A 288,358-nucleotide genomic window follows, 5' to 3' on the forward strand; every position below is an offset into this window, starting at 1 on the left:
GAGAGAAGAAGTAGTCAATGAACAAGAGCAACCACTCATCTCTTAACAAAGGCAGCCAAAGTCCACCACAAATCAGGATCAACTATATTCATATTGAGGATTGACATTTCAGACTCATCCCCAAATTCTCTTTTGAGAGTAGAATGAATCAAGATATTTTCTAAGGGATGTTTGTGAGAAAGTTCTCCCATCTTGTTCCTTGGCTCATCTTCAGAGTTTCACCCCACTTGTGACTCCTTCTAATTGGTACCTCCTTGTTGATTCACTCAGGGTTTAGAGAGATGATCTCTCCCCTTGGGGCCATTATCCAAATCATAGTGATTTATTTCTTCTCTTGGTGTTAAATCTATAAAGACATTTTGGATTGCTTTCAGACATCACACAAACACAGCTGTAACATGCTTCCCCTTTGATTTCATATCGAAGCCTTGATGGCTAATGTCTATGCACTGTAAAATCTTGAAGGCGTAAATGGCCCTGGAAAAAGAGACAACCCTGAAGGATTTTAAGACAGGCCGGGGGCTGCAGATGTGAAGGCTTGTCTGAACTCTGTCTGGATTAGGAAACCTCTGGAGCTTCTGTTTTGGAAGGGGGCTTTGGTTTCTTCCACCTCTACACATCACTGTGTCTTTAAAGCAAGGCTGGAGACTCCATCAAGAACACAAGTCTTCTTGCTGCTTCTGCTGCTTCTGCTGCCCCAGGAAGTTCTGGCCAGTCTCAGAGCCAAATGCCTCCTGACTCTGAAGAGGGACGAGGTGCACCCACAGAACAATTACAAGACAGGAGAGTTCCTCATTGGTGGCCTTGTCTCTGCAACGAGGATGCTGCTTCTACCATTAAGCTTCCACAAATCTCCTTTGTCTCAAATTTCTCGGTACGTCAAACATCCTGCACAGAATTAGAGCCTTTCCATTCCACCCTAAGATCTAAAGGTTCAACCTCCTCTCGTACAATGAATGATCTCTTTGATCTGCCAGCTTTTCTCTCTTTCTGTTCCGTCTCATCCTTGATTCATCCTTTTCAGCTGATGAACCTGATTTAAAATTCTCAAATAAATGATCAGTAGAGGTCTTCCATTTTTATTGATGTGGAAGAAGAAGCATCTGCTTTTCTTGACATCCTCTCAGCAGAGTTGGACTGTGGATGGGCAAGAGAGGATGGTTCTTCTCTTCTACCATTCTCATGCCCAATGAGGTTATCAGCACGAGTAGAAAAATGCAGAAGTCTTGACTTTTTCTCTGAAGTAAAAATGAGAGAAGCTCGACATTGAGCACTTACTCCATTTGTTAACAGTCATCGTTGCTCATTTTATTTGTCTGCGTGGGTGTCTCTGTTTCTATGTGTTCTTTAACGATTGTGTATTTCATGTGGAATAATAGGTCACTCTTCCAAGTATTAATTACTGGGGAAGATAAGCAGGCAAAGGGACAGAAAGAGATTGAAAGTCAGTCAGAAATCTAAATACAACAGCAATAATAAGGACAATGTGAAGAATAAGCCAAAACTGAATTTGAAACTGAACTATGTACAAATGAACATGTAATAAGAAAAATGTATAAAGTTATAAGCATTTGAAACAGAAGACAAATAGGTTAAATCTGCATGGCTGAATCCACTACTAAATTTGGATATTGAATACAGGTGCAGAAAATTTGGGTAACTGTATTTGGTTTACAGGGACGCGGTGGTTCAGTGGGTTAGGACGCTTAGCTTGTCGATCAGAATGTTGGCAGTTTGGCAGGTCAAATCCCGAGTGCCACGTAACAGAGTGAGTGCCTGTTACTCATCCCAGCTTCTGCCAACCTAGCAGTTCAAAAGCATGTAAAAATGCAAGTAGAAAAATAGGGACCATTACGGTGGGAAGGTAACAGCGCTCCGTGTGCCTTTGGCATCTAGTCATGCCAGCCACATGACCACAGAGACGTCCTCGGACAAGCGCTGGCTCTTCGGCTTTGAAACGGAGATGAGCACCAGCCCCTAGAGTCAGAAACGACTAGCACGCATGTGCGGGGGAACCTTTACCTTTATTTGGTTTACACTCTGTCATAATTTAAGAAATTTTTTTTGTAAATAAGATGATGCATTCTTGGTATATGACACCAGAGAATTTATCAAATATGTGTAAACATATTTCAAATCAATGAAGGAACTGTGAAATTCACGGGGAAACATTTTATCATGCAGGGCAAACTTGTGAGAAAATGCAGACATTTTAGATATAAATTGACACAATAATGCAAAGAATTTGAAAGGCTGAAAATTGTGAAGAAACCAGAATTCATTTTTATTTTGACATCTGAACAATGAATTAGAAAACATTAATAGTGGGTGGATTTTATACATGGCAACTGCAGCAAGATTATTGTATGCTCAACGATGAAAGAATCATGGAATCCCCACAGTAGAGGATTAGATTGTGAAACATGTAGAATTTGCAGAAATGAAAAATTATTTGTTGAAAAGAAGGTTGGAAATCAGTTTTTTCCCCATTTTTTAATTTATTGGACCTTTTCTTCCTTTCTATTTCTTCCTTTCCTTTTTTCTTTTCATTAATATTTCATTTTCTTAAAAAAATTCTTAATAAATATAAATTTAAAGAAGAATTAGAGAAAGCTAACAATAACTAGACTAACTCAAACATAATATGCAACCGGTATCCAAAACTATAAGAAAAATGAAAAGAATCCCAGAGTTCTATTCAGGTGAGGGTTGGGGTTTGTTTTTTTGTTTTTTGTTTTTTTTGTGATTTGAAAATTTATTTATTTATTTATTTATTAATGGGACTTATATCCCACCCTATCTCCCGAAGGACACAAATGCCTCCAAATCTCTTAGCCTTAGATGGATTAGAAACACAATTGTAGAAAGAACAGTTAAATAACATGCCACTCCCATTGATTATGTCCTGATATATTCACTCTTTCAGGAAACCATTATCAGAGTACTGGAAAATGCTGTCCTTCCTTTTTGCTATCCAAGCGATCAACAAGAATCCCAACATTTTGTTCAATGTCACCCTGGGATACAACATCTATGACGATTATTTCAGAGCACAAATGACCTCAGAGGCTTTGCTGGACCTGCTTTCGGAGGGGGAGGCCAACGTTCCCAACTACAGCTGTGGAAGGCAGAGGAACACAGTGGCTGTTCTCGAAGGGGCTGCTATTGACTTATCCTCCCAGATTTCAACCATTTTGGGAAACTACAAAATCCCACAGGTGGGTCTTTGTTGGGAAGACCATTTTTAGGCATGCAACTTACACTCAGACATCCTCTGTTGTAAATGAAGAGCAACTTTCTATTATGGGAGTTGCATAAAGTAAGGATGAAGGTTCTGTCAAGTGGAGTAGAAGGATTTGAGTAGACAATCCCCTCCCTGGTACACTCGTAATGCAGACTGTGCATCTCTGCTGGCTCTTTGCAACAGCCAAATGCTGCACTGAAGTGAGAAATGAAACAATGTAAGGCAGAATGAACAGACACCCCCTATAAAAGGTTCTTCATTGCAAGGAGTGGAACATTTCCTCCTTTAGAGCCAGATTTTGTTTTTACAGTATGTCTCCAATAAAATAAACTTTTTTCCCCCCTTTTCAGATCAATCACGGTTTTGATTCCCAGGTTCTGAGTGATGAAAATCCTTTCTTCTACCCAATGCTCCCTGCTGAAGGCGTCCAGTACCCAGGGATGGTGAAGCTGGTCCTCCATTTCAGGTGGACCTTGGTGGGTCTCCTGGCTCCAGACACTGAGAATGGAGAAAGGTTCATGAGGACGTTGACTTCCCTGCTGATCAGGAATGGCATTTGCCCAGTTTTATCACAAACCTTTTCTCCAGCTACTTGGAATGCGGAGGTAGACCCGTACTTATACCGCAGATGGAGAAAGGTGAAGGTCTTCATTTATGGTGCAGACTTGACTTCATTCAATTTAGGTATTTCAGTTTTGTTTCAGGTATTTGAAAGGCTTACTGAACCGCTTAGAGGGAAAATTCTAATCATCACAATCCGCTGGGATTTCAATATTTATTTGACCAAAGAAACCTTTCCTGCTCGATACATCCATAGCATATTTTCATTTGCTATGAAGAAAAATCAAGTTGGAAACTATGGTGTGCATTTGAGAGTTTACTCTCTTATGAGATACTTTGTGGAGACCTCCTTCCTGTGTTCCTACAGCAATGATGCCTTTTCGGTCAAAGTCTGGAGACGGTGCAGGCAGAGAGAAGAACTGGAGGCTCTCAGGAGAGAAGAAATGGATCCAATCCTGAGTGGGGACAACTATTTCATTTACAACACAGTCTGGGCTGTGGCACGGGCCTTAAATGCAGCTTATTTATCCAGATCCAGGAGGGCATTTAAAGGTGGCAAAAACTTGAAAACTCCAATGCTGAAGGCATGGCAGGTACTTATTTTCTATTGCAGTTGGGAGTCAACGTTACAATTGTAAGAACTGTGTAACTATTCTGACAGAAGTTTTACTGTATTCCGAATATAAACATTAAGTTAAATTCCAATTTTCAATAATAGTTTTATTGGTTTGTCAAAATATAACATACAAATAAAAATTTGAAAAAATAATAGAAAACTAGAAAAAAAAGGGGAGGGAAAAGAAAGAAATAGTGTGTTGAAGGAAAAATCTTCATCAGGGTCCAGTCCAAGCTGGGAATTGTCAGGACCCACCCCAAACCACGTCTTAGGAAGACAAAATTCTTGGAGTCAAATCTATTCCAAAAAAGAATCTTTACTATGACATGCTTGGTTGTACGAAATGAGACAGGACTTAATATTATTCCACGAAGTAAACCCTTATAAAGAGTTCCCGGTTTAACCCCCCTTAACCCCATTTGGTCAGTCCCCCATCCTTTATCTCATATCATCCCTCTCGTGGGAAAAAGGAACTTAGGACCCTTCATGTTTATTGCTCTCTTCCGTGACACAAGCCAGATGCTAGCCCCCCTTTTGTTTCCCCAGTTCAAAAGGCTTCTCCTTTCCTTTGAAATGCCTATTGCCGGTTCAATACACATCTATTCTCTTCTCTTCGGGAGATGGCAGAATCCATGGAATAATGTTTGAAACATTCCATTTATGAATATGATATAAATGGATTCTGACAGGAATAAACAACATGGAGACTGCTTTAGAAAGAAGGTTGTAGTTTATTGAAGAGGAGAGACAGACAGAAAGATGGCTCTGGGGAAAAAAAACCTGACTACATGTTGTAGGGAATGGGTTTTTATACCTTCTTGGGCTTTTGTTTGGAATTGTTCTTGTGTCATGAACTTAGACCTGAGTCTGAGTGTGCCTTTCTGGTATTCAGAGGGTGGTGGGTTAATCCGTTTATGTCCCAAAGGTTATGTCCTGCTTTCCTGGGGCTGTGTGAGGAATCTTTCTTTCTAATCCCAGCTTCCTGACTCCAATCTCTTTGACAAGATTATCACATCTGCATTTCTGCGGACCTGGTTTCTGTTTGGGGCAGAGAGACTTGCGGGGAGGGGGTTGGTTTCTACCTTTAAAATCCTTTGGGGAAATATATTCTGCCTTTTTAATTTCCCCCAAAATATTTCTTTCTCTGGATTCTTCTCACAAGTGTAAAGAGGGAAAAGAAAAGAAAGAAAAAGAAAAAAGAAAAGAAAAAGGCACCAACTTTCAAGTCTCTTTATCACAGTAGAAAATAACAACATGACAATCACAACGTTGCATTTACGCAACAGTGTGTACAAACCATCTCTATAACAATAAACCTACCTAATTTACTAAAGCAATATGAAGATTTCATTTTTCTTTTTCATTGCAAGTACAAAATCTGGAAGCTATTTATTTATTTATTTATTATTTATTTATTAATTTAATTTGTATACCGCCCTTCTCCCGAAGGACTCAGGGCAGTGAACAGGGCAATACATAGTAAAAACAAATAAATAAATGCAAGATTAAATATATTCTCTTCTTTGGATAAAAGAATCTGACATTCTCTACTTCTCTCATTGTTGTGGGGAACAATATCTACTTTTATTGACTCATTAATCTTCATCCTAATTCATATTAAGGGAATCTATATATAAATTCATTTTTTTTTACCTTTGTCATGGGAAAAAATCCACAGTTAGGTTATTTGCACTGTCCAGCATTTGTAGAGTTGTCACAGTGGGTTGATATTTTTCTACAGTGGGTTGATAATCTTTTTTAATCTCCTCTGTATTGTTAGTAGCTTGAAAACCGGCCTAGGTGATTTATGGTATCATTAATTTTCTGTATGGACTGTTTAAGGTCAGTACCCTCTAGTAGTCAAAATATGTTATTTATTTATTTTCCTTTTGTTTTCCTGGCCAATCAGAGTTCATGAAAATCGGAGAATTTCCACCACGACCCTAGCACAATACAGAGCTACAGAATATTTTAAAAGTAGTAAAATAAAAGCCAACACTTTTATCCTTATAATTCAAAAGAAAAAAATACTCCATGCTTCCTTCTTTTGGCTGCCTTCAGCAACCCTCTTCCTTGTCGTTTAATAATAAAGGAGTCTCAAAGATGGTGTATAACTTCAAAAAGGAGTAGTAAGCTTTAGTGAGAAGTCAGTCCCCCAGAGAAGGAAATATTAAAAGAAAAATATATTTCCTCAAAGGATCTTAAAGAGGCAGAAAAGCATGCCCAGTTTTTAATAGGCCCAGGTCTCCTTCCCCAAGCAGAAACCAGCTCTGTAGAAATGCAGATGTAAACGATCCAGGAACGTTGGAGGCCCCAGCCAGAAGATTAAGAAGACAGACACTTAAAATCTACCTACCCTACCCAAACGCTAAGACAGGACATAATAGGATTAACCCACTGATGCCAAAGAGCAAACCCAGACTCAGGTCAGAATACATGACACAGAAAATAGCCTCAAAACAGGAACAGAAACAACTCCAAACAAAAGGCTCCAGAGGGTATAAAAACCCACTCCCTACATGTGCTCTCTCTCTCTTTTCTTCCAGAGCCATCTTTCTGTCTGGCTCTCCTCTTCAATAAACTACAACCTTCTTCCTAAAGGAGTCGCCATGTATATTCCCAGCTTAGACTGGACCCTGATGAAGACTTTTTTTTCCAACATTGTAACTAGAGTCTCTTTTAGCTCATAAAGATAATAGTCTTTATAAGTTATAGTCTTATAAGTTACAACTTATTCATAAGTTGAATAAGAAATGAAGGGCACAATTTATTGTTCGTTTGAAAAGTAAATTCCAAAATGGCTGTTTTATCCAACTGTGATGTGATTTCTATCCCACCTCCCAACTTCAGCTCACTCATTGTTCTGAAGCACGATTTCTAAAATGACTTGAAGATTGATGTTGTTATTGGAGGATCTTAAAGGATAATTGGGAGACCGTCCCTAATCCAGGAAGGTCAAATAAATAAGAGGAAAGCTATTCCTTCTGTTGATAAGTTGGAAAAACAGCAGCCCAGAGAGATGGAATTCTCTGGGCATGTCAGCTGGCCATGTTCTTCACCGGAAGTCTCAAATGAAATTCCAATTATCAGTTGCTTTGCTTTCTGCAATTCATTTCACCCTGCTAATTTCTTTTCCATTTTTTTTTTGGAAGCTTCTTGGAAAAAATATTTTCCCTCCACCTCTTTCTTCTTTGACTCTTTTTTTTTACAAGCAGGACCATTACCATCTAGCACACAGTCTAAAAAGGTGTGCTGTGCATATTAAGCGGTCTAGCATCTCTGGCCTCCTCACTTCCTGGGCCACCCTTCTGCTCCAGTGCAGCCTTTACAAAGAGTGGGTCTTATTCCTTGGCTAAGAATCCCTTTGAGTTTCCTTCTCCAACTCAAAACTCTCAGTAGAATCACAGATAACAAAGTATCTCATCAAGCAGCAGCCTGTGGAGAAGCCTCATTGGGCCAAGAAGGTGAGCAGGCTAAGGTCAGGTGAGAAGATGAAGGGCTGAACTGGTAAATTATGGCTCGCCTATATTACAAGAGCACGGACTTATTCGCTCTCAGGGGTGCCCCCCTTCCTGGGTGCGACCCGCCTTTTTCTCTACTTCTCCTCTTGATGATGGGCCCAATTGTTGGGACCCTGAGAGATGGTTGGGCAGGGAAAGGAGCCTCCGGTATAAATCTAATAAGAGGCTCCTGGTTTGCTTTTTATCAAAACATTTTAAAAGGTTAGGGAGGGGGGAGGGATTGCGGTTTTGGTTGGATTTTGGGGGGTGTCCACCAACTGCTGTTCAGTCCAGGCTCGGGACAGATCGCAGTGGGATGGGGCCTGGGTTGGGCGCCTCCGGGGCCCCGGAGTGGGGTGTGGGATTTTCTATCCCCACAACATCTGGGAATGGCAGCAGGTGATTGTACAGAGGGCCGTATCGACATCCGGGAGCACGTCCCCGCTGTCTCCAAGCGGTGATGTGCTCCGACTCTCTGGTTTCGACCCGTGGTTCCGGGAACGAGGGTGAGCAGCCACCTGAGCTTAGGCATGTGTATTGTAATGCCAGGTCCGTAGTTAATAAGGCTCCTCTCATCCAAAATTTGGTTGAGGAGGAGCGTGCGGACCTGGCTTGCATTATGAAGACCTGGTTGGGCCCAGAGGGTGGTGTCCCTCTGACTAAACTCTGCCCTCCAGGCTTCTGGGTGCTCCACCAGCCTCAGGCTCAGGGTAGGGGCGGGGGTGTGGCGGTGGTTATGAGGGAGACCTTATGTCTGCAGGAGGCCACTGTTGTCCAGATATCCGGGTGTGAGTCACTCCTCCTGAGATGTGGCCCTAGGGCTCAGTTGGGCTTACTGCTGGTGTACCTTTCGCCCAGTCACGTAGCAGCAGCCCTGCCTGAACTTCTCGATATCATCTCGGGTTTGGTGATTGAGTTCCCCAAATTTATGATTTGGGGGGACTTTAATCTGCCATCCCTGGGGGGATCATCAGAGTTGGCTCGGGAGTTCATGGCTTCCATGACGGCCATGGACCTGATGCAAGTAATTCAGGGCCCGACTCATGGGGGGGTCACATGCTCGATTTTGTTTTTCTATCTGGACGGTGGTTAGATGATCTGGGTGGGGGTTCTCCAATTATTATGCCCCTGTCATGGACCGATCATCATCTCCTGCGGCTGGCCTTCTGTTTCGCCTTCCCCGTTGCTGGGCCACAGAACCGACAAGATGGTTCCATCCCAGGTGCCTAATGGACCCTGAGCAGTTTCAGATGGCACTTGGGTCCCTGCCTGCCGCCTTCGCTCACAGCCCGGCCGATGCCTTGGTGGAAGCCTGGGAAAGGGCAGCCATGGAGGCACTTGACCGCATTGTACCCATGCAGCCCCTGACCTGGTGCAGATCCCAGTGGGCTCCATGGTTCTCCGTTGAGCTCCGGGAAATGAAGCATCAGAGACAGGGCCTAGAGAGCTGTTGGAGATCCAGCTGGTCTGAATCCGACCGATTGCGACTAAGTTCCTCTACGAGGTCTTATCTCGCAGCGATGAGGGTGGCAAAGTCTAATTACTTTGCTGCTCTCATTGCGTCCACAGATAATCGCCTGGCTGCCCTGTTTAGGGTGACCCGCTCCCTCCTTAATCAGGAGGTGAGGGAGGAGCCCTTGCAGGGTCATGCCGAGGAGTTTAGCCAACATCTGGCAGACAAAATCACTCGGATTCGGGCCGGTTTGGACTCTGACTAGGCAGTCTGACGGAGGTGACACGAGCGTTCTTGGTGATGTTATCTGGGATGAGTTCGACCCTGTGACTCCGGAGGATGTGGACAGGATCATGGGGAAGCTGAGCTCCACCACGTGTTTATTGGACCCGTGCCCCTCCTGGCTGGTTTATGCGGCTCGGGAGGGGACACGAGGCTGGCTCCAGGCAGTGATAACTGCTTCTTTGAGTGAAGGTAGCTTTCCTGCTGCCTTGAAGGAGGTGGTGGTGAGGCCCCTCCTCAAGAAGCCTGCCTTGGACCCGGCTATTTTGAATAACTATCATCCGGTCTCCAACCTTCGCTTTCTTGCAAAGGTTGTTGAGACCGTGCTGGCACATCAGCTCCCTCTGTTCCTGGAGGAAGCGGATTATCTGGACCTGTACCAATATGGCTTTAGGCCTGGGTACAGCACAGAGATGGCATTGGTCGCGCTGGTGAATGATCTCTGGCGGGCTCGGGACAGGGGATGTTCCTCTGTCCTAGTCCTATTAGACCTCTCAGCGGCTTTTGATACCATCAACCATGGTATCTTACTGCGGCGTCTCAGGGGGTTGGGAGTGGGGGGCACTGTTCTTCAATGGTTCTCCTCCTACCTCCTGGGACGTTTGCAATTGGTGCTGACAGGAGGGTAGAGGTTAGCCTCGAGGCCTCTCGTTTGTGGAGTTCCTCAGGGGTCAGTCCTCTCACCTCTCCTGTTCAACATCTATATGAAGCCGCTGGGGGGGATCATTCATGGTTTTGGAGTGGGGTATCATCAGTATGCCGATGATACCCAGCTTTTCATCTCTACCCCAAACCACCCCACTGATGCCCTCAATGTGATGTCCCGTTGCCTAGAGGCGGTTCGGGTCTGGATGGAGAGGAACAGGCTTCGGCTCAATCCCAACAGGACCGAGTTGTTGTGCATTTCGGCATCTCAGGAAATTCAGTTCATTCCATCTTTAACCATGGGGGGTGAGGTGTTACCCCCCGTACATAGGGCTCGCAACTTGGGTGTCCTCCTGGATTCACAGCTCAGTTTGGAAGACCATGTAGGAGCTGTGACCAGGGGGGCTCTTGCCCAGGTTCGCCTGGTGCGCCAGTTGCGACCCTATCTGGCCCGGGATGCCCTGCGCATAGTCATGCATGTGCTCGTGACCTCTCGTATAGACTACTGCAATGCTCTGTACATGGGTCTGCCCTTGAGGACCACTCAGAGGCTTCAGCTGGTGCAGAATGCGGCCGCGCGAGTTGTGATGGGGGTCTCCTGATACTCCCATATAACTCCTCTTCTCCGCGAGCTGCATTGGCTCCCAGTTGCCCTCCAGGTGAGATTCAAGGTGCTGGTGATTACCTATAAAGCCCTAAATGGCATGGGTCTGGATTACCTACGGGAGCACCTGCTGCCAGCGTCATCTTCCCTTTGTCCTGTGTCCTCCCACAGAGAGGGCCTCCTCAGGGTGCCGTCGGTCAGAGAGTGTTGGCTTGTGGCCCCCAGGGGGAGAGCATTCTCTGTGGGTGCACCAGCCCTTTGTAATCAATTACCAGTTGAGCTCCGGATTGCTCCTGACCTTCGCTCCTTCCTCCGTGATCTGAAAACCTATTTATTTGAACAGGCCGGCCTGGTTTAAGGGGTTGGGGTATTTTAAATTATTTATTGTTAGGGCTTAATTAATTTTATTTTATTTTAACTTTTGTATGTAATGTTTTTATTGCCCTGTACACCTCCCTGAGTCCTTTGGGAGAAGGGCGGTATAGAAATTCAATAAATAAATAAATAAATAAATAAATAAATAAATAAATAAATAAATAAATAAATAAATAAATTTATTAATTTTATTTGTATACCGCCCTTCTCCCGAAGGACTCAGGGCGGTGAACAGGGCAGTACTTGTTAAAAGACAAAATACAAAATACAAAAATTAAAAGAGAATTAAACAAAATGCCCACAACTCTTACAATTAGTTAAAACACATTAAGATAGGTTAAAACGCATTAATAAAACCCAACCCCATCCCATCAGGCCAGGCCAGCTTGTTCAAAGAGGTGAGTCTTTAGATCGCGCCGAAATATAAATAAATAAATAAATAAATAAATAAATAAATAAATAAATAAATAAATAAATAAATAAATAAATAGTCTGGAAGCAGCAAGAATGAAGAATATTCCACAAAATATTCCTTAAATGTTCCATAAAATTAAAGGAGGAGACCTTAAGTGGTACCAGAGACCATCTTTCACCTTGAAATATGGGGTCTTCTCCATGGCAAGTTGTCCATATGTCACCTCAATGGCGAGTTTCATAAGCACAACCCACTAGTAGAGCAAAGGCCCCCATAATCATCCTCAAACTGAGCAAAGTGTCAGCACTATGACAATTGAAAAACTGAAGCCATTTTACATTTTGCTTCCATTGCCACTTTTTAGTTTAGAGATTTTAGATGAAGGAAGGGGAGGTGGGATGTTAAGTTTCTTAGTTAGGCATAACAATACTTCTGTGTGAGAACAAAGGTCAGTGCTGAAAAAAGTTTTGGCAAGCTGAGAAGATGGGAGGAGAGCCCACATTTTGAATGCATTGGTGAATGTGATTTATGACAGCAATATTGGGGTGGGACTTGCAATGTTACTTTGTAGCCCGAGACAGGGGATTTTAGTCTTGGGTTCACCTTTATGCATGCCAATACTTTGTTTCCTAAATAAAATGTTCTTTAAGGAAGGAATCTTAACCTCGAAGTTCTTTTAATTGTTTTCATCTATCAGAACCATGACACAAAGATTTTTCTCTTCCTATTTGCCCTATTTGACCTGTGCACCAGTTGTTTAGAGTATTGTTTTTGTGCATGGCATCTGATTGCATTTTGACGTGACTGGCAGAATTCCTTCAGTGTTCTTGTGCACAACTACTATTTACTTTCAGGTTTTAACTTTGGCTCTCATTAGTTCACACTGGATGCATTGTTTGCTATACTTCCCTTTGGTTCCCCAAACTCTGCAGTAACAATTATGAATGGAAGAAATAAAGGACATCCTTGACCAGCTTTATTTTTCAGGCCATTCTTGGTCCTTCTAAGAAGATTTTTATTTTCTATTTCTCAGTATGGATCTTTCATGACAGCTCAATTTTTTTTTAAATTCCATTTATATCCTGCCCTTCTCCGAAGATTCAGGGCGGCTTACAAGCTTAGCAGTAGCCTTCATTCTATGTATATAGAGCCTTGGTGGAGCAGTGGGCTAATGCCTCCTTAAGTAACACCAGCTGCCTGCAATTAGTGCAGGTTCGCATCCCACCAGGCCACGGGTCAGCAACCCGCGGCTCCGGAGCCGCATGCGGCTCTTTGAGCCGCCTCATGCAGCTCCCAGTCGCCTGGTGCGCGCGCACCTCTCCGAACGGGTGGAGGTGCGCGCGCAGCTCTCCAAACCTTCAAGGCGGCGCTCTGCCCAGAGAAGCGGGAACTGCCCAGAGAAGCCACGATTTCCCCTCGAGGAAGAAGGCGCCAGATGCGGTTGGCCCCGCACGGAAGGGGGAGCGGCGGCGGGGACGACGGAAAAGCCGCAGAAATGGCAGGAGAGATGCTGACTGGCGGCGGCCTCGGAGGAGGCAGAGGGGGGGAGGGAGGGAAGGGTGATGGGGGAGGGGGGTCAGCCAGAAGGAAAAGGGAAACTCATCCCGCAGAGCGGTTGCGAAAAGAGGGAGGAGATAAGCCAGCCCGGTACCTGGATCCGATTCCTGTGTCTCCTCCGCTCTGCTATGATGTCCCTGTTTGGTCTCCTGGTGACGTGGGGCTAAGCCGGAAAAGGGGGACGGGGAGACCGAGGGAGGGAGGGACGGAGGGAGGAAGGAAGAGAGAGAGAGAGAGATGGAGCCAGCACCAGCCAGCCAGCGGGCTCGCGAGGGGCGGCAACCGCGTGGGGCGGTAATGCGTGCAAGCCCTTGGGGAGGCAGGGCGGGAGCACGGTCCGGCCGCCGGGCTTCCTTTCCCACTTGTCCGCATCGCTCCAAGCAACTGCATTGTTTGGGGATGGCGACGCTGGTCGTTTGCTGCGGGGCTCCCGCTTGGAAGGGAAGGGAAGATTTGTGAGGGGAAGATGTTGATGACAAGCTTACATTTCCTTTAAAATGCTGTTTCCCGAGGCGCTCGGCTAAGGAGGAACTTTTTTTGTGAGTGTGGCTGGGACGGAGGACTTGTCCTGCACGTCCACAGGCAACGAGGGCAAAACCCCTTGCGACCTGGTTGTGAAAAATGGGGAAAATGAACACACACACACTTGGCCTCCCCGTCGCCTGGATTCTCACTTCCCCTTCAGGCATGCTCTGAGACTCAGGCACGCGGCGCTTTTCATTTGCGGAGCCGGGGGAAAAAAGTTGCCTTTCCCCAAAGTGCCGCGACTCCCTTGAAGCGACTCGTAGCGGGCCCCATTTCCCCCCCCTCCGTGCAATTTATGGCTATCCCCCATTTGCCAGGTCTGCAACTAGAGGCGAGTGCCTCGCCTTCAGCCGAAGGGCAAAAGCCCGATATCGTCCCGCTCCCGTTCCCTCAGAGCGCTGCTTGATGGGCTCTCTGCGTGGGTTAAATGGTCATCTCTGTCCGTTCCCACCCCCCGCCCAACCCTGCCATCGATTTTGAAAGTACCGCACACGACACACACACCCCGGGGCAATTGAAGAAAATAGGATGATGAAGGACTGCAAACTAACACGTTACACGTCTCCATCGATTAACCATTATTTCCCTGAATGACAAGCAAGCCGGTGGTCAAGTAAGTGAGGGTGACGATTTATTTACACGTGAGACAGGGAGAGACGATTTCTTTATTCCGCCGGTGAGCTCAGCACCCGGCAAGCTTTGGCGAGTCAAGAGCGCGGCTCTGGGAAGCGCGCCGGCCTTTTCTGCCTGGGTTTTATGAGGGACAAAGTGAGTTGGCCTGGAAAGCTGCGAAATGACCACGCTTCTCCGTTCTGCCTGGCCCTGGGAGGATAAGGACGAATTAGCAGCAGCGCTCGTTAGCAGCAGCGCCAGGAGCGTCCCCCGGGGCAAACAAGGGGAAGGGCGGCTCCCCCAGCCTCACAGGGCAGCTCCCCCATCCTCGGGAGCGGCAAGGATCGGGTTTCTGCTCGGAGGGAGGGGGGAGCGCAGCTCGCACGGTCTGGCTTCGTCCTCTGACCTGGCCCAAATGCCGCCTCTCTCGCCCCCTGCGCCAGGGCCAGGCTGGGCACGCGAGGCGTTGTTCCCCTCCCGCAGGGCAGCCGCGGAGCAGACAAAGAAGGGAGGGACGTGCTCCCTCCTTCTGCCCCCCTCCGGAAAAGCGGGCAGGGGGTGGGCTTCCTGGCTGGGCTTCCTTGGGATGCTGGTGCCTGAACAAAGGGCGAGAGCCGCCCAAGGTGGGCTGCAGCAACTCGCTTCTCTGCCCCCCCTCCAGGCAAGCGGGGCTTTGTCCCCCGCCTCTCTGGAGCTGCCCGCGGCGCTCCGACCCTCCCACTTTTAAAAGCCGCTGTTCTTAGGAGAAAAGCCCCCATCGCCCCCTCCCCCTGCGCGCACCGGCCTGGCCCCGTTTGACGAACGCGGCAGGTCTCCGGACGGGACGGCGCGCACCTCTACAAAGGGGAGACCCGTCGCCGCGCAGGTGCCTCCCATTTTGCGCATGCGCAAAATGTTTTTTGCGCATGCGTGTGAGTGGACGCATGCACGTGCACTTTTTGCGGCTCCCACTTTTTTGTTTGTGCGACGGAACCGGTTCTGAGTGGCTCCTTTCCTTTTTTCGGTTGCCGACCCCTGCACCAGGCTCAAGGTTGACTCAGCCTTCCATCCTTCCGAGGTAGGTAAAATGAGGACCCAGATTGTTGGGGGCAATAAGATGACTTTGTAATAATGCCACTTGGGGTGTGTGTGAAAGCCCTAATAAGCAGGCATATACATAGAATGAAGGCTACTGCTAAGCTTGTAAGCCGCCCTGAGTCTTTGGAGAAGGGCGGGATATAAATGGAATTAAAATAAATAAATAAAAATATATGCCTGCTTATTAGGGCTTTCACACACACCCCCAAGCGGCATTATTACAAAGTCAGCTTAATTGCCCCCAACAATCTGGGTCCTCATGGAATGGAAGAGAGCTTTTTGTATCTGTGTAACATTGCTCATTTTCTCTTCCATTCCAGCTTCATTCTTTCCTTCGAACCTCTCAGTTTTACAATAATTCCATCAATGGGGTATATTTGGATGAGAATGGAGAGCTGGTAGCAGACCTGCACATTGTGAACACAGTGGTTTTCTCTAATATGTCTGTTAGCAAAGTGACAGTTGGGAGTCTAGAAAGAGTGGGATCCTTGGATTTCAAGCTCACGATGAACCAGAATGCGATTGCAAAGATGGAAATGCTGAACAAGGTGGGGAAAAGACTTTTGGTTTTTTTTATAAGGTCTTACCAAGAGGATTGCAGAGTTGGGGCAGGGATAGGGTTGGGATGTCATCTCAGTTCTCCCAGAGTGGAAGCATTTATTTTTGGTTAGATGTTCATGTGTCTATGAAAAAAAATCCTTAACCATTCCAGTTAACTGTTTATCAGACTTCTACAAGATAGGTAGATTTATATTATTGTCTTTTAACATGTACTGCCCTGTTCACCGCCCTGAGTCCTTCGGGAGAAGGGCGGTATACAAATAAAATTATTATTATTATTATTATTATTATTATTATTATTATTATTATTATTATTATTATTATTATTATTATTATTATTACAAGTGATTGATTTTGTCAAAGCAGAAATCCATTCAACTTTCTTTTCAGTAAGTACACTGAGAATTTAAAATAAAATTGTAGTGGGAGAAAAACTAGAAGAGAAGATAAATAGGCAAACAGCAAGCAACCAAATCAGTTTGAGGAGCTGTAAATTACTTGTAGGCTTCGAATTTAGCAATGCTAAACTTTGAATTGAAGATCCCCAAACATTTCCTTTGGCGTCTTTTAGGAAATAAAATAATTCATGTTGTGGATGTTATTTTCCCCCCTCTTTCTGGCCAGCCCCTGCCTTCTTCCAGGTGTGTGGAAAGCTGTCCTGCTGGGTTCATGAAGGTGGCTCAGGAAGGGAAGCCCATCTGTTGCTACAATTGTCGTCCATGTGCAGAAGGAACCATCTCCACCATGGAAGGTGGGTGACAGCAGGAGACAGGGGCAGATTTTGGGGAGGACCATACAGTTCCCCTGAGTTTCTCCATGAGCATACATGTTGGAAGGCTTGGCCAGAGTGGGTTCCACCTCTCTGAGTCTTGTTCAAGATATACATTTAGTATGCCATAGTGAATTATAAAATACCTTAGAGATTAATTTGTTATATAGGTCAAGCAAACAGGGGTAGAGATCATGGATAAAGGTACAGGAATAGTGCGGGCTGAGTATCGTGAGAGAGACGACATCTCTTGCTCTTTATCTTTTACAAAACATCTTCCATGTTTCAAATTACTATTTACTTCATGGCTCTGAATAGTGAGAGTTTCCAGATTCCAGAATATAATGTTTGAACTTTGATTGGATCTTTGGAAGAGGATTGACCAAATTCTGGCAAGAATCCATGTCTGGTGGGCACTTTGGACAATCACAGTTTCAGGTTGTAGCTACTTGCCTTTTATCAAAGGATTTATTTCTTTGCTAAAGGATTCTCATAGAGTGACTTTGATGTACTCCTCATTCTATTTGCAGTGTGTGTGAATGTATGTGTGTGGGAGTTGGTAGCACTGTGTTATACTCTTTTGACTGTGCCATCTGTTCAGGGGGTGCCCTTTCTGGTCAGCTTCAGGTGACTCCTGGGTTTATACTTCCTGAGGCTGACATTGCAGAGGTTCTGCTGGAGGCTCCTCTTAAAGTTATTTTCAGAGTCATGGAGAGGAGAGAAGAGGATGGGGAGGGGAGGAAAGGGGAGGAGAGGAATCATGAGTTGGGGTTGAGCCAAACTTCCTTATTGATCTTATTGGAAGATGCTCCTCTTTCCGATAATAAAAAAATGAGGAATGCATTTTGATGTCCTCACTCCACATCCAGCTCATCGTCAAGGGCCACTCCACCTACCGTTTCTTTCTCCATGGCAAAAGTACTGTTTATCTACTTCAGCTTGCATAAGCTATGCTAGGTGAACCTTCACATATATTTCATTCCATTGTAGGCTGGATCTTATTGGTACCCAGTGGTGTAGCGTGGGGGGTGCAGGATGGGCTGGCTGCACTGGGCGCAACATCTGGGGGGTGCACTCGCACTCGCAGCTCTCTGCCCCTGCCTGGCTCACTCACTCTCTCTCACTGCAGTGCTGGCTGTGCGAATCCGATCCGAGCCGCCGGGTCGCCGCTCACTGTGGAGGGGGGGTGCCAGGCGTGCGGTGCAGTGCGGAGAGAGAGCGAGGGACTATCTGGGGGAGGGACAGTGCAGCGGCTGGGTGCTTGCCCCAGGTGCTGACAACCCACGCTACGCCACTGTTGGTACCTTAAGGAACTGACAAAAAGCAGAGCTTTAGTTTTAAAAAGGTTCAGCAGTGGGAAGGTAAAATGGTGAAACTGCCTTCCTTCCTTGAATTCTTTCTTCTTCCCTCCCTCCCTCTTAACAAGTTCATTGATGAAATAGTGACATCAAAAAAAGAAAAGAAATATTGAGATTTCTAAATGGAGAGAAATGAAGAAAGATATTGACTTCATCTTTACACATCTTTATATATGCTCACACCAAAAACTATTTTATGCAAACAATGCTTTTCATTAAAGGGCATGTTAAATGGAGACCCTCCTCTGGCTCTTTTTCAGATGCAGAAGAATGTACCAAATGTCCAGAAGATCAACATCCAAACACCAATCAAGTTCACTGTATTCCCAAGATTGAAAGCTATCTTTCTTATAAGGAAAATCTGGGAATTTTTCTGACTTTCATTGTGTTGTTCCTCTCTTTAACAACAGGCTTCAGCTTGTGCATCTTCATTAAATTCATGGAAACACCAATCGTCAAAGCCAACAACCAGGGCCTCTCCTACATTCTCCTGGCCTCTCTCCTGCTTTCCATCTTGACCTCTTTTCTGTTCATTGGCCGGCCAAAGACAGTGACCTGCCTCCTCCAACAAACAGCCTTCAGCATTATGTTCTCAATTGCCATTTCTTCAATCTTTGCCAAAACAATCACAGTTGTGTTAGCTTTCTTGGCCAAAAAACCAGGGAATAAAGTGCAGAGATGGTTGGGGAAGAGCTTGGCCAACTCCATTGTCCTTTCTTCTTCTGGTCTCCAAGTTGTCATCTGCAGCATCTGGTTGGGCACTTCCCCTCCATTCCCTGACTCTGATATGCACTCCCAACCTAGAGAGATCATCCTAAAATGCAATGAAGGCGCTGTCGCCATGTTTTATGTTGCCCTCGGATACATGGGCTCCCTGTCTGCTGTCTGCTTCACAGTGGCTTTTCTGGCAAGGAATCTCCCTGGGGCCTTCAACGAAGCCAAGCTGATCTCCTTCAGCATGCTGGTCTTCTGCAGTGTCTGGGTGTCCTTTGTGCCTGCCTACCTGAGCACCAAGGGGAAATACATGGTGGCTGTGCAGGTCTTCTCTATCTTGGCCTCCAGTGCTGGATTGCTGGGCTGCATCTTAATCCCCAAGTGCTATATTATTATTTTTAGGTCAGATCTGAACACCAAAGAACATTTGATGTCAAAATAAAATAGAAAAAAATGACTTTTACAAATCTATTATTTTTTTAAAAAATGTCATTTAGTAGGCTTGATTAATAGGTTTTGATCATTTAATGTTTGTTTTTTTATTTCTTTATTTAATCTCAATGCTGCACATCTTCGCTAGGAATGACTCTAAGTAGCTTACAATCCAGACAAAAGAAAACAAAAGATTAAAATAATAAATAGTAGCATTAACATTAACACTCAAATACTTTGGCCACCTAATGAGAAGGAAGGAGTCACTGGAGAAGAGCCTAATGCTAGGAAAGATTAAGGGCAAGAGAAGAAGGGGACGACAGAGAATGAGGTGGCTGGATGGAGTCACTGAAGCAGTAGGTGTGAGCTTAAATGGACTCCAGAAGATGGTAGAGGACAGGAAGGCCTGGAGGAACGTTGTCTATGGGGTCGCAATGGGTTGGAAATGACTTCACAGCTAAGAAAGCATTAACATAGGTTTAAAATTGACAAAGATGGGAAGGAAGAGAGCAAGATGCACATGGGGAGGAGGGATACCTCTTATTTCTAAAGCTACCTGTATTTATTTTCCTCCATATTCCTAAAGAAACCAATAGCAATGCACCATGTCTCATTTTAGTTACAATAGGGCAAAATCAGTTTCCAGATGGATGGGACTATTTGGCAGGCAAATGGAGACATAAGGACTGTGGCTCATAATGATCGTAGGAAGTTTTATCAGAACATTCTTATAGCAACCACTGAATCTTCTAACTAAGATCATTTTTCTTTGCAGATCTAACAGAAGGGCAGCAAGTAACCTGAGAATGATTATGCTATCGTTTATGAAAGTGTATTTATGGATCATTTTCTCCCTTTTTGCATGATTTTCCCTTCCTTTATATAATTATTTCATAAACAAATAAACCCAACTAATACATTGTAGTGGAGAGGGGAGTTGAGGTGGGATCAGCGCTGGCTGGGAGGCTTTGCTGGAGTTCTACAGATTCAGTGCGAAGGTTGGGAGCCCTGGCAGCCTCTGTGGTGGCTGGTGGCGGGGCATGTTGCTTGGGGAGGCTTTAAAAAGAAAGAGGAAGTTGACTGAAGGATGGCTTTTATTCTTTTCTCCTAGTGGGGCAAGCCAGATGGAGGGAGAGAAAGGGAGGACGTTGGCTGGCTGGGTTTTGTTTTTATTCTTTTCGGCGGGGCAAGCCAAACACATGCATATGCCCTGTTGTCATCCCTGGTGCCAGATCAAAAATTGTGAATCCCACTTCTCACATCATTTTCTCTGGAATCATAACAAAGAGCCCAAAGCAAAGAATCAAACCTCATCGCAATGTTTATTAAACAGTATGTACTGGGAATGGAGACTTCTCCAAAAGAATAGTATAAAATTCATCCAAAGAAAGAGATATATTCACATCATACGCTCACATCCCATTCATAACGTGATGGTGTTTTTATGAGTTTGTGTGCTATGTTTAAAGCTGTAAGCCACTAGTGTAATCTATGTATGTCGGGCTTATTTGTTTATTAAATAATTATAAAATATTTATACATTTCAGAAAGGAGGGGAAAATGATTGAAAAAGGGAGAAAATGATCCATGTCTACATATTCATAAATGATAGCATAATCAATCTCAGATTACTTTTTGCCCTTCTATAATCTGCAAAGAAAAATTAACTTAGTTAGAAGAAATATTTGCATCTTCAGATTCAAGGGTTGCTATGGAAATATTCTGATAAAACTTCCCACAGGTTGCTGTGAGCTGCATTCCTTATTTCTCCATTTGCCTACCAAACAGTCCCATTCATCTGGAAACTGATTTTACCTATGCTATAGTGACTAAAAATGAGACTTGGCATATTGCTATTGGTTTCTTTAGGAATACATAGGAAAATAAATGTGGGTAGCTTTAGAAGAGGAATACCTCCTCCCCATGTACACCTTGCTCCCTTCCTTCCTATCTTTGTCAATTTAATAATAATAATAATAATAATAATAATAATAATAATAATAATAATAATAATAATAATAAGAAGAAGAAGAAGAAGAAGAAGAAGAAGAAGAAGAAGAAGAAGAAGAAGAAGAAGAAGAAGAAGAAGAAGAAGAAGAAGAAGAAGAAGTTGGAAGGGACCTTGGAGGTCATCTAGTCCAAACCCCTGCTCAGGCAGGAAACCCTATAGCATTTCAGACAAATGGCTGACCAGTCTCTTCTTAAAAACTTCCAGTGTTGGAACATTCACCGCTTCTGGAGGCAGGTTGTTCCACTGGTTAGTTGTTCTAACTGTCAGGAAGTTTCTCCTTAGTTCTAGGTTGCTTCTCTCCTAGGCTGCCTCGTGGATTTAACACTGAGCGTGTTCTGGCTTTGATGGATGCAATCAGGTTGTAGATCAGCCCCTGGTTGGCCTGGGGCAGGCCGAGGTGCACTGGGCCAGTCCTTCGCTCTTTTCAGAGCAGGTCCCAGGGCTGGATGGAACCACATGTTGGGCCACATCCGGCCCGCAGGCCTTGTGTTTGACATGTCTGCTATATAGATATGATGCCTTCCTATAGACAGACTTTTAGGAGCCATACCTATGTCAAACAAAAGAGGTTCGTGAATGGTGGGAAAGTTTGTAAGACTTAAGCAGAAAATAGTTGAGGCCAGAGAAAAGAAGTAAAGAAAAAGTGGCAGAGGAGGTAATTTTGGAACAGATACTCCAGATCTGTATTCTACAGATACTCCCTACCAAAGTGAGGTTTTGAGTGCAAGAACACAACCCAGAATCAGGTCAATTGAATTGGCTGAGAACTACATGGCAGGAAAAAAAATTCAGAGGATGTTTGGAAGGGAAGATGCAGAAAGAGAGTGGAGAATAAGAAGAACTGTTCCAGAAAGTAGGAAGTTTAAGAAGCTAGAAGAGAAATTTCCAAGGAATAAAGAAGACTTTAGCTCCTGCCCAAATTAAAGGAAGACAATGGGAAGTCAGGGAGACCCGTAGTTGTTGCAACTGTGGGGAAAGTGGCCATTTGTCTGAAGGGTTTTTATTATGCATAAGCTTGATGTTAGTAATATCGATATTAGTAGTGATGCTTTGTAATCATATATAATCATCTTTTTTATGTTCAAGCAGCTTTGTAGGTGCTTTATATTGGGAAATTAGTTATATAAAAGCAAATGTTTCATGCTTTAGGTACAGGGGATTGCTTGCATGAAAAGAGCATGGGGAGGGGAGGGGGAGAAGGAGTTGTGGTGGAACCTGGGTTGCTGTGTAGGAGACATCATCTAGAAATTATTTTTCTGTACCTTTTGGTTCCTAGTACCAAGACCAGATCTCCTTGTTCTGGAAAGGTATAAAAGGTGGAAGACACCTTTCCTGGTTTTTGCCATCATCTCTCTACCAGCCACCAAGAGAGATGTGGCCACCCAATTCTATTTTGATCAAAATAAAAGTAGTTTGCTTGCTGAAACCTTGGCTCGGGATTTTCTTTTGGCTCTTTTAAATTTCTGAGTAATTCTGGGGCAATTGTGAGGCTAAGTGTAAAACCTTACGTCCGTATAGAATAATTGGGGGTCCTGTGGTCTTCCAGATGTGGCTGGGCAACATCTTTCCCTCTGGCTGGAAGCCTCTTCCCCTTCGATCCTGCCCCAATGGGATCCTGCAGTTCTTGGGCCTGATCCTGCTGGAAGTGGACACCGTTTTGAATACTCCGACGACTCCTTGTAGAAATGGCGGCTGCTTTTGAACTTTTCCACCCTGATCCTCAGGCTGTTGGGAGACTGCAAAGGCTTGGAAAACCAGAGCTGGAAATGTCACAGGAGTCACAAAACACCAAGTGCATCTATGCAACCAGAGGAACTGCCACCAGGACCCCTAAACCAACTTCTGGGTGGTTGTGGCAAGAAATCAGGTCACACCATTCACTGCACTGCAGGTGCTGTGACCATCTCAACTGGAAACCTAACAGCACAATTGTTTTATTTAAACCAAGAAACATCAAAATTAAATAGCTCTCATTGTATCATTCATACATTGGAAAGACAATACAGAAAGTGTCAAGTGCTCTTAGCCAGCTCTCAGGCCAAAAATGATGTTTCTAGAACAGATGGCAAATGAAATTTCAATTCGGTTACAAGGAATTATAAAATCCGCTCCAAATTAGGATTAACACATGGAAATCTCATTGAAAAGAAAATCCCAATCTCTCAACATTAGGCTGGGTTCAAGGATACTGAGTGCTTCCATGGAGATAAAGCTCAGAAAGCATTAGAGTTAAGTGTCACCAACCCCCCCACTGAAGGACAGGCAAGAGACCCCATTGAAGGACAGCAGAATTCACTTTCCTGGTTGTTGAACTATCTCAATGCAGCATGACTTTCTGGATGTGTCCTAACAGGAAGGACTAAGACCAATACAGAACACTGCCCCAACAGGTCTATCTGTGACTTTTCTCTAACGTGCTTTTCTCCAGCTACCCCTCCTTACATGGAAGAAGTTCAGGGTCCCAAGAGCAGAAGGTCCTTCTCACTGCAATCATCCCCATCCCTGTCTCTGAGACCTCTTCTCCTGTGTCTCCAGTGACTGCCTTTGATGTAAACATCAGACTGAAGCAACATGGAAGGGATCTTGCATCAGAAAAGGATAAATATCACAGGTTTTGCTTTTTGTGCTCACATTACAGGACAGAGGAGCTGTGCTCTTGAATACATTTTCTCTCTCTTTCAGGTGAATCTTGGTTTCTCTGTTTGAATCAGGAAAGCCACTGGATATTTCATCCTGTCAGAATGCCTTGAATTCTAATTCTTTTTTTAGAAAGAGGAAGGAAATTTATTCCACCCCATGAATTATGGATCTCCTGCTTCTGCTTCTGATGCTGCTGGTGCCCCAGCCACTCTCTGGGAAGCTGAGAATGAAGTGCCCACTGAATTTGGACCACCAGGATGGAGAAAAGCCATGGAGCTATTATAGGCCAGGAGATCTTCTCATTGGTATAGTCATCTCACCATCAAAAATAGCACCTGCAACATTACCTTTCAACATGGCTCCTTCTCATCAGATTCATCTGTAAGTCATGTGATGGAGTTTCATTCCCTCCATTTGCAGTTCTAATGGTCTTCTTTTTTCTTCTTGTTTTACTTGCTCTTATATTACATTTGAATATAAATTGTTTGAATCCTTTTGATTAATACAGCCTGTCCCTTTTGCCTTATTCTCTGAGAGTAGAAACATGAGGCAAATGAAACCTGAAAGAAGTTGACATTCTTCTATTTTCCTCTGCTTAACCATTTCCATATTTTCATAACCGATTGATATGCAATGTCTGATTTTTAAAGGAATAGAAGATGACTTGTTTTTAGAACAGCTTCTCTGGGTTACTTATTAAAATCTCCTTCCTTTAATGGTGGTTCTTCTTTAATGACTGAATTATTCTGGGCTATGAATATTAGTACAAAATAATTGTATGTTTCTGATTTGTTAAACCTTTTTGAAGACTATCCCCGTCCTCAACACTAACCATATTAAACGGTAATGGGTAACTATCACTTGCCTCTAGTTTTGGATCAATATTGGCTTATGATTCAGCTAGTTTGTAGAGAAAAAAGATGATTAAATGGAGAAAAAGTGTTGTTGTTGCTGTTGATGATGCTACTATTAACATGATCATGGTTTTACACTAGTTTATCCTATGGAAAACAATTAATACTACCCATGATTTTCAATATTGAAGTGGTTAGCAAAAATCCCCGGCTCCTGCATAATCTCACACTTGGCTACAACATCCATGACAACTATGATAACACCCTTGGCATTTCAGATGCCTTGCTGGACATGCTCTCTACTGGAGAAGCCAACGTTCCCAACTACAGCTGTGGAAGGAAGGACAAGCTTTTGGCTCTTGTTGATGGAGCTAGCAGAGACAGATCCATCCAGATGTCAACATTAGGAGGCATCTACAAATTCCCACAGGTTTGTGTTTGTCCTTCCCTTTCTGTAAAGTGAGTGTGGTGTTGGTGTGTAAGCGATAGATCCAACCATGTTTTCTCTACGGAATTCAAGATTATTTTGAATAATAATAATGATCAGTCTATACTTTGAAAGGCACTTTACTCCCTTCTGAGAAATGGCGCCAAGTTAATAATGCCCATCTCACTGCAAAAGCCTCTTTCTCCAAAACAGTCCATCTCCTCTCTTTCCTCAAAAGCTTTTGTAAAGTGTAGGCACAGGGCTGCAGATCGCCCCTAAGGTTTTTTTGTAGGAGGACCATGCCCACCACAACATCACTACCATCAACTTGGATGATGAAAGTTTCCTCAGGATCAGGGTCTTTAAGAACTGCTGCTGCAAATAATCTTTTCACCTCACCATGGCATTTGTAAGTGATATAAATAAGGATTGATATATACAATTGGGAGGAAGCAAGGATCAAAAGAGACCTGTCTTTTCATCACAACATCCCAATTGCTTAGAGGATTCTGCTGCACTCTTGTGAAGGTGAGGAGAGGCTCTGTGTTCAATCAAAGGATCTTCTGTACTGATGGAAAACTCACATTTTTAACACGGTCTTAGCCAAAATAATGATATCCTCAATCATGACCAAATCTCAGATTTTTAAATAGAGTCCTACGGAATTACCTTTCCTACTGATAATAAAACATATATGTATTATGAACCTTTAGGGCCACTAAAATTAACCAACCATTTTATTAAAAATCTATAAATATGTTAGACAATGTATCAACTATTTTTTGCCCTAAAGTTCTCATGATCAAATTCATCATAAAAGGTTTGAAGAGCAATTATGTCAATTATTTAAGAAAGAGGGAGATCAATATCTTGGATTGCATTTTAAAGAAAGAATCTATTGGGGTGCTAATATTAAAAAAATGTATTTCCTTGTGCTCAGAATTCAAAAATTACATATAATAAAGCCCTTTTTGCAAGGAAATTATGGTCTTATAGTAAATTATGGGATTATAAAGAAATGCTCTTTTCATTCTTTATGCTTATTCTATTGTACTTATTTTTCTAAATTCTGTTTTCACATGCAGTCTTTTTAATGTTCTATATTTTATATTCTGTATCTTGATATGGCCTAATGACTAATCAAGAGGAAAAGTTCTAATATTTGCATGACAAAAATGTTGGATTTATTAAAAGCTACAAAATGGGACTTGGTAGGACCCCAAATATAACACAGAATTGCTTTTTTCAGGTCAGTAATAGAATTGCTTCAGATGCTCTGAGTGATAAAAGTCAATTCCCTTTTTTCCATCCGATGTTCCCCAAAGAAGGCATCCAGTACCCAGCAATTGTCCAAATTCTCCTCCATTTTGGATGGACCCTGATTGGTCTCTTTGCTCCAGACACAGAGAAGGGAGAGAATTTCATGAGAACATTTACTCCTATGCTTGTCAAGAATAGAATTTGTGTGGTTTTATCGCAACAATTCTCAACAACTGGACGTACCACATTCCTCAGGGATGCCCTCTCTAAGTGGAGACAAGTCAACATTGTTGTTCACTTCATAGAATTTGATTCCCCTTGGGACACAATTTTTACCTTCAATTCAGCAGTTGAAGGTTTGCCAGGACCCATTGAAGGGAAAGTCTGGATCCTGACAGTGGTTGGAGCATTTTTAGCAAAAAAGGATTGGCATCTCAAGCACATCCATAGTATTTGGACCTTTCTCTTTCAATGGAAAAATAGTTGGAAAAACGATAATGCCTTAAAAACAGATTTCCTTGTGGAACCTGAATTTCAAGCTGAGTATTTTCACTGTTCTGTTTCAAAACACACCTTTTCTGTCAAAGTCCGGAGAAGATGCACCCAGAAAGCACCAGTGGAGACCCAAGAGAAAAATAATAGGATGCAGATCCAAAATGATGGCTATACCTACATTGTCATTAAGATTCTGGTTCATGCCTTAAATGCTGCATCCAAACCCCAGAGGAGAAGGAAGAAGGGTGAAGAGAGGTTGGGGGCTCTAGGGCTGCAGCCTTGGAAGGTATGGGGTCCCAACAAGGATCCATGAAACTAAATTCCTTTTCAGAGTCTTTTGTGTTCTCTGGGCTTGGTGGTTTAAGATCTTATGCTTCTGTACAACATCTCCTACTTATCGGATGAGTGCTGCATCCTCCCTTCAAAAACCAAGACCTTTTATATATTTGAAAAAAAGTTCCCAGATTTTTTTCTGATTTTAAACTCCTGTAAAATAGGACAAGAAACAAATGTTGGAAACTGATCAAAGAGAGAAGCAATCTTGAATTAAGGAGAAACTTCCTAACAGTGAGGACAATTAACCAGTGTAACAGGTTGCCTTCAGAAATTGTGGGTGCTCCATTACTGGAGATTTTTAAGAAGAGACTAGACAGTCACTTGTCTGAGATGGTATAAGTTCTCCTGCTTGAGCTGGGGGCTGGACTAGAAGACCCCCAATCTCCCTTCCAGCTCTATTCTATTCCATTCCATAGATTCTATTCTATTCTATTCTATTCTATTCTATTCTATTCTATTCTATTCTATTCTATTCTATTCTATTCTATTCTATTCTATTCTATTCTATTCTATTCTATTCTATTCTATTCTATTCTATTCTATTCTATTCTATTCTATTCTATTCTATTCCGACATGGCTCTTCTGCTTGATGTCTTTCCTCAAGGCTTAAAGCCTTTCATCTCTTCCTCCCCTTCTCTGTCCTTGACTAAAGCTGGTGAAAATTTTGTGCAGTGCCTTCTCCCAGTGTGGTACCTGCAACAGGACCTGGTATCACTCCACTGATCATTAATGACATTATTGAAGAATTAATAATATGGTTATTATCAAAACACTAACTTATTACTACTACTTTATTATAATCAGAAACCACATAGAATAATGTGAGAAAAACTACAAATGAAATATTAATACACATTATAGCTGCTACTCATTACATACATGCAATCATGTATAGAATCCTGATGCTAAGAAATAGTTAGTTTCCTACTGAATTTTACTCATGCACCTCTTTCTAACAAAAAAATAATAATCATATTTTTGTTTTCTGGAAGCTGTAAGGCCCTGCCTCAGCTGAATCTCTTGCTTTCCGCAGAATTCTTGAAAGTGGCATCGTTTCAAAAGGAACTTTTATTGAGAGTCAGTGACAGCAAGAGAAGGCAGGCAGAACCTGAAGTTCCCAGGTGAAATTGTTAGGCTAAGCCCCATTTTTCAAAACCCCTCCCAACTGCCCAGTCCATAAGAGCCAATCCAGAGGTGCAAAGAGGTTGTGAAAACTCAGACGGAAACTGCCATAAGATGTTTCCAGGCATCTCTTCCTTGGCAGATGACCTCAGGCAGCGGTACCAAGTCAACAAAGCAAAGCTAAACACATCACAGGAGAGCTCCAAAGGTCCCCCCTCCCATCAGGATGGCAGCATCCTGACGGGGATCTACAGGGACCTGAGAGAAGCTGGGAATTTTTAAAGGAGACCAAAATAACTTTGTGCAACTGTTATTATAATTTTTGCATCACAAATTCATGATTTATCTACTTCCTTTATTAATGAAAATGTAGAAGAAACGATGACCAAGGTCTAACTGTTTTTCATAACTCCCCAATTTTATCAGTAATATTAATATTTATTTAAGTACAAGTTTTGAGACAGTTGTATCCACTTAATTATCTAATACCATCCCGCACTCAATTAACTAGATCCCCATTCATCACATCATGAAGCATCAACTGAGCTATCAATGGTAATGCTGTTAGGCAGGTCTTCCACTTCAAGTATTTAGGTATTCAATTTCAGAACACTGGCGCTTGGACCAGACATTGAACCCAGGTGCTGAATTCGGCCTCCTGTAGCCATCAGCAGATTCTAAGATTTTTCTTTACCCAAGGAGGCCAGTTCATCCCTTCTGCTCTGCGTATATATAAAGCCAAAACCTTGGCCCAAACTCTTTACGGAATTCCCATATGGATATGGGGCTTCAAGGATTGTATTGAAAGAACCCAGGCTGTTTTTCTTAGGAAACTTCTGGGTCTCCCTCCCTGTGTTGGCTTTGCTCTGATGTACCTGGAACTGGGCATTCGGTCAATCGAATGCATGGCGTGGATCAACACCTTTAAATGGTGTTTTTGGGTGCTCTTCTCGGCAGTCCCTTGTAGCTACCTCTCTGGTGTTTGCTGACCCTCATACTTCTCGTTGGGATAGGGAGCTGACGAAGAAACTCCACTTGCTAGGTTTTACAGGGGATGCCTTGGGAGATTATGGCCTTAAGGACGCCCAATATAGGGTAGTCCAATGACTTGTAGACATAGATTTGCAATATTTAAGAGCCAGAGCTAACAAAACCTGCTCCCCTCTGATCTTCAGCCAATCTAATAATTATGAACTGAGGATGGCTTCATACTTCTACACTCTAACCATCCCCAAGTATAGGAGAGTCTTCTCTCTAGCCTGTTTCAATGTCTTGCCCTCAGCACTACTCGACGGGCGATTTAAGAGGCTCCCGATTAGCGAGCGACTATGCCCCTGTGATAGGGCTGAGGTTTAAACTGTGGAGCATGTCTTTTTATACTGCCCTATGTATAACGCAGGCAGAACTAAATTACTGTCTCTCCTTAAAATAGACCCTTCTGGTCCCAATGCTAGTAATTTCGTCTTATATTGTTTAGGGGATGGCTCCTCATACATCACTTCTCAGGTCTCTAAATTTTTTTTAAGAGCTGTAACTATTAGAGGAGAACAATGTAATTCCCCTCAGCCAAGGCTTCTGGTGTCCAATTGTCTATGATTTTACTTTCTCTATGTGACCGCAAACAAATAAATTATTATTATTACATCATGAAGCATTTTGTTAATTCTTTGCTAAAAACAAATTATACCACCAGCATTCAAACAATGTGTTAAGGAAGTATAACAATACACGTGAATGAGTTTGGAGGACCAGAGAAAGAGATGCAGGGAAGGATCAGATAAGATGGTTTTGAGGGGGAGGCAACCCAGAGCTGTATAACAGGCAGAGAAAGAAACTCAGAAAAAGTCCTCCCTAAATTTTTTGACTGTCAAAAGAGAAGGTGAAAGATTTGTACTTTCATACTGAAAGATTTTGTTAACATAGCCTTACAATAAAGTAGAATTACTTCATCTGTTCATTTTTCCTATTTTCTCTATGTGAATGAAGATTAGCCTTGCAACTTTCTTCTTAACAAATCTTTGCTTTCTGGTTATCACCCTATTGTTTGCAAGGAGTTTATGGATAATCTAGTTATTTGTGTATTCTGTTTACTTGAAAGGTGACCTTTGCTCTAGATATATGATTGACATTTTTTGTCAATTACATTTTGTCAATATACATTTTATCAGGATACTACATGATTTAGAAATATTGCTGAATCTTTGTACTTTAGTTTTGAAGATAATGGTAACACTTGTTCTCCCAACTCACAATATTTGCAAGTTAAATAACCATAGAAGAAAGATTTAAATGTAAAAAGTGATAAGAAATAAGAAACCAAGATTTCTGCTTTTAATTCCTGGATGTTTCCATTCTAGTTCCATCTATTTCTAAAGAAGAGGGAATTGTACAATCTTTCTCTGCTGAAAGTGTATTTGGATCAGAATGGAAAAGTAGCAGCAGATCTGTGGCTCTTTAGTAGGGTATATCTCCCCAAGGAGGATCCCATCGACAAGCGATTGGGGAGGTTTGAAAGACAAAGACTTACAATCAACCAAGAAGTTTTGTCACAATTACAGTTGCTCAACAAGGTGGGGAAAATATTGATGTCTTTTCTCTTTTTTCCAAAGCCTTTTCAAGTAGGCTAAACCCAGTCAAAAAAGTGGGTAACTTTCACTGAGAATTGAATGTGTGGAGTAAAACCTCTATAATTTTCTTAGGCAGATAAGCATGCTTTACTTCTATTGACCAAGGTTTCCCTTCTGATGCTGTCATGCTGAACCCTGTTGTAAGCTGATCCACAATGAAATATGGAGTGATTATTATTTAGGACACAAATCATTGCCATTTAGTGTCCCTTCAGCAGTTAAATATCACTGTAAAAGTGGTGAGACAGGGCCTCATATGCTGGAGATTTTGGTGTTAATAGCTACAGGTTCACTAGTTTTTGCTCTTCAAATATCAAAGAGTAAGGCAATTCGGTTGACCAATCCCTGAGTTCCAATTTGGTCTTTTTCCAATGAAATGGAATTAAGACTGGATGGAGGTCCTTTTGGTACAATAGTTAAATAAACTTCATCTTACCTTGATTGGAGTCAGGGGTCTCCCAGAATTGCAGGCTCATACTCTGGGATGTTTTTTAATCTGCTTAGAACATGCTTATAATTTCCTCTCTTCAACCCCACTGGGATAGTGGAATTTAGGGAGGAGGTCCAAGGTTTTCAGTTCACATGAAATAATAATGACTGGCCTGATGTGAGCTCATTTATGGATGGATTGATTGATTGATTAAATTTATTTGCTGCCCATCTCACCATGAGTCCTGTCTGCTCCCACAGGGAGGGCCTTCTCAGGATAACGCCAGTTAAGGAATGCCGGCGGGTTATTCCTAGGGGAAGAGCATTCTCTGTGGGCACGCCTGCCCTCTGGAATGATTTACCAGTGGAACTCAGGACCACCCCCCCGATCTGTGTTCATTTCGCCAGGACCTGAAAACCTGGTTTTTCGATCTATCAGGCCTGGACTGAAGGGGTTTTAGCTTTTTAAATATTGTTTTAATTGGGCTTAATTAATTTAATGTATTTTAATGTTATATTATCTTTTATATTGTATTTTATGCTGCCCTGTAAACCGCCCTGAGTCCTTCGGGAATAGGGCGGTATAGAAATTTAATTAAAAAAATAAAAAAAATATGATAATGGCTTGAAAACTGAAGTATTGAAGCATTGCTTTGGTGCAAAAAAGAATGTCAGAAATAATAAGGGGCAATTTCGAGGGAAATTTACTTAGATTTGGGCATTCGCTTGTAAAAGTGCACTTCATTTGAAAATTCCTTGAATGCAACTGTTTATCTTGATTGTTAGCTGCCTTAGGACACGCTGAGATTCTACAAATCAAACTAATAATAAATATGAGCGTGTATTTCCCTGTCAGATTGTGTTACCTAATTGTATTCTCTCAACAGAAAGGACCTTGTATTGGATATCTTGTGTTGAGTATCCATTTCACACATAAGACTCACACTCATTACCCATGTGGTGCCCCAAAAGATCCCTGATTCACCCTTTTTGAAGGACACGTTCTCATGACCTCACCTCCATCTCACCTCACTACAGTGTTAGAAACTAGTCAGCCTGTTTTAGTTTTAGTTCACCAGCATGGCAGCCGTATAAAGTGGACAAATATATATATGAATGAAGAATATATTTAAGGTTGACAGCCCTTCTCTGTAAGGGAATTTCCCTTTTTATTTTAACCGGAGATAATTTTGGACTGCTTTCAGTGGGAAGCAGCTTTGCAATGTTTTATGTTCTCCAGAAGAAACCTTTCCAGATCCTACTGGTCATAAGTTTCTTTCTTCATCACAGTTTTATTCTATTTCAATAAATCCAATTAAATGAAATTTTAATAAATTTTTACAACAAAGTTTACTCTAAAATTTAGTATTTTAGATATTATATTTTAAAACAAAGCATGTATGAAGAATGGAGGAATGCCTGTTAATTCTAGTATGAGGAGGAACCCACCAGTTGTCACTTAATGCTTAAATCTTTTCTCAATTTCTTCCCTCCAGACTTTGTTAAGTAGAAAGCTACTTTATTGTAATCTGATAAATCAGAAGAAAAGGAGAGGAACTGAATGAGGCATCTGCCTGCAATTGTACCTCCTGCAACCATTTGAAAGTGGTCGGAGATTTCATATTTGCCTACATGAAGTCCAGAAATGACTTGGCTGATGTTCATGTCTACCTCCATTTTACATGGATGGTGACTCCTAACATATTTTCTTTGGCATTTCTTCTTTTTCTATTTAGTCTTTACCTCAGTCTAAATGTGTGGAAAAATGCCATCCTGGATTTGTCAAGCAGGCTCGAGAAGGGGAGCCATTTTGCTGCTATGACTGCATTCCTTGTCCAGGGGGGACCATCTCCACTCAGGAAGGTGCGTGACCCCATAGGGAAACTTTGATCAACATACATGTTAAAGACACATGTATGTTTGATTGTTTAGTTCTCAATTTTCATGGTGTCCAATTTCTTCCCAAAATGGGATTTATAAGAAAAATATACTGAAGGGTGAGGTAGAAAGAAGGATGATGTGGATTGCATGGGAAATCTCTCTTTCATTTCCTAGTTTGGATGTTTCCGTCCATATTTCTCTGTCTTAGAAATATCTGTATTCTTTGTAACTTGAGGAATGATTTTAGATCAATGGGGTTTGCTTACGTAAACCACCTTCGCGTTATAGGCTGATAGATACATCAATCAATCATTCACTTAATCAGTTAATCTTTAGTAAGATCATATATCCTTATAAGCTGAAATATTTAATTGGAAGGAAAAAATAGAGGGAGGGATGTTGAGTTAAAGGAACAATGAAAACCAAACAGAGGATTCAGCATAAAATCATCAAATAGATATTTCCTTTCCACCTTTTCTTATCTTTCCATTTTTCTTTCTTGTTAAATACTGTAGTGAGATATAACACACACACACACACACACACACACACACACACACAAGGAATATACTCGGGGTTCTGAAAGGAAAAAATTCTAACATGAAGAGTTGGGATTAAAACGATCAGACTGAAGGGGGAAACAGAGAACTAATTAAAGGCCAATCTACTAAATAGCCTTTGATACCAATGTTGAATTCATTCTCTTTAAAATATGGAATATGGAACATGGAAACATATTGCTTCATCTTCTCATTTTTACAGGGTAAAAAACTTTACAGATAACACACTCAGTTCCTGTTGTTGAATTCATTTATGAATTAATCTTCCTTAAGATGTTTTTTTCAAATTTATTTATCAAGTTTATATGGCTATTTCACACAAAGTGACTATTGGTGGAATACAATTAAACCAATAATAAAAGTTAAAACATTGATTTATAAATGCTAAGAAAGCAAGAGAGGAGTACATCAAGATGCTACCTACCATGCAACCAGCACACGGGCCCCATTATCAGGGGATCCCCAGGACCATTGAAAGAATCACATTTTAAGGAATTTCTAGAAGGCCTAATAGTTAGGAGACACTCTCAATTTCAGGATAGTCAATTATTATTTTTTTTGTGAAGGGGGCTGTACAACCTGTCCTGAAATAGTCAGTGTATCAACCCTTCTCAAGTGGTTTTCCATGGATCCAACCATGTTAGACAACTTTTATCCTCTGTCCAGTATTTTTTGAGCAGTGTATTGAGAGCATGGTTGGTGGGTCAATCATCAGTAACTGAGTTTAAACATTTTTGGGATAAACATATGTCCATCATTTGAATTTGTTTTGAAAAAATATATGAAATAAAATATTAAATAAAAAAGAAAACAAAAACCTCAAAGGGCAGACTTGATCCCGCACTAGGTTTTTTTCTGCCATGAGTTTTCTATTACTATCTTTTTATCCCATACTCATAGGGTTGCTCCTGAAAACCATCTGGAATTTATAAAATGTTCCAGAATGCAAAGGCATGCATAGTGTTGAGTTTCCGTGTGTTCTTCCATAGGACACCCTTGCTGTGCAGGCTCCACAGAATCCCAGTTTCTTTCCAGGTGCAATTAAATTCACCTTTCAAACCCTCCATGAGACAGAACCAGTGTATCTGCAGGGTTTCCTCTGCTTCAAGATATCTGCTTGTCCAATCAGAGCAGACATAATTGGCATACAAACAATCTGTTTCCTAAAAGATTCCCACTTTATGGATCATGAGAAGCCTGCCTTTTCTGTTGCAGTTTCTGCCCTATTGGACTTACTCCCACTTGAAATTGAATAGCTCCCCCCATCTTCTTAAACTTCTGGAGACTTGTTACTTCTGCCAACCATTTGGAATAAGGTAAGGTCAGTGCAGGATACGAATCTGGTGGATTACCTCAGAGAAGGGAGTTTGCAGCACCAGATAGCTCTTCTTTTAATTTTATGTTGTTGTTGTTCTTTTTATAGTTGTGTGTATTGGGGATTTTTGTTGTTGTTGTAGTGTAAGTATATTCCATTTACTCAGACTATTTTGTCAATCTGTATCACATCTTATCCAAAGTTTTTCTTGAAATTTGAAAGACTTGAAAAGAAATATTACTTTCTTTTCATAGATACCAAAAAATGCACCAAGTGCCCAGATGATCAATATCCAACTGAGAACCGAGTCCAGTGTATCCCAAAAAGAATGACGTTCCTATCCTATGAAGAACATCTCAGCATCATCCTCATCTCCTTTGCTCTACTCTTGTTCCTAATCACAGGCTTTGTTTTAATCATATTCATTAAATACCTTGAAACTCCTCTTGTCAAAGCCAACAACCGGGACCTCTCCTACATCCTCCTGGTCTCCCTTCTGCTTTGCTTCTTATCCTCCTTGTTCTTCATTGGCCGACCAAGGAAAGCCACCTGCCTTCTCCGACAAACAGTGTTCAGCATTGTCTTCTCAGTAGCGGTGTCGTCTGTCTTGGCCAAAACAATCACAGTAGTGCTGGCATTCCTAGCTTCAAAACCAGGCAATAAAGTGAAAAGATGGTTGGGCAAGAGCTTGGCCAACTCCATCATCCTTTCTTGTTCTGTTGTCCAAATTCTCATCTGTGCCATGTGGTTGGGAGTTTTTCCCCCATTTCCTGACTCTGATCTGCACTCCCAGCCTGGAGAGATCATCGTTCAATGTAATGAAGGCTCTGTCACCATGTTTTATGTTGTCCTGGGCTACATGGGCTTCCTTGCTGCAATTTGCTTCACTGTTGCTTTCCTGGCCAGGAACCTGCCTGGAGCTTTCAATGAAACCAAGCTGATCACCTTCAGCATGCTGGTGTTCTGCAGTGTCTGGGTTTCTTTCCTCCCCACCTACCTAAGCACTAAAGGAAAATACATGGTGGCCGTGCAGGTCTTCTCCATCTTGGCATCCAGTGCTGGACTATTGAGCTGCATCTTCTTTCCCAAGTGCTACATTATCCTCCTGAGACCAGATCTAAACACTAAGGAACATCTAATGACAAAAGCAGGGGAATGATTGTGAAATTGTTTCTTAGGTTGGTAATGCCTAAATTATCCATTATTATTGGTTATATAGTCTTCTTTTGGATTTGAATGAATGAATGATCCTTTGTTGTCAAAGTACAACCATGTATATATTGAGATTGGCTGAGCCTCACTTCATGCCCCCCCACCCCAACTCACAGTGACAACAAACCCATCATCTTGTTAAACCATGTGAGCTAATTGCACAGCACACCGGCCTCACAAATCAATCATATATAAAGATATTTCCTGTTCAAGAGCCTGACAGCCCATGGATAGAAGCTGTTCTTCAGCCTGTTGGTATGGCTGGCTATACTGCTGTATCTCCTAACTGATGGTAGGAGAGTAAAGAGGTACCGACCAAGGTGTGAGTCATCCCTGAGAATTTTCCTCACTCTTCCAAGACAGCGAGCCCTGGTGATGTCATCCAGTGGTGTCAGGGAACAGCCCATGATGTTTTGTGCTGTGCTTACCACCCTCTGTAATATTTTCCTATCCATGGCTGTCAGGCCAGCATACCAAACCACAATACAGTGCGAGAGGACATTCTCTATAGTAGACAGGTAAAAGAAGTTTCTGTTCTTCCTGGTTGACAACTTATGTTTATTAAAACTAAAGGAAATAAATATGTGAAGTTTGTTAGTTAAATGAAAATTCAGGTTAATCATCAAATACATTAATAATAAATAAATAAGTAAACAAACAAATAAATATTATGTTTTTTAAACTATTGGATTTCCTCCTGTTCCTCAGCACACATGTCAACCAATATTTGGTTAAAGAAACTCTTCAAGACAAGAGACATACTGCATGAGTCATTTCCTGGGCTTTATAGTGGTGTAAGGTTGGCAGATATCTTCAAATATAATTAGTGAGGTCTGAATCTCATCTCTTTCATGGTTCTTTATGAACTGATATTTCCATTCCCCAAGTTATGGGTTCTACTGCGGAGAAGAGAGTAAGTAAAGATGATATGGTGTTGCAACTCTCTCACTGGTTTTGGTGATCCTTCTCTTTCTCCTGAGGTGTTCTTTCTTAGCAATCTCCCTTCATTTCAGTTCCCAATCTAGTTCCATCTTCTTATTATTTATTTAATTCAATTTGTATACTGCCCTTCTCCCAAAGGACTCAGGGCGGTGAACAGGGCAATAAATACCAAAATACCAAATACAAAAATTAAGAACAGATTAAACCATAGTGCCCAAATACAATAAATAAATTACTTAAAAACCATAATTAAAACCCAAACCCATCAGACCAGGCCGGCTTGTTCAAACAAATAGGTTTTTAGATCACATCAGAAGGAGCGAAGGTCGGGAGCCATCCGGAGCTCAACCGGTAAACGGTTCCACAGATCAGGCTCACCCACAGAGAACGCCCTCCCCCTGGGGGCCACCAGTCGATAATCTCTGATCAGTGGCACCCTGAGGAGGCCCTCTCTGTGGGAGCGCATTGGGCGGAGGGATGTTGATGCCGGCCGCAGGTGCTCCCTAAGGTACTCCGGACCCATGCCATGTAGGGCTTTGTAGGTCATTATCAGCACCTTGAATCTCACCCAGAAGGCAACTGGAAGCCAATGCAGCTCACGGAGCAGAGGTGTAACATGGGAGTATCGGGAGACTCCCAACACAACTGTCGCGGCTGCATTCTGCACCAGTTGGAGCCTCTGAGTGGTCCTCAAGGGCAGCCCCATGTAGAGAGTGTTGCAGTAGTCTAACTGAGAGGTCACGAGCGCATGAGTGACTGTACACAAGGCATCCCGGTCTAGATAGGGCCGCAACTGGTGCACCAGGCGAACCTGGGCGAAGGCCCCCCTAGTCACAGTTACTATATGATCTTCTAAGGAAAGCTGTGAATCCAGGAGGACACCCAAGTTGCGAGCCCTATCTATGGGGGGTAATAACTCACCCCCCCATAGTCAGAGGTGGAATAATCTGAATTTCCCAAGATGCCGGCACGCACAGCCACTCAGTCTTGTCAGGGTTGAGCCGAAGCCTGTTCCTCCCCATCCTGACCCGAACCGCCTCCAGGCAACGGGACATCATGTCGAGGGCATCACTGGAGTGGTTTGGGGTCGAAATAAAAAGCTGGGTATCATCAGCATACTGATGATACCCAACTCCAAAACCACGAATGATCTCGCCCAGAGGCTTCATATAGATGTTGAACAGGAGAGGCTAGAGGACTGACCCCTTAGGAACTCCGCAAACGAGAGGCCTCTTATAGTCCAGCAAAAAAAATCCCCAATATAAAAACCAATAAAAACAAAAACAACACAATAAAATTAAAAAAAGAAATATCTGGTACCACAACTTCCCTTCTATGAGATAACCCACCAGATTCTTATCTTGCACTGACCTTACCTTATCCCAAATATCAGGGAGAAGTAGCAACTCTCCAGAAGTTTAAGAAGATGGGGGCCTTTTGAATTTCAAGGAGAAGTGGGTTCAATAGGGCAGGAACTGTACCAGAAAAGGCAGACTTCTGAGGAACCATAAAGTGGCAATGTTTTAGGGAACAGATCTTTTGCATACCAATTATATCTACTCTGGTGGGACAAGTTTTTTTAAATTCAATTGTGAAAAAAGTAAGGTTCTGCGTTTAGGCAGGAAAAATCAAATGCACAGGTATAGTATAGGTGGTACCTTGCTCGATAGTAGTAACTGTGAGAGGGATCTCGGAGTCCTAGTGGACAATCACTTCAATATGAGCCAGCAGTGTGCTGCAGCTGCCAAAAAAGCCAACACAGTGCTAGGCTGCATTAACAGAGGGATAGAATCAAGATCAAGTGAAGTACTAATACCACTTTACAATGCCTTGGTAAGGCCACACCTGGAATACTGCATCCAGTTTTGGTCACCACGATGTAAAAAAGATGTCGAGACTCTAGAAAGAGTACAGAGAAGAGCAACAAAGATGATTGGGGGACTGGAGGCTAAAACATATAGGGAACGGTTGCTGGAATTGGGTATGTGTAGTTTAATGCAGTGTTTTTCAACCACTGTTCCGCGGCACACTAGTGTGCCGCGAGATGTTGCCTGGTGTGCCGTGGGAAAGATTTTTTAAAAAATGTCAAAAGCTCCTCCCTGCTTTCCCTCCCCCCGAGTTGGGGCCGAGCGAGGGAAGGGGCAGAGGAGACGTCGGCAAAGCGAACCGCGGTGGGAGACGGCAGAGGCCCCTTTGGAGCTGGCCGCTCGGTTTGCCTCCTCGTTAGGTAAGGCACCCTCAGGCCCCTTTAGAAACAGCTGGCGCCGTAGTCGCCTGGATCCAACTGCCTCCATTCCCGTTCTGGTGGGCCCAGGGTCCACTTTCTCCATGCCTGATGCCCGCGAGGGGCTTCCCGGCCATCATTCAAGGACACATTTTGGAAGAAGCGGCCTCGGAGACCTGCTTTCCCCCCCTCCCCCGGTCTATTTGGGAGAATGGCCGTCTGATTTTTCCGATATCTAAGATGCTGGAGGGGGAAATGATGAGTTTAAGGAGCAAGACCCTCTCCGCTCCAGGGTGGGGAAATTTGGGGTGGGGATTCCTTGCCTCGTCTATCATTAAGAGTTAGGGATTTGATTTTTTTCTCCATATTCGAAGGTCGTGGAAGGGGAGATAGTGGAAAAGAAAGGAAGGAAAATAATGTTCTGACTATGTAAAATCGAGATCGGTTTTGGAGTTTCTGCTTCTTGGAAGAGACCTCCTCTCTGGATGAGAGATGAAGGTCCTCCATGTTTAGATTTTGGTTTAAGATGCTGGCTGCATTTGCTTTCACAGTTGAAAAAGGCGGCTGTTTTTAAAAAAAAACAAATCCAAACCCAAACGGGGTCTTCTCTAACATTTTTCATGCAGAAGGAAGTGCAGAATTGGGGATCCTGCTCTTGCTTGCAAGATTTGGAAGTATCATTTGATATTGGGAAATACTGATCTGAGGGATCTGGGACAGGGCTTTGGAATAACAATTCATTTCATTCATAATTAAGGTTTTCTCAAATCTTTGAATCAAAATTTAGTAGAGCAGACTGTTATCTGCTCTACTGCAATAATTACAAAACATACCATTTACCTCATGCAGGGTTGGAATCCCAGTCAAAGGAATTTGTAAAATCTAACAAAATGATCAGCTAGCTATATTCCAAGGGCTGCTGTCTGTGATTTTTAAACTTACTGTATTATTATTTTTCTGTGTCTGTGTTTCCAGAATGTGGAAGAAACTGGTGCATCTTTGTACCTTAGGCCTATAGTCAATATAGGCACAGAGTTAAATTTTTTAACATTTTCTAATGGTGGAGTGCCTCGTGATTTTTTTCATGAAACAAGTGTGCCTTTGCCCAAAAAAGGTTGAAAAACACTGGTTTAATGAAGAGAAGGGTGAGGGGTGACATGATAGCAGTGTTCCAATATCTCAGGGGCTGCCCGAAAGAAGAGGCAGTCAAGCTATTCTCCAAAGCACCTGAAAGCAGGACAAGAAGCAATGGATGGAAACTAGTCAAGGAGAGAAGCAACCTAGAACTAAGGAGAAACTTTATGATGATACTCTTGTTTTGTCTCATGTAGGGTTTGAAAATTGAATTTAATTGCATTTGGGGAAAAATTAGGGAACCTGTACAGCCAGCACAATAAGGGTGGCCTGTGGAGGAATGTAAGGAAACCCAACATTGTTCATGGCTTTCCATTCTGGAGCATCTGTAAATTCTGTAAATTCTATAAACAGAAACTGATGGCAGAAAAAGACCTAGTGCTCCATCAAGTTTGCTTCTTTAACTTTTTTTGTTTTCTTATTTATTTAATATTTAATTAATTTATTTTTTTACAGATGATGGCCATATTTTATTTATTTTTATTTTATTTAGATTTATATACCACCCTTTCCCGAAGGACTCAGGGCGGTTTACAGGGCATTTAAAAAACAGTCAATACAAATGTTTATGTTTATCCCAAGAATGTTTAAGCTCAGTTACTGATGATTGACCCACCTGATGGCTCATCTATTAAGAATCAGATAATAATAATAATAATAATAATAATAATAATAATAATAATAATAATAATAACAACAACAACAACAACAACAACAACAAACAACCTTGGACCTTGGAGGTCATCTAGTCCAACCCCCTGGTAAGGCAGGAAACCCTACAGCATTTCAGACAAACGGCTGACCAGTCTCTTCTTAAAAACCTCCAGTGTTGGAGCATTCACCACTTCTGGAGTCAGGTTGTTCCACTTGTTAATTGTTCTAGCTGTCAGGAAGTTTCTCCTTAGTTCCAGGTTGCTTCTCTCCTTGATTAGTTTCCATCCGTTGCTTCTTGTCCTGCCTTCAGGAGCTTTGGAGAATAGCTTGACTTCCTCTTCTTTGTGGCAGCCCCATAGATTTTGGAACATTGCTATCATGTCACTCCTACTCCTTCTCTTCATTAAAGTAGACAAGCCCAGTTCCAATAACCGTTCCTTTTTTGGTATAGATTTTATTAGTTTTTATAGGGTTTGGAATAAGGTGGGGTCGGGGTTGGGGTTGGGATTTGGGTTAGGATTAGGGTTGTGGTTGGGTTTTTTTCAAATAACATTCTCAAAATTTAGCAAACAGCATAATGTCTGGGTTCATGTGTTTAACAAACAATAATAGATAATAGTTAATTATCATAAACAATATGTCAATTAATTTCCCAGTAGCTTTCTTCTTGCTAACTGTTCCTTATATGTTTTAGCCTCCAGTCCCCTAATCATCTTTGTTGCTCTTCTTTGTTGCTCTTTCTAGAGTCTCAAAACCTTTTTTACATCGTGTTGACCAAAACTGGATGCATTATCCTCCTGGCAGGTCATCAATGTATAGATTAAATAATAATAGAGCCAGGATACACCCTTGTCTTACTCCTTTATTTTTGTGAATCCTGTTAGTCATGGCCCCATTAATCCCATACCACACCTTCAAACAGGTACTAGTGTAAAGGCTTTAATCAAAACTAGCAATCTAGGTTCTATTTTAAGAGATGTCAATTTACTCCATAGTATTTCTGTTTACAGTATCAAATGCTGCTGTAAGATCTATAAAAGCAGCAAACAGGGGCCTTCCCTTATAGGCATATTTGGCAATTGGATGGTTCAGGACAAAGCAGTTATCGATGGTAGAGCGGTTTTGTCTAAAACCTGCTTGTTCTGTGAGGATATGATTTTCCTCTACCCAGATTTCAATTCTATTCAAAAGGAACCTAGCATATATTTTTGCTACAAGTTCAATATGACTAATGGGCCTATAATTACTAGGATCCTTTCAATTCCCTTTTTATATATGGAAACAGCTATTGCCATCTTCCACCCATCTGGTATATGGCAGGTGTTATTTATATGTGTAAGGTTTGAGAGTGGAAATTCCTCTAACTCATATTTATACATTTCTTCTGGTCGTAAGATGCTGCTTTGTATTCAGGTCTGGCCTCAGAAGGATAATGTAGCACTTGGGGATGAAGACACAACCCAGAAGACCAGCAGTGGAGGACAAGATGGAGAAGACCTGCACAGCCACCATGTATTTCCCCTTGGTGCTGAAGTAGGTGGGAAGGAAGGAGACCCAGACGTTGCAGAAGACCAGCATACTGAAGGTGATCAGCTTGGCTTCGTTGAAAGCCCCAGGTAGATTCCTGGCAAGGAAAGCCACTGTGAAGCAGATGGCAGCCAGAAAGCCCATGTAGCTGAGGGTAATGTAGAACATGAAAATAGAGCCTTCATTGCATTGCAGGATAATCTCTCCAGGCTGGGAGTGAAAGTCAGAGTCAGGGAATGGGGGAGAAGTTCCTAACCAGATGGAGCAGATGATAATTTGGATACCAGAACAAGAAAGGATGATGGAGTTGGACAAGCTCTTTCCCAAACATCTCTTCACTTGGTTTCCTGGTTTTGTGGCCAGGAAAGCTAGTACCACTGTTATGGTTTTGGCCAAGAGAGAAGAAATGGCAATTGAGAAGATGATGCTGAAAACTGTTTGTCGGAGAAGGCAGGTGGCTTTCATTGGTTGACCAATGAAGAGAAGAGGAGACAAAAAGCAAAGGAGGAGGGAGACCAGGAAGATGTAGGAGAGATCCCGGTTGTTGGCTTTGACAATGGGAGTGTCTCGGTATTTAATGAATAGGATTAAAACAAGGCCTGTGGCTAAGAACAAGAATAGGACAAAAGAAACCAGGATGATTCCCAGATATTCTTCATAAGAAAGGAAGGATATAACTTTGGGGATACATTGGATTCTGTCCCTATTTGGAGATTTTTCATCTGGACACTTGGCGCATTTTTCTGTATCTGAGTAAACCAAAAAAGCATTTTTAAAAATATTCTATACTTTCACCTTTCAAAAAATACCTTCTTTGGACAACAATTGTTACCAGCAGCATTTTCTGAGTAGCATTGCTTAAAATATCTACAGAAAGAAGGTAAGAAGAATATCATTTTCTAAATAATAATAATAATAATAATAATAATAATAATAATAATAATAATAATAATAATAATAATAATAATAATAATAATAATAAAGTTGGAAGGGACCTTGGAGGTCATCTAGTCCAACCCCCTGCTCAGGCAGGAAACCTTATACCAAATAAATGGCTATATTTTGATAGTTTATGAAATTGGAAGAAATCCTGGAACCTTAATGATTTCTTTTGTAATTTGCAGGACGTACATTATTAGAGGTAGATAATAATAATAATAATAATAATAATAATAATAATAATAATAATAATAATAATAATAATAATAATAATAATAATAATTTTATTTGTATACCGCTCTTCTCCCGAAGGACTCAGGGCGGTGAACAGGGCAAACATATAAAAGTACAAAAATACAAAAATTAAGAAAGAATTAAACGAGGTGCCCAAGTTACAACAATAGGTTAAAATACATTTAAAACAACAATAAAATCCAAACCCATCCCCCATCAGGCCAGGCCGGCTTGTTCGAACAAATAAGTCTTCAGATCGTGTCGGAAGGAGCGAAGGTCGGGCGCCATCCGGAGCTCAACCTTCGCTCCTTCCGACACGATCAGTTAATCTTTCTAGGCATATTTCTGGGATCCTGCAAGTTGGTATTTCTTAATATACTTGACTCTGGATGTCTATTTTTTGAAATCTAATTAGCTAGGGGAAAACGTTAGTTCTGCAAATAATCTGGAATGTGTGTGTGTGTGTGTGTGTGTGTAGGTTTTTCTTCTATTCCTCCCTCTAGATAAGAAATTGTGCAATTTGAAGATAATAGCAATAGCAATATTGCTTAGACTTATAAATCACTTCACAGTGCTTTACAGCCCTCTCTAAGCAGTTTAGTCAGCCTATTGCCCCCAACAATATGGGTCCTCATTTTATCAACCTCAGAAGGATGGAAGGCTGAGTCAACCTTGAGCTGATGAGAACTGAACTGCTGAACTGCAGACAAAAGCAGAAAACAATTGAGCTTCAATCTGTCATTTAACTTGAATTTTCACGACAGTGTTTCAGATGAATCCACTTCCACAAGCCCTGCCCTTTTCCTTGGTGTCCCCCACCTTCCTCAGTGGAGATGGTCCGCTCCGGACAAGGAATGCAGTCGTAGCAGCAAGCAGGCTCTCCTTCTCGCTTTCGCTTGACAAATCCAGGATGACAACTTTCTACACACTGGGACTGAGGTAGAGACTAAGCAGAAAAATAAGCAATGCTAAAGTAAATAGATTGGGATTAAGCATGGATGAAAATGGATGTAGACATTAACATTAGACATTAGACATTAACATTAGCCAAATACTTCCTGGGCTTGACTTAGATGAATATGAAATAACAGATTTAAGAGAGATAAATACTGTGAGATTGTTCATTTACTCATTCTCCTTTGTTTTTGGCATCTAGCATGGAAATAAAGGATTTTTCTACTTGAGAAAGTCTGGAGGGATGAGAATGCATTTCTCCATTCTTCATATAACTATGGTTTTAAAATACAGTACATTATCTTGCATTAAATTTTGGAAAAGAAATTATCATAAAAGATGCATTATTTTTTATTATATTAGATTTATTAAATAAAATTAAAAATGTAATGAAGAAAGAAACTTTGGGCCAGTAGGATCTGGATAGACTTCTTCTGGAGTATATAAAACATTGCAAAACTGCTTCCCTTTGAAAGTAGTCCAAAACCATCCCCCAATTAAGATGGAAAGGAAAACATCCTTAAAAACAGGGCTTTCTTTATTGGTGTGTTTCTTTCTTCAATCCATATGGCTCTCAACGAAGACTAAAACTGACTGCCTAGTTTCTAGAACTGGGGTGAGATTAGAACTGGGGTGAGAGGTCATGAGAACTTGTCCCTCAAAAAGGGTGAAATTGGGTATGTGTAGTTTAATGAAGAGAAGGGTGAGGGGTGACATGATAGCAGTCTTCCAATATCTCAGGGGCTGCCCCAAAGAAGAGGGAGTCAAGCTATTCTCCAAATCACCTGAAAGCAGGACAAGAAGCAACGGATGAAAACTAGTCAAGGAGAGAAGCAACCTAGAACTAAGGAGAAACTTCCTGACAGTTAGAACAATCAACCAGTGGAACAACCTCCCTCCAGAGGTGGTGAATGCTCCAACACTGGAGGTTTTTAAGAAGAGACTGGACAGCCATTTGCCTGAAATGGTATAGGGTTTCCTGCCTGAGCAGGGGGTTGGACTAGATGACCTCCAAGGTCCCTTCCAACTTTATTTTTATTATTATTATTATTATTATTATTATTATTATTATTATTATTATTATTATTATTGTTGTTGTTGTTGTTGTTGTTGTTGTTGTTGTTGTTGTTGTTGTTGTTAGGCACATGGTGTTAGCCTACAATTTTGGGTTGAAAATATATTAACCTTAATGCTATGTCTTTAAGAAGTTAATTGGCCAATGGGTGTGTAAGTGTTCTCATGGCCATAAGAGGAAGCTAGGAACGTAGCTTTTCTCTCTCTCTGAATTCACTGATCTCTACTATTACTGTTTTTGCTCTGCTGTTGGTTTACTACTGTTGTAACCTGAACTGTGTATTGACCTCTGGACCGGTAAGAAGACTTTGTAGTTTGGATTACTCCTTGGACTGTTGCTATTGTGTATGACCTGGACTGTTTATTTTTGACTGTGCATTTTTGTTCTTACACTACCTCAAAGTAAAATACTTTTTGCTTTTACAACTCAGTGTACTCTTACTGTGTGACTCTTGCTGCTCTCAGTACCCTTCTTTGTCTGTGCAACTCTTTGGTAGCACAAGGAGAACTCTGCACAACAAATTCCTTAACAATTATTATTATTGTTGTTATTGTTATTGTTATTATCTTTTCCTCTTTAGCAAGTGGGACAAGAGTAGAAAACTTGTGCTCAACTCTGTATCTGGTTTGTTTTTTTTTCCTACTGAAGAACTACAATTAGGGGATACCAACTTGCATGGAAAGACAAACCTGCATTTCGTATTAGTTAAATATGGATCCTCCTTTTTGCTCAGAGGGTCTTAAGGTAGCTAACAATAAAGATTAAAAAAATGCATTCTAGGTTTTTCAGATGAAGTGCCCTCTTACAAGCCAAAGCCCAAATGTAAGTAGCATTGACTTTCCAATTCTCCCTTGTTTCTTCCAAAATGAGGAAGGGCTTTTCTTTGGATCAAAGTCTTGTTTCAGTGCTTCAGTTATGGGCATTATCTCACATCAAAACAGCCTTTATGATTTCACGTGAAATATGAACACGTTCGGACCTTCTTCCGAGGAGCAGAAGGCCTATTGTTCATCCCAGTGGGGTGAAAGAGAGCTATGGATAACTCTGGCCAGGTTTGGGCTGCTTAAAAACATTGTAGAACATCAGTGACCTTTCCAGAGAGACATTCCTCAATCTGGACAAGGTGAGGCGTATTTTTCACATGGACCAACAGGACCTCTGACCAGTCATGACTATATTTCATCTAATTCAGTCCAAACCTTAATGCAGACACTGCTTGAAAGAACCTACTAGCAACACAAATGCCAGCACTTGAATATTTCTCACCAGCTTGATCCATGGTTGCCATCCTAAAGAATTTTTACCCAGCATCCAATATTGGATATGACTGAATCAGTTTAAAAGAATATTCCTTATCATGGCATCTGAAGGACACTTTTGTGAATAGTACTGAAGTCCCCACAATCAATCTAACAAAATGTTAACATTTCTCTTCTATATATTCAATATATCTGGACTGGGATGCCCTGTGTACGGTCACTCATGCACTCGTGACCTCTCGCCTAGACTACTGTAATGCTCTCTACATGGGGCTTCCCTTGAAGACCACTCGGAGGCTCCAAATGGTACAGAATGCGGCCGCGAGAGTTGTCTTGGGAGTTTCCCGGTACTCCCATGTTACACCTTTGCTCCGCGAGCTGCATTGGCTACCAGTTGTCTTCCGGGTGAGGTTCAAGGTCTTGGTCATGATCTTTAAGTCCTTACATGGCATGGGTCCGGGTTACCTCGAGGACCACCTGCTGCCGGCGTCAACTCCCCTCCGCCCTGTGCGTGCCCACAGAGAGGGCCTCCTCAGGGTGCCTCCAGTCAGGGAATGTCGACTGGTGGCCCCCAGGGGGAGGGCCTTCTCTGTGGGTGCTCCGGCATTATGGAACCAACTGCCGGTTGAGCTCCGGATGGCATCAGACCTCCGATCCTTCCGCCGCGGGCTGAAGACCCACTTATTTGAATTAGCTGGTCTGGCCTGATGGGGGAATATGGGTTTTTAATTGGTTTTTTAGTATTCTATTATTGTTGTATTTTATTGGGCACTGGTTTAATTTCCTTTTAACTTTTGTACCGTTATTTATATATGCCCTGTGAACCGCCCTGAGTCCCTTGGGAGAAGGGCGGTATAGAAATCAAATAAAACTGAACTAAACTAAACTAAACTCTCAGTGAGGATCATCCGCCATGGTTACTAGAGTTGGCCTACTTGAAATGGGTCCTAATCTTTGAAAAAAGAGAAAACACAGCAATATTTGACCCACCTTGTTGAGCAGATTTAGCCATTGAAGAGCAATTTGGTTAATAATAACTGTCTGTCTTTCAATACTCCCCACTTTCCTTTTGATCAAATCCCCCTCGGGCGAAATCACCAAGACCTCGATGTCCATATCTGCAGTTACTTCTCCGTTATGGTCCAGGTAAAGATTCCAGTGGGAAAGATTGTAGAACTCATTCTTCTCCAGAAAGGGATGGAACTAGAATGGAAACATCCAGGAATTTTAAAAGCAGAAACCTTGTTTTGTTATCTCACCTGGTATTTTCATGTATGACTTTTTCTCATACAGTTTTTTTTAATGTGCAAATATGCTTCATAAGGACAACAAGTGTTACCACTAAGTTCATTATGAATGAGAAAGTTTCAGCAAAATTGGTCAATCAGACTTTAAAGAAATATGTGTTGAGAAAATATAATACACCCATCTGATAAATTATAGAGAACATTCTACAGCAGTATCAAATAAATTGAACAGCAGCGGAAAAGAGATTATTCATAAACTCCTTCAAAATAAAGGTTGATTACCCAAAAGCATGGATTTTTTTCAAGATGAAAGTTCCCAAGTAAATCTGTTCCCAGGGAGATGAAACAGAAAACATGACTACAAGAGCTAATTCTACTTTATTGATGTGCTATTGCAAAACTAAAATTACAAATCTCCCACCAATTCATTTTTCAGCCTGAAAATTTAGGGAGGATTCTTTCTGTGTTTCTATTTCCTGATAGAGTGCACATTTAAACTCCAGCAGGAAAATGATTTTTAGCAATAAGGTCTATATACCATTTTTTACAAGAACTTCAATGATGCACTGAGAAAGGATGATCAAACTTGATAAGAATATTTGAGAAAATGGTAATAGAATGATAGAATATTGCAAGCTAAAAGTGAGGCAGCAGTGAGATGCTCATGGAAAGAAGGCAAATGCATCCATGAGAAACTCAGAATGTGAACATTTAACTTGGGGGGGGACCCCCAACTCAAGTATCGGCTTTCCTTGCTTGGAGATGACATTTCAGATAACCTGGATCAGCTTTAGGGAAGGACAAGGAAGTTCAGGAAAAGGTCAAAGGAGCTGGTTTTAGCCCTGAGGAAAGAGAGAAGGAGAAGATCCATTATGATCTCCAGGAACTGAAAATCAGGAGTCTGGAAGCACCTTTCCTAACAGTGTGGTAATTGGAGAAGGGAAGTGTAATGTATTTACTTGAACTGCTTTCATGTGTCTTTTGAATGCTGCTTAAGGTTGCTCAATTGAGGTGTCTGTGTAACGGTCGCTGACTAGCCAGACATGCAGTCTCCAAGAAGATCATTGGATGATTTGGGGCAGGAATGGGTTCCTTTAAACCTATTGGCCGCCACCTTGTGGTCAACCGTATAAGCAGCTGCGCAGGAGCCTCTGTTTCAGTTCTGTTCTTGTTTGCCTCAATAAAGCAATGTTCCTGTTTGCAACCTCTCGTCTCGCTTACTGCCTCCAAAGAACTCACTACACAACAGGAAGGATATAGCACTCTTCCAAAAACTGAAAGATGTTAGGCAGAAGGTTAAGATCGGTTCACACTTATACCAGAGTCTGGAACATGATAAAATGATCTCAGTGATGATATTCTGGCTGAATTAAAGGGAAAATATCCTAAAAAGAGTTTTTATACAGCTTAGCAAGTAAACCAGAGAAGTTCAGTCTCCCTTCCACTGGTTGGCTTAATGCAGAGACCGAGCAGCCATCAGTCAGAGAATATTTAACTGGGATTTCTGCAGAAAGGGAGGTTAGGCTAGGATAGCTTGATGACAGCTTAAGAATATAAAATGATGAAGAATCTAAAATAAAGGAATCCTTCAAATTGGGAAAGTCTGCTTTAAATCCTAGAGGAGGAGGAGGTAAAGCAATAACTTCTACAGGAAAAGAATACTATTCGTAAGAAAAGATTTCAAATAACATTTCAACACCATGTCAGCCTGGAAGTGATCAAGTTATGTAGAAACAAGCCACCAAAAGTTAGAGTTGATTAAATTACTCAACAGGCTGTCTATGTGACCCTCTTTGCCAGCTTCCTTGCAAAACTGATGAATTACATGCAGCAAGACATTCCTGCGAATAATAAGATTACAAAGGTTTTTCTATCTTGTACTAAATTATTATTATTATTATTATTATTATTATTATTATTATTATTAATAATAATAATAATAATAATAATAATTAATAAATAATAATAATAATAATAATAATAATAATAATAATAAGAAGAAGAAGAAGAAGAAGAAGAAGAAGAAGAAGAAGAAGAAGAAGAAGAAGTGCTTTATTTGTAAAAGAAAAAGGTGCCAGAACTCACACATGTCATACAACCCGCCTTGCCTACCCTGCAAGGTTCCATCCAAAAAAGGTGCCGGAACTCCGTTCTGAGCATTTTATGACAAAAAAGCCATAATAATAATAATAATAATAATAATAATAATAATAATAATAATAATAATAATAATAATAATAATAATAATAATTTGGAAGGGATCTTGGAGGTCATCTAGTCCAACCCCCTGCTCAGGCAGGAAACCCTATACCATTTTAGGCAAATGGCTGTCCAATACAACAGATGTAATCCTGTACCAAAAAGGACAAATGTAATCAACCAAGTGTGATCTCTGATCATGTGAAAGAAGAACAAAGGAACATTTTGTATAAAGTTCTGAGCTAACTTTTACTCAGAGTACTTGAAATGGACCTCTGTCCCAAGGAGGAGGCTCTATTTTTGCAGGAATAAGCAGCTGGAAGCTGCCTTCCTCATTCCAGCATGCTTCATTAGCCACTCACACCAGGAAAATAGAATCCAGATGAGGCTCAGGCCACCAGTTGTTCTCAGGGCCTCCTTCAAACGTATAAAAGTAAAATTCTCCAGTGCTAATCACAAACAGGAATATTGTTAAAAGTGCAATCACCCTTTTAAAATTAGAAGTGTTTAATATCAAGATATGTCTGGTACCAGCTCCTTGATAAATTATCCCCCAAGCAACTAGATTGGCCAAATCTCTTGGCCTTTTGTAGCACAAGGAGGTTGATATGATTCCCTCTTTCTCTAATAGATTCCTTCTCCAGGGAAATTTAGTTTGTGTCAGGACCCACCCCAAACCACGTCTTAGGAAGACAAAATTCTTGGAGTCAAATCTATTCCAAAAAGAATCTTTACTATGACATGCTTGGTTGTAGGAATACGAGACAGGACTTAATATTATTCCACGAACTAAACCCTTATAAAGAGTTCCCGGTTTAACCCCCCTTAGCCCCATTTGGTCAGTCCCCCATCCTTTATCTCGTATCATCCCTCTCGTGGGAAAAAGGAACTTAGGACCTTTCATGTTTATTGCTCTCTTCCGTGACACAAGGCAGATGCTAGCCCCCCCTTTTGTTTCCCCAGGTCCAAAAGGCTTCTCCTTTCCTTTGAAATGCCTAATACCGGTTCAATACACATCTATTCTCTTCTCTTCGGGAGATGGCAGAATCCATGGAATAATGTTTGAAACATTCCATTTATGAATATGATATAAATGGATTCTGACAGTTTGTTGGATCCTTGTGGGGACCCCATACCTGCCACGGCTGCAGCCTCAGAGCCTTCAGTGTCTCTTGGGCCTCCTTCCTTCTCCTCCGGGATCTGGACGAATATGCAGCCTTCAAGACATGAGCCAGAGTCATAAAGATAGTGTAAACAGAGTCACTGTTTTCAACCCACATCCCATTCGATTCATTTTCTGTGTCCACTGGAGTTTTTTGGGTGCATCTTTTCCGGCCTTTGACAGAAAAAACATGCTTTGAAAAAGAACACTGGAAATTCTTGTCTTCATACTGGGAGTCTACAAAGGAAAAGGGTTCAAAAGCCCCATGGTTTGGGCTTATTTTTTGCATAAATTCAAAGCTCCAGATACTATGGATGTATTTGTGATATCCAAGATGAGTCATTATATAGTTTCCCAAAGCTGTGGTGATCCAGATTTTCTCTCCATTGGGTCCTGGCAAAGTGTCAAGTGTTAGATGAAAAATATGAAATGTGTTTGAAACGATAATATGTCCTATGAAGTGAACAAAGACATTGACTTTTTTCCACTGAGAGCTGGAATCCCTGAGGGGTGCTACAGTCATTGAAAATTGTTGTGATATAACGACACAAATTCCATTCCTGACAAGCAAAGAAGGAAAAATCCTCAGGAAATTCTCTCCCTCCTCTGTGTCTGGAGCAAGGAGACCAATCAAGGTCCATCTGAAATGCAAGAGCACTTGGACAATTGCTGAATACTGAAACCCTTCTTTGGGGAGCATCCGGTGAAAAAAAGGGAATGTACTTTTATCACTCAGAGTCTCTGAAGCAATTCTATGACTGACCTGGAAAAGCAATGAAGAATGCTGTGTTATATTTTGGGTCAGGCCAAGTGAAAAATACGAGTTTTAAATAAATCCACCATTATTTTGATAAATATCTTAGAATCATTTGTTGATTGGCATTGTTTAAAGTATTAAACACAGAATATCAAGAAGACTTTATATAAAAATGGAAGATGAGAAACAAATTAGGTAAAAAAAATAATCAAAATGCTAATCATATTTCTCTATCACCGCTGCAATTGAATGCAGTTAGACTCACATGTGCAGATGTTTATTGAAGTATATTGTTCCAATAAAGGGCCATATTATATTCAGTTTTTGAAGATTGCTACGTCTTTCTCTGCTTCTATATTTCAAATTCTTTGTACAACCAACTTTTTACTTTCTTCTCCAGTTGTACATAGTTGTACATAGTTCCTCATATAATTTGTCAGTTTGTATAAGCCGAGAGCTGAAATTTTGTCTGTTCTAACAGACCCAATTTTGGGAGTCTGTGGTTTCCATAGCTTTCATTTTGCACCAATAATTAATAATGTTTATTGATGTTGATTAACCTGATGGTTAATTGATGTTGATTAACATCAGGTCAACAATCAAGAAGTAAGCAATACCCCAATCAAAGAACTGCCAAACAAGCTAAGAGTAAACAGCCCAACCTAAAATCCTCCGAGATCATTCCCACCAGCACCTACAGGGCACGTCACTAGAATATAAAATTGAGAGCATACCCCACTCCTTACTAGCACTGATGATCTTACTAGTTTGGGCATTGAAATGTCTGCAAGAAAATAACCAAGCTCCAAAAGCAAAAAGAAGCCCTCATTTCAACAGTGAGCTACAAATATTCTCCTTTATCAATTTGACCCCATCCCTCTATTTATGCCGCCTAGGTCTTCTTTGGCCTTTTGGGCAGCTGCAGCATACGGTGTCTCGTATTTAAGTCATGGTCCAGTAGGACACCAAGATTTCTCTCACAGTTGCTACTGCTCAGCCAGGTAACAACTATTCTATAACTGTGCATTTAGTATTTCTTGTCTAGGAAAAAGGACCTTACTTTTCTCACCACTGAGAATTACATTTCATGCATAGGGCCCAGTGCTTAAGTCTGTCAAGATCCTTCTGAATCTTGATTCCATCTTCTGAAGGGTTAGCAACTTCCCCTAGCTTGGTGTCATCTTCAGATTTGATGAGTTCACATTCTTTCCCCTCAACTAGATCACTGGTGAAGATGTTGAAGGATACTGGACCTAAGACAGAGCCACTGCATTATTCCCTCCAAATAGAAGCAGTTCCATTGAGGACTACATGCCGAGTGCGGTTGGTTAGTCAAACTCAAAAGCTTGAGGAACCCTCTCACCCTGAAGGCATTGGCAAGCCCCATCTGTGACAGCAGAGGAGCATGCTGAAGAACCCATCAGTTGGGGAATTCTTGTTGGCTGGGTCCAGAAGAAGGATGTTCTCTGCCATTGTTCCTGCCCTTTGGAATACCTTGTCCCCCAGCCTGAGGTCAATTCCCAATCTCCTGACCTTCTCCAAGAACCTGAAGACCTGGCTTTGCCAGTTGGTTTGTGGATCCAGTGGGGGACTATCACATTGCATGTGATTGATTGACCAGTAGCAGATCCCACCTCCCAGCCTGTTCATCCTAATCCCTCCCACCCCATTTTTCAGGTATAGTTGGTAATTTGTATTTTTATTGTATTTTAGTGCTACTACATATGTGTTTTCCTGTAGTTTTATCAATTTTAATATTTGTAAACTGCTCAGAGTCACTTTGCAGTGAGACAGGTGACAAACAAATTTAATAAATAAATGAATAAATAAAGCCTTCAGCAAGAAATTATTTATTATTTGTTCACCGAGCAACTATCAACTCTACTCAACAGAAATTTTAGCCACAATATTTCACCAATGGGACAATAATTGATTACGTATTTTATAAACTTTTTTTATATTTAGAAAATATTATTGCCATCTTCCACCCAAGTGTATATGGGAGGTATTATTTATACATATGTGTAAATCAACCTGCCAATAGTGGAACTCACAACATGGAATTTTGAATTAAGGAGAAATTTCCTGATGGTTAGAACAATTAACCAGTGGAACAGCCTGCCTCTGGAAGTTGTGAGTGCTCCAACACTGGACATTTTAAGAAGAGACTGGACAACCAGTTGTCTGAAATGCTATAGAGTTTCCTGCCTAAACAAGGGTTGGACTAGAAGACCTCCAAGGTCGCTTCCAATGCTGTTATTCTATTCTATTCTATTGGTGTATAGACATTTGAGTCCTTTTTAACTGACCTTGTGTTTACTTTCTACATAACCTGTTTTGTGCCTGAGTTCCCCTACTTCCTTACCACCTGTTTTATTAGTGCACATGATATAGCACAAACTATGAAAAGCTTGATTTTTCTTGACAGCAAGGTTGATATTCTTACCCACACAAACACATATCTTACAAGCACTGATTGCCTCTAGTTTGCTGGGTACAAAAGTGTTCTGTATCAATTATCTGTCTGTTTAGTTTAAAGGTTTCTCCAGAAAATCTGTGAATTTAATGCCAAGTAACTCAGTCTCTTTCTTTGATGGATGCAAATCATCTCTTTCACCATTATTTTCATGAATATGGCATTTGCTCAGCATTATCATCATTTTTCTAAGATCATATTCAAAATGTGAATTTTCCATGAGTGCTGAAGTTTTCTACTGTAAAGAAGACCCTTTGACTGGACATAGAGCTTCTCCTCACCTTCCCAAGTATGCGGCAGAAGCCCCCAAAGCAAAAGAGATATTATCATGAGAGAATATGATACATGCTCCCATCCTAATGTGTATTCCCAGCCATGACACCTACAATGGACATAGTGAAAAGCAGCTCTTGAATTCCATAGAGAAGATATGATTGAATTTATTATGAACCCACTACCACCCCAGTCACTTTACTATATAGAGAAACACACACACAAACCTGTGGGATTTTGTAGGTGCCTACTAAGGTTGACATCTGGATGGAGATGTCCCTGTCAGCTGCATCAAGAAGACCCAAAATGTTGTCCTTCCTTCCACAACTGTAGTTGGGAACATTGGCTTTTCCGGTAGAGAGCATGTCCAGCAAGGCATCTGAAGTGCCAAGTGTGTTCAAATAGTTGTCATGGATATTGTAGCCAAGTGTGAGATTGCACAGGAGCTGGATATTCTTGTTGATCTCTTGAATGGTGAAAATAAAGCGTTCTATTCCTTTGGAAGTATAAGGGACACTAGGGTAAAAAAATGCTTTGGTTAATGCAAGCATCCTCAATAGCAGTAATAAAATACCTTTTTCCCCAATTTCATCCTTTTTATTAACTCATGACTGTTGAGTCTGAAGCCAATATTGATTGAAAACAAGAGGCAAATGATAGTCACCCATCAACATTTAATATTTGTAAATGTTGAGAAAATGGGAAGCAGATAAGAATCACAAGCAGTCTATTATTTATAGTGGCAGTAATTTTCATCAGCACGGTACCCAGTCTGCAAAATAATTTATTTTTTTAAGTTCAACCATCATAAAAGGAAGAGGATATTTCATAAGAGAGCCAGAAAAGTCACCCTCTCTTTTTATAAGGATCAGGCATTGAATATCAATGAGCAGTTATAAAAATATGGAAATGAGCTGGTCAGGGTTAACTACAACAGTCGCTGCTTTAAACAAAAGTCAATTTCAAGTCATGCATTCTAGACTGGACGTGGAGAGGAAAATAATGTGGTCTTCTTTCAGGTGTATTTTTTGTGCTCCATCTTTGTATTTGTGTCTCTTCCGCTAAATAAGACAAAAGAGGGAACCCACGGAAATCTGATCATTCAACAAAATTAAGCAGTTTGTGAAATATAGGAGTAAGCAGAATAAGGAGAAAAGAATGAGTGTTAGAATTGCAGATGGAAGGAATACAATTTCATTACACTGAATAACTTACAAGTAAGACTGACTATAAGGAAGCAGGTTGAAAAACAACATTTTATGTTTTAGTGTTACTGCACTGGAGACTATACCAATGAGATGGTCGCCTGGCCTATAGTAGCTCCATGGTCTTTTTATATCCAGCTGCACCGAATTCAGTGGGCACTTCATTCTAAGCTTCCCAGAGACTGGCTGGGACACCAGTAGCATCGAAAACAGAAGCAAGAGGTCCATCATTCATGGAGCTGAATCAATCGCCTGCTTCCAAAGAAGAGTTAGGTGATTTGAAAGCACTCTCAGAAAATGGACTATCTGGTGGCTTTCCTTATTCAAACAGAAACAAACCAAGTTTCATCTGGAAAAGAGAGAAAGGTACATTCAGCAGCACAGCCCCTGCCTGAATCCTAAATCTTGTGCAAAAGACTCAGCATAAATAGAGGGTTTTTTAAAAAATATTTTTCTGATGCAAGATCCCTTCCATGTTGCTACAGACTACCAACGGCAGTCACTGGAAAAGTAGCAGTAGACATGTCAAAGTCTGGGATCATGATAATTACTGTGAGTGATAATTTGGCCTCCGGACCTCTTCCAGGGCTCCATGTACAGAGGGGCAGCTGGAGAAAAGGATTTTTGTGAAATGTTGCAGATATGCCCCTGGAGAAACTCTTCAATAATGGTTGTCATCCTTCCAGTCAGGACATGTCCAGAAAGTGATGCTGGAGGAAGATGCTTCAATACCCAGGGAATTGGCTTCTGCTGTTCGCCATTGTGTCAGATGGTCTCCAGAGAATGCTAGCGAAGGTCACACAGAGCTATGCAATTTGGTGGCAGTCTCGATTCTTGACACTTAACTCTCTAACACCGTCTGCACCCTTGAACCCTGCCTAATGTTAAGAGCAGGTTATTCCTTCTGATTTCCTTTTCTATGGCATGTCCAGATATTAACCCTAATTTAGAGCTGATTTTAAAATCCCTTGTGCCTGAAGTGACATTCCATTTCCATCTGTTCTAGAAGTTCAGGTCTAAGGCTGGCAGCTGAGACCAGCCCATCCACTCAAAACACACCCCCACCCAATCAGAACACAGCCCCCATTCAAAACACACCCCACCCAATCAGAACACAGCTAACCCCCCACCCAATCAGAGCACACCTCCACCCACAGAACACACCCCCTCTGGCAGTTTAAAAAAAAAGAGGAACAAACAGCCACTACCACACATTTCTCCCAGAAGAACGAACCTGAAGCCACCAGCCTGAGGATGACGGATGAGATTTCGTCAAAACGTTGCTCTTATACCTTCAATTCTACATGGGGAAAAACCCGAATATATATATGTATATAAAAGAAAGAAAAGAAAACATGAAAACATAAAAGAAACATGATTACCAACTTAATCCAAAGAGAGACACCCACAAAAACCCAAGACAGAGAACAAGAAAATGGCAAAGCCCTCCTCCCATACTTAGAAGGGACCACAGACAGAATCAGCAAGATCCTCCAAAAACACAACATCAAAACAGCATTCTACACAGACAGAAAAATATCCACCATCCTAAGAAACCCCAAAGACATAATTGGGTTAGAAAACCAAGGAGTATAAGAAATCCCACGCACCACCTGCCCCACCACATACATCGGACAAACCAACAGAAGAATAAGTGCACGCATTGAAGAGCACAAAAACTCACTCAGAAAGGGAGAACAAACTTCATCCCTGTTCCAACACTTTGAAGCCACGGGACATGAAATTGATTTTAAAAAAACCAAAACTATCGCCAAAATTGAACATTTTAACAACAGAATAATCAGAGAAGCCATTGAGATAGAAAAACGCCCCCACAGCATGAACAAACGAGATGATACCTCTCACCTACCAGCCATTTGGAAACCCGCCTTGATTGACAGACGAGGCCCAACCACCAAGAATGATACCAGACCCAAACTCACGATAACATCACATGACATCACCACCACACAACCATTCAAAAAGGAAATCCGAACCCACAATGATAACGACGCACAACCACAAAACAGAAACCTAACTACAGCTGCAACATCAGCCACTTTAAACCCCTCCAAACTACACAATAAGCAAACTGACACCCACTATAAAAACATGGCACCACCACAAACACGAAGCCGAACAAAAGCAGCACAACTCACCAGCACAGGTCTAAGGCTGGCAGCTGAGACCAGCCCATCCACTCAAAACACACCCCCACCCAATCAGAACACACCCCACATTCAAAACACACTCCCACCCAATCAGAACACACCTAATCCCCCACCCAATCAGAGCACACCTCCACCCACAGAACACACCCCCTCTGGCAGTTTAAAAAAAAAGAGGAACAAACAGCCACTACCACATGCTTCTCTCAGAAGAAGGAAGCTAAAGCCACCAGCCTGAGGATGACGGATGGGATTCCGTCGAAACGTTGCTCTTACACCTTCAATTCTACGTGGGGAAAAACCCGAATGACCAAAGATCCATATATATATATGGATGTATATATATACATATATATGTCAAATACTTGTTAACTATTTAGATTGCCTTGCTAGGCCCCAAACATGGGGCAAATCTTTATTTCCTGGGAGGGGCCCCATTTGACATTCCCATCTCTCAGGCTATGTGTGACACTCCCCCACATACACACACACACACACAGGTGCTTTGAGGTGCAGCTGGGAGGACTGTGTTCCTGGTTTATCATGGGTGATTTATTGTTGAGATTACATTTCTTAACTGGAGAACAGATGGAAATGAAATGTCACTCGATATGTACAACTTGCCTTTGAATAGAGAACTGGGGGTCTTAGTGAGAGCAGAAAGAGCTCAGGTGGGTCCATCCTGAAGTGAGGAACAGAGAAAGGAAGGAGGTTGTCCCACTGTGTAGCCTTCAACTTCTACTCTCAGGATCTGGGTGTTATGATCCGGGTGGGCAAGGCAAGGTAGGCCTCTAAAGAGTTCTTTATTTCTTTTAAACAAAATTCCAGCCAATGGCCCTTCAACAACTGGTAAGACTCCACCCTCACACTACCATGAAGGCAGCCACCCCAGTCCCCAAAACAAAAGTCCCAGAAGTACAAACAGAGTCAAAAGAGTAGGAGCATGCTCACAGAGCAAGGTTCAGGGTTCCAAATCCAATCCACGAGACAGAGTCCAGGCACAAGGCCAGGGCAGTCCTCAGGGCAAGAAATAGGTCCCAGGCAAGAAGCAGTTCCAAAGCCCCAGTGGAGGAAAGGCCATACACCAGAGAAGGGTGAGGTCCAAACCAAAATACAAAGAGAAATCTTCAAAGCAAGGCAAGGCAATGAGAATCAGGCACTCTCCTTGCCCTTGGATCAATGGAGAAGGCAGCTGTTCCTCATCAGAGGGGATCAACTGTCTATCAGTACCCCTGCCAGTCAGCAGCTGATCCTCTCCTGTGTCTGTACAGGCAGACAGCTCTCTCTCTGGTTGACTGCCTCCCCCAGTGCCTGAACAGCTTCTCTGGGTCACTTACCAAAAATCTCCTTCCTTTAATAGTGGTTGTTCTTTAATGATTGAATTTTTCTGCACTATGAATATTAGTACTGTTAAAAATAATTATGTTTTTCTGATTTGTTAAACCTTTTTGAGGACTATCCCCATCTTCAACACTAACAATATAAAAGGGTGATGGGTGACTATTATTTGCCTCGAGTTTTGGATCAATATGGCTTATGTTTCAGCGAGTTTGTAGAGAAAATAATTGTATGTTTCTGATTTGTTAAACCTTTTTGAAGACTATCCCCGTCCTCAACACTAACCATATTAAATGGTAATGGGTAACTATCACTTGCCTCTAGTTTTGGATCAATATTGGCTTATGATTCAGCTAGTTTGTAGAGAAAAAAGATGATTAAATGGAGAAAAAGAATTTTTGTTGTTGTTGCTGTTGATGCTAATATTAACATGACCGTGGTTTTACACTAGTTTATCCTATCGAAAGATATTAATACTATGCATGATTTGGAATCTTGAACTGCTGAGGGAGAATCCCCTCCTACACAATCTCACACTTGGCTACATAATCCATGACAACACCCTCATCGCTTCAGATACCTTGCTGGACATGCTCTCTACTGGAGAAGCCAATGTTCCCAACTACAGCTGTGGAAGGAAGGACAAGCTTTTGGCTCTTGTTGATGGAGTTATCATATTCAGCTCCATCCAGATGCCAACATTAGCAGGCACCTACAAAGTTCCACACATTTGTGTTTGTCCTTCCCTTTCTGTAAAGTGAGTGGGGTGTTGGTGTGTAAGCGATAGATCCAAATGTGTCTTCCCTAGGTAATTCAAGATTATTTTGAATAATAATAATGATCAGTCTATACTTCGAAAGGCAGTTTACTCCCTTTCAAGAAATGGCGCCAAGTTAATAATGTCCATCTAACCGCAAAAACCTCTTTCTCCCAAATAGCCCATCTCCTCTCTGTTTCCAAAAGCTTTCTTAAAGTGTAGGTGCAGGGCTGCAGATCCCTTCCTAGTGTTTTTTGTAGGAGGACTTTGCCACCTGCAGAATCACTAGCATCAGCCTGGATGATGAAAGGTTCCTCAAGATCAGGGTGTTTAAGAACTGATTCTGCTGCAAATAATCTTTTCACCATGGCATTTGTAAGTGTTATAAATAAGGATTGGGATATACAGTCGAGAGGAAGCAAGGATCAAAAGAGACCTCTCTTTTCATGACATCACCCCAATTGTTCAGAAGCTTCTCCTGCACACTTGTAAAGGTGAGGAGAAGCTCTGAGTCCAATCAAAGGATCTTGTGTATAATAGGGATGTGCAATACTGATGGAAAACTCACATATTTTTACATGGTCTTAGCCAAAATAATGATAACTGCAATCATGAACAAATCTCAGATTTTTAAACAGAGTCCTATGGGATAATAATAATAATATTTATTTATTTATTTATTTATTTATTTATTTATTTATTTATTTATTTATTTATTTATTTATTTATTTATTTATATTTTTATACCGCCCTTCTCCCGAAGGACTCAGGGCGGTGTACAGGGCAATAAATATAAAAAAGCAGAATATAAAAGTTAAAATACAATTAAATATAATGCCCAAATTTGAAATTTAAAACAATAATTAAGAACATATTTAAAACCCCAACCCTAACCCATCAGACCAGGTCAGATTGCTCAAATAAATACGTTTTTAGATCGCGCCGGAAGGAGCGAAGGTCGGGGGCCATCCGGAGCTCAACCGGCAGGCGGTTCCACAGGTCTGGCGCGCCCACAGAGAACGCCCTCCCCCTGGGGGCTATTTGAGGGAACACCTGCTGCAGGCATCAAACGCCCTTCGCCCAGTGCGCTCCCACAGGGAGGGTCTGCTCAGGGTTCCGCTGGTAAGAGATTGCCGGCGGGTGACACCCAGGGATAGGGCCTTCTCAGTGGGAGCGCCTGCCCTCTGGAACCAGCTGCCGGTGGAGCTGAGAACTTCCCCCGACCTCCGATCATTCCGCCGGGGCCTGAAGACCTGGCTCTTTGAGCTCTCGGGCCCAGGCTGAGGAGAAATTTTTAATTGGGGTTTTAAGTGTACAGGGTCAATTTAATATTTTTTAATTTGGTTTTTTTTAACTTTTGTATGGTGGATTTTTTAATTCCCTGTAAACCGCCCTGAGTCCTCAGGGAAAGGGCGGTATATAAATGTAACTAAATAAATAAAATAAATAAATAAATATATTTTAGCCTCCAGTCCCCTAATCACCTTTGTTGTTCTTCTCTGTACCCTTTCTAGAGTCTCAACATCTTTTTTACATCATGGTGACCAAAACTGGATGCAGTATTCGAGGTGTGGCCTTACCAAGGCCTTGTAAAGTGACATTAATATTTCATGTGATCTTGATTCTATTCCTCTGTTAATGCAGCCTAGCATTGTGTTGGCTTTTCTGGCAGCTGCAGCACACTGCTAGCTCTTATTGAAGTGATTGTTCACTAGGACTCCAAGATCCCTCTCACAGTTACTACTATTGAGCAAGATACCCCCTATACTATACCTGTACGTTTGGTTTTTCTTGCCAAAATGTAGGACTTTACTTTTTTCACCATTGAATTTCATTTTGTTAGATAGTGCCCAGTGTTCGAGTCTGTCCAGATCCTCCTGTATCTTAGGCCTATCTTCTGGAGTGTTGGCTATTTCTGCCAGCTTGGTGTTGTCTGCAAATTTGATGAGTTCCCCATCTATCCCCTCTCCAAATCATTGATGAAGATGTTGAAGAGCACTGGGCCTAGAAAAGAGCCCTGGGGCACCCCACTACTTACGTGTAGATGCAGTTCCATTGAGGACCACATGCTGAGTACGGCCTGTCAGCCAGCTAAGAATCCATCTGTTGGTGATGCTATCTAACCCACATTTTTCTGTCCTATCAAGTAGTAGGTTGTGATCTACTTTATCAAATGCCTTACTGAAGTCCAAGTAAATTATATCCACAGCATTCCTCTGGTTCATCAGTTTTGTCACTTGGTCAAAGAATGCAATAAGATTTGTCTGGCACGATCTGTTTTTGACAAACCCATATTGGCTTTTAGTGATGACTTTGTTTGCCTCTAGGTTTTCGCTGATTCGTTGTTTACCTTTCCTAGTGATGATAAAACATATATGTATTATGAATCTTTAGGGGCCACTAACATTAACCAACCATTTTATTAAAATCTACAGATATGTTAGGTAACATATCAACTATTTTTTGCCCTAAAATTCTCATGTTTACATTCATCATAAAAGGTTTGAAGAGCAATATGGCCTCTGGAGAGGATTTTCTACCAGCTGAACAATTCAAGAAATATCCTGACTGGTGGGGCCCTCCATTGTGAGATACATTTACACATATAAATAATATCCTCCATACCCATTTGGATCAAAGATGGCAATTGTAATTCCTATATATAAAAAGGGGGCTAAAAAGGACCCTAGTGTTTGGAGAGTTTCTCAGATTTTTAAAAGAGAAACAAACTCACTTGGGATTCCAGCAAAAGAGTTTTTATTGAGATTATAACTTTTGCAAAAGTTGATGGTCTTAAACTCACGCAAGAGATCAAGCCACACCTATAATTTTTAAAAGCACATATTTATACCCTTTCATGATGCTAGTTTCTCCTCCCACCTACTATTCCTGATCAGCTAATCTGAAGCACTTAAACAGTATAAATTTTTGTTCTTCCCCTCTGAGAAAAAAGCACCTTGCTCTTGCTGTACCTGTTAACCATGACCTTTAGCTGGCATAAGCTCTATCTTTATTTTGTGTTTCCTCTGCTTGTGGTTACGTCTAGTTTCCAATGACCTACTGGATTCATGGCTTAATTTGGAAGATCATCTAACGGCCGTGACCAGGGGGGCCTTTGCACAGGTTCGCCTAGTGCTCCAGTTTAGGTTTAGGTTTAGGTTTATTAGATTTGTATTGCGCCCCTTTCTGGACCGAGATGCCCTATGCATGGTTACCCATGCCCTTCTCACTTCTCACCTGGATTACTGCAATGCTCTTTACATGGGGCTGCCCTTGAAGTGCACCTGGAGGCTTCAGCTGGTACAAAATGCAGCTGCGTGGGTGCATTTCTCGATACTCCCATGTTACACCACTCCTCCGCGAGCTGCATTGGCTTCCGGTTGCCCTCCAGGTATGATTCAAGGTGCTGGTAATAACCTTTAAAGCCCTACATGGCTTAGGTCTGGGGTACTTGCGAGACCACCTGCTGCCATTATCAACCTCCCATTGCCCGGTTCGCTCCCACAGAGTCGGCCTCCTCAGGGTGCCGTTGGCCAGGCAATGCCGTCTGGCAACCCCCAGGGGAAGAGCCTTCTCTGTGGGCATGCCGACCCTCTGGAATGAACTGCCTCCGGAGCTGCGGACGGCCCCTGACCTTCGGTCTTTCCGCCGTGACCTGAAGACTTGGTTATTCCAACAAGCGGGTCTGAACTGATTATGTTTTTTAAATTTGGCTTTTATTTAGTTAAATTGTCATGTATCTATTACATTTATTGTTTAATTCTTTTTTTAAATTTTGTATTCCATGTTTCTTAATTTTTTTGTTGTGAGCTGCCCTGAGTCCTTAGGGAGAAGGGTGGCATATAAATTCAATAAATCTAATCTAATCTAAATCTAATCTAATATCACAGCAACTATCTTGCATATGTCAAAGTTCCTACTTTTAAAAGCTTGTTACTCCATTTTATATTTGTTAAACTCCTTAAATTTTAGCTAGGATTATTATATTTCAGGGGCTACCACAAAGAAGAGGGAGTCAAGCTATTCTCCAAAGCATCTGAAAGCAGGACAAGAAGCAACGGATGGAAACTAGTCAAGGAGAGAAGCAACCTAGAACTAAGGAGAAACAGTTAGAACAATTAACCGGTGGAACAACCTGCCTCCAGAGGTGGTGAATGCTCCAACACTGGAGGTTTTTAAGAAGAGACTGGACAGCCATTTGTCTGAAATGGTATAGGGTTTCCTGCCTGAGCAGGGGGTTGGACTAGATGACCTCCAAGGTCCCTTCCAACTTTATATATTATTATTATTATTATTATTATTATTATTATTATTATTATTATTATTATTATTATTATTATTATTATTATTATTCATTAAAGAATTTCTAATACATTTTTATTTCTTACACTAGCAATTCCAGGCCCATTTCCCTAACAGATATTGTGACTAAAATATATGCAAACTTCCACTTGAAAAGAATTGATAGTAGGTGGATGAAAAGTGTATCCCTTGTAGAAGAACCAGCAGTCTTTAGGCACTTTTTTGTCACTTGGTCAAAGAATGCAATAAGATTTGTCTGGCATGATCTGTTTTTGACAAACCCATGTTGGCTTTTAGTAATGCCTTTGTTTGCCTCTAGGTATTTGCTGATTCATTGTTTGATTATCATTTCCAGAATCTTCCCAGGTATTGAGGTCAGGCTAATAGGTCTGTAGTTTCTTGGATATATTTTTCCCCTTTTTTGAAGATGGGAACTACTCCAGCTGTTTTCCAGTCCTCTGGCAGTTTCCCAATGCTCCAGGATCTTTGAAAAATATAGTTCAGTAGTTCTGAGAACACAACTGCCAGTTCCTTGAGAACTTTGGGTTGTGTTCCATCTGGTCCTGGTGATTTGAACTCATCTAGGCTGGACAGCTGCTCACTTACCATTTTCTTGCCTATCTTAACTTGCGTTTCTAATCTGTTTTTTATGTTACTGTTTTTGATATGTTGGACTGTTTCCCCCCCCCCCCTTTGTGTAAAGACAGATGCAAAAAATGAGTTAAATAGTTCTGCTTTCTCCCCGTTGCTTGTCACCTTCTTGCCACTTTACCCCACTAATGGACCAATCATTTCCTTAACTTTTTTCTTGTTTTTTACATGTTGAATGATGCTTTTTTTGTTATTGCCATTTATCAGAACCATGACAAAAATAATGTGAGTCATTTCATTTATAGTGGTGTAAGCTTGGCTGGTATCTTCAGTGTTATTTATTTATTTATTTATTTAGTTAGTTAGTTAGTTACATTTATATACCGCCCTATTCCCTGAGGACTCAGGGCGGTTTACAGGGAATTAAAAATCCACCATAAACAAATTAAAACAAATTAAAAAATATTAAATTACCCTGTATACATTAAAACCCCAATTAAAAATTTCTCCTCAGCCTGGGCCTGAGAGCTCAAAGAGCCAGGTCTTCAGGCCCCGGCGGAATGATCGGAGGTCGGGGGCAGTCCTCAGCTCCACCGGCAGCTGGTTCCAGAGGGCAGGCGCTCCCACCGAGAAGGCCCTATCCCTGGGTGCCACCCGCCGGCAATCTCTCACCGGCGGCACCCTGAGCAGACCCTCCCTGTGGGAGCGCACTGGGCGAAGGGCGTTTGATGCCGGCAGCAGGTGTTCCCTCAAATAGCCCGGACCCAGGCCATGTAGGGCTTTATAGGTAATAACCAGCACCTTGAATTTCACCCGGAGGGCAACCGGAAGCCAATGCAGCTCGCGGAGTAGAGGTGTTACATGGGAGTATCGGGAGACCCCCATAACAACTCGCGCGGCCGCATTCTGCACCAGTTGAAGCCTCCGAGTGGTCTTCAAGGGCAGCCCCATGTAGAGAGCGTTACAGTAGTCCAAACGGGAGGTCACAAGCGCATGAGTAACTGTGCGTAGGGCGTCTCGGTCCAGATAGGGACGCAACTGGCGCACCAGGCGAACCTGTGCAAAAGCCCCCCTGGTCACGGCTCCTATGTGGTCTTCAAAATTTAGGATGGTCTCAACCTCATCTCTTGTGTTCTCAATAGCCATGACTTCTGTGTTGGCCAAAACAATCACAGTGGTGCAGGGAACAATGTGAGAAGATGGTTTGGAAAAAGCTTGGCCAACTCCATCATCCTTTCTAGTTCAGCTTTTTAAATTCTCATCTGTGCCATGTGGAGTTTCTCCCCCATTTCCTGACTCTGATCTACACTCCCAGTCTGAAGAGATCATCCTTCAATGCAATGAAGGCTCTGTTATCATGTTTTATGTTCTCCTTATCTACATGTGTTTCGATGCTGCCATTTTTGTCATATTTCTGATAGATGAAATCCATCAACAAATAAACCCATGCTGTGAGCATGCTGTTAGCATGCTCGTCTTCTGCAGTGTCTGGCTCTCCTTCCTGCCCACCTACCTGAGCACCAACGGAAAGTCCATGGTGATTGTGCAGGTCTTCTCCATCTTGGCCTCCAGTGCTGGGTTTCTAAGCTGTATTTTCTTTATTATCCTGAGGCCAGAATTAAATGCTAAGGAACATCTAATCATAAAATTAAGAAAATGACTGAAATTGTTTCTTAGGCTCATAAAATCTAATTTTTCATTGCAGATATTGAGCTTTTGTATTCTTCCTGTGCATTAATGTGACAATTATGTTAGTTAAAACTGAAGAAAATAAATATATGAAGTGCTTTGACATGAAGAGTGTAAGACTAGTGACATTCCAAAATAGACCTCAAATAGTAAAATAAAGCAATTAGTAATTAAAATTTATTATTTATTTATTTTATTTAATTGAATTTCTATACCGCCCTTCTCCTGAAGGACTCAGGGCGGTGTACAGGGCAATAAAAGCACTACATACAAAAGTTAAAAATAATATTACCCCAAACCCTTAAACCAGGCCAGCCTGTTCAAATAAATAGGTTTTCAGATCACGGCGGAATGAGCGAAGGTCGGGAGCCTTCCGGAGCTCAACCGGTAATTGATTCCAAAGGGCTGGTGTGCCCACAGAGAATGCTCTCCCCTTGGGGGCTGCAAGCCGACACTCTCTGACCGACGGCACCCTGAGGAGGCCCTCTCTGTGGGAGATCCTCAACCATGCCTACCTGATATGGGGTAATTATTCCTTTAGAAATTATATAGAAATAGAAATATAGAAATTAAATTATTATTATTATTATTATTATTATTATTATTATTATTATTATTATTATTATTATTATTATATTTTTACCCTGCGTGAATGGGCAAATGTAAACATGACCAGATGTGAAGACCTTACCTGGAAAGTTAATACAACCCAGGTAGCCAGAAAGGCCCAACAGAGACTCCCTCAGGGTCTTGTGGAAGAACAGGGTAGAACAACGGCTAATGACCCTCTTTTACCAGTCTACTATAGAGAGCGTCCTCTTGCACTGTATTCTGGTTTGGTATGCTGGCCTGACATCCGCAGATAAGAAAGTATTACAGAGGGTGGTGAGCACAGCACAAGACATTGTGGGCTGTCCCCTGACACCACTGGATGTCATCGCCAGGGCTCGCTGCCTTGGAAGAGTGAGGAAAATCCTCAGGGATGACTCACACCCTGGTCGGTACCTCTTTACTCTCCTACCATCGGGTAGGACATACAGGAGTATAGCTAGCTGTACCAACAGGCTGAAGAACAGCTTCTATCAATGGGCTGTCAGGATTTTGAACAGGACATAATTTTATAATTTTATGTGTGACTGACTTGCGAGGCCATGTATTGTGCAATTAGCTCACATGGTGTAACAAGATGGAGGGTTTTTTGTCACTGTGAGTTGTGGGGGGCATGAAGGGAAGCTCAGCCAATCTCAACGTATACATGGTTGTACTTTGACAATAAAGGTTCATTCAAAGTTCATTCAAATGTATCTACAGCAAACGTAAGTCACTACCTAGAATTCCTGATCAATAAATATTTGTTTAAAACCATTCCATGGGGTTTATCTTATCTGCATTTCAGCCTAAGTTTCCAGAATAGTGGGGTTCCACTTCTAAGGCAGTGATTGATGGGCAAAAATGTAATGCTGTCAGATGGTTGAGGTGAAAATATAGATGGGAGGATTGAGAGAAAGAGAGAGAGGAAAGGGAAGGCGAGGGATATGGGACAAGGCAATGAGTGTGGTAGGGAGGAGAAACTGATCCTTTAGGCTATGAGCTAGGAAGCCATGAAGAAGATGGGAGTTGATCTGTAGTTGAAATGAAGGGAGATTTCTGAGAAAGAGCACCTCAAGAGAAAGAGAAGGAGCACTGGAACCAGTCAGAGATGATGAAGTTGAAACACCATGTCATCTTCACTAGCTCTCTTCTCCCCAGTAGAACCCATAGCCTGGGAGAATGGAAATACCAATTCATAAAGAAAGAGATGAAAGAGATGAGATTCATGCCTCACTAATTATCTTTGAAGATACCTGCCAAGCTTACACCAGTATAAAGCCCAGGAAATGACTCATATGTCTCTTGTCTTGAAGAGTTGCTTAGCTAAATATTGGTTGACATGTGTGCTGAGGAAAAGGAGGAAAACCAATAGGTTAAAAAATATAATAGTTATTTATTTATTTATTTATTTATTTATTTATTTACCTATTTATTTATTTATTATTAATATATTTGATGATTATCCTGAATTTTTATTTAACTAACAAACTTCACATATTTATTTCGTTCAGTTTTAATAAACATATGTTGTCAAGCAAACCCAAAGGAAGAATATATAACCAATAATAATGAATAATTGGACATTATCAGCCTAAGAAACTATTTGACAATCATTCCCCTGCTTTTGCCATTAGATGTTCCTTAGTGTTTAGATCTGGTCTCAGGAGGATAATGTAGCACTTGGGAAAGAAGATGCAGCTCAACAGTCCAGCACCGGAGGCCAAGATGGAGAAGACTTGCACGGCCACCATGTATTTTCCTTTAGTGCTCAGGTAGGTGGGGAGGAAGGAGACCCAGACACTGCAGAAGACCAGCATGCTGAAGGTGATCAATTTGGCTTCATTGAAAGCTCCAGGCAGGTTCCTGGCCAGGAAAGCCACCATGAAGCAAATGGCAGCCAGGAAACCCATGTAGCTGAGGACAACATAAAACATGATGACAGAGCCTTCATTGCATTGAAGGATAATCTCTTTAGGCTGGGAGTGTAGATCAGAGTCAGGAAATGGGGGAGAAACTCCCAACCACATGGCACAGATGAGAATTTGGACAGCAGAACAAGAAAGGATGATGGAGTTGGCCAAGCTCTTCCCCAACCATCTTCTCACTTTATTGCCTGGTTTTGAAGCTAGGAATGCCAACACTACTGTGATTGTTTTGGCCAAGACAGACGACACGGCTACTGAGAAGACAATGCTGAACACTGTTTGTTGAAGAAGACAGGTAGCTTTCCTTGGTCGGCCAATGAATAACAAGGAGGATAAAAAGCAAAGCAGAAGGGAGACCAGGAGGATGTAGGAGAGGTCCCGGTTGTTGGCTTTGACAATGGGAGTTTCAAGGTATTTAATGAATATGAATAAAACAAAGCCTGTGATTAGGAACAAGAGTAGAGCAAAGGAGATGAGGATGATGCTGAGATGTTCTTCATAGGACAGAAAGGTTATGCTTTTGGGGATACACTGGACTCGGTTCTCAGTTGTATATTGATCAACTGGGCACTTGGTGCATTTTGTAGTATCTGAGAAGAGAAAGTAATATTTCTTTTATACTCTTTCAAATTTCAATAAAAACTTTGGATAAGATATGATACAGCATCTTGATGTACTTCTCTTGTTTTCTAAGCATTTATACCTCATTGTTTTAATTTGTATTATTGGTTGAACTTTATTCCACCAATAGTCACTTTGTGTGAAATAGCCATATAAACTTGATAAATAAATTTGTAAAAACATCTTAAGGAAGATTAATTCATAAATGAATTCAACAACAGCAATGGAGTGTGTTATCTGTATTTTTATCCAGTAAAAATGAGAAGATGAAGCAATATATTTCCATATTCTCTAGATTTGGCAACAATTTTAAAGAGAACAAATTCAACATCAGAATCAAAGGATATTTATTACATTGGTCTTTTATCAATTCTCTGTTTTCCCCCTCTTTCTGTTCATTTTAATCCCAACATTGTATGTTAGAATTTTTTTCCTTTCAGGATCATGACTATACAGTATTACTTTTTTTTTGGTGCTATATCTCACAACAGTATTTAACAAGAAAGAAAATTGGAAAGATAAGAAAAGATGGAAAGGAAATATCTACTTGATGATTTTATGCTGAATCCTCTGATTGGTTTTGTTTGTTTGTTTGATTGTTTTTTATTTATTTATTTATTTATTTATTTATTTATTTATTTATTTATTTATTTATTTATTTATTTATTTTTGGGACATATGCTGCCCTATCTCCCGAAGGACTCAGGGAGGCTAACAACAATAAAAACAACAATACAAAAATTAAAAGAAATTAAATAAACAGCCCCAATAAATAAGTTAAACTAGAGTTCATCCACCAGCATGACCAATGCCGTCTCTGTGCTGTACCCGGGCCTGAAACCCGATTGGTACGGATCCAGATACTCAGTTCCTTTAACCCAACATCTCTCCCTCTATTGTTCCTCCCAATTAGACATTTCAGCTTATAAGGATAATATGATCTTAATAAAGACTAAATGATTAAATGAATGATTTATCGGTGAATCTATCAGCCTGTAATGCAAAGTTGGTTTAGGTAAACAAAACACATTGATCTAAAATCATTCCTCAAGTTACAAAGAATACAGATATTTCTAAGAAAGATAAATATGTATGGAAACATCCAGACTGGGAAATGAAAGAGAGATTTCCTATGCAATCCACATCATCCTTCTTTCTACCTCACCCTTCAAGATATTTTTCTTATAAATCCCTTTTAGGGAAGAAATTGGACACCATGAAAATTGAGAACTAAACAATCCAACTTACATGTGTCTTTAACATGCATATTGATCAAAGTTTCCCTCTGGTGTCACCCACCTTCCTGAGTGGAGATGGTCCCCTCTGGACAAGGAACGCAGTCATAGCAGCAAACTGGTTCTCCTTCTCGAGCCTGCTTGACAAATCCAGGATGGCATTTTTCCACACATTTAGACTGAGGCAAAGACTAAAGAGAAAAAGAAGAAATGCCAAAGAAAATATGTTAGGACTCACCATCCATGTAAGATGGAGGTAGACATGAACATCAGCCAAGTCGTCTCTGGGCTTCAAGTAGGCAAATGTGAAATCTCTGACCACTTTCAAATGGTTGCAGGAGGTACAATTGCAGGCAGATGCCTCATTCAGTTCCTCCCCTTTTCTTCTGATTTATCAGAGTACAATAAAGTACCTTTCTACTTAACAAAGTCTGGAGGGATGAAATTGAGAAAAGATTAAACAATTAAGTGGCAACCAGTGGGTTTCTCCTTGTAGTGGAATTAACATGCATTCCTCCATTCTCCATGCATGCTTTATTTTAAAATATAATATCTAAAATACTAAATTTTAGAGTAAATTTTATTGTAAAAATTATTAAATTTTCATTTCATTAGATTTATTGAAATAGAATAAAACTGTGATGAAGAAACAAACTTTTGACCACTAGGATCTGGAAAGGTTTCTTCTGGAGTAAATAAAACATTGCAAAGTTGCTTCCCTTTGAAAGCAGTCCAAAATTATCTCCCAGTTAAGATAAAAAGGGAAATTCCCTTACAAATAAGGCCTGTCAACCTTAAAGATATTCTTCTTTATGTTGAAAGAATACAAATAGGTGCCACAATCTGACAGGGAAATACACACTTATATTTATTATTAGTTTGATTTGTAGCCTCTCAGTGTGTATATTTCTGATATCAAGAGGTTTTTTTCGCACCAAAGTGATGCTTCAGTACTTCAGTTTTCAAGTCATTATCATGGTGAGATGAGCAGTAAATAAATTTAATTAATCAATCCATAAATGAGCTCACATCAGACCAGTCATTATTATTTCATGTGAACTCAACCCTTGGACCTCCTTCCTAAATTCCACTATCCCAGTGGGGTTAAAGAGAGGCATGTTCTCAGCTGATTGAAAACATCCCAGATTCTGAGCCTGCAATTTTGGGAGACCCCTGACTCCAATCAAGGCAAAATGAATACTATTTAACAATTGGATCAACAGAATCTCCATCCAGTCTTCATTCCATTTCATTGGATGCAGTCTAAATCCGAACTCAGGGATTGGTTAACAGAATTGCCTTCACCTTTGATATTTGAAGACAAAAAACTAGTGAACCTGTAGCTATTAACACCAAAATTCTCCAGCATATGAGGCCCTGTCTCACCAGTTTTATGGTGATACTAAACTGCCGAAAGGACACTAAATGGCAGTGATTTGTGTCCTAAATAATAATCACCCCATATCTCATTTTGAATCAGCTTACAACAGGATTCAGCCTGACAGCATCAGAAGGGAAAACATGGTCAGTAGAACTGAAGCAAGCTTATCTGCCTAAGAAAATTATAGAGGTTTTACTCCACACCTTCAATTCTTTCTTTTTTTACTGGGTTTAGCCCATTTAAAACAGCTTTGGAAAAAAGAATAAAGTCATCAATATTTTCCACACCTTGTTGAGCAACTTTAACTGTGACAAAGCACCCTGGTTGATTGTAAGTCTTTGTCTTTCAAAACTCCCCAAAAACTTGTTGATGGGATCCTCCTTGGGGAGAACCACCCTACTCAAGATCTGCAGGTCTGCTGCTACATCTCCATTTTGATCCAAGTAGACTTTCAGCAGGGAAAGATTGTACAATTCCCTCTTCTCTAGAAATGGGTGGAACTAGAATGGAAAAATCCAGGAATTGAAAAGCAGAAATCTTGGTTTCTTATCTCTTATCACTTTTTATATTTGAATCTTTCTTTTATGGTTGTTTAACTTGCAAATATTGTGAGTTAGGAGCACAAGTGTTACCATTATCTTCAAAACTGAAGTACGAAGATTCAGCAATATTTCTAAATCATGCAAATGTATATTGACAAAATGCGATTGACAAAAATTGTCAATCATATATAACAATCTAGGAAAGGTCACCTTTCAAGTAAACAAAATACTCAAATAACTAGAGTATTCATAAACTTCTTGCAAACAATAGGGCAATTACAAGAAAGTAAGGAGTAGTTAAGAAGAAAGTTGCAAGGCTAATCTTCATTCACTAGAGGAGATAGGAAAAATGAACAGATGAAGTAATTCTATTTTATTGTAAGGCTATATTAACAAAATATTGCCGTGTGAAAGTAGAAACCTTTCTCTATTTGTTTTGACAGACAAAAAATTTAGGGAGGACTTTTTCTGAGTTAATTTCTCTGCTGGTTACACAGCTTTGGTTAATGCCTCCCCCCAAACCATCTGATGTGATCCTTTCCTGCATCTCTTTCTCTGGTGCTCTGAACTCATTCACACGTATCATTAAACTTCCTTAACAGATTGTGTGAATGCTGGTGGTATAACCTATTTTTAGCAAAGAATTAACAAAATGCTTCATAATGTGATGAATGGGGATCTAGTTAATTGAGTGCTGGATGGTATGAGATAGTTAAAGGTAAAGGTAAAGGTTCCCCCGCACATGCGTGCTAGTCGTTTCCGACTCTAGGGGCCGGTGCTCATCTCCGTTTCATAGCCGAAGAGCCAGCGTTTGTCCGAGGACGTCTCCGTGGTCATGTGGCCGGCATGACTAGACGCCAAAGGCGCACGGAACGCTGTTACCTTCCCACCGTAGTGGTCCCTATTTTTCTACTTGCATTTTTACGTGCTTTCGAACTGCTAGGTGGGCAGAAGCTGGGACGAGTAACAGGCGCTCACTCTGTTACGCGGCACTCGGGATTCGACCCGCCAAACTGCCGACCTTCTGATCGACAAGCTCAGCGTCCTAACCCACTGAGCCACCGCGTCCCTCCATGAGATAGTTAGGTGGATGCAACTGTCTCAAAAATTGTACTCAAATAAATATTAATATTAATGATAAAATTGGGGAGTTACAAAAACAATTAGACCTTAGTCGTAGTTTCTTCTATATTTTCATTAATAAAGGAAGTAGATAAATCATGATTTTATGATGCAAAAATTATAGTAACAGTTGGACAAAGTTATTTTGGTCTCCTTTAAAAATTCCCAGCTTCTCTCAGGTCCCAATAGATCCCTGTCAGGATGCTGCCATCCTGACGGGAGGGAGGACCTTTGGAGCTCTCCTGTGTTGTGTTTAGCTTTGCTTTGTTGACTCATTTCTGCTGCCTGAGATCGTCTGCCTCACCTCACCTAGGAAGAGATGCCTGAGAACATCTTATGGCAGTTTCTGCCTGGAGTTCTCACAACCTCTTTGCACCTCTAGATTGGCTCCTATAGACTGGGCAGTTGGGAGTGGTTTTGAACAATGGGGTTTAGCCTAACAATTTCACTCAGGAACTTCAGATTCTGTCTGCCTTCTCTTGCTGTCACTGACTCTCAATAAAAGTTCCTTTTGAAGCGATGCCAAGTTTCAAGAGTTTTGCTTTCTTGAGAGATTCAGCTGAGGCAGGGCCTTACAGATTCCAGTTAGCATGCAGGACTACTACTACTACTACTACTACTACTACTACTACTAATAATAATAATAATAATAATAATAATAATAATAATAATAATAATAATGATTGATGATGATGATGATGATGATGATGATGATGGAAGGGACCTTAGAGGTCATCTAGTCCAACCCCCTGCTCAGGCAGGAAACCCTATACCATTTTGGACAAATGGCTGTCCAGTCTATTCTTAAAAACCTCCAGTGTTGGAGCATTCACAACTTCTGGAGGCAGGTTGTTCCACTGGTTAATTGTTCTAACTGTCAGGAAGTTTCTCCTTAGTTCTAGGTTGCTTCTCTCCTTGACTAGTTTCCATCCGTTGCTTCTTGTCCTGCTTTCAGGTGCCTTGGAGAACAGCTTGACTCCCTCTTCTTTGTGGCAGCCCCTGAGATATTGGAACACTGCTATCATGTCCCCCCTCGTCCTTCTCTTCATTAAAGTAGACATACCCAATTGCAGCAGCCGTTCCTTATATGTTTTAGTCTCCAGTCCCCTAATCACCTTTGTTGCTCTTCTCTGTACCTTTTCTAGAGTCTCAACATCTTTTTTTACATTGTAGTGGCCAAAACCTGGTGCAGTATTCCAACTGTGGCCTCACCAAGGCATTGTAAAGTGGTATTAATACTTCACGTGATCTTGATTGTATTCTTCTGTTAATGCAGCCTAGCACTGTGTTGGCTTTTTTGGCAGCTGCAGCACACGGCTGGCTCATATTTAAGTGATTGTATCCTCTGTTCATTGTTTGGTTCGGTTTGGGTGGAGCTTTCTTTCATGCGTTGGGGTTTGGCTAGAGTTGCTTCTAAGTTCCTAACCTTTTCCTGTAGTAGTTCACATAATTTGCATCTGATACATGTGTAGTTTGGGTGTTTTGGGGCATCAGTGCATACATGGAACATGTATTGCCTATCACAATAGTTTCAGTCACCTGTTCCATGAATTCGTTGTTTCGTAGTCCATCTTTTTGGTTGGTGGTTGTGCTTTGCTGTTAGCTTTGTTTCTAGCTTCTCTGTTCTGGGTAACTATGGCTCTTTTGCTGTCCTTTTTCCTGCCTGTTTCTGCTACTTTGTTATTTATTTAACCCTTTTACTATTGTGTTAGTTTTATTTATCCTTCTCCTTCCCTCTATTTTTTTTTAAAGTTTTTGAGCTCCAATTCTTTTTTATTCTTTACTGAGGGTCTTCCCGCCCTTCCTATTGGGACCTCACTCTTAATTGTTGCCTTCAAATATGGTGCTCGCTGCTCCGGCCTCCTGCGGTTTTCTCCCTTCTGTATTTGGTGCTGGTCTCTGCTCTGGTCAGGCCTCCGTTCAGCTTTCCAGTCGCCTCAGCTGCTCTGCCTGCTCTGCTCCTCTCAGCCGGCCACTCAGCTTGAAATATCAGAGAGGTCCTTGGCTCTTGAAGTCTCTCTGTTGTGAAGCTTAAGATCTTAAACCAGACATGTCAAACACAAGCCCCGGGGGCCGGATTCGGCCCGCGAAGTGGTTTCATGTCGCCCGCGAAGCCATCCTGGAAACAGTGAGGGAACGGCCCCCACTGCCTTGGCCCTGGCCCAGAGACCCTCCTTCTGCCAGAGACCCTCAGATCTGTCCCACTCCTGCCCAGGCCCCCATAGGCACCCTTGATGCGAACGATGTAGAGCTGGCCACGCCCACCCAGTAGTCCATACGCACTCTAGCCACGCCCACCCAGTAGGCCATACGCACTCTAGCCATGCCCACCCAGTAGGCCACGCCCACCCAGGCCATACCCACCCGGCCCCTTGAGGGCAACCGCAATGCTGATGCGGCCCTCCATGAAATTGAGTTTTACACCCCTGTCTTAAACAATGAATCCCAGAGAGCACAAAAGACCCTGAAAAGGAATTTAGTTTGATGGATCCTTGTTGGGACCCCATACCTTCCATGGCTGCAGCCCTGGAGCCCCCAACCTCTCTTTGCCTTTCTTTCTTCTCCTCTGGGGTTTGGATGCAGCACTTAAGGCGTGGGCCAGAAACTTAATGACACTGTAAGTAATGCTTCCATTTCTGACCCGCATCCTATTCTTTTTCTCTTGGATCTCCACTGGTGCTTTCTGGGTGCATCTTCTCCGGCCTTTGACAGAAAAGGTGTGTTTTGAAACAGAACAGTGAAAATACTCCGCTTGAAATTCAGGTTCCACAAAGAAATCTCTTTTAAAGGCATTATCATTTTTCCAACTCTTTTTCCATTGAAAGGGAAAGCTCCAAATACTATGGACGTGCTTGAGACGCCAATCTATTTTAACTGAAAATACGGCAGCCAATGTCATGATCCAAACTTTCCCTTCAATGGGTCCCGGCAAACCTTCAAGTGTTGAATGGAAGGGAAGAATTCTGTCCAAAAGAGAATCAAATTCTATGAAGTGAACAAAGACGTTGACTTGTCTCCACTTAGAGAGGGCATCCCTGAGGAATGCGGTACGTCCAGTTGTTGACAATTGTTCTGATATAACAACACAAATTCTATTCTTGACAAGCAGAGGAGTAAAAGTCCTGATGAAATTATCTCCCTTCTCTGTGTCTGGAGCAAAGAGACCAATCAGGGTCCATCCAAAATGGAGGAGAATTTGGACCATTGCTGGGTACTGGATGCCTTCTTTGGGGAGCATCAGATGGAAAAAAGGGAATTGACTTTTATCACTCAGAGCATCTGAAGCAATTCTATTACTGACCTGAAAAAACAATGAAGATTTCTGTGTTATGTTTGGGGTCCTAGCAAACCCCAATTTTTAGCTTTTAATAAAAAGTCATTAGGCCATATCAAGATACAGAATATAAAACACAGAACATTAACAAGACTCCATGTAAAAACTGAATTTAGAAAAATAAGTACAATAGAATAAGCATAAACAATGAAAATGGTATTTCTTTATAACCCCAGAATTTACCACTATCAGAACATAATTTCCTTCTGAAAAGGACTTCATTATATATAATTTTTGAATTCTGAGCACAGACAAAATACGTTTTTTTAATATCAGGGTCCCAATCAAGATCACGTGAAGTACTAATATCACTTTACAATGCTTTGGTAAGGCCACACCTAGAATACTGCATCCAGTTTTGGTCACCACGATGTAAAAAAGATGTCGAGACTCTAGAAAGGGTACAGAGAAGAGCAACCAAGATGATTGGGGGACTGGAGGCTAAAACATATAGGGAACGGTTGCTGGAATTGGGTATGTCTAGTTTAATGAAGAGAAGGGTGAGGGGGGACATGATAGCAGTGTTCCAATATCTCAGGGGCTGCCCCAAAGAAGAGGGAGTCAAGCTATTCTCCAAAGCACCTGAAAGCAGGACAAGAAGCAACGGATGGAAACTAGTCAAGGAGAGAAGCAACCTAGAACTAAGGAGAAACTTCCTGACAGTTAGAACAATTAACCAGTGGAACAACCTGCCTCCAGAGGTGGTGAATGCTCCAACACTGGAGGTTTTTAAGAAGAGACTGGACAGCCATTTGCCTGAAATGGTATAGGGTTTCCTGCCTGAGCAGGGGGTTGGACTAGATGACCTCAAAGGTCCCTTCCAACTTTATATATTATTATTATCATTAATAGGTTCTTTCTCTAAAGTGCAATCCCAGGTACATTTGTAGCAGCTGATGCCTTTCAGTGTGCCAACCTTACTGAAGATGGCCCTACTTTTCTCTATTTTGACCATCTTGGATTCTTTGTGCAGCTTTTTTTAGGTTTTTCTTGACTGGCAAAAAAGACAGGGAGATGACAGTTCCTGATATAAAATCAAGAATTTTTAAAATGAAATTTATTTGTTCTAATAGCATCGGGGGACTCTTTTAATTTAATGAAGAGAAGGATGAGGGGTGACATGATAGCAGTTTTCCAGTATCTCAGGGACTGCCACATAGAAGAGAGAGTCAAGCTATTCTCCAAAGCACCCGAAGGCAGGAGAAGAAGCAACGGATGGAAAACATAAATTGGCAAGTTATGTTTCAAAAACTAGATGAAAAGGACTTTGGAAAAAAAACTTTATAAATAAAGGTGAAACTCGAAAAATTAGAATATCGTGCAAAAGTTCATTTATTTCAGTAATGCAACTTAAAAGGGGAAACTAATATATGAGATAGACTCATTACATGCAAAGCAAGATAGTTCAAGCTGTGATTTGTCATAATTGTGAAGATTATGGCTTACAGCTCATGAAAACCCCAAATCCACAATCTCAGAAAATTAGAATATTACATGCAATCAATAAAACAAGGAGTGTACATAGAAAAATATCAGACCTCTGAAAAGTATAAGCATGCATGTGTACTCAGTACTTGGTTTGGGCCCCTTTTGCAGCAATCAATAGTGGCCTTCAGCTCTTCTGCATTGTTTGGTCTCATGTCTCTCATCTTTCTCTTGGCAATGCCCCATAGATTCTCTATGGGGTTCAGGTCAGGCGAGTTTGCTGGCCAATCAAGCACAGTAATCCCACAGTCATTGAACCAGATTTAGGTGCTTTTGGCAGCGTGGGCAGGTGCCAAGTCCTGCTGGAAAATGAAGTCAGCATCCCCATAAAGCTCGTCTGTGGAAGGAAGCATGAAGTGCTCCAAAATCTCCTGGTAGATGGCTGCGTTGACCCTGGACTTAATGAAGCACAGTGGGCCAACACCAGCAGATGACATGGCTCCCCAAATCAACACAGACTGTGGAAACTTCACACTAGACTTCAAGCATCTTGCAGTGTGTGCCTCTCCATTCTTTCTCCAGACTCTGGGTCCTTGGTTTCCAAATGAGATGCAAAAGTTGCTGTCATCAGAAAAGAGGACTTTGGACCACTGAGCAACAGACCAGGTCTGTTTTTCTTTAACCCAGGTAAGACGCTTCTGACGTTGTTTGTTGTTCAGGAGCGGCTTGACAAGAGGAATACGACATTTGAAGCCCATGTCCAGGATCCGTCTGTGTGTGGTGGCTCTTGATGCACTGACTCCAGCCTCAGTCCACTCCTTGTGAAAGTCCCCAACACTTTTGAATGGCCTTTTCCTGACAATCCTCTCCAGGCTGCAGTCATCCCTGCTGCTTGTGCACCTTTTTCTTCCACACTTTTCCCTTCCACACAACTTTCTATTAATGTGCTTTGATACAGCACTTTGGGAACATCCAACTTCTTTTGCAATTACCTTTTGAGGCTTTCCCTCCTTATGGAGGGTGTCAATGATGGTTTTCTGCACAACCATCCTGTCAGCAGTCTTCCCCATGATTGTGATTCCTACTGAACCAGACTATTTAAAGGCTCTGGAACCCTTTGCAGGTGTTATGGCTTAATTAGCTGATTAGAGTGGGACACTTTGAGCCTAGAATATTGCACCTTTTCACAATATTCTAATTTACTGAGATTGTGGATTTGGGGTTTTCATGAGCTGTACGCCATAATCATCACAATTATGACAAATCACGGCTTGAACTATCTTGCTTTGCATGTAATGAGTCTATCTCATATATTAGTTTCCCCTTTTAAGTTGCATTACTGAAATAAATGAACTTTTGCACGATATTCTAATTTTTCGAGTTTCACCTTTATAATGAAAACAATTTATTACAGACAAACAGCAAAAGTAATTGTAAATGGAAATTTTACAGAAAACTTCAATATTAAAAAAGGGCACAAGACAAGGGATGTCCACTATCTCCATTGCTATTTATACTAACATTGGAAGTATTAAACAGAAACATTAGACAAGATATGGACATTAAAGGACTGGAAATAAAAAATGAAAAATACAAATTACAAGCATTTGCGGACGATTTAGTTTTTATATCAGAAGAGCCTCTTGAGACAAGCTTTAAGTTTATGAAAAAGATAGAAGAATTCAGAGAAGTGGCAGGTCTGAAAATAAACAGAGAAAAGACTAAACTGTTAACTAAAAATCTTACAGAAAAACAAAAAAATCAATTATCAAAAAAGGTCTTCAAATAGTCCAAAAAGATAAGTACTTGGGAATCTACCAAACATCAAGATGTGCAACAATAAAAGAAGACAATTACATAAAACTATTGAAACAAATAAAATCAGACTCGGAAAATGAAAAAAAAAACGTACAACTTTCAATGCTGGGGAGAATAGCAGCAGTGAAGATGAATATTTTACCAAAAATACTGCTAGGTACACACCTGTCCGGCCACAGGAAACTTCTTTGATGAACTAAGAAAATCAATACTGAAATTTATTTGGCAAGGAAAAAAAGCTAGAATAAAGTGAAGGAAATGATCGGTCCATTAGTGGGTAAAAGTGGCAAGAAGGTTACAAGCAACAGGGAGAAAGCAGAAGTATTTAACTCATTTTTTGCATCTGTCTTTACACAAAGGGAAAAAACAGACCAACCTATCATAAATAGTGCCATAAAAAACAGAATAGAAACACAAGTTAAGATAGGCAAGGAAATGGTAAGTGAGCACCTGTCTAGTTTAATGAAGAGAAGGTGAGGGGTGACATGATAGCAGCCTTCCAGTATCTCAGGGGCTGCCCCAAAGAAGAGGGAGTCAAGCTATTCTCCAAAGCCCCTGAAAGCAGGACAAGAAGCAACAGATGGAAACTAATCAAGGAGAGAAGCAACCTGGAACTAAGGAGAAACTTCCTGACAGTGAGAACAATTAACCAGTGGAACAACCTGCCTCCAGAGGTGGTGAATACTCCAACACTGGAAGTTTTTAAGAAGAGACTGGACAGCCATTTGCCTGAAATGGTGTAGGGTTTCCTGCCTGAGCAAGGGGTTGGACTAGATGACCTCCAAGGTCCCTTCCAGCTTTATATTATTATTATTATTATTATTATTATTATTATTATTATTATTATTATTATTATTATTATTATTATTATTATTATTATTAAATTGAAAATGCTTCAAGAAGCATAAGAAAATGGAGGATCTGGACCTGCTAGACTGGAATCTATATTACAAAGCAGCCATTTTAACATGGCTAAAAGAGTGGATAACTTATAGATAGAAAATTACTATTCCTAGCGGGACATGACCTACATCTTGGATGGCATGCCTTTCTATGGTACAGGAAAAATAAAATTCAGATACTTTCAGTATCACTACATAGGTAATGCACTTTTGCTAGAATGGGAAACACACAACACACAACTCCATGAGGCAAGCTGTTCCATTGATTAATTGTTCTCACTATCAGTGCTTGTAGAAAGGGCTTTGAGCAGGGTCAACATCCTGAGCTCCATTTGAAGGGCAGTCAATTTCTTCCATAATATTTTTTTTTGTTTACTGTGTCAAATGCTATAAAGGCAGCAAACCATTATTTCCTCTGACTGATATTTTTATAGTTAGATGGTTCAAGACAAAAAAATTGTCAAGAGTGGATCACATCTGGCTAAAGACTGCTGGTTCTTCTACAAGGAATGCACTTTTCATCCACCTCCTATCAATTCTTTTGAAGTGGAAATTTGCATATAATTCAGTCACAATATCTGTTAGAGAAATGGGCCTGGAATTGCTAGGGTCCTTTATACTCCCTTTTTTTATATAGGAATTACAATTGCCATGTTTGACCCAAAAGGGTATGGCAGATATTATCTATATATATAAATGTATCTGTCAATGGAGGGTCCCACCAGTCAGGATATTTCTTCAATAATTCAGCTGATAGAAAATCCTCTCCAGAGGCCATATTACTCTTCAGACCTTTTTTTGATGAATTTGATCATGAGAATTTTAGGGAAAAATTAGTTTATACATTGCCTAACATATTTGTAGATTTTTAATAAAATGGTTGGTTAATGTTAGTGGCCGCTATAGGTACATAATACATATATGTTTTATCATCAGTAGGAAAAGTAATCCCATAGGAGTGAGATTTGGTCATGATTGAGGCTATCATTATTTTGGCTAAGACCATGTAAGAAAATGTGAGTTTTCCATCAGTACTGCACATTCCTATTGTACAGAAGATCCTTTGATTGAACACAGAGCCTCTCCTCGCCTTCACAAGTGTTCAGCAGAAGCCTCTGAACAATGGGATGATGTCATGAAAAGAGAGGTCTCTTTTCATCCTTGCTTCCTCTCGACTGTATATCCCAATCCTTATTTATAATATTTACAAATGCCATGGTGAAAAGATTATTTCTGCAGAACCAGTTCTTAAGCACCCTAATGCTGAGGAACGCACATCATTCAAGCTGATGTGAGTGATGTTGTGGTATACACAGTCCTCCCACAAAAAAACCTTAGGGGGTATCTGCAGCCCTGCGCCTACACTTCACGAAAGCTTTCAGAAACACAGAGGAGATGGGCTGTTTCAGAGAAAGAGGCTTTTGCGGTAAGATGGGCATTATTAACTTGGCACCCTTTTCTTGGAAGGGAGTTAAGTGCCTTTCGAAATATAGACTGATCATTATTATTATTCAAAATAATCTTGAATTACCTAGAGAAGAAACGGTTGGATCTATCACTTACAGAAAGAGAAGGACAAACACAAACCTGTGGGAATTTGTAGGTGCCTGTTAATGTTGCCATCTGGATGGAGCTGGCTCTGCTAGCTCCATCAACAAGAGCCAAAAGCTTCTCCTTCCTTCCACAGCTGTAGTTGGGAACATTGGCTTCTCCAGTAGAGAGCATGTCCAGCAAGGCTTCTGAAGTGCCGAGGGTATTCTCATAGTTGTCATGGATGTTGTAGCCAAGTGTGAGATTGTGCAGGAGCTGGGGATTCTCCCTCACCAATTCAATATTGGAAATCATGGGTATTACCTTTCCATAGTATAAACTAGTGTAAAACCATGATTATGTTAATATTAGCATAATCAACAGCAACATTTTTCTCCATTTAATCATCTTTTTTCTCTACAAACTAGCTGAAACATAAGCCAATCTTGATTCAAAACTAGAGGCCAATGATAGTCACCCATCACCCTTTAATATTGTTAGTGTTGAGGATGGGGATAATCTTCAAAAAGATTTAACAAATCAGAAACATACAATTATTTTTACAAGTACTAATATTCATAGGCCAGGATAACTCAGTCATTAAAGAAGAACCACCATTAAAAAAATGAGATTTTTGATATGTGACCCAGAGAAACTGTTCTAAAAACAAGTCATCTTCTATTCCTTTAAAAATCAGACATTGCATATCAATCAGTTATAAAAATATGGAAATGGTTGGGCAGAGGAAATTAGAACAATTTCAACATTTGCTTTTAATCAAAGTCATGAATTTTGGATTGAACAGAGAAAATAATGTGGACTTCTGTCTGGTTTCATTTACCTCATGTTTCTACTCTCAGAAAATAAGCCAAAGGAGAGAGGCTGTATTAATCAAAAGGATTCAAAAAATTTGACAGATATTGCAATATAAGAACAAGTAAAACAGGAAAAAAGAGTGTTAGAACTGCAGATAGAGGGAATGAAACTCCATTGCATGACTTACAGCTGAATCTGACTAGAAGGAGCCATGTTGAAAGGTAATGCTGCAGGTGTTATTGCTGATAGAGAGATGACTATACCAATAAGAAGATCTCCTGGCCTATAATAGCTCCATGGCTTTTCTCCATCCTGGTGGTCCAAATTCAGTGGGCACTTCATTCTCAGCTTCCCAGAGAGTGGCTGGGACAGCAGCAGAAGCAGAAGCAGAAGCAGGAGGTCCATAATTCATGAGGCAGAATGAATCTTCTTCCTCTTTGTTAAAAGAATTAGAATTCAAAGCACTCTGAAAGGGTGGAATATCCAAACAGAGAAACCAAGATTCACCTGAAAGAGATGGAAAATATATTCAAGAGCACAGCTCCCGTGTGTCCTGTAATGTGAGCCACAAAAAGCATAACCTGTGATATTTATCCTTTTCTGATGCAAGATCCCTTCCATGTTGCTTCAGTCTGATGTTTACCTCAAAGGCAGTCACTGGAGACATACGAGAAGAGGTAGAGACAGGGATGGTGATGATGCCAGACAGATATAATTTACTTTGACTTCAGTAAGGCATTTCATAAAGTAGATCACAAACTACTACTTGATAATATAAAAAAATGTGCCAAAAAAGCCAACACAGTGCTAGGCTGCATTAACAGAGGGATAGAATCAAGATCACCGGAAGTATTAATACCACTTTACAATGCCTTGGTAAGGCCACACCTGGAATACTGCATCCAGTTTTGGTCACCACGATGTAAAAAAGATGTTGAGACTCTAGAAAGAGTACAGAGAAGAGCAACAAAGATGATTAGGGGACTGGAGGGTAAAATATATAAGGAACAGCTGCTGGAATTGGGTATGTCTAGTTTAATGAAGAGAAGCATGAGGGGTGATATAATAGCAGTGTTTCAATATCTCAGGGGCTGACACACCCCTAGGACAAGAAGCAACGGATCGAAACTAATCAAGCAGAGAAGCAACCTAGAAATAAGGAGACTCTTCCTTACAGTTATAACAATTAACCAGTGGAACAACCTGCCTCCAGAAATGGTGAATGCTCCAACACTGGAAGTTTTTAGAAGAGACTGGACAGCCATTTGGCTGAAATGGTATCGGGTTTACTGCCTGAGTAGTGGGTTGGACTAGAAGATCTCCAAATGTCCCTTCCAACTTTATGATTATGATTATGATTGTAGTGAGAAGGAGCTTCTGCTCTTGGGACCCTGAACGTCTTCCATGTAAGGAGGGGTAGCTGGAGAAAAGCATGTTAGAGAAAAGTCACAGATACACCCCTTGGGGCAGTGTTCTGTAGTGGTCTCAGTCCTTCCTGTTAGGACATCTCCAGAAAGCCATCCTGGATGGAGATAGTTCAACAGCCAGGAAAGTGACTTCTGCTGTCCTTCAATGGGGTCTCTTGCCTCCAGAGGCTGCTAAGGAAGGTCACCCAGAGTTATGGAGTTTGGTGCCATTCTAGGTTGGTGACACTTAACTCTAGTGAGGTGCTCCGACCCTCTGTCTTCACCCCAAGGCCCCGGGAGCGAGGATGTGCAGCCACCTGAGCTCCGGCTGGTGTACCTGAATGCCAGGTCCGTCATTAATAAGGCTCCTCTAGTATGGGATCTGGTCGAGGGTGAGCATGTAGACCTGGCTTGCATCACGGAGACCTGGTTGGGCCCAGAGGGTGGTCTCCCCCTGGTTGATCTTTGCCCACCAGGCTTCCGGGTGCTACACCGGCCTCGGACTCAGGGTAGGGGTGGGGCTGTGGTTATGAGGGAGACCTTATGTCTGCAGGAGGCCACCGTTCTTCAGATAGTCGGGTGTGAATCTCTCTTACTGAGGTGTGGTCCTAGGGCGCAGTTGGGTTTGCTGCTGGTGTACCTTTTGCCTAGTCGCGCAGCAGCAGCCCTGCCTGAGCTTCTCGATATCCTCTCGGGGCTGGTGATTGAGTTCCCCAAACTCATGGTTTTGGGTGACTTCAATCTACCATCCCTGGGAGGATCATCTGATTTAGCTCGGGAGTTCATGGATTCCATGATGGCCATGGACCTGACGCAAGTAATTCATGGACCGACTCATGTGGGAGGTCACACCCTGTATTTGGTTTTTCTATCTGGACGGTGGTTAGATGATCTTGGTGCGGGCTCCCCAATTGTTATGAACCTGTCATGGACCGATCATCATCTCCTGCGGCTGGTCTTCTGTTTTGCCACTCCCCACCATGGGGGTGCTGAGCCAACTAGATGGTTCTGCCCTAGGCGCTTAATGGACCCTGAGAGGTTCCAGGCAGCACTGGGGTCCCCACCTGCCTCCTCTGCTCACAGCTCGGCAGATGCCTTAGTGGAAGCCTGGAAAAGGACGGCCACGGAGGCACTTGACCGAGTTGTACCCTTGTGGCCCCTGACCCGGCACAGATCCCAGTGGGCTCCATGGTTCTCTGCGGAGCTCCGGGAGATGAAGCATCAGAGACGGGGCCTAGAGAGCAGTTGGAGGTCCAGCCAATCTGAATCCGACCGATTGCGACTAAGAACCCATATTAGGTCTTATCTCGCAGCGATGAGGGTGGCGAGGTCTAATTACTTCGCTACCCTCATTGCGTCTGCAGATAATCGCCCGGCTGCCCTGTTTAGGGTGACCCGCTCCCTCCTTAATCAGGAGGTGAGTGAGGAACCCTTGCAGGGGCATGCCGAGGAGTTTAGTCAACATCTGTTGGACAAAATCGCTCGGATTCGGACCAGTTTGGACTCCGACTGGGCAGAGTCGGACGATCAGGACACGGGTGGTCTTGTCAATGTTATCTGGGAGGAGTTTGATCCTGTAACTCCAGAGGAAGTGGACAGGATTATGGGGAGGCTGAGCTCCACCACATGTTTATTGGACCCGTGCCCTTCCCGGCTGGTTTATGCAGCCTGGGAGGGGACACGAGGCTGGTTCCAGGCGTTTATATCTGCCTCTTTGAGTGTGGGTAATTTCCCCGCCACCTTGAAAGAGGCGGTGGTGAGACCTCTCCTCAAGAAGCCTGCCTTGGACCCAGCTGTGTTAAATAACTTACGTCCGGTCTCCAACCTTTGCTTTCTTGCAAAGGTTGTTGAGAGTGTGGTGGCGCATCAGCTCCCTCTAGTCCTGGATGAAGCGGATTATCTAGACCCGTACCAATTGGGCTTCAGGCCCGGGTACAGCACGGAGACGGCATTGGTCGCGCTGGTGAATGATCTCTGGAGGGCTCGGGACAGGGGATATTCCTCTGTCCTAGTCCTATTAGACCTCTCGGCGGCTTTCGATACCATCAACCATGGTATCCTGCTGCGGCGCCTCAGGGGATTGGGAGTGGGAGGCACGGTCCTTCAGTGGTTCTCCTCCTATCTCCTGGGCCGTTCGCAGTCGGTGTTGATGGGAGGGCAGAGATCTGCCCCAAGGCCTCTCATTTGTGGAGTCCCTCAGGGGTCGGTCCTCTCGCCTCTCCTGTTCAACATCTACATGAAACCTCTGGGTGAGATCATTCGTGGCTTTGGAGTTGGGTATCATCAGTATGCTGATGATACCCAGCTTTTCATTTCGACCCCAAAGCACCCCAGTGATGCCCTCGATGTGATGTCCCGTTGCCTGGAGGCGGTCCGGGTCTGGATGGGGAGGAACAGGCTTCGACTGAACCCTGACAAGACTGAGTGGCTGTGCGTACCGGCATCTCGGGATATTCAGGATATTCCACCCCTCTCTATGGGGGGTGAGTTATTACCCCCTGTAGATAGGGCTCGCAACTTGGGAGTCCTCCTAGATTCACAGCTTTCCCTAGAAGACCATATAGTAGCTGTGACTAGGGAGGCCTTCGCCCAGGTCCGCCTGGTGTGCCAGTTGCGGCCCTATCTAGACCGGGATGCCTTATGTACGGTCACTCACGCACTCGTGACCTCTCGTCTGGACTACTGCAACGCTCTCTACATGGGGCTACCCTTGAAGACCACTCGGAGGCTCCAACTGGTCCAGAATGCAGCTGCGAGAGTTGTGTTGGGAGTTTCCCAACACTCCCATGTCACACCTCTGCTCCGCGAGCTGCATTGGCTTCCAGTTGTCTTCCAGGTGAGGTTCAAGGTTTTGGTTATGATCTTTAAGTCCTTACATGGCATGGGTCCGGGATACCTCGGGGACCACCTGCTGCCGGCGTCAACTTCCCTCCGCCCAGTACGCTCCCACAGAGAGGGCCTCCTCAGGGTGCCACCGGTCAAAGAATGCCAACTGGTGGCCCCCAGGTGGAGGGCGTTCTCTTTGGGCATGCCGGATTTATGGAACCATCTTCCGGTCGAGCTCCGGATGGTGCCTGATCTCCGCTCCTTCCGGCGCGATCTTAAAACCTAGCTTTTTGAACAAGCTGGCCTGGCCTGATGGGATGGGGTTGGGTTTTATAAATTGGTTTTAACTTTTAATCTGTACTAATTTATTATGGGCATTGCTGTTTAATTACTTTTTAATTTTTGTATCTTGTTTTTATTATGTATTGCCCTGTTCACCGCCCTGAGTCCTTCGGGAGAAGGGCGGTATACAAATTAAATTAATAAATAATAAATAAATAAATAGTGCTGCCTCTCCTTTATCTGCATGGAAGCACTCAGTATCCTTGAACCCAGCCTAATGTTGAGAGTTTGGAATTTTCTTTCCAATGAGATCTCCATGTATCAATCCAAATTTGGAGCTGATTTTATAATTCCTTGTAACTGAAGTGGAATTTCATTTGCCATCTGTTCTAGAAACATTATTTTTGGCATGAGAGCTGGCTAAGAGGTAGGAAAGTGACAGCCTGGGATGGCACCATTGGCACAGAGAGGGAAAATTCTAGAGTGGGTAGAAGTTTTAGTTTCCTTGACACTTCCTGTGTTGTCTTTCCATACTGATACCATGAGAGCCATTAAATTTTGACATTTCTTGGTGGCAGTGCCCGCAGTGTGGTGGATGGTGTCACCTGATTTCTTTCCACAACCACCCGGAAGTTGGTTTAAGGGGACCTGTTGGCAATTCCCTTGGTTGCATAAATGCACTTGGTGTTTGCCAACTCCAGTCCCATCTCTGAGGTTTTCTTTGTCCTCCCTAGAAGACTTCCACGTGGTGGCAGTTCATCTGGTTGCATAGATGTACTTGGTGTTTTGCGACTCCTGTGACATTTCCATCTCTGGTTTTCCAAGCCTTTGCAGTCTTCCAACAGCCTGAGGATCAGGGTGGAAAAGTTCAAAAGCAGCCGCCATTTCTACAAGGAGTCGTCGGAGTATTGAAAATGGTGTCCACTTCCAGCAGGATCAGGCCCAAGCACATTGGGGCAGGATCGAAGGGGAAGAGGCTTCCAGCCAGAGGGAAAGATGTTGCCCAGCTACATCTGGAAGCTCTCAGGACCCCCAATTATTCGATACGGACGTAAGGTTTTACACTTAGCCTCACAATTGCCCCAGAATTACTCAGGAATTTAAAAGAGCCAAAAGAAAATCCTGAGCCAAGGTTTCAGCAAGCAAACTACTTTTATTTTGATCAAAATAGAATTGGGTGGCCACATCTCTCTTGGTGGCTGGTAGAGAGATGATGGCAAAAACCAGGAAAGGTGTCTTGAGGCTTTCTTTGTCCTCCCTATAAGATTGGCTCCCCAGGTGATCTAGCTCCAGCTGCTTGCTTCCTGAGCCTTCCCTGACAGCCAAGGGAACCCCAGGGATCATTAAATAGGGGGACCCGAATGCGTCTCCTGTTTTTATGCAGTGGAGTAGACCCCCACCTCACTCACTAGCACTGATGATATTGCCTATTTGGATCATGAAACGTCTGCAAGAAAACAAGCAAGCTCAGAGAGCACCCAGGACCCCACAGTCTTCAATCTTCTTCTTTGTCCTCTCCACAATTCTGCTTTTTCTGCTGCATTGTCTTCCAGGTGCTTATAGTTCGGAGTCCCTGTGTTCTGTTTTATCTTGGTCAATTGTTGATTATTTTTCTTACCTGGAGGGGGGATGTTAATATATACAGCTTGGCCTAGAAGGGAGAACTTGGGGTTTGAGTGACAGGGGGAGGTAATGGAATGGGCAGGTCCATCCTTACAATGAGGAGCAGAGGATGACCAATATTCCAGGTCCATTATTTGAAAGTTGTCCCACTGTTCAGTCCTCAGCTTCCATTCTGGCTACCAGATCTTTGGTGGCTCCAGGTACCAGCTGTTCTTTTGGAATGCCAAGTGGATGTGTAACATGGCTTCTCTTGTCCATGATGTTACCTGCCATGTCTCCCTGAAGCTTATTTGTGTCCAGAGTTGAGGAAAGCTCTCCTCAGTTGGAAAAGTGGCCAACTACTTTGTGGTTTTGCCTCAGGTGATAACCCGGGGAAGTGGAGGAGGGTAGGCTGTGGTCATCCACGGTTTATTATAGGCTCTTAACAGGTTGCACCCAGAGTTTTGTTTTGTCTCAGGGTGCTCGGAAGAAAATTGCCCCAGCCTGCTGAAGTATTTTGTGTGAATGCGGCCCTTAGAAGTAGATAAGAGCCATACCTAGGTTCAACCTCCAGAAATAAACCACGGTTAAAAGTTGCAAGTGTGAATGCAACCATTGGTGAAGTGACCAGGCTAAGTGCGTTGTATGCAGTAGTGGCTTTCAAATATGTGAACAAATGGTTCTTTGTGTGGATGCTGCTTCCGGAAGTCCATTCTGGGCCTGGGCAACAGAAAATTAGCTAACGGTTCTGCCGAAGGGTTGCAAAATGGCTGAATCTTGCCACTGGTTATATGTCTATGACCAGAGGTAGTCTGGTGTAGTGGTCAAGGCGTCAGACTAGTAATCAGGAATGACTGAGATGCTATGGGATGCCGTTGGGCCTTCCAGGCAAGGGAAGGGCAGGGAGGGCGCTCTTGAAGAGAGAATGAAAGGCAGAGCCCCACCCCAATCCTGTCAGGTCAGCCTTGGGTGCGATCAGAAACCTCTCTTCTGAGGGAGGGGCCCTCCTCAGATATGGGGGGGGGACTGTTGAGCATCACTAACATCACAATCAGCATTGTCAACACAGAGCAAAAATTTTCTTTGCTTGCTTCCTTCTCTCTACTCTTTGAGTCTCTAATGGCAATAATTTGCAGGTTTTGAACCAACCTAGAACCAAGGAGAAATTTCCTGACAAAACAATCAGTGGAACGACTTGCCTCCACAAGCTGTGGCTGCTCCAACACTGGAGGTTTTCAAGAAGAGACTGGACAGCCACTTGTCTGAAAGGGTAAATGGTAGAGTCTCCTCCTTGAGCAGGGGGTTGACTAGAAGAGCTCCAAAGTCCCATCCAACTCGGTAACTCTGTTATTCTGTTTCAGAATGCAGTATATTTAGCAAATTAAGTTTTTAAAGTGGGTAGAGACTGAAGGGCAGAGGTGGGGAGTTTAGTTTTAGCACGTAATTCGGGGAATGGGGCACTACAAGATGAAAAAGTTTGTCTTTTCTAGCATTTTTTGTCTTCTTTATTGATGAAATGTGGCTTTTGGGGGAAGTGGGGGGGAGGTCAAAGCCAGGGAAAGGTTTCAGGAAGCTCATGTGAAGCTGCCCCATCATCATGCAGGGTCTGATTTCCCAAGCCTAGCAAGAGCCAGGAGAGCTTTGCAGTCTCCCAACAGCCTGAGGATCAGGCTAGAAAGCTTCAAAAGCAGCCGCCATTTCTACAAGGACTTGTCGGAGTATTGCAAATGGTGGCCACTTCCGGCAGGCCTGAGGATCAGGCCCAAGCACTGCAGGGTCCCGTTGGGGCAGGATCGAAGGGGAAGAGGCTTCCAGCCAGAGGGAAAGATGTCACCCAGCCACATCTGGAAAGCCGCAGGACCCCAAACACTTCTATATATTAAGGAGGGGCTTGGTGGGGGCACAAGGGAGCCAAGGAGAGGCTGAAGAAAGAGCTCACATTTGGGGAAAGGAGATGAAAAAGGGGGGTCTTTTGGGGAGGGTGACCCCAGCAGGCAGAAACTCGGCTGCATTGGCCTTCAGCTCTTATTTTCCCCAGGGTGGCAACTTTGATGTGAAGGAAGACAGACAGCCCTGATCTTGAGTGGGGAGGGAAGTCCCAAGTCTGAAATCTTCCAATGACGCTTTTTGCCTAAAGCCAAGTTCTCCCCAAGGAAAGATTTCCATTTTGGGCCTCCCGGGTCAGAGAGAGAAGCAGAGAACTGTAGCTGATTCCATCTGTCTCTGTCCAAAGTCTCCCCTGGAGGATTCGGCCAAAGAGCAGAGCTGAAACTTTGAGGATAATAATAATAATAATTCTCCCTCTCACCAGAGATCCCCGGCTAATCCAACTAGTTCTTGGACTCAGAGTTTGTTGGGCCCTTCTCTGGAGAGAAATGAAAGGGGAACAATCCCCATAGGATTCAAAATGAAAGGGCAGAGCTAGAATTCAATCGGTCAGCAAGAATTGAGAGGTTGGAAAGCTCCATGCTTGAAATTGGCCCCAGAGGGAATACCCGGCACCTGTGGCTGAAGAAAAAGAAATCTGACATTTGTTGGCACAACGGTTAAAGAGAAAACCCCGGGGACTACTTCATGCCTGAACATGTCACTGAACTGGAATCGCTTCCTACTGAGTTAAAACCAAAGTTTATTTTATTTTGAAAGTTAATGTTGAAGGGCACCAATATAAAAAGACTGAAGCAATAGTGAGACCAGGATAAAAAAATAAAAATAAAAATCTGCTAGTTAAATACTAGTTATCAGGACTTGACAAATTTTTTTTTTAAAAAAAATCAAACCCATGTACAGAGAATGAGAGAGAAAGAGAGAGAGAGAAATGAGAGAAATAAAGGATCCCTTTCACCCCAGAAAAGGAAGAAAGGGAGGGAAAGGACCCATGTTCCACTGCTGCTCCCTTCCACACATGGGGCACTGAGGGGGGAAAGCAAAGCCCAGACTTGTCCCATTGCCCATAGAAAAGGTTCAGGAAGGAGGAGGGGAACTGGGGGAACCCTTCACACCCCCCATTCTGGGAAGACACTAACATGGATTATGGGCTTTGGAGTTGCATTTCAGAGGGAAATGCAGCCACAGGGGGTTTGTGAAGCTCCGGTTCCTCTTCGTGTGTTTCCAGGAAAGGCTCCTGGTGGGGAGAAGCCACGCAGGGCCTTTGTCTCCAAAGGGGGATCCAGCTTTGCTGGGGAGGGAAAGGCGAGGGGGGTCTCCCTGGAGGGACCCTCTCGGGCTCTGAGGAAATATCCTTATTGGATATTCCCCCCCCTTTTGTCTTTGCTCATTCAAACTCTTCTCCCTGAATTGGTGGCTGAGCTCCCAGGCAACCATTGTCTCTTCCCTCCTGCTTGATTGGCTGCTGCTGGGTTGCCACGATGACAGGGGCAACAGGATACATATATCCTTAATCATTTTAAAAACTTGAGTCCCAGGTACACTTATTTTAAAATCTACTAGAAACTACTGATCTCCAAGACAGAAAAAAACCTTTCTAGTAACTTAGCTTTCGTCAATCCACTGTTGACATCGTCAGAGTATGAGTTTGTGGCAGGAAACACTCATTACTTTTCTAGCTAAGTGAATATTAGTGATCTGGTCATGGAATGCCTAACCGCTCTACCCGCTCCACATTCTCCCATAGTTAGTTGAATTGATCATGGTTACACCATACTAGCCAATATCTGCTTCGGTTTTGATGTTTTCCCTTCCCCCACCTACCCCGCCCACTGGTCACATCCATCCTGTGATGCCCAGCTATTCAGCGTTGTCACCAGATCACTCCTGCTGCTATTCTGTCCAGCCGTGCTGTAAGCAGCCATGTCTGCCAATGATCCTTCCATTGTGTGCCTCACACCAGTGATGATCTGTTGACCTTCTCTTAGTCTTGTGGTGAGTTCTACTCATGCTTCCCTGCCGTCTTGAAGGAGGCGGTGGTGAGACCTCTCCTCAAGAAGCCTGCCTTGGACCCAGCTGTGTTAAATAACTTTCGTCCGGTCTCCAACCTTTGCTTTCTTGCGAAGGTTGTTGAGAGTGTGGTGGCGCATCAGCTCCCTCTGGTCCTGGATGAAGAGGATTATCTAGACCCACACCAATCGGGTTTCAGGCCCGGGTACAGCATGGAGATGGCATTGGTCGCTCTGGTGAAGGATCTCTGGAGGGCCCGGGACAGGGGACATTCCTCTGTCCTAGTCCTATTAGACCTCTCAGCGGCGTTCGATACCATCGACCATGGTATCCTGCTGCGGCTTCTCAGGGGATTGGGAGTGGGAGGCAGTTTTTCAGTGGTTCTCCTCTTATCTCCTGGGACGTTCGCAGTTGGTGTTGGCAGGGGCGCAGAGGTCGACCTCGAGGCCTCTCGCTTGTGGAGTTCCTCAGGGGTCGGTCCTCTCGCCTCTCCTGTTCAACATCTACATGAAACCACTGGGTGAGATCATTCGTGGTTTTGCAGTTGGGTATCATCAGTACGCTGATGATACCCAGCTTTTTATTTCGACCCCAAACCACCCCAGTGATGCCCTCGACGTGATGTCCCGTTGCCTGGAAGCGGTTCAGGTCTGGATGGGGAGGAACAGACTTCAACTCAACCCCGACAAGACTGAGTGGCTGTGCATACCGGCATCCTGGGATATTCAGAATTATTATCTTTTATATTTTTGTTCGCCCAGCATGGAGGTGGTACAAGATTTGCGTGTTCCAATTCTCTACACAGCTGTTAATGTCTTCTCAATACTTGATATGCTGGAAGCAGTTCCATGTGTTGATTGATGGATTATTGACTGGAAAGCCATGCTTTTTTAAATAACCGGCCACCTTTTGTGGAATCCTGGGCAATGACGTCACCCCCAGTAAAATTAAATGTATGATCCTTCTCAAATGCACCCATACTTGAGAATGCTGTGCATGCCTTTTAACCGCTAGTTCATGCTCATGCACTTCTAGTACAAAGGCATTTTGCCATTTCCCCAATGTAATTGCAAAGACAATCGTTGCAATTGATTCTATAAATTACGGATGACATGTTGCTTTTAGATAGTGGTTCCTCTGGGCACATTATTCTGACTGGGCCTGTGTGCCACATTAATATCATGGGTTGCAAGTATCCGTGCAGTTACTTCAGATACACCATTGATGTAGGGAAGCGTGACCCAAGCACTGGTTGTTGGTCTGTCATGGATCAATCATGGTTCCTGATGTTGGCAACAGCATCGGACAAAGCTTGCTGAATACCCCTTCTGTCTGCATATCCATTGGGGATATGCCTGTTTTTTTAATTGTCGCTGCCATTGTGCTTCAATGGGTATTCAACCCATTAAATAACGTTTGAATACAACTGATCTTATGTGCAATGGGGTGATTACTCTAATAATAATAATAATAATAATAATAATAATAATAATAATAATAATAATAATAATAATAATAATAATAATAATAATAATAATAAGAAGAAGAAGAAGAAGAAGAAGAAGAAGAAGAAGAAGAAGTAGTAGTAGTAGTAGTTGGAAGGGACCTTGGAGGTCATCTAGTCCAACCCCCTGCTCAGGCAGGAAACCTTATACCATTTCAGGCAAATGGCTGTCCAGTCTCTTTTTAAAAACTTCCAGTGTTGGAGCATTCACCACCTCTGGAGGCAGGTTGTTCCACTGGTTAATTGTTGTAACTGTCAGGAAGTTTCTCCTTAGTTCTAGGTTGCTTCTCTCCTTGACTAGTTTCCATCAGTTGCTTCTTGTCCTGCCTTCGGGCGCTTTGGAGAATAGCTTGACTCTCTCTTCTTTGTGGTAGCCCCTGAGATATTGGAACACTGCTATCATGTCACCCCTCTCCCTTCTCTTCGTTAAACTACACATACTCAATTCCAGCAACCGTTCCCTATATGTTTCAGCCTCCAGTCCCCCAATCATCTTTGTTGCTCTTCTCTGTACTCTTTCTAAAGTCTCGACACCTTTTTTACATTGTGGTGACCAAAACTGGATGCAGTATTCCAGGTGTGGCCTTATCAAGGCCTTGTAAAGTGGTATTAGTACTTCACGTGATCTTGATTCTATCCCTCTGTTAATGCAGCCTAGCACTGTGTTGGCTTTTTTGGCAGCTGCAGCACACGGCTGGCTCCTATTGAAGTGATTGTCCACTTAATTATGCAGAATCCAATCCGTGCATGGACTTATGATAAACAGCAGTACAAAGGGTGCCATTGGGTTGGCAAGGTGTTTTTGGTTTCCTCTTCCGCTGTGAATTGAATGTCCAAATAAACTGAGTTCAATTTCTCCATGAACCTGATGACAGCAAATGTGTCATCGACATATCTGGCCCAAAAGTTTGGTCGGTAGTCGACCATTGCTTTGCGTTCTAGTTCTTGCAGAATGGCTTCAGCAATGACCTCTGAAATAGAGGATCCCATAGGTGTACCCTTTATTTGTTCATACATGGTGCCGTGAAATATGAAATAGGTTTTGAGGCAAAGATTGAGCAGTTGGATGAAGTCTTCCATGCTGGGCAAGTTGGACGCCGAGGCTCCCCATTCTGTAATAGGGCCCTTATCACAGAAATGGCCAGATCTTGAGGGATGGAGGTGAATAAGGATGTTACATCGAAAGATATCATAATTTCATCCTCCTTCACCCTTACCAATTATAACCTTTCTAGAAACTCTTCCAAGGATTTTATCAAGGTCGTGGTGTCTTCAGCCAGGTGATGGAGCCATCTGCTCAGCCATTGAGCCAGACCGAAGGTTGGGGTACCCCTGAATGACACAATGACTAGAGTTGGAAGGTACCTTGGAGGTCATCTAGTCCAGCCCATGCTCATTTCAGACAAATGGCTGTCCAGTCTCTTCTTAAAAACTTCCAGTGTTGGAGCATTCACAGCTGAAATAGAAAAGAGTTTGTATTAAGATTAATTTTGGTATTGGTTGAAAGCACTTATATTTTACAATACATTTTTGAACAAATGTGAAAGCTTTCCTTTTGTGAAATGAAAATGTCTCCCCAGCCACTCTAGAGAGAATAACAGAATAACAGAGGTGGAAGGGGCCTTGGAGGTCTTCTAGTATAACCCCCTGCTCAAGCAGGAGACCCTATGTCCCTTCAGACAAATGGCTGTCCAGTCCCTTCATCCTATAGAAGGATTGGGGGCCTTGGGGCCTTGCAGATGTAGTTTAGTAACAACTCTCAACCCTGGTTGGAAGCTGGAGCCATTGGGGGTCCTACAGAATAGCAAGAGGGGCACCATTAGGTACCCCAGCCAGGGTGGTTAGCAATTATGATTCTACTACACAATTTGTGGTAGCTCTGTGAGTGTCAGTCTAACACTTGTTGTCTTGAGCCAAACATTATTTGAGACCTTTCCTTATGAATGGGATTCCCTATAGATTCTTGTCCCCTTTCTGCAGCACAACCAGCTGCAAAATTCTTCCCAATTTTAGTGACTTGGAGTCCACCTGGCTGGGCTTGCAAGAACAGAGCCAGGCTCAGCAAGGCCCACGGCCTCAGCCGACTGGGTGAAGGTGGTCGGAAAGGCCCCAGGTGGAGCTGAGCCAGAGACCTCAGCAAGGTTTCCAGGAAGTGCTTTGCCTTTGAAGGAGAGGCTGAAAGTTCCCTTCCCTAACATCTTTGTGTTAAGAAGCGACAGTCTCAAATCAGACAGGCCTTGAGCCTTAGGAGCCTGCTAGCATGCAAGAAAGGTCAAGAATGCAAAAGTAGTCAAAAATGCTTGTTCAAGAGAAACCCCAGACATGACACACAAGACAAGGCAACAGCTGGGAAAAGGGGAACTTGGGGCAAAACCTGAGATGCTTCTTCCTTTGCAAAACAGGACCACAAACTAGGCTGATCTCTTGTCTTGTGAATGTGGCCATGCTGGATAGCCAGGGACTCTGAATCCAAAGACAGATCCAATTAAGTTTTCCATCTTCTCTGCAAACATGCTGCATTGGCCATCACATAGAAATATTATTATTGTTATTGTTGTTGTTGTTGTTGTTGTTATTATTATTATTATTATTATTATTATTATTATTATTATTATTATCCCATAGGACTCTGTTTATTTCTGGAAGTTGAGCCTCATGTGACCCTTATCTTCTAAGCACCACATTCACACAAAATACTTCAGGAGGCAGGAAAAATTTTCTTGCAACCTCCCTGAGACAAAGAAAGCTGTAGATGCAACCTGTTCAGAGCCTATAATAAACCATGGATGACCACAGCCTACCCTCCTCCACTTCCCTGGGTTATCACCTGAGGCAAAACCACAAAGTAGTTGGCCACATTTCCAACTGAGGAGAGCTTTCCTCAACTCTGGGCACAAATAAGCTTCAGGGAAACATGGCAGGTAACATCATGGACAAGAAAAGCCATGTTAAACATCCACTTGGCATTCAGAAAGAACAGCTGGTACCAGGAGCCACCAAAGATCTGGTAGCCAGGCACTGAGAGTGGAAGCTGAGGACAATACAGTGGGACAACTTCGAAATGATGGACCTGGGATACTGGTCATCCTGTGCTCCTCATTGTAAGGATAGACCTGCCCATCTCATCAGCTCCCCTGTCACTCAAACCCCCAGTTCTCCCTTCTAGGCCAAGCTGTATATATTAACATCCCCGCTCCAGGTAAGAAAAACATTCAACAATCAACCGAGATAAACCAGAACACAGGGACTCCAAACTATAAGCAGTTGGAGGTCTTCTCGGGAGGACAAACAAAGGCTCAGAGATGGGAATGTCACAGGAGTCACAAAACACCAAGTGCATCTACACAACCAGAGGAACAGCCACCAGGTCCCCCTAAACCAACTTCCAGGTGGTTGTGACAAGAAATCAGGTCACACCATCCACCACACTGTGGGTGCTGCCACCATCCTAATTGCAGACCTAACAACACAATTGTTTTATTTAAACCAAGAAACTTCAAAATTTAATGGCTCTCATTGTATAGGTATGGAAACACAACAAAGAAAGTGTCAAAGAGACTAAAACTTCTACCCACTCTACAATTTTCTCTCTCTGTACCAACTCTTAACTTTAGGCTGGGTTCAAGGATACTGAGTGCTTCCATGGAGATAAAACACAGGCAGCAGTAAAGTTAAGTGTCACCAATCTAGAATGGCACCAAACTCCATAACTCTGGGTGACCTTTCCTAGCAGCCTCTGGAGGCAAGAGATCCCATTCAAGGACAGCAGAAGTCACTTTCCTGGGTGTTGAACTATCTCCATCCTTCATGATTTTCTGGACATGTCCTAACAGGAAGGACTAAGACCAATACAGAACACTGCCCCAAGGGGTGTATCTGTGACTTTTCTCTAACGTGCTTTTCTCCAGCTACCCCTCCTTACATGGAAGTTCCGGTTCCCAAGAGAAGAACCTCCCTCTCACTGCAATCATCACCATCCCTGTCTCTGAGACCTCTTCTCCTGTGTCTCCAGTGACTGCCTTTGATGTCAACATGAGACTGAAGCAACATGGAAGGGATCTTGCATCAGAAAAGGATAAATATCACAGGTTATGCTTTTTGTGTCTCACATTACAGAACAGACAGGAGCTGAGCTCTTTAATATATTTTCTCTCTCTTTCAGATGAAACTTGGTTACTGTGTTGGAATCAGGAAAGCCACTGGATATTCCACCCTGTCAGAGTGCTTTGAATTCTAATTCTTTTTTTTAGAAAGAGGAAGGAGATTGATTCCGCCCCATGAATTATGGACCTCCTGCTTCTTCTTCTGCTTCTGCTTCTGCTGGTGCCCCAGCCACTCTCTGGGAAGCTGGGAATGAAATGCCCACTGAATTTGGACCACCAGGATGGAGAAAAGACATGGAGCTATTATAGGCCAGGAGATCTTCTCATTGGTATAGTCATCTCTCTCTCAGGAATTACACCTGCAACATTACCTTTCAACATGGCTCCTTCTAGTCAGATTCAGTTGTAAGTCATGTAATGGAGTTTCATTCCATCCATTTGTAGTTCTAACACTCTTCTTTTTTTTCTTTTTTTTACTTGCTCTTATATTGCAGGATCTGCCAAATTTTTTGAATCCTTTTGATTAACACAGACTCTTTTGTCTTATTTTCTGAGAGTAGAAACATGAGGCAAATGAAACTTGAAAGAAGTCCACATTATTTTCCTCTCTCAGTTTAGTCCTAAATTCATGACTGGAATACTGGCTTTGGTTGAAAGTATTGCTTGAAATGGTTCTAATTTCCTCTACCCAATCATTTCTGTATTTTTATTACTGATTCATATGCAATGTTTGATTTTTAAAGGAGGTGGTTTTTTAAAGAAAAAAAGATGTTAAATGGAAAAAGTGTATAGTTATTGTTGTTGCTGTTGATGATGCTAATATTAACATGAACATTGTTTTACACTAGTTTATCCTATAGAAAGATACTACCCATGGTTTGCAATATTGAACTGGTGAAGAAGAATCCCCAGCTCATGCACAATCTCGCACTTGGCTACAATATACATGACAACTATTATAATACTCTCGGCATTTCACATGCCTTGCTGGACATGCTCTCTACTGGAGAAGCCAATGTTCCCAACTACAGCTGTGGAAGGAAGGACATGCTTTTGGCTCTTGTTGATGGAGCTAGCAGAGACAGCTCTATCCACATGTCAACATTAGCAGGCACCTACAAAGTACCACAGGTTTGTGTTTGTCCTTCCCTTTCTGTAAAGTGAGTGGAGTGTTGGTGTATAAGTGACAGATAAAACCCTGTCTTCTCTATGGAATTCAAGATTATTTTGAATAATAATAATGATCACTCTATACTTCGAAAGGCACTTTACTCCCTTCCAAAAAATGGCGCCAAGTTAATAACACCCATTTCACTGCAAAAGTCTCTTTCTCCGAAACAGCCCATCCCCTCTGTTTCTGAAAGCTTTCATGAAATGTAGTCTATACTTCGAAAGGTACTGTACTCCCTTCCAAAAAATGGCGCCAAGTTAATAACACCCATCTCACCACAAAAGCCTCTTTCTCTGAAACAGCCCATCCCCTCTGTTTCTGAAAGCTTTCGTGAAGTGTAGGGGCAGGGCTGCAGATCCCCCCCTAACTTTTTTTGTAGGAGGACTGTGTCCACCGCAACATCACTACCATCAGCTTGGATGATGAAATATTCCTCAAGATCAGGGTGTTTAGAAACTGCTTCTGCTGCAAATAATTTTTAACCATGGCATTTGTAAGTGTTCTAAATAAGGATTGGGATATACAGTCGGAAAGATCAAAAGAGACCTGTTTTTTCATGACATCATCCCAATTGCTTAGAAGCTTTGGCTGCACACTTCTTTAGGCAGATGTGATCCACTATTGACAGTTCTTTTGTCTTGAACCATCTAACTATAAAATATCAGTCAGATGAAATAATGGTTTGCTGCCTTTACAGAATTTGATAGAGTAAACAAGGAAATATTATGGAAGAAATTGACTGCCCTTCAAATGGATCTCTGGATGTTGACCCTGCTCAAAGCCCTTTGTACAAGCACTGACAGTGAGAACAATTAATCAGTGGAACGGCTTGCCCCATGAAATTGTGGGTGCTCCATTAATGGAGATTTTCAAAAAGAGGCTGGACATTCATTTTGTCTGGATTGGTATAGGGTCTCTTGCTATGGGAAGGGGGTTGGACTAGTAAACCTCCATGGTCCCTTCCATCCCATTTGGGGCTCAATGGAGCCATGAGAAGTAGGATTGATATGTAGCAAAAAGTAAGACAAAGATGGTGCCAATATGACATTTGGGTTGCATATGCTGTTAAGAGGACTTGGCTCCTATTGTCATAATAATTAACTGATTATGATAAGTGAAAGTCAAAAGTGATGGTCTTTGGAAAATGACAGCATTTCCATATAAGGCTAATCGATGAGGAAGCAACAGAGCAAGTTCACACCTTTCCTTACCTGGGGGAACTTTTCTCTGTGACTGGATCTGGGCTCCCTCAACATCAAAGGAGCTCATTTATAAGGCACAAGTGAATGCACTGCTAATTTTTTAAAGAAATCATCATTATGTGGCTTCCTTAGACTGAATTATTAAATACAAAATACCAGCGTTACCATTATGCACTTACATTGAGCTGAACCTTTGGATTTAATTTATATCTCTACTAGAACAAATCCAACCACATCATCTGAGAAGTATCTTAAGGGTGGATAAAAGGACTTCAGCTGCTGCCCTCTAAGCAGAATTGGGAATTTATACAATTTATAAGATTTTTTTTAATCCCATTTATATCCTGCCCTTCTCTGAAGACTCAGGGCAGCTTACAATCTAAAGCACAAATCAATGTGCTTAGCAATAGCCTTCATTCTATGTATATGCCTGCTTATTAGGGCTTTCCCCCCCCCCAGCGGCATTTTTACAAAGTCAGCTTATAGCCCCCAACAATCTGGGTCTTCATTTTACCTACCTTGGAAGGATGGAAGGCTGAGTCAACCTTGAGCCTGGTGGGATGCGAACCTGCACTAATTGCAGGCAGCTGGTGTTACTTAGGGAGGCATTAGCTCACTGCTCCACCAAGGCTCTTTCAAGATTGGGGCATATAATTATCTTTAATAAAATTAATGGTATGGAAAATAACAATAACAACAACAACAACAATAATAATAATAACACTATTAGAACAAACAAATTTCATTTAAAACATTCTTGATTTTATATTAGGAACTGTCATCTCCCTTTTTTTTCCATTAGAGCAGGGCTTTTCAACTGGTGGTACATGTACCACTAGCAGTACACGAGCACCTGTCTGGTGCTGGTGATGACCTATAAAGCCCTTAATGGCTTGGGTCCAGGTTATCTGAGGGAACACCTGCTGCTGGCATCAAGCTCCCTTCGTCCCGTGCACTCCCACAGGGAGGGCCTTCTCAGGATACTGCCGGTTAGGGAATGCCGGCGGGTTATTCCTAGGGGAAGAGCATTCTCTGTGGGCGCGCCTGCCCTCTGGAATGATTTACCCATGGAACTCAGGACCACCCCCCCGATCTGCGTTCATTTCGCCAGGACCTGAAAACCTGGTTTTTTGATCTATCAGGCCTGGACTGAAGGGATTTTAGCTTTTTTAAATGTTGTTTTAATTGGGCTTAATTAATTTAATGTATTTTAATTCTATATTATTTTTATATTGTATTTTATGCTGCCCTGTAAACCGCCCTGAGTCCTTCGGGAATAGGGCAGTATAGAAATTTAATAAAATAAATAAATAAATAAATAAATAAATAAATAAATAAATAAATAAATAAATAAATAAATAAATAAATATGCATAGGACCAGTTGAACAGCACTGTAAAAAAAAGGTAAAAAAAGGTAAAAAGTGTTTTTTTACTAACCTCCTTTCAGTTGCATTCCCTTTCTCCATTCGCTTCTCAGCCGTGTGTTTGTGGGACAAAAAAAGTTCCATGAGACTTTTTACCTTCTTGCGAGATCTTGCTAGAAGTTAGAAAGTCTCATGGGACTTTTTTTTCTTTTTTTACCTATAGTCCCACAAACATGTGGCAAAGGCAGAAAAGCTGAGAAATGGAATGCAGCTGAAAACAGGTTAGTAAAAAAACTCTTGGGGTCGGTGAGGGCATCAGGGCAGGGGTGGGGGCTGGCAGAACCTCACCTCAGCCAGTGAGGAGAAGGGGGAAAGGCAGCTAGGGGGGAGGGAAGAAAGGAAAGAAGTAAGGGACAATGGGAGAGAGGAAGGGAGAGATAGAGGGAGAGAAAGAGAGAAAAATAGAGAGAGAGGAAGAGAGTGGAGAGAGAGAGAAATAGAGAGGGAGAGAGAGGGAGGGAGAGAGAAAGAAAGAGGGACAGAGGAAAATATAGAGATAGGGAGAGAGAGAAAGAGGGAGGGGGAGACAGAGAAGGAGAGAAAGAAAGGGAGGGAGAGAGAGAAATAAGGCATTCCAAGTACTGAGTTAAATCTTCCAAACTCCTTACAATGGATATACTTGTATTTGTGGAGCTCCAGAAAGAGAAGATGTAATACATCTATTATTTTGAATGTCAGTTATTTAAGAAAGATGGAGAACAATATCTTGGATTGCACTTTAGAGAAACAATCTATTGGAATCCTAATATTTTAAAAAAATGTATTTTCTCTGTGCTAAGAATTCAAAAATTATATATAATAAAGCCCTTTTCAGAAGGAAATTATTCTGGGGTTATAAAGAAATACTACTATTTTCATTCTTTATGCTTATTCTATTGTCCTTATTTTTCTAAATTCTGTTTTTACATGCAGTCTTGTTAAATTTTCTGTGTTTTATATTCTGTATCTTGATATGGCCTAATGACTAATCAACAGGAAATGTTCTAATATGTGCATGAGAAAAAAGTTGGATTTATTTAAAGCTAAAATTTGGGACTTGGTAGGACCCCAAATATAACACAGAATTCTTTATTGTTTTTTCAGATCAGTCAGAGAATTGTTTCAGAGGCTCTGAGTGATAAAAGTCAATTCCCTTTTTTCCATCCGATGCTCCCCAAAGAAGGGATCCAGTACCCAGCAATTGTCCAAATTCTCCTTCATTTTGGATGGACCCTGATTGGCCTCTTTGCTCCAGACACAGAGAAGGGAGAGAATTTCATGAGAATTTTTACTCCTATGCTTGTCAAGAATAGAATTTGTGTTGTTATATCACAACTATTCTCAAAGACTGGACATACCCCATTCCTCAGGGATGCCCTGTCTAAGTGGAGACAAGTCAACGTCTTTGCTCACTTCATAGAATTTGATTCCCTTTGGGACAGAATTCTTCCCTTCCATTCAGTGCTTGAAGGTTTGCCAGCACCCACTGAAGGGAAAGTCTGGATCATGACACTGGTTGGAGTATTTTCAGTTAAAAAGGATTGGCGTCTCAAGCACGTCCATAGTATTTGGAGCTTTCCCTTTCAGTTGAAAAAGAGTTGGGAAAATGATAATGCCTTTAAAAGAGATTTCTTTGTGGAACCTGAATTTCAAGCTGAATATTTTCACTGTTCTGTTTCAAAACACACTTTTTCTGTCAAAGGCCGGAGAAGATGCACCCAGAAAGCACCACTGGAGACCCAAAAGAAAAAGAATAGGATGCAGGTCACAAATCCAGCCATTAGTTACAGTCTCATTAAGATTCTGGCCCACGCCTTGAGTGCTGCATCCAAACCCCAGAGGAGAAGGAAGAAGGGTGAAGAGAGGTTGGGAGCTCCAAGGCTGCAACCGTGGAAGGTATGGGGTCCCAACAAGGATCCATCAAATTAATTTACTTTTCAGGATCTCTTGTACTCTCAGGGCTTGGTGGTTTAAGATACTAACTTTTACAACACAGAGACTTCAAGAGCCAGGAATCTCTCTGAGAGTTTAAGGAAGGGAAGGGTGAGGGGTGACATGATAGCAGTGCAACAATATCTCAGGGGCTGCCCCAAAGAAGAGGCAGTCAAGCTATTCTCCAAAGCACCTGAAAGCAGGACAAGAAGCAACGGATGGAAACTAGTCAAGGAGAGAAGCAACCTAGAACTAAGGAGAAACTTCCTGACAGAACAACTAACCAGTGGAACAATCTGCCTCCAGAAGTGGTGAATGCTCCAACACTGGAGGTTTTTAAGAAGAGACTGGACAGCCATTTGTCTGAAATGGTATAGGGTTTCCTGCCTTAGCAGGGCGTTGGACTAGATGACCTCCAAGGTCCCTTCCAACTACTTCTTCTTCTTCTTCTTCTTCTTCTTCTTCTTCTTCTTCTTCTTCTTCTTATTATTATTATTATTATTATTATTATTATTATTATTATTATTATTATTATTATTATTATTATTATGTCTAGCTGAGTGGCCGTCTGAGAGGAGCAGAGCAGGCAGAGCAACTAAGGTGACTGGAAAGCTGATCAGAGACCAGCACCAAAGACAGAAGGGAGAAAACCACAGGAGGCCAGAGCAGTGAGCAACAGAAGTGAAGCCAACAATTAAGTTTGAGGTCCCAATAGGAAGGGAGGGAAGACCCCCAGTAAAGAATAAAAAGGAATTGGAGCTCAAAAACCTTTTTAAAAATAGAGGGAAGGAGAAAGATAAATAAAACTAACACAATAGTAAGAATGTTAAATAAATAACAAGATAGCACAAAAAGGCAGGAAAAAGGACAGCAAAAGAGCCATAGTTACCCAGAACAGACAAGCTAGAAACAAAGCTAACAGCAAAGCACAACCACCAACCAAAAACAGGGACTACGAAACAACGAATTTGTCAGGACCCACCCCAAACCACGTCTTAGGAAGACAAAACTCTTGGAGCCAAATCTTAGTCCAAAAGGAATCTTTACTATGACATGCTTGGTTGTAGGAGGCGAGACAGGACTTAATATTTCCACGAAGTAAACCCTTATAAAGAGTTCCCGGTTTAACCCCCCTTAATCCCCATTTGGTCAGTCCCCCATCCTTCCTCTCGTATCATCCATCTCGTGGGAAAAAGGAAGTTAGGACCCTTTTGTTTATTGCTGTCTGCCGTGACAAAAGCCAGATGCTAGCCCCCCCTTTTGTTTCCCCAGTTCAAAAGGCTTCTCCTTTCCTTTGAAATGCCTATTGCCGGTTCAATACACATCTATCCTCTTCTCTTCAGGAGATGGCAGAATCCATGGGATAATGTTTGAAACATTCCATTTATGAATATGATATAAATGGATTCTGACAGAATTCATGGTACAGGTGACTGAAACTATTGTGATATGGAATACATGTTCCATGTCTGCACTGATGCCCCAAAACACCCAAACTACACATGCATAAGATGCAAATTATGTGAACCACTACAGGAAAAGGTTAGGAACTTAGAAGCAACTCTAGCCAAACCCCAATGCACGAAAAAAATCCCCAACCAAACCTAACCAAATAATGAACAAGTAACTCCCAGAGGATTTGACCCTACTGATAAACTCTTGGAGGAAGACAAAAGGAGGTATGTCACACAGAGAAGGAAACACAACACTCAAAGAAAGAAACAACATGCAACAAACAAACCCCTTCTGCCCAATCCTACCCAACCAGAAGCAACCCCATTTAAACTAAGCAATCGATTTCTCCCCTTAGGAAAAAAAACACACAGACCGATAGCCTCAAAGAAGACATGCAGACACCTAGCAAAGAAAAAAAAACTTCAAATAATCCTTAAAAAGACACCTCAAATATCCCTTAAAAAGCCACATCAAAAACACACCTGAGACAAACAGAAAAGCACCCCAGACTGCAGGCACCACCACCCAGAAAAAGAAAAAAAGTGTGTTGGTAATCGGAGATTCTATCATCAAAGGAACAGAAACATCCATTTGCAGACCAAATACACAATCCAGAGAGGTATGCTGTCTCCCTGGAGCAAAAAACAAAGATGTGGCTGAGAACCTAACCAAAATAATTAGGCCCACAGATTACTACCTCCTCCCCCTCCTCCACATTGGAACGAACGACACTACAAACAACCTGAGTGCAATAGTGAAAGACTACAAACAACTAGGCAACAAAGTCAAGAAGCTAGGAGTACAAGTAGTGTTCTTGTCAGTGCTCTCAACAAAAGGCCAACACCCATTGAGAGAAAAACAGAATTTTAGAAATAAACCACTGGCTAAAGGTGTCACCAAGAAAACTTTGGTTTCCTAGATTATGGACTGCATTTTCTACATGAGGGACTCTTGACACAGGATGGGCTGCACCTCACAAAAACACAGAAAAATGTACTCAAAAAAAGACTGGCCCAACTCATTCACATAACATTAAAATATTACCACTATTTTATTATAATCAGTTAAGCATTCTACACATAGATTAATGTGAGAAAAACTACAAATGAAATATTGATACAGATTATAGCTGCCATTCATTACATTCATACAATCATGTATCATGTTCTGGATGCTAAACAGTTAGTTTCCTATTGAATTTTACTCATGCACCTCTCTCTAACACAAAATCATATTTTTTATTTCCTGAAAGCTGTAAGGCTGAATCTCTCAAGAAAACAGAACTCTTGAAACTGACATCATATCAAAAGGAACATTTATTGAGAGTCAGTGACAGCAAGAGAAGGCAGGCAGAATCTGAATTTCCCAGGTGAAATTGTTATGCTAAACCCCATTGTTCAAAACCCCTCCCGACTGCCCAGTCCATAGGAGCCAATCCAGAGGTGCAAAGAGGTTGTGAGAACTCCAGAGGGAAACTGGGGTAAGATGTTCCCAGGCATCTCTTCCTTGGTGAGGTGAGGCAGATGACCTCGGGCAGCAGAACCGAGTCAACAAAGCAAAGCTAAACACATCACAGGAGAGCTCCAAAGGTCCCCCCTCCCATCAGGGTGGCAGCATCCTGACAAGGATCTACAGGGATCTGAGCGGAAGCTGGGAATTTTGAAAGGAGACCAAAATAAGTTTCTCCAAGTGTTATTGTAATTTTTGCATCACAAAACCATAATTTATTTACTTCCTTTATTGATGAAAATATAGAAGAAACAATGACCAAGGTCTAATTGTTTTTTGTAACTCCCCAATTTTTCAGTAATATTAATATTTATTTGAGTACAATTTTTGACACAGTTGTATCCACTTAATTATCTCATACCATCCAGCACTCAATTAACTAGATCCCCATTCATCACATTATGAAGCATTTTGTTAATCCTTTGCTAAAAACAAGTTATACCACCAGCATTCACACAATCTGTTAAGGAAGTTGAAAAATATGTGTGAATGAGTTCAGAAGACCAGAGAAAGAGATACAGGGAAGGATCAGATAAGATGGTTTCGTGGGGAGGGGGCAACCCACAGCTGCGTAACCAGCAGAGAAAGAAACTCAGAAAAAGTCCTCCCTAATTTTTTTGACTGTCAAAAGAGATGGTGAAAGATTTCTACTTTCACACTTCAAGATTTTGTTAATATAGCCTTACAATAAAGTAGAATTACTTCATCTGGTCACTTTTCCTATCTCCTCTACCTGAATGAAGATTAGCCTTGCAACTTTCTTCTTAACAAATCCTTGCTTTTTGGTTATCACCCTATTGTTTGTTGTCGTTAGCTGCAAAGTTGTGTCCGACCCATCGCGGCACTTTGGACAACGTTCCTCCACCCTATTGTTTGCAAGGGGTTTATGACTACTCTAGTTATTTGTGTATTTTGTTTACTTGATTGGTGACCTTTGCTAGATTGTTGTATATGACTGACAATTTTTGTCAATTACATTTTGTCAATATACATTTTATCAGTATACTACATGATTTAGAAATATTTCTTTGTACTTCAGTTTGAAGATAATGGTTTTCTCCCAACTCACAATATTTGCAAGTTAAACAACCATAGAAGAAAGATTCAAATGTAAAAAGAGATAAGAAACCAAGATTTCTGCTTTTAAATTCCTGGATGTTTTCGTTCCAGTTCCATCCATTTCTAGAGAAGAGGGAATTGTACAATCTTTCCCTGCTGAAAGTCTACTTGGATCAGAATGGAAATGTAGTAGCAGATCTGAAGATACTTAGTAGGTTAGTTCTTCCCAAGGAGGATCCCATCAACAAGCGATTGGGGAGTTTTGAAAGACAAAGAATTACAATCAACCAAGATGCTTTGTCACAGCTAAAGTTGCTCAACAAGGTGGGGAAAATATTGATGTCTTTTCTCTTTTTCCCAAAGCCTTTTCAAGCGGTCTAAACCCAGTCAAAAAAGTGGGTAATCTTCACTGAGAATTGAATGTGTGGAGTAAAACCTCTATAATTTTCTTAGACAGATAAGCATGCTTCAGTTCTGTTGACCAAGGCTTCCCTTCTGTTGCTGTCATGCTGAACCCTGTTTTAAGCTGATCCAAAATGAGATATGGGGTGATTATTCTTTAGAACACAAATCATTGCCATTTATTGTCCCTTTGGCAGTTTAGTGTCACCATAAAACTGTTGAGACAGGGCCTCATATGCTGCACTTTGGTGTTAATAGCTTCAGGTTCACCAGTTTTTTTTGCCTTCAAATATCAAAGGTGAAGGCAATTCTGTTGACCAGTCCCTGAGTTCAGATTTGGACTGAATCCAATGAAATGGAATCAAGACTGGATGGAGAACCTGTTGGTCCATCTTGCCTTGATTGGAGTCAGAGGTCTCCCAAAATTGCAGGCTTATAGTCTGGGATGTTTTTAATCAGCTGAGAACATGCTTATAGCTGCTGCTCTCTGAAAATCCCCTGAATGTGACTGTTTATCTTGATTGTTAGCTGCCTTAAGACACGCTGAGAGGCTACAAATCAAACTAATAATAAATATGAGCGTGTATTTCCCTGTCAGATTGTGTCACCTAATTGTATTCTCTCAACAGAAAGGACCTTGTGTTGGATTTCTTGTGTTGAATATCCCTTTCACACGTAAGACTCACACTCATGACCCATGTGGTGCACCAAAAGATCCCTGATTCACCCTTTTTGAAGGACACGTTCTCATGACCTCACCTCCATCTCACCTCACTACAGTGTTAGAAACTAGTCAGCCAGTTTTAGTTTTAGTTCACCAGCATGGCAGCCATATAAATTGAACAAATATATATACAAATAAATTTCATCTGAAAGGTTGACAGCCTTTATTTGTAAAGAAATTTTCCTTTTTATCTTAACTGGGAAATAATTTTGGACTGCTTTCAAAGGGAAGCAGCTTTGCAAAGTTTTCTGCACTCGAGAAGAACCTTTTCTAGATCCTACTAGTGAAACGTTTCTTTCTTCATCACAGTTTTATTCTATTCCAATAAAATCCAATGAAACAAAAATTTAATAAATCTTTTACAATAAAGTTTACTCTAAAATTTAGTATTTGTAGATGTTTTATAATCAAGCATGTAAGAAGAATGGAGGAATGCATGTTAATTCCACTGTGAAGAGGAACCCACTGGTTGCCACTTAATGGTTAAATCTCTTTTTAGTTTCATCCCTCCAGATTTTGTTAAGTAGAAAGCTACCTTTTTTTGTAATCTTGTAATCTGATATTTCAGAAAAAAAAGGAAGGAACCAAATGAAGTATCTTCCTGCAATTGTATCTCCTGCAACCATTTGGAAGGGGTCAGAGATTTCATTTTTGCCTACATGAAATCCAGAGATGACTTGGGTGATATTTGTTATGTCTTGAGATGTTATACTATGTTATATTATGTTATATGTAAAGGTTATGAGGTAAAATCACTGACAGAGCACACGCGGCAGCTTTTGACAGCTGACAGCTGTCAAAAGCTGCTGAGAGCTAATACGCACGCACGGCAGCTTGACAGCTCTCAACTGTCAAAGTGGCCACCAGTTACTAGGCAGGCGCGACAACCCGTTGACACCCCCAAGCTGTCAAACCAGCTGATGCTGATTGGGCCAAGCATCTGCAGTGGGAAAAATACGCTATGCGGATTGGACAAAGGCCCGCCAGCTGGGGTATAAAAGAGCTACACCAACACACTGTCAGCTGTCCGGTTCCTCACGAAATAAAGGATGCCTACTTCGAGCAAGCTGTCTCTCATGGTCATTAGCTCTGAGATCACTTTAATATTCATGTCTACCTCCATCTTACATGGATGGTGAGTCCTGACATATTTTCTTTGGCGTTTCTTCTTTCTCTATTTAGTCTCTGCCTCAGTCTAAATGTGTGGAAAAATGCCATCCTGGATTTGTCAAGCAGGCTCGAGAAGGAGAGCCATTTTGCTGCTATGACTGCATTCCTTGTCCAGAGGGGACCATCTCCACTCAGGAAGGTGCGTGACACCATAGGGAAACTTTGATCAATATGCATGTTAAAGACACATATGAGTTTGATTGTTAAGTTCTCAATTTTCATGGTGTCCAATTTCTTCCCTAAAAGGGATTTATAGGAAAAATATCTTGAAGGGCGAGGTAGAAAGAAGGATGTTGTGGATTGCATGGGAAATCTCTCTTTCATTTCCCAGTTTGGATGTTTCCGTCCATATTTATCTTTCTTAGAAATATCTGTATTCTTTGTAACTTGAGGAATGATTTTAGATCAATGTGTTTTGTTTACCTAAACCAACTTTACATTACAGGCTGATAGATGCATCGATCAATCATTCATTTAATTAGTTAGTCTTTATTAAGATCATATTATCCTTATAAGCTGCAATATCTAATTCAGAGGAACAATAGAGGGAGAGATGTTGGGTTAAAGGAACAATGAACACCAAACAGAGGATTCAGCATAAAGTCATCAAGTAGATATTTCCTTTCCACGTTTTCTTATTTTCCAATTTTCTTTCTTGTTAAATACTGTAGTGAAATATTTATTTATTTTTATTTATTTATTTTAATTCCATTTATATCCCGCCCTTCTCCGAAGACTCAGGGCGGCTTACAAGCTTATAACACCAAAAAAGTAATACTGTATAGTTATGATTCTGAAAGGAAAAAAATTCTAACGTAGAGTGTTGGGATTAAAATGAACAGAAAGAAGGGGGAAACAGAGAACTAATAAAAGACCAATCTACTAAATAGCCTTTGATTCCAATGTTGAATTCATTCTCTTTAAAATTGTTCCCAAATCGAGAGAATATGGAAACATATTGCTTCATCTTCTCATTTTTACAGGGTAAAAATATAGATAACACACTCAGTTCCTGTTCTTGAATTTATTTATGAATTAATATTTCTTAAGATGTTTTTTTTTTCAAATTTATTTATCAAGTTTATATGACTATTTCACACAAAGTGACTATTGGTGGAATACAATTAAACCAATAATAAAAATTAAAACATTGATTTATAAATGCTAAGAAAGCAAGAGAGGAGTACATCAAGAAGGTGCAACCAGCACATGGGCCCTGTTATCAGGGGATCCCCAGGACCATTGAAAGAATCATATTTTAAGGAATTTCTAGAAGGCCTAATAGTTAGGAGACACTCTCAATTTCAGGATAGTCAATGATTTTTTATTTATTTATTTTGTGAAGGAAACTGTACAACCTGTCTTGAAATAGTCAGTATTGCAACCCTTCTGAAGTGGTTTTCCATGGATCCAACCATGTTAGACAACTATTATCCTCTGTTCAGTATTTTTGGAGCAGTGTATTTTGAGCATGGTTGGTGGATCAATCATCAGAAACTGAGTTTAAACAATTTGGGATAAAGATATGTCCATCATCTGATTTTTTTTAAATTAAATTAAATTAAAAATTAAAAAATTAAAAATTAAAAATATTAAAAAATATTTTTTTAAATGAAATAAAATATTAAATAAGAAAACAAAAAACTCAAAGGACAGACTCGATACCGCACTAGATCTTTTTCTGCCATCAGTTTTCTGTTTCTATATTTTTATCCCATACTCACAGAATTGCACTTGAAAACCACCTGGAATTTATTAAATGGTCCAGAATGCAAAGGCATGCACAGTGTTGAGTTTCTGTGTGTTCTTCCATAGGAAACCCCTATTGTGCAGGCTCCACAGAAGCACAGTTTCTTTCCAGGTGCAAATAAATTCACCTTTCAAATCCTCCATGAGACAGAAACAGGGATATCTGCTTGTCCCACCAGAGCAGATATTATTGGCATGCAAAAGATCTGTTCCTTTAAAGGATTCCCACTTTATGGATCATCAGAAGCCTGCCTTTTCTGGTGCCGTTCCTCCCCCTTGAAATTGAATAGGCCCCCATCCTCTTAAAACTTTCAAGACTTGCTACTTCTCCCAATCATTTGGGATAAGGTAAGGTTAGTGCAAGATAAGAATCTGGTGGATTATCTCAGAGAAGGAAGGTTGCAGCACTAGATAGATCTTCTTTTAATTTTATGCTGCTGTTGTTGTTCTTTTTATAGTTGTATGGATTGGGGATTTTGTTGTTGTTGTTGTTGTGTAAGTATATTCTATTTACTGAGACTTTTCTGACTTTCTGTATCACATCTTATCCAAAGTTTTTCTTGAAATTTGAAAGAGTATAAAAGAAATATTACTTTCTTTTCTTTTTTTTATTAAAAAGTTTTACAATACATTTTATCTTTAACAAAAAAAAACCGCCCAACCCCCTCCCCTCCCACCCTCTTCCCCCTCCCCAACCCTTTCTTTTCTCAGATACCACAAAATGCACCAAGTGCCCAGTTGATCAGTATCCAACTGAGAACCGAATCCAGTGTATCCCCAAAAGAATAATCTTCCTGTCCTATGAAGAATATCTCAGCATCATCCTCATCTCCTTTGCTCTACTCTTGTTCCTAATCACAGGCTTTGTTTTATTCATATTCATTAAATATCTTGAAACTCCTATTGTCAAAGCCAACAACCGGGACCTCTCCTACATCCTCCTGGTCTCCCTTCTGCTTTGCTTCTTATCCTCCTTGTTCTTCATTGGCCGACCAAGGAAAGCCACCTGCCTTCTCCGACAAACAGTGTTCAGCATTGTCATTTCAGTAGCTGTGTCGTCTGTGTTGGCCAAAACAATCACAGTGGTGCTGGCATTCCTAGCCTCAAAACCAGGCAATAAAGTGAGAAGATGGTTGGGGAAGACCTTGGCCAACTCCATCATCATTTCTTGTTCTGCTATCCAAATTTTCATCTGTGTCATGTGGTTGGGAGTTTCTCCCCCATTTCCTGACTCTGATATGCACTCCCAGTCTGACAAGATTATCCTTCAATGCAATGAAGGTTCTGTCACCATGTTTTATGTTGTCCTCAGCTACATGGGTTTCCTGGCTGCCATTTGCTTCATGGTGGCTTTCCTGGCCAGGAACCTGCCTGGAGCTTTCAATGAAGGCAAATTGATCACCTTCAGCATGCTGGTCTTCTGCAGTGTCTGGGTCTCCTTCCTCCCCACCTACCTGAGCACTAAAGGAAAATACATGGTGGCTGTGCAGGTCTTCTCCATCTTGGCTTCCGGTGGGGGACTGTTGGGCTGCATCTTCTTCCCCAAGTGCTACATTATCCTCCTGAGACCAGATCTAAACACTAGGGAACATCTAATGACAAAAGCAGGGGAATGACTGTGAAATTGTCTCTTAGGCTTATAACTTTTCATCATACGTTATTATTGGTTATATATTCTTCCTTTGGAATTACTTGTCAACTTATGTTTATTAAGATTGAAGGAACTAAATATGTGAAGTTTGATACTTAAATGAAAATTCAAGATAATCATCAAATACATTGAAAATAAATAAATAAATAAGCAAATAAGCAAATAAGCAAATAAGCAAATAAGCAAATAAGCAAATAAATAAATAAATAAATAAATAAATAAATAAATAAATAAATAAATAAATAAATAAAACAAATTATATTTTTAACCTGTTAGTTTTTCCTCCTTTTCCTTAGCACACATGTGAACCAATATTTGGCTTAAGCAACTCTTCAAGACAAGACTTATTTCCTCATATCATGGTATCAGCTTCGCAGGTATCTTCAAAGATAATTAGTGAGGCATGAATCTCATCTCTTTCATAGTTCTTTATGAATTGGTATTTCCATTCCCCCAACTTATGGGTTCTACTGGGGAGAAGAGAGTTAGTGAAGATGACATGGTGTTGCAACTTTAACATCTCTCACTGTTTCTGGTACTCCTCTTTCTCCTGAGGTGCTCTTTCTCAGCAATCTCCCTTCATTTCAACTCCAGATCAAGTCCCATCTTCTTCACGGCTTCCTAGCTCATAGACCTCAGCTCCAGCATCTCTGGGCTGAGGTGCTGAACAGACTTTCTGACTTCTGGTGAGCAGTTTCCAGTAGCAGACATTTATTTATAGCCTGTAACTTCCTGACGGGTTTCCCATATCAATATTTAAGTCAGTCAGACTGAAAAGGATTGAACATAAAGTTCATCCTGATCTGGTTTGGGGAGTGATCACTCGACCAAGCTGAGGGAGGTACAAGAAGGCCATGGGTCAACTTCCTGATTGATATGAAAATCAACTTTATTAAAGGTGTCAAAAGAAAATAAGGTTTCATAAAGAGAACACATGGATAAAAAGGATTTTAAAAAACCCTAAACCCTAAGACAATTCTAGCCAAAGCAAAACAACTCAGTTTCCATATTTTCCAGTTTCATCCCCTCATTTAAGATTCCAAAGTCTCTCAAAAGATCCCCAAAGTCTTTCCACCTTGTTTTCTATTCTCTTTCTGGTGTTGACTCTTATGGAGCATAAGACTACTTTGATGTTTAAAGGAACAGTTTCTTCTCCCTACCCCACTCCTTGCCTTGTCCCATATCCCTCGCCTTCCCTTTCTTCTCTCTCTTTCTCTCACTCCTCCCAGCTATATTTTCACCTCAACCATCTGATAGCATCACATTTTTGCCCATCAATCACTGTCTTAGAAGTGGAAGTCCAAATTTCCACATTTCATACAGTTGAAAAACTTCCTCCACAGAACTTATTTTAGAAGCAACTCATCTTGAAATTCTTTCCACACTCCATGCATTTATAAGGTTTTTCTCCTGGGTGAATTTTGTTAGAAGTAAGGGAACAGCTCAGCCTGAAGCTCTTTCCACACACCAGGAATTGGCAGTTTCTCTTCCATGTGGACCCTTCTATGAGGAATAAATTGCCTCTGATCAGTGAAGATTTCTCATTATCCATTCAATAATATGGGTTTTGTCCAGTGGTGGGATTCAAATATGTGAACAACTGGTTCTCTGTGTGGATGCCATTCCCGGAAGTCTGTTCTGGGCCTGGGTAACAAAAAAAATAAGCTACTGGTTCTCCCAAACCAGTAAGAACCAACGGAATCCCATCACTGGTTTTGTCCTGTGTGGATGGCTTCCTCTGTCCATGGACACTCCAAATTGGTCAATCACCTGAACCCACTTGTCTCCCAGGGATCTTGTGGTAAGGAAAAATAGGAGGAGGAAACTATACATAGGTAATAGATGATGTAAGCATGAATATTCATAATTAAGAAGCCTCAAGGTACTTCCCCACCCATCTACTCTTACTATCTTTAAGAATGTGTTTTTGTCTTAAATAAACACACATCAGTTGCATTGTCATAGTACATTTTATAAAATATACTGAACTGAGAAGTGAGAACTTCAAGATCCCAATAGCACACCTTGTTTCTAGGTTTTTAATTGGCTAACACATTTCCACTCCTCCACAAACTTGTTTTTCTCACACATGGTCTGGGCAGAAATACTGTCCTACAATTAAAAAAAAATACAGATTTCAGGCAACACATCCTTTTTCAATTGAATCCACCACTTTGGGAACTAGTGAAGCCTCTGGTTCATTTGGTCCCCTTGTCAGAAATCTCAAAGCATTTTGAATTTATCTTGGAACTAATAAAAACCTTAGATGGAAAATCAACACAAAGAGATGTCTTGCATAAAACATCTAAAGGCACAGAAAACATTATTCCAAATAGAGCTCCAGCTATGACTAAAAGTGTCAAAAATGCCCTTATGCCCTCATCAAATGCCCTTTGTCCAGTGCGCTTCCACAGGGAGGGTCTGCTCAGGGTTCCACCGCTAAGAGATTGCCGGCGGGTAACACCCAGGGATAGGGCCTTCTCAGTGGGGGCGCCTGCCCTCTGGAACCAGCTGCCAGTGGAGCTGAGGATTGCCCCCAACCTCCTCTCTGGCCCAGGCTGAGGAGTAATTTATTTTAATTGGGGTTTTAATTGCACAGGGTTAAGTTTAATCTTTTTAAAATTGGTTTTAACTTTTGTATTGTTGGTTTTTAATTCCCTGTAAACTGCCCTGAGTCCTCAGGGAAAGGGCGGTATATAAATGTAATAAAATAAATAAATAAAATAAAAAAGAGGGATTGTCCTCCTTTCTCTCTTATTTTTTTTTAAGGAAGGGAGGGAAGACCATGGAATGGACCTCCAGCTTTCCTTCCTTCCCAGTTTGGCAATCATCTCCCACCCTTTCCCTGTTATTGGAGGTGGCAAAGACAATTGGTCTCTAGGTAGCTTCCAGAGAAGGTAGGCTCTTCCTGCAGCTCCTTAGTTGTCTGGACAGTGAAGCCTCAGGGATGCCATTTTCTATCTTGGATTATTTTCCTACTCCCATAGTGGAATGCTGAAAGCTTTCCATTTGGGGACAAGAGGATCATCAATCTGATTCATGGCTGTTTTCCATTTTATTATCTGGACCAAGACTTGAAAGAGGGTGTGAGGCATTCCATGGATTGTTTTGCAGTGGGCTCACTACTTTTTGGACATGTCCAGAAAGGATGTTACGATAGTTATGACTGAACACTGAGTCATAAATTTCTGAGGTCCTATAAGGTCTGTGATGTCACCTAATGCTTCCAGAAATAACTTGTGTAGAACATGAAGAGTATTGCAAGTGTGGGTTATCTGTATAATCTTGACACCCAGCTCCACTACTCACAGCTACTTTCAAGAAAGAGTCACAGAGAGAGAAAGTGGCCAGGTTCATACAGGTTTAGAGTTTCATATTCATCACACCCCAAGCAAAAGACTCCTTCTCCATCTCTTTGGGGAGTCTTACATCTTCTATTTAGCTATCTTAAGGTAAAGGTAAAGGTTCCCCCGCACATGCGTGCTAGTCGTTTCTGACTCTAGGGGCCGGTGCTCATCTCCGTTTCATAGCCGAAGAGCCAGCGCTTGTCCGAGGACGTCTCCGTGGTCATGTGGCCGGCATGACTAGCACGGAATGCTGTTACCTTCCCACCGTAGTGGTCCCTATTTTTCTACTTGCATTTTTACGTGCTTTCGAACTGCTAGGTGGGCAGAAGCTGGGACGAGTAACAGGCGCTCACTCTGCTACGCGGCACTCGGGATTCGACCCGCCAAACTGCCGACCTTCCGATCGACAAGTTCAGCGTCCTAACCCACTGAGCCACCGCGTCCCTTTTAGCTATCTTACTTTACTGTAAATATATTATTTCTTAGCTTGTTCATTCCTGGATGCATAACAATTTTAATTAATAATTGCTTTATATTACTGTTCAATTATTATTTTGGAATTTAATTTCACTAGTCTTACACTCTTGACATGTTTATTTTCTTCAGTTTTAACTAACCATAATTGTCACATTGATGCACATGAAGAATACAAAAGCCCAATATCTGCAATGAAAAAATGAATTTTATGAGCCTACGAAACAATTTCAAAGTCATTTTCCTACTTTTATGATTAGAAGTTCCTTAGCATTTAATTCTGGCCTCAGGATAATAAAGAAAATGCACCTTAGAAACCCAGCACTGGAGTCCAAGATGGAGAAGACCTGCACAATCACCATGTACTTTCCTTTGGTGCTCAGGTAGTTGGGCAGGAAGGAGAGCCAGACACTGCAGAAGACCAGCATGCTTAAAGCATGCTTACAGCATGGGTTTATTTGTTGATGGGTTTCATCTATCTGAACCATGACAAAAATGGCAGCAATGAAACACATGTAGCTAAGGAAAAATAAAGCATGGTGACTGAGCCTTCATTGCATTGAAGTATGACATCTCCAGGTTGGGAGTGCAGGTCAGACTCAGGAAATGGGGGAGAAACTTCCAGCCACATAGCACAGATGAGAATTTGAACAGCTGAACTAGAAAGGATGATGGAATTGGCCATGTTCTTTCCAAACCATCTTCTCACTTTGTTCCCAGGTTTTGAGGCTAATAATGCCACCACCACTATGATTGTTTTGGCCAACACAAAAGATATGGCTATTGAGAAGACAAGAGATGAGGTTGAGATCAGCCTAAATAACTTTGACAATACCAGCCAAGCTTACACCACTATAAAGCCCATGAAATGACTCACATTATTTATTTTTGAAATGGTTCTGATAGATGGCAATAACAAAAAAGGCTTCTTTCAACAAGAAAAACAAGAAAAAAGTTAAGGAAATGATTGGTCCATTAGTGGGGGGAAATGGCAAGAAAGTGACAAGCAACAGGGAGAAAGCAGAACTATTTAACTTACGTTTTTACTTGGACTTCAGTAAGGCATTTGATAAAGAAGATCACAACCTACTACTTGATAAAATAGAAAAATGTGGGTTAGACAGCACCACCACCAGATGGATTTGTAGCTGGATGACCTGCATGTGGTCCTCAATGCAGACAATACCAAGCTGGCAGGAATGGCTAACAATCCAGAAGATAGGCTTAAGATACAGGAGGATCTGAACAAACTGCAACACTGGGTGCTATCTAACAAAATGAAATTCAATGCTGAAAAAAGTAAGGTTCTACTTTTAGGCAAGAAAAACCAAATGTACAGGTATAGTATAGGGGGTATCTTGCTGAATAGTAGTAACTGTGAGAGGGATCTTGGAGTCCTAGTGGACAATCACTTAAATATGAGTCAGCAGTGTGCTGCAGCTACCAAAAAAGCCAACACAGTGCTAGGCTGCATTAACAGAGGGATAGAATCAAGATCACGTGAAGTATTTATACCACTTTACAAGGCCTTGGTAAGGCCACACTTGGAATACTGCATCCAGTTTTGGTCACCACAATTTAAAAAAGATGTTGAGACTCTAGAAAGGGTACAGAGAAGAACAACAAAGATGATTAGGGACTGGAGGCTAAAGATTTGGTTCTGGGGCGCAGTTGGGTTTGCTGCTGACGTACATTTCGCCTAGTCGTACAGCGGCAGCCCTGCCCGAGCTGCTTGATATCCTCTCAGGGTTGGTGGTTGAGTTCCCCAAACTTATAGTTTTGGGAGACTTCAATCTACCATCCCTGGGAGGCTCATCTGAGCTAGCTCGGGAGTTCATGGCTTCCATGACGGCCATGGACCTGACGCAAGTAATTTCTGAACCAACTCATGAGGGAGGCCACACTCTTGACCTGATTTTTTTATCTAGACGGTGGTTGGATGATCTTGGTGGGGGCTCTCCATTTATTATGCCCCTGTCATGGACCGATCATCATCTCCTGCGGATGGTCTTCCATTTTGCCACCCCCCGCCGTGGGGGTACGGAACCAATTAGATGGTACCGCCCCAGACGCTTAATGGATCCTGATAGATTCCAAGCGGCGCTGGGGTCCCCACCTGCCTCCATTGCTCACAGCTCGGCGGATGCCTTAGTGGAAACCTGGGAAAGGGCAGCCACTGAGGCACTTGACCGGGTTGTACCCTTGCGGCCCCTGACCCGGCGCAGATCCCAGCGAGCTCCATGGTTCTCCGCGGAGCTCCGGGAGATGAAGCGTCGGAAACGGGGCCTAGAGAGCTGTTGGAGGTCGAGCCGATCCGAACCCGACCGGTTGCGGTTAAGAACCTATATTAGGTCTTATCTCGCAGCGATGAGGGTGGCGAGGTGTAATTACTTCTCTACCCTCATTGCGTCCGCAGATAATCGCCCGGCCGCCCTGTTTAGGGTGACTCGATCACTTCTTAATCAGGAGGTGAGGGAGGATCCCTTGCAGGGTCGTGCTGAGGAATTTAGTCAACATCTGTCGGATAAAATCGCTCGGATTCGGACCGGTTTGGACTCCAGCTGGGCAGAGTCAGGCGATCAGGACACGGACGGTCTTGTCAATGTTATCTGGGAAGAGTTTGATTCTGTGACCCCTGATGAAGTGGACAGGATTATGGGGAGGCTGAGCTCCTCCACATGTTTGTTGGATCCGTGCCCTTCCTGGCTGGTTTATGCAGCTAGGGAGAGGACACGAGGCTGGCTCCAGGCGGTTATATCTGCTTCTTTGAGTGAGGGTTATTTCCCCACCGTCTTGAAGGAGGCGGTGGTGAGACCTCTCCTCAAGAAGCCTGCCTTGGACCCAGCTGTATTGAACAACTTTCGTCCAGTCTCCAACCTTCGCTTTCTTGCGAAGGTTGTTGAGAGTGTGGTGGCGCATCAGCTCCCTCTGGTCCTGGATGAAGCGGATTATCTGGACCCCTACCAATCGGGTTTCAGGCCCGGGTACAGCACGGAGACGGCATTGGTCGCTCTGGTGAATGATCTCTGGAGGGCTCGGGACAGGGGATACTCCTCTGTCCTAGTCCTATTAGACCTCTCGGCGGCTTTCGATACCATCGACCATGGTATCTTGCTGCGGCGTCTCAGGGGATTGGGAGTGGGAGGCACGGTTCTTCGGTGGTTCTCCTCCTATCTCCTGGGACGTTCGCAGTCGGTGTTGGCAGGGGGGCAGAGATCGGCCCCTAGGTCTCTCGTTTGTGGAGTTCCTCAGGGGTCGGTTCTCTCGCCTCTCCTGTTCAACATCTACATGAAACCGCTGGGTGAGATCATTCGTGGTTTTGGAGTTGGGTATCATCAATATGCTGATGATACCCAACTTTTCTTTTCGACCCCAAACCACCCCAGTGATGCCCTCGCTGTGATGTCCCGTTGCCTGGAGGCGGTTCGGGTCTGGATGGGGAGGAACAGACTTCAGCTCAACCCTGACAAGACTGAGTGGCTGTGCATTCCGGCATCCCGGGACATTCAAAATGTTCCATCTCTTTCTATGGGGGGTGAGCTCTTACCCCCCGTGGATAGGGCTCGCAACTTGGGAGTCCTCCTAGATTCACGGCTTACCTTAGAAGATCATGTAGTGGCCGTGACTAGGGGGGCTTTTGCCCAGGTTCGCCTGGTGCGCCAGTTGCGGCCCTATCTGGACCGGGATGCCCTATGCACGGTCACTCATGCGCTCGTGACCTCTCGCCTTGACTACTGTAATGCTCTCTACATGGGGCTTCCCTTGAAGACCACTCGGAGGCTCCAACTGGTACAGAATGCGGCCGCGAGAGTTGTCTTGGGAGTTTCCCGGTACTCCCATGTTACACCTTTGCTCCGCGAGCTGCATTGGTTACCAGTTGTCTTCCGGGTGAGGTTCAAGGTCTTGGTTATGATCTTTAAGTCCCTACATGGCATGGGTCCGGGGTACCTCGGGGACCACCTGCTGCCGGCTTCAACTCCCCTCCGCCCTGTGCGTTCCCACAGAGAGGGCCTCCTCAGGGTGCCTCCGGTCAGGGAATGCCGACTGGCGGCCCCCAGGGGGAGAGCCTTCTCTGTGGGTGCCCCGGCTTTGTGGAACCAACTGCCGGTGGAGCTCCGGACGGCATCGGACCTTCGAACTTTCCGTCGTGGTCTGAAGACCCATTTGTTTGAATTGGCCGGTCTGGCCTGATGGGGGAGTTGGGTTTTAAATTGTCATTTTAGATTGCATTATTGTTTTTTAATTGGGCACTGATTTAATCTTTGTTTTAACTTTTGTATAGTATTGTATTGTTATTTATATGCCCTGTGAACCGCCCTGAGTCCCCAGGGAGAAGGGCGGTATATAAATTAAATAAAACGTAAACGTAAACGTAAAACATATAAGGAACAGCTGCTGGAATTGGGTATGTGTAGTTTAACGAAGAGAAGAGTGAGGAGTGACATGTTAGCAGTGTTCCAATATCTCAGAGGCTGCCACAAAGAGGAGGGAGTCAAGCTATTCTCCAAAGTACCTGAAAACAGGACAAGAAGCAACGGATGGAAACTAATCAAGGAGAGAAGCAACCTAGAATTAAGGAGGAACTTCCTGACGGTTAGAACAATTAACCAGTGGAACAACCTGCCTCCACAAGCTGTGAATGCTCCAACACTGGAAGTTTTTAAGTACAGACTGGCAACCATTTGTCCGAAATGGTATAGGGTTTCCTGCCTGAGGAGGGGGTTGGACTAGAAAACCTCCAAGGTCCCTTCCAACTCTATTATTATTATTATTATTATTATTATTATTATTATTATTATTATTGTTGTTGTTGTTGTTGTTGTTGTTGTTGTTGTTGTTGTTACTGTTGTTGTTGTTGTTGTTGTCTTGGAGTTCTAGTGGACAATCACTTAAATATAAGCCAGCAGTGTACTGCAGGTAAACACAGTGCTATGCTGCATTAACAGAGGGATAGAATCAAAATCACCTGAAGTGTTAATACCACTTTGCAATGGCTTGGTAAGGCCACATTTGGAATACTGCATCCAGTTTTGGGTCTCTTTGCTGTGAGGGAGTCCTCATGACACAACGCAATGCAATGCAATGCAACGCAACGCAACATAACATAACGTAATGTAACATAACATAACTTAACATAAGATAAGATAAAATAAGATAAGAAGATAAGATAAGATAAGATGATAAGATAAGATAAGATAAGATAAGATAAGATAAGATAAGATAAGATAAGATAAGATAAGATAAGATAAGATAAGATAAGATAAGATAAGATAAGATAAGATAAGATAAGATAAGATGATAAGATAAGATAAGATAAGATAAGATAAGATAAGATAAGATAAGATAAGACTCCTGCGAGTCCCTTGGACTGCAAGGCGATCAAACCGGTCAGTCCTAGATGAGATCAACCCTGACTGCTCTTTAGAAGGACAGATCCTGAAGCCAAAACTCAAATCCTTTGGCCACCTAATGAGAAGGAAGGACTCACTGGAGAAGAGCCTAATGCTGGGAAAGGTTGAGGGCAAGAGAAGAAGGGGACGACAGAGAAGGAGGTGGCTGGATGGAGTCACTGAAGCAGTAGGCCTGAGCTTAAATGGACTCCAGAAGATGGTAGAGGACAGGAAGGCCTGGAGGAACATTGTCCATAGGGTCGTGATGGGTCGGACACGACTTCGCAGCTAACAAGAACAAGATAAGATAAGATAAGATAAGATAAGATAAGATAAGATAAGATAAGATAAGATAAGATAAGATAAGATAAAATAAGATAAGATAAGATAAGACAAGACAAGACAAGACAACATAACATAACATAACATAACATAACATAACATAACATAACATAACATAACATAACATAACATAACATAACATAACATAACATAACATAACATGAGTTGGAAGGGAGCCTGGAGGTCTTCTAGTCCCAGGCTTTTCAACCTTTTCAAAGATTGTACCATTTTTAGGACATGAGAATATTTGAGTATCACCAGCGGTTAGCAATGTGTCAAAGACCTGATGACTAAAAAGGGGTGGGTGGGTGGGATCTTGTGTTTTACTGGTTAGATTCATTTGTTGTTATAGAAATAGCTAGTTTATAATATTATGAGAAAGTAAAAAGTTGAGGTTCAATGTTAATGCTTCCTTCTACTGCAACAGAGGAAGTCAGAAGTCAATGCCTTTTCTTTTCTTTTTCCCTCTCCCCCTCCTACTGTTTGCTTTTGTGTTTTTGTGTTTTATTCTATAATCTAATAAAATGTTACAATCTGGAAAAAAAGGAAAAAAGTACCAATTTTAATTTCTTTGGTGGCAGTTCCTTTGCTGAATCTGACTACAAGTGTTTGGTGAACCGTGCCCTAAACCCGCACACTTACCCGGTCCCCACGGTCAGCCATGTTCTCGCTTCCCTCCAAGGTGGCGCCATCTTTGCAAAGCTCAATCTTGCGCAGGCATACCAACAAGGGCAACTCAGACGATAGTGATTCACAGGGGAGCTTTCAGGGTAAACAGGCTGCAGTTTGGGATCAGCGTAGCTCCTGGCATTTTTCAGGAGATCATGGAGAAAACTCTCAAGGGCATCCCAGGGGTCTGCCCTTATTTTGATGACGTCCTGATCGCAGGAGCATCAGCTGAAGAACTGGCAGGCAGGATGAGGGAGGTACTAACCAGGCTGCATGCTGCTGGCCTCAAACTGAAGAGGGAAAAGTGCAGCATGTGTGTTCCCTCCACTGAATTTTTGGGATTCAGGATAGATGCCAAGGGAATCCACCCCACAGAGTCCAAGGTAAGGGCAATCAAACTGGCACCCACACCTAGGAACAAGGAAGAGCTGCAGGCATTCCTGGGCCTGCTCAATTTCTATCACACCTTTCTTCCTCATAAGGCAGCAATTGCAGAACCACTACACAGGTTATTGGACAAGATGGCAGCATGGGCCTGGACTCCCGTCCACGACCAAAGTTTCAGAGCCTTAAAGGCACTACTGTCTGACAAGTCCACAGTAACACACTTCATAGAAACGAAGCCCATAAGCATCACGTGCGATGCATCCCCTTATGGCATGGGCACTGTACTAAGCCACCTAGAGCCTACTGGGGCTCAAATCCCAATAGCCTACTATTTCAGGACGCTGTCTGGAGCAGAGAGGAACTATGCCCAAATAGATAAGGAAGCCCTGGCAATCGTGGCAGGGATTAAGAAGTTCCACAATTATCTATATGGCAGGGAGTTCACCATTTACACAGACCACAAACCACTGCTAGGCCTGTTCACAATGGACAAGCAGATCCCCCAAATACTATCTCCCAGAATGCGCCGGTGGTCCATCTTCCTTGCAGCTTACAATTGCAAGCTGGTGCACAAGCCAGGGAAGGAGATGGGCCATGCAGACGACCTGAGTAGGCTACCCATAGACACCACTGAACCAGATCCAGCACCAGCAACACAGATCCTAGTTCTGCAGGAACTACCAGAATGCCCAGTACATGCCAAGGACATTGCAACCAGCACGGCCTCTGACAACATCATGAGCAGTGTACACTCGTGGGTTTCCACTGGGTGGCAGGACAAGTCCCCGTGGCCCGAATATCCAGGCATACTTCACCAGGTGACATGAGCTCTCCACACACCGGGGTTGCCTCCTTTGGGGAAGCAGGGTCATCATTCCCACAGCATTCCGGGGCAGAGTGCTGGAGTCTCTACATGAGGGACATCCAGGGGTGGTTAGGATGAAGGCACTGGCCAGAAGTTACCTCTGGTGGCCAGGGCTGGACAAGGACATTGAGGAACGGGTCAAGGCCTGTTACACATGCCAGAGATCCAGGCCATAAATGCCCCACGCCCCAGTGCACAGGTGGGAGGCCACACACACACCCTGGTCCCACATTCACATCGAGTATGCAGGGCCGTTCCAGGGCCAACTGTTCTTAGTGGTAGTGGATAGCCACTCTAAGTGGCTGGAGGTAGTCCCTCTCCCCAACATGACCTCATCAAGGACAATCCAAGTGCTCAGGGCCCTCTTTGCCACACACGGCCTCCCCGACGTAATCATGTCTGATAACGGGCCTCAGTTTGCCGCTAATGATTTCCAGGCATTCTTGAAGGTGAATTGGATTAGACACGCCACCTCCGCGCCCTTCCACCCATCGACTAACGGGCAAGCTGAACAGATGGTAAGGACAACCAAGGACACATTCCGGTGCATTATCCGCGTGGACTGGCATCACAGACTGGCGAAATTTTTGCTCGCCCAACACACCACACTGTGCGTTGCCACCGGGAAGAGCCCAGCAGAACTATGATGGGGACGGCGCCTCATCACCAAGCTTGACCGGTTGCACCCTGACTGAGTGGTGGCAGAGACTGATAGGCCCTCATCACAAAGGGTACTCAATGTGGGAGACCTGGTTTGGGTAAGGAACTACAGGCCAGGGCACCCATGGATCATGGCTGAAAAAACAGGGCCTCTCTTTTACATCGTGGGGGTGGAGGGGGATCGACACATCAGTGGCACATCGACCAGCTCAGAGGAAGGGTCCCTGATGTGCACCACCCACGGCCAACAGGATAGCCACACCCCAGAGGAGGCCAGACCAACTGGAAATGGCTCGGACCCTGAACTAGTGGAGGATGCCCTCCTGCAGCCGGCCCTGCAGCAGCAGCAGGGCACCTTAGGAGGCGGGAATCCAACAGCCGGACTCAACCCAGCACAGGGGCATCATGAGCCAGACATTCAAGGCCAGGGTGAAGCCACACCCAGATGGTCCACTAGGCCCCACAGGACACCAGTGTATTTAGCGGACTATGTTTGCAAGTGATCCCCAACTCGCTGCATATGTATTGGCACACATTGTATATAGTTATGCATGTACATAGTTGTAGGATGGTTTTTCTCTAAGGGGGGAGGGGTGTTATGTATCCAGGTGCAGGCATCTGCATAGCAGCAGCCACTAGGTGGCGTTGGCCTGGATGGTTTTGGTGGGAAACCTAGGGCCAATCCCATTGGCTGGCCGCCTACCTGGCCAGGTATATAAGGAGGCCAGGTAGCCCTTGTTCTCCAGTACGTACCCCCCACAATAAAGAGCTGAACACGTACTCCGGCTGGTGTCCCTTCCTTGCGTCGGACCCACTACATTACAGTTACCCTGGGATACAACATCCATGAGAACAATTTCAGAGCACAAATGACCTCAGAGGCTTTGCTGGACCTGCTTTCGGAGGGGGAGGCCAATGTTCCCAACTACAGCTGTGGAAGGCAGAGGAACACAGTGGCTGTTCTCGAAGGGGCTGCTATTGATTTATCCTCCCAGATTTCAACCATGTTGGGAACGTACAAAATCCCACAGGTGGGTCTTTGTTGGGAAGACTATTTTTAGGCATGCAACTTACAGCCAGACATCCTCTGTTGTAAATGAAGAGCAAAGATCTATTGTGGGAGTTGCATGAAGTAGGGATGAAGGTTCTATCAAACGGAAGAGCAGGATCTGAGCAGAGACATCCCCTCCCTGGCACACTCGTAACGCAGACTGTGCATCTCTGCTGGCTATTTGCAACAGCCAAAGACTGCACTGAAGAGAGAACAGAAACAATGTGAGGCAGAATGACCAGAGATCCCCTACAAAAGGTTCTTCCTTGCATGGAGTGGAACAATTCCTCCATTAGGACTAATTTTTCTTTTTATGGTTTCCCAAATAATAAAATTAATGTTTTTTTTTCCTTTTCAGATCAGTCACGGGTTTGATTCCCAGGTCCTGAGTGATGAAAATCCTTTCTTCTACCCAATGTTCCCTGCTGAAGGCATCCAGTACCCAGGGATGGTGAAGCTGGTCCTCCATTTCAGGTGGACCTTGGTGGGTCTCCTGGCTCCAGACACTGAGAATGGAGAAAGGTTCATGAGGACGTTGACTTCCCTGCTGATCAGGAATGGCATTTGCCCAGTTTTATCACAAATCTTTTCCCCATGTTCTTGGGCAGCCAACGCAGAGTTGCATTTATACCACAGTTGGAGAAAGTTGGAGAGTAAAGAGATACCAACCAGGGTGTGAGTTGTCCCTGAGAATTTTCCTCACTCTTCCAAGGCAGCGAGCTCTGGCAATGTCATCCAGTGGTGTAAGGGGACAGCCCACAATGTCTTGTGCCATGCTCACCACTCTCTGTAATACTTTCCTTTTTTTTTATTGAAAAGTTTTAACATACAATTTTTCCCTTAAAAATCCCCCCTCCCCCTCCCTTCTCCCTCCCCCCCTTCCTCTCCCCCCTCCCCCCCTCCCCCCCAACTTCCCAGAGCTAAATACAAGGTATATATAAAAAAACAATCATAAACAACCATATACTAACAACCATAAACTCTAAAATCTATCACTCTCTAGCTTATATAGGATAAAACAAACCTTAGTAATATTAAATATATATAAAAAAAACTAAGATAGAAAAAGAAAAAAAGAAAGAAGACTTATTCAAATACTACATAAAACTTCTTAACCCTATACTTATTCTGGATAAACTCAATCCATTTTCTCCCTTCCATAATATAGCGTTCTTGCAAGTAATCTTTCAAATAGGCCGAAATCTTCGCCATTTCAACCAGGTCGGAAACCTTCAAAGTCCACTCTTCTATGGTCGGCAATTCCTCTTTCTTCCAGTACTGACCTATCAAAAGTCTTGCTGCCATAATTAAATTCAACATCAACTTAGTGTCCACAACTGTAGCATCTGTAATTATTCCCAACAAAAAAAAAAAGGTTGCGGACAAAACTTTAACCTCCGTTTAAAAATCTTCTGTATGTTCCACCAGACTTTTATCCAAAAAGCCTTAACCTTTTTACAAGTCCACCATATATGAAAATATATTGCGTCTTCATCACCGCACCTCCAACATTTAGGCTAATAATTCAGATACATACTTAGCTTTTTAAGATCTAAATGCCATCTATAAAACATTTTGTAAAAATTCTCTCTTAGATTTCAAGCTTGTGTAAGTTTTACATTCCTCACCCAAATCTTTTCCCACCTCCCACTGCTTGGCTGTAAGTACGTTGTGAAAGTTCCATAGACTTCTGCTGATCTTGTTCTTTTATCTTTTTTGATCGTTTTAAAGCAGCACGCGTCACCCTCTGTTCTCTGGGATCATCCAAAGAAGTTGTAACTTGATCTCCTCCAGCACCATTCTCCTCTGTCTGTCCATCTTCAGCCTCTTGATGTTCTCCTTCTCCAGATCCCTTTGCAGCTTCCAGAAGTGTTAATGGGGTTGCTTTTAAAACATTATTGTAAAAATCACGCGCTTGCATCACAGTAACCAGACGGTACCTTTTACCTTCATGCATCACCATCAACCCAGCTGGGATCTCCCATCTGAACCTTATATCTCGTTGCTTGAGCTCTTGCACAAGAAATGTAAAATCCTTCCTTCTCCTTAAAATCTTTGGAGGAATTTCTTTTAGAACCAGAACTTCTTGATCAGCAATCACAACTTTAGTATCATAGGCAGCTTGTATAACTTCATCTCTAATTTCCCTTTTTGCAAAATAAACCACCACATCTCTAGGCAACTTTCTCTGTCTAGAAATCCATGAATTCACACGAAACACTTTATCCATGCCTCCTTTTATTTCAGATGCTGGCTGTTTCAATACCACTTCGAGAGCCTCAGAAACCAGCTGCTTTAGATCTTCCTTAATATTCTCCTTTAAACCTCTGATTCTAATGGCAAACTGCATCTGGAAATATTGAGCAAGACTCAAGTCTCTATCCATTTTGTCTCTTAAATCTTCATTCTCCAATACTTTTGCTTCTAATATGGCATTCTTTTGAGTCAAATCTTCCACTTTTTCCTCCAAATCTTCCACACATTCAGCCACTTTATACACTGAAGACAAAATGTCTACCTTCATCATACTGAACTTCTGTTCCATCCTCTCCTCCATTCTCTCCTCCAACTTCTCCAATTTCTCCTCCATCTGTGCAAATTTATCACCCATTGATTCCAAAATTACCTGGGTATGTTTTTCAAGAGCATCTTGTAAATCCTTCGATGTCAATACATCAGGAGGATGCAATGCCTGCAATGATGATTGTTGCACCAGAGAAGTTCCAGCACTCCGAAGAGTTTTAGGGGGAGGTTTAGCCGCCATCTTTTACATTCAATTGTGACGCACTTTCACTTTAAGTTTAAAAAAAGTTCATCAAGCTCGAGAGTAAAATAAAATAATCCTCTTCACCTTTTCTTCTTATACCGCTCTGCCTGCTCCTTTTATTCATTCCACATGACCACGGAGACGTCCTCGGACAAGTGCTGGCTCTTCAGCTTTGAAACGGAGATAAGCACTGGCCCCTTCCCCTCTTGCCTAAAGATCATTTTAGGCACTTTACAATCAGTAAAAACAGGACAAAAAAATAAAAAAAATCAATTAATAAATAGTAGCACTAACATTGGTTTAAAATTGACAAAGATAGGAAGAATGGGAGCAAGGTGTACATGGGGAGGAGGTATTCCTCTTCTAAAGCTACCTGCATTTATTTTCCTATGTATTCCTAAAGAAAACAATAGCAATATGCCAAGTCTCATTTTTAGTCACTATTTGTTGTTGTTGTTAGTTGTGAAGTCATATCCGACCCATCGCGACCCTATGGACAATGTTCCTCCAGGCCTTCCTGTCCTCTACCATCTTCTGGAGTCCTTTTAAGCTCAAGCCTCCTGCTTCAGTGACTCCATCCAGCCACCTCATTCTCTGTCGTCCCCTTCTTCTATTGCCCTCAATCTTTCCCAGCATTAGGCTCTTCTCCAGTGAGTCCTTCCTTCTCATTAGGTGGCCAAAGTATTTGAGTTTCAGCTTCAGGATCTGGCCTTCTAAAGAGCAGTCCGGGTTGATCTCCTCTAGGACTGACCGGTTTGATGGCCTTGCAGTCCAAGGGACTCGCAGGAGTCTTCTCCAGCACCATAGTTCAAAGGCTTCAATTCTTTGGCGTTCAGTCTTTCTTATGGTCCAGCTTTCACTGCAATACATTGCAACTGGGAAGACCATAGCCTTGACTATACGCACTTTTGTTGACAGGGTGATGTCTCTGCTTTTTAGTGTGCTGTCTAGATTTGCCATGGCTTTCCTCCCAAGGAGCAAGCGCCTTTTAATTTCTTGACTACAGTCCCCATCTGCAGTGATCTTGGAGACCAGGAAAATAAAATCTGTCACTACCTCCATTTCTTCCCCATCTATTTGCCAGGAATTGAGAGGGCCAGATGCCATGATCTTGGTTTTCTTAATGTTTAGTTTCAACCCAGGTTTTGCACTCTCCTTCTTCACCTGCAACAAGAGGCTCTTTAGTTCCTCTTCACTTTCTGCCATTAGAGTGGTATCATCTGCATATCTTAGGTTGTTGATATTTCTTCTGGCAATCTTAATTCCAACTTTTGATTCATCTAGCCCTGCCTTTCTCATGATATGCTCTGCATATAAGTTAAATAGGCAAGGCGACAGTATACAGCCTTGCCGGACTCCTTTCCCAATTTTGAACCAATCAGTGGTTCCGTGTCCAGTTCTCACTGTTGCTTCTTGGCCCACATATAGGTTTCTCAAGAGACAAATAAGATGGTCTGGTATGCCCATCTCTTTAAGGACTTCCCACAGTTATGATCCACACAATCAAAGGCTTTAGCATAGTCAATGAAGCAGAAGTAGATGTTTTTCTGGAACTCTCTAGCTGTCTCCATGATCCAGCGTATGTTAGCAATTTGATCACCAGTTCCTCTGCCTCTTTGAAATCCTGCCTGTGCTTCTGGTAGTTCTCGATCCACATACTGCTGGAGTCTAGCTTGTAGAATTTTAAGCATAACTTTACTACCATGAGAAATGAGTGCAATGGTGCGATAGTTTGAACATTCTTTGGCACTGCCTTTCTTTCGAATTGGAATGTAAACTGATCTTTTCCAATCCTGTGGCCACTGTTGAGTTTTCCAAATTTGCTGGCAAATTGAGTGTCGCACTTTTACTGCATCGTCTTTTAAGATTTTGAATAGCTCAGCTGGAATACTGTCACCTCCACTAGCTTTGTTGTTGCTCAGCTTTTCTAAGGCCCACTTCACTTCACATTCTAGGAAGTCTGGCTCAAGGTCAGTGACCACCTCATTGTGATTATCAGGGACGTTAAGCTTATTCCTGTATAGTTCTTCTGTGTAATTTTGCCACCTCTTCTTAATCTCTTCTGCCTCTGTTAGGTCCCTGCCATTTTGGTCCTTTATCATGCCCATTTTTGCATGAAACGTTCCTTTCATCTCTCCAATTTTCTTGAAAAGATCTCTGGTCCTCCCTATTCTATTGTTTTATTCTATTTCTTTGCATTGTTCATTTAAGAAGGCATTCTTATCTCTTCTAGCTATTCTTTGGAATTCTGCATTTAATTGGGCATATCTTTCTTTTTCTCCCTTGCCTTTCGCTTCCCTCCTTTCCTCACCTATTTGCAAAGCTTCCTCAGACAGCCATTTTGCTTTCTTGTATTTCTTTTTCGTTGGGATGGTTTTGGTTGCTACCTGTTGTACAATGTTGCGAACCTCTGTCCATAGTTCTTCAGGCACTCTGTCTATCAGATCTAATTCCTTAAATATATTTGTCACCTCTACTTTATATTGAACAGGGATATGATTTAATTCATACCTGTGTGGCCTAGCGCTTTTCCCTACTTTCTTTAATTTAAGCCTAAACTTTGCAACAAGAAGCTCATGGTCTGAGCCACAGTCAGCTCCTGGTCTTGTTTTTACTGACTGTATAGAGCTTCTCCATCTTTGGCTGCAGAGCATATAGTCAATCTGATTTCTGTGTTGACTGTCTGGTGATGTCCATGTGTAAAGCCGTCTCTTGGGTTATTGGAAAAGAGTGTTTGCTATGACCATCGTATTCTCTTGACAAAATTCTATCATCCTGTGCCCTGCTTCATTTTGTACTCCAAGGCCAAATTTGCCTGTTATTCCAGTTATCTTTTGGCTTCCTACTTTAGCATTCCAATCCCCCATGACGATAAGGACATCATTTTTGGATGTTAGTTCTATAAGGTGCTGTAGGGCTTCATAGAACCGGTCAATTTCATCCTCTTCAGCACCGGTGTTTGGGGCATAGACTTGGACTACTGTGATATTGAATGGTTTTCCTTGGATTTTAACTGAGATCATTCTGTCATTTTGAGGATTGTATCCCAGTATTGCTTTTCCTACTCTTTTATTGACTATGAAGGCTACTCCATTTCTTCTGAGGGATTCTTGCCCGCAGTAGTATACCTGATGGTCATTTGAATTAAATTCACCCATTCCTGTCCATTTTAGTTCACTGATACCTAAGATGTCGATGTTTAGTCTTGTCATTTCTTGTTTGACCATGTCCAGCTTTCCTTGATTCATGGATCTTACATTCCAGGTTCCTATGGAGAAAAAATCTTTACAGCATCGGACTTTCCTTTCACCACCAGACATATCCACAGCTGAACGTCCTTTCGGCTTTGGCCCAGTCACTTCATTCTTTCTGGCGCTACTAATACTAGCCCTCTGCTCTTCCCCAGTAGCATATTGGATGCCTTCTGACCTGAGGGGCTCATCTTCCAGCGTCATATCGTTTTGCCTTTTGGTACTGTCCATAGGGTTTTCATGGCAAAGATACTGGAGTGGTTTGCCATTTCCTTCTCCAGTGGATCACATTTTGTCAGAACTCTCTGCTATGACCTTCCGTCTTGGGTGGCCCTGCACGGCATAGCTGATAGCTTCATTGAATTATGCAAGCCCCTTCGCCACGACAAGGCAGTAATCCATGAAGGGGTTAGTCACTATAGCGTGGGTAAAATCAGTTTCCAGATGAATGGTACTGTTTGGTAGGCAAATGGAGAAATAAGGAATGCAGCTCACAGTGACCTGTGGGAAGTTTTATCAGAATATTTCCATAGCAACCCTTGAATCTGAAGTTGCAAATATTTCTTCTAACTAAGATAATTTTTCTTTGCAGATGATAGAAGGGCAAGAAGTACAGTAATCTGAGATTGATTATGCTATCATTTATGAATATGTAGATATGGATCATTTTCTCTCTTTTTCAATCATTTTCCCCTCCTTTCTGAAATGTATAAATATTTTTATAATTATTTAATAAACAAATAAGCCCAACATACATAGATTACACTAGTGATTTAGCATATAAACCATGAACAATTGCAATCAATAATTAAATTTTAAGAACCCAAGAAACAATTTCATTATCAGTTCCACACTTTAATCATTAGATCATCCTTAGTGTTGAGATCTGGTCTCAGGATGATAATGTAGCACTTGGGGAAGAAGATACAGCCCAACAGTCCACCACCTGAGGCCAAGATGGAGAAGACCTGCACGGCCACCATGTATTTTCCTTTGGTGCTCATGTAAGTGGGGAGGAAGGAGACCCATACACTGCAGAAGACCAGCATGCTGAAGGTGATCAGTTTGGCTTCATTGAAAGCTCCAGGCAGATTTCTGGCCAGGAAAGCCACAGTGAAGCAAATGGCAGCAAGGAAACCCATGTAGCCAAGAACAACATAAAACATGGTGACAGATCCTTCGTTGCATTGAAGAATGATCTCTCCAGGCTGGGAATGAAGATCAGTGTCAGGAAATGGGGGAGAAACTCCCAGCCACATGACAGAAATGAAAATTTGGATAACTGAACAAGAAAGGATGATGGAGTTGGCCAAGCTCTTCCCTAACCATCTTTTCACCCTAGTCCCTGGTTTTGAGGCCAGGAAGACCATCACCACCATGATAGTTTTGGCCAACACAGAAGACACAGCTACTGAGAAGGCAGTGCTGAACATTGTTTGTCGGAGAAGACAGGTGACTTTTCTTGGTCGGCCAATAAAGAGAAAGGAGGACAAAAAGCAAAGCAGGAGGGAGATCAGGAGGGTGAAGGAGAGGTCCCGGTTGTTGGCTTTGACAATGGGAGTTTCTAGGTATTGAATGAATATGATTAAAACAAGGCCTGTGGTTAGGGACAAGAGTAGGGCAAAGGAGATGAGGCTGATGCTCAGATGCTCTTCATAAGACAGGAAGCTTATTCTTTTGGGGATACATCGGACTCGGTTCTTGGCTGGATATTGTTCATCTGGGCACTTGGTGCATTTGTCAGTATCTGAGAAAAGAAAGAAATATTTCTTTCATGCTCTTTCAAATTTCAAGAAAACCTTTGGATTAGGTGATACTAAGAGACAAAAAAGTCTTATATTCTAACACTCCAGCAAAAAAAATATCCAATATATACAACTATTAAAACCAAGAACACACAAAAAATAATAATAGAAGAAGCAATGGTGCCACAACCTCCCTTTTCTGAGGTAATCCACCAGATTCTTATCTTGCACTGAACTTACTTTATCCCAAATGGTTGGGAGAAGTAGCAAGTCTCCATAGGTGTAAGAGGATGGGGGGGGCTAATGAATTTCAAGGGGAAGTGGGTTTAATGGGGCACTAGAAAAAGCAGACATCTGAGGACCCATAAAGTGGGAATCTTTTAGGGAACAGACCTTTTTGCATGCAAATTATTATCTGCTCTGGTAGGACAAGCAGATATCCTCAAAAATAATCATTAGAGCACAGAAATTCACAGTATCTCCAAACTATGAGGACTTTTAAAAAAATCCCTTAAAATGTGACTCGTTCAACAGCCCTGTGGATCTCCTGGAAACAGGGCCCTGTGTGCTGGTTGCATGGTAGGTAGCATCTTGATCTTAAAGAAAATTAATTCATGAAGGAATTCATAAAACAAAAACTGTGTCTACAAAGTTTTTTTAGCCTGTAGAAATGAGAAGAAGTGATATATTTCCATACTCTCTAGATTTGGCAAACAATTTTAAAAAGAGAATAAATTCAACATTGGTATCAATGGATGGTAAGTAGATTGATCTTTTATTAGTTCTCCTCCCCCCCTTTCTGTTCATTTTAATCCCAACACAGCATGTAATTTTTTCCCCCTTTCAGAACTAGGACTATATTCTTTTTTATTTGTGTTATAACTGTTTATATCTCACTATTTAGCAACAAAAAATTGGAAAAGATAAGAAAAGGTGGGAAGGAAATATCCACAAAGATTTTATGGTGAATCCTCTGTTTGATTTTCATTTGCTTATTGAAGCCAACATACAAAGTACATGACAAAGGAAATACAAAGCCTCAAACAGGAACAGAAAACATATTGATCAAAGTTTCCCTATGGTATCACCCACCTTCCTGAGTGGAGATGGTCCCCTCTGGACAAGGAATGCAGTCGTAGCAGCAAAATGGCTCTCCTTCTCGAGCCTGCTTGACAAATCCAGGATGGCATTTTTCCACACATTTAGACTGAGGCAGAGACTGAGAAGAGAAAGAAGAAATGCCAAAGAAAATATGTTAGGACTCACCATCCATGTAAGATGGAATTAGACATAAACATTAGACAAGTCGTCTCTGGGCTTCATGTAGACAAATATAAAATCTCAGACCATTTCTAAATCTTTGCAGGAAATACAATTGCAGGAAGATGCTTCATTCAGTTCCTCTCTTTTTCTTCTAACTTATCAGATTACAATAAAGTAGCATTCTACTTAACAAAGTCTGGAGGGATGAAATTGAGAAAACATTTAAGCATTAAGTGACAACTGGTGGGTTCCTCCTCATAGTGGAATTAACATGCATTCCTCCATTCTTCATACATGCTTGATTTTCAAATTTAATATCTAAAATACTAAATTTTAGAGTAAACTTTATTGTAGAAGATTTGTTAAATTTTCATTTCATTGGATTTATTCACAAATAAGGGCTCTCAAACTTAAAGATGTTCTTTATTTGTATATATATTTGTTTAGTTTATATGGCTGTCATGCTGGTGAACTAAAACTGGCTGACTAGTTTCTAAAATTATAATGAGGTGAGATGTAAGTGAGGTCATGAGAATCATTGGCATCCTTCAGTTCAAGAGACTATGGTATCATGCTCTGGAAAGCAGTAACAAAGCAGCATCTGTTGTGGCTAAAAAGGCCAATTCAAGAGTGGCAGTCCCTTCCACACTGAGGGGAGGTACAATCTGTCCTCTGTCCAACCTCCAGGTTTCACTGGTTCCGGGACTGCCTCTTTCCCTCAGCCTACCGCGCAAGTGTCTCTTCAAATTGGAGAAGGCCATGCTCCATCTTTAGCCTCTAGTCTGAACAATCAGAGGTCAAGGTTTCCCAGCTGTTAATGTCCATTCCCAAGGCCTTTAGATCCCTCTTGCAGATATCCTTATATTGCAACTCTGGTCTCCCTCTGGGGCACTTTCCCTGCACTAGTTCTCCATACAGGAGATCTTTCAGAATCCGACTATCATCCATTCTCACGACATGCCCAAGCCAGCATAGACATCACTGTTTCAATAGTGTATACATGTTAGAAATTCCAGCACATTCCAGGACTACGCTATTTGGAACTTTGTCATGCCCTGTGATGCCATGAATACGTCGCAGACAGCACATATGGAAAGTGTTTAGCTTTCTCTCCTGCCATGTGTAAAGGGTCCAAGACTTACTACAGTACAAGAATGTGCTCAAAACACAGGCTCTATAGACCTGGATCTTTGTATGTTCTGTCAGCTTTTTATTAAGTCTGGAAAAAGTTTTTGAAGGTCTTCGACAAAGTGAGCAGTAACGGGAGCATTGTAAGTGAAGAGGAATTCCCGTAGGCATTTCAGCTGGACTTTAGACTTTGCTCTCAATCTAGCAAGATTAAAGAGTTTTCCATCTGATCTGGTCTGGAGATAGATACCCTCTGTTGCAGTTCCAAAAGTGTATTTCAGCATGAAAGCAAAAAAAGATCCCGAATAAAGTTGGTGCGGGGACGCAGCCCTGCTTCACTCCACTTCGAATGTCAAAGGAATCTGATGTTAAGCCATCAAAAACAACAGTGCCCTTCATTTCCTCATGAAAGTACCTGATGATGTTGAGGAGCTGAGATGGACATCCAATCTTGGGGAGAATTTTATATAGGCCGTCCCTACTAACCAAGTCAAAAGCCTTCATAAGATCTATGAAGTCTACGAAAAGTGCTGTCAGAGTCCCTCAAAAAGGATAAGTCAGGCATCTTTTGGTGCACCACATGGGCCCTGAGTGTGAGCCCTGCGTGGGAAATGGATACTCAACACAAGCTATCCAACACAAGGTCCTTTCTGTTGAGAGAATACAATTAGGAGACACAATCTGATATGGAAATACACACTCATATTTATTATTAGTTTGATTTGTAGCCTCTCAGTGTGTCCTAAGGCAGCTAACAATCAAGATAAATAGTCGCATTCAAGGGATTTTCAGATGAAGTGCACTCTTACAAGCCAATGCCCAAACCTACAATAAGTAATATTTCCCTTGAAATTGTCGCTTATTGTTTCTGATATCAAGATTTTTTTTGCACCAAAGCAATGCTTCAGTACTTCAGTTTTCAAGCCATTATCATAGTGAGATGGGGAGCAAATAAATTTAATAAATCAATCAATTCATAAATGAGCTCACATCAGACCAGTCATTATTATTTCATGTGAACTGAAAGCCTTGGGCCTCCTTCCTAAATTCCACTATCCCTGTGGGGTTAAAGAGAAGAAGTTATAAGCATGTTCTCAGCAGATTAAAAACATCCCAGAGTATGAGCCTGCAATTTTGGGAGAGCCCTGACTCCAATCAAGGCAAGATGAAGCTTATTTAACTATTGGACCAAGAGGACCTCCATTCACTCTTGATTCCATTTCATTGGATTCCGTCCAAATCTGAACTCAGGGACTGGTCAAAAGAATTGCCTTCACCTTTGATATTTGAAGACAAAAAACTAGTAAATCTGAAGCTATTAACACCAAAGTCTACAGCCTATGAGACCTTATCTCACCAGTTTTATGGTGGTACTAAACTGCCGAAGGGACACTAAAAGGCAATGATTTGTGTCCTAAATAATAATTACCCCATAACTCATTTTGGATCAGCTTACAACAGGATTCAGCATGATTCAGAAGGGAAACCTTGGTCAAAGCATGCTTATCTGCCTAACAAAATTATAGAGATTTTACTCCATATATTCAATTCTCAGTGAAGGTTATCCACTTTTTTGACTAGGTTTAGCCCACTTGAAACAGCTTTGGAAAAAAGAGAAAAGACATCAATACTTTCCCCACCTTGTTGAGCAACTTTAACTGTGACAAAGCATCTTGGTTGATTACAAGTCTTTGTCTTTCAAAAGTCCCCAATCTCTTCTCGATGGGCTCCTCCATGGGGAGAACCACAATACTAATGATCCTCAGATCTGCTGCTATATCTCCATTAAGATCCAAGTACACTTTCAGCAGGGAAAGATTGTACAATTCCTTTTTCTTTAAAAATTGATGGAACTAGAATCGAAACATCCAAGAATTTTAAAAGCAGAAATCTTGGTTTCTTATCTCTTAACATTTTTTACATTTGAATCTTTCTTCTATGGTTGTTTATCTTGGAAATATTGTGAGTTGGGAGAACAAGTCTTACCATTATCTCCAAACCTGAAGTACCAAGATTCAGCAATATTTGTAAATGATGTATACTGAGAAAATGTATATTGACAAAATGTAATTGACAAAAATGGTCAATCATATATTTAACAATCTAGCAAAGGTCACCAATCAAGTAAACAAAATACACAAATAACAAATGTATTCATAAACTCCGTGCAAACAATAGGGTGATTACCAGAAAGCAAGGATTTGTTAAGAAGAAAGCTGCAGGGCTAATCTTCATTCAGGTAGAGGAGATAGGAAAAATGACCAGATGAAGTAATTCTACTTTATTGTAAGGCTATATTAACAAAATCTTGCAGTGTGAAAGTACAAATCTTTCACCCTCTCTTTTCACAGTCAAAAAAATTAGGGAGGACTTTTTTCTGAGTTTCTTTCTCTGCCTGCCATGCAGCTGTGGATTGACCCCCGCCACACACACACAAAAAACAACCCCATTGTTAAGTCATGGGCTCTGGTGAGCAGGAATGAAGAAACACAGCTGAGTACAGAGAATTCTTTTATTCAAGATGGAACTGTACTGGGGATTTGGGGTGCACCCCGCCACAATATATAGCCAAATGCTCTGGTAGCAACCAATCAGATTGAACCCATGCTTGCTGCCCAAAGTTGACCAATTGCAGGACTGGAGATGTCCTGTCTGTGTTGCTGGAGAGCCGTTAGCTCTCCAGCAACGCACGTGGTGAGGTACCAAAAGCACAGTACATAACACCCATCTTATCTGATCCTTTCCTGCATCTCTTTCTCTTGTCCTCCAAACTCATTCACACATATTGTTTTACTTCCTTAACAGATTGTGTGAATGCTGGTGGTATAACTTGTTTTTAGCAAAGAATTAAAAAAATGCTTCACATTGTGATGAATGGGGGTCTAGTTAATTGAATGCTGGATGGTATGAGATAATTAAGTGGGTACAATTGTCTCAAAAATTGTACTCAAATAATAGTATTACTGATAAAATTGGGGAGCTACGAAAAATAATTAGGCCTTGGTCATCATTTCTTCTATATTTTCATTAATAAAGGAAATAGATAAATCATGATTTTGTGTTTAGCTTTGCTTTGTTGACTCAGTTCCACTGCCTTGAGTCATCTGCCTCACCTCACCAACGAAGAGATGCCTGGCAACATCTTATGGCAGTTTCCATCTGAAGTTCTCACAACCTCTTTGCACCTCTGGATTGGCTTCTATGGACTGGACAATTGGGAGGGGTTTTGAACAATGGGGTTTAGCCTAACAATTTCACCTGGGAACTTCAGATTCTGTCTAGCTTCTTTTGCTGTCACTGACTCTCAATAAATGTTCCTTTTGATATGAGTTCTGCTTTCCTGAGAGATTCAGCTGAGGCAGGGCCTTACAGCTTCCAAAAAATAAAAATATTATTTCATGTTAGAGAGAAGTGCATGAGTAAAATTCAATAGGAAACTAAATAATTCTTAGCATCCAGGACTTGATACATGATTGTATGAATGTAATGAATCGCAAAGAGCCTAATGCTGGGAAAGGTTGAGGGCAAGAGAAGAAGGGGACGACAGAGAATGAGGTGGCTGGATGGAGTCACTGAAGCAGTAGGTGTGAGCTTAAATGGACTCCAGAAGATGGCAGAGGAAGTCCTGGAGGAACATTGTCCATGTGGTTGCGATGGGTCGGACACGACTTCACAGCTAACAACAACAAAAATGAATCGCAGCTATAATCTGTATCAATATTTCATTTGTAGTTTTTCTCACATTATTCTATGCATAGAATGGTTATTGATTATAATAAAGTAGTAATTATTGTGTTGTGGGTTCTAGACCGCATGAATGACGCCAGACCGATGAGTACAGCATAAGGTAAAGGTAAAGGTTCCCCCGCACATGTGTGCTAGTCGTTTCTGACTCTAGGGGCTCATCTCTGTTTCAAAGCCAGTGCTTGTCCGAGGATGTCTCCGTGGTCATGTGGCCGGAATGACTAAACGCCAAAGGTGCACGGAACGCTGTTACCTTCCCACTGTAGTGGTAGAACTGTACTAAGGATTTGGGGTTACCTGAGTCCTTATATATACCTGGCCAGGTATCCACCTGGCCAATCCATTTGAACCTGGTATTCCCGCTGAGACATAGCCCAATCTGCATCAGTACAGTGCCACCTGGTGGTATAAGTAGCACTGTTTGCTCTGTTGTCCCCCAAACCCATACACAACAGTAATAATATTTTAATTTTATAATAACTGTACTTTTAATTTGTCCATAGTGTTATTAATAATCCGGTGGAATTATACCAGATCCTCTTGCAGGCACCACACTTGGAGAAGACACTGCATAAAATTTAGTCAAGGACAAAGAAGGGAAGGAAAAGATCAAAAGAGCTGCTTTAAACCTTGAGGACAGACATCAAGCAGAAGAATAGAATAGAATAGAATAGAATAGAATAGAATAGAATAGAATAGAATAGAATAGAATAGAATAGAATAGAATAGAATAGAATAGAATAGAATAGAATAGAATAGAATGGAATGGAATGGAATGGAATGGAACGGAACGGAACGGAACGGAACGGAACGGAACAGAACAGAACAGAACAGAACAGAATAGAATAGAATAGAATAGAATAGAATAGAGCTGGAAGGGACTTTGGAGGTCTTCTAATCCAGCCCCCAGCTCAAGCTGGAGAACCTATACAATCTCAGACAAGTGATGTTCCACGGGTTAATTTTCCTCACTGTTAGGAAGTTTCTCCTTACTCCAGATTGCTTCTCTCTTTGATCAGTTTCCAACCATTGTTTCTTCTCCTAGTTTACAAGAGCTTTAAATCAGAAAAAATCTGGGAACTTTTTTTCAAATATATAAAAGGTCTTGGTTTTTGAAGGGAGGATGCAGCACTCTTCCGATAAGTAGGAGATGTTGTACAGAAGCATAAGATCTTAAACCACCAAGCCCAGAGAGCACAAAAGACCCTGAAAAGGAATTTAGTTTGATGGATCCTTGTTGGGACCCCATACCTTCCACGGCTGCAGCCCTAGAGCCCCCAACCTCTCTTTGCCTTTCTTTCTTCTCCTCTGGGGTTTGGATGCAGCACTTAAGGTGTGGGCCAGGATCTTAATGATGCTATAGGTAATACCATCATTTGTGATCCGCATCCTATTCTTTTTCTCTTGGATCTCCAGTGGTGCTTTCTGGGTGCATCTTCTCTGGCCTTTGACAGAAAAGGTGTGTTTTGAAACAGAACAGTGAAAATACTCAGCTTGAAATTCAGGTTCCATAAAGAAAGGTGATTTATAGGCATTATCATTTTTCCAACTCTTTTTCCTCTGAAAGGGAAAGGACCAAATACTATGGACATGCTTGAGACGCCTATCCTTTTTAATTAAAAATACTCCAACCACTGTCATGATCCAGACTTTCCCTTCAATGGGTCCTGGCAAACCTTTAAGTATTGAATGGAAGGGAAGAATTCTGTCCCAAAGAGAATCCAATTCTATGAAGTGAACAAAGACGTTGACTTGTTTCCACTTAGAGAGGGCATCCTGGAGGAATGCTGTACATCCAGTGGTTGAGAATCGTTGTGATATAACAACACAAATTCTATTCTTGACAAGCATAGGAGTAAAAGTCCTCATGAAATTCTCTCCCTTCTCTGTGTCTGAAGTAAAAAGACCAATCAGGGTCCATCCAAAATGAAGGAGCAGTTGGACAATTCCTGGGTACTGGATCCCTTCTTTGGGGAGCATCGGATGGAAAAAAGGGAATTGACTTTTATCACTCAGAGCCTCTGAAGCAATTCTATTACTGATCTGAAAAAAGCAATGAAGAATTTTTATATTTGGGGTCCTACCAAGTCCCAGTTTTCAAATTTTAATAAATCCAATACTTTTTTCAAACACATATAAGCAGTGCTTTTTTGTAAAAGAAAAAGGTGCCAGAACTCACACATGTCATACAGCCCACCTTGCCCTACCCTACAAGTTTCCATCCAAAAAAGGTGCCAGAACTCCATTCTGAGCGTTCTATGAGAAAAAAAGCCCTGCATATAAGAATATTTCCTGTTAATTAGTCACTAGGTCAAATCAAGATACAGAATATAAAACACAGAACATTAACAAGTCTCCATGTAAAAACAGAATTTAGAAAAATAAGTACAATAGAATAAGCATAAAGAATGAAGATAGTATTTCTTTATAATCCAAGAATTTACTACAGTCAGATCATAATTTCCTTCCAAAAAGGGCTTTATTATATATAATTTTTGAATTCTGAGCACAGAGAAAATACTTTTGTTAATATTAGGATCCAAATAGATTGTTTCTCTAAAGTGCAATCCAAGATTTTGAAATCCCTCTTTCTTAAATAACTTACATTCAAAATAATAGATGTATTACATCTTTTATTTCTGGAGCTCCACAAATACAAGTGTATTCATTGTAAGGAGTTTGAAAGATTTAACTCAATACTTGGAAGGTACATACTGTAAGTAGCAGCTGATGCCTTTCAATGTGCCAACCTTACTGAAGATGGCCCTACTTTTCTCTATTTTGACCATCTTGGATTTTTTCTGCAGCATTTTTTTTAGGTTTTCCTCGAGTGGCAGAAAGACGGGGAGATGACAGTTCCTAGTATTAAATCAAGAGTGTTTTAAATGAAATGTGTTTGTTCTAATAGAGTTTGGGGACTTTTATTAGTTTCCATACTATTAATTGAGGGATTTAAATTATTATTTAAATTATTCAAAAGAAACAGACCAAATAAAATAGGAAGTGGAATTGCTCTCTATATAAGAAATAACTACATTTTATTTTTGGGTCAAAATAAAAGGGGGGGATGACATTGTCATCGGTGTTTACTACAGGCCACCCATCCAAACAGAGGAAATAGATGAACTTTTTGCTAGTCAGCTAACTAAGGTATGTAGGAAGCACATCACAATAGTAATGGAAGACTTTAACTACCCTGACATCAACTGGGATACAAACTCTGCACCAAGTGGAAGATCAAAGAGATTCCTGACAAACCTAGCAGACAACTTTCTCTCCCAAAAAGTAGAGAATGGAACTAGGGGATTAGCCATATTGGATTTAATTCTCACTAACAGAGAAGAAATGATAGAAGGTGTTGAAGCCACAGGAACCTTGGGAGGAAGTGATCATGCAATACTGGAATTCAACATTATGGAAGCACAAGAAATAGAATACAGTCAAAGTAGAGTCTTGGACTTTAAGAGAGTTTGGGAAGGATTCCATGGATGAGAATCCTAAAGGGGAAAACAACTCAAGAAGCTTGGAAAATTTTGAAAAGTGAGATTATAAAAGCCCAGTCTAGCACAATACCAACAAAGAGGAAAAATAACAGCTCTCAAAAGAAACCAGCATGGCTGCATAAAGAACTCTCTGATAAATTGAAAGATAAAAAGGACAAGTATAGAAATGGAAAGAGGAGCACATAACTATGTCAGAATATCAACAAATATTCTGCAAAGATGAAGTGAGGAAAGCTAAGGCTCAAAATGAACTAAGGCTTGGGACGAAAGTCAAAAATAACAAAAAAAGCTTCTTTCAACATGTAAAAAACAAGAACAAAGTTAAGGAAAAAATTGGTCCATTAGTGGGGGAAAGTGGCAAGAAGGTAGAAAGCAAAACTATTTAACTCGTTTTTTGCATCTCTCTTTACACAAAGGGAAAAAACAGTCCAACCTACCCAAACCAGTGCCATAAAAAACAGAATAGAAACGCAAGTTAAGATAGGCAAGAAAATGGTAAGTGAGCACCTGTCCAGCCTAGGCGAGTTCAAATCACCAGGCCCAGATGGATTACACCCCAAGGTTCTCAAGGAACTGGCAAACGTGATCTCAGAACCACTGAACTATATTTTTCAAAGATCCTGGAGCACTGGGGAACTACCAGAGGACTGGAAAAGAGCTGATGTAGTTCCCATCTTCAAAAAAGGAAAAAAAATGGATCCAGGAAACTACAGACCTATGAGCCTGACCTCAATACCTGGGAAGATTCTGGAAAAGATAATCAAACAACGAATCAGCGACACCTAGAGGCAAACAAAGTCATTACTAAAAGCCAACATGGGTTTGTCAAGAACAGATCCTGCCAGACAAATCTTATTACATTCTTTGACCAAGTGACAAAATTACTGGACCACAGGAATGCTGTAGATAGAATTTACTTGGACTTCAGTAAGGCATTTGATAAAGTAGATCACAACCTACTATTTGATAAGATAGAAAAATGTGGGTTAGATAGCATCACCACCAGATGGATTTGTAGCTGGCTGACAGGCCGTACTCAGTGTGTGGTCCTCAATGGAACTGCATCTACGTGGAAGGAAGTGTGTAGTGGGGTGCCCCAGGACTCTGTTCTGGGCCCAGTGCTCTTCAATATCTTCATTAATGATTTGGATGAGGGGATAGATGGGGAACTCATCAAATTTGCAGACAACACCAAGCTGGAAGGAATAGCCAACAATTTGCAAGATAGGTTTAAGATACAGGAGGATCTGGACAGACATCAACACTGGGCGCTATCTAATAAAAATGAAATTCAATGGTTCTACATTTAGGCCTAGAAAAACGAAATATACAGATATGGTATAGGGGGTACTTTGCTCAATAGCAGTAACTGTGAAAGGGATCTCAGAGTCCTAGTGGACAATCACTTAAATATGAGCCAGCAGTGTGCTGCAACTGCCAAAAAACCCAACACAGTGCTAGGCTGCATTAACAAGGGGATAAAATCAAGATCATGTGAAGTATTAATACCACTTTACAATGCCCTGGTAAGGCCACACTTGGAATACTGAATCCAGTTTTGGTCACCACAATGTAAAAACGATGTTGAGACTCTAGAAAGAGTACAGAGAAGAGCAACAAAGATGATTAGGGGACTGGAGGCTAAGAAATGGCTGCTGGAATTGGGTATCTCTAGTTTAATGAAGAGAAGTGTGAGGGGAGACATGATAGCAGTGTTCCAATATTTCTGGGGCTTCCCCAAAGAAGAGGGAGTCAAGCTATTCTCCAAAGCACCTGAAGACAGGACAAGAAGCAAAGGATAGAAACTAATCAAGGAGAGAAGCAACCTAGAAGTAAAGAGAAACTTCCTGATAGTTAGAACAATTAACTAGTGGAACAACCTGCCTGCAGAAGCAGTGAATGCTCCAACATTATTATTATTATTATTATTATTATTATTATTATTATTATTATTATTATTATTATTATTATTATTATTATTTCCTCCGATTTTATAAATTGTATAAATTCCCAATTCTTCTCTGAGGGCAGCAGCTGAAGTCCTTTTATCTAGCCTCAAGATACTTCTCAGATGATGTGATTAGATTTGTTCTAGGAGTGAATATAAATTAAATCCCAAGGTTCAGCTCAATATAACTGCATATGGTAAAATTGGTATTTTGTATTTTAAAATTCAGTCTAACGAAGCCGCATACATATGTTATTGGTTTTTTTAAAAAAATTAACAGTGCATTCACTTATGCCTTCTAAATGAGCTCCTTTGATGTTGAGGGAGCCAAGATCCAGTCAAAGAGAAAAGTTCCCCCAGGTAAGGAAAGGTGTGAACTTGCTCTGTTGCCTCCTTATCGATTAGCCCTATATGGAAATGCTGTCACATTCCAAAGACTATAACCTTTGACTTTGACTCATCCATAATCAGATGATTATTATGAGAATAGGAGCCAAGTCCTCCTTACAGTACATGCAGCCCAAATGTCATATTGGTAACACTTTTGACTTACCTTTTAGTAATATCAATCCTTCTTCTCATGGCTCCATTGAGCCCCAAACTCACTCTCAAACAAATGAACAAAAATGAGATGGAAAGGACCATGGAGGTTTTCTAGTCCGACCCTCTGCCTATAGCAAGAGATCCTATACCAATCCAGAGAAAATGAATGTCCAGCCTCTTTTTGAAAATCTCCATTAATGGAGCACCCACAACTTCATGAGGCAAGCCGTTCCACTGATTAATTGTTCTCACTGTTAGTGCTTGTAGAAAGGGCTTCGAGCAGTGTCAACATCCTGAGCTCCATTTGAAGGGCAGTCAATTTCTTCCTTAATATTTCTTTGTGTACTGTATCAAATGCTATAAATGCAGCAAACCATTATTTGACTGATAATTTTATAGTTAGATGGTTCAAGACAAAAGAATTTTCAATAGTGGATCACATCTGCCTAAAGGCTGCTTGTTCTTCCACAAGGAATGCACTTTTCATCCACCTACTATACATTCTTTTAAGTGGAAGTTTGCATATATTTTAGTCACAATATGTGTTAGAGAATTGCTGAGGTCCTTTTTAGTCCCTTTTTTATACATATGAATTACAATTGCCATTTTTGACCCAAATGGGAATGGCAGATATTATTTATATGTGTAAATGTATCTGTCAATGGAGTGTCCCACCAGTCGGGATATTTCTTGAATTGTTCAGTTGCTAGAAAATCCTCTCCAGAGGCCATATTCCTCTTCAAACCTTTTATGATGAATTTGATCATGAGACATTTAGGGCAAAAAATAGTTGATACATTGCCTAACATATTTGTACATTTTAATAAAATGAATGGTTAATATTTGTGGCCCCTAAAAACATATATGTTTTATCATCTGGTAGGAAAAGTAATCCTTTAGGACTCTGTTTAAAAATCTGAGATTTGGGCATGATTGAGGAGATCATTATGTTGGCTAAGACCATGTAAAAAGATGTGAGTTTTCCATAAGTACTGCCCTTTCCTATTCTACAGAAGATCCTTTGGTTGAACACAGAGACTTTCCTCGCCTTCACAACTGTGTGCAGCAGAAGCCTTTGAGCAATTAGAGCCTTGGTGGAGCAACTAGAGCCTTGGTGGAGCAGTGGGCTAATGCCTCCTTAAGTAACACCAGCTTCCTGCAATTAGTGCAGGTTCGCATCCCACCAGGCTCAAGGTTGACTCAGCCTTCCATCCTTCTGAGGTAGGTAAAATGAGGACCCAGATTGTTGGGGGCAATAAGCTGACTTTGTAATAATGCCGCTTGGGGGGGGAAAGCCCTAACAAGCAGGCATATACATAGAATGAAGGCTATTGCTAAGCACATTGGTTTGTGCTTAAATTGTAAGCCACCCTGAGTCTTCGGAGAAGGGCGGGATATAAATGGGATTAAAATAAAATAAATTAAAAAAAATAAAATTGGGCTGATGTCATGAAAAGAGAGGTCTCTTTTCATCCTTGCTTCCTCCTGACTGTATATCCCACTCCTTATTTATAACACTTACAAATGCAATGGTGAAAAGATTATTTGCAGAAGAACCAGTTCTTAAACAACGTGATCATGAGGAACCTTTCATCATCCAAGCTGATGCTAGTGATGTTGCGGTGGGCACAGTTCTCCTACAAAAAAATCTTAGGGGGCATCTGCAGTCCTGAGCCTACACTTCATGAAAGCTTTAGGAAAAGGGGAGGTGAAGGGCTGTTTGGGAGAAAGAGGGTTTTGCGGTAAGATGGGCATAATTAATTTGGTGCCATTTCTTGGAAGGGAGTAAAGTGCCTTTTGAAGTATAGACTGATCATTATTATTATTTTAAATAATCTTGAATTCCATAGAGAAGAGATGGTTGGATCTATCATGTACACACCAACCCCACTCACTTTACAGAAAGGGAAGGAAAACACGAACCTGTGGGACTTTGTAGGTGCTTGCTAATGTTGACATCTGGATGGAGATGTCTCTGCTAGCTCGATCAACAAGAGCCAAAAGCTTGTCCTTCCTTCCACAGCTGTAGTTGGGAACATTGGCTTCTCCAGCAGAGAGCATATTCAGCAAGGCATCTGAAGTACCAAGGATGTTATTATAGTTGTCATGGATGTTGTAGCCAAGTGTGAGATTGTGCAGGATCTGGGGATTCTCCCTCACCAGTTCAATATTGCAAATAATGGGTAGCACCTTTCCATAGGATGAACTAATGTAAAACCATGACCATATTAATATTAGCATCATCAACAGCAGCAACAACAAAAATACTTTTTCTCCATTTAATCATCTTTTTTCTCTACAATCTAGCTGAAACATAAGCCAATAGTGATCCAAAACTAGAGGCAAATGATAGTCACCCATCACCCTTTATTATTCCTAGTGTTGAGGATGGAGATAGTCCTCAAAAAGGTATAACAAATCAGAAACATACAATTATTTTTAGCAGTACTAATATTCATAGCCCAGAATAATTCACTCATTAAAGAAGAACCACAATTAAAAGAAGGAGATTTTTGTTAAGTGACCCAGAGAAGCTGTTCTAAAAACAAGTCATCTTCTATTCCTTTAAAAAAAACAGACATTGCATATCAATCAGTTATCAAAATATGGAAATGGTTGGGCAGAGCAAATTAGAACCATTTCAATCATTACTTTCAACCAAAGTCAATGTTCCAGTCAGGAATTTAGGATTGAACAGAGAGAGGAAAATAATGTGGACTTCTGTCAGGTTTCATTTGCCTCATATTTCTATTCTCAGAAAATAAGGCAAAAGAGAGAGGCTGTGTTAATCAAAAGATTCAAAAAAATATGTCAGATCCTGCAATATAAGAGTAAGTAAAACAAGAAGGAAAAAAGAAGAGTGTTAGAACTGCAAATGGAGAGAATGAAACTCCATCGCATGACTTACAGTCGATACTGACTAGAAGGAGCCATGTTGAAAGATAATGTTGCAGGTCTTATTATTGCTGATGCAGAGATGACTATACCAATGAGAAGATCTCCTGGCCTATAATAGCTCCATGGCTTTTTTCCATCCTGGTGGTCCAAATTCAGTGGGCACTTCATCCTCAGCTTCCCAGAGATTGGCTGGGACAGCAGCAGCATCAGAAGTAGAAGCAGGAGATCCATAATTCATGGGGAAGAATCAATCTCCTTCCTCTTTGTAAAAACAATTAGAATTCAGAGCACTCTGACAGGGTGGAATATCTAGTGGCTTTTCTGATTCAGACAGAGAAACCAAGATTCACCTGAAAGAGAGAGAAAATATATTCAAGAGCACAGCTCCTGTCTGTCCTGTAATGTGAGCCAAAAAATTATAATCTGTGATATTTATCCTTTTCTGATGCAAGATCCCTTCCTTGTTGCTTCATTTACAGTAGATGTTTACATCCAATGCAATCACTGGAGACACAGGAGAAGAGGTCTCAGAGAGAGGGATGGTGATGATTGCAGAGGGAAGGAGCTTCTATTCTTGGGACCCTGAACTTCTACCATGTAAGAAGGAGTAGCTAGAGAAAGGAATGTTAGAGGAAAGTCACAGATACACCCCTTGGGGCACTCTTCTGTAGTCATCTTAGTCGTTCCTGTTAGGAAATGTCTAGAAAGTCATGCTGGATGGAGATAGTTCAACAGCCGGGAAAGTGACTTCTGCTGTCCTTCAATGGGATCTCTTGCCTCCAGAGTCTGCCACAGAAGGTCACCCAGTGTTATGGAACTTGTTGCCATTCTAGGTTGGTGACACTGAACTCTAGTGCTGCCTATGCTTTATCTCCATGGAAGCACTCAGTATCCTTGAACCCAGCCTAATGTTTAGAGTTTGGGATTTTCTTTTCAATGAAATCTCCATGTATTAATCCTAATTTGGAGTTGATTTTATAATTCCTTGTAACTGAAGTGAAATTTCATTTGCCATCTGTTTTAGACATATCATTTTTTGCATGAGAGCTGGTTAAAAGGCAGGAAAGTGACAGCGTGGGATACCGCTAAAGACTCACAAACAGCTCCAGAGCTTTCTAGGTTTTGCCAACTTCTATCATCAATTTGTCCCCTCCTTTGCCAAAATTGCCCTACCCCTTATAGAATTACTCAAAACAGGCAAAGGAGAAGAGAAACCATCACTGGGCCAACCACTAGCATGGACTATGATCTGTCAAACAGCTTTTGAGAATTTAGGATTAGGATTTATTAAATTAGGATTTATTACATTTATATGCCACCCTTCTCCGTAAGGACTCAGGGCGGCTCACAACAATAAAAATTAAGAGACATAAAATACAAAAATTAAAAAAGAATTAAACAATGAATATAAGAAATACAGGACAATTTAACACAATAAAAACCAAATTAAAACCATGGTCAGTCCAGGTCCGCTTGTTGGAACAAACATGTCTTCAGGTCACGGCGGACGGATAGAAGGTCAGGGGCTGTCCGCAGCTCCCGAGGCAGTTCATTCCAGAGGGTCGGCACGCCCACAGAGAAGGCTCTCCCCCTGGGGGTCGCCAGCCAGCATTGCCTGGGCGACAGAACCCTGAGGAGGCCGACTCTGTGGGAGCGAACCGGGCGATGGGAGGTTGACATTGGCAGCAGGTTGTCTCGCAAGTACCCCGGGCCTAAGCCATGTAGGGCTTTAAAGGTAATTACCAGCACCTTGAATCACACCTGGAGGGCAACCAGAAGCCAATGCAGCTCACACAGGAGAGGTGTAACATGGGAGTATCGAGATACTCCCATAAGAACCCGCGCATCTGCATTTTGCACCACCTGAAGCCTCCGGGTGCACTTCAAGGGCAGCCCCATGTAGAGAGCATTGCCGTAATCCAGGTGAGAAGTGACAAGGGCATGGGTGACCGTGCATAGGGCATCTCGGTCCAAAAAGGGGCACAACTGGCGCACCAGGCGAACCTGTGCAAAGGCCCCCCTGGTCACGGCAGTTAGATGAACTTCCAGGTTAAGCCATGAATCCAAGAGAACGCCCAGGTTGTGGGCCCTTTCTGAGGGGGGCAATAGCTCTCCCCCATCAAAAGAGATGGAACATGTTGGACAACATGAGATGCTGGTATCCACAGCCACTCGGTCTAGGAGGGGTTCAGCGTGAGCCTGTTCCTTCCCATCCAGACCCGCACTGCCTCCAGGCACTGGGACATCATGTCAAGGGCATCACTGGGTTGGCTCGTGGTGGAGATAAACAACTGGCTATCATCAGCATATTGGTGATACCTCACCCCAAAGCTATGGATGATCTCACCCAGTGGCTTCATATAGATATTAAACAGGAGGGGGGAGAGAACCAACCCCTGAGGTACTCCACATGAAAGGGGCCTTGGGGTAGATCTCTGCCCCCCTGCCACTACCAACTGTGAACGGCCCGAGAGGTAGGAGGAGAACCACTGTAAAACAGTGCCTCCCACTCCCAACCCCTCAAGCTGTCGCAGCAGGATACCATGGTCGATGGTAACAAAAGTCGCTGAGAGGTCAAGTAGGACCAGGACAGAGGAGCAACCCCTGTCCTGGGTCCGCCAGAGATCATCTACCAGTGCAACCAATGCCGTTTCCGTGCTGTAACCGGGTCTGAAACCAGACTGGTATGGGTCCAGATAGTCTGGTTCATCCAGGAAACACGGAAGCTGACGCGCCACAACACTCTCAACAACCTTCGCTACAAAGCAGAAGAACAAATCCATAAGATATAGCAAGCTGCCTGGCCTGCCCTACAGTATGTGTGGGAGTTTAAAAGATGGCAGGTCGGTTAGAGAGATGGCCTGAGCAATCCATAATTCACCTTTTCAGAGAAGGGTTCAATGACCACCTTTCTCTGGCATGTATCTACCAAGCTGTGCCTGACCAACTGCAGTGGTGAAATTAGATGTTCAGCTCACCCACTATAAGTAGCCTCTCCTACCCCGAGCCAAGATGAGAACAACCTGAATGGCAATCACCTCCACAAAGATCTCTTACTACTGTGGTGGCTAAAAGACCCAAGCTACCTGTAGACCTGGCAATTAAGTGTTTCTGATGTGGACAGCAGCGACATTGAGCAGCGAAATGCCCAGTCCCCTTCCCCCAACGGCAGACCAGATCAGAACCAGCAGTGAGAAAGAGACCTGCACAGTGGCTAAAGGGAGAGAAATCCAACCAGATGACACAGGAACCTGTTTTCCAGGTCACATCCCCCACATGGGACGACGCCGGAACTCAAACTGAATCCACCCCCATTCAACCCTCTTTCGACAGCGATGATGAAGGGGAAAATGAACCAATGGTGAGTCGACGCATCCTACCCTTTTTATTGCCTGCTAAATTCATAATCCCTAAGTCAGGGGCACAAGCAGACCTGAAAGTGCTAGTCAATACTGGATGCTCCTGATGCATCATTAGCCTGTTATGTGCTTTGAGACTGGGCATACGGGCTAAGCCGCTCTCCAAACCTGTGAGGTTCGAGCAAGCCGATGGCTCCCTAATGGGAGGGACTTTAGTCACACAATTAACAGACCCCTTACGCCTGGAAATAGGCGAGCACTGGGAGTTTATTCACTTCCTGGTAGCTCCAAAGATGTCTGAGACTGAGATCCTAGGACTAGCCTGTCTAGACAAATGGAAGCCATTTATCTGGTGGGAAAAAGGAATGAGAACTGTAAGATTACCCATAGGGCCCAATCCCCCCCATTGATTCAACAGATGTTATAGGAGATTTTGGACCACCCAATGAGCAAGCACACATGGCTGCCTTACGGCCACCCAGCGAGTACTAGGATCTAGTGGAGGTGTTTAGTGAGAAATAATGCGATATCTTGCCTCCTCACCATCCCAATGATTGTTCCATCGAACTGTTACCAGGAGCCAAACTCCCCCGACCAAGAATGTACGCTATGTCCCCCCTTGAAATGGAGGAGATGCAGCGGTATGTGGATATAAACCTAGTGAGCGGATTCATCAAACGGGTCAAGTCCTCCATGAGTGCCGATGTTTTGTTTCATTACTAAGACTTTTTAGATAAATACTATGCCTGCAATTTGTTTGAATTGTCTCATTTATCGGAATCATGAGAGACAAATCTGTCCCGTGGGCCAGCAGTTTGAGCTAAAACTTCTACCTACTCTACAATTTTCTCTCTCTGTGTCAAAGGTGCTATCCCAGGCTGTCACTTTCCTGCCTCTTAGCCAGCTCTCATGCAAAAAATGAACTTTCTAGAACAGATGGCAAATCACATTTCATTTCAATTTCAAGGAACTATAAAATCAGATCCAAATTAATGTTGATATATGGAGATGTCATAGAAAAGAAAATCCCAAACTCTTAACATTAGGCTGGGTTCAAGGATACTGAGTGCTTCCACAGAGATAAAGCACAGACAGCACTAGAGGTAAGTGTCACCAACCTAGAATGGCACCAAACACCAAAACTCTGAGGGACCTTCCCTAGCAGCCTCTGGAGGCAAGAGATCCCATTGAACTACAGCAGAAGTCACTTTCCTGGCTGTTGAACTATCTCCATCAAGCATGACTTTCTCAACATGTCCTAACAGGAAGGACTAAGACCACTACGGAACACTGCCCCAAGGGGTCCATCTGCCACTTTTCTCTACCCCTCCTCAGATGGAAGAAGTTCAGGGTCCCAAGAGCAGAAGCTCCTTCTCAAAGCAATCATCACCATTCCTGTCTCTGAGACTTCTTCTATGTCCCCAGTGTCTGCCTTTGATGTACTGTAAACATCAGACTGAAGCAACATGGAAGGGATCTTGCATCAGAAAAGGATAAATATTACAGGTTATGCTTTTCGTGGCTCACATTACAGGACACACAGGAACTGTGCTCTTGAATATATTTTCTCTCTCTTTCAGGTAAATCTTGGTCTTTGTCTGAATCAGGAAAGCCACAGGATATTCCAGCCTGTCAGAGTGCTTTGAATTCTAATTCTTTTTTTTAGAAAGAGGAAGGAGATTGATTCCGCCCCATGAATTATGGATCTCCTGCTTCTGCTTCTGATACTGCTTCTGCTGGTGTCCCAGCCACTCTCTGGGAAGCTGAGAATGAAGTGCCCACTGAATTTGGAGCACCAGGATGGAGAAAAGCCATGGAGCTATTATAAGCCAGGAGATATTCTCATTGGTATAGTCATCTCTCCATCAGAAATAGCACCTACAACATTGCCTTTCAACATGGCTCCTTCTAGTCAGATTCAGCTGTAAGTCATACAATGGAGTTACTTACTCTTATATTGCAGGATTTGACACATTTTTTGAATTGTTTTGATTAACACAGTCTCTCTCTTTTGCCTTATTTTCTGAGAATAGAAACATGAGGCAAATGAAACGTGAAAGAAGTTCACATTATTTTCCTCTCTCTGATCAATCCTAAATTCATGACTGCAGTTCTCACCTTGGTTGAAAGTAATGATTGAAATGGTTCTAATTTCCTCTGCCCAACCATTTCCATGTTTTTATAACCAATTGATATGCAATATCTGATTTTTAAAGAAATAGAAGATGATTTGTTATTAGAACAGCTTCTCTGAGTCACTTATCAAAAATCTCCTTCCTTTAATGGTGGTTCTTCTTTAATGGCTGAATTATTCTGGGCTATGAATATTAGTACTGCTAAAAATAATTCTATGTTTCTCATTTGTTTAACCTTTTTGAGGACTATCCCCATCCTCAACACCAGCAATATTAAAGGGTGATGGGTGATTATTATTTCCCATAATTTTGGATCAATATTGGCTTATGTTTCAGCTAGTTTGTAGAGAAAAAAGATGATTAAATGGAGAAAAAGTATTTTTGTAGTTGCTGCTGTTGATGATGCTTATATTGACATGATCATGGTTTTACACTAGTTTAACCAATGGAAATCTAGAAATACTACCAATGATTTGCAATATTGAACTGGTGAGGGAGAATCCCCAGCTCCTGTACAATCTCACACTTGGCTACAGCATCCATGACAACTATGATAGCACTCTGGGCACTTCAGATGCCTTGCTGGACATGGTCTCTACTGGAGAACCCAATCTTCCCAACTACAGCTGTGGAAGGAAGGACAAGCTTTTGGCTCTTCTTGATCGAGCTAGCAGAGAAAGCTCCATCCAGATGTCAACATTAGCAGGCACCTACAAAGTTCCACAGGTTTGTGTTTGTACTTCCCCTTCTGTAAAGTGAGTGGAGTGTTGGTGTGTGATAGATCCAACCGTGTCTTCTCTAAATAATAATATAATAATATGAATAAAAGTTATACTAATACTACTACTACTAATAATAATAATAATGTTGGAAGGGAACTTGGAGGTCATCTAGTCCAATCTCCTGCTCAGGCAGGAAACCCTATACCATTTCAGGCAAATGGCTGGCCAGTCTCTTCTTAAAAACTTCCAGTGTTGAAGCATTCATCACTTCTGGAGACAGGTTGTTCCACTGGTTAATTGTTCTAACTGTCAGGAAGTTTCTCCTTAGTTCTAGGTTGCTTCTCTTCTTGACTAGTTTCCATCCGTTGCTTCTTGTCCTGCTTTCAGGTGCTTTGGAGAATAGCTTGACTCCCTCTTCTTTGGGGCAGCCCCTGAGATATTGGAACACTGCTATCATGTCACCCCTCACCCTTCTTTTCCTTAAACTACACATAACCCATTCCAGCAACCGTTCCCTATATGTTTTAGCCTCCAGTCCCCAGATCATCTTTGTTGCTCTTCTCTGTACCTTTTCTAGAGTCTCAACATCTTTTTTACATTTTGGTGACCAAAATTGGATGCAGTGTTCCAGGTGTGACCTTACCAAGTCATTGTAAAGTGGTATTAGTACTTCACTTGATCTTGATTCTATCCCTCTGTTAATGCAGCCTAGCACTGTGTTGGCTTTTTTGGCAGCTGCAGCACACTGCTGGCTCATACTGAAGTGATTGTCTACTAGGACTCCAAGATCTATCTCATAGTTACTACTATTGAGCAAGGTACCACCTATACTATACCTGTGCATTATTTTGAATAATAATAATGATCAGTCTATACTTCAAAAGGCACTTTACTCCCTTCCAAGAAATGGCATCAAGTTAATAACACCCATCTCATCACAAAATCCTCTTTCTCCCAAAAAGCCCATCTTCCTGTGAAGTGTAGGCACAGGGCTGCAGAACCCCCCTTAGGATTATTTTGTAGGAGGACTGTGCTCACCGCAACATCACTACCATCAGCTTGGATGATGAAAGGTTCCTCAGGATCAGGGTATTTAAGAACTCGTTCTGCTGCAACTAATCCTTTCCCCATGGCATTTGTAAGTGTTATAAATAATGATTGGGATATACAGTTGGAAGGAAGCAAGGATAAAAAGAGACCTGTCTTTATGACATCATCCCAATGCTTAGTGGCTTCTGCTGCACATTTATGAAGGTGAGGAGAGGCTCTGTGTCCAATCAAAGGAACTTTTGTATAATAGGAATATGCAGTACTGATGGAAAATTCACATTTTTTTACATGGCCTTAGCCAAAATAATGATATGCTCAATCATGAAAGAAATCTCAGATTTTTAAACAGAATCCTACAGGATTACCTTTCCTACTGATGATGAAACATATATGTATTATGAATGATTAGGGGCCTCTAATGTTAACAAACCATTTTATTAAAAATCTACAAATAAGTTACGCAATGTATCAACTATTTTTTTGCCATAAAATTCTCATGATCAAATTCATCGTAAAATGTTTGAAGAGCAATATGGCCTCTGGAGAGGATTTTCTACCAGCTGAACATTTCAAGAAATATCCTGACTAGTGAAACCCTCCATTGACAGATACACTTACACATATAAATAATATCTGCCACAACCATTTTGGTCAAAGATGGCAATTGTAATTACTATGTATAAAAAAGAGACTAAAAAAGATCCTAGCAATTCCAGGCCCATTTCTCTAACACAGGGCTTTTCAACAAGTAGTACGGGTACCACCTGTGGTACATTGGCACCTCACAGGTGGTATGTGCCCATCCTAGAAAAGTGGTAGCAGGGGAATGAGCTGAACCGGTGGTAGCACCACACAAGCCTGAGCGAGAGATGGCTGGAGCTGTAGGGCTGTCAGGGCTCAGCGGAAGCACCAGGATCATGGCCAGGCTCCAGCTCAGTCAGGGTTGATCTCCTCTAGGACTGACCGGTTTGATCGCCTTGCAGTCCAAGTGACTCGCAGGAGTCTTCTCCAGCACCAGAGTTCAAAGGCCTCCATTCTTTGGTGCTCAGCCTTTTTTACGGCCCAACTTTCACTGCCATACATTGCAACTGGGAAGACCATGGCCTTGACTATACGCACTTTTGTTGACAGGGTGATGTCTCTGCTTTTTAGTGTGCTGTCTAGATTTGCCATGGCTTTCCTCCCGAGGAGCAAGCGTCTTTCAATTTCTTGGCTGCAGTCCCCATCTGCAGTGATCTTGGAGCCCAGAAAAATAAAATCAGTCACTACCTCCATTTCTTCCCCATCTATTTGCCAGGAATTGAGAGGGCTGGATGTCATGATCTTGGTTTTCTTAATGTTAAGTTTCAACCCAAGTTTTGCACTCTCCTTCTTCACCCGCAACAAGAGGCTCTTTAGTTCCTCTTCACTTTCTGCCATTAGAGTGGTATCATCTGCGTATCTTAGGTTGTTGATATTTCTTCCGGCAATCTTAATTCCAACTTTTGATTCATCTAGCCCTGCCTTTCTCATAATGTGCTCTGCATATAAGTTAAATGGGCAGGGCGACAGTATACAGCCTTGCCAGACTCCTTTCCCAATTTTCAACCAATCAGTGGTTCCGTGTCCAGTTCTCACTGTTGCTTCTTGACCTGCATATAGCTTTCTCAAGAGACAAATAAGATGGTCTGGTACGCCCATCTCTTTAAGAACTTGTCACAGTTTGTTATGATCCACACAATCAAAGGCTTTAGCATAGTCAATGAAGCAGAAGTAGATGTTTTTCTGGAGCTCTCTAGCTTTCTCCATGATCCAGCGTATGTTGGCAATTTGATCTCTAGTTCCTCTGCCTCTTCAAAATCCTTCCTGTACTTCTGGTAGTTCTCAATCCACATACTGCTGGAGTCTAGCTTGTAGGATTTTAAGCATAACTTTACTAGCATGAGAAATGAGTGCAATGGTGTGATAGTTTGAACATTCTTTGGCACTGCCTTTCTTTCGAATTGGAATGTAAACTGATCTTTTCCAATCCTGTGGCCACTGTTGAGTTTTCCAAATTTGCTGGCAAATTGAGTGTAGCACTTTTACTGCATTGTGTTTTAAGATTTTGAATAGCTCAGCTGGAATACTGTCACCTCCACTAGCTTTGTTGTTGCTCAGCTTTTCTAAGGCCCACTTCACTTCACATTCTAGGATGTCTGGCTCGAGGTCACCTCATTGTGATTATCAGGGACATTAAGCTCATTCTTGTATAGTACATCTGTATAATTTTGCCAACTCTTCTTAATCTCTTCATCTTCTGTTAGGTCCCTGCCATTTTGGTCCTTTATCATGCCCATTTTTGCATTAAATGTTCCCTTCATCTCTCCAATCTTCTTGAAAAGATCTCTGGTCCTCCCTATTCTATTGTTTTCTTTCTATTTCTTTGCACTCTTCATTTAAGAAGGCATTCTTATCTCTTCTAGCTATTCTTTGGAATTCTGCATTTAATTGGGCATATCTTTTTTTTTCTCCCTTGCCTTTCGCTTCCCTCCTTTCCTCAGCTATTTGCAAAGCTTCCTCAGACAGCCATTTTGCTTTCTTTTTTTATTTTTTTTAAATTTTATTAAGTTTATTGTTTAAAAACATTGGACACAGTACCAGCGGGCTGACAAGCCTTCTTGTCTACAATGTTCAAATATATATATATATATATATATATATATATATACATGTATATATGTACATCAAAGATACACTTAAATACACTTAAGTTACAAATCGGTGAAATAACACAATATTTAAAACAGTGAGCCAGTCTGTAAAACCTAATAAAGACCTTTCTTTTTTTCCCGCCAAAGATACAATTTGTTCCAAATTCCATAGTAATCTGATTAATCTTTATTCTTTAGTTGCAAAGTTAGTTTGTCCATTTCTGCGCAATCCCAAATTTTCCTAATAACCTCATTTTCTCCTGGAATCTCATTCCTTTTCCATTTTTGCGCAAACGACATTCTAGGTGCTGTGATAATATGGATCATCAAATATAGCACATCTTTAGGATATTTCTCTTTCGTAATTCCCAATAAGAAAAATTCTGGACTAAACTCAATATCTTGTTTTAGTATTTCTTTCAGCCAAATCCAAATCATTTTCCAAAATTTTTGTGTTTTACTGCAAGACCACCACGTATGGAAATATGTGCCTATCTCTTCAGAGCACTTCCAACATTTGGGAGATGCTGTTGTATACATTTTTGCTAAACGGGCTGGGGGAAGATGCCATCGATAAAACATTTTAAATAAATTTTCTTTATAAGATGAGGCCAGTGTTATTCTTTTATTTCTGTCCCAGAGTGTTTGCCAAGTATCTAAATCAATGCTATGTCCTAGATTGTTAGCCCAAATCAACATGGGATCCTTCACTTGCTCTTCAAACAGCTTGTATCCCAAGAGCAAATTGTATAATTTCTTTATCTGTTTGGTGTCCGGGCCCAATAATATTTTACCCAATGCTGTTTCAGAGGTATATATCCCCCATTCTTTTTTATCCTTCCTAAATCTTGATTGGATCTGTAAGTAGGCCCACCAATCGAGTTTTATACCTTGTGATTCTAGTTCATTTCTAAGTTTCAATTCCCCCTCCTCATTCATAATATCCTTATACGAAATTATGTTACCCACATCAAATAGATTTGGGTAAACAATCGCTTTGAGGGTGGATAGCCAGACCGGTACTTTAGTATAATTGTGAGATCTAATTTTTTTCCAGGTATTAAGTAATGCTTGCCTAATCCGATGTTTTTGAAAATGTGAAAAAAGACCTTGTTTCTCCGTCCATAAAAAAGCATGCCAGCCATATTGCAAATCGTGACCCTCTAAAGTCAATAGTCTACTATTTTTCAAAATTACCCATTCTCTAATCCAATTCAAAGCCGCAGCGTGGTAATATAATTCCCAGTCTGGCAATCCAAAACCCCCATTTTCCTTCGTGTCCTGTAAATATTTCAATTTGATTCTTGGCTTTTTCCCCTGCCAAACAAAATTTAGTGATAATTTATTCAAATTTCGGAAAAACTTAGAGTTGAGTTGTATTGGGATATTTTGGAACAAAAACAAAATTTTGGGCAGGATATTCATCTTGATGACAGCGATTCTCCCCAATAATGAGAGTTTCAGATTTCCCCATCTTTCCAGATCACCTTTTATTTGATTCACTACATTATCATAATTATCTTTTTTGAGTGAGGTGTATCTAGCTGTAATATTAATCCCTAGATATTTTATTTTCTTGGCTATTTCTATATCCATGATTCCAGCCAAATTTTCTTTTTGTTTATTAGTCATATTTTTAACAATCATCTTGGTCTTATTTCTGTTTATTCGCATTCCGGCAACCTTTGCTTTCTTGTATTTCTTTTTCTTTGGGATGGTTTTGGTTGCTACCTGTTGTACAATGTTGCGAACCTCTGTCCATAGTTCTTCAGGCACTCTGTCTATCATATCTAATTCCTTAAATCTATTTGTCACCTCTACTGTATATTGAACAGGTATATGATTTAATTCATACCTGAGTGGCCTAGTGCTTTTCTCTGCTTTCTTCAGTTTAAGACTAAACTTTGCAATGAGAAGCTCATGGTCTGAGCCACAGTCAGCTCCTGGTCTTGTTTTTACTGACTGTATAGAGCTTCTCCATCTTTCGCTGCAAAGCATATAGTCAATCTGATTTCTGTGTTGACCGTCTGGTGATGTCCATGTGTAGAGCTGTCTCTTGGGTTGTTGGAAAAGAGTGTTTGCTATGACCATCGTATTCTCTTGACAAAATTCTATCAGCCTGTGCCCTGCTTCATTTTGTACTCCAAGGCCAAACTTGCCTGTTATTCCAGTTATCTTTTGGCTTCCTACTTTAATATTCCAATCCCCCATGATAATAAGGACATCATTTTTTGGTGTTAGTTCTGTAAGGTGCTGTAGGGCTTCATAGAACTGGTCAATTTCATCCTCTTCAGCACCGGTGGTTGGGGCATAGACTTGGACTACTGTGATATTGAATGGTTTGCCTTGGATTCGAACTGAGATCATTCTGTCATTTTGAGGATTGTATCCCAGTATTGCTTTTCCTACTTTTTTATTGACTATGAAGGCTACTCCATTTTTTCTGAGGGATTCTTGCCCGCAGTAGTATACCTGATGGTCATCTGAATTAAATTCACCCATTCCTGTCCATTTTAGTTCGCTGATACCTAAGATGTCGATGTTCAGTCTTGTCATCTCTTGTTTGAACATGTCCAGCTTTCCTTGATTCATGGATCTTACATTCCAGGTTCCTATGGAGAAAAAATCTTTACAGCATTGGACTTTCCTTTCACCACCAGACACATCCACAGCTGAGCGTCCTTTCGGCTTCAACCATGTTTCTGTAATGGCAACAATATCATATCCGCCCTCATTTACCTGAATTTCTAGTTCACCCTGCTTACTGTTCATACTCTGCGCATTGGTGTATAGACATTTGAGTCCTTTATGACTGACCCTGTGTTTACTTGCTACATAACCTATCTTCTTAGATTGCCGGATACAGTGATGTTCTGTATCAATTAACTCACTTTCCCCGTTGTTTAGTTTAAATATTCCTTCAGAAAAGCTTTGAATTTATTGCCAAGTAACTCAGTCCCTTTCTTGGATGGATGCAGACCATCTCATACATATATATATGTAGATCTTTGGTCATTCGGGTTTTTTCCCACATAAAATTGGAGGAAATTGAGAAAAAACCTGAATATAGCTCAGGTCTGGAGCTGGCAGCTGAGACCAGCCCATCCACTCAGAACACCCCCCCAACCAATCAGAACACACCCACCATTCAAAACACACTCCCACCCAATCAGAACACACTTGGTCCCCTACCCAATCAGAGCACACCTCCACAGAACACACCCCCTCTGGCAGTTTAAAAAAGAGGAACAAACAGCCACATGCTTCTCCCAGAAGAAGGAAGCTAAAGCCTGATGATGACGGATGGGATTCCGTCGAAACGTTGCGCCTACATCTTTAGTTCTACGCGGGGAAAAACCCGAAAAACCAAGGATCCACATACAGACACCCGCGAAAACCTCAGAAAACATATATATATATATATATATATATATATATGCTAAAATCTATGGATAAATGTAATAAACATGTCTTTACTTAGCTGATATAATAAGAATTGTACTAGCCTAAATATGAAATAGTAGACATTAAGAGAAAAAGAGAGGAAGTATTTGATGTTGAAACAAGAGAAATTCTGATTACTAAGGTTAAGATATTTGGAAATTAATAGGAAATAAGAATGCTATACTGTATTATTAGTTAGATGATGTAAGATGGTGAGAAATAGAATACGTTTGAATAGATAAGATGTGTTTCCTGAATATTAGACTTTGTGATGAATTTGATAAAGGGAATTTTGGTTACTCAAAATTTGGAAATTATAAACAACAAATGTTAAATTCAAATATCAACAGGAAACTAAAAATGGGGGAAAATATTTAGGACATTGATTGTCCACAAAGACTGGATGTTAAAATAACTAGGATATGTATAAGCTAAACATTATTGATAAAAGTAAGAATGTTATTTTTATTTAATTGATATAATAAGAATTGTATTAGTTTAAATATGAGACAGTAAATACTAGGGGGAAAAGAGAGCAAATATTTAATATGGTATTTTGAGATTTGTTTTAAAGATATCTGTATGTTATTGAATTATTGGTTAACCCAGCCACCACATTGCTTTTCAAATACTTAAATGTAAAATTAGAAAATCAATAAAACCTTTTTCAACACCCCCCCCAAAAAAAAACATCTGCCAGACTATCTCACCTCCTTTACATGGGTGATCTGAAGCTGTATGGAAAAACATCATCTAAAATAGAATTGCTGCTCAACATTGTCCATATATATAGCCATGATATTGCAATGGAGTTTGGCTTGGACAAATGTGCCACACTTACTCTCAAACAAGGAAAAATAGTAAAAACTGAAGGAATCAAGATGTCCCACGAAAATAACATTAAGAGTCTGGATGAGGAAAATTACTACAAATACTTCAAGCTGACAACATCAAGCACACTGAAGTCAAGAAAAAGATTAGAGGTGAATACATCAAGAGAGTGAAGAAGATCTTAAAGTTCAAACTCAATGCAGGAAATATCATGAAGGCAATCAACACCTGGGGAATTCCAGTCATTAGATACACGGCTAGAATAATGGACTGGACTCAAGCAGAACTAAAAGCAATGGATAGGAAAACCAGAAAAAGTAATGACTATGAATCATGCCCTTCATCCATGCAGTGACATTGACAGACTCTATCTACCAAGGCAAATAGGTGGGCAGGGAATGCTGCAAGTACATCAGATGGTTGAAGAAGAAAAAATGGCTTTGGAAGAATATCTGAAGGACAATGATGAAGATGCACTGAAATTGGTATATCAGGAAGGCTTACTGACTACTGGAGAGACCAAACTGGCCTACAAGAAAGACCAAATGAAGAACAGAATAGAGGCATGGGAAGACAAAGCACTACATGGCCAGTACATTAAAAAAATAGCTGGGAAAGCAGATAATAACAAGACCTGTCAATGGCTAAGAGCAGGAAAGTTGAAGAAAGAGACCGAGGGACTAATTTTGGCTGCATAAGACCAAGCCTTAAGGACAAATGCATACACAGTCAAAATTGAGAAGACAGCAACAAACAGTAAGTGACACCTATGCAAAGAACCTGAAGAGACAGTGGGCCACCTGGTAAGCTGCTGCAAGAAGATCACACAGACTGACTACAAGCAGCAGAATGACAAAGTAGCAACAATGGTGCATTGGAAGATCTGTAAGAAATTATCATTTGCCTGTAAGCAAGATCTAGTTGGATCATAAAATAGAGAAAGTCATAGAAAATGATAAAATTAAACTGCTCTGGGACTTCAGAATTCAAACAGACAAGCATCTGCAACATAACACCCCGGATATAACAATTGTTGATAAGAAAGACAAAAAAGTCTGGAGACAGCAGAATAAATGAGAAAGAACTGGAGAAGAGAACAAAATACAAAGATCTACAAATAGAAATAGAAAGACTGCGGCAAAGGCAAGCCAGGGTAGTACCAATAGTAATAGGCGCCTTGGGTGTAATCCCAAAACAACTGGAGCACCACCTGAACACCATCGGCATTGACAAATTCGCCATTAGTCAATTGCAAAAGGCGGCCTTACTAGGAACGGCTTCCATTCTGTGACGATATCTATAATACCATCAAACATCCACATCTGGCTATCCCAGGTCATTGGTAAAGACTTGATAGGTAGACAAAAATGCCAAATCCAGTCTGAACATCTGGCTGACTGTGCAATTATTATTATTATTATTATTATTATTATTATTATTATTATTATTATTATTATTATTATTATTATTATTATTGTTGTTGTTGTTGTTGTTGTTGTTGTTGTTGTTGTTATTGTTGTTATTATTATTGTTGTTATTATTATTGTTATTGTCATTATTATTATTATTGTTGTTGTTGTTGTTGTTGTTATTGTTGTTATTATTATTGTTGTTATTATTATTGTTGTTATTATTATTATTATTATTATTATTATTATTATTATTATTATTATTATTCCTATGGCTGGGCCTGGATAGCTATTGGGTGGAGTCCCTATGGTGATGGGATTACCAGTCTTTGGATCTGTAGTGGCTTATCTACCGTGAACCAACCCAGGCACCTCCAATCACTAATGATGAGAAGAAATTTTTAAAAATCCCATACCGGATCGGTCGTCGCTTGGGTTAACAAGGACCGCGTCAGATGCTATGGCTCCTGGACATCTGTCGACAAATGGGCCACAGGGCTCAGTTGTTACTGCTGAGGAACCAAAGCGTCCAACTGTAAAGCTACTGGAAAAAAAGCGCAACTGCCTGCTACTACCAGGCAGAACCAACAGCCAGGGGATTTGAAAAAAGAATCATGCAACTGTGGAAGGAAAAGCATCCGGAAAGTGATGTAACTGAACAACGATTAATGAATCAAAGGTGTTTCATCATCCCTAATAAAGTTTTTACAGATGTGGAAATTCAACATCTAGGAACATTGACTAAAAAGAAAACAACAAGCAATGATGATGAACAGAATGAAGAAATTGTTCCAATACCTAAACAAACTGACCAACCAGCGGAAGAAGCCACCACACAGGATGAAGACTCCCCTGTGCAACATCTCGAAAGTGTAGAGCTAAGTGATCTAGTCAAAATGCTGAAAGAAAAGATTGAAAACCACTTCAAAGAAAACACAGAAAGAAAAAGACTGCCTGCTATCCGTGAAGAGCATAGCAAACGAGTGAAAGATCTATAAATGCTGTGAACAACATTTTAACTTCCATCCCATCCAGCACCCTGTATGAAACAAACCAACTCATGTACAGTACAGCCGCCGTTATAACTGCAGAATTGGGTTATAAAATGCCAAAAAAGAAACCCACTGGAACACCAAAGTGAAAAATTTGAATTGAAAATAAAACAAAAAAACTACGAGGACATGTCAGCAAATTGAAATACTTGAAAGAAGGAAAACTAAAGAATGAAAAGCTAAAAAATGGTTTATACAAAAAATATAACCTGGAGGAAAAAACAATAACAGAAATCATGGAAAACCTAAAACAGCGTGTAATAGCAATCGCAAAGAAAAATGAAAGATATGAAGGACGAATAAAACAATATCGTGAAAATGTCCAGTTCAGAAGAAACCAGCACCTCTTCTATCGTTCACTTGATGAAAATCAAGTCCAAACTACTGTTTTCCTATGTAAAGAAAAAACTTTAAACTTTTGGAAAGAACTGTGGGAAAACCCAGTGGAACATAATAAAACTGCCTGCTGGATCAAAGATATCCAAAAACAAGTAACACGAAACAAAATGGAGAATATTGTAATAACCACCGATATGGTTGCAAAACAAGTAAAGAAGGTCAAGAACTGGAGTGTACCTGGCCTGGATGAGCTGCATGGATACTGGTTGAAGCACTTCACCAGCCTCCATCACCACACGGCCACTCAGTTTGATGAAATGCTTCAAAATGCCAGCAAGTGAAGAATGGTTAACAGCTGGTCGAACATAATCTATAATGAAGGACCCCAAAAAGGGTACAGAACCAAGCAACTACTGCCCAATTACTTATCTGCCAAACCTTTTACAAGAATACTGGCAAATTCAGTATTCAATCATCTGATGGAAAACAGTCTATATCCAGTAGAACAAAAATAAAATTATAAAAAATCAAGAGGAACAAAAGATCAGCTGCTCATTGACAAAATGGTACTTAAAAATGCAAAACGATAGAAAATAAACTTAAATATGATGTGGATTGATTACAAGAAGGCATTCGACTCCTTACCCCACAGCTGGATTAATGCGTGTTTGGAAAACTTTGGAATCAGCAAAAATTTCTGTACATTGTTGAAAGTAAATATGCAAAAATGGAAAACAGCAAATGGGGAGAACTTTGGTGAAATCAACATCAGACGAGGAATCTTCCAAGGGGACTCACTTTCACCACTACTGTTCAACATCACATTAATTCTATTGACAATAATATTATGAAACACAAAACTGGAATACCACATCTCAAGCCAGCATGGCAAGATAAACCATCTACTATACATGGATGACTTAAAACTGTATGCAAAAAGCCATACTGAAGTTCAACTGTTTAGCAGCGACATCAAAATAGACTTTGGACTTGGAAAATGTGCTATATTATCCATGCAATAAGGAAAAGTGGGAAAAATAGAAGGAATAGAACTGGGAAGTGGAAGTATTATGAAAGCACTAGCAAAGGATGATGGTTACAAATACTGGAAGCAGATAACATCTTGAATGGAAAAGTCAAAGAGTCAACACAAAAGGAATACATCAGGAGAGTCCACAAAACATTAAAATTAAAGCCATTAATACATGGGCAGTCCCAGTAATACGCTACCCAGGTGGAATTATCAACTCAACTTTGGCTGAACTGGAAAACCTAAACTGGAAAACATGTAAATTTTTGAATATGCACCACACTCTACATCCCTGAAATGACATCGACAGGTTGTAGCTGCCAAGAGAAATAGGGGGCAGAGGGCTATTGCATATCCACCAAACTGTAGAAGAAGAAAAACGGTTTGAATGACGATGTGAATCAAAGTACAGAAAAACTGCTGCAGGTTGTGAAAACAGAGACCATTATAAAAATAACAGAAACAAAGGCAGAATATAAGGAAAAACGGCTGGATGACAGATTAAATAGATGGAAAGCCAAAGCTTTGCATGGACAACATTTGAAAAACATTGAAGGAAAACGTGATAACAACTTGACATGGGCATGGCTTAAGACGGAAACCATCAAGAAAGAAACGGAAGGCTTAATACTGGCTGCTCAAGAACAAGCACTACAAACTAATGCCATGAAAGCGAAGATAAAATAATCCACTGGCAATCCAAATTTCCAACTTTGCAACGACAAAGTTAAAACTATTTCACATCTAATATGTGAGTGCAGCAAAATCACGCAAACTGATTACAAAATTAGATGTGACCGAGTTGCTAAATTAATCCACTGGCCATTGTGTAAAAAAAATACAACTTCCCTGTGTCCAAAAAGTTGTGGGAACATAGGGTGGAAAATGTCGAGAATAAGAGGGTGATCTTGTGGGACTTCCGAATACAGACAGATCATCATTTGGAATACAACATACCAGATATCGCAGTCATACAGAACCAAAGGGTACAGCTAATTGATATCGCTGTACCAGGAGATGCCAGAGTCGAAGAAAAAGAACTGGAAAAAATTACAAAATACCGCGACCTGGCCATCAAAACTGTGTGATTGTGGATGAAATGTGTAACAGTGATACCCATTGTCATCGAGGCACTGGGAACTATGTCCAAAAACTTGGCAAAATACATCAAGAAATTGCAGCTTCCTGCAATAACTCCAGCAAAGCGACAAAAAAACTGCGCTACTAGGAACATCTTATATTTTAAGGAGATACCTGGTTGATACCTAGGAAGCTGGCTGTCAATTTGAATGTTCAGTTGACTGAGGTTGATGTCTAATGACTAAATAATAACAACAACAACAATAATAATGTTGGAAGGGACCTTGGAGATCATCTAGTCCAACCCCCTACTCAGGCAGGAAACCCTATGCTACTTCAGACAAATGGCTGTCCAGTCTCTTCTTAAAAACATCCAGTGTTGCAGCATTCACCACCTCTGGAGGCAGGTTGTTCCACTGATTAATTGTGGAATTCCAGAAATAGAGTATGTAATACATCTATTACTTTGATTGTCAGTTATTTAAGAAAGAGGGAGATCAATATCGTGGATTGCACTTGATAGAAACAATCTGTTGGGTTTCAAATATTTTAAAAAATATATTTGTGCTCAAAATTCGAAAATTATATATAATACAGCTTTTTTTGGAAGGAAATTATGGTCTGATTGTGGTAAATTCTGGGGTTATAAACAAATACTATTTTCATTCTTTATGCTTATTCTATTGTACTTATTTTTCTAAATTCTGTTTTTACATACAGTCTTGTTAATGTTCTGTGTTTTATATTCTGTATCTAATCAACAGGAAATCTTCTAATATGTGCATGAGGAAAAAGTTAGATTCATTAAGAGCTAACAATTGAGACTTGGTAGGACCCCAAATATAAAACAGAATTCTTCATTTCTTTTTTCAGATCAGTCAAAGAATTGCTTCAGAGGCTCTGAGTGATAAAAGTCAATTCCCTTTTTTCCATCCAATGCTTCCCAAAGAAGGGATCCAATACCCAGGAATTGTCCAAATTCTCCTCCATTTTGGATGGACCCTGATTGGTCTCTTTGCTACAGACACAGAGAAGGGAGAGAATTTCATGAGAACTTTTACTCCTATGCTTGTCAAGAATGGAATTTGTGTTGTTATATCACAACGATTCTCAGCGACTGGACATACCCCATTCCTCAGGGATAACCTCTCTAAGTGGAGACAAGTCAACATCTTTGTTCACTTCACAGAACTTGGTTCCCTTTGGGACAGAATCCTTCCCTTCCATTCAGCGCTTGAAGGTTTGCCAGGACCCATTGAAGGGAAAGTCTGGATCATAACAGTCGTTGGAGTATTTCTAGTGAAAATGGATAGTCGTCTCAAGCACGTCCATAGTATTTGGAGCTTTCCCTTTCAGTGGAAAAATAGCTGGAAAAATGATAATGCCTTTAAAAGATATTTCTTTGTGGAACCTGAATTTCAAGCTGAGTATTTTCACTGTTCTATTTCAAAACACACCTTTTCTGTCAAAGGCCGGAGGAGATGCACCCAGAAAGCACCAGTGGAGACCAAACAGAAAAAGAATAGGATGCAGGTCACAAATCCAGCCATTAGTTACAGTCTCATTAAGATTCTGGCTCATGCCTTAAGTGCTGCATCCAAACCCCAGGGGAGAAGGAAGAAGGAAGAAGAGAGGTTGGGGGCTCCAAGGCTGCAGCCATGGAAGGTATGTGGTCCCAAGAAGGATCCATCAAACTAAATTCCTTTTCAGGGTCTTTTGTGATTTCTGGGATTGGTAGTTTAATATCTTAAGCTTCTGTACAACATCTCCTACTTACCAGAAGAGAGCTGCATCCTCCCTTTAACAACCACGACCTTTTATTTATTTGAAAAAACGTTCCCAGAATTTTTCTGCTTTTAAGCTTTATTTTTTAAAAATTTATTATATTTTTATACCGCCCTTCTCCCGTAGGACTCAGGGCGGTGTACAGGGCAATAAATACCAAAGAGGATACAAAAGTTAAAAGCGATTAAATAAATGCCCAAGGTTAAAACAATAATTAAGACGTATTTAAAAGACCAACCCTAACCCATCAGACCAGGTCAGACTGCTTAAATAGATAAGTTTTTAGATCGCGCCAGAAGGAGGGAAGGTCGGGGGCCGTCCGGAGTTCCACCGGCAAGCGGTTCCATAGCTCTGGCGTGCCCACAGAGAACGCTCTCCCCCTGGGGGCCACCAATCGACATTCTTTGATCGGAGGCACCCTGAGGAGGCCCTCTCTGTGGGAGCGCACTGGACGGAGGGAAGTTGACGCCGGCAGCAGGTGTTGCCGTAGGTAATCCGGACCCATGCCATGTAGGGCTTTGTAAGTCATTACTAACACCTTGAATCTCACCCGGAGGGCAACTGGCAGCCAATGGAGCTCGCGGAGCAAAGGTGTAGCATGGGAGTATCGGGAAACCCCCAGCACAACTCGCATGGCTGCATTCTGCACCAGTTGGAGCCTCCGAGTGGACTTCAAGGGCAGCCCCATGTAGAGAGCATTACAGTAGTCTAGACGAGAAGTCACGAGCGCATGAGTGACTGTACGCAAGGCATCCCGGTCTAGATAGGGTCGCAACTGCCGCACCAGGTGAACCTGGGCAAAGGCTCCCCTAGTCACGGCTCCGATATGCTCTTCTAAAGAGAGCTGTGAATCTAGAAGGACCCCCAAGTTGCGCGCCCTATCTACGGGGGGTAATAGCTCACCCCCCATGGCCAGAGATGGGATAATCGGAATTTCCCGGGATGCCGGCACGAACAGCCACTCAGTCTTGTCAGGGTTGAGTCGAAGCCTGTTCCTCCTCATCTAGACCCGGACCGCCTCCAGGCAGCGGGACATCACGTCGAGGGCATCACTGGGGTGGTTTGGGGTCAAAATAAAAAGCTGGGTATCATCAGCATATTGATGATACCCAACTCCAAAACCACGAATGATCTCACCCAACGGCTTCATATAGATGTTGAACAGGAGAGGCGAGAGAACCGATCCCTGAGGAATTCCACAAATGAGAGGTCTCAAGGTCGATCTCTGCCCCCCTGCCAACACCGACTGCGAGCGTCCCAGAAGGTAGGAGGAGAACCACTGGAGAACTGTGCCTCCCACTCCTAACCCCCTGAGACGTCGCAGCAGGATACCATGGTCGATGGTATCAAAAGGTGCTGAGAGGTCTAAAAGGACTAGGACAGAGGAGCAGCCCCTGTCCCGAGCCCACCAGAGATCATTTACCAACGCGACCAATGCTGTCTCCATGCTGTACCCGGGCCTGAAGCCAGATTGGTACGGGTCTAGATATAAGCTCCTGTAAACTAGGACAAGAAACACTGGTTGGAAACTGATCAAAGAGAGAAACAAGCTGGAATTAAGGAGAAACTTCCTAACCGTGAGGACAATTGTCTTCAGAAATCGTTGGTGCTCCATTACTGGAGATTTTTAAGAAGAGACTAGACAGTCACTTGTCTGAGATGTTATAGCTTCACCTGCTTGAGTGGGGGGCTGGACTAGAAGCCCTCCAAGATTCCTTCCAGCTATATTCTATTCTATTCTATTCTATTCTATTCTATTCTATTCTATTCTATTCTATTCTATTCTATTCTATTCTATTCTATTCTATTCTATTCTATTCTATTCTATTTCATTTTGTTTCGTTTCGATTTTATTCTGTTCCATTCCACTCCACTCCACTCCACTCCACTCCACTCCACTCCATTCCATTCCATTCCATTCCATTCCATTCCATTCCATTCCATTCCATTCCATTCCATTCTATTCTATTCTATTCTATTCTATTCTATTCTATTCTATTCTATTCTATTCCAACATGGTTTTTCTGCTTGATGTCTTTCCTCAAGGCTTAAAGTACTTGCTTTTATCTCTTCCTCCCCTTCTTTGACTAAAGCTGATGAAAATTCTGTGCAGTGTCTTCTCCAAGTGTTGTGCCTGCAAGAGGACCTGGTATCATTCCACTGGATCATTAATGACATTATTGACAAATTAATGATATTTCTATTATCATAACATTAAAATATTACCACTACTTTATTATAGTCAGTAACCATTGTATGCATTGAATAATGTGAGAAAAATTACAAATGAAATATCAATGGAAATTGTAGCTGCCATTCATTACATTCATACAATCCTGTATCAAGTCCTGCATGCTAACAATTAGTTAGTTTCCTATTGAATTTTACTCGTGCACCTCTCTATCAGAAAATCATATTTTTATTTTCTGGAAGATGTAAGGCCCTGCCTCAGCTGAATCTCTCAAGAAAGCAGAACTCTTGAAATTGGCATCGTTTCAAAAGGAACTTTTATTGAGAGTTACTGACAGCAAGAGAAGGCGGACAGAATCTGAATTTCCCAGGTGAAATTGTTAGGCTAAGCCCCATTGTTCAAAACCCCTCCCAACTGTCCAATCCATAGGAGCCAATCCAGAGGTGCAAAGAGGTTGTGAGAACTCCAGAGGGAAACTGTGGTAAGATGTTCCCAGGCAGCTGTTCCCTGGTGGGGTGAGGCAGATGACCTCGGGCAGTGGAACCAAGTCAACAAAGCAAAGCTAAACACATCACAGGAGAGCTCCAAAGGTCCCCCCTCCCATCAGGGTGGCAGGTTCCTGACAGGGATCTACAGGGACCTGAGAGAAGCTGAGCATTTTTAAAGGAGACCAAAATAACTTTGTCCAAATGTTATTATAATTTTTGTATCACAAATTCATGATTTATCTATTTCCTTTATTAATGAAAATATAGAAGAAACAATGACCAAGGTCTAATTGTTTTTCTTAACTCCCCAGTTTTATCAGTAATATTAATATTTATTTGAGTGCAATTTTTGAGACAGTTGTATCCACTTAATTATCTCATACCATCCAGCACTCAATTAACTAGATCAGGGTTTTTCAACCAGTGGTACATTGGCACCTGGCAGGTGGTACGCGACCATCCTAGAAAAGTGGTAGCAGGGGAGGGGAATAAGTTGAACCAGTGGCAGCACTGCACAAGCGTAAACGAGAGACGGCTGGAGCTGCAGGGCTGTCAGGGCTCAGTGGAAGCGCCAGGATCAGTGCCAGGCTCCAGCTGGAGCTCGGCGCTGATCCTGGCGCTTCTACTGAGCCAAGAAGAAGCGCCGATCAGCTGGAATGTTGCAGCATCTCCAGGTCTTGTGATTTACATTAAGATGCTTGGCAACTGATTCATATTTATGACGGTCACAGTGTCCCAGGGTCATGTGAAGTGACCAAAATCTGCTGCAACCACCCAGCAGATGGGGCGAATAAAAACCATACACCCCCACCCCACCCCCGCTGTCAATCCTCACAACAATGAAAACCTCAGACAGGAGGAAGAGCACTGCTGGGCGGGCAGGCAGGTGTCTTGTTCGGCTGTGGCTTGGGGAACGCTTTTTTCAGTGCCATTGTAACTGCAAATAGCCACTAAGCGGACTGTTGTAAGTTGAGGACTACCTGTACTTCATTGCTTTTTTACTTTTTTTTGGTCATCAAGTTTTTGACATGTTGCTAGGCGACTGAAGATTAGCCTTGCAACTTTATTAACAAATCCTTGCTCTCTGGTAATCACCCTATTATTTGCAAGGAGTTTATGAATAATGCAGTTATTTGTGTAGTTTGTTTACTTGAAAGGTGACCTTTGCCGGATTATATATAATTGACAATTTTTGTCAATTACATTTTGTCAATATACATTTTATCAGTATACTACATGACTTAGAAATATTGCTAAATCTTTGTACTTGAATTTTTTTTATTGAAAAGTTTTATAAAAGTTACAAAAAATCCCCAAAACCAACCCCCCCAAACCCCACCTCTCCCTCCCCCACTTCCCAGAGCTGAGTACAGGGTTACAAATATAATAATCATAATCTAACTAACATTAACCAACTATATAAATAACCAAGTTCATAATGCGCTTTAACTCCCCTTTAACATAAATACAAGCAAAATAAAAGTATACATAACAATAATAAAAAACAAACAAATTAAAATCCAAATTATTAAACAATACAATATCCAAATTATTAAACCATAACTAATACTAAAAATAGTAATAATACCATATACTTAAAACTAATAAAACCTCCACTATAATAAGCTATTAATAATAATAACAATCTAAAATTTACTCATAGGCTAAATAGAACTTTTTAGTCCCATATTTATTCTGAATATAATCTATCCATCTTCTTCAGACCGAAATGTATCTTTCTTGTGAATGATCCTTCAAATAAGCAGAAATCTTAGCCATTTCTGCTAAATTTACGTTTACGTTTACGTTTTATTTAATTTATATACTGCCCTTCTCCCTGGGGACTCAGGGCGGTTCACAGGGCATATAAATAAAAATACAGTACTATACAAAAGTTAAAACAAAGATTAAATCAGTGCCCAATTAAAAAACAATAATGCAATCTAAAATGACAATGTAAAACCCAGCTCCCCCATCAGGCCAGACCGGCCAATTCAAACAAATGGGTCTTCAGACCACGACGGAAAGTTCGGAGGTCTGATGCCGTCCGGAGCTCCACCGGCAGTTGGTTCCACAAAGCCGGGGCACCCACAGAGAAGGCTCTCCCCCTGGGGGCCGCCAGTCGGCATTCCCTGACCGGAGGCACCCTGAGGAGGCCCTCTCTGTGGGAACTTTGACACTTTAAGCATCCATTCTTCTATAGTAGGCAAGCAATCCTTCTTCCAATATTGCCCTACCAATAACCTTTCAGCTGTTATTAAATTCAACATTGTTGTACTTGAATTTTGAAGGTGGTGGTAACACTTGTTCTCCCAACTCACAATATTTGCAACTTAAACAACCATCAAAGAAAAATTCAAATGTAAAAAGTGATAAAAGAAAAGAAATCAAGATTTCTGCCTTTAAATTCCTGGATGTTTCCATTCTAGTTCCACCCATTTCTAAAGAAGAGGGAATTGTACAATCTTTCCCTGCTGAAAGTCTACTTGGATCAGAATGGAGACATAGTAGCAGACCTGAAGATCATTAGTAGGTTAGTTCTCCCCAAGGAGGATCCCATCAACAAGATATTGGGGACGTTTGAAAGACAAAGACTTACAATCAACCAAGATGCTTTGTCACAGTTAAAGTTGCTCAACAAGGTGGGGAAAATATTGATGTCTTTTCTCTTTTTTCCAAAGCCATTTCAAGTGGGCTAAACCCAGTCCAAAAAAGTGGGTAACCTTCCCTGAGAATTGAATGTGTGGAGTAAAACCTCTATAATTTGCATGCTTCAGTTCCCCTCTGATGCTGTCATACTGAATCCTGTTGTAAGCTGATCCAGAATGAGATATGGGGTGATTATTATTTAGGATACAAATCATTTGCCACTTAGTGTCCCTTTGGCAGTTTAGTATCACCATAAAACTGGTGAGACAGGGCCTCATATGCTGGAGATTTTGGTGTTAATAGCTTCAGGTTCATTAGTTTTTTGTCTTCAAATATCAACGATGAAGGCAATTGTGTTGACCAGTCCCTGAGTTCAGATTTGGACTGAATCCAATGAAATGGAATGAAGACTGGATGGAGGTCCTTTTGGTCCAATAGTTAAATAAGCCTCATCTTGCCTTCATTGGAGTCAGGGGTCTCCCAAAATTGCAGGCTCATATTCTGGGATGTTTTTAATCAGCTGAGAACATGCTTCTAGTTGCCTCTCTCTAACCCCACTGGGTAATAATGCCTTGAAAACTGAACTACTGAAGCATCGCTTTGGTGCAATAAAAATCTTGATATCAAAGATAATAAGGGTCAATTTCGAGGGAAGTATTACAATAAAGTTTACTCTAACATTTAGTATTTTAGATATTATATTTTTAAATAAAGCATGTATGAAGAATGGAGGGATGCATGTTAATTCCACTATGAGGAGGAAAACACTGGTTATCACTTAATGCTTAAATCTTTTCTCAAGTTCATCCCTCCAGACTTTGTTAAGTAGAAATCTACTTTATTGTAATCTGATAAATCAGAAGGGAAATGGAAGAACTGAATGAGGCATCTGGAAACGGTCAGAGATATCATAGTTTCCTACGTGAAGCCCAGAGATGACATGGCAGATGTTCATGTCTATCTCTATCTTACATGGATAGTGAGTTCTGACATTTTCTTTGGCATTTCTTCTTCTTCTGTTTAGTCTCTGCCTCAGTCTAAATGTGTGGAAAAATGCCATCCTGGATTTGTCAAGCAGGCTCGAGAAGGAGAGCCAGTTTGCTGCTACGACTGCATTCCTTGTCCAGAGGGGACCATCTCCACTCAGGAAGGTGGGTGACACCATAGGGAAACTTTGATCAATATGCATGTTAAAGACACATGTGATTGTTTAGTTCTTAATTTTCATGGTGTCCAATTTCTTCCCTAATGGGCATTATAAAAAAATATCTTGAAGGATGAGGTAGGAAGAAGGATCTTATGGATTGCGTTGGAAATCTCTCTTTTACTTGCCAGTTTGGATGTGATCTTCCATGTTTATCTTTCTTAGGAACATTTGAATTCTTTGTAACTTGAGGAATGATTTTAGATCAATGGGATTTGCTCACCCAAACCAACTTTACTGTACAATATAGGCTGAAATCTATCCTTTAATTAATCAGTCAGTCTTATGAAGATCATAAATCCTCATAAACTGAAACATCTAATTGGAAGGAACAGAGGAGGGAGAGAATTTAGGTTCAAGGAGCAAATGAAAATCATAAAACCATCAAGTAGATCTTTCTTTCCCACCTTTTCTATTCTTTCCAATTTTCTTTGTTGTTTAATAGTGAGAGACAAACTATTACGACACCAATAAAAAAGGAATATAGTCCTAGTTCTGAAAGGAAAAAAAAGTGTAATATACTGTGTTGGGATTAAAAGGAACAAAAAGGAGGGAGTGGATGGGAAAGAAATAATAAATGATCAATCTACTTAATATCCACTCATGCCAATGTTGTTATATATTAAGTGTTATTGTTAACTGACAGCTCAGCCGGGCATCAGCTGTGTAACACCCGGCAACAACAGGTGACGTTGTAACTCCCGTCCTATTGGTCAGGCCGTTCTGGTGGGACCCTTTAAGGATGTGGATTGGTCGCCGGCTTGCCGGCAACAATATTTAAAGGAGCTAAGCTGTGGAGACTCTGTCCTGTTCCATCCACATGTCATCTGTTCCTGATCGGTCTACCCACAATACTTAACAAATGTTGAATTCATTTTCTCTTTAAGGATGGAAATATAGGGCTTCATCTTCTCATTTCTACAAGGTAAAAATACTTTATTGATAACAGTCACTTTTTGTCTCATGAATTCCTTCATGAATTAATCTTCCTTAAGATGAAGATGCTACCTACCATGCAACCACCACACAGCAACTGTTACCAGGAGATCCCCAGGGCTGTTGAAAAAGTCACATTTTGAGGGATTTTTAAAAAGGCCTCATAGTTTGGAGATACTGTCAGTGCTCTAATGATTTTTTTCTTTTTTTAGGGGGGTGGCTCTTCCACCCGCCCTGAAGTAGACAGGGGTGCACTTTCTTCTAAAAATGCTCTCCATGGATCCAACCATGTTAGGCAAATTTTATCCCGTGTCCAATATTTTTAGAGCAATTTATTGAGAGGATGGCTGGTGAGTCAATCGTGAGTAAATGAGTTGAATGAATCTGGCAAATATGAATGCCCAATGCCCAAATCTAAGTAATATTTCCTTCAAAACTACCCTTTTTTACTTCTGATATCAAGATTTCTTTTTCACTACTTCAGTTTTCAAGCCATTATCATGGTGACATGGGTAAGCAAAAAAAATTAATCAATCAATCCATAAATGATCTCACATCAGACCAGTCATTATTATTTTATGTGAACTGAAAGCCTTGGACCTCCTTCCTATATTCCACTATCCCAGTGGGGTTAGAGATAGGCAGCTACAAGCATGTTCTCAGCTGATTAAAAACATCCCAGACTCTAAGCCTGCAATTGATGTGAACAAAGTTATCACTAAAAGCCAACATGGGTTTGTCAAAAACAGATCGTGCCAGACAAACCTTATTGCATTCTTTGACCAAGTGACAAAAGTAGTGGACCAGAGGAATGCTGTAGATATAATTTACTTGGACTTCAGTAAGGCATTTGATAAAGTAGATCACAACCTACTACTTGATAAGATAGAAAAATGTGGGTTAGATAGCATCACCACCAGATGGATTCGTAGCTGGCTGACAGGCCGTACTCAGCATGTGGTCCTTAATGGAACCGCATCTACATGGAAGGAAGTGTGTAGTGGGGTGCCCCAGGGCTCTGTTCTGGGCCCACTGCTCTTCAACATCTTCATCAACGATTTGGATGATGGGATAGATGGGGAACTCATCAAATTTGCAGATGACACCAAGCTGGCAGGAATAGCCAATACTCCAGAAGATAGGCTTATGATACAGGAGGATCTGGACAGACTCGAACACTGGGCACTATCCAACAAAATGAATTCAATTGTGAAAAAAGTAAGGTTCTGCATTTAGGCAGGAAAAATCAAATGCACAAGTATAGTATAGGTGGTACCTTGCTCGATAGTAGTAACTGTGAGAGAGATCTTGGAGTCCTAGTGGACAATCACTTCAATATGAGCCAGCAGTGTGCTGCAGCTGCCAAAAAAGCCAACACAGTGCTAGGCTGCATTAACAGAGGGATAGAATCAAGACCACGTGAAGTACTAATACCACTTTACAATGCCTTGGTAAGGCCACACCTGGAATACTGCATCTAGTTTTGGTCACCACGATGTAAAAAAGATGTCGAGACTCTAGAAAGAGTACAGAAAAGAGCAACAAAGATGATCTGGGGACTGGAGGCTAAAACATATAATGATGGAATGGCCTGGCTAACCTGAGATGCCGGTATGCACAGCCACTCAGTCTTGGCAGGATTGAGACGAAGCCTGTTTCTGCCCTCTTTTCAAAGGAAAAAGATTTTTATACTTATGTCCTGAAAGCAGGTTCACCACCATCTCCATGACTTCTCGTGGATCCTCCTTTAATCCTCTTATTCGCAATGCAAATTCCATATCTCTATATTGTGAGATGGTCACTTCGTCCTCTGTTATATCAATCTTATTTTCAACTTTGACAACTCTGCTTTCTAATTTTTCAGTATTTTCCACAACTTCATCCACCCGATCATCCAAACGTTCAATATGTGTAGCTAACCCTTGAAGTGCAAGCAATATGTCTTCCCTCATTTATCTATTTTTATTCTCAAGAAGGTCAGCCATCTCCTCCTTCATTTTACTGTCAAGGAGATCAGCCATCTCCTCCTTTATTTCTTGTGTTGCTTGCTTTAAAGCATCTTGAATGTCTTTAAGCGTAAATGCAGGTGGTGGGGGAGAAGGTGGAGGGGATTTAGGCTTAGATTGCACTGCAGGCTGTGCTACAGGAGAGGAGATTGTACTTTTAGAAACAGCAGAAATTCCCAAATGCTTTGAAGCTATTTTCCTGCTTATATAAATCCACTTCTTATAAGTTTCACTTTCTCCTTCAACAAAATCAGCAGTTAAAGAGAAAAAAAGTAAAAAGCAAAATCCCAGAAAAAAGAAGAAAAAATATTCTGTAAGAATTCTTTCTTTTAAAGAATGAAACTGTAAATACACAAAGTCTAATACATTGTTTAAACTTTGTTGCCAAATGTATCTCTTTCTTGACACTGTCCTTTCAAACAAAGAAACAGCATTCCGGCACCATTTTTTCCTTTTAAGTCAAATTAAAATATGGAGAAGATTAATTCTCCCCGAGTTAAAGTTTCCAGCACTTGCAATTTTTACTTCTCCTGGTCAGTTTTGTCTGCATTTAAATTACTCACAAGTCCCTTTAAATTGCAGATGTGGATGCAGCATCTTGCTTCACTCCTGAAGCTCAGAGCAAAGGCGTCTTGGAGTGCGGAGGAAGCCTCGGGCTCCGAGGGAGCTCTCACCCTCCAACCCCCAAATAATTAAGGGGGTCAAGGGGAGCTCTACCCGAGGAGAAGTCTCCTCCCCCTCTTTTCTCGAGGGGGAGGTTTTCAAGCCACGGGACAGCTGATTTTTGCTGTCTCCGCACGCTTTTCACACAATCGCAGGGCTGGCAGCCAGAAGAAAGCCGCCATTGGCGCGGCGTCACCACCGGAAGTCCAGATGCCTGCTTTTTCTGATGCAACTACTGCCCCATTGGACCCACTCCCCTTTGAAATTCAATAGGCCCCCATCCTCTTAAACCTCTGGACACTTGCTACTTTCCCCAACCATTTGGGATAAGATAAGATCAGTGCAAAATAAGAATCAGGTGGATTACCTGAGAGAAGTGAGCTGGTGGCACCAGCCAGTTCTTTTAATTTTATGTGGTTGTTGTTCTTGTTTTATAGTTTAATTTTATTTTGTTATTCTTTTTATAGTTGTAATATATTTTAGGGATTTTTTTTGCTGTAGTGTAAAAATATATCATTAGTGAGGCTATCCTGTCTCTCAGTACCACATCTCATCTAAATGTTTTCTTGAAATTTGAAAGAGTATAAAAGAAATGTTACTTTATTTTCTCAGATACTGAAAAATGCACCAAGTGCCCAGATGATCTATATCCAAATGAGAACCAAATCAATTGTATTCCCAAAAGAATAACCTTTCTGTCCTATGAAGAGCATCTGGGCATCATCCTCATCTCCTTTGCCCTACTCTTATTCCTAACCACAGGCTTTGTTTTAATGATATTCCTTAAATACCTAGAAACTCCCATTGTCAAAGCCAACAACAGGGACCTCTCCTACATCCTCCTGGTGTCCCTCCTGCTTTGCTTTTTGTCCTCCTTTCTCTTCATTGGCCAACCAAGGAAAGCCACCTGTCTTCTCCAACAAACAACATTCAGCATTGTCTTTTCAGTTGCCATTTCTTCTCTCTTGGCCAAAACAGTCATGGTAGTGCTGGCTTTTCTGGCCACAAAACCAGGAAACCAAGTGAAGAGATGGCTGGGGAAGAGCTTGGCCAATTCCATAATCCTTTCTTGTTCTGGCATACAAATATTCATCTGTGCCTTGTGGCTGGGAGTTTTTCCCCCTTTCCCTGACTCTGACCCTCACTCCCAGACAGGAAAAATCATCCTTCAATGCAATGAAGGCTCTGTCACCATGTTTTATGTTGTTCTTGGCTATATGGGTTTCCTGGCTGCCATTTGCTTCACCGTGGCTTTCCTGGCCAGGAATTTACCTGGGGTCTTCAATGAAGCCAAGTTGATCACCTTCAGCATGCTGGTCTTCTGCAGTGTCTGGGTCTCCTTCCTGCCTACCTACGTGAGCACCAAAGGAAAGTCCATGGTGGCTGTGCAGGTCTTCTCCATCTTGGCCTCCAGTGCTGGACTGTTGGGTTGCATCTTCTTCCCCAAGTGCTACATTATCATCCTGAGGCCAGATCTAAACACCAAGGAACATCTGAAGATAAAATTAGGAAACTGATTGTGAAATTGTTTCTTAGGCTGATAACATTTAATTATTAATTACAGTTATTATTGGCTTATATGCCTAATTAGTATTTTTTTAATAATTTAAGTTATTTAAAATCAAAGATAATAGAAATATGAAGAAAGTTAGACTAGTTAAATTAAAATCCAAGATAGTAATCAGACTATATAATAAATAAAGTAATAATTCATATTCATGTTTTGTTAAACTCTTGGGAGTCTCCTTTTCCTCAACACATACGTTAGCTAATATTTGGCTTAAACAGCCCTTCAAGAGTGGACACATGCTTGGCAGATGTCTTCAAAGCTAAGTAGGAAGGTGTTAGTTTCATTTTGTTCACAATATTTTGGGAATAGATACATCCATTTCCCCAAAGTCTGGATTGTTCTGGGTGGAGAAGGGTTAGTGAAGATGATGTGGCATGTGTTCTAAGATGGCGGCGCCTGGAACGGCTGCGGCTGCATTGGCTCTTGAAGGCGAATAGTATTAGGAGGGATAGTAAGGGCTATAGGCCACATGATCAGGAAGATTTTAATGTGTTTGAGCAACATGGTGGAACTAAGGTAACATACGACCGACAATCTTTGCTGGCCTGGTGAGTTTCTAGTTGTTTTGGAACTGCTGGTGAGACCGTTAAAAGTCGTTGGCGCTGTTTGAATTTGTTCTACCAGCAGCAAGATCTGACTGCTGGCCTAGTGATGGATTGTATTGCAAATCAGGGCTGTTTCCAGAGGAGGCAGAGGAGGAGAGGACCTGGAGCTTATGGAGCGAAGAAACTGGATGAGGCTGTCAGCAGGCCCAGAGGAAGAGAGAGAGGCTTTTGGAGGAGTTGGTGGTGGCGGCAGTGTGCTCCAGAGGTGAAAAGAAGCAAGGCCTCTTTAAGGAAAAGGTGGAAGAGTCAGGATCAGAAAAAGGAAAGAATACAAGCTAACTTGAGGGCTAATCCACATGGAGCCCCATTTCCATCTGTCCTGTTTGCCATCGTTCACTCCCTAGAGACTAAAATGGACAATGTGAAATTTGAGCGGGCCCCGAACAAGGAGTATATATCGGAGGAGGTGACCCTTTGAGAGCTGAATACAACAAAATTTCATTTTGATGTATGCCGATTGGTGTACATTCAAAGTGGCAATAAAGTTATCATTATCATTATCATTTCAGCTTCAACAGCTCCAACTGCTTTTGGTGCACCTTCTCTTTCTTCTGGTGTGACTCTTTCTCAGTAATAAGAGTGGGACAGGAATGGCATGGAGACCATCTAATCTTCCCCCTGGAACTCTTGGCCTGCCTGTCCTTCCAGACCCCTCCCCCATCCCTCCTGTTCAGCAGAGACTCCCCATTTGGAGCCAGGGCTCCAACCATTCACCAGACAGCCACTTCTCCCAAAATCCACCTGGTGCTTAGAGAGGCTTGGAGGCCCCGGGATCCAGTGAGATCCTAGCTGTTCTCCATGCTGAGATCCGCATGCCGCTATCTACAGCTTTGGTGAGGCCACACTGGGAATCCTGCATCCAGTTTTGACCACCATGATGTAAAAAGGATGCTGAGACTCTAGAAAGAGTGCAGAAGAGAGCAGCAAAGGTGATGAGGGGTCTACAGCCTAAAATGGTTGCAAGAACAGGGCCCATCTTGCCCAATGAAGAGAAGGACCAGGGGTGACATGATAGCAGTCTTCCAGCATTTGAGGGGCTCTCACAGAGAAAGAGTGGGTTCAACTATTCTCCAGAGGGCAGGACACGAAGCAATGGGTGGAAACTCATCAAGGATAGAAGGAGCCTGGAACTAAGGAGGAATTTCCTGAGAGGGAGAACAATCAACCAGTGGGACAGACACTGCCTTCAGAAGTTGTGGGTGCTCCATCGCTGGAGGCTCTCTTGAATGAACCTGTCTGAAATGGTACTATGGACTCCTGACTGAGCAGAGGGTTGATCTCCAACTCTGTTATTCTGCATTCTGGGATCTACTGCTCTCTGCCATGGATATCCCCAACCTTTGCCCCTTCCCTTGGATCCCTCGAGTTTCTCCATCCCTCCCAGTTTCAATGTGGAGAAAAGCAAAGTCTTACACTTAGCCAGGAAAAACCAAAGGCACAAAAACAGATTGGGTGAGACCTGGCTTGGAGGCAGTAACTGTGAGAGGGACCTTGGAGTCCTAGTGGACAATCACTTAACTACGAGCCAGTACTGTGCAGCAGCAACCAAAAAAGCTAATACAATCCTGGGTTGTATAAACAGAGGCATAGAATCAAGATCACACGAAGTACTAGTACCACTTCATAAAGCCCTAGTAAGACCACACCTGGAATACTGCAGCCAATTTTGGTCACCATATCACAAAAAGGATGTTGAGAGTCTGGTAAAAAGTCAAAGAAGAGGAACTAAGATGATCAAAGGCCTGGAGACCAAAACGTACGAAGAACGGCTGCGGGACTTGGGTTTGGCCAGTCTAAAGAAAAGAAGAAATAAGGGAGACATGATAGTAATATTCTGGTATCTGAGGGGCTGCCACAAAGAACAGGGGGTCATGTTGTTCTCCAAAATACCAGAGGGCAGGACGAGCAACAACGGTTGGAAACTGATCAAGGAGAGAAGCACCCTGGAATTAAGGAGAAACTTCCTGACAGTGAGGACAATTAACCAGTGGAACAGCTTGCCACCAGAAATCTCCATCGCTGGAAATTTTTAAAAAGAGACTGGACAATCACCCATCTGAGATGGTATAGATCAGGGGTGTCAAACTCAATTTCAGTGAGGGCCGCATCAGCATTGCGGTTGCCCTCAGGGGGCCGAGTGAGTATGGCCAGGGTGGGCATGGCCTACTGGGTGGGTATGGCTAGAGTGTGTATGGCCTACTGGGTGGGCATGGCCAGCTCTACATCATTCGCATCAAGGGTACCTATGAGGGCCTGGGCAGGAGTGGGACAGATCTGAGGGTCTCTGGCAGAAGGAGGGTCTCTGGGCCAGGGCCAAGGCAGCAGGGGCCATTCCCTCACTGTTTCCAGGATGGCTTCGCGGGCCACATGAAACCACTTTGTGGGCCTCATCCGGCCCCCGGGCCTTGTGTTTGACATGTCTGGTATAGATCCTCCTGCTTAAGCAGGGGGCTGGAATAGAAGGCCTCCAAGGTCCCTTCCAGTTCTATTCTATTCTATTCTATTCTATTCTATTCTATTCTATTCTATTCTATTCTATTCTATTCTATTCTATTCTATTCTATTCTATTCTATTCTATTCTATTCTATTCTATTCTATTCTTCTCTGATTCTTTTTTTTTTGCTTTTATTTGTATAAAACAATAAATGTTAAACTGTAGGACACCCTACAATGAGCTGAATCAAGGCTGTCTGAACAGTCTCAGCTCCAGATTTTCTCCAGGTCTGATGACTGAGTCCCCTCTGTCCCTGAATTCAGAAGAGGGGGGGATGTTTGCCCCCCTCCAAGAGGGAAGTGATATTTCCTGGGGGGGTTCAGAGGGGAGGAAGGAAAAGCCACTTGGTCCAGGTTGTTGGTTGTTAACCAGAAAGCATATAGGAAGGTGAGGGAAATGGGGAAAATATGCAGTCCCATGAGGAAAATGGATCTGTAGTCCTGGGGTAGGCAGAGAAGATCTGCAGCCTGGGTTGAACTGTGGGGTCCTTGGTCCCCTCTTGAGTTTGGCTGTTCACTCGGAGATGTTTTGTCGCCCATCTAAGAGCCGGATTCACTGACAATAAAATGTCCATGGAGATTCTCAGTCATCCAGCTCATACTTGTCCCAAAGATGCTTTTTCAGGAGGCAACCAGACTGTCTTGTTTCTCTCTGACCAGGATGACCAGCTGGTCTGCCAAAAGTGTAAATCCTGCCATTCACCACCATCCAGTCAGAGCTGCAGAAGCTTCTTGGATGGGAAGTGAAACGTCTCCAAGGAAAAAGGAATGCAAGAAAATCCAGTTGCCTCATGAAAAAGCATCTTTGGGACTGGCAATAAAAGTTGGACACCTGGCCAGGTCAACTGAGTTTGGTCACCCAGATGGTGAGCCATGGAGCAGTGGTTGGAAGGCAGAACTACGGGCAGAGGCTTCCAGCCAGAGGGAAAGATGTTACCCAGCCACATCTGGAAGGCCACAGGACCCCCAATTATTCTATATGGACGTAAGGTTTTACACTTAGCCTCACAATTGCCCCAGCATTACTCAGGAATTTAAAAGAGCCAAAAGAAACTCCTGAGCCGAGGTTTCAGCAAGCAAGCAACTTTTATTATTATTATTATTATTATTATTATTATTATTATTATTATTATTATTATTATTATTATTATTAAAATAGAGTCGGGTGGCCACATCTCTCTTCATGGCTGGTAGAGAGGTGAAGGCAACAACCGGGAAAGATGTCTTCCACCTTTTATACCTTTCCAGAACAAGGAGATCTGGTCTTGGTACTAGGAAGCAAAAGGTACAGAAAAATAATTCCTAGATGATGACTCATACACAGCAACCCAGGCTCCACCATAACTCCTTTGCCCCCTCCCCTCCCCATGCTCTTTTCATGTAAGCAATCCCCTGTACCTAAAGCACAAAAGATTTGCTTTATATAATAATTTCCCAATAGAAAGCACCTACAAAGCTGCTTGCACATAAACAAAGATGATTACAAAGTATCACTCCTAATATCAATATTACTAGCATCAACCTTAAGCATAATAAAATCCCTTCATTCCTCCCTTGTTAATATAAAAGCCAAATAGGCTTAGGGACTCTTGAAGAGGGGTATATAGTCAAAGGGTAAAGGTTTCAAAATCATTGCTTTAGCTGGTTTATCGTTACAGATAGGAGTGGCAGCAACAGTTGGTCCAGATAGAGTAGATCTAACCCCTTTCTGAGCATGGAGGAAGGAAAGAGACGAAAAGGAGAGAAGGAAGGAAGTGTAGCAGAGAGGGGAATTTGGGGTGGGATCGGCGGTGGCTGGGAGGCTTTGCCAGAACTCTGATGTTTCCACAATCAGGAGCTCCAGAGGCCTCGACGGAGGCTGGGGGCAGGGCGGGGCTCTTGGGGAGGGATTTTTAAAGGGGAAGAGGAGATTGATTGGGGGAAGAAGATTTTAGTTTCTCTTTTCCAGAGAGACCAGCCAGAAGATGGGAGAGCGAGGTAGGAAGGCAAAAAGGTATTTTAATCTCTCTCCAGAGAATAAACTTCCTACCTCGCTCTCCCTCCTGGCTTGTCTCTCCGGGGCAGGTCACCCATGGATTCCAGGGATTGTGGTTGAAAAAATGGGGCCTCTATCATACAACGTGGGGGTGGAGGGGGATCGACATATCAGGTGGCACATTGACCAGCTCAGAGGAAGGGCCCCTGAGTGCACCAACCACGGCCAACTGGATAGCCACACCCCAGAGGAGGCCAGACCAACTGGGAAAGGCACGGTCCCTGAACCAGAGGAGGATGGCCTCCTACAGCCAGCCCTGCAGCAGAAATGGGAATCCGGTGGCCAGACTCAACCCAGCACAGGTCCCATCCTCCTCTGACGGAGACCCTCAGATCTGCCCCAGTCCTACCCAGGAATCCCTGAAGCAAGTGATGTCGAGCTGACCACACCCACCCAGTAGGCCACATTCTGCACCAGCTGAAGCCTCCGAGTGGTCCTCAAGGGCAGCCCCATGTAGAAAGCGTTGCAGTAGTCTAACCGGGAGCGAGGTCATGACTGTGCGTAGGGCATCTTGGTCCAGATAGGGTTGCAACTGGCACACCAGGCGAACCTGGGCAAAAGCCACTCTGGTCACGGCTCCTATGTGATCTTCAAAATTGAGCTGTGAATGCAGGAGGACGCCCAAGTTGCGAGCCCTATCAACGGGGGATAACACTTCACCCCCCATCGTTAAAGATGGAATAGTCTGGTTAACTTGAGATAAAGCAGTAGGCGTGAGCTTAAATGGACTCCAGAAGATGGTAGAGGACAGGAAGGCCTGGAGGAACATTGTCCATAGGGTCGCGATGGGTCGGACACGACTTCGCAGCTAACAACAACAACAAGACTTGAGATGTCATCTCAATTCTCTCACAGAGGAAACATTTTCCCCTTAGAGGTTCAGGTGTCTATCAGAATAAAATGCTTAACTATTCCAGTTAACTGTTTATTAAACTTCTACAAGGAAGCTAGTTTTATATCATGGGACAAAGTGATTGATTTAGTCAAAGCATAAGTTCATTCAACTTTCTTTTCAGTAGGTAAGGAATTTAAAATAAAATTGTAGTGGGAGAAAAACTAGAAGAGAAGATAAATAGTCAAAGAGGAAGCAACCAAATCAGTGTGAAAAGCTCCAAATTTCTTCTTGGCTTCAAATTTAGCAAAGCGACACCTTGAATTGAAGATCCCCAAACTTTTCATTTTACCTCTTTTAGGAAATAATTCATGTTGTGGATGTTATTTTTCCCCCTCTTTCTGGCCAGCCCATGCCTTCTTCCAGATGTGTGGAGAGCTGCCCTGTTGGGTTCATGAAGGTGGCTCAGGAAGGGAAGCCCATCTGCTGCTACAATTGTCGTCCATGTGCAGAAGCAACCGTCTCCACCATGGAAGGTGGGTGACAGCAGGAGAAAGGAGCAAACTTTGAGGAGGACCATAGATCTTGTGTATGGTGAGGGAGATGACATCTCTTGCTCTTTATCTTTTACAACACAACTTCCATGTTTCAAATTACTATTTACTTCATTGCTCTGAATATGAGACTTTCCAGATTTCAGAATATAATGATGGAACTTTGATTGAATTTTTGTAGGAAGATTGATCAGATTCTTTGTAAGTGTCTATGACTGGTAGGTATTTTGGGCAGCCACAGTTTCAGCTTGCAGCCACCTGCCTTTAATCAAAGGATGTATTTCTTTAGTAAAGAAGTTTCATAGAATGTCTTGGCTTCTCTCTTCATTCTAATTGATGTGGTAGATGGACTGGGCAGCCTTATGTAACAATCCTGTGACAGCTCCATATGTTTGGGAGATGCCTTTTTTGGTCAGCCTAAGGTGACTGCTGGGTTTATACTTCCTGAGGCTGACATTGGAAAGATTCTGCTGGAGGGTCTTCATAAAATAATTTTCAGAATCATGGCCCATGGAAAGGAGAGGAGAGGAGAGGAGAGGAGAGGAGGGAAGGGAAGGGAAGGGAAGGGAAGAGAAGAGAAGAGAAGAGAAGAGAAGAGAAGAGAAGAGAAGAGAAGAGAAGAGAAGAGAAGAGAAGAGAAGAGAAGAGAAGAGAAGAAGAATCATGTGTAGGGATTTAGCCAAACTTTTTTCTTGATTTTATTGGAAGATGTTACTCTTTCTGATAATAAAAAAATGAGGAATGCATTTTGATGTCCTTACTCCATATATCCAACTCATCTTCAAGGGCCACTCCATCTAACATTTCTTTCTCCATGGCAAAAGTAATGTTTATCCATTTCAGCTAGCATAAGACACATTAAGCAATCCTTCACATGTACTACATTCCACTATAGACTGGATATCATTGGTGCCTTAAAGCATTGACAAAAGGCTAGACTCCAGAGGTTCAGCAGTGAAAAGGTAAAATGGTGGCACTGCCTTGTTTCCTGGAATCCTTTCTTCTTCCCTTCTTCTCTCTCAGCATGTTCATTGATGAAATGGTGACATCAAAAAGAAGAGAAAATAAATATTAAGGTGTTTAGCTGGAGGGAAATGAAGAATTATATTGAGTTCACCTACACCCAGTCATTCACATAAAAAACAAGTTTACCCAAACAATGCATTTAATTAAAGGACATGTTAAAGGGAGAAACTATTTTTGCTCTTTTTCAGATGCAGACAAATGTACCAAATGTCCAGAAGATCAATATCCAAACATCAATCGAGTTCACTGTATCCCCAAGATTAAAAATTATCTTTCTTATGATGAAAATCTGGGGATTATCCTTTCATTGCCTTGTTATTCTCTTTAACCACAGGCTTTGGCTTGTGGATCTTCATTAAATTCATGGAAACACCAATTGTCAAAGCCAACAACAGGGACCTCTCCTACATTCTCCTGGCCTCCCTCCTACTTTCCATCTTGACCTCCTTTCTGTTCATTGGTCAGCCAAGGAGAATTACCTGCCTCCTCCGACAAACAGCCTTCAGCATTGTCTTCTCAATTGCAATTTCTTCAATCTTGGCCAAAACAATCACAGTGGTGTTAGCCTTCTTGGCCACAAAACCAGGGAATAAAGTGCAGAGATGGTTGGGGAAGAGCCTGGCCAACTCCATTGTCCTTTCTTGTTCTGGTCTCCAAGTTGTCATCTGCAGCATCTGGTTGGGAACTTCCCCCCCCCATTCCCTGACTCTGACATGCACTCCCAACCTACAGAGATTATTCTACAATGCAATGAAGGCACTGTCATCATGTTTTATGTTGCCCTCGGCTACATGGGCTTCCTGTCTGCTGTCTGCTTCATGGTGGCTTTTCTAGCCAGGAATCTCCCTGGGGCCTTCAACGAAGCCAGGTTGATCTCCTTCAGCATGCTGGTCTTCTGCAGTGTCTGGGTGTCCTTTGTGCCTGCCTACCTGAGCACCAAGGGGAAATACATGGTGGCTGTGCAGGTCTTCTCCATTCTGGCCTCCAGTGCTGGCTTGTTGGGCTGCATTTGCATCCCAAAGTGCTATATTATTATTTTTAGGCCAGATATCAACACCAAAGAACATTTGATGTCAAAATAATGTAGAAAAAATGAATTTTACAAATTTATTTTTCAAAAATGGCATTTAATAATCTTAATTAATAAGTTTAAGTTTAAGTTTATTATATTTGTATACCGCCCTTCTCCCGAAGGACTCAGGGCGGTGAACAGGGCATATATAAAAATACAAATTACAAAAATTAAAAAAGAATTAAATACGAGCCCAAACTAAAAACAGTAGAAATATGTAAAAAATCCCCAATGAAAACCGCAACGCATCCCCCATCAGGCCAGGCCGGCTTGTTCAAATAGGTAGGTCTTCAAGTCGCGTCGGAAGGAGCGAAGGTCAGGTGCCATCCGGAGCTCAACCGGCAGCTGATTCCATAAAGCCAGGGTGCCCACAGAGAAGGCCCTCCCCTGGGGGCCACCAGCCGACATTCTCTGACCAGTGGCACCCTGAGGAGGCCCTCTCTGTGGGAACGCACAGGGCGGAGGGAAGTTGACGCCAGCAGCAGGTGGTCCCGAGGTACTCCGGACCCATGCCGGAGTAGATTTTGACCATTTAATATTTATTTATTTAACATATGCTTCCCCTCTTGCCTAAAGATCATTTTAGGCACTTTACAATCAGTAAAAACAAGACAAAACAATAAAAAAATTCAATTATTAAATAGTAGCACTAACATTGGTTTAAAATTGACAAAGATAGGAAGGAAGGGAGCAAGGTGTACATGGGGAGGAGGTATTCCTCTTCTAAAGCTACCCACATTTATTTTCCTATGTATTCCTAAAGAAACCAATAGCAATATGCCAAGTCTCATTTTTAGTCACTATAGTGTAGGTAAAATCAGTTTCCAGATGAATGGGACTGTTTGGTAGGCAAATGGAGAAATAAGGAATGCAGCTCACAGCGATCTGTGGGAAGTTTTATCAGAATATTTCCCTAGGAACCCTTGAATCTGAAGATGCAAATATTTCTTCTAAGATAATTTTTCTTTGCAGATTATAGAAGGGCAAGAAGTAATCGGAGATTGATTATGCTATCATTTATGAATATGTAGACATGGATCATTTTCTCCCTTTTTCAATCATTTTCCCCTCCTTTCTGAAATGTATAAATATTTTTATAATTATTTAATAAACAAATAAGCCCGACATACATAGATTACACTAGTGGCTTACAGCTTTAAACATAGCACATAAACTCATAAAAACACCATTACGTTATGAATGGGATGTGAGCGTATGATGTGAATATATCTCTTTCTTTGGATGAATTTTATACAATTCTTTTGGAGAAGTCTCCATTCCCAGTACATACTCTTTAATAAACATTGCAATGAGGTTTGATTCTTTGCTTTGGGCTCTTTGTTTTTATTCCAGAGAAAATGATGTGAGAAATGGGATTCACAGTTTTTGATCTGGGACCAGGGATGACAACAGGGCATATGCATGTGTTGTAGTGAGCTTGAGCCTGTGTCCTTTCCTGCTGCCAAAAAAGGCACCATTAGGAATGAGTTTAAGGGAACACTTTGTGTCTAAAAGTTTATTTTGCTATGGAGGTTTGTTAAATGTGTGTGTCCCCTTTTTCATTCCATTTCTTAGCCACCCTTGGCCATGAAGTGATCTCAGCTGAGCAATGACTGGAGGTGTCTGGCAAGGGGAATTTGGCTTTGGAAGGGTGAATGTGACCCTTCTCTGCTTACCTAGTTCAATTTGGGTTGTTTTTTTCCTATTACTTTTATTTTTAGTATGTTTTGATAATGAGTCTTGATAATTGCATTGTGACTAACTTGTGTTAATATTGTCTGATCTAAGAGGGGAGGGGTGTTATGTACTGGGCTCATTAGTAATACCACGTGGGTTGCTGGAGCAGCTAATGGCTCTCCAGGAACCCAGACTACAAGTCTCCAGCACTATAATTGGCTGTGAGTTTTCAGCTTTGTGTTGCTTTAAACTCACTGACAATTCCTTGACATCTTTCACCTATGAATATGTACACTTACATCATTTGTTACTTAGTCTCTCTTGACATTTTGAGATACATAAATAGGTGTGCATCTATTTATTATGTGTGGGGTCGTCTCTCAATATTATCGTGTTTTCCCGAAAGTAAGGCCTACACCGAAAATAAGCCCTAGTTTGGGGGTGAGGTACATACCTAAAAATCAAGCTAGGGTGGGGTTGGGGGTGTGGAGCTGCCCCACATACCCCACAGACATTTATCTTGCAGCCAGGCTTCTCCTCGCCACCCACTTCTTCTGTGGCATCTTCTGCAGCTAGGCCTGCATTTCTCTGTCACAGGCCTTTCCAGAGGGCCACTGCAGCCGAGAACCGAGCTATGGATTCCATCCATAGCTTGGTTATGCAAGACCTCTGCAGCTGAGGATCAAGCTATGGATTCCATCCATAGCTTGGTAGTGGACTGCAGAGGCCTTCTGGAAAGACCTGACTACAAAATGCAGATTGGAATGGAGCTGCAGAATGAAGCTGCTCCTTTGGCCGCAGAAGAAATGGACCAGCTGGGTAGGGCTGTCAGGGCTGGAGGTGAGTAAGACATCCCCAAAAATAAGATCTGGTGCATCTTTTGCAGGCAAAAATAAAATAAAATAAAATAAGACTCAGTCTTATTTTCGGGGAAATGCAATATTTGAAGGAGTCCCTCTGGCGCATGCTGATAAACACCGTAGTAAGAGTTTGTTACTTTCTTTGGGTCCTACATCTGATTCCATAAGAAGTAGGATACTGCACACTGGAAGGAATTTTCCCTACTTTAAGAAGAAAGATTTATTTCCACTGTCCACTGGCAGAGGAGACACTCTAACCATAGGTGGGTGAGGTTTTTCCCTTCAATCCTCTTTTGGTTCCCCAGAGGGAGGGAGGGAGCAAGGAGAGCAAATTGGCCAGTAGCTGCTCCCCCATAACTGGGTCTCTTCAGAACTGAAGTAGCTCAAAGGCAGTGAAGATTTAATTCTGAGGACACCTTCTGATGACACCTGGTAAGAGAGCACCTGTTCAGCCTAAAAAAAGTAAAGGTAAAGGTTTCCCCGCACATGTGTGCTAGTTGTTTCTGACTCTAGGGGCTGGTGCTCATCTCCGTTTCAAAGCTGAAGAGCCAGCGCTTGTCCGAGGACATCTCCATGGTCATGTGGCCAGCATCACTAGACGCCAAAGGCGCACGGAACACTGTTACCTTCCCACCATAGTGGTCTCTATTTTTCTACTTGCATTTTTACGTGCTTTCAAACTGCTAGGTTGGCAGAAGCTGGGATGAGTAACAGGCGCTCACTCTGTTACATGGCACTCAGGATTTGACCCGCCAAACTGCCGCCAAACTGCCAACCGCATCCCTTTTCTCAAAACAATATTGCTGCATTTAATTGGTCCCCTGATCCAGAGGGAGGAGAGAGAATACTATGCTTTCACTGTGTAGGGCTAGGGTGGTGTTTTGCTAGAGCTTCTTTTGCTTTCAAACATGTCAAAATGGTATACTCAATAAAATTTTACATTAAGAGATTGGAATGTCTCAAAGGTGTTTGCTTGGTTAGGATCATGAGCCGGAACCTTAACACAGACCTTGGAGGAACTGAAAAACCAATTCAGAAAGAATCATGAAGGTGATGAGGTTGAGAACCTCCTAACTTTTAAGATACCTACCAAGCTTAAAGCAGTCCAAAGTCCAGGATAAGGTTTATATGTGTCCTCTCTTAAATTGCTGCTTAATCCAAATATTGGGTAATGTGTGCTGAGGAAAAGGTGGGCTATCAACAGTTTAAAAACAAAAATATTAATTATTAATTAATTTTATTATTTGATGATTATGTTGGATTTTAATTTTATTAATCTAACTTTTTCCCCCTTGGATTTTAAATAACCTTAATTGTCAAATGGAGGAAAATGAAGCATATAAACCAAAAATTGCAATCAATAATTAAATTTTAAGAACCCAAGAAACAATTTAATTATCAGTTCCCTACTTTAATCATTAGATCATCCTTAGTGTTTAGATCTGGTCTCAGGATGATAATGTAGCACTTGGGGAAGAAGATGCAGCCCAACAGTCCACCACTGGAGGCCAAGATGGAGAAGACCTGCACAGCCACCATGTATTTTCCTTTGGTGCTCAGGTAGGCGGGGAGGAAGGAGACCCATACACTGCAGAACACCAGCATGCTGAAGGTGATCAGTTTGGCTTCATTGAAAGCTCCAGGCAGATTTCTGGCCAGGAAAGCCACAGTGAAGCAAATGGCAGCAAGGAAACCCATGTAGCCAAGGACAACATAAAACATGGTGACAGAGCCTTCGTTGCATTGAAGAATGATCTCTCCAGGCTGGGAGTGCAGATCAGAGTCAGGAAATGGGGGAGAAACTCCCAGCCACATGACACAAATTAAAATTTGGATAATTGAACAAGAAAGGATGATGGAGTTGGCCAAGCTCTTCCCCAACCATCTTCTGATTCTGTTCCCTGGTTTTGAGGCCAGGAAAGCCAGCACTACCGTGATTGTTTTGGCCAACACAGAGGACACAGCTACTGAGAAAACAATACTGAACATTGTTTGTCGGAGAAGACAGGTGACTTTTCTTGGTCGGCCAATGAAGAGAAAGGAGGACAAAAAGCAAAGCAGGAGGGAGATCAGGAGGATGAACGAGAGGTCCCGGTTGTTGGCTTTGACAATGGGAGTTTCCAGGTATTGAATGAATATGATTAAAACAAGGCCTGTGGTTAGGGACAAGAGTAGAGCAATGGAGGTGAGGATGATGCCCAGCTGCTCTTCATAATATAGGAAGGTTATGGTTTTGGGGATACATTGGACTCGGTTCTTGGCTGGATATTGATCATATGGGCACATGGTGCATTTGTCAGTATCTGAGAAAACAAAGTAATATTTCAAATTTCAAGAAAATCTTTGTATGAGATGTGATACTGAGAGATAGGAAAGCCTCAGTAAATTATATACACTTGCACTTACACTCCAGAAAAACAAATCCCAGTATATACAACAAAAGAACAAGAACAAGAAAGTTTCCCTATGATGTCACCCACCTTCCTGAGTGGAGATGGTCCCCTCTGGACAAGGAATGCAGTCATAGCAGCAAAATGGCTCTCCTTCTCGAGCTTGCTTGACAAATCCAGGATGGCATTTTTCCACACATTTAGACTGAGGCAGAGACTAAACAGAAAAAGAAGAAATGCCAAAGAAAATGTGTCAGGACGTGTAAGATGGAGGTAGACATGAACATCAGTCAAGTCGTCTCTGGGCTTCACATAGGCAAATATGAAATCTATGACCCCTTCCAAATGGTTGCAGGAGGTACAATTGCTGGAAGATGCTTCATTCAGTTCCTCCCTTTTTCTTCTGACATATCAGATTACCAAAAAAAGTTGCTTTTTACTTAACAAATGGGCCTGCAATTGCTAGCGTCCTTTTCATTCCATTTTTTAAATATATAAGAACTACAATTGCCATCTTTGACCCAAGTGGGTATGGTGGATATTATTTATATATGTAAATGAACCTGCCAGTAGAGGGTTCCACCAGCTGGGATATTTCTTGAATTGTTCAGGTGGTAGAAAATCTTCTCCAGAGGCTATATTGTTATTCTGACCTTTTATGATGAATTTGATCATGATCATTTTAAGGCAAAAATAAGATGCTGTATAATATATTTTTAGCTTTTTTATATATAAAATGGTTAATCAATGTTAATCCTCCCTACAGATTCATAACACATATATGTTTCATAAACAGTAAGAAAGATAATTCAGTGGAACACTGTTTATAAATCTAGGATTTGTTCTTGATTGAGAATATCATTACCTTGGCTAATATCATGAAACAAATGTGAGCCTTCCATCAGTGCTACACCTATTTATTGTGCAGAAGACTCTTTGATTCAACTCACAGCCTCTCCTCATCTTCACAAGTGTGTGGCAGAAGCCCTCAAAGCATTCAGGATGGTGTCATGGTGTCATGTTTCTGTTTTGAACCTTGTTCCTCCCTCCCACTGTTGCCTCAATCCCCAGTCATGAAACCTACAAAGGCCACAGTGAAAAGGAGTTATTGAATTCCATAGAGATTCCCCCCTCCCGGAGTACAAACAGACAACACTAGCAAGAGTTAATTCTACAGACTTTAGTTAATTGCCTTCTGATAAGACCTTGGCAACAAAATAGGCTCGTTACCTCAAACTTCAGCTGGAATGAGATAACGTCCAAGTAAACAGTCCAGTAGCAGATGTACAGAAGCGTTGCCAAGAATGCAGACCAGGGTTTCAAACATGAAGCAGAGTTACAAAGATGTGACCAGAAGTTGTTTAAACTATTGTTCGTCACAAAGTTCTGAGAGCAGACACACCCCCTTTATACCTTATGGGGTGTGGCTCAATGACTCAGCTACTCCCTGGCCCTCCTACCCAACCTACGTTGCTGCAGACGCTTGGCCCTGCATCTTTCTCAAGGGTCTAGCCATGACTCATCTTCGCTAGACTGCTGCAGCTGTTCAAGCACCGTCCCAACCTGGCTGCTCCCCGGCTGTTCCTCTTGGCTTCCAGATGGAGACGGAGGCCTTGCCAGAGAGGAGGGCCCTGGAGAGGGCCTTGCCAGTTCCTCCCCCTCATCCTCAGACTCCTCTTCCTTGGTTAGGACAGGTGCGGGGGGTCGGGGCCACAACACTATCCCCCACCGCAGGGCCCTTCCCCCAGGTCTGATGGTCGGAATGCGGTTGAGATGGGAATTGTTTGTGAAACGCACGCACGAGGTCGGGGGCACGAACTGCAGAAGCGTCGACCCAGGAGAAATCCTCAGGCCTGTACCACTTCCACTCAACCAAATATTGAAAACGCCCCTTAAGCCAATGGGAGTCTCAAATACTGGCCACCTCATACTCTGCTGAGCCATCCTGGTCGGGTGTAGGCGGTGGAGCAGGAACCATAGGGCGTCGGAGGGAACACGAAGGGGCTTCAGGGACCAGCAGGGATCAGTGGAAGACCAGGTGGATCAGCATGGAGCGTGGCAGGGTCAATCGGTAGGCCACAGGGTTGATAACTGCTTCAATTGGGAATGGGATGACGTATCAATGATCCAGTTTCTTTACTGGTTGGTTGGTCGGGAGATGCCTCGTGGATAACCACACTCGATCTCCGACCGCCAGCAGTGCTGTTGCCTGTTGGGAGCGGTCGGCGAACCGTTTATAGTCCTCCTTGGCCCAGATCAATTGGCGACCTACCAATTGTTGGACTGCATGCAACTCTGACAGTGTTCTGTACCAGCCTGCTACCGGCCCTGCAGAAAAGGCATGGACAACCCCTTTTACAAGAAGGCAAGAGGCTGGAATTACGCCTGCCAAATTTATTGCTACAAAAACAAACGGAACAAGACACGAACCAAGAAACAGGAGCTTTAAGAAACAGGAACTATCCAAGCAGTTGCCTTCAGCAAACCAGCCCTCCCACACATTCCCCTTAAATACAGTTCAGGGCGTGGCCTCTCTCTGCCTCCTTCCAAGGTGCCCCATTGCCTTCCTCTGTTTACTCCTGATTGACTGCCTCCTGCGTCGGGCGAACTTGAACAGGGCCAGCTGTGGGTCATCTTCATCCACGCTGTCAGGCTCACACAGCTGGGTCTGCGTCGTGACCAGATGAGAGGGGCCTTGCTGGGGGCTCTCATCAAGCTGTCCAATCCCCTCAGCAAGCTCTTCAACACCCCCCCCTCCTCCTCTGAGTCGTCCGACCCAACTGCCAAACCCACAAGCTGACCCTGAATCACAACAGACAGGAAGTCCTGGGTCTCAGGAACTGCGGAATCTGAGGGAGCCAGAGGGAAGAGCCATGGATGGTACCCCACATTGGCATAGAATGGGGTGGTCTGGGTAGAGGTGTGTTGGGAGTTGTTGAAGGCAAACTCCACTAGGGAGAGGTAATCGGCCCAGTTGTCCTGCTGTTGGTTCACAAAACAGTGCAGGTACTGCTCCAGGATGCCGATTACCTTCTCCCTCCCCCCATCGGTCTCGGGATGGTGTGCCAATGACAAGCACACCTTCACCTCCAACGCGGCCATCAGGCTTTTCCAAAATTGTGCCGTGAATTGCACACTACCCTGTCTGGCAAGCCATGGAGATGGAAGACGTGCTGCAGGAACAACCAGGCAGTCATCCGGGCCATTGGCAGCCCACGACATGAAATAAAGTGCGCCATTTTGTTTAACATGTCAACCACCACTAGGACGGTGGTAAACCTTGAGGACAGCGGCAAATCCATTAAGAAGTCCATGGAGATTGCTCCCCATGGTCTCTCTGGCATCGGCAGGGGTTGGAGGAGGCCGGGAGGTGTGCCCGTGGCAGCCTTTGCTTGTTGGCACAGCACGCAGGATATCACGTACGCATGTACGTCGTGCTGTACCCGAGGCCACCAAAAGGTCTGCGTCACCAAATTGAGGGTCTTGAAAAACCTAAAGTGCCCCACCGCAGGGTTGTCATGACACTGTGTCATCACAAGGGTTCGGAGGGGCCCTGTGGGTACATAGAGCCACACCCTATATCTCAGCAAACCATCCTCCAAAGTCCATGGGGACGCGGGACCAACCTTGGCCTTCCTCTGTTGCGACCAGTCATCCAGGCACCTGAGCCCGCAAGTCCTCCGGCTCATGGACTGCGGCCAAGGATTTCGTGGGCAGCACCATCCATGGGGGCAGTGGGTCCTTGGTGTAGAGGTACTCCACCTTGCGGGACAGGGCATCTGCCCTCTGGTTGTAACTGCTGGGGATGTAGGTCACACGAAAGTTGAACCGGGCGAAAAGCAAAGACCACCGGATCTGCCGCTGGTTCAACTTCCTGGCCGTCTTCAGGTATTCTAGGTTCTGATGGTCCATACGGACCTCCACCTGGTGTCGGGCCCCCTCAAGATGATGCCGCCAAACCTCGAACGTGGCCTTGATAGTCAGCAACTCTTTTTCCCAGATGGTGTAATTGCGCTCAGAAGGATTGAGTTTCCGCGAATAGTAAGCGTGGGGAAAAAGAGTGCTGCCATCCACTGGGGCCTACAACAACACTGCCCCAAGAAACATGTTGGACGCATCCGTCTCCCTGATGAAGGGATGATTCGGATTGGGGTGCCTAAGGATGGGTTCTGTGATGAAAGCCTTCTTGAGGGCCTTGAATGCCTGTTGCTGTCGGGGACCCCACCGGAACGGGATCTTCTTCTTTAGGAGCTGGGTTAGCAGAACTGTCAGCATAGTGAAGCCCGGGATGAAGGTCCGGTAATAGTTGACGAACCCCAGAAGGCGTTGGATATACTTCACTCGACGTGGGGGTTCCCAACTACACAAGGCTTATGTGGGTCCATGGCGATGCCTTCGTGGGAGATGATGTGGCCAAGGAACTCTATGGAAGTCTGGAAGAAAAAGCATTTCTCCAGCTTCGCATAGAGTTGATGCTCCTGAAGGCGCTGCAAGACGAAGCGGACGTGCTGCAGATGGCTTTTCCTGGACCAGGAGTATATCAAGATGTCATCCAGGTAGACCACCAGAAACCTGTCCAACATGTCCCAAAAAACATCGTTCATCAGATGTTGGAAGACTGCGGGGACGTTGGTCAGCCCGAACGGCATAACGGTATATTCAAAATGACCGTATTGGGTGCCAAACACCGTCTTCCATTCATCCCCCTTTTGCATCCATACCAGATTATAGGCCCCTCGGAGATCGAGCTTGGTGAAGATGGTTGCCTCACACAGCATCTCCATCAGCTCCAGGATGAGTGGCAGGGGGTACCGATTCCGCACCATGATGGCGCTCAGTCAGCGGTAATCACAACACAAATGTAGATCCCCGTCTTCTTCTTGACGAAGAGGACTGGGGCCAAGAGAGGGGATGACAAAGGCCAAATGAACCCCCTGGCCAGGTTCTTGTCCAAAAAGTCCTGCAAAGAGACCAACCCAGGCTCCGACATTGGGTACAGGCATCCCACTGGCAGCGGCGCATTGGGCAGAAGGTCCATGGGGTAATCGTAGGACCGGTGTGGGAGCAAAAGGTCTGCCTCCTTCTTGCTGAACACATCCGTGAAGTCCACCAGGTCAGGAGGCAAGGAGACAGCAGGGGCGGAGACTTCCTGGTCGGCACAAGTGTGGCAGACATAGTCTATGCACTGCAGGCTTGGAAAAGAGATGGCGTTCCATGACCACGCCACCTGAGGGTCGTGGGTCCGAAGCCAGGCCATACACATGACCAAAGGGAGATGTAGGTCTGCCGTGATATAAAACTGAATTGCCTTGTCTTGTGCTCCAATGGCTAGGTGCAATGGCTGGGTGGCAGACTTAATTGGGCCTGAGACAAGCTCCCGCCCATCAATGGTCTCTACCCTCAATGGAGGGTCCACCAGAGTCAAGAGAATTCCAAAATGGGCTGCAAAGGCCTGGTCCATAAAATTGGTCATGGCCCCCGAATCCACCAGCGCATGCGCCTGGATTTGCCCCAGTCGGTCAGACTAGAAGACCCTAGTGTCCAAAATCAGATGTTGAGGGGGTCCAGAGTCCATGTCTGCTGTTCCTGGCGGGGGTGTGGTACGTGCCCAGCCTAGGGTTTCCCCTAAACCAGGCCTGCCCCATTTCCTGACTGGTCAGTCCGAGCCCGAGACCCAGGGCCAGACTTTGGTGCCCCACCATGCTTCCTGGGACAGGAGGCGGCAAAATGTCTGGGCTCCCCACAATACAAACACAACCCCCCTTGGCATCTACGAGTCCTCTCCTGGGCTGTCAGGTGAGGTCTGGTCGCTCCCAGCTCCATGGGCTCCTCAGCAGATGCTACAAAACGTGGGATGACCCGGCATATGGTTGGTGCAGGACACGGATGTGCAGGTGCAGGCGGCGGCATAGGCAACTCTTGGATGGTCCAACAGGTCTTTCGATGTTGGAGGCAAGCATCAATGATAAGGCACTGGACCACCAGGGCGTCGAGGGTCAGGGGAGACTCTACATGGACCAGTTCATCCTGAAGCTCGTCTGAAAGCCTGTCTTGGAAAGCATCCAGCAATGCCTCCTCATTCCAAGCTGAGTCCTGGGACAACAGCCGGAAGTCAGAGATATAATCCTGCAGGGGGTGTTTTCCTTGCCGGAGGTCTTTGATGTGTCTGGCTACAGTCTGAGTGTGGATGGGGTCCTCATACATGAGCCTCATGTGTTGCCAGAAGCCCTGGTAATCAGTTAACAAGGGGCTGTTCTGAGTTAACAACGGCATGGCCCATCGGGCGGCAGAGCCAGAAAGAAGGCTAATTACAAACCCCACCCTAGCCCGGTCATCAGGGAAATCCTCCGGCCTCATAGACATAAACAATTGGCACTGTCCCATGAAGGTCGAGAACATCTCAGGCTGTCCAGAAAACTTATCCAGCACCACTACCGGGCATTTCTGACAGGGAGGAGGAATTGCAGGAGCATTCAGCAGAGCGAGTTGTGCAGACAATTGAGCTACCCGCTGCTGTAGGAGTTGATTGTCTGCCTGCAGCTGCTGCTGTAGCTGCTGTGGTTGCAGCTGCTGCTGCTGCTGCTGTTAGTCCATCTTAGGTAAAAGATGGTCTGTTTGTTGGTGACAAACAAGTTGTTCTATTCCCCCCTCCCGGAGTACAAACAAACAGACAAGCAGGCATGACTAGTAAGAGTTAATTCTACAGGCTTTAGTTAATTGCCTTCTGATAAGGCCTTGGCAGCAAACTAGGCTCATTACCTCAAACGTCAGCTGGAATGAGATAATGTCCAAACAAACAGTCCAGAAGCAGATGTACAGAAGCATTGCCAAGAATTCACACCAGAGTTTCAAACAAGAAACAGAGTTCCAAAGATGTGACCAGAAGTTGTTTAAACTATTGTTTGTCACAAACTTCTGAGAGCAGACACACCCCCTTTTGTCCCCTATGGGGTGTGGCTCAATGACTCAGCTACTCCCTGGCTCTCCTACTCAACCTACATTGCTGCAAACGCTTCACCCTGCGTCTTTCTCGAGAGTCTAGCCATGAGTCATCTTCACTAGACTGTATTTGCTGCAGCTGCTTGAGTTCCATCCCAGCCTGGATACTCCCAGGCTGCTCCTCTCGGCCTTCAGATGGAGATGGAGGCCTTGCTAGAGAGGAGGGCCCTGGAGAGGGAGGCCTTGCCAGTCCCTCCCCATCATCCTCAGAGTCCTCTTCCTCGGTTAGGACAGGCACGGGGGTCGGGGCCACAACAGCGTGCCAAAAGACCTGGCCAGCAAATGTTGCAAAGGCAAGTTGTTTGCAGCAAAGGCAGGAACTTTGCACCCCTCCCTGCTGCCCAACTACACCATCTCAACTAGGTAAGTAAGATACTATTTGCAAACAGGATGGCAATAAATAATTTAGGCTGCATTTACATCAGGGCTTTTCAACCTTTTCAGAAATTGTACCACTTTTAGGACATGACAATATTCAAGCACCACCAGTGCTTAACAAGGTGTCAAAAACCTGACTAAAAAAGGGGGGGTATTTTGGGTTTCATTCGTTAGATTCATTTATTGTTATAGAAATGGCTAATTTATAATATTATAGAAAAGTAAAAAGTTGAGGTTCAATGTTAATGCTTCCTTCTACTCTTGTAACAGAGGAAGTCAGAAGTCAATGCCTTTTCTTTTTCCCTTCTCCCCCTCACTTTACCCTTTTTCTCTCACCCTTCACTCACAAAAGCCCCCCCCACTCACTCACACTTTGCTCACAAAAGCCTCCAGTTGCTATCACTCACTCCTCTGTCTCTTTAAAAGGCAGTTCATTCAGTCTCTCCCTCACTCACTCCATCTCTTTCAAAGGCCTCTTGCTCGCTCACTCACTTACTGCCCCATCGCTTGCAAATGCCATTTGCTCATTCACACACGCACTTACTGCCCCATTGCTTTAAATGCTTCCAAATGCCACTTGCTCGCTCACTCAGTTACTGCATTTGGAAGCAACGGAGCAGTAAGTGAATGAGTGCCAGTGCCGGAGGTCATCAGTTGTTTGGTGACAGAGACCACTGCCATGAGGAACACAGCTCTGGGTCGGGGTTCAGAGCAGCTCCAGGTGGAAGCTCAGCACGGGCCATGGTGTGGCAACTGTGGGGAGAGGAATCTCCATGGTGGCTGTGGGGAGGGGAAACCCCGCAGCATGTGGCTCCCAGCTGCAGGGGTGGGGATACAAAGGACGGGCAGCGATGCTGTAGCAAGACTGATGCTGTAGCATCGCTCCCAGTGACAGCACCTCTGAGTTCTGGCACCTTTTTTTTTTAGAATAAAAGCACTGTTGGAAGGGACGTTGGAGGTCATCTAGTCCAACCCCCTGCTCAGGCAGAAAACCCTATACCATTTCAGGCAAATGGCTGTCCAGTATCTTCTTAAAAACCTCCAGTGTTGGAGCATTCACCACCTCTGGAGGCAGGTTGTTCCACTGGTTAATTGTTCTCACTGTCAGGAAGTTTCTCCTTAGTTCTAGGTTGCTTCTCTCCTTGACTAGTTTCCATCCGTTGCTTCTTGTCCTGCTTTCAGGTGCTTTGGAGAATAGCTGGACTCCCTCTTCTTTGTGGCAGCCCCTGAGATATTGGAACACTGCTATCATGTCACCCCTCACCCTTTTCTTCATTAGACTGCACATACCCAATTCCAGCAACCGTTCCCTATATGTTTTAGCCTCCAGCCCCCTAATCATCTTGGTTGCTCTTCTCTGTACCCTTTCTAGAGTCTCGACATCTTTTTTACATCATGGTGACCAAAACTGGATGCAGTATTCCAGGTGTGGCCTTACCAAAGCATTGTAAAGTGGTATTAGTACTTCACGTGATCTTGATTCTATCCCTCTGTTAATGCAGCCTAGCACTGTGTTGGCTTTTTTGGCAGCTGCAGCACACTGCTGGCTCATATTGAAGTGATTGTCTACTAAGACTCTGAGATCCCTCTCACAGTTACTACTATAGAGCAAGGTACCACCTATACTATACCTATGCATTTGATTTTTCCTGCCTAAATGTAGAACCTTACTTTCTTCTACATATATATATGTAGATCTTTGGTCATTCGGGTTTTTTCCCACGTAGAAAATTGGAGGTATCAGGGCAACGTTTTGACGAAATCTCATCCGTCATCCTCAGGCTGGTGGCTTCAGGTTCGTTCTGCCATAAGAATGAAGCTGAGGTCACCAGCCTGAGGATGACGGATGAGATTTCATCGAAACGTTGCCCTGATACCTCCAATTGTACATGGGGAATAACCTGAATGAAAACACCTGCGAAAAACTCAGAAAACATTTATATATGTGTGTGTCTGTGTGTGTGTGTGTGTGTGTGTGTGTAAATTTTTTGTCTTGCTAACAAAGAATAAAGAATAAATAAAGAATAAATAAAATTATTCTTTTTAGCAAGACAAAAATATTTACACAAATATGAGCTGCCACTGCTGTGGCTACTGCCTGTAGATGGCCTTGGGCTAGGCTGAAACAGGAAATAAGATTTGTCCTATATCTGGGACTAAGCAAGTGTATTCTGAATGTTTAACAAACATTTAAAATACATACATACATACATACTAGTTATTATTAGTTCATGTGAACTGAAAGCATTGGACTCCCTGCCTAAATTCCACTATCACAGTGGGGTTAGAGAGAGGCAGCTATAAGCATGTTCTCAGCTGATTAAAAACATCCCAGACTATGGGCCTGAAATTTTGGGAGACCCCTGACTCCAGTCAAGGCAAGATGATGCTTATTTAACTCTTGAACCAACAGGACCTCCATCCAGTCTCAATTCCATTTCATTGGATTCAGTCCAAATCTGAACTCAGGGACTGGTCAACAGAATTACCTTCTCCTTTCATATTTGAAGACAAAAAACTAGTGAACCTGAAGCTATTAAAACCAAAATCTCCAGCATATGAAGCCCTGTCTCACCAGTTTTATGGTGATACTAAACTTCCGAAGGGACACTAAATGGCAATGATTGGTGTCCTAAATAATAATCACCCCATATCTCATTTTGGATCAGCTTACAACAGGATTCAGCATGACAGCATCAGAAGGGAAACCTTGGTCAATAGAACTGAAGCATGCTTCTCTGCCTAAGAAAATTATGGAGGTTTTACTCCACACATTCAATTCTCAGTGAAGATTACCCACATTTTTGACTAAGTTTAGCCCAGTTGAAACGGCTTTGGAAAAAAGAGAAAAGACACCAATATTTTTCCCACCTTGTTGAGCAACTTTAGCTGTGACAAAGCATCTTTGTTGATTCTAAGTCTTTGTCTTTCAAAACTCCCCAATACCTTGTTGATGGGATCCTCCTTGGGGAGAACCACCCTACTAATGATCACCAGGTCTGCAACTACATCTCCATTCTGATTCAAGTATACTTTCAGCAGGGAAAGATTGTACAATTCCCTCTTCTTTAGAAATGGATGGAACTAGAATGGAAACATCCAGGAACTTAAAATCAGAAATCTTGGTTTCTTATCTATTATCACTTTTCTCACAACCTCTTTGCACCTCTGTATTGGCTCCTATGGACTGGGAAGTTGGGGTGTGTGTGTTGAAGAATGGGGTTTAGCCTAACAATTTCACCCAGGAACGTCAGATTCTGCCTGCCTTCTCTTGCTGTCACTAACTCTCAATAAAAGTTCCTCTTGAAACGATGCCAGCATCAAGAGTTCTGCTTTCTTGAGAGATTCACCTGAGTCAGGGGAGGTTCACATCCCACCAGGCTCAAGGTTGACTCAGCCTTCCATCCTTCCGAGGTAGGTAAAATGAGGACCCAGATTGTTGGGGGCAATAAGCTGAATTTGTAATAATGCCGCTTGGGGGGGCGAAAGCCCTAATAAGCAGGCATATACATAGAATGAAGGCTATTGCTAAGCACATTGATTTGTGCTTTAAATTGTAAGCCGCCCTGAGTCTTCAGAGAAGGGCGGGATATAAATGGGATTTTAAAAAAAAAGATTCTGCCTGCCTTCTCTTGCTGTCACTAACTCTCAATAAAGGTTCCTCTTGAAACGATGCCAGCATCAAGAGTTCTGCTTTCTTGAGAGATTCACCTGAGTAAGGGTCTTACAGCTTCCAGAAAATAAAGATATGATTTTGTGTTAGAGAGGTGCATCAGTAAAATTCAATAGGAAACTAAATAATTGTTAACATCCAGGACTTGATACATTATTGTATGAATGCAATGAATGTCAGCTATAATCTGTATTAATATTTCATTTGTAATTTTTCTCACATTATTCTCTGCATAGAATGGTTAATGTAGTAATAATATTTTAATGTTATGATAATAACAGTATTATTAATTTGTCAATATTGTCATTAATGATCCGGTGGAATGATACCAGGTCCTCTTCTAGGCACCACACTTGGAGAAGACACTGCACAAAATTTTCATCAGCTTTAGTCAAAGAAGGGGAGGAAGAGATAAAAGCTAGTGCTTTAAGCCTTGAGGAAAGACATTAAGCAGAAGAGCCATGTTGGAATAGAATAGAATAGAATAGAATAGAATAGAATAGAATAGAATAGAATAGAATAGAATAGAATAGAATAGAATAGAATAGAATAGAATAGAATAGAATAGAATAGAATAGAATAGAACTGGAAGGGACCTTGGAGGTCTTCTAGTCCAGCCCTCTGCTCAAGCAGGAGAACCTATACCTTCTCCGACAAGTGACTGTCTAGTCTATTCTTAAAAATCTCCAGTAATGGAGCACCCACAATTTCTGAAGGCAAGCTGTTCCACAGGTTAATTGTCCTCACTGATAGGAACCTTAATTCCAGCTTGTTTCTCTCATTGATCAATTTCCAACCAGTGTTTCTTGTCCTAGTTTACAGGAGCCTAAAATCAGAAAAAGTCTGGGAACTTTTTTTCGAATATATAAAAGGTCTTGATTGTTGAAGGGATGATGCAGCACTCTTCCAATAAGTCAGAGATGTTGTACAGAAACTTAAGATCTTAAACCACCAAGCCCAGAGAGCACAAAAGACCCTGAAAAGGAATTTAGTGTGAAGGATCCTTGTTGGGACCCCATACCTTCCATGGTTGCAGCCTTGGAGCCCCCAATCTCTCTTCACCCTCCTTCCTTCTCTTCTGGGGTTTGGATGCAGCACCTAAGGCGTGGGCCAGAATCTTAATGACACTGTACGTATAGCCATCATTTCCAAACTGCAACCTATTCTTTTTCTTTTGGGTCTCCACTGGTGCTTTCTGGCTGCATCTTCTCCGGCCTTTGACAGAAAAGGTGTCTTTTGAAACAGAACAGTGAAAATACTCCGCTTGAAATTCAGGTTCCACAAAGAAAGTTGATTTATAGACATTATCGTTTTTCCAACTCTTTTTCCACTGAAAGGGAAAGGTCCAAACACTATGGACGTGCTTGAGAAGCCAATCTTTTATCATAGTAAATTCTCCTACCACTGTCATGATCCAGACTTTCCCTTCAATGGGTCCTGGCAAACCTTCAAGCACTGAATGGAAGGGAAGAATTCTGTCCCAAAGGGAATCAAATTCTACAAAGTGAACAAAGATGTTGACTTGTCTCCACTTAGAGAGGGCATACCTGAGGAATGTGTTATCTCCAGTCATTGAGAATTGTTGTGATATAACAACACAAATTCTATTTTTGATAAGTATAGGAGTAAAGGTTCTCATGAAATTCTCTCCCTTCTCTGTGTCTGTAGCAAAGAGACCAATCAGGGTCCATCCAAAATGGAGGAGAATTTGGACAATTCCTGGGTATGTGATCCCTTCTTTTGGGAGCATTGGATGGAAAAAAGGGAATTGACTTTTATCACTCAGAGCCTCTGAAGCAATTCTATGACTGACCTGAAAAAACAATGAAGAATTCTGTTTTATATTTGGGGTCCTACCAAGTCCCAATATTTAGCTTTTAATGAATCGAAGTTTTTTCTCATGCACATATTAGAACACTTCCTGTTGATTAGTCATTTCGCCATATCAAGATACAGAATGTAAAACAAGACTGCATGTAAAAGCAGAATTTCAAAAAATAAGTACAATTGAATAAGCATAAAGAATGAAAATAGTATTTCTTTATAACCCCAGAATTTACCACAAATGGACTATAATTTCCTTCCGAAAAGAGCTTTATTACATATAATTTTTGAATTCTGAGCACAGAGGAAGTACATTTTTAAAAATATTAGGATCCCAATAGGCTGTTTCTCTAAAGTGCAGTCCAAGATATTGATCTTCCTCTTTCTTAAACAATTGACATTCAAAATAATAGATGTATTACATTGTCTATTTCTGGAGCTCCACAAATACAAGTATATTCATTGTAAGGAGTTTGGAAGATATAACTCAATACTTGGAAGGTACATTTGTAGCAGCTGATGCCTTTCAGTGTGCCAACCTTACTGAAGATGGCCCTACTTTTCTCTATTTTGACCATCTTGGACTCTTTGTGTAGCATTTTTTTAGGTTTTTCTCGAGTGCCAAAAAAGACAGGGAGATGACAGTTCCTAAAATAAAATCAAGAATGTTTGAAATGAAATGTGTTTGTTCTAATTGCGTATTGGGACTCTTTTAATTTAATGAAGAGAAGGATGAGGGGTGACACGATAGAAGTTTTCCACTATCTCAGAGGCTGCCACATAGAAGAGGGAGTCAAGCTATTCTCCAAAGCACCTGAAGGCAGGACAAGAAGCAATGGATGGAAACTAGCCAAAGAGAGAAGCAACCTAGAACTAAGGAGAAATTTCCTGTTAGAACAATTAATCAGTGGAACAACTTGCCTCCAGAAGCTGTGAATGCTCCGACACTTTTTAAGAAGAGACTGGACAGCCATTTGTCTGAAATGGTACAGGGTTTCCTGCCTGAGCAAGGGGTTGGACTAGTTGACCTCCAAGGTATCTCCCAACTTTATTATTTTTATTGTTGTTGTTGTTTATCTTTTTTTCATTTGCCAGTGTGGATGTTCCCGTCCATTTTTTTACCTTCTTAGGAATATCTGTATTCTTTGTAACTTTATGAATTATTTTAGATCAATGGGATTTGCATACCTAAATCAACTTTATATTACAGGCCAAAAGAAACATCAATCAATCCTTCAATTATAGAGCCTTGGTAGAGCAGTGGGCTAATGCCTCCTTAAGTAACACCAGCTGCCTGCAATTAGTGCAGGTTCGCATCCCACCAGGCACAAGGTTGACTCAGCCTTCCATCCTTCCGAGGTAGGTAAATTGAGGACCCAGATTGTTGGGGGCAATAAGCTGACTTTGTAATAATGCCTCTTGGGGTGTGTGTGAAAGCCCTAACAAGCAGGCATATACATAGAATTAAGGCTATTGCTAAGCTTGTAAGCCACCCTGAGTCTTCGGAGAAGGGCGGGATATAATTGTAATTTTAAAAAAAATAATTAATTATTTTTTATCAAGATCATAAACCTTTATTAGCTGAAATATCTAATTGGGAAGAACAATAGAGGGAGGGAAGTAACTGTGTTTAAACATTTTTGGGATAAACATATGTCCATCATGTGACAGTTTTTTTAAAAAAATAAAGAAATAATTAAGAAAGGGAAAAAAATGCTCAGAGGGCAGACATATTTTTTTGGCTTCTTTTGTTGTCCAAAAATGGGTAAACGTGGCATACAGACAATCTGAACCAAACATGATAGATGGACTTTCGGAATAAACTTTTATTGTAGCATTCCAAGACCAACCCCTAAGGGGGCTGAGACCCTGAAATATACCAAAGCATGATGTTTTTTATATCGTATAATTTTTTTGCTGCACTATAAGGCTTTCCTGTCTCTCAGTGTCACATCTCATCAAATATTTTTTTTTTGAAATTTGAAAGACTATAAAAGAAATGGGGGTGGTAATTATTATTATTATTATTATTATTATTATTATTATTATTATTATTATTATTATTATTATTATTAAGATCCCTATACATCCCTGTCAGAATGCTGCCATCCTTATGGGAGGGGGTGAAATGGGGTTTATTATTATTATTACTATTACTACTACTATTACTACTACTAGTAGTAGTAGTAGTTTCCATACCATTAATTTTATTAAAAATAATTATATGCCCCAATTTTATAAATTGTATAAATTCCCTATTTTGCTCTGAGGGTAGCAGCTGAAGTCCTTTTATCCACCCTCAAGATGCTTCTCAGATGATGTGATCGGATTTGTTCTAGTAGTGAAATAAATTAAATCCCTAAGTTCACCTCAGTGTAAGTGCATAATGGTAACCTTGGTATTTTGTATTTAATAATTCTATCTAAGGAAGCTGCATACCTATGATTTTTTTTTAAAAAAATAGTGCATTCACTTGTGCCTCCTAAATGAGCTCCTTTGATGTTGAGGGAGCCCAGATCCAGTCACAGAGAAAATTTTCCCCACGTAAGGAAAGGTGTGAACTTGCTCTCTTGCCTACTCATCGATTATCCCTATATGGCAATGCTGTCATTTTCCAAAGACCATAACTTTTGACTTTGACTCATCCATAATCAGATAATTATTATGAGAATAGGAGCCAAGTCCTCTTAACAGCATATGCAACCCAAATGTCATATCGGCAACACCTTCGTCTCACCTTTTGGTACATATCAATCCTACTTCTCATGGCTCCATTGAGCCCCAAACACACTCTCAAACAAATGACCAAAAATGGGATGGAAGGGACCATGGAGGTTTTCTAGTCCGACCCCCTGTCCATAGCAAGAGATCCTATACCAATCCAGACAAAATGAATGTCCAGCCTCTTTTTGAAAATCTCCATTAATGGAGCACCCAAAACTTCATGAGGCAATCAGTTCCACTGATTAATTGTTCTCACTGTCAGTGCTTCTAGAAAGGGCTTTGAGCAGGGTCAACATCCTGAGCTCCATTTGAAGGGCAGTCAATTTCTTCTATAATATTTCTTTGTTTACTGAGTCAAATGCTATAAAGGAAGCAAACCATTATTTCCTCTGACATATATTTTTATATTTAGATCGTTCAAGACAAAAGAATTGTCAAGAGTGGATCACATTTGCCTAAAGACTGTTGGTTCTTCTAGAAGGAATCTACTTTTCATTCACCTACTATCAATTCTTTTCAACTGGAGGTTTACATATATTTTCGTCACAATATCTGTTAGAGAAATGGGCCTGGAATTGCTAGGGTCCTTTTTAGTCCCTTTTATATATATATAGGAATTACAATTGCCATCTTTAACCCAAATGGGTATGGTGGAAATTATTTATATGTGTACATGTATCTGTCCATGGATGATCCCACCAGTCGGGATATTTCTTGAATTGTTCAGTTTGTAGAAATTCCTCTCTAGAGGCCATATTGCTCTTCAATCCTTTTATGATGAATTTGATAATGAGAATTTTAGGATAAACAATAGTTGATACATTGCCTAACATATTTGTAGATTTTTAATAAAATGGTTGGATAATGTTAGTGACCCCCTAAAGGTTTGTAATAGATACGTTTTATCATCAGTAGGAAAGGTAATCCCATAGGACTCTGTTTAAAAATCTGAGATTTCTTCAAGATCGAGGATATCATTGTTTTGGTTAAGATCATATAAAAATGTGAGTTTATACAGAAGATCCTTTGATTGGACACAGAGCCTCTCCTCGCCTTCACAAGTGTGCAGCAGAAGCCTCCAAGCAATTTAGTTGATGTCATGAAAAGATAGATCTCTTTTGATCCTTGCTTCCTCCTGACCGTATATCCCAATCCTTATTTATAATCCTTACAAATATCATGGTGAAAAGATTATTTGCACCAGAATCAGTTTTTAAACACCCTGATCCTAAGGTTCTTTTCATCATCCAAGCTGATCCTAGTGATTTTGCGGTTTTCACAAAGAGAGGTGATGGGCTGTATGGGAGAAAGAGTCTTTCGGGAAAGGGCGGTATACAAATTCAATAAAATTCAAATTCAAATTTTGTAGTGAGATGGGCATTATTAGCTTGGTGCCATTTCTTGGAAGTGAGTAAAGTGCTTTTTGAAGTATAGACTGATCATTATGATTATTCAAAATAATCTTGAATTACCTAGAGAAGACCCAATTGGATCTATCGTGTACACACCAATACCCCACTCACTTTACAGAAAGGGAAGGAAAACACAAACCTGTGGGACTTTGTAGGTGCCTCCTAATGTTGACATCTGGATAGAGCTGTCTCTGTCAGTTCCATCAACAAGAGCCAAAAGCTTTTCTTTCCTTCCACAGCTGTAGTTGGGAACATTGGCTTCTCCAGTAGAGAGTATGTCCAGCAAGGCATCTGAAGTGCCGAGGGTGTTAACATAGTTGTCCTGGATGTTGTAGCCAAGTGTGAGATTGTGCAGGAGCTGAGGATTCTCCTTCATGAGTTCAATATTGCAAATCATGCATAGTGCCTTTTTATAGGATAAACTAGTATAAAACCATGATTGCGTTTATATTAACATGATCAACAGCAACAACAACAGAAATACTTTTTCTCCATTTAATTATCTTTTTTCTCTACAAACTAGCTGAAACATAAGCCTATATTGATGCAAAACTAGAGGTAAATTATAGTCACCCACCACCCTTTAATGTTGTTAGTGTTGAGGATGGGGATAGTCCTCAAAAAGGTTTAACAAATCAGAAATATATTATTATTTTTAGCAGTACTAATATTCATAACCCAGAATAATTCAGTCATTAAGAAGAACCACAATTAAAGGAAGGAGATTTTTGATAAGTGACCCAGAGAAGCTGTTCTGAAAACAACTCATCTTCTTTAACCTTGAAAAATCAGACATTGCATATCAATCAGTTATAAAAATATGGAAATGGTTGAGCAGTGGAAATTAAAACCATTTCAATCATTACTTTCAACCAAAGTCAGTACTGCAGTCATGAATTTATAATTTAACACAGAGAGTTAAATAATGTGGACTTCTTTCAGGTTTCATGTTCCTCCTGTTTCTACTCTCAAAAAAATAAGGCAAAAGAGAGAGGCTGTGTTAATCCAAAGGACTAAAAAAATTTGTCAGATCCTGCAATATAAGAGCAAGTCAAACAAGAAGAAAAAAAGAAGAGTGTTAGAACTGCAAATGGAGGGAATGAAACTCCATCGCTTGACTTACAACTGAATCTGACTAGAAGGAGCCACATTGAAAGGTAATGTTGCAGGTGTTACTGCTGAAGGAGAGATGAGTATACCAATGGAAAGATCTCCAGGACTATAATAGCTCCATGGCTTTTCTCTATCCTGGTGGTCCAAATTCAGCGGGCACTTCATTCTCAGCTTCCCAGGGACTGGCTGGGACACCAGCAGCATCAGAAGCAGAAGCAGGAGATCCATAATTCATGGGGTGGAATCAATCTCCTTCCTCTTTCTAAATAAGAATTAGAATTCAAAGTTCTCTGACAGGATGTAATATTCAGTGGCTTTCCTGATTCAGACAGAGAAACCAAGATTCACCTGAAAGAGAGAGAAAATGTATTCAATATCACAGTTCCTATCTGTCCTGTAATGTGAGCCACAAAAAGCATAAGCTGTGATATTTATCCTTTTCTGATGCAAGATCCTTTCTATGTTGCTTCAGTCTGATGTTCACATCAAAGGCAGTCACTGGAGACATAGGAGAAGAGGTCTCAGAGAGAGGGATAGTGATGATTGCGGTGAGAAGGAGCTTCTGCTCTTGGGACCCTGAACTTGGCGAGCTCGGGACAGGGGTTGCTCCTCTGTCCTAGTCCTTTTAGACCTCTCAGCGGCTTTTGATACCATCGACCATGGTATCTTGCTGCGACGTCTCAGGGGGTTGGGAGTGGGAGGCACAGTTTTTCAGTGGTTCTCCTCCTACCTTCTGGAACGTTCGCAGTCGGTGTTGGCAGGGGGGCAGAGGTCGACCTTGAGGCCTCTCATTTGTGGAGTCCCTCAGGGATTGGTCCTCTCGCCTCTCCTGTTCAACATCTATATGAAGCCGCTGGGTGAGATCATTTGTGGTTTTGGAGTTGGGTATCATCAGTATGCTGATGATTCCCAGCTTTTTATTTCAACCCCAAACCACCCCAGTGATGCCCTCGACGTGATGCCCTCCCGCTGCCTGGAGGCGGTCCGGGTCTGGATGGGGAGGAACAGGCTTCGGCTCAACCCTGACAAGACTGAGTGGCTGTTCGTGCCGGCATCCCGGGAAATTCCGATTATTCCATCTCTTAATATTTAATTTAATTTAATTTAATATTTGCATTTGTATACCGCCCTTTCCCTGAGGACTCAGGGCGGTTTACAGGGAATTAAAAATCAAAACATACAAAAGTTAAAACCAATTAAAAAGCATTAAATCACCCTGTACATTAAAACCCCAGTTAAAATTTTCTCCTCAGCCTGGGCCCGAGAGCTCAAAGAGCCAGGTCTTCAGGCCCCGGCGGAATGATCGGAGGTCGGGAGCAGTCCTCAACTCTACCGGCAGCTGGTTCCAGAGGGCAGGCGCTCCCACTGAGCAGGCCCTATCCCTGGGTGTCACCCGCCGGCAATCTCTCACCGGCGGAACCCTGAGCAGACCCTCCCTGTGAGAGCGCACTGGGCGAAGGGCGTTTGATGCCGGCAGCAGGTGTTCCCTCAAATAACCCGGACCCAGGCCATGTAGGGCTTTATAGGTGATAACCAGCACCTTGAATTTCACCCGGAGGGCAACCGGAAGCCAATGCAGCTCGCGGAGTAGAGGTGTTACATGGGAGTATCGGGAGACCCCCATTACAACTCGCGCGGCCGCATTCTGCACCAGTTGAAGCCTCCGAGTGGTCTTCAAGGGCAGCCCCATGTAGAGAGCGTTACAGTAGTCCAAACGGGAGGTCACAAGCGCATGAGTGACTGTGTGTAGGGCGTCTCGGTCCAGATAGGGACGCAACTGGCGCACCAGGCGAACCTGTGCAAAAGCCCCCCTGGTCACGGCTCCTATGTGATCTTCAAAATTGAGCCGTGAATCCAGGAGGACGCCCAAGTTGCGAGCCCTATCAACGGGGGGTAACACCTCACCCCCCATCGTTAAAGGTGGAATAACTTGGTTAACCCGAGACGCCGATATGCACAGCCACTCAGTCTTGGCGGGATTGAGACGAAGCCTGTTTCTCCCCATCCAGACCTGAACCGCCTCCAGGCACCGGGACATCACGGAGAGGGCATCACTGGGTTGGTTCGGGGTGGAAAGAAAAAGTTGGGTATCATCAGCGTACTGGTGATACCCCACCCCAAAACCACGAATGATCTCGCCCAGCGGCTTCATGTAGATGTTGAACAGGAGGGGCGAGAGAACCGACCCCTGAGGGACTCCACAAATGAGAGACCTCGGGGCGGATCTCTGCCCTCCTGTCAACACCGACTGCGAGCGGCCCTGGAGGTAGGAGGAGAACCACCGTAGGACGGTGCCTCCCACTCCCAACCCCCTGAGACGCCGCAGCAGGATACCATGGTCGATGGTATCGAAGGCCGCTGAGAGATCTAATAGGACCAGGACAGAGGAGCAACCCCTGTCCCTAGCCCTCCAGAGATCATTCACCAGCGCGACCAATGCCGTCTCCGTGCTGTGTCCGGGCCTGAAGCCCGATTGGTACGGGTCCAGATAATCAGTTTCCTCCAGGAACAGAGGGAGCTGATGCGCCACCACACTCTCAACAACCTTCGCCAGGAAGCGAAGGTTGGAGACTGGACGATAGTTGTTTAAAACAGCCGGGTCCAAAGCAGGCTTCTTGAGGAGGGGTCTCACCACCGCCTCCTTCAAGGCGGCAGGGAAGACACCCTCCTTCAAAGAAGCAGTTATTACTGCATGGAACCAGCCTCGTGTTCCCTCCCGAGCCGCATAAGCTAGCCAGGAGGGGCACGGATCCAACAAACAGGTGGTGGAGCTCAGTCTCCCCATGATCCTGTCCACATCATCAGGGGAAACAGGGTCGAACTCAGTCCAGATAACGTGCTCAAGACCGCCTGATTCCTCCACATCAGACTCTGCCCAGTCAGAGTCCAAGCCGGTCCGGATCCGAGCGATTTTTGTCCGTCAGATGATGACTAAACTCCTCGGCTCGTCCCTGCAAGGGATCCTCCCTCACCTCCTGGTTAAGGAGGGAGCGAGTCACCCTAAACAGGGCGGCCGGGCGATTATCTGCGGACGCGATAAGGGCGGCAAAGTAGTTAGACTTCGCCGTCCTTATCGCCGCAAGATAAGACCTTATGAAGGTTCTTAACTGCAATCGGTCGGATTCGGATCGGCTGGATCTCCAACCGCTCTCTAGACCTCGTCTCCGACGCTTCATCTCCCGGAGCTCCACAGAGAACCATGGAGCCCAACGGGATCTGCGCCGAGTCAGAGGTTGCATGGGTACAACACAGTCGAGTGCCCTGGTGGCAGCCGTTTCCCAGGCCTCCACCAGAGCATCGACTGGGCTGTGGGTAAGGGTGATAGGTATCGGCCCAAGCGCCCTCTGGAACCGGTCCGGGTCCATTAGGCGCCTGGGGTGGAACCACCTGGTCGGTTCCGCCGCCCAGCGGCGGGGGATGGCATGACGGAAAACCAGCCTCAGGAGGTGATGATCTGACCACGACAGAGGGGTGATAGACGGAGAACCCCCTCCCAGATCATCCAACCACTGTCCAGACAGGAACACCAGGTCGAGAGTATGATCCCCCTCGTGAGTAGGGCCCTCAATAACCTGGGTCAGGCCCATGGCTGTCATGGAAGCCATGAACTCCCGAGCTAACTCCGACGACCCCCCCAGTGATGGCAGGTTGAAGTCACCCAGGACAATAAGCCTGGGGAACTCCACCGCCAACCCTGAGAGGGTGTCGAGCAGCTCAGGCAGGGCTGTTGCCACACAGCTGGGCGCCAGGTATGTGAGCAACAAGCCCAACTGAACCCGAGGACCACATCTCAAGAGGAGGGATTCACTCCCGGCCATCTGGACAATGGTGGCCTCCCGGGGACACAAAGTCTCCCGAATAACCACTGCCACCCCACCACCCCTGCCCTGAGCCCGTGGCTGGTGCAGCACCCGGAAACCTGGCGGGCATAACTCGGTGAGAGGCACCCCTCCCTCCGAACCCAACCAAGTTTCCGTGATGCACGCTAGATCCGCACATTCCTCCTCGATCAGATCACGGATGAGGGGAGCTTTGTTAACTACGGATCTAGCGTTAAAATAGACCAACCTGAGCTCAGGGGCCTGATCACCCTCATCCCCGGGTAGGAGGGTGCTAACCGGAGGGTCGGAGCGCGCCACCGCTCGGAGATAGCGGGGGCGCGATCCCAGATGTTGATATGGCCCTCCGCGCAAACACCTGCTGCCATACCCTATCGCCGTGGGGATTCGATGCCCCACCCCCACATTCCCAGCGCCAGCAGCCACCTCCCCCGACCCCGTCCCGTCGGGACCTCTAACAGGTCCAGACTGAGTGCCGGTTACAAATTCCTTCCCCACCCTCCCCTTGATCCCCCTCCCTAACCTCTTAAAATAACCGGCTAAGAATCTTATCAGGGGCCTCTTAGCGCGTCTTAACTCGAGGCCCCTGTCCGAGCCCAACCACCTCTCGGAGTCCCAAAGCTTGGACCCGTCATTAAGGGGAGTATGGAAACAGGCGACAGGTCGCGCCCATGAGGCAGGAACCGCCCTAAGGGCATACAAGTCCGCTTCGGAATAACGATAGATCATATTGCGCTCGAATAGTCTCTCAGGGCCGATGTTGCAAATATATCCAGAGGATCGCTCGTTGATGGTACATAGATGGAGAAAGAAAAAGTCCAGTGGGCGTATCTCTCAATCTGCAAAGCCAAAGCCATCTCAGCTCTCACCTGAGATGGAAATCCAAAAGACAACCTCAGCCGTCCTCTCACTCCGGCTGAGGCATCTGACTGGAGCAGAGAGAGAAAAAGGGGATCCTGAGCCAGGCCCACCCCAACTGGTCTCTCACACCAGTGAGGTGGACGCTGACCGGTCCAAAACCGTCCTCCCACCACGGTTCGGTCCCGTCCACACTGGACTATCAATAGGGAGATCTTAATTCCCATCAGGTACGGAGCCAGTCATAACGCCTGCCTGGCAACAAAAAAGTAAAGGACAGGGAGGCCAGGCCTCTGTTGATCCTCACACCGCCAATCAGCGCCGTCAGTCAATGCCCGTCCGCCAGTCCAAACCATCTCCAACGGAGGAAAGAGATAGTCCCAGCAGCTATATTGAATCAGAAAGATCGCTAGCATGTCCGCCGAGGCCGATGACCAGGCCCACAGTCTGCAACCACCATCCGGGATGAGGAGGAGGCTCCGCACCGCAGAAAACGGTGCCAGCCAGCCGATAGTAGTGGAAGAATCTCCGTCCGGTGGGATCATCGCCGCTGCCCCTCCAACAACAGAGGGTATCCACGGCGAACAAGCAGAGGAAGGAAGACAGGCAAGGCGTCCCGGGCTTCTCGGCGCTGTAATAGTGCTCGGCGCCATAACGGAGCTCAGCAGGTCGGCAGGAAATTCTCAGCGCTGCTCGTTCAAATCAGCAGGCCGCTGGTTGGGGGGGGGCTCGGCGTCACGAAAAGCAGCGCCCAGCAGCTGTTCCAACAATCCCCAATCCCCAAAGCTGCCTCAGCCCGCGAGCAGATGGAAACAAAGCAGACGTCCCGAGCTTCACGACATGGCAGCGCTCAGCACCATGATGAGGCTCAGCAAGTCGACAAACAGTCGACAGACAGTTCTCGGCACCGCTCGCTAGAATCCACAAGCCGCTATTTCGGAGGGGGGGGCTCAGCGCCACAGGCAGCAGCGCTTAGCAGCTGTTTTAAAAAACCCCGAGTCCCGGAGTAGCCACAACCAACAGCAGCACGAAGTCGCCTCGGCCAGCAGCAGATGAAAAAGCAGGGCTGACATCTCGGGTTTCACAGTGTAGCAGCGTTCGGCGCCATCATGGGCCGGCAGGTTGACAGGCGGCAGATATCAAAAGCCGCTAGCTCGAAGGGGGGGGATCAGCGCCGCAGAGAAACAGCGCCCAGCAACTGTTTTTAGACCCCCCACCCCCAGAATCGCCTCGACATACCGTGGGCTTCCCCGAGCTAAATCCTTTGAAGCCCTCAAAGAGCGCCCGAAGCCTAAGTTGCGGCCGTCGCCATCTTGGGCAGGAAAATGCCATGGGGGGTGAGCTATTACCCCCCGTAGATAGGGCGCGCAACTTGGGGGTCCTTCTAGACTCACAGCTCTCTTTAGAAGAGCATATTGGAGCTGTGACTAGGGGGACCTTTGCCCAGGTTCGCCTGGTGCGCCAGTTGCGACCCTATCTGGACCGGGATGCCTTGCGTACAGTCACTCATGCGCTCGTGACCTCTCATCTGGACTACTGTAATGCTCTCTACATGGGGCTGCCCTTGAAGACCACTCGGAGGCTCCAACTGGTGCAGAATGCAGCAGCGCGAGTTGTGCTGGGAGTCTCCCGATACTCCCATGTTACACCTTTGCTCCACGAGCTGCATTGGCTGCCGGTTGCCCTCTGGGTGAGATTCAAGGTGTTGGTAATGACTTACAATGCCCTACATGGCATGGGTCCGGATTACCTACGGCAACACCTGCAGCCGGCGTCAACTTCCCTCCGTCCAGTGCGCTCCCACAGAGAGGGCCTCCTCAGGGTGCCTCCAATCAAAGAATGCTGATTGGTGGCCCCCAGGGGAAGGGCGTTCTCTGTGGGCGTGCCAGACCTGTGGAACCGCTTGCCGGTTGAGCTCTGGATGGCCCCCGACCTCCGCTCCTTCCGGCGCGATCTAAAAACTTATCTATTTGAGCAATCTGACCTGGTTTGATGGGTTAGGGTTGGGGTTTTAATATGTCTTTTAATTTTTGTTTTAAATCTGGGCATAATATTTAATTGTTTTAATTGTTTAACTTTTGTATTTCATTTTTATATTTATTGCCCTGTGCACTGCCCTGAGTCCTTCGGGAGAAGGGCGGTATAAAAATATAATAAATATAATAATAAATAAACTTCTTTCATGTAAGGAGGGGTAGCTGGAGAAAGGCACATTAGAGAAAAGTCACAGATACACCCCTTGGGGCAGTATCTGTAATCCTCTTAGTCCTTCCTGTTAGGACATGTCCAGAAAGTCATGGTGGATGGAGATAGTTCAACAGCCAGGAAAGTGACTTCTGCTGTCGTTCAATGGGGTCTCTTGCCTCCAGAGGCTGCTAGGGAAGGTCACCCAGAGTTATGGAGTTTGGTGCCATTCTAGGTTGGTGACACTTAACTCGAGTGCTGCTTGTGCTTTATCTGCATGGAAGCTCTCAGTATCCTTGAACCCAGCCTAATGTCAAGAGTTTGGGATTTTCTTTTCAATGAGATTTCCAAGTATTAATCTTGATTTGGAGCTGATTTATTCATTCCTTGTAACTGAAATGAAATTTTACGTCTGTTCTAGAAATATCATTTTTGGCATAAGAGCTGCCTAAGAGGCAGGAAAGTGACAGCCTGGGATAGCACCTTTGGCACAGAGAGAGAAAATTGTAGAGTGGGTAGAAGTTTTCATTTCCTTGACCCCTTCTGTGTTGTCTTTCCATACTGATACAATGAGAGCCATTAAATCTTTACATTTCTTGGCTTAAATAAAACAATTGTGCTGTTAGGTCTCCAGCTGAGATGGTGGCAGTGCCCAGTATAATTTATTTATTTTATTTATTTTATTGGATTTATATACCGCCCTTTCCTGAGGGACTCAGGGCGGTTTACAGGGTATTTAAAACAAAGATCGATACAAAAGTTAAAAACAATTTAAAAAGATTAAATCAAATCCCTAAAAAATAAAAACCCCAATTAAAATTCTCAGCCTGGGCCGGAAACCTCAAATACAAGATGTGACCTGATTTCTTTTCACAACCATCCCAGTGCTGGTTTAGCACAGGGGTGTCAAACTCTCAACATCATGTGACATGTCATGATGTATCATGACTTTCTTTCTATTGCCAGCACTGGGGTGCACACTGTTTCATTATGATGCATCTGCCATGTGGGCCAGCAGTTTGAAAACCCTGGTTTAGGTGGGACGTTGTGGCAGTTCCTCTGATTATGTAGATGCACTTGGCGTGGTATGACTCCTATGACATTCTCATTTCTGAGGCTTTGTTTGTCCTCCCCAGAAGACCTCCAAGTGCTTATAGTTCAGAGTCCCTGTGTTCTGCTTTATCTCGGTCAATTCCTGATAGATTAGAAGAGCTCATCCGAGTCCAGGGAGTTTGCAATCCTGTTTGCTAGTGGCCAACCTCAGCACACCCAGCATTGGTGTCACTCCCTCAGCTCCCTTTGCAGGACTCAGTTACTAAACCCCTGCAAGTGTGTTGTGTGAGTGTCCCAGCAGGTTGTTGAGCTGAGTGAATCATACTCCACTGACCATCATGGAAGCGTGTGTTCTCTTTAACCTAGATTCAGTAGAAGCCCTCTTTCCTGAGCAGTGTGGACTCATCAACTGAATTAACAGGTGAAGTTCACAGCTCATGTTTAGGTCATCCAGGTTTTTTCAGGCATTAGTTTTAGCAAGCTGGACACATCTCAGGCTGGCACTGACCACAGGGAGGGGCAAAGATGTTGGCCTTAAGAGGGAACCAGATTAAAAGTGGCTTCTTTCTCCCTTGCATCTCCAAACACACCTCGAAGGAGTGGGGGACTCATCTTTGATTGGCCATAAAGCCCCTGAGAATATGGACTGAGATCTTAAAACATGTTTGTCTCATTTCATACATTCCAATAGTTAGGAACCTTCTCCTGTGCAAATGTATGTAGCAGATCATCATGCTTAGCCAGCATCTGAATTATATAGATTTTGGCATGGTATATTAGGCCAACATAGCAGTTCTCTTTCCTTAACCTAAAAGTTAAAGATGTTGTGTAAACTTACCCAGACATTAAGGGTGTTGTGTGAACTCACCTAGATTTACCACAAACCATCTACGTGATGCCAAATACATTATGTTTTCACAGAGAATTTGAAACTTTTAAAGGATCTGCTTTGGATTCAGGGTCCACGGCTATCCAGCACAGCAACATTGACAAGAGGAGAGAAGCCATTGCTTCTCTTCACAAACCATTGCTGTTCCTGGATCTGTTCTTGGAAGCCCAGCCAGGTGGCCTCCAACTCCCTAAACCTGGCCTGATTTTTTGCAGCTGGTTGTGCTGCAGAGAGGGGACAAGAATCTCCCTGTCCTGACAAGAAGAATGGGTTTCAAGTCCTCATGAAGGCAACTGAGGGGATGGGCCAATGGGCAAAGGGGCTATACCAGTGGTGGCGAACCTTTTAGAGACAGAGTGCCAAAACTGCAACCCAAAATGCACTTATGTATCAGCAGGTGCTGGGTTGGTGTGGCCCGCTGGGTGGACGTGGCTACTGTGGTCATGGCAGAGTGAATGGGTGTGGGCAGAGTGGGTGTGGCCAGCTCGATATTGCTCCTGGAGATGGATGCCTGTGGGGGCCAGGCAGGGTTGGGGGAGATCTAGGGGGGTCTCTGGTGGGTGGGGCAGTGGGCAGGAGGATGTCTTGTTCAGCTGATGGCTTATGGGGGAAGGGCCTAGCTACACCTCCTCCCAAATGCTGCCGTCTCACAAAAGCAGGATGTAATCTCCAAAATATGACAAAGAAAAAAATAATAAAACAGAAGAGTGTCTCACAATGTGTGGGGGGGCATGGGGAGAGGCTCCTGAACCCCACAGCTCTTCTGAGGTGGGGAGGGGCTGTGCCTGGATTGAGGCTTCTCGTGCCTTCCACTGCCCTCAGAGATGGATGTGGGGCTGCTGCCTTACTTGATGTGCTGGTGCTGGACTGGACTGGGCTGGGCACGGAGCCACCTTGCTGCTTCTTTCCCTGTAGATATCGGGAATGCCCACCCCACCTACCACTTGTCCCAGGGCAGCTGCCGCTATCTGGCACTCTCCAACCTGTTACTGTCCAGCTGGGTGAATTAACAGAGGGATAGAATCAAGATCATGTGAAGTACTAATACCACTTTACAATGCTTTGGTAAGGCCACACCTGGAATACTGCATCCAGTTTTGGTCACCACGATGTAAAAAAATATGTTGAGACTCTAGAAAGGGTACAGAGAAGAGCAACAAAGATGATTGGGGGACTGGAGGCCAAAGCATATAGGGAACAGTTGCTGGAATTGGGTATGTGTAGTTTAACGAAGAGAAGAGTGAGGGGTGACATGATAGCAGCGTTCCAATATCTCAGGGGCTACCAGAAAGAAGAGGGAGCCAAGCTATTCTCCAAAGCACCTGAAAGCAGGACAAGAAGCAATGGATGAAAACTAGTCAAGGAGAGAAGCAACCTAGAACTAAGGAGAAACTTCCTGACAGTTAGAACAATTAACCAGTGGAACAACCTGCCTCCAGAGGTGGTGAATGCTGCAACACTGGAGGTTTTTAAGAAGAGACTGGCCAGCCGTTTGCCTGAAATGGTATAGGGTTTCCTGCCTGAGCAGGGGGTTGTACTAGATGACCTCCAAGGTCCCAACTACTTCTTCTTCTTCTTCTTCTTCTTCTTCTTCTTCTTCTTCTTCTTCTTCTTCTTCTTCTTCTTCTTCTTCTTCTTCTTCTTCTTCTTCTTCTTCTTCCCTTCTCTAATCCATGAGATTCTTATCTTGCACTCACCTTACATTATCCCAAATGGTTGGGAGAAGTAGCAAGTCTCCAAAAGTTTAAGAGGATGAGGGCCTATTCAATTTCAAGGGGGAACAGGTCCAATGGGGCAGGAGTTGCAGCAGCTGCTGAGGATCCATGAAGTGGGAATTTTTAGGGAAAATTCCTTTTTTCCATGCTGATTATATCTGCTTTGGTGGGAGATGCAGATATCCTCAAGGAGAGGAAGCCCTGCAGATACCTTGGTTCTGTCTCATGTATGGTTTGAATGTTGATCTTTATTGCACTTGGGAAGGAACTGGGATTCTATGGACCTTGCATAGTAGTGGTGTGGGTTAAGACGCTGAGCTTGTCGATCAGAAGGTTGGCAATTTGGTGGGTCAATTCCCCAGTGCCGCATAACAGAGTGAGCGCCTGTTACTCGTCCCAGCTTCTGCCAACCTAGAAGTTCGAAAGCACGTAAAAACGCAAGTAGAAAAATAGGGACCACTGCGGTGGGAAGGTAACAGCGTTCCGTGCACCTTTGGCGTCTAGTCATGCCGGCCACATGACCACGGAGACATCCTCGGACAAGCGCTGGCTCTTCGGCTTTGAAACGGAGATGAGCACCAGCCCCTAGAGTCGGAAACGACTAGCATGCATGTGCGGGGGAACCTTTACCTTTACCTTTACAGAAGAACTCAAGGAAACAGAAAATTGTGTGCGCCTTTGCATTCTGGACCATTTTTAAATTCCAGGTGGTTTTCAAGAGCAACCCCATGAATATGGGATAAAAAGATAGAAACAGATGGAAATTGTTGGCAGAAAAAGACCTAGTGCTCCATCCAGTCTGGCCTTTGAGTTTTTTTGTTTTCATATTTATTTATTATTTTATTTCATTTTTTAAAAAATCAGATGATGGACATATATTTATCCCAAAAATGTTTAAACTCACTTACTGATGATTGACCCAGCAACCATGCTCTCAATATGAGAGGTTCCAGGCAGCACTGGGGTCCCCACCTGCCTCCTCAGCTCACAGCTCGGCAGATGCCTTATTAGATTCCAGTCTAATAATAATAATAATAATAATAATAATAATAATAATAATAATAATAATAATAATAATGATGATGATGATGATCATGATCATGATCATGATGATGATCATGATGATGATGATGATGATGATGATGTTGCACTCCAGAGCTCCCCAGTTCTCCCTCTGGCTCCATCTCAGTTAAGAAGGAAAAGTCCAGGTAGTCCATGTGAGGGCTGGCTTGGCCACAAGTGTGAGGATCTTGGGAGGGACTTATGATGCAGTCCTCACTTAGTGTCCATTCTGGAAACCGTTTCCTGAGCTGATCAATGTGTCATCTCACAACTCGCCCTCTCTCCAACCCCACTTCATAAGACAGGGGTCCGGATGCCTTGGTAATTTGACCAGGACCCCACAGATTCCCATGCCCATAGTTCCTGGCCCAAATCCAATTGCCCATGTGCAGTCACCTCAGGGGTTTTGGTTGAGAGGCTTCTGTTGCCACTCTATCTGGATACAACCTGTCCAGTTTAGTGATCAAATGCCTCCCCCAATGTAGTTTTGCAGGACTTTTGCCTGTGGTAGTGCAGGGCGTAGAATACTGGCAGAGTAAAAAAAACTGCCAATCTGTGATGCCAGTCACCTGTGACAATGTGCTTGAGTGCCCCCTTCATTGTCCTCACCATGCATTTAGCTTGACCATTAGAAGATGGATGAAAAGGCACAGACGTTGCATGTCTGATGAGATCAGCTCTAAGGAAGGACTGAAATTCAACAGCAGTCAATTGGGCCCCATTGTCTGAAACTAAGACATCAGGCAACCCATGTGTGGCAAAGAGTTTTCTCAGCACCTGGATGGTACTAGCAGTAGTCATGTTAGGAACTGGAATTACTTCCAGCCATTTTGAATGGCTATCCACTACTATAAGGAAGAGTTGTCCCTGAAAGGGCCCAGCATAGTCTATGTGAACCCTAGACCAGGGAGTGTGCATTTCCTCCCACCTGTGAACTGGAGCCTGTGGCATTTCAGGCCTAGCTTGCTGGCATGTATAACAACCATGGAGTTGAGCCTTGATGTCCTTATCAAGGCCAGGCCACCAGAAGTAGCTTCTAGCTAAAGCTTTCATTCTGACAATGTCTGGATGGCCTTCATGTAATGATTGTAAAACCCTGTCTCTTAGGCAAGTGGGAATTATGACTCTGTTTCCCCATAAAATGCACCCATTATGGGCAGATAACTCATGCCTCATGACAAAATAGCTCTGAAATTCTGAGCCTGGACTTTTTTTCCAACCAGCCCATGTATATCCATGACAACACTCTGCTAAGTATTTTATCTGTGGCAGTTTCAGCAGCAATGTCCCCTGCATGAAGGGGAAACTCAGGAATGTCCTGTATGGACAATATTCTAGCAGCAGCAGCTGGATCTGGATCCATTAGTGACAGTGGTAGTCTGCTGAGGCCATCAGCATGGCCCAGTTCCTTGCCCTGTTTGTGGATTAATTTAAAATTGTATGCAGATAGGAAAATAGACCATCTCAACATTCTTGGAGATAGTATGTGGGGGGTTTGTTTGTCCATTGTAAACAGTCCCAACAGAGGTTTGTGGTCAGTGTAGACCGTGAAATCCCTGCCATATAAATAGTCATGGAGTTTCCCACTCCCCACCATCCACAGGCTGTAGCACGCCCTGATCTACAAGCTTATCAATTTCAGAATCAATTTTATGTTTTAAGGCAAAGGGGACCCTACGAAGCTTAACCCTGATTGGAACTACGTTGGGATCTAGCTTAAATGAAATAGGCAGGCCTGTGTATGTCCCTATGGTTGAATAAAAAACATCCATGCATTCCTCGCACACTGACGTGAGGTCTGCAGTTTGTGTCCAGTTTATGCCAGTAATCTGAATACCTAAGGCATCAAACCAATCGCGTCCAATGAGACTCATTCTCTGGCCCCCTACTACTATTACATCCAGGTGCCCCCAAAACCCTTTAAACTTGACCAACAAGGTGGCTTCTCCCTTAACTTTAACGTGAGCATTTTGAAAATCTGTTAGTATTATATCTGAGGGTTTTAGTTTGGCCCAATTGTTACTGCACCTACACACAAAGTTAAAAGTGTCTTGAGAAATGATTGAGAATGCAGAGCCAGAGTCCAATTCTATCTTACATGGAACTCCTTGTTCTGAACCAGCCTGCTACCGGCCTTGCAAAAAGGCAACCCCTGTACAAACAGTAGAGACTGGAGAGTGTCTGAGGCTGGAAAGCGTCTGCCAAGTTTAATTCACAAGCAAAACAACAGAACATGAAACAAGATACCGGAACTTTGATCCTCAAACGGAACGGTTGCTTTCAGCAACCAGCCCTTCCCCAAACACTCCCTTTATTAGAGTTCAGGGCGTGGCCTCCCTATGCCTCCTTCCGAGGAGTCCCACAGCCTTTCTCTGCTTGCTTCTACGGGTCTGCCTCCTGCGTCGGGCGTCCTTAAACAGGGCCAGCTGTGGGTCCTCTTCATCTGCACTGTCGGGCTCGCGCAGCTGAGAAGAGGGGCCTGGCTGAGGGCTCTGCGAAGCCTCCAAGCCATCATCAGCACGATCGTCTTCAACACCCTCCTCCTCCCCCTCGTCTGAGTCATCCGAATCATCCAAGCCGGCTGCCGGACCCACAGGCTGACCCTGAGTCACAACACTCCTTGTAGCTCTACCATGAGCTTACGTTTGGGTTTGAAGGGGCGTTGAGCCACGGTGCAGCATATGCTTCTACGGTTTCTGAAGAACCCCACACTAACTGGACCCTGGGCCCCAGTACCTCTCCTAGTCAGTTCTTCCGACTGGTGTTTGGGTGGCAAGTCTCTCTGGCGAGCTCTGCAAACCACTGCGATGTGGACTGTTCCTTCCACAAGCTCTACACGTGGCTGAACAAATCTGCAATTGGCGCGAAAATGATTGCCACCACCCTGCACAGCATAGCTCATAGCTTCATTGAATTATGCAAGCCCCTTCGCCATGACAAGGCAGTAATCCATGAAGGGGATGATGATGATGATGATGATGATGATGATGATGATGATTATTATTATTATTATTATTATTATTATTATTATTATTATTATTATTATTATTATTATTATTATTATTATTATTATTATTCAGAACATTTACCAGGTGTCTGGCCAAACCCAGAGATACTTTCTCAAAACAATTCTGCTGCATTCAATTGGCCCCCTGATCCAGAGGGAGGAGAGAGAATACTATGCTTTCACTATGTAGGGCTTGGGTGGGGTTCTTCTTCTGCTTTCATACGTGCCAAAACGATGTAGTCAATAAAGATTTACATTAAGAGATTGGAATTTCTCATAGGTGTTTCCTTTGTTGGGATCATCAACCAGAATATTGACACAGACCTTGGAGTAATTGACATACCAATTCAGAAAGAATCATGAAGGAGATGAAGTTGATAACCTCCTAACTAAGTTTTAAGATACCTACCAAGCTTAAAGCAGTCCAAAGCTCAGGATAATGTTCCTATGTGTTTTTTCTTAAAGGGTTGCTTAATCCGAATATTGGTTAACCTGCATGCTGAGGAAAAGGAGGGCTAGCAACAGTTTAAAAATGCATTAATTATTAATTTATTTTATTATTTTATTATTTGATAATTAATAAATGAATTTTATTAATCTAACTTCTTTATTTCCTTGGATTTTAAATAACCTTAATAGTCAAACAGGCAAACTAAACATATAAACCAAAAACAAATGCAATCAATAATTAAATTTTAAGAACCCAAGAAACAATTTCATTATCAGTTCCCTACTTTTATCACTAGATGTTCCTTGGTGTTTAGATCTGGTCTCAGGATGATCATGTAGCACTTGGGGAAGAAGATACAGCCCAACAGTCCACCACTGGAGGCCAAGATAGAGAAGACCTGCACAGCCACCATGTATTTTCCTTTGGCGCTCAGGTAGGCGGGGAGGAAGGAGACCCATACACTGCAGAACAAAAGCATGCTGAAGGTGATCAGTTTGGCTTCATTGAAAGCTCCAGGCAGATTTCTGGCCAGGAAAGCCACAGTGAAGCAAATGGCAGCAAGGAAACCCATGTAGCCAAGGACAACATAAAACATGGTGAGAGATCCTTCATTGCATTGAAGAATGATCTCTCCAGGCTGGGAATGAAGATCAGAGTCAGGAAATGGGGGAGAAACTCCCAGCCACATGATACAAATGAAAATTTGGATAACTGAACAAGAAAGGATGATGGAGTTGGCCAAGCTCTTCCCTAACCATCTTCTCATCCTAGTCCCTGGTTTTGAGGCCAGGAAGACCATCACCACCATGATAGTTTTGGCCAACACAGAAGACACAGCTACTGAGAAGACAATGCTGAACATTGTTTGTCGGAGAAGACAGGTGACTTTTCTTGGTCGGCCAATGAAGAGAAAGGAGGACAAAAAGCAAAGCAGGAGGGAGATCAGGAGGATGAAGGAGAGGTCCCGGTTGTTGGCTTTAACAATGGGAGTTTCTAGGTTTTGAATGAATATGATTAAAACAAGGCCTGTGGTTAGGGACAAGAGTAGGGCAAAGGAGATGAGGATGATGCTCAGATGCTCTTCATAGGACAGGAAGCTTATTCTTTTGGGGATACATCGGACTCGGTTCTTGGCTGGATATTGATCATCTGGGCACTTGGTGCATTTGTCAGTATCTGAGAAAACAAAGTAATATTTCTTTCATATTCTTTAAAATTTCAAGAAAACCTTTGGATTAGGTGATACCGAGATACAAGAAAGTCTTAATGATGGTATATTCTCACACTCCAGCAACAAATTTCCCCAATATATATAACTATTAAAACCAAGAACAACAAAAGAAAAAAGAAGAAGAAATAATGGTGCCGCAACCTCCCTTCTCTGAGGTAATCCACCAGATTTTTATCTTGCACTGATCTTACTTTATCCCAAATGGTTGGGAGAAGTAGCAAGTCTCCACATGTTTAAGAAAATGGGGGCCTATTGAATTTCAAGGGGGAGTGGGTCCAATGGGGAAGGAGCTGCACCAGAAAAAGCAGGCATCTGAGGACCCATCAAGTGGGAATCTTTTAGGGAACAGACCTTTTTGAATGCCAATTATTATCTGCTCTGGTGGGACAAGCAGGTATCCTCAAGGAGAGGAAGCCCTGCAGATACCCTGGTCCTTTCTCATGTACGGTTTTGAAAGGTGAATTTCAGCAAAAATAATCATTAGAGCACAGAAATTCACAGTATCTCCAAACTATGAGGCCTTTTTAAAAATCCCTTAAAATATGACTCTTTCAACAACCCTGGAGATCTCCTGGAAACAGGGCCCTGTGTGCTGCTTGCATGGTAGGTAGCATGTTGACCTTAAGGAAAATTAATTCATGAAGGAATTCATAAAACAAAAACTTTGTCTGCAAAGTCTTTTTACACTGTAGAAATGAGAAGATGAAGTGATATATTTCCATACTCTCTAGATTTGGCAAATAATTTTAAAGAGAGAATAAACTCAACATTGGTATCAATGGATGGTAAGTAGATTGATCTTTTATTAGTTCTCCTCCCCCCCCCCCTTTCTGTTCTTTTTCATCCCAACAGAGCATGTAATTTTTTTCCCCTTTCAGAACTAGGACTATATTCTTTTTTTGTTCCTGTTGTAACTGTTTGTATCTCACTATTTAAGAACAAAGAAAATGGGAAAGATAAGAAATGGTGGGAAGGAAATATCCACAAAGATTTTGTGGTGAATCCTCTGTTTGATTTTCATTTGCTTCTTGAAGCCAACATACAAAGTGCATGACAAAGGAAATACAAATCCTCAAACAGGAACAGGAAACAACATAAAAAGCCCCAGAAGGTATAAAAACCCACCACTTCCAAAAACATGTGGTCAGTTTTCCCAGAGCCACGCTTCTGTCTGGCTCTTCTCTTCAATAGACTTCAACGTTCTTTCTAAAGCAATTTCCATTGTTTATTCCCAGCTTGGACTGGACCCTGATGAAGATTTTTCTTTCAACAGATGTAAAATCATTTCTCAAGTTACAGAGAAGTCATATGTTCCTAACAAAGATAAATGTGGAAGGACACATCCAAACTGGCAAATAAAAGAGAGATTTTCTATGCCATCCACAACATCCTTCATTCTACCTCAACATTTGAGATATTTTTTGTATAAATCCCATTTAGGGAAGAAATTGAACACTATTAAAATTAAGAACTAAAAAAATCAAACTTACATGTGTATTTAATATGCAACTTCATCAAAGTTTCCCTATGATGTCACCCACCTTCCTGAGTGGAGATGGTCCCCTCTGGACAAGGAATGCAGTTGTAGCAGCAAACTGGCTCTCCTTCTCGAGCCTGCTTGACAAATCCAGGATGGCATTTTTCCACACATTTTGACTGAGGCAAAGACTAAACAGAAAAAGAAGAAATGCTGAAGAAAAGACGTCAGGACTCACCATCCATGCAAGATGGAGTTAGACATGAACATCAGTCAAGTTGTCTCTGGACTTTGCATAGGCAAATATGAAATCTATGACCGCTTCCAAATGTTTGCAGGAGATACAATTGCAGGAAGATGCTTCATTCAGTTCCTCTCTTTTTCTTCTGACTTATCAGATTACAAAAAAAGTACCTTTCTACTTAACAAAGTCTGGAGGGATAAAACTGAGAAAAACATTAACCATTAAGTGGCAACCGGTGGGTTCCTCCTCGTAGTGGAATTAACATGCATTCCTCCATTCTTCATAAATACTTGATTTTAAAATATCCATAAATACTAAATTTTAGAGTGAACTTTATAGTAATATATATATTACATTTTCATTTCATTGGATTGATTAAACTCGAATAAAACTGTGAGGAAGAAACAAACTTTTGACAAGTAGGATCCAGAAAGGTTTCTTTTGACGTACATAAAACATTGCAAAGCTGCTTCCTTTTGAAAGCAGTCCCAAAGTGTTAACATAAAAAGGGAAATTTCCTTACAAGTAAAGGCTGCCGACCTTAAACATGTTCTTTATTTGTATATGTATTTGTTCAATTTATATGGCAACCATGCTGGTGAACTAAAACTAAAATTGACTGACTAGTTTCTAAAACTGTAGTGAGGTGAGATGGAGGTGACATCATGAGAACGTGTCCTTCATAAAGGGTGAGTCAGGCATCTTTTGGTGCACCACATGGGTCATGAGTGTGAGCCTCACGTGTGAAAGGAATATTCAACACAAGGTCCTTTCTGTTGAGAGAATACAATTAGGTGACACAATGTGATGCGGAAAAACATACTTATATTTATTATCAATTTGATTTGTAGCCTCTCAGTGTGTCCTAAGGCAGCTAACAATCAAGGTAAACAGTTCTATTCAAGGGATTTTCAGATGAAGTGTACTCTTACAAGCCAATGCCCAAATCTAAGTAATATTTCCTTCAAAACTACCCATTTTTACTTCTGCTATCAGGATTTCTTTTTCACCAAAGTCATATTTCAGTACTTCAATTTTCAAGCCATGATCATGGTGAGATGGGTAGCAAATAAATTTAATCAATCAATCCACTGGTGGAATTCAAATATGTGAACACCCCTTCCGGAAGTCCATTCTGAGCCTGGCAAAAAAAAAATTAGCTACATTAGCTACATTAGTGGTGCAAACTGGCTGAATCCCATCACTGAATCAATGCATAAATGAGCTTACATCACACCAGTCATTATTATTTCATGTGAACTGAATGTCTTGGACCCCCTTCCTAAATTCCACTATCCCAATGGGCTTAGAAAGAGGCAGCTAGAAGCTTGTGCTCAGCTGATCAAAAACATCCCAGAGTATGAGCCTGCAATTTTGGGAGACCCATGACTCCAATCAAGGCAAGATGAGGCTTATTTAACTATTGGACCAAAAGGACCTCCATTCAGTCTTGATTCCATTTCATTGGATTCAGTCCAAATCTGAACTCTGGGACTGGTCAACAGAATTGCCTTCATCTTTGATATTTGAAGGCAAAAAACTAATAAACCTGAAGCTATTAACACCAAACTCTCCAGCATATGAGGCCCTATCTCACCAGTTTTATGGTGATACTAGACTGCTGAAAGGACACTAAATGGCAATGATTTCTGTCCTAAATAATAATCACCCCATATCTCATTTTGGATCAGCTTACAATAGGATTCAGCATGATAGCTTCAGAAGAGAAGCCTTGGTTGGAGTGTTTCCGGGGACGTCACTAAAGGCAGCCTCGGGGAAATGTTTCTCTCTTCCCCAGGTCCAAATTCTACAGCTGGTGGGTCTGAATGGACTGAATGCCAACCCATAGAGGCAGGCCCCAAAGGGCGAATGTTTGAGGATCGCAGTTCAGCGGTAGCTGGACCACTGGTCCCAACGGAGCCCCTGGTACCAGCAGGAAGAAAGGCGGACCACATTCATGTGATCCACCATTGTCAGCTGTTCAACAGAGAAAAAGAACTTTAACTGAAAAACAAACAGCTGAGCTGGGTGAAAAAATTCCTTTTACTCTCTTTACAAGCTAGGACCCTTAGTGGATAGCACTCTTCCAGCCCTTGAAAGTGAAGCCCTTAGTTTTCGGGAGGGGGTGGAATTTTTTCTTTTTATTCCCCCCCCCTCCTGATTTACAAGCAGCAGTTTTAGAGCATATAACTACTGGTGCAAAGTTAATGAAATGAAGAGTGATAGACTTCCCAAGTTATTCCTACAAATGGCGGTTTAAGTTCCCAGCTAAGTGAAAATGTTATTTTATTACAAGGCTGTTTCTGGCATAAAACATTGGGAAAGTTTTTGTCTCTATAGCACTGGGCGTTCTGTGTGAAAGCTATCATATTGATCAGATTGAAACTTGGCTGTTTGCCCAAGTTGGCTGATTGTAGAAAATCAACAAAGAATTCAACTAGAAGAGTAAGAACTAGATATAATTGAAAAGGATGGAGGAGACTGGGATCTTATCAATAAATATCAATGTCTTAAATTCCCCCTCCAAAGGGAGAAAATTTTTACATACTTTCAAAAATTAAAAATGGACATAATTTGTCTTCAAGAAATGCATAATAAGAGGCAACATATCAAAATTTTAGAGCAACAAAAAATTGGCGAACTCTACTTCGCATTGGCATCTCAAAAAGAAAACAGGAATAGCCTTTTACATTAAAGAAAAGATGAGTCCCAAACAAATCTATGTGGATGAAGAGGGGAATTCTAATGGTTGAAATTATGATGGACCAAAAGCAGATATTAATGATTGGAATATATGCACCTAATGATAACCAAGAACAATTTTATCTTGAACTATGTAAGTAAATATTAGACCTAAGCCACAGGAACCTTGGGAGGAAGAGATAATGCAATTTTGGAATTCAACATTATGGAAGCACAAGCAATAGAACACAGCCAAACTAGAGTCTTGGACTTTAAAAGAGCTAATTTCAATAAACTTAGAGAGACCTTGGGAAGAATTCCATGGATGAGAATCCTAAAAGGGAAAAAAAACTCAAGAAGCTTGGGAAATTTTGAAAAGTGAGATAATAAAAGCCCAGTCTAGCACAATACCAACAAAGAAAAAAAATAACAGCTCTCAAAAGAAACCAGCATGGCTGCATAAAGAACTCTCTGATAAATTGGAAGATAAAAAGGACAAGTATAAGAAATGGAAAGAGGGGCACATAACTAAGGCAGAATATCAGCAAATAGCCCGTGCCTGCAAAGATGAAGTGAGGGAAGCTAAGGCTCAAAATGAACTAAGGCTTGCGACCAAAGTCAAAAATAACAAAAAAAGATTCTTTCAACATATAAAAAACAAGAAAAAGGTTAAGGAAATGATTGGTCCATTAGTGGGGGAAAGTGGCAAGAAGGTGACAAGCAACAAGGAGAAAGCAGAACTATTTAACTTATTTTTTTGCATCTGTCTTTACACAAAGGGAAAAAACAGTCCAACCTACCAAAACCAGTGCCATAAAAAACAGAATAGAAACGCAAGTTAAGATAGGCAAGAAAATGGTAAGTGAGCACCTGTGCAGCCTAGATGAGTTCAAATCACCAGGACCAGATGGATTACACCCCAAAGTTCTAAAGGAACTGGCAGACGTGATCTCAGAACCACTGAACTATATTTTTCAAAGATCCTGGAGCACTAGGGAACTACCAGAGAACTGGAAGAGAGCTGATGTAGTTCCCATCTTCAAAAAAGGAAAAAATAGATCCAGGAAACTACAGGCCTATCAGCCTGACCTCAATACCTGGGAAGATTCTGGAAAAGATAATCAAACAACAAATCAACGAACACCTTGATGCAAACAAAGTCATCACTAGAAGTCAACATGGGATTGTCAAAAACAGATCATGCCAGACAAATCTGATTGCATTCTTTGACCAAGTGACAAAATTAGTGGACCAGAGAAATGCTGTAGATATAATTTACTTGGACTTCAGTAAGGCATTTGATAAAGTAGATCACAACCAACTACTTGATAAGATAGAAAAATGTGGGTTAGATAGCATCACCACCAGGTAGATTCGTAGCTGGCTGACAAGCCGTACACAGTGTGTGGTCCTCAATGGAACCGCATCTACATGGAAGGAAGTGTGTAGTGGGGTGCCCCAGGGCTCTGTTCTGGGCCCAGTGCTCTTCAATATCTTCATTAATGATTTGAATGAGGGGATAGATGGGGAACTCATCAAATTTGCATACGACACCAAGCTGGCAGGAATAGCCAATACTCCAGAAGATAGGCTTAAAATACATGAGGATATGGACAGAATCAAACACTGGGCGCTATCTAACAAAATGAAATTCAATGGTGAAAAAAGTAAGGTTTTACATTTAGGCAGGAAAAATCAAATGCACAGGTATAGTATAGGTGGTACCTTGCTCAATAGTAGTAACTGTGAGAGGGATCTCTCAGTCCTAGTAGACAATCACTTCAATATGATCCAGCAGTGTGCTGCAGCTGCCAAAAAAGCCAACACAGTGCAAGGCTGCATTAACAGAGGGATAGAATCAAGATCACGTGAAGTACTAATACCACTTTACAATGCCTTGGTAAGGCCACACCTGGAATACTGCATCCAGTTTTGGTCACCACAATGTAAAAAAGATGTCAAGACTCTAGAAAGAGTACAGAGAAGAGCAACAAAGATGATCTGGGGACTGGAGGCTAAAACATATAGGGAACGGTTGCTGGAATTGGGTATGTGTAGTCTAATGAAGAGAAGGGTGAGGGGTGACATGATAGCAGTGTTCCAATATCTCAGGGGCTGCCCCAAAGAAGAGGGAGTCAAGCTATTTTCCAAAGCACCTGAAAGCAGGACAAGAAGCAACGGATGGAAACTAGTCAAGGAGAGAAGAAACCTAGAACTAAGGAGAAACTTCCTGACAGTTAGAACAATTAACCAGTGGAACAACCTGCCTCCAGAGGTGGTAGATGCTCCAACACTGTAAGTTTTAAAGAAGAGACTGGACAGCCACTTGCCTGAAATGGTATAAGGTTTCCTGCCTGAGCAGGGGGTTGGAATAGATGACCTCCATGAAATTGATGATTATATCCCACCACTTAATTACAAATTAATTTTAGATACAATTTTGGCTATAATCGAACAAATTAAAGCCAAATTGCATGATAAACCTGACAACTCAAAGCCACCAAACCAAACTTTGACCTTAAATGATGAACTGACAACCCAAAAACAAGCAGAAGTGGAAATCAATACTAAAATAGGAGACTTCAAAGAGCAATAAACACAGTCTACAGAGAACCTTGAAGTCCAAATTCCAACTTTAACTACAAAACTTACAATTCAAAAAACAATACCCAAAGAAAGCAACATTAAGAGATCAAAGGCCTCCAAATACAGTATGTTTAGGATTCACCCAATCAAATGATAACAACATTAGCTACTACGTACTACCTACCACAGATGGAAATGGAACAAGATAAAGACCAGACTGAATTTATGACAATCATATCACAGCAAACATCAAAAACTGAGCTATTAAAGCAATACTTCATTGATTATAAAGGGGAGATTAGCTTGGCAAAACTGTCATTTGGATGCTCTCTGTGGATTCAAATAAGAGGTGGAAGAAGAAAGGGAGACACATTGGAGAACTTAAAAGCACTAAGATGGAAATCTGATTGGCACAAAAAGAAGGCGAGAGTTAGATTTAAAGACCTAGATTAGACTCTTTTGGTGGTGGGGATTTGTAAAGACGGAACTTAAAAAATGTCTTTTGAGGATTAAGGGGAATCATATACATATATGAATCATATATATGTTTGTGCGTGTGTGTGTGTTTGTGTGTGTGTGTGTAAATTTTTTGGCTTGCTAACAAAGAATAAAGGGTGACAGATATGATCATTTCAAACTTATTTGAAATGATCATATCTGTCTCCCATTATTCTTTGTTAGCAAGCCAAAAAATTTACACAAATATGAGCTGCCGCTGCTGTGGCTACTGCCTGTGGATGGCCTTGGGTTAGGCTGAAACAGGAAATAAGATTTGTCCCGTGTTTGGGACTTAAGCAAGTGCATTCTAAATACTTAACAAACATTTAATATATATATATATATATATATATATATATATATATATATATATATATATATATATATATATATATATGTGTGTGTGTGTGTGTGTGTGTGTGTGTGTGTGTGTGTAAATTATTCAAATTGCTAGTAAAGAATTTGGGAGGCTGAGATGATCATTTCGAACTTCTTATGTTCTCATCAGTCAGTCATACCCTTTATGTGAGATTCGAACCTGGGCTGATTATTAGGCAGCTAATAAAAGAGAGAAAGAACCTGTGGCTTAGGAAGTTAAAACAACTGCCTAATATATAATCAGCCCAGGTTCGGGTCTTTTTCCCATGTAGGATTGAGAGACGGCAGCTCCGATCACGCTTCACTTGCACAAGCACAAAACCAAAGACACCAGCCTGAAAATGACGAGTGGGACCTCGTCGAAATGTTGCCAAGACACCCTCAATCCTACATGGGAAAAGACCCGAATACGCCAAGACACACACACACACACACACACACACACACCAGAACTGAAGCATGCTTATCTGCCTAAGAAAATTATAGAGGTTTTACTCCACACATTCAATTCTCAGTGAAGGTTAACCACTTTTTTTGACTGGGTATAGCCCACTTGAAACAGCTTTGGAAAAAAAGAAGACATCATTATTTTCCCCACCTTGTTGAGCAACTTTAACTGTGACAAAGCATGTTGATTGATTGTAAGTCTTTGTCTTTCAAAACTCCCCAATTGCTTGTTGATGGGATCCTCCTTTGGGAGAACCACCCTACTCAAGATCTGCAGGTCTGCTGCTACGTCTCCATTCTGATCCAAGTAGACTTTCAGCAGGGAAAGATTGTACAATTCCCTCTTCTTTAGAAATGGATGGAACTAGAATGGAAACATCCAGGAATTTAAAAGCAGAAATCTTGGTTTCTTTTCTCTTATCACTTTTTACATTTGAATCTTTCTTCTATAGTTGTTTGACTTGCAAATATTGTGAGTTGGGAGAACAAGTATTACCATTATCTTCAAAACTGAAGTACAAAGATTCAGCAATATTTCTAAATCATATAGTATAATGATAAAATGCATATTGACAAAATGTAATTGACAAAAATTGTCAATCATATTTAAAAATCTAGCAAAGGTCAGCTTTCAAGTAAACAAAATACACAAATAATGAGAATATTCATAAACTCCTTGCAAACAATAGGGTGATTATAAGAAAGCAAGGATTTGTTAAAAAGAAAATTGTAAGGCTAATCTTCATTCAGGTAGAGGAGATAGGAAAAATGACCAGATGAAATAATTCCACTTTATTGTAAGGCTACATTAACAAAATCTTGCAGTGTGGAAGCACAAATCTTTCACCATCTCTTTTGACAGTCAAAAAATTTAGGGAGGACTTTTTCTGAGTTTATTTATCTGCCTATTATGCAGCTCTGGATTGCCCCATCTGATCCTTCCCTGCATCACTTTCTCTGGTCCTCCAAACTCATTCACACATATTGTTATACTTCCTTAACAGATTGTGTAAAATGCTGCTGGTATAAGTTGTTTTTTAGGAAAGAATTAGCAAAAAGCTTCCTGATATGATGAATGGGGATCTATTCTATTGAGTGCTGGATGGTATGAGATAATTAAGTGGATACAACTGTCTCAAAAATTGTACACAAATATTAATATTACTCATGAAATTGGGGAGTTATGAAAACAATTAGACCTTGGTCATTGCTTTTTTCTATATTTTCATTAAAAAAGGAAATAGATAAATTATGGTTTTGTAATGGAAAAATTACAATAACACTTGGAGAAACTTATTTTGGTCTCCTTTCAAAATTCCCAACTTCCTCTCAGGTCCCTGTAAATCCTTGTCAGGCTGCTGCCACCCTGATGGGAGGGGGGACCTTTGGAGCTCTCCTGTGATGTGTTTAGCTTTGCTTTCTTGCGTCAGTTCTGCTGCCTGAGGTCATCTGCCTCACCTCACCAAGGAAGAGATGCCTGGGAACATCTTACCCCAGTTTCCCTCTGGAGTTCTCACAACCCCTTTGCACCTCTGGATTGGCTCCTATAGACTGGGCAGTCAGGAGGGGTTTTGAACAATGGTGTTTAGCCTAACAATTTCACTGGAGAACTTCAGATTCTGCCTGTCTTCTCTTGCTGTCATTGACTCTCAATAAAAGTTCCTTTTGAAACGATGCCAGTTTCAAGAGTTCTGCTTTTCCTGAGAGATTCAGCTGAGGCAGGGCCTTTCAGCTTCCAGAAAATAAAAATATGATTTTGTGTTAGAGAGAAGTGCATGCGTAAAATTCAATAAGAAACTAACTAATTGTTAGCATCCAGGACTTAATACACGATTGTATATATGTAAAGAATTACAGTGCCATTCTAGGTTGGTGACACTATGCGTAGAATGGTTACTGATTATAATAAAGTAGTAGTAATAAGTTAATGTTATGATAATTATTAATTTGTTGATAATGTCATTAATGATCCAGTGTAATAATACCAGGTCCTTTTGCAGGCAACACACTTGGAGAAGACACTACACAAAATTTAGTCAAGGACAAAAATTTCATCAGCTTTAGTCACGGACAAAGAAGGGGAGGAAAAGATCAAAGGAGCTGCTTTAAGCCTTGAGGAAAGAAATGAAGCAGAAGAGCCATGTTGGAACAGAACAGAACAGAACAGAACAGAACAGAACAGAACAGAACAGAACAGAATAGAATAGAATAGAATAGAATAGAATAAGGAATAGAATAGAATAGAATAGAATAGAATAGAATAGAATAGAATAAGGAATAGAATAGAATAGAATAGAATAGAATAGAAATAGAATAGAATAGAATAGAATAGAATAGAATAGAATAGAATAGAATAGAATAGAATAGAATAGAATAGAATAGAATAGAATAGAATAGAATAGAATAGAAGCTGGAAGGGACCTTGGAGGTCTTCTAGTCCAGCCCTCTGCTCAAGCCAGAGAACCTATACCATCTCAGACAAGTGACTTTCTAGTCTCTTCTTAGAAATCTCCCATAATGGAGTGCCCACGATTTCTGAAGGCAAGGTGTTTCACTGATTAATTGTCCTCAATGTTAGGAAGTTTCTCCTTTTCCAGGTTGCTTCTCTCTTTGATACAGTTTCCAACCGTTGTTTCTTGTCCAAGTTTACAGGAGCATAAAATCAGAAAAAGTCTGGGAAGTTTTTTTTCGAATATATAAAAGGTCTTGGTTGTTGAAGGGAGGGTGCAGCACTCTTCTGATAAGTAGAATATGCTGTACAGAAGCTTAAGATCTTAAACCACCAAGCCCAGAGAGCACAAAAGACCCTGAAAAGTTTGTTTGATAGATCATTGTTGGGACCCCATACCTTCCATGGCTGCAGCCTTGGAGCCCCCAACTTCTCTTCACCCTTCTTTCTTCTCCCCTGGGGTTTGGATGCAGCACTTAAGGCATGGACCAGAATCTTAATGATGCTATAAGTAATGGCTGGATTTGGGATCTTTATCCTATTCTTTTTCTCTTGGATCTCCAGTGGTGCTTTCTGGGTGCATCTTCTCCGGCCTTTGACAGAAATGGTATGTTTTGAAACAGAACAGTGAAAATACTCAGCTTGAAATTCAGGTTCCACAAAGAAAAGTGATCTATAGGCATTATCGTTTTTCCAACTCTTTTTCCACTGAAAGGGAAAGCTCCAAATACTATGAACATGCTTGAGACACCTCTCCTTTTTCATAAAATATCCTCCAACCATCGTCATGATCCAGACTTTCCCTTCAATGGGTCCTGGCAAACCTTCAAGTGCTGAATGGAAGGGAAGAATTCTGTCCAAAAGGGAATCAAATTCTATGAAGTGAACAAAGATGTTGACTTGTCTCCACTTAGAGAGGGCATCCCTGAGGAATGGGGTATGTCCAGTCTTTGAGAATAGTTGTGATATAACAACACAAATTCTATTCTTGACAAGCATGGGAGTAAAAGTCCTCATGAAATTCTCTCCCTTCTCAGTGTCTGGAGCAAAGAGACCAATCAGAGTCCATCCAAAATGGAGGAGAATTTGGACAATTCCTGGGTACTGGAACCCTTCTTTGGGGAGCATCAGATGGAAAAAAGGGAATTGAATTTTATCACTCAGAGCTTCTGAAGCAATTCTCCCACTGACCTGAAAAAACAATGAAGAACTCTGTGTTATATTTGGCATCCTATGAAGTCCCAATTTTTAGCTTTTAATTAATCCAACTTTTTCCTCATGCACATATTAGAACATTTCCTCTTGATTAGTCATTAGGCCATATCACGATACAGAATATAATATACAGAAAATTAACAAGATTGCATTGAAAAACAGAATTTAGAAAAAAGGTAAAATAGAATAAGCATAAAGAATGAAAATAGTATTTCTTTATAACCTCAGAATTTACCACAATCAGACCACAATTTCCTTTCGAAAAGGGCTTTATTATATATAATTTTTGAATTCTGAGCACACATACATTTTTTTCAAATATTAGGATCCCAATAGATTGTTCCTCTAAAGTGCAATCCAAGGTATTGATCTCCCTCTTTCTTAAATAATTATCATTTAAAATAATAGATCTATTACATCTTCTATTTCTGGAGCTCCATAAATACAAGTATGTTCATTGTAAGGAGTTTGGAAGATTTAACTCAATACTTGGAAGCTACATTTGTAGCAGCTGATTCCTTTCAGTGTGCCAACCTCACTGAAGAGGGCTTTACTTTTCTCTTTTTTGACCATCTTGGATTCTTTGTGCAGCATTTTTTTAGGTTTTTCTCAAGTGGCAAAAAAGACAGGGAGATGATAGTTCCTAATATAAAATCAAGAATGTATCAGGGCCCACTTCAAAACCTCATCCCAAGAAAGCAGAATTCGTGGAAGCAGTTTCTTCCAAAAGGAACTTTTATTAGGAGAAGCTGATAGCAGGCATAATAGACAGGATCTGAGGGTTTCCCACTCAGATCAATAGGTTAAAAGTGTCCCAAGCAAATCCCACCCCATAGTTCATCCTGTCAGTTCAAATGGCCAATTGCCAGGTGATTGGTCCATTGTGGGAAAGAGTAGATAACGCCGGGCTGTCTCAGGCTTGCAGCGATGTTTTGTCAGCTCTTCACACCTTCCCAGAGATAAACCAGTTGCCGGAGGTGCATTCCTTTCTCCTCTCATTTTTGGAGGATGTGAGGTGATTCCATGCCACTAGATATTTAGTGGAGCCATGGTATTTCCTTCTGCTTGGGGTTGGGCTGTTGCCTTGGTTGATTCTCCTTTTGAAAACCTAATTTCTGCCATTCTCCAGTCCACCCATGGGTTCCATTTGGCTAGCCACACCATGCCTAAGATTATGGGACACTCCATTGCCAGGGGTTACCACAAGAGTTATAGTCTCTATGTGGTTCCCCCAGGGAGAGTTGAAGCGGTAGCGTTGCTAGGGTGGCAGACATCCACCCTCCCATCTAATTGACTGAACAAAATCAGTTTCTTCAGCCTCCTCACCAGTATTCCTAAATTCCTCACTAGGGTTGGGCTGATAAGACAGCGGGTGCACCTGGAGTCAATTAATGCCCTAACTTTGAGCATGGTCAGGGCTAGCAAAATCACTGCCCTGGTGAGGGGCGCAATGAATCCACTTACCAGGGGTTCATCCTCAGAGTTGTCATCAGATGAGTTGGACGTTCCCGCCGTGTAGGCCGGAGTTCCCTTTCTTCACTGAGCTGAGCCAGGGAGTTCAATGGTCTCCGTGCCTTTCATGACCATCTTCTTCAGCTTCACTGGTGCCTTTCTGGACTTTCCAGCCAGGGCCCGGTCTGGTTTTCCAGTCAGGGTGTGAGAGCAGCATTCAGCAGCGTGATGCCCTTCCTTGCCACATTTGAAACACCCGGTGGTTCTTTTGGAGGTTGACGGCTGCTTTGTGGCTCACAGGTTTGCTCCAGTGGTGATTTCCCCTACAGTCTTCCTCCTCTGCATTGCCTCTTGGCTACGTCGATCTCAGTTTCCTTGGCTAGGACTTACCAATCTTTCAGCCAGTGAGAATCCCCCCGAGGGAGGCAGACATCATAGACATCATAGTTAAAACAATCTTTAATATGGCTAAGCAAGATATCCTCTGGCCAATATGTTTGCTGGTCAGGGTCCACTGGTTGTCTGCCTTCCTTCACCATCTTTATCTGGTCTCGGGCCTTCCAATCTTCCAATGGGTCCTCAAACCTGCACCTGAGAGAGAACATGAATTGGTTGAAATTCAGTAGCTCTGGAGTGTCAGCGTCATACAGGTCCACAACCCAGTCTGCTGCGATGCCATTCAGGGCAGATTGCATGATACGAATTCTGGCACAGTCAGTGGGGATGTCTCAGCTGTACTTTAGCACATGGGTTAGGAGGAATCCCAGGCACTGTGACTCTCCATGGAATTTCACGTCTAGTGGAGGGAACATCTGGATGGAGTATGCCCTTTTTTCCATTGTGTCATGTCCTTTCTTTGTCTGCAGCTTCCACGCGACATGGGGTGGCTGCAGCAGCAGCGACTGCAACGAACTTCCTTTCTTGCTGCACCCCAGGCAGATGGTGCCTCAGTAGGATTTGGCTTTCTCCTCCTTCATGGAGTTGAAGGCTATCTTCATCATGCCGATTGCCTGTTCCAGCAGCTGGCTGGAATGCCCTAAGCGATCCTCCTTGTCCTCACTGAGATCTTTCCATCTCCTTCTTCCAGCCTGGTTGATGAATGCCCCATCTGAGTGTCACCTTCCTGGCTTTCTTCTCCCAGTCATCCTTCTTTCCAATGCCCATCAACCAGCTAGGCTTGTGGCAGCACTCTGTCACTTCTTCCTCTTCTGAAAAGCTTGAGGATCCGGAACTGGATTGTTTACACGCGTCTGCCCTGCAGCAGGGTTCCCTCCCTGCAGCAGGTTCATCTCTATTCCATTGTTCAACATGGTTTGCTAAGTCCCCCGGTAAGGGTTTTCATTCCAGGCTATTACTGCGGATCCTGTCTAATGTCAGGGCCCACTTCAAACCCTCATCCAAAGAAAGCAGAACTCATGGAAGCAGTTTCTTCCAAAAGGAACTTTTATTAGGAGAAGCTCATAGCAGGGATAATAGACAGGATCTGAGGGTTTCCTGCTCAGATCAATAGGTTAAAAGTGTCCCAAGCAAACCCCACCCTATAGTACATCCGGTCAGTTCAAATAGGCCAATTGCCAGGTGTTATGTCCGTTGTGAGAAAGAGTAGATAACTCTGGGCTGTCTCAGGGTAGCAGTGATGTTTTGTCGGCTATTCACACCTTCCCTTCTGAATGCGAAGATCAACCAGTTGCCGGAGGCGCATTCCTTTCTCCTCCCCCCTTTTCTAGCTGACATCAAGGGGAGAGACAGTCCACAGATGAAGTATACAGAAACAGCAAAATGTAACAATAGAGGAAAATAAAGCAATAACCCACAGTGCTTTTCCCCCGTCCCGTCCAGGAACATGGCAGAACCCAGAAGTATAGAGAGAACAGAGTTTGAGTTAAAGAAAGAAATGAGCCCCATGAGAATATGGGTTCTGACAGAATGTTTTAAATGAAATTTCTCTCTTCTACTAGCGTTTGAAGACTCTTATTAGTTTAACAAAGAGAAGAGTGAGGGGTGACACGATAGCAGTGTTCCAATTTTTCAGGGGCTGCCACAAGAAGAGAGAATCAAGCTATCCTCCAAAGCACCTGCAGGCAGGATAAGAAGCAACAGATGGAATCTAGCAAAAGACAGAAGCAACCTAGAAATAAGGAAAAATTTCCAGACAGTTAGCACAATGAATCAGTGGAACATCCTGCCTCCATAAGCTGTGAATACTCCAACATTGGAGGTTTTTAAGAAGAGACTAGAAGCCATTTGTCTGAAATGGTATAGGGCAGAGATGGTGAACCTTTTAGAGAATGAGTGCCCAAATTGCAACTCAAAACTCACTTATATATCGTCAGGTGCCGGGTGGGTGTGGCCCATTGGGTGGGTGTGGCTGTGGTGGTAATGGCAGACTGGGTGGGTAATGGTAATGGCATTCTGGTAATGGCAGACAGTGCATCTTCCCACAGAGAGGGCTCTGTGTGCCACCTGTGCTAGGCATGCCATAGGTTCACCACCACGGGTATAGGGTTTCCTGCCTGAGCAGGGGGTTGGGCTAGATAACTTTATTATTATTTATATCATCATCATCATCATCATCATCATCATTATATGCCTCCAATTTTATAAATTGTATAAATTCCCAATTCTACTCTGAGGGCAGCAGCTGAAGTCCTTATATACTTCTCAGATGATGTCATTGCATTTATTCTAGTAGTGATATAAATTAAATCTCAAAGTTCAGCTCAATATCAGTGCATAATGGTAACATTGGAATTTTGTATTCAATAATTCAGTCTAAGGAAGCTGCATAACTATGATTTTTTTTAAAAAAAAAAATAGCAGTACATTCACTTGTGCCTTCTAAATCAGCTCCTTTGATGTTGAGGGAGGCGAGATCCAGTCACAGATAAAAGTTCCCCCAGGTAAGGAAAGGTGTGAACTTGCTCTGTTGCCTCCTCATCAATTAGCCCTATATGGCAATGCTGTCATTTTCCAAAGACCATAACTTTTGATTTTGACTCATCCATAAGATGATTAGGGGGCTGGAGGCCAAAACATATAGGGAACGGTTGCTGGAATTGAGTATGTGTAGTTCCTATATCTCAGGGGCTGCCCCAAAGAAGAGGGAGTCAAGCTATTCTCCAAAGCGCCTGAAGGCAGGACAAGAAGCAACGGATGGAAACTAGTCAAGGAGAGAAGCAACCTAGAACTAAGGAGAAATTTCCTGACAGTTAGAACAATTAATCAGTGGAACAACCTGCCTCCAGAAGCGGTGAATGCTCCAACACTGGAAGTTTTTAAGAAGAGACTGGACAGCCATTTGTCTGAAATGGTATAGGGTTTCCTGCCTTAGCAGGGGGTTGGACTAGATGACCTCCAAGGTCCCTTCCAACTTCTTCTTCTTCTTCTTCTTCTTCTTCTTCTTCTTCTTCTTCTTCTTCTTCTTCTTCTTCTTCTTCTTCTTCTTCTTATTATTATTATTATTATTATTATTATTATTATTATTATTATTATTATTATTATTATTATCATCATCATCATCATCATCATCATCAGATAATTATTATGAGACTAGGAGCCAAGTCTTCTTAACAGCACAGGCAACCCAAATGTCATATCGGCAACACCTTTGTCTTACCTTTTGATACCTATCAATACTAATTTTCTTGGCTCCATTTAGCTCCAAACACACTCTCCAACAAATGAACAAAAATGGGATGAAAGGGACCATGGAGGTTTTCTAGTCCAACCCCCTTCCCATAGCAAGAGATCCTATACCAATCCAGAGAAAAGGAATGTACAGTCTCTTTTTGAAAATCTTCATTATTGGAGCATGCATAACTTCATGAGGCAAGCCGTTCCACTGATTAATTGTTCTCACTGTCAGTGCTTGTAGAAAGGGCTTTGAGCAGGGTCAACAGCCTGAGCTCCATTTGAAGGGCAGTCAATTTTTTCCATAATATTTATTTGTTTACTGTGTCAAATGCTATAAAGGCAGCAAACCATTATTTCCTCTGACTGATATTTTTATAATTACATGGTTCAAGACAAAAGAATTGTCAAGAGTGGATCACAGTTGCCCAAAGACTGCTGGTCCTTCTACAAGGAATCAACTTGTGGGGTGGGTGGGTTTGGGGGGTGGGTTTGGGGTGGGAGGGATTTGGGGATATATTGTAAAATTTTGTTTTTGTAAAACTCTTTAATAAAAAAAACGAATCAACTTTTCATCCACCTACTATCAATTCTTTTCAGGTGGACATTTGCATATATTTTAGTGACAATATCTCTTAGAGAAATGGGCCTGGAATTGCTAGAGTCCTTTTTATTCCCTTTTTTATATATAGGAATTACGGTTGCCATCTTTGACCCAAATGGGTATGGCAGATATTATTTATATGCATAAAAGTATCTTTCAATGGAGGGTCCCACAAGTCAGGATATTTCTTCAATTGTTCAGCTTCTAGAAAATCCTCTCCAGAGTCCATATTGCTCTTCAGACCTTTTATGAAGAATTTGATCATAAGAATTTCATGGCAAAAATAGTTGATATATTGCCTAATGTACTGTATTTGTAGATTTTTAATAAAATAGTTGGTTAATGCTAGTGGCCCCTAAAGGTTCATAATACATATATATTTTATCATCACTAGGAGAGGTAATCCCGTAGGACTCTGTTTAAAAATCTGAGATTTGTTCATGAATAAAAGGTAAAGGTAAAGTTTCCCCCGCACATACGTGCTAGTCGTTTCCAACTCTAGGGGCCAGTGCTCATCTCCATTTCAAAGCCAAAGAGCCAGTGCTTTTCCAAGAATGTCTCCATGGTCATGTGGCTGGCATGACTAGACACCAAAGGCACACAGAACACTGTTACCTTCCCACCGTAGTGGTCCCTATTTTTCTACTTGCATTTTTTCGTGCTTTCGAACTGCTAGGTTGGCAGAAGCTGGGACGAGTAACAGGTGCTCACTCTGTTATGTGGCACTCAGGATTCAACCCACCAAATTGCTGAACTGATCGACTAGCTCAGCGTCCTAACCCACTAAGCCACCAGGTCCCTTGATTAAGGATATCATTATTTTAACTTAGAACGTGTAAAAAAAATGTGACTTTTCCATCAGTACTGCACATTCCTATTATACAGAGGATCATTTAACTGAACACAGAACCTCTCCTCACCTTCACAAGTGTGCAGCAGAAGCCTCCAAGAAACTGGGATGATGTCATAAAAAGGCAGGTCTCTTTTGATCCTTGCTTCCTCCTGACTGTATATCCCAATTCTTATTTATAACACTTACAAACACCATTGTGAAAAGATTATTTGCAGCAGAACCCGTTCTTAAAAACCCTGATCCTGAGGAAACTTTCATCATCCAAGATGATGCTAGTGATGTTACAGCGGGCACAGTCCTCCTACAAAAAGACCTTAGTGGGGATCTGCAGCCCTGCATGTACATTTTATGAAAGTTTTCTGAAACAGAGAAAGATGGACTGTTTGGCACAAAGAAGCTTTCGCAGTAAGATGGACACTATTAATTTGGTGCCATTTCTTGGAAGGGAGTTAAGTGCATTTCTAAGTATAGACTGATCGTTTTTATTATTCAAAATAATCTTGAATTATCTAGAGAAGACACAGTTGGATCTATCACTTACACACCAACAACCCACTTACTTTACAGAAAGGGATGGACAAACACAAACCTGTGGGACTTTGTAGGTGCCTCCTAATGTTGACATCTGGATGGAGCTGTCTCTGATAGCTCCGTCAACAAGAGCCAAAAGCTTGTCCTTCCTTCCACAGCTGTAGTTGGGAACATTGGCTTCTCCAGTAGAGAGCATGTCCAGCAAGGCATCTGAAGTACCGAGGGTGTTATAATAGTTGTCATGGACGTTGTAACCAAGTGTGAGATTGTGCAGGAGCCACAGATTTTTGCTAACAACTTCAATATTGAAAATCATGAGTAGTATGAATTGCTTTCTATAAGATGAACTAATGTAAAACCATGATCATGTTAATATTAGCATCATCAACAGCAGCAACAACCAAAATACTTTTTCTCCATCTAATCATCTTTTTTCTCTACAAACTAGCTGAAACATAATCCAATATTGATCCAAAACCAGAATCAAATGATAGTCACCCATCACCCTTCAATAATGTTAGTTTTTAAGATGGAGATAGTCCTCAAAACGGTTTAACAGATTAGAAACATACAATTATTTTTCTTCTATTCGTTTAAAAACCAGACATTGCATATCAATCAGTTATAAAAACATGGAAATGGTTGGGCAGAGGAAATCAGAACCATTTCAATCATTACTTTCAAGAAAAGTCAGTATTTCAGTCATGGATTTAGGATTGAACGGAGAGGGGAAAATAATGTGAACTTCTTTCAGGTTTCATTTACCTCATGTTTCTACTCTCAGAAAATAAGGCAAAAGGGAGAGGCTTTGTCATTCAAAATGAGTAAAAAAATTATATTCAAATGCAGTATAAGAGCAAGTAAAACAAGAAGAAAAAAAGAAGAGTGTCAGAACTGCAAATGGAGGGAATGAAACTCCATCATATGACTTACAGCTTAATCTGACTAGAAGGAGCCATTTTGAAAGGTAATGTTGCAGGTGCTACTTCTGATGGAGAGATGACTATACCAATGAGAAAATCTCCTGACCTATAATAGCTCCATGGCTTTTCTCCATCCTGGTGGTCCAAATTCAGTGGGCACTTTATTCTCAGCTTCCCAGAGAGTGGTTGGGGCACCAGCAGAAGCAGAAGCAGAAGCAGGAGATCCATAATTCATGGGGTGGAATCAATCTCCTTCCTCTTTCTAAAAAAAGAATTAGAATTCAAAGCACTCTGACAGGGTGAAATATGTAGTGGCTTTCCTGATTCAGACAGAGAAACCCAGATTCCCCCGAAAGAGAGAGAAAATATATTCAAGAGCCCAGCTCCTGTCTGCCCTGTAATGTGAGACACGAAAAGCATAATCTGTGATATTTCTCCTTTTATGATGCAAGTTCCCTTCCATGTTGCTTCAGTCTGATGTTTACATCAGTCAGGGGAGACATAGGAGAAGTCTCAGAGAGAGGGATGGTGATGTTTACAGTTAGAGGGAGCTTCTGCTCTTGGGGACCCTGAACTTCTTCCATGTAAGGAGGGGCACCTGGAGAAAAGCACATTAGAGAAAAGTCACAGATATACCCCTTTGGGCAGTATTCTGTAGTGGTCTCAGTCCTTCCTGTTAGGACATTTCCAGAAAGTCATGCTGGATGGAGATAGTTCAAAAGCCAGGAAAGTGACCTCTACTGTCCTTCAACAGGGTCTCTTGCCTCCAGAGGCTGCTAGGGAAGGTCACCCAGAGTTAGGGAGTTTGGTGCCATTCTAGGTTGGTGACACTTAACTCTAGTGCTGCCTATGCTTTATCTCCATGGAAGCACTCAGTATCCTTGAACCCAGCCTAATGTTAACAGTTTGGGATTTTCTTTTCAATGAGATCTCCATGTATTAATTCTAATTTGGAGCTGATTTTATAATTCCTTGTAACTGAAGTAAAATTTAATTTGCCATCTGTTCTAGAAATATCATTTTTGGCATAAGACCTGGCTAAGAGGCAGGAAAGTGACAGCCTGGGATAGCACCATTGGCACAGAGAGAGAAAATTGTAGAGTGGGTAGAAGCTTCAGTTTCCTTGACACTTCCTGTGTTGTCTTTCCATACTGATACAACGAGAGCCATTAAATTTTGACCTTTCCTGATTTAAATAAAACAATTGTGCTGTTAGGTCTGCAGTTGAGACGGTGGCAGTGCCCACAGTGTTGGTGGATGGTGTGACCTGATTTCTTAACGCAACCACCTGGAAGTTGGTTTAGAGGGACCTGGTGGCAGTTCCTCTGGTTGTGTAAATGCACTTGTAGGTAAAGGTTGCCAAGGAATTGTCAGTGAGTTTAAAGCAATACAAAACCTGAAAACTCCTCACAGCCATGGGCCATGTTGAATAGCATAAATTCAATGGCCAGGATGTTCTGCAAAATTGCCCTTCTTTGTTGTTCCGGATCCTCATTCAGGAGACGAGTAGCATTTGAAGTTTGGCTTATACTTTTTACTACTAAACAAGCCAGTTTTCTAATATTGACGTAGATATGGGCTGCTAGGGCTATTGAGCCAATTTTAGAGCTAGAAAGCCCATAAACCATTTCTCTGTTTAATTTCCCTATATGGTCATCCCAACTATTGTCGAGGGGGGAGCCCTCAATGAGGTTTGTGTTCCTGCATGCTCGCCTGGGCTTGTGACTATGGTTTGAGCCTACATTAGGTCAATAGCCTCCCAGCCATGGGATACCACACAAACAAGGAATCCAGGAATCTGAGTAACTGGAATCTGCTCAGATTCACATTACTGCCCCCCACCCCATACAACAATCCCATGGTTCCAGTGACTGAGAGGGCTCTGGCACGTCATCCCCATTGCTTGATGCCTGGATGAGGCTATCCCTCTACCTGCTCCAGCCTTGCCCAGGCTGAAAGCTTCCCTTCTTCAGATTTTCTGAGATCTGGTCTCCCCAGCCCTGCCTGTCATCTGCTTGTGGGAAGGAGGACAAGGAGGGAGCTTCACGAGCTTTTGTTCAAGTGGCAGTTCTTTTTCTGCTTGAAACAGGGAGAGATAGAGACACAGGACTTTGGAGGAAACTTGGGTAATCTCAGCCTTTATCAGATTTATTTTGTGGTTTCTCCAAAGAAATTTAACCTAGACATGGCAAACTTTGCACATGCCTGGGTGTCATCAGCACACAGCAACAAGTCATCAAACCATGGAATCATCCTTCCCTCTCAGGGATGTAGCCAAAGAACCTCCAGCATCTTCCCATCAGAGAATAAAGGAACAACTTCTTTAACTGCTATGAGATGTGATTTCTCCAGCAGTCCAGGCTCTTCACTTTTACCCAACAATTGCAATCTTTTTTTTGCTTCTTCTGGAAGAGAGAGGGGGATACTTAGAAGATGCTGATTTTGCCCCTCTCCTTAGTTGGGGGGTTTTCAATCTTTTGATTCAGTTCTCAGGAAAAACATTCTTGCTTTGCAGCAGCACTATTTAAAAAAAGTCCTAACCTATCTGTCAGGACCCACCTCAATCCACATCTTAGGAAATAAGAACTCTTGGATGTAAGTTTAGTCCAAAAGGAAAATGTTTACTAGGAAGGAATCGATTGTGGGAATACAAGACGGAATCTGACAAAGGTTACATTTCAATCCTATATAAACCCTTCCCATTTCAGCCCCTCCCCTCATCCATTTGGTCAGGCTGTCATCAGTTGCTAGGTGTCAGGTCCTTCCATGGGAAAGGGAACTCCTTGGTTTTATGGTTATTGCTTTCCTTTTCAGTTGTAAATGAAGATACAAACCAGATCTTTCTGTCCCCCTCCCTTCCCCCGTTAAAACATCCCCTGTTGTTTGAAAATCGCTTTAGTAACCATCCTCTCCCCCCCCCTCGGAGAGATGGCAGAATCCCCAGTAATAGCACGTTGTTCTACCTATACAATTATGAAATGTGATATAAATGGATTCTGACATTCGGCTCTCCTTTCAGAAAAAAGATGAGCATCTGTGGGGAAAGAAAACATATAAATGTTAGCCTGGTTTGTTTGGATATACTGTATGAAACCTCTTAAGCAACTTAGGTGCTTTAACATGGAGTTTGTTAACCCACTCATTTTCTGAGGAGGGGAGGTGTTTCCATGCCACTAAATATTGTATCGTTCCATGGTGTTTTCTGGAATCTAAGATTTCTTTCACTTCAAAATGTTGTTCTCCTTCCACCATGATGGGGGGTGGTGGTGGTGGGATTTTTTCTCGTAGTGGAGATTGTTGTTCGCTCTTTAATAGACTGCAGTGGAAGGTTGGGTGTATTCGTCTAAGATTTTTGGGTAGTTCTAATTCAACTGTTACTGGGTTTATGATTCTTTTAATTGGAAAGGGTCCAATATATTTTGGTCCTAGTTTTTTACAGGGTTGGAGTGATTTCAGGTATTTTGTGGATAAATATACCATCTCTCCTACCCTAAATGGTGTGGGATCGGTTCTTTTTTTGTCTGCCTGTGTCTTGTATGCTTTTCTGGCATCTTCCAATGCTTTCCTAACGATTGGCCATGTATTTTGTAATTGAGCAATCCATTCCTTCAGATCAGGGATAACCGGTTCTTTTGGGGTTAGTTCTGGTATTGGGTTGAAACTCTGGCCTGTAGCTACTTGAAAAGGAGTGTAACCTGTGCTTGAGTGGACTGCATTATTATATGCTACTTCTGCAAAAGGCAGTAGGTCCGTCCAGTCGGACTGCTGAAAATTAATATAGCATCTCAGATATTGTTCAAGTATATTATTAAGTCTTTCAGAAGCTCCGTCTGTCTGAGGATGGTGACTAGATGACAGTCCTTGGGTGGTTCCTAAGAGGGATAAAAATTCTTTCCAAAATGCCGACGTAAATTGCACCCCTCTGTCAGATATGATGCGTTGTGGTACCCTGTGCAATCTGTAAATATGCTGTACAAAAAGTTTTGCTAATGCTTTTGCAGTCGGGATTTTTTGGCAAGGTATGAAGTGTACTTGCTTAGAGAACAGATCTGTGACAGTCCAGACTATGGTGTTTCCATTACTTTCTGGCAGTTCTACAATAAAATCCATGGCTATTTCTTTCCATGGGGCTGAGGGGTTTGCCACCGGTTGTAACATCCCTTGCAGTCTTTTGGCCATCGCGCAAATTTGACAGCTACCCACATAGCTTTCTATGTCCTTTTTCATAGATGGCCACCAAAATTGCCTTTTAGTTAAGTGTAAGGTTTTTACAAAGCCAAAGTGTCCTGCTGATTTTGTATCATGGCACAGTTGCATGAAATTGATTCTCTGTGTGGCAGGTATATATAGCTTCTCCCCCACCCATGGCAGTCCATCTTTAATTGTGCACACATGTTTATTTTTCTGGAACCATTCATCACTTTCCAAAGATTTCCTGAATTCTATTCCAGTTTGGCTATCTACCTTCGGCTTCATTTTTTCTTGTGCCCTGGTGGTGACTGGTGCTGCCAGTTGTTGTTCCGGTACAAGTGGTTTAAAGTCAGTAACTCTTGTGCTGTTATATTGGGGCATGCGGGATAATGCATCTGCCAGGAAGTTCTTTCCCCCCGGTAAGTGTTTGAGAGTGAAATTGAATCGGTGAAAGTGTTGGGACCAGCGGGCTTGCTTAGGAGTGAGCTTCCTGGGCGTTTTTAGTGCTTCCAAATTTTTGTGGTCTGTCCAGACCTGGAAAGGTATTTTATTTCCTTCTAAAAATTGGCGCCATGTTAGTAATGCCCACCTCAACGAGAATGCCTCTTTTTCCCATATTGGCCAGCGTTGTTCTGTTTCTGTGAGGTTTCTGGATGTGTATGCGCATGGTTGCAATGTCCCCCCATCATTTTCTTGTAATAGTACGGCTCCTACCGCTACATCACTCGCATCTGCCTGTATTACAAAAGGCTTGTCGGGATCTGGGTGTTTTAGGACAGGTTCAGCAGAAAAAAGTCTCTTTAGCCTCTCAAATGCTGCTTGACATTCCATTGACCATTTCAGAGGCTGGCTGGGTTTCACGGGTGACCCCCCCCCCCCTTCGTTTTCAACAAATTTGTGAGGGGCATGGCTATTTGGCCAAATGCGGGGATGAATTGGCGGTAGAAGTTTGCAAACCCCAGGAAACTTTGCAATTGCTTCCGTGTGCGGGGGGGGTGCCCACTCTAGTACTGCCCTGACCTTCTCAGGCTCCATTTCGATGCCCTCTGGAGATATGCGATATCCCAGGTAGTCGATTTTTTCCTGATGGAATTCACACTTCGATAATTTAGCATATAAGTGGGCAGCTCGCAACTTCTTCAGGACTGCTCTGACTAGTTTGATATGTTCCTCTTTGGTTTCTGTGAAGATAAGGATGTCATCGAGGTAAACCAGGACCCCCTTATATAGGTGCTCTCTCAGCACGTCATTAATTAATTGCATAAAGACTGCGGGGGCCCCTTGCAGCCCAAATGGCAATACTTTGAATTGATAGCACCCCATTGGGCAGTTGAATGCAGTCTTCCATTCGTCTCCTTCCTTAATCCTAATACGGTAGTATGCTTCCCTCAGGTCTAGTTTGGTAAAAATCTTTCCTTTCGATAGGTGGGATAACATATCCTTCATTAGGGGAAGGGGGTACAGATTACATTCACTAATTGTGTTCAAATTTCTATAGTCCACAACCAAACGAAAGGACCCATCCTTCTTCTCCCTGAACAGAACCGGGGCGGCCACTTTGGGTTTGGCAGGCTCAATAAATCCTCTTTCTAAGTTTTTCTTTATGAATCTCTCCATTTCTGCCATTTCCCTTGGGCTCATGGCATACATCCTGGGTTTTGGGAGTTTTGCCCCAGGTTTGAATTCTATGGTGCAGTCTGTGGGGCGGTGGGGGGGAAGCTCATCTGCTCTTTCCTCACTGAAAACCTCAGCCAGGTCCCTGTATTCCTCCGGTATCTCTGGTAATCCCTTCTCTTTCCCCACTGCTGCTGTCTCCTCCCTCTGGGTTGGGGGGGTGCTTTTGGAGTCTACGTTCTTCTGCCCCCCCCCTTTGGGAAGTTGAGTTCTTCTGTCCTCCAGTTTATCCCGGGGTTCCATTTCTTCAGCCATTCCAGTCCTAGGATCATTGGGCATTCCATGCCTGGGGCCACTATAAACGTTATGTCCTCCTCATGGGGCCCCAGTGATAGGTGGATTGGTAAACTGGCTAGGGTGGCTGGTCCTCCCCCTGCTATTGTCCCATCTAATTGACTAAAAGAGATTGGATGTTTTAGCCTCCTCACTGGGATGCTCAATCTCTCCACCAGCGTTGGGCTGATAAGGCAGCGGATGCACCCAGAGTCTATCAGAGCTTTTATTTTGGCTGCTTCAGGCATAGGAGAAGCTAATATAGTCACTGTCTTAAGTATGGGTGGAAGGGGTCCACTTACCAATGGTTCTCCCTCTGAGCTGTCTTCCGAGTTGTCCACCGTCCCTGCGGTGCAGGCCGGAGTCCAGTCCCAGTTCCTGGTAGGAATTGTGGACTCTACAGCCTCTGTCCCCTTCATGGAAGATTCTTTTGTGTTGCCTTGGGGCTTCCCCGGCTTCTTGGAGGATGATGCCTCTGGTTTTCGTGGGGGGGCTTTTGAACGACATTCTGCAGCATGGTGGCCCTCTCTCCCGCAGTTGAAGCAACTTGTTGATTTTTTGGCTGTGGCTGGTGGTTTTTCCCCCTCGCGTGTTTGATCGGGTGGCAGGCAGCCCCATGGTTTTCCTCTGCGGTGTCTCTTCAGTAGGTCTATTTCCACTTCCTCCGCCAGGATGTACCAGTCGTCGAGGTGGGGTGGGTCTCCTCGAGGCAGGCAAGCATCATACAGGTCGTAGTTCAGACCGTCTTTGAAGTGGCTAAGGAGGATGTCTTCTGGCCAGTTCAGCTTGCTGGCAATGGCTCGGAATTCTTGGGTATAATCAGCCACTGCTCGCCTGCCCTGCCTCACCGTTTTGATTCTCTCCCGGGCCTTACGGTCAGCCAAAGGATCCTCGAACCGTCGCCTCAAAGATGACATGAATCGGTTGAAGTCGTTGAGTTCTGGGGCGTTGGAGTCATGCAAGTTCACCACCCAGTCTGTAGCCGTCCCGTCCAGGGCAGATTGCACAATTCGGATGCGTGTTTTGTCACTGGGGATGTCCCGTCCGTACTCTTCCATGTAGCTGAGGACTTGGGTTAGGAAAAATCCCAGTCGTGATGGCTCCCCCTTGAATTTAGCTTCCAGGGGCGGGAGTCTTTGGCTGGAGCGTTGTCTGCGCCGTGGCCAGTATCGCTCCTCATCCTGGTCCCCATCTGTGGTTCTGGGGGGGGTGGGTACTGCTGAGGCAGCAATTCCTGTTCCATTGGATGGCCCCGGGGTTTCAGGTGTTGGATCCCCCCCGTTACCTTTCCAGTTGCGTCCCCAGGCGCTGCCTCGGTTGCGATTTTCAGCTCTCTCCTCCCTCAGTGAACTCAGGGTTGCTTTCATCAGATCAATGGCCTTTTCCAGGATCCGCTCCTCCTCGCTGGCGTGCAGGGAACTCTCCATCTCTTGCCTCCATTCCGGTTGGTGGTTACTACGCCTCAGGGTCTTTTCTCCCGAAGCCTTTTCCCACTCACTTTTCCTTCCAACGCCCATCGACCACCGGGATTTTCGGTCGTACTGCTCCACCGCTTCTTCCCCGGGGGAATATGCTGCTTCAGCTTCCCATTGTCTCTGGGATTCCATTTGGGGGAAAGACTCCCCCTCCATGGGGCTTCCCTCCTCTCTTGCTTCGTCGCCAGACATTTGTATTTGTTGCAAAGTCCCCCGGTAAGGTTTTCCCTTCCAGGTTGACTCTTAAAGCAGATTCCGTCTACTGTCAGGACCTACCTCAATCCACATCTTAGGAAATAAGAACTCTTGGATGCAAGTTTAGTCCAAAAGGAAAATGTTTACTAGGAAGGAATCGATTGTGGGAATACAAGACAGAATCTGACAAAGGTTACATTTCAATCCTATATAAACCATTCCCATTTCAGCCCCTCCCCTCATCCATTTGGTCAGGCTGTCGTCAGTTGCTAGGTGTCAGGTCCTTCCATGGGAAAGGGAACTCCTTGGTTTTATGGTTATTGCTTTCCTTTTCAGTTGTAAATGAAGATACAAACCAGATCTGTCTGTCCCCCTCCCTTCCCCCGTTAAAACATCCCCTGTTGTTTGAAAATCGCTTTAGTAACCATCCTCTCCCCCCCTCGGAGAGATGGCAGAATCCCCAGTAATAGCACATTGTTCTACCTATACAATTATGAAATGTGATATAAATGGATTCTGACACTATCACTTCATCCTGACATGCACAACATTGTTGCTCCAACAAGAGAGTATTTTCAAAGCTAAAATTGCTACAAAAATAAAAATAGTAGGGAGGAGACAGGAATTGTTCTGTGCCCCCTTCCTCCCTTTCTGAATCACTGGCATGACTGGCATCACTAACCCTAACCCTAACCCTAACCCTCCGTGGGATTTCCTCCTTCCCTTAAAAACATTGCTCACCAACACCTTCAACTTCCCTCTTAAAAACACTTCCAATTTCTTTTTCTTTCTTTCTTTTTGTATATATTTTATTGGTATTTTTTAACATAACATAAACCATTCAGTAATTTGTAAACAGTATGTTGTCTGGGTAACATTTATAAAATAATCTTTAACAATTGATTTCTATAATCTATATTCTATATGTTAATTTCAGTTGATTTCCCCTTTCCCCAAAGTATCTTTCTTTGCAAACATTAGATTAAAACAATTCTCATTATTTTGATAAACAACAATTAAGTATATGGTTGCCTTATCGTAAATCCTGTTACTGTGCTTATTTCAGCTTATTTCTCCCCCCCAAATTCTAAATATTCTTACTAATGACAATTTTCTCAACAATTAACTACATTTACATTGGTGGATTTAATTCTATTTTTTCCATATAAGCCTTCTCATACTTTTATATTTCTTAATCAATACGTAAAAAAGTAGAAAGAGAAAAGAAAAGAGGAGAGAGACAAAAAAGAGGAGAAAAAGAAGAAAGAGGGGAAAAAAGACAGAAGCACTGAAATACAAAAAATAACATACTACTTAAAGTATATATCCCTCCTAATTTAATATATATTTATTCCCTCAATTTCTTATTCTTTTTGACCATAGCTGAGAATGTATTTAATCTATTTAAACTTTAAGCATTCCATTCAATAGATCTAATCATCTAATCCTTTCACTCTCACTCAAAACACATTTTTATGCTTTTCTTATCATTAAATGACTAAAACGTTTGCTTTATTTAAATCATTTCAACTTTTTTTAACAGAAAGGAAAAAAGGAGAAGTATTGTATTAATTTAAAAAAATCATTCCTCTAAGAGTAATGTATTCCAAAGTTTTTCCATTTCTTTAGCCATATTCAAACAAATGTTTCTTATTGTATTAGTTAACAAAAAAAAATCATCTCTCTAAGAGTAATATATTCCAAAGTTTTTCCATTTTTAGCCATATTCAAAAAATGTTTCTTTTTTAAGTATTCTCTCTGATAAGTCCCATCATGTATTTTCTTGATTTCCATTTAAATCTTTTTCTCTGGCCATTACCTTTCTTATTCAGTATGTTTTGCTGCATTATTCGTTTCCCTGTAAAGTACTTTTTCTCATTTTTTTCCTTATCTTCAAAGTTACTTGGATACGTTGAAATATTTCCCATTTGAATTAAATCATGATTTTTTATTTTATACAGTTCCATCTTTAAGTCTCTATTCTCAGAATTTGTTGTTGTTGTTAGTTGCGAAGTTGTGTCCGACCCATCGCGACCCTATGGACAATGTTCCTCCAGGCCTTCCTGTCCTCTACCATCTTCTGGAGTCCATCTAAGCTCACACCTACTGCTTCAGTGACTCCATCCAGCCACCTCATTCTCTGTCGTCCCCTTCTTCTCTTGCCCTCAACCTTTCCCAGAATTAGGCTGTTCTCCAGTGAGTCCTTCCTTCTCATTAGGTGGCCAAAGTATTTGAGTTTTAGCTTCAGGATCTGGCCTTCTAAAGAGCAGTCCGGGTTGATCTCCTCTAGGACTGACCGGTTTGATCGCCTTGCAGTCCAAGGACCTTGCAGGAGTCTTCTCCAGCACCATAGTTCAAAGGCTTCAATTCTTTGGCGCTCAGCCTTTTTTATGGTCCAGCTTTCACTGCCATACATTGCAACTGGGAAGATCATAGCCTTGACTATACGCACTTTTGTTGACAGGGTGATGTCTCTGCTTTTTAGTGTGCTGTCTAGATTTGCCATGGCTTTCCTCCCAAGGAGCAAGCGTCTTTTAATTTCTTGGCTACAGTCCCCATCTGCAGTGATCTTGGAGCCCAGGAAAATAAAATCTGTCACTACCTCCATTTCTTCCCCATCTATTTGCCAGGAATTGAGAGGGCCAGATGCCATGATCTTGGTTTTCTTAATGTTTAGTTTCAACCCAAGTTTTGCACTCTCCTTCTTCACCCGCAACAAGAGGCTCTTTAGTTCTTCTTCACTTTCTGCCATTAGAATGGTATCATCTGCATATCTTAGGTTGTTGATGTTTCTTCCGGCAATCTTAATTCCAACTTTTGATTCATCTAGCCCTGCCTTTCTCATGATGTGCTCTGCATATAAGTTAAATAGGCAAGGCGACAGTATATAGCCTTGCCGGACTCCTTTCCCAATTTTGAACCAATCAGTGGTTCCGTGTCCAGTTCTCACTGTTGCTTCTTGGCCCGCATATAGGTTTCTCAAGAGACAAATAAGATGGTCTGGTATGCCCATCTCTTTAAGGACTTGCCACAGTTTGTTATGATCCACACAATCAAAGGCTTTAGCATAGTCAATGAAGCAGAAGTAGATGTTTTTCTGGAACTCTCTAGCTTTCTCAATGATCCAGTGTATGTTAGCAATTTGATCTCTAGTTCCTCTGCCTCTTCGAAATCCTGCCTGTGCTTCTGGTAGTTCTCGATCCACATACTGCTGGAGTCTAGCTTGTAGAATTTTAAGCATAACTTTACTAGCATGAGAAATGAGTGCAATGGTGCGATAGTTTGAACATTCTTTGGCACTGCCTTTCTTTGGAATTGGAATGTAAACTGATCTTTTCCAATCGCGTGGCCACTGTTGAGTTTTCCAAATTTGCTGGCAAATTGAGTGTAGCACTTTTACTGCATCGTCTTTTAAGATTTTGAATAGCTCAGCTGGAATACTGTCACCTCCACTAGCTTTGTTGTTGCTCAGCTTTTCTAAGGCCCACTTCACTTCACATTCTACGATGTCTGGCTCGAGATCAGTGACCACCTCATTGTGATTATCAGGGACGTTAAGCTCATTCTTGTATAGTTCTTCTGTGTAATTTTTCCACCTCTTCTTAATCTCTTCTGCCTCTGTTAGGTCCCTGCCATTTTGGTCCTTTATCATGCCCATTTTTGCATTAAACGTTCCTTTCATGTCTCCAATTTTCTTGAAAAGATCTCTGGTCCTCCCTATTCTATTGTTTTCTTTCTATTTCTTTGCACTCTTCATTTAAGAAGGCATTCTTATCTCTTCTAGCTATTCTTTGGAATTCTGCATTTAATTGGGCATATCTTTCTTTTTCTCCCTTGCCTTTCGCTTCCCTCCTTTCCTCAGCTATTTGCAAAGCTTCCTCAGACAGCCATTTTGCTTTCTTGCATTTCTTTTTCTTTGGATGGTTTTGGTTGCTACCTGTTGTACAATGTTGCAAATCTCTGTCCATAGTTCTTCAGGCACCCTGTCTATCAGATCTAATTCCTTAAATCTATTTGTCACCTCTACTGTATATTCAACAGGGATATGATTTAATTCATACCTGACTGGCCTAGCGCTTTTCCCTACTTTCTTTTATTTAAGCCTAAACTTTGCAATGAAAAGCTCATGGTCTGAGCCACAGTCAGCTCCTGGTCTTGTTTTTACTGACTGTATAGAGCTTCTCCATCTTTGGCTGCAGAGCATATAGTCAATCTGATTTCTGTGTTGACTGTCTGGTGATGTCCATGTGTAGAGCCGTCTCTTGGGTTGTTGGAAAAGAGTGTTTGCTATGACCATCGTATTCTCTTGACAAAATTCTATCAGCCTGTGCCCTGCTTCATTTTGTACTCCAAGGCCAAACTTGCCTGTTATTCCAGTTATCTTTTGGCTTCCTACTTTAGCATTCCAATCCCCCATGATGATAAGGACATCATTTTTGGGTGTTAGTCCTATAAGGTGCTGTAGGGCTTCATAGAACCGGTCAATTTCATCCTCTTCAGCACCGGTGGTTGGGGCATAGACCTGGATTACTGTGGTATTGAATGGTTTGCCTTGGATTCAAATTGAGATCATTCTGTCATTTTGAGGATTGTATCCCAGTATTGCTTTTCCTATTTTTTTATTGACTATGAAGGCTACTCCATTTCTTCTGAGGGATTCTTGCCCGCAGTAGTATACCTGATGGTCAGCTGAATTAAATTCACCCATTCCTGTCCATTTTAGTTCGCTGATACCTAAAATGTCAATGTTTAGTCTTGTCATCTCTTGTTTGACCACGTCCAGCTTTCCTTGATTCATGGATCTTACATTCCAGGTTCCTATGGAGAAAAAATCTTTACAGCATCGGACTTTCCTTTCACCACCAGACATATCCACAGCTGAGCGTCCTTTCGGCTTTGGCCCAGTCGCTTCATTCTTTCTGGCGCTACTAGTACTAGCCCTCTGCTCTTCCCCAGTAGCATATTGGACGCCTTCCGACCTGAGGGGCTCATCTTCCAGTGTCATATCGTTTTGCCTTTTGGTACTGTCCATGGGGTTTTCATGGCAAAGATACTGGAGTGGGTTGCCATTTCCTTCTCCAGTGGATCACGTTTTGTCAGAATTATGTTCAGTCATCTCTAATGTATTTTTCTGGGAAATTTCTTGGAGTAAAATTAAGTTGGAGATAAGTTGATTCATACTCTCAAGGTTGTTCTGTATTTTTTTGTGGTTTAAAATCATTGTCCTTTGAAATTGTTGCTGCTTATCATATGTTTCCTTTTGTAAAGTATTCATTGCTTCATATTTGTTACTCTCACTTTGTTTACACAGTTGCATTTTTAAAGAACTTTGAGGGTCAGAGAAAAAATAATCCTCACCCACCAGTAGGTATCAGTGTTTGCTCATTTTTCAGATCTTTCTAGTCTTTTTTTCTCTCTCTAAAGGGTAAGTTTCACCGCTTCCGGTAACCAAAGGGAGGGAGTAGAATCCCCCTCCTTTTTTTCCCCTGAGATCTCTTATTTTTGGGACTTTCTTCTTCAGGAAAATAGGTAGGATAGAGAAAATCAGTATCTTACCCAGATTCAAGCATGCTGTTTAAAATCTGCTTAATTTAAATGCTTGTGACTTCCACTGTTTTCAGCTGTGACTGGACAATGGAGTTAGCCAGCCTTTTCTTTTTTTGGTTTCTGGGAGGCTTCTCCTGGACCATTCGGGGAGACCACCATCTTTCCTAGGTCCCTGGGATTTCCTTCCTTCATTCCACCCCTTCAGGGTGGGTTCTGGCCCCTTAGGGTCCCCAACAAAAAGAAATTTCAGCTGAAGGGTTCGGCATTCTGAATCTTCTGACTGCTCCGCTGGAAACAGGAACAGGAAGTCCAACACTTCCAATTTTTTTTCCCTCAGAAACTCTTCCCTGTTCCTGTCACAAGCAGAGACGCCTTAACTGTCTCTTCCAAATGCTGAAACTTTGAGGATGATGATGATAATAATAATAATAATAATAATAATAATAATAATAATAATAATAATAATAATAATAATAATAATAATAATAATAATAATCTCCCTCTCACCAGAGATCCTAATGTTAAGAGTTTGCGATTTTCTTTTCAATGAGATCTCCATGTATTAATTCTAATTTGGTGCTGATTTTATAATTCCTTGCAACTGAAGTGAAATTTCATTTGCAAACTTTTCTGCATGTCCTCCATCCTCCAAAGAATAACATGGCTAAAAGCCTATGCACCAAATTCTCCAGTTTTGGTCTTAGTTAGAAAATCTCTATCAAATAACTTCACACAAGCATACGGACTGAGAACTGAATTCAGTCATACCCTCTGTGAAGTAATTAATGACACTAAATGATGATCTCATTTGTGGAAATGATCATAAACCTAGATGAAATTAATCCTCTTAACTGAAATTCTGTGTGGGAAAACAACACCAATTTAATTTAGAGGGATACTTGGATCAGTTTCTCATCAATCTGTTTCCATATTCAGGGTCTTAACTGAAGAAACCCAAGCTTGTGTTTTATTCTCTGGAAATCCACCCCACCCCCAGGAATTGTTATTAAATATTCTATTTCTCTTCTTTAGAGAGGATTATACTTCAGCATTCATGCAATTTGAATAGGGGAAAAGATGAGATTTTTGCTCAAAATCTGGACCAAGGAAAACCAGTAAGGAACCAGGAGCAAAACAGGATTAGCAGCTCTCTTATTTGCCTTGTTTCCATTGAACATTTTCAACTTCTGATCCGGCACCATACATGTTGTTGGGTTGCTTCGAATTTATATCAAAATTTATCAATCTATTTTCTTTGCCATTTGAACTCATGTTTTTCATCTTCCTATTTAGGTCCTATCCAAACCCAAGTGGGAGGAATGTTGTCCACCAGGATTCTTGAAGGTGCCTCATGGAGGCTTTCAGATTTGTTCCCAAAGTAGATATTCACCGTTTTCTCAAAAAACTGGGAAGGAGATTTTCAGGAAAGTCCCACAGGAAGATGGTTAAGAGAATAGGAAAGGTAAAAGCTCACCCAGGTCCTCCAGATTGCTTCTTATTGCTAGGTAGTGCTTTTGGCTTTCGGCAGGGAGTGGCTTAGTGATCGGCCATCTTTATGGCCAGTCTCTTCTTCTTTGGGCCAAAGGAGATGATCCCGGATTCCAGCGGAGGGCTGCCACCCTTCCGCGATTGCAGAGAAGTCCTCCTCTTGGTAATTGCCCCTCCAGGGCAATTTTTTACCCTTTTCAGGTCCTCCAAAAAAGAAAGAAATGGACGGCAGGAAGCAGACTGTTCCTGCACATCCGGAAACACCATGCACACGAACCAGAAGCAACTTGCCTCTACATTCTGAATTACTTCGGACAAGGCTTTGATTTCTTTGCCCTGAGTAAACCTTTGCAGTTCGTCCAATTCTGTTTCTGTGAATACTTTATTTCGTATTATAAATCAGCGTTGATCTGCTAGTCTCTGTTATGTTATTTCTGATTCTGGATGTTGTTCTTTCCATTTTAGATATCCTCTTCTTGTTGAACTTGATCTGTAATAACAGATCATTATTTCTTTGTTTTCAATCACTGTGTATTTGCAACAGGTAAATACCTTTTCTCCCAGTAGTCCTACAGCTGCTGGCCCTGCTTGCTCAGCCAATAGTCCTGAGTCCTGTAACCCATCTTTCACCAGATATCCAGGAAATTCAACATCTGGCACGGACCTAGTTAACCTAGTAACATCCAAGCTGGTATGGCATTCTGAAATTTACGTCTCACCATATTTTTTATGGGAGAGACACTCTTTGTCTGACTCCTCTGATGAGACCTATCCAGTATGGTTGAACCTCTGGCATAGCTCTCAACTTCCTCAGAGTACACAAGCCCCACAACCACGTCAAGGTAGTGCCTCACTGGGGGATGATGATGATGATGATGATTATCTTTGTCTTACCTTTTGGTACATATCAATCCTATTGCTCATGGCTCCATTGAGCCTCAAACACAGTCTCAAACAAATGAACAAAAATGGGATGGAAGGGACCATGGAGGTTTTCTAGCCCGACCCACTGCCCATAATAAGGTATCCTATAGGAATGTCCAGCTTGTTTTTGAAAATCTTCATTATTGGAGCATGCATAACTTCATGAGGAAAGCCGTTCCACTGATTAATTGTTCTCACTGTCAGTGCTTCTAGAAAGGGCTTTAAGCAGGGTCAACATCTTAAACTCCATTTGAAGGGCAGTCAATTTTTTCCATAATATTTCTTTGTTTACTGTGTCAAATACTATAAAGGCAGCAAACCATTATTTCCTCCGACTGATATTTTTATACTTAGATGTTCAAGACAAAAGAATTGTCAATAGTGGATCACATCTGCCTAAAGACTGCTGGTTCTTCTACAAGGAATAAACTTTTCATCCACCTACTATCAATTCTTTTCAATTGGAAGTTTGCACATATTTTAGTCACAATATCTGTTAGAGAAATGCTAGTGTAAGAAATAAAAATGTATTAGAAATTGTTCAATGAAATATAATCTTAATAATCCTAACTAAAATTTAAGGAGTGAGTTGAATCAATATAAAATGGAATAACTTATGCTTTTAAAAGTAGGAGCTTTGACACGTGCAAGATAGTTGTTGTGATATTAGATAGAAAAGTAGGTAATCAGACATAACCATAAGCAGAGGAAACACAAAAATAAAGATAGAGCTTATGCCAGCTAAAGGACATAGTTAACAGGTACAGCAAATGCAAGGGGCTTTTTACTGGGAGTGGATGAACAAAAAATTATTCAGATTAGTTGATCGGGATTAGAAGATGGGCTTGAGTGCAATAGTGGGGAGAGAAACTAGCATCGTGAAAGGATATAAATATGTGCTTTTAAAAATTATAGGTGTGGCTTGATCTCCTGCGTGAGTTTAAGACCACCAACTTTTTCAAAAGTAATAATCTCAATATTGCTGGAATGCCAAGTAAGTTTGTTTGTTTTTTAAAAATCCGAGAAACTTTCAAACACTAGGGTCCTTTTTAGTCCCTTTTATTTATATATATAAGAACTACAATTGCCATCTTTGACCTAAATGGGTATGGTTGAAATTATTTATATGTGTACATGTATCTGTCCATGGATGATCCCACCAGTCAGGATATTTCTTGAATTGTTCAGTTGGTAGAAATTCCTCTCTAGAGGCCATATTGCTCTTCAATCCTTTTATGATGAATTTGATAATGAGAATTTTAGGGTAAAAAATAGTTGATACATTGCCTAACATATTTGTAGATTTTTAATAAAATGGTTGGATAATGTTAGTGACCCCCTAAAGGTTTGTAATAGATACGTTTTATCATCAGTAGGAAAGGTAATCCCATAGGACTCTGTTTAAAAATCTGAGATTTCTTCAAGATCGAGGATATCATTGTTTTGGTTAAGATCATATAAAAATGTGAGTTTATACAGAAGATCCTTTGATTGGACACAGAGCCTCTCCTCGCCTTCACAAGTGTGCAGCAGAAGCCTCCAAGCAATTTGGATGATGTCATGAAAAGATAGGTCTCTTTTGATCCTTGCTTCCTCCTGACCGTATATCCCAATCCTTATTTATAATCCTTACAAATATCATGGTGAAAAGATTATTTGCACCAGAATCAGTTTTTAAACACCCTGATCCTAAGGTTCTTTTCATCATCCAAGCTGATCCTAGTGATTTTGCGGTTTTCACAAAGAGAGGTGATGGGCTGTATGGGAGAAAGAGTCTTTCGGGAAAGGGCGGTATACAAATTCAATAAAATTCAAATTCAAATTTTGTGGTGAGGTGGGCATTATTAGCTTGGTGCCATTTCTTGGAAGTGAGTAAAGTGCCTTTTGAAGTATAGACTGATCATTATGATTATTCAAAATAATCTTGAATTATCTAGAGAAGACCCAATTGGATCTATCGCGTACACACCAATACCCCACTCATTTTACAGAAAGGGAAGGAAAACACAAACCTGTGGGACTTTGTAGGTGCCTGCAAATGTGACATCTGGATGGAGCTGTCTCTGTCAGTTCCATCAACAATAGCCAAAAGCATGTCCTTCCTTCCACAGCTGTAGTTGGGAACATTGGCTTCTCCAGTAGAGAGCATGTCCAGCAAGGCATGTGAAATGCCGAGAGTTTTATAATAGTTGTCATGTATATTGTAGCCAAGTGCGAGATTGTGCATGAGCTGGGGATTCTTCTTCACCAGTTCAATATTGCAAACCATGGGTAGTATCTTTCTAATTAAAGGAAGGAGATTTTTGATAAGTGACCCAGAGAAGCTGTTCTGAAAACAACTCATCTTCTTTAACCTTGAAAAATCAGACATTGCATATCAATCAGTTATAAAAATATGGAAATGGTTGAGCAGTGGAAATTAGAACCATTTCAATCATTACTTTCAACCAAAGTCAGTATTCCAGTCATGAATTTAGAATTTAACAGAGAGAGGAAAATAATGTGGACTTCTTTCAGGTTTCATGTTCCTCGTGTTTCTACTCTCAGAAAATAAGGCAAAAGAGAGAGGCTGTGTTAATCCAAAGGACTAAAAAAATCTGTCAGATCCTGCAATATAAGAGCAAGTCAAACAAGAAGAAAAAAAAGAAGAGTGTTAGAACTGCAAATGGAGGGGATGAAACTCCATAGCATGACTTACAACCGAATCTGACTAGAAGGAGCCATGTTGAAAGGTAATGTTGCAGGTGTTATTCCTGATAGAGACATGACTATACCAATGAGAAGATCTCCTGGCTTGTAATAGCTCCATGACTTTTCTCCATCCTGGTGGTCCAAATTCAGTGGGCACTTTATTCTCAGCTTCCCAGGGACTGGCTGGGACATCAGCAGCATCAGAAGCAGAAGCAGGAGATCCATAATTCATGGGGTGGGATCAATCTCCTTCCTCTTTCTAAAAAAGAATTAGAATTCAAAGCGCTCTGACAGGGTGGAATATGCAGTGGCTTTCCTGATTCAAACAGAGAAACCAAGATTCACCTGAAAGAGAGAGAAAATATATTCAAGAGCTCAGCTCCTGTCTGTCCTGTAATGTGAGCAACAAAAAGCATAACCTGTGATATTTATCCTTTTCTGATGCAACATCCCTTCCATGTTGCTTCAGTCTGATGTTTACATCAAAGGCAGTCACTGGAGACATAGGAGAAGAGGTCTCAGAGACAGGGATGGTGATGATTGCAGTGAGAAGGAGCTTCTGCTCTTGGGACCCTGAATTCTTTCATGTAAGGAGGGGTAGCTGGAGAAAGGCACGGTAGAGAAAAGTCACAGATACATCCCTTTGGGCAGTATCTGCAATCCTCTTAGTCCTTCCTGTTAGGACATGTTCGGAAAGTCATGGTGGATGGAGATAGTTCAACAGCCAGGAAAGTGACTTCTGCTTTCCTTCAATGGGGTCTCTTGCCTCCAGAGGCTGCTAGGGAAGGTCACCCAGAGTTATGGGGTTTGGTGCCATTCTAGCTTGGTGACACTTAGCTCTAGTGCTGCCTGTGCTTTATCTCCATGGAAGCACTCAGTATCCTTGAACCCAGCCAAATGTCAAGAGTTTGGGATTTTCTTTTCAATGAGATTTCCATGTATTAATCCTGATTTGGAGCTGATTTATTCATTCCTTGTAAGTGAAGTGAAATTTTCCATCTGTTCTAGAAATATCATTTTTGGCATAAGAGCTGCCTAAGAGGCAGGAAAGTGACAGCCTGGGATAGCACCATTTACACACAGAGAGGGAAAATTGTAGAGTGGGTAGAAGTTTTCATTTCCTTGACCCCTTCTGTGTTGTCTTTCCATACTGATACAATGAGAGCCATTAAATTTTTACATTTCTTGGCTTAAATAAAACAATTGTGCTGTTAGGTCTCCAGCTGAGATGGTGGCAGTGCCCAGTATAATTTATTTATTTTATTTATTTTATTGGATTTATATACTGCCCTTTCCCGAAGGACTCAGGGCGGTTTACAGGGTATTTAAAACAAAGATCAATACAAAAGTTAAAAACAATTAAAAAAGATTAAATCAAATCCCTAAAAAATAAAAACCCCAATTAAAATTCTCAGCCTGGGCCGGAAAGCTCAAATACAAGATGTGACCTGATTTCTTTTCACAACCATCCCAGTGCTGGTTTAGCACAGGGGTGTCAAACTCTCAACATCATGTGACATGTCACGATGTATCATGACTTTCTTTCTATTGCCAGCACTGGGGTGCACACCGTTTCATTATGATGCATCTGCCATGTGGGCCAGCAGTTTGAAAACCCTGGTTTAGGTGGGACGTTGTGGCAGTTCCTCTGATTATGTAGATGCACTTGGCGTGGTATGACTGCTTTGACATTCCCATCTCTGAGGCTTTGTTTGTCCTCCCCAGAAGACCTCCAAGTGCTTATTGTTCAGAGTCCCTGTGTTCTGCTTTATCTTGGTCAATTCCTGATAGATTAGAAGAGTCCAGGGAGTTTGCAATCCTGTTTGCTATTGGCCAACCTCAGCACACCCAGCATTGGTGTCACACCCTCAGCCCCCTTTGCAGGACTCAGTTACTAAACCCCTGCAAGTGTGTTGTGTGAGTGTCCCAGCAGGTTGTTGAGCTGAGTGAATCATACTCCACTGACCATCATGGAAGCGTGTATTCTCTTTAACCTAGATTCAGTAGAAGCCCTCATTCATGAGCAGTGTGGACTCATCAACTGAAATAACAGGTGAAGTTCACAGCTCATGTTTAGGTCATCCAGGTTTTTTCAGGCATTAGTTTTAGCAAGCTGGACACATCTCAGGCTGGCACTGACCACAGGGAGGGGCAAAGATGTTGGCCTTAAGAGGGAACCAGATTAAAAGTGGCTTCTTTCTCCCTTGCATCTCCAAACACACCTCGAAGGAGTGGGGGACTCATCTTTGATTGGCCATAAAGCCCCTGAGAATATGGACTGAGATCTTAAAACATGTTTGTCTCATTTCATACATTCCAATAGTTAGGAACCTTCTCCTGTGCAAATGTATGTAGCAGATCATCATGCTTAGCCAGCATCTGAATTATATAGATTTTGGCATGGTATATTAGGCCAACATAGCAGTTCTCTTTCCTTAAACTAAAAGTTAAAGATGTTGTGTAAACTTACCCAGACGTTAAGGGTGTTGTGTGAACTCACCTAGATTTACCACAAACCATCTACGTGATGCCAAATACATTATGTTTTCACAGAGAATTTGAAACTTTTAAAGGATCTGCTTTGGATTCAGGGTCAATGGCTATCCAGAACAGCAACATTGACAAGAGGAGAGAAGCCATTGCTTCTCTTCACAAACCATTGCTGTTCCTGGATCTGTTCTTGGAAGCCCAGCCAGGTGGCCTCCAACTCCCTAAACTTGGCCTGATTTTTTGCAGCTGGTTGTGCTGCAGAGAGGGGACAAGAATCTCCCCGTCCTGACAAGAAGAATGGGTTTCAAGTCCTCATGAAGGCAACTCGGGGGATGGGCCAATGGGCAAAGGGGCTATACCAGTGGTGGTGAACCTTTTAGAGACAGAGTGCCCAAACTGCAACCCAAAATGCACTTATGTATCAGCAGGTGCTGGGTTGGTGTGGCCCGCTGGGTGGACGTGGCTACTGTGGTCATGGCAGAGTGAGTGGGTGTGGGCAGAGTGGGTGTGGCCAGCTCGATATTGCTCCTGGAGATGGATGCCTGTGGGGGCCAGGCAGGGTTGGGGGAGATCTAGGGGGGTCTCTGGTGGGTGGGGCAGTGGGCAGGAGGATGTCTTGTTCAGCTGATGGCTTATGGGGGAAGGGCCTAGCTACACCTCCTCCCAAATGCTGCCGTCTCACAAAAGCAGGATGGAATCTCCAAAATATGACAAAGAAAGAAATAATAAAACAGAAGAGTGTCTCACAATGTGTGGGGGGGCATGGGGAGAGGCTCCTGAACCCCACAGCTCTTCTGAGGTGGGGAGGGGCTGTGCCTGGATTGAGGCTTCTCGTGCCTTCCACTGCCCTCAGAGATGGATGTGGGGCTGCTGCCTTACTTGATGTGCTGGTGCTGGACTGGACTGGGCTGGGCACGGAGCCACCTTGCTGCTTCTTTCCCCGTAGATATCGGGAATGCCCACCCCACCTACCGCTTGTCACAGGGCAGCTGCCGCTATCTGGCACTCTCCAGCCTGTTACTGGCCAGCTGGGTGAATTAACAGAGGGATAGAATCAAGATCATGTGAAGTACTAATACCACTTTACAATGCTTTGGTAAGGCCACACATGGAATACTGCATCCAGTTTTGGTCACCACGATGTAAAAAAAGATGTCGAGACTGTAGAAAGGGTACAGAGAAGAGCAACAAAGATGATTGGGGGACTGGAGGCCAAAGCATATAGGGAACAGTTGCTGGAATTGGGTATGTGTAGTTTAACGAAGAGAAGAGTGAGGGGTGACATGATAGCATTATTCCAATATCTCAGGGGCTACCACAAAGAAGAGGGAGTCAAGCTATTCTCTAAAGCACCTGAATGCAGGACAAGAAGCAATGGATGAAAACTAGTCAAGGAGAGAAGCAACCTAGAACTAAGGAGAAACTTCCTGACAGTTAGAACAATTAACCAGTGGAACAACCTGCCTCCAGAAGTGGTGAATGCTCCAACACTGGAAGTTTTTAAGAAGAGTCTGGACAGCCATTTGCCTGAAATGGTATAGGGTTTCCTGCCTGAGCAGGGGGTTGGACTAGATGACCTCCAAGGTCCCAACTACTTCTTCTTCTTCTTCTTCTTCTTCTTCTTCTTCTTCTTCTTCTTCTTCTTCTTCTTCTTCTTCTTCTTCTTCTTCTTCTTCTTCTTCTTCTTCTTCTTCTTCCCTTCTCTAATCCATGAGATTCTTATCTTGCACTCACCTTACATTATCCCAAATGGTTGGGAGAAGTAGCAAGTCTCCAAAAGTTTAAGAGGATGAGGGCCTATTCAATTTCAAGGGGGAACAGGTCCAATGGGGCAGGAGTTGCAGCAGCTGCTGAGGATCCATGAAGTGGGAATTTTTAGGGAAAATTCCTTTTTTCCATGCTGATTATATCTGCTTTGGTGGGAGATGCAGATATCCTCAAGGAGAGGAAGCCCTGCAGATACCCTGGTTCTGTCTCATATATGGTTTGAATGTTGATCTTTATTGCACTTGGGAAGGAACTGGGATTCTATGGACCTTGCATAGTAGTGGTGTGGGTTAAGACGCTGAGCTTGTCGATCAGAAGGTTGGCAATTTGGTGGGTCAATTCCCGAGTGCCGCATAACAGAGTGAGCACCTGTTACTCGTCCCAGCTTCTGCCAACCTAGAACTTTGAAAGCACGTAAAAATGCAAGTAGAAAAATAGGGACCGCTCCAGTGGGAACGTAACAGCGTTCCGTGCGCCTTTGGCGTCTAGTCATGCCAGCCACATGACCACGGAGACGTCCTCGGACAAGCAGTGGCTCTTCGGCTTTGAAACGGAGATGAGCACCGGCCCCTAGAGTCGGAAACGACTAGCACGCATGTGCGGGGGAACCTTTACCTTTACCTTTACAGAAGAACTCAAGGAAACAGAAAATTGTGTGCGCCTTTGCATTCTGGACCATTTTTAAATTCCAGGTGGTTTTCAAGAGCAACCCCATGAATATGGGATAAAAAGATAGAAACAGATGGAAATTGTTGGCAGAAAAAGACCTAGTGCTCCATCCAGTCTGGCCTTTGAGTTTTTTTGTTTTCATATTTATTTATTATTTTATTTCATTTTTTAAAAAATCAGATGATGGACATATATTTATCCCAAAAATGTTTAAACTCACTTACTGATGATTGACCCAGCAACCATGCTCTCAATATGAGAGGTTCCAGGCAGCACTGGGGTCCCCACCTGCCTCCTCAGCTCACAGCTCGGCAGATGCCTTATTAGATTCCAGTCTAATAATAATAATAATAATAATAATAATAATAATAATAATAATAATAATAATAATGATGATGATGATGATGATGATGATGATGATGATGATGATGATGATGATGTTGCACTCCAGAGCTCCCCAGTTCTCCCTCTGGCTCCATCTCAGTTAAGAAGGAAAAGTCCTGGTAGTCCATGTGAGGGCTGGCTTGGCCACAAGTGTGAGGATCTTGGGAGGGACTTATGATGCAGTCCTCACTTAGTGTCCATTCTGGAAACCGTTTCCTGAGCTGATCAATGTGTCATCTCACAACTCGCCCTCTCTCCAACCCCACTTCATAAGACAGGGGTCCGGATGCCTTGGTAATTTGACCAGGACCCCACAGATTCCCATGCCCATAGTTCCTGGCCCAAATCCAATTGCCCATGTGCAGTCACCTCAGGGGTTTTGGTTGAGAGGCTTCTGTTGCCACTCTATCTGGATACAACCTGTCCAGTTTAGTGATCAAATGCCTCCCCCAATGTAGTTTTGCAGGACTTTTGCCTGTGGTAGTGCAGGGCGTAGAATACTGGCAGAGTAAAAAAAAACTGCCAATTCTGTGATGCCAGTCACCTGTGACAATGTGCTTGAGTGCCCCCTTCATTGTCCTCACCATGCATTTAGCTTGACCATTAGAAGATGGATGAAAAGGCGCAGACGTTGCATGTCTGATGAGATTAGCTCTAAGGAAGGACTGAAATTCAACAGCAGTCAATTGGGCCCCATTGTCTGAAACTAAGACATCAGGCAACCCATGTGTGGCAAAGAGTTTTCTCAGCACCTGGATGGTACTAGCAGTAGTCATGTTAGGAACTGGAATTACTTCCAGCCATTTTGAATGGCTATCCACTACTATAAGGAAGAGTTGTCCCTGAAAGGGCCCAGCATAGTCTATGTGAACCCTAGACCAGGGAGTGTGCATTTCCTCCCACCTGTGAACTGGAGCCTGTGGCATTTCAGGCCTAGCTTGCTGGCATGTATAACAACCATGGAGTTGAGCCTTGATGTCCTTATCAAGGCCAGGCCACCAGAGGTAGCTTCTAGCTAAAGCTTTCATTCTGACAATGTCTGGATGGCCTTCATGTAATGATTGTAAAACCCTGTCTCTTAGGGAAGTGGGAATTATGACTCTGTTTCCCCATAAAACGCACCCATTATGGGCAGATAACTCATGCCTCATGACAAAATAGCTCTGAAATTCTGAGCCTGGACTTTTTTTCCAACCAGCCCATGTATACCCATGACAACACTCTGCTAAGTATTTTATCTGTGGCAGTTTCAGCAGCAATGTCCCCTGCATGAAGGGGAAACTCAGGAATGTCCTGTATGGACAATATTCTAGCAGCAGCAGCTGGATCTGGATCCATTAGTGACAGTGGTAGTCTGCTGAGGCCATCAGCATGGCCCAGTTCCTTGCCCTGTTTGTGGATTAATTTAAAATTGTATGCAGATAGGAAAATAGACCATCTCAACATTCTTGGAGATAGTATGTGGGGGGTTTGTTTGTCCATTGTAAACAGTCCCAACAGAGGATTGTGGTCAGTGTAGACCATGAAATCCCTGCCATATAAATAGTCATGGAGTTTCCCACTCCCCACCATCCACAGGCTGTAGCACGCCCTGATCTACAAGCTTATCAATTTCAGAATCAATTTTATGTTTTAAGGCAAAGGGGACCCTACGAAGCTTAACCCTGATTGGAACTACGTTGGGATCTAGCTTAAATGAAATAGGCAGGCCTGTGTATGTCCCTATGGTTGAATAAAAAACATCCATGCATTCCTCGCACACTGACGTGAGGTCTGCAGTTTGTGTCCAGTTTATGCCAGTAATCTGAATACCTAAGGCATCAAACCAATCGCGTCCAATGAGACTCATTCTCTGGCCCCCTACTACTATTACATCCAGGTGCCCCCAAAACCCTTTAAACTTGACCAACAAGGTGGCTTCTCCCTTAACTTTAACGTGAGCATTTTGAAAATCTTTTAGTATTATATCTGAGGGTCTTAGTTTGGCCCAATTGTTACTGCACCTACACACGAAGTTAAAAGTGTCTTGAGAAATGATTGAGACTGCAGAGCCAGAGTCCAATTCTATCTTACATGGAACTCCTTGTAGCTCTACCATGAGCTTACGTTTGGGTTTGAAGGGGCGTTGAGCCACGGTGCAGCATATGCTTCTACGGTTTCTGAAGAACCCCACAATAACTGGACCCTGGGCCCCAGTACCTCTCCTAGTCAGTTCTTCCGACTGGTGTTTGGGTGGCCAGTCTCTCTGGCGAGCTCTGCAAACCACTGCGATGTGGACTGTTCCTTCCACAAGCTCTACACGTGGCTGAACAAATCTGCAATTGGCGCGAAAATGATTGCCACCACCCTGCACAGCATAGCTCATAGCTTCATTGAATTATGCAAGCCCCTTCGCCATGACAAGGCAGTAATCCATGAAGGGGATGATGATGATGATGATGATGATGATGATGATGATGATGATGATGATGATGATGATGATTATCATCATCATTATTATTATTCAGAACATTTACCAGGTGTCTGGCCAAACCCAGAGATACTTTCTCAAAACAATTCTGCTGCATTCAATTGGCCCCCTGATCCAGAGGGAGGAGAGAGAATACTATGCTTTCACTATGTAGGGCTTGGGTGGGGTTCTTCTTCTGCTTTCATACGTGCCAAAACGATGTAGTCAATAAAGATTTACATTAAGAGATTGGAATTTCTCATAGGTGTTTCCTTTGTTGGGATCATCAACCAGAATATTGACACAGACCTTGGAGTAATTGACATACCAATTCAGAAAGAATCATGAAGGAGATGAAGTTGATAACCTCCTAACTAAGTTTTAAGATACCTACCAAGCTTAAAGCAGTCCAAAGCTCAGGATAATGTTCCTATGTGTTTTTTCTTAAAGGGTTGCTTAATCCGAATATTGGTTAACCTGCATGCTGAGGAAAAGGAGGGCTAGCAACAGTTTAAAAATGCATTAATTATTAATTTATTTTATTATTTTATTATTTGATAATTAATAAATGAATTTTATTAATCTAACTTCTTTATTTCCTTGGATTTTAAATAACCTTAATAGTCAAACAGGCAAACTAAACATATAAACCAAAAACAAATGCAATCAATAATTAAATTTTAAGAACCCAAGAAACAATTTCATTATCAGTTCCCTACTTTTATCACTAGATGTTCCTTGGTGTTTAGATCTGGTCTCAGGATGATCATGTAGCACTTGGGGAAGAAGATACAGCCCAACAGTCCACCACTGGAGGCCAAGATAGAGAAGACCTGCACAGCCACCATGTATTTTCCTTTGGCGCTCAGGTAGGCGGGGAGGAAGGAGACCCATACACTGCAGAACAAAAGCATGCTGAAGGTGATCAGTTTGGCTTCATTGAAAGCTCCAGGCAGATTTCTGGCCAGGAAAGCCACAGTGAAGCAAATGGCAGCAAGGAAACCCATGTAGCCAAGGACAACATAAAACATGGTGAGAGATCCTTCATTGCATTGAAGAATGATCTCTCCAGGCTGGGAATGAAGATCAGAGTCAGGAAATGGGGGAGAAACTCCCAGCCACATGATACAAATGAAAATTTGGATAACTGAACAAGAAAGGATGATGGAGTTGGCCAAGCTCTTCCCTAACCATCTTCTCATCCTAGTCCCTGGTTTTGAGGCCAGGAAGACCATCACCACCATGATAGTTTTGGCCAACACAGAAGACACAGCTACTGAGAAGACAATGCTGAACATTGTTTGTCGGAGAAGACAGGTGACTTTTCTTGGTCGGCCAATGAAGAGAAAGGAGGACAAAAAGCAAAGCAGGAGGGAGATCAGGAGGATGAAGGAGAGGTCCCGGTTGTTGGCTTTAACAATGGGAGTTTCTAGGTTTTGAATGAATATGATTAAAACAAGGCCTGTGGTTAGGGACAAGAGTAGGGCAAAGGAGATGAGGATGATGCTCAGATGCTCTTCATAGGACAGGAAGCTTATTCTTTTGGGGATACATCGGACTCGGTTCTTGGCTGGATATTGATCATCTGGGCACTTGGTGCATTTGTCAGTATCTGAGAAAACAAAGTAATATTTCTTTCATATTCTTTAAAATTTCAAGAAAACCTTTGGATTAGGTGATACCGAGAGACAAGAAAGTCTTAATGATGGTATATTCTCACACTCCAGCAACAAATTTCTCCAATATATATAACTATTAAAACCAAGAACAACAAAAGAAAAAAGAAGAAGAAATAATGGTGCCGCAACCTCCCTTCTCTGAGGCAATCCACCAGATTTTTATCTTGCACTGATCTTACTTTATCCCAAATGGTTGGGAGAAGTAGCAAGTCTCCACAGGTTTAAGAAAATGGGGGCCTATTGAATTTCAAGGGGGAGTGGGTCCAATGGGGCAGGAGCTGCACCAGAAAAAGCAGGCATCTGAGGACCCATAAAGTGGGAATCTTTTAGGGAACAGACCTTTTTGAATGCCAATTATTATCTGCTCTGGTGGGACAAGCAGATATCCTCAAGGAGAGGAAGCCCTGCAGATACCCTGGTCCTTTCTCATGTACGGTTTTGAAAGGTGAATTTCAGCAAAAATAATCATTAGAGCACAGAAATTCACAGTATCTCCAAACTATGAGGCCTTTTTAAAAATCCCTTAAAATATGACTCTTTCAACAGCCCTGGGCATCTCCTGGAAACAGGGCCCTGTGTGCTGGTTGCATGGTAGGTAGCATCTTGACCTTAAGGAAAATTAATTCATGAAGGAATTCATAAAACAAAAACTTTGTCTGCAAAGTCTTTTTACACTGTAGAAATGAGAAGATGAAGTGATATATTTCCATACTCTCTAGATTTGGCAAATAATTTTAAAGAGAGAATAAATTCAACATTGGTATCAATGGATGGTAAGTAGATTGATCTTTTATTAGTTCTCCTCCCCCCATTTCTGTTCTTTTTAATCCCAACAGAGCATGTAATTTTTTCCCCTTTCAGAACTAGGACTATATTCTTTTTTTGTTCCTGTTGTAACTGTTTGTATCTCACTATTTAAGAACAAAGAAAATGGAAAAGATAAGAAAAGGTGGGAAGGAAATATCCACAAAGATTTTGTGGTGAATCCTCTGTTTGATTTTCATTTGCTTCTTGAAGCCAACATACAAAGTGCATGACAAAGGAAATACAAATCCTCAAACAGGAACAGGAAACAACATAAAAAGCCCCAGAAGGTATAAAAACCCACCACTTCCAAAAACATGTGGTCAGCTTTCCCAGAGCCACGCTTCTGTCTGGCTCTTCTCTTCAATAGACTTCAACGTTCTTTCTAAAGCAATTTCCATTTTGTTTATTCCCAGCTTGGACTGGACCCTGATGAAGATTTTTCTTTCAACAGATGTAAAATCATTTCTCAAGTTACAGAGAAGTCATATGTTCCTAACAAAGATAAATGTGGAAGGACACATCCAAACTGGCAAATAAAAGAGAGATTTTCTATGCAATCCACAACATCCTTCATTCTGCCTCAACATTCAAGATATTTTTTGTATAAATCCCATTTAGGGAAGAAAATGGACACCATTAAAATTAAGAACTAAAAAAATCAAACTTACATCTGTATTTAATATGCAACTTCATCAAAGTTTCCCTATGGTGTCACCCACCTTCCTGAGTGGAGATGGTCCCCTCTGGACAAGGAATGCAGTCGTAGCAGCAAACTGGCTCTCCTTCTCGAGCCTGCTTGACAAATCCAGGATGGCATTTTTCCACACATTTAGACTGAGGCAAAGACTAAACAGAAAAAGAAGAAATACCAAAGAAAACATGTTAGGACTCAACATCCATGTAAGATGGAGCTAGACATGAACATCAGTCAAGTTGTCTCTAGACTTCGCGTAGGCAAATATGAAATCTCTGACCCCTTTCAAATGGTTGCAAGAGATACAACTGCAGGAAGATGCTTCATTCAGTTCTTCCCTTTTTCTTCTGACATATCAGATTACAAAAAAAGTAGCTTTCTACTTAATAAATTCTGGAGGGATGAAACTGAGAAAAAAATTAACCATTAAGTGACAACCGGTGGGTTCCTCCTCATAGTGGAATTAACATGCATTCCTCCATTCTTCATAAATACTTGATTTTAAAATATCCATAAATACTAAATTTTAGAGTGAACTTTATAGTAATATATATATTACATTTTCATTTCATTGGATTTATTAAACTTGAATAAAACTGTGAGGAAGAAACAAACTTTTGACCAGTAGGATCCGGAAAGGTTTCTTTTGACGTACATAAAACATTGCAAAGCTGCTTCCTTTTGAAAGCAGTCCCAAAGTGTTAACATAAAAAGGGAAATTTCCTTACAAGTAAGGGCTGCCGACCTTAAACATGTTCTTTATTTGTATATGTATTTGTTCAATTTATATGGCAACCATGCTGGTGAACTAAAACTAAAATTGACTGACTAGTTTCTAAAACTGTAGTGAGATGAGATGGAGGTGACATCATGAGAACGTGTCCTTCATAAAGGGTGAGTCAGGCATCTTTTGGTGCACCACATGGGTCATGAGTGTGAGCCTCACGTGTGAAAGGAATATTCAACACAAGGTCCTTTCTGTTGAGAGAATACAATTTGGTGACACAATGTGCTGCAGAAAAACATACTTATATTTATTATCAATTTGATTTGTAGCCTCTCAGTGTGTCCTAAGGCAGCTAACAATCAAGGTAAACAGTTCTATTCAAGGGATTTTCAGATGAAGTGTACTCTTACAAGCCAATGCCCAAATCTAAGTAATATTTCCTTCAAAACTACCCATTTTTACTTCTGCTATCAGGATTTCTTTTTCACCAAAGTCATGTTTCAGTACTTCAATTTTCAAGCCATGATCACGGTGAGATGGGTAGCAAATAAATTTAATCAATCAATCCACTGGTGGAATTCAAATATGTGAACACCCCTTCCGGAAGTCCATTCTGAGCCTGGCAAAAAAAATTAGCTACATTAGCTACATAAGTGGTGCAAACTGGCTGAATCCCATCACTGAATCAATGCATAAATGAGCTTACATCACACCAGTCATTATTATTTCATGTGAACTGAATGTCTTGGACCCCCTTCCTAAATTCCACTATCCCAATGGGCTTAGAAAGAGGCAGCTAGAAGCTTGTGCTCAGCTGATCAAAAACATCCCAGAGTATGAGCCTGCAATTTTGGGAGACCCATGACTCCAATCAAGGCAAGATGAGGCTTATTTAACTATTGGACCAAAAGGACCTCCATTCAGTCTTGATTCCATTTCATTGGATTCAGTCCAAATCTGAACTCTGGGACTGGTCAACAGAATAGCCTTCATCTTTGATATTTGAAGGCAAAAAACTAATGAACCTGAAGCTATTAACACCAAACTCTCCATCATATGAGGCCCTATCTCACCAGTTTTATGGTGATACTAGACTGCCGAAAGGACACTAAATGGCAATGATTTCTGTCCTAAATAATAATCACCCCATATCTCATTTTGGATCAGCTTACAATAGGATTCAGCATGATAGCTTCAGAAGAGAAGCCTTGGTCGGAGTGTTTCCGGGGACATCGCTAAAGACAGCCTCGGGGAAATGTTTCTCTCTTCCCCAGGTCCAAATTCTACAGCTGGTGGGTCTGAATGGACTGAATGCCAACCCATAGACGCAGGCCCCAAAGGGTGAATGTTTGAGGACCGCTGGTCCCAACGGAGCCCCTGGTACCGGCAGGAAGAAAGGCGGACCACATTCATACCCAAAGAAAGCAACATTAAGAGATCAAAGGCCTCCAAATACAGTATTTTAGGATTCACCCAATCAAATGATAACAACATTAGCTACTACGTACTACCTACCACAGATGGAAATGGAACAAGATAAAGACCAGACTGAATTTATGACAATCATATCACAGCAAACATCAAAAACTGAGCTATTAAAGCAATACTTCAATGATTATAAAGGGACATTAGCTTGGCAAAACTGTCATTTGGATGCTCTCTGTGGATTCAAATAAGAGGTGGAAGAAGAAAGGGAGACACATTGGAGAACTTAAAAGCACTAAGATGGAAATCTGATTGGCACAAAAAGAAGGCGAGAGTTAGATTTAAAGACCTAGATTAGTCTCTTTTGGGGGGGGGATTTGTAAAGACGGAACTTAAAAAATGTCTTTTTAGGATTAAGGGGAATCATATACATATATGAATCATATATATATGTGTGTGTCTGTGTGTCTGTGTGTATGTGTGTATGTGTGTGTGTTTGTGTGTGTGTAAATTTTTTGGCTTGCTAACAAAGAATAAAGGGAGACAGATATGATCATTTCAAACTTATTTGAAATGATCATATCTGTCTCCCATTATTCTTTGTTAGCAAGCCAAAAAATTTACACAAATATGAGCTGCCGCTGCTCTGGCTACAGCCTGTGAATGGCCTTGGGTTAGGCTGAAACAGGAAATAAGATTTGTCCCGTGTTTGGGACTTAAGCAAGTGCATTCTAAATACTTAACAAACATTTAACATATATATATATGTTAACAACAAAATCAGACTCAAAGTTACCAACATCCTCTGCACCAGCAAACCACCCAAAAGCAACTTACCCAAAGAGGAACAGACAGCACTACTTAACCTAAAAAATGACACCAGCATAATCATTCTGCCAGCAGACAAAGGCAACGCCACGGTGGTAATGAACTCATCTGACTACCATACCAAATTATCCAACCTACTCCGAGACTCCACATACAAACTCCTCAAGACAGATCCCACCACCAACCTGGAAAAAACCACAAAATCAAAAATAAAAGCCACCCCCATCAGTGAAGAGATCCAGAAAACAATCATTCCCAGAGAAAAATCATCCAGATGTCCTAAGCTCTATGGTCTGCCCAAGATACACAAAGAAGGAACCCCACTCAGACCCATAGTCAGCTCCATAGGCTCACCTCTACAAAATCTAGCCAAATTTCTTGCCAAACAACTACAGCCTTACGCAAATTCCATCACCTCACACGTACAAAACTCATTCCAATTCATAGAGATCATAAGTAAACTAAACTTACAGCCCTGTGACCTACTTGTGAGCTTCGATGTCGTATCCCTCTTCACCCAAGTGCCAATCAAAGAAGCCTTGACAGCTATCCTAAATAAATACAACCCCCCAAAACACATCCTAGATCTGACCAACCACTGCCTATCTAACACATACTTCATCTACAATGGACAAAGATACAAACAAATGGAAGGAGCACCCATGGGATCACCCCTTTCACCTGTCATCGCAAACCTCTACATGGAACACTTTGAAACCCTCGCTCTAGAAAAATCCAACCACAAACCCAAACTCTGGCTCAGATACGTAGATGACACCTTTGTAATCTGGCCACACGGCAAAGAAAAACTGGATGACTTCCTCACACACCTCAATAGCCTACACCCCAAAATACAATTCACCATGGAAACAGAAACTAACAATCAACTTCCCTTCCTTGATGTCTTAGTCTACAAGAAATCCAACGGCTCCCTAGGACACACTATCTACCATAAAAAAACACACACAAACCGCTATCTGAACGCACTCTCACACCACCACCCAGCACAGATCAACTCCGTAGCCAAGACACTCATCTCCAGAACAAAACACCTAGCTGACGAACAACACCAAAAAACAGAACTACACACTCTCACTAATGTACTAACAGCCAATGGATTCCAAAGAAACACGATTACCAACTTAATCCGAAGAGAGACACCCACAAAAACCCAAGACAGAGAACAAGAAAATGGCAAAGCCCTCCTCCCATACTTAAAAGGGACCACAGACAGAATCAGCAAGGTCCTCCAAAAACACAACATCAAAACAGCATTCTACACAGACAGAAAAATATCCACCATCCTAAGAAACCCCAAGGACATAATTGGCTTAGAAAACCAAGGAGTATACGAAATCCCATGCACCACCTGCCCCACCACATACATCGCACAGACCAACAGAAGAATAAGTGCACGCATTGAAGAGCACAAAAACTCACTCAGAAAGGGAGAACAAACTTCATCCCTGGTCCAACACTTTGAAGCCACGGGACATGAAATTGATTTTAAAAAAACCAAAACTATTGCCAAAATTGAACATTTTAACAACAGAATAATCAGAGAAGCCATTGAGATAGAAAAACGCCCCCACAGCATGAATAAACGAGATGATACCTCTCACCTACCAGCCATTTGGAAACCCGCCTTGATTGACAGACGAGGCCCAACCACCAAGAATGATACCAGACCCAAACTCATGATAACATCACATGACATCACCACCACACAACCATTCAAAAAGCAAATCCGAACCCACAATGATAACGAGGCACAACCACAAAACAGAAACCTAACTACAGCTGCAACATCAGCCACTTTAAACCCCTCCAAACCACACAATAAGCAAACTGACACCCACTATAAAAACATGGCACCACCACAAACAGGAAGCTGAACAAAAGCAGCACAACTCACCAGCTCAGGTCTGGAGCTGGCAGCTGAGACCAGCCCATCCACTCAGAACACACCCCCACCCAATCAGAACACACCCACCATTCAAAACACACTCCCACCCAATCAGAACACACTTGGTCCCCCACCCAATCAGAGCACACCTCCACCCACAGAACACACCCCCTCTGGCAGTTTAAAAAAGAGGAACAAACAGCCACATTCTTCTCCCAGAAGAAGGAAGCTAAAGCCACATATATATATATGTAGGTCTAGAGTCTCCCATCCGTCATCATCAGGCCGGAGTGTTCCTCCTGCTACTTTCAGTAGCAATGTGTGGTCTGTCTGTTCCTTTCCTTCCAACTGTCGGTGGGGCTGTGTTCTGACTGGGTGGAGGCGTGGCTGCTTTCTGATTGGGTGGGGGTGTCCTCCGACTGGGTGGAGGCGTGGTTGTCTTCTGATTGAGTGGAGGCGTGGCTGTCTTCTGATTGGGTGGATGTGTGGTTGTCACCCAGACAGCATGAACAAGCGAGACGACACCTCCCGCCTACATGCCATTTGGAAACTCTCAAACCTCGTCCGGAGAGCAGGAGATTCAAGCAACCGAGACGAAAGCTGAGTTTCCAAAACGGTTTAATGAGCAAAAACAAACGATCTTCAAACGGAACAAAGCCAGCGTTGGCTGCTACCCGCATCCAACGCTGTTAAATACACACTGCATGTATACACCCACGCCCCACCCAGCCGCACCCACTTCCGCCCCTTCCCTACTTAGCTCCCGTTTCCCCCAAACACCTCCTTTTGCGACACGCCCCACCACCCGGCACCCTCTACCTCCCAGGTGAGTCCTCTCGCGAACGCCAGTCTCCACCCCCACCCCCGTCTCTGATCCCGCCACCTTCCCTCCTGTTGCGGACACACCTCTAGCCTGCTGTCCGGCCCCCCCTCGGAAGGCTGGCAAGCCCCCAGTCCGTTCTTGAAGCAACCGAGCTCTGCTGCTGAGGGCCCCGCCCGCCAATGCCGCAAGGCCCAGATTGCTATTCGACCTGGGCCCATGGCCCTGCGAGGCCACCATAGCCGGCAGGGCGAAGCTGATGTCAGGTTCCTGTGAGGCCTCCGTAGCAGGCAGGGCGGGGCCAGGTTCCTGTGAGGCCTCCGTAGCAGGCAGGGCGGGGCCAGGTTGCTCCATGCGCGTGCGCGCAGTCGGGGCGTCTGCCGGCTCGGCGGCCGTGTGTGGAGGCCGTTGTTGCTGCCGCAGCTGTTGAGCACTTTCCCGATCCGAGCCGGCCCGACCAGAAGAAGCAGGAACGGAAGAGACCAGCGCTGGTGAGTGTCGCGCCCGTGGTGCCGCTGGGCGTCGAGCCCGCGGGGCTCGACATGCCGCCCCTCCTACCAGGGCCCCTCCTGAAGGGGAAGACACAAAGGTAAGCAAACGTCCACCCTGTCCGCGGTGTCCCCCCGACCCTCCCTCGGCTTGTCAGGGTGCAACCGGTGAAATGCTCGCACCAACCGAGGAGCATGGACATCTGCATTCCCCACCCACGTCGCTTCCTCCACAGGATAACCCTTCCACTTGATGAGGTACTGGACGCCCCCCCTACGAACCCTGGAGTCAAGGATTTCTTGGACCTCATAGTGGTCGCCATGAGTGGGCCCAGGTCCACCCTCCCCCACTGCCGTGGCACCCGAGGTGACAGGCTTCAGAAGG

At 42.3% G+C, this 288,358-nt stretch overlaps 3 protein-coding genes and 1 pseudogene across 4 annotated transcripts; 3 read left to right on the top strand and 1 right to left on the bottom strand.

The window, feature by feature from the left end:
* Nucleotides 1-15,294: 15,294 nt before the first annotated feature.
* On the top strand, nt 15,295-19,310 carry LOC310633213 (vomeronasal type-2 receptor 26-like; the record flags this gene model as incomplete). Its single annotated transcript, XM_083350898.1, has 4 exons — nt 15,295-15,300; nt 15,787-16,014; nt 16,652-16,778; nt 18,415-19,310. The coding sequence occupies 4 exons, from the start codon at nt 15,295-15,297 to the stop codon at nt 19,308-19,310; spliced, it is 1,257 nt and encodes a 418-aa protein (XP_083207024.1).
* An 8,587-nt stretch (nt 19,311-27,897) lies between these two features.
* On the top strand, nt 27,898-193,084 carry LOC310633214 (vomeronasal type-2 receptor 26-like; annotated as a pseudogene). The gene is made up of 5 exons: nt 27,898-28,032; nt 29,404-29,541; nt 33,239-33,365; nt 35,513-35,662; nt 192,337-193,084. The product of its transcript is annotated as a vomeronasal type-2 receptor 26-like (transcript).
* Nucleotides 112,361-116,440, top strand: LOC310634128 (vomeronasal type-2 receptor 26-like). The gene is made up of 3 exons (XM_083352202.1): nt 112,361-112,375; nt 112,479-112,605; nt 114,927-116,440. Exons 1-3 carry the CDS (start codon nt 112,373-112,375, stop codon nt 115,829-115,831), a joined length of 1,035 nt encoding a protein of 344 aa, XP_083208328.1. The 5' UTR covers nt 112,361-112,372; the 3' UTR covers nt 115,832-116,440.
* A 3,925-nt stretch (nt 193,085-197,009) lies between the features above and the next one.
* Nucleotides 197,010-201,103, bottom strand: LOC310633216 (vomeronasal type-2 receptor 26-like; the record flags this gene model as incomplete). The annotated part of the gene is made up of 3 exons (XM_083350900.1): nt 197,010-197,914; nt 198,092-198,218; nt 200,891-201,103. The coding sequence occupies 3 exons, from the start codon at nt 201,101-201,103 to the stop codon at nt 197,010-197,012; spliced, it is 1,245 nt and encodes a 414-aa protein (XP_083207026.1).
* Between the last annotated feature and the right edge of the window lie 87,255 nt (nt 201,104-288,358).

The sequence above is a fragment of the Vipera ursinii genome (genome assembly GCF_947247035.1).
Source record: "Vipera ursinii genome assembly, chromosome: 2".
NCBI classification, from domain to species: domain Eukaryota; kingdom Metazoa; phylum Chordata; class Lepidosauria; order Squamata; family Viperidae; genus Vipera; species Vipera ursinii.

Coding starts and splice junctions, on each gene's coding strand:
- LOC310634128 (XM_083352202.1), top strand. Junction 112,606..114,926: donor GACCATCTCCACTCAGGAAG/GTGCGTGACACC, acceptor TTCTTTTCTCAG/ATACCACAAAATGCACCAAG.